The 208,320-nt window shown below is 50.3% G+C and overlaps 7 protein-coding genes, 2 long non-coding RNA genes and 1 other non-coding gene across 25 annotated transcripts; 4 read left to right on the top strand and 6 right to left on the bottom strand.

Annotated features, from left to right (window-relative positions):
• Positions 1-660: 660 nt before the first annotated feature.
• SLC25A1 (solute carrier family 25 member 1) lies at positions 661-37,377 on the bottom strand. Of its 5 annotated transcripts, none has more exons than XM_060170282.1 (11): positions 32,796-33,540; positions 29,203-29,408; positions 3,325-4,409; positions 3,010-3,117; positions 2,842-2,941; positions 2,618-2,756; positions 2,163-2,247; positions 1,915-2,019; positions 1,708-1,823; positions 1,558-1,631; positions 661-1,342 (listed from the first exon to the last, which is right to left on the bottom strand). In XM_060170282.1, exons 3-11 carry the CDS (start codon positions 3,461-3,463, stop codon positions 1,228-1,230), a joined length of 981 nt encoding a protein of 326 aa, XP_060026265.1. In that variant the 5' UTR covers positions 3,464-4,409; positions 29,203-29,408; positions 32,796-33,540; the 3' UTR covers positions 661-1,227. The 5 variants fall into 5 exon arrangements, 4 of the variants coding, with proteins under 4 accessions (XP_060026265.1, XP_060026266.1, XP_060026267.1 ...); XM_060170283.1 differs by having other exon boundaries at positions 1,915-2,011; positions 32,796-33,538; XM_060170284.1 differs by lacking the exon at positions 1,558-1,631 and having other exon boundaries at positions 1,915-2,011; positions 32,796-33,547.
• Positions 37,378-49,053: 11,676 nt separating this feature from the next.
• On the bottom strand, positions 49,054-49,217 carry LOC132504580 (U1 spliceosomal RNA). The gene has a single exon (XR_009534967.1). It is a non-coding gene; the product is annotated as a U1 spliceosomal RNA (small nuclear RNA).
• Positions 49,218-60,308: 11,091 nt separating this feature from the next.
• Positions 60,309-134,669, bottom strand: LOC132503921 (protein HIRA). Of its 6 annotated transcripts, none has more exons than XM_060120813.1 (25): positions 134,550-134,669; positions 118,224-118,286; positions 116,888-116,998; positions 115,620-115,710; positions 114,315-114,409; positions 109,240-109,335; positions 108,065-108,225; positions 106,210-106,377; positions 105,612-105,725; positions 103,811-103,881; positions 103,140-103,245; positions 101,087-101,302; positions 100,137-100,222; positions 93,654-93,851; positions 91,846-92,007; positions 79,822-80,026; positions 79,370-79,474; positions 77,673-77,821; positions 75,805-75,966; positions 75,623-75,681; positions 75,320-75,425; positions 73,973-74,095; positions 73,444-73,610; positions 71,633-71,721; positions 60,309-61,041 (listed from the first exon to the last, which is right to left on the bottom strand). In XM_060120813.1, exons 1-25 carry the CDS (start codon positions 134,584-134,586, stop codon positions 60,925-60,927), a joined length of 3,057 nt encoding a protein of 1,018 aa, XP_059976796.1. In that variant the 5' UTR covers positions 134,587-134,669; the 3' UTR covers positions 60,309-60,924. The 6 variants fall into 6 exon arrangements, with proteins under 6 accessions (XP_059976796.1, XP_059976797.1, XP_059976798.1 ...); XM_060120814.1 differs by having other exon boundaries at positions 73,444-73,607; XM_060120815.1 differs by lacking the exons at positions 118,224-118,286; positions 134,550-134,669 and adding an exon at positions 116,680-116,812 and having other exon boundaries at positions 116,888-116,991.
• Positions 134,670-135,436: 767 nt separating this feature from the next.
• On the top strand, positions 135,437-138,288 carry MRPL40 (mitochondrial ribosomal protein L40). Its single transcript, XM_060170493.1, has 4 exons — positions 135,437-135,586; positions 135,735-135,818; positions 136,908-137,066; positions 137,876-138,288. The coding sequence occupies exons 1-4, from the start codon at positions 135,543-135,545 to the stop codon at positions 138,198-138,200; spliced, it is 612 nt and encodes a 203-aa protein (XP_060026476.1). The 5' UTR covers positions 135,437-135,542; the 3' UTR covers positions 138,201-138,288.
• Positions 138,289-139,374: 1,086 nt separating this feature from the next.
• Positions 139,375-143,948, bottom strand: C14H22orf39 (chromosome 14 C22orf39 homolog). Of its 2 annotated transcripts, none has more exons than XM_060121809.1 (3): positions 143,812-143,948; positions 143,525-143,692; positions 139,375-141,426 (listed from the first exon to the last, which is right to left on the bottom strand). In XM_060121809.1, the coding sequence occupies exons 1-3, from the start codon at positions 143,938-143,940 to the stop codon at positions 141,301-141,303; spliced, it is 423 nt and encodes a 140-aa protein (XP_059977792.1). In that variant the 5' UTR covers positions 143,941-143,948; the 3' UTR covers positions 139,375-141,300. The 2 variants fall into 2 exon arrangements, with proteins under 2 accessions (XP_059977792.1, XP_059977791.1); XM_060121808.1 differs by having other exon boundaries at positions 141,289-141,426; positions 143,375-143,692.
• LOC132504429 (uncharacterized) lies at positions 143,485-149,987 on the top strand. Of its 2 annotated transcripts, none has more exons than XR_009534884.1 (4): positions 143,485-144,204; positions 146,355-146,616; positions 147,003-147,208; positions 149,837-149,987. It is a non-coding gene; the product is annotated as an uncharacterized LOC132504429 (long non-coding RNA). The 2 variants fall into 2 exon arrangements; XR_009534886.1 differs by lacking the exon at positions 143,485-144,204 and adding an exon at positions 144,205-144,343.
• Positions 145,442-165,183, bottom strand: UFD1 (ubiquitin recognition factor in ER associated degradation 1). Of its 2 annotated transcripts, XM_060121807.1 has the most exons (12): positions 164,941-165,095; positions 162,286-162,418; positions 161,887-161,919; positions 159,120-159,241; positions 156,630-156,760; positions 154,587-154,659; positions 151,302-151,370; positions 150,504-150,569; positions 150,180-150,227; positions 149,482-149,570; positions 148,678-148,759; positions 145,442-146,402 (listed from the first exon to the last, which is right to left on the bottom strand). In XM_060121807.1, exons 1-12 carry the CDS (start codon positions 164,941-164,943, stop codon positions 146,328-146,330), a joined length of 924 nt encoding a protein of 307 aa, XP_059977790.1. In that variant the 5' UTR covers positions 164,944-165,095; the 3' UTR covers positions 145,442-146,327. The 2 variants fall into 2 exon arrangements, 1 of the variants encoding a protein (XP_059977790.1); XR_009534883.1 differs by lacking the exon at positions 149,482-149,570 and having other exon boundaries at positions 164,941-165,183.
• Positions 150,085-153,551, top strand: LOC132504430 (uncharacterized). The gene is made up of 3 exons (XR_009534887.1): positions 150,085-150,840; positions 150,948-151,181; positions 153,021-153,551. It is a non-coding gene; the product is annotated as an uncharacterized LOC132504430 (long non-coding RNA).
• Positions 165,184-165,740: 557 nt separating the features above from the next.
• CDC45 (cell division cycle 45) lies at positions 165,741-189,676 on the top strand. Of its 4 annotated transcripts, XM_060170624.1 has the most exons (20): positions 165,741-165,858; positions 165,972-166,031; positions 166,683-166,775; positions 167,877-168,014; positions 168,822-168,968; positions 172,379-172,434; positions 173,550-173,598; positions 174,634-174,695; positions 175,547-175,597; positions 176,622-176,741; positions 177,982-178,113; positions 178,283-178,381; positions 179,025-179,186; positions 184,351-184,489; positions 184,564-184,647; positions 185,135-185,253; positions 186,569-186,645; positions 188,171-188,236; positions 189,216-189,270; positions 189,547-189,676. In XM_060170624.1, the coding sequence occupies exons 1-18, from the start codon at positions 165,808-165,810 to the stop codon at positions 188,233-188,235; spliced, it is 1,704 nt and encodes a 567-aa protein (XP_060026607.1). In that variant the 5' UTR covers positions 165,741-165,807; the 3' UTR covers position 188,236; positions 189,216-189,270; positions 189,547-189,676. The 4 variants fall into 4 exon arrangements, with proteins under 4 accessions (XP_060026607.1, XP_060026609.1, XP_060026610.1 ...); XM_060170626.1 differs by lacking the exon at positions 172,379-172,434 and having other exon boundaries at positions 168,822-168,931; XM_060170627.1 differs by lacking the exon at positions 179,025-179,186.
• A 2,495-nt stretch (positions 189,677-192,171) lies between these two features.
• CLDN5 (claudin 5) lies at positions 192,172-193,670 on the bottom strand. The gene has a single exon (XM_060121312.1). The coding sequence runs from the start codon at positions 193,437-193,439 to the stop codon at positions 192,783-192,785; it is 657 nt and encodes a 218-aa protein (XP_059977295.1). The 5' UTR covers positions 193,440-193,670; the 3' UTR covers positions 192,172-192,782.
• Between the last annotated feature and the right edge of the window lie 14,650 nt (positions 193,671-208,320).

The following is a 208,320-nucleotide window of genomic DNA, read 5'->3' as shown; positions in this document are numbered from 1 at the left end:
CACAACTACTGAGCCTGCGCTCTAGAGCCCACGACCCACAAGTACTGAGCCCGCGTGCCGCAACTACTGAAGCTTGTGCGCCTAGAGCCCGTGCTTCACAACAGGAGAAGCCACCGCAATGAGAAGCCCGTGCACTGCAACGAAGAGTAGCCCTGCTCCCTGCAACTGGAGGAAGCCCACACGCAGCAAAGAAGACCCAACGCAGCCAAAAAAAAAAAACCAAAGGACCTCGTGCTCAGAGTCTCAGGGGACCAAAAATTGGTCACCCCAAAGCAGTGCCCCTTGAGCAGACCATCACAGGGAAACCATGAGGGGGTGAGCTGGGCTGGGCCACAGGCTGCAGGACAGACAAGAGCCCGAGAGCACTGTCTCCAGGGGCAGCCACCAGCGTGGGGCAGCTCTCCTCTGCCCACTCAATGTTGCCTGCCAGGTGACCCTGCAGGATCTTGCCCCAAGGCCACAGGCAAGGCCTGGATGGAGGCCAGATGTTCCTTGGCCTGGTGTCAGGCCTCCCAAGGGGCTAACACTGTGGCCACAGCTCGCTTGCCCACCAGCCTGCCTGGCCCCAACAGTGTCCTCGGATGAGGAGTGGGCCTGCCCTTGGCAGAGGTGTGGCCACCACTGCCCACCCACAGATGGGCTGACACAGGGACAAGAGGCTGCAACAGGATCCAGTTTATTCTGCCTTGGAAGGGTGGTCCTGAGAGTGGCAGGTGCCACCCTGTCCTGGGCGGAGGGAGGGCCCAAGGGCTGGTTAAGGCCAGTGGCGGGAGAAGCGGGGGGTACGCAGCCCCTGGAATGCAGTGAGGCCAGGCTGAGGCCCAGAGGCAGCTGTGGTAGGCCAGGGTGATGCCCCTGCTGCCCAGGGTGGAAGGCACCGGGCTGGGACCAGGCCATGGCTACAGGGCCGTGACCCAAGGCCACACAGGCACCCCGGGAAGTGGGGCACAGGGTCACAGAACACGAAACATGAAACACAGGCATACAAGTAAGCACGTGGACAAGTGGGCACAGATTCACAGGCCAGAGGAACACCCGGTCTCAGCTGGACACATGGACACCACGGTGGTGTCATACAGACCACAGGGGACACATGGACCCGATGGCCACAGGGGACAGCCCTGGGCCATGGACTGTAAGGGACAGGAGAAGGGGGCCTTTTGGCACGACTGCACTGCAATTATGAGAAGGGGGCGCTGGGAGCAGCCCATGCGCAGACCCCGGGGCTCAGTCTGTCTTCCACACTTTGTTGAGCAGCTTCACCACCTCGTCATAGATGACGAACACGATGGCCACGTCCAGGCACACCCGGCCCAGGCGGGGGACGGTGCCCTTGTAGAACCTGAGGGGGGAGGGTGAAGAGAAGATGAAGCTAGCGTGTCTGGAAAGTGTGGGTGGGTCCAGAGATCCGAGGGAGGAGCAAGAGCAGAAAGAGCAGACTCCCTGGGGACAGGACAAAGGGAGGGCCTGGGATGGGTGGACAGGAGGTGAGGTGTGACCCAGGTGGAAGGCGGGGGCCTGGGGTGGGGACGGCAGCCCTGCCCCTCCCCCACTCACGCCTTGGGCCCCTCGTTCCTCAGGATCTGCAGGCCGCAGTCCCACGTGTTGCGGTACTTGTGCGCCTCCAGGCCCTGCAGAACACCAGCAGCTGCGGGATTCAGCAGCCAGTCCCACCCCTTCCCGGTCCCGCCCAGGCCCCGCCCCCACCTGCATCCGGGTCTTGATCACGTCCAGAGGAGTGTTCCCGAAGACACTGGCTGCGCCCGCGATGGCTCCAAACACGCCAGTGATGAGCGGGTTCATGGGCTTGTTGGGGTTGTCCCCTGGATGGGCGTGAGGGCTGCGATCAGAAGGGGACGGAGGACAAGGGCTGGGTTCCAGGCCTGGAGGTAGAGTCTTGGGGAACAGACGCACCTCGGTACCAGTTGCGCAAGGAGGTCATGACGAAGAATCGAATGGCCTGGTTGGATCCCTGCTTCAGCACGGTGGCCGTGAGGCCCTGGTACGTCCCCTTCAGCCCTGGGGTAGGCAGGCACTGCGGTCTCACTGACGCCTCCAGGCCCCAGCCCGCAGGAGCGCCAAGGCAGGAAGGGGAGGTGCCAGCTGTTTCCAGCCGGACCCAGGTCCCTAACCCCACCTGAGGGTAAGGCTGAGTGGCTCACCTTGTTGCCGCACGATCTCCCTGACCCCGTGGAAGAATCCTCTGTATTTGGGGCTGGGGGAGGTCTGGTCATGGATGAACTTCACCTGAGAAAGAGGGAAGCAAAGGCGCTGGCTCCCAAGGGTCAGGGCAAGGGCACACCTGGCCTCTGAGACACGTGGCCCCAGGAGCAAGAGGGCCACCTTACCGAGGAGCCTCTGCCGTCATGTCTGCTGGTTCTTCCCCACAACTTAGGCAGCAAACACGTGTTACCTTATGGTTTGTGCTCGTAAGTTTTTTAAGACCTTGTCTTCCCACTGCCTCCAGAATAGAATCCAGTACACAGAAGGCTCTTCCAGTGGGCCTCCTGCTCCAGGCTCCCCAGGCAGACCCCTGCCCACCTTGATGGTCTCCACCGGGCACAAGACCACCACCCCGGCCCTCTCTCACGCCTGTCCCCTACCGAGACCTGCCCACCTTGATGGTCTCCATGGGGCACACGACCACCACGGCCTCGGCCACACCAGCGCCCAGGCCGCACAGCAGCCCGCGCGTGCTGTCCAGCCGTCCCTGGGCGTCCCGCATGTGGTTGCTCAGAAACTCGAACATCCCGAACCTGGGGTGGGAGGCAGAAGCATGAGAGGGGCCGCCGCGGGGCCGGGACTCCCTCCCGCGGCCCCGGGACCCCGAGCCCGCCTCACCTGACGGCCGCCTTCGGAATGGAGCCGTAGAGCAGGGAGCTGAGGCCGCGGTACAGGCCCAGGACGCCATGGTTGCGGACCGTCTGCCGCACGCAGTCCCCTGGGGGAGGGGGCGGTCAGCGACCCCACCCGCCGGCCTGCCCGCCCCCGCCGGCCGCCCCCACTCACCGATGCCCCGGTAGCGCGGTGGGTGCGAGCGCTCGTCCAGCTGTAGCTGCGTTTTCACATACTCGGTGGGAAAGGTGATGCAGATTTCGATGCCACCCGCCAGGCCGCCTGCGGGGAAGGACCGAGACCCGGACCGCGCTGAGACCCCTCCCCCTCCCTCCCGGCGTGCCCCTCCCCTGCCCCCGCCCGGACTTTGCCCGCCGCCCGGGAGCCGGGCCCACGCCCCTCCTGCGGTCCTAGCGGGGGGCCCGGGGGGACACGCGGAGGGGCCCGGGCCCGCCCGGAAGCGCGGCAAAGCCGGTGTCCCGGACCCACCCGGAAACGCGGCGGGGTCGGGTGGGGGTCGGGGTCCGCGTGCGCGTGCCCCACCTGCCAGGATCGCCTTCCCCGGGTGCGTGAGCGCGGCCTTCCCAGGCGCTGGCGCGCCGGCCGCCAGAGCGCGGGGCGCGGGCATGGCGGGCGGGGTTCGGGGCCCGGCGGCGGCCTCGGGTCCGAGCTCCTGCGCTCGGTCTTGGCGGCGGCGGCGGCGCCGATTATGGGCCGGGGCGGGTCGGCCGCGTCACTCCGGGGCTCCGCCCTGCATAGTCCGAGCCCGGCCCTGCCCCCGGGCCGCCCGGAGCCCGCGGGAAACTAAGGCCGGGTGGGCCGGCGGCCCAGCCAATGGCCGCGCGGGCCCGACTGGGCACCGCCCCCGGAGCCCCGCCCCCGGGGCGCGTGGGGCCGCCCCCTCCCTACCGGGAGGGCGGGGCCGCCCCGCACCCAACGCGCCACGAGGCCGCCGCGGGATTCCAGGCTCCGGGCGGCGCACACGGTGGGGAGAGGACCCCTGACAAGCCCTGCTCACCGCCCTCCCCCCACAAGAGGCTCCGCAGCTCTTCTGGCCCCTCCCGCCCACGCCAGCACCGGCGGGGAAGCTCGGCCCGGATAAACAGACTTTCATTTAATGTGCGAGTTACACGTTCTGTCCAGCGGGTCCGCAAAGTGACCCGTTGGGTGGGGGCAGCTCTGCCAGCGCGGAGTGGACAGGGCGCCGTTCCCCTGCGCCTGGGAGTACTTGCGCTCGACTCCCCAAGAGTGCAGGCTCCAGCCAGAGGGCCCAGTGGTCGGCGTCCACCTCCTGCGCGGCGGCCGCGGCGGTTGCCTCGGGCAGTCAGTGGCCGCCCCAGGCCCCGGGCGGCTCAGAGGCTGCCATCACTGGGCTCCAGCAAAATAAATGACGTCCAGGCGTCCCGTCTCCCGTGGGTTCTCTGCGCTTCTGGGGTGACGCGCTCCTTGGGGAGGTTAGTGACCCGTAGAGGGTGCTGCACCCGGCGCCCTCCCCGCGGAAGCTGCACAATGGAGCCGGCGGGGGATTCGGCAGGCCGGGCCTGCAGTGGGCCTGTTGTCTGCGTAGCAGCGGCCTGCGGAAGAAGAGGCCCAGGATGAGGACTCCTGCTGCCCCCGAGTGGCCAGGGGTCCAAGGAGCAGGGTTCAGGCCAGCCCAGACCACACAGAGGCTGCAGGGATGGTGGGAGTTGCTGTTGTGGGGCCCCTGGAGGGCTGGCCAGGCTGTAACCTCGTCCCCACACAGACACCTACTTAGCTCAGTGGGCTGCGTCCATGCATGCCCATCAAAATATTAAGAAACAGACTGACATTAATGCTGGGTGGGCCTGAGTATGGAGGACACAGGTGTGGGAGGCCTGAGGCTCTGTGCTGCCTGCCCACAAACTTCAGGCCTGTGTCCCTCCTGCAGCCTCTGTGTAGAGGACACCAACCGCTCTGACTGCTCACGGCCAGGCCATCCAGGCAGCTTTCCAGTGCAGAGCAAGAGCAGGCTTGTTGCCTGCGGCCAGGCAGTTGGGGGCGGGGGGGGGGGGGACACACAGCAGTATTTGTAGCTGGGCAGCCGCCAGGCATGCAGATCTGGGAAGATGAGGCCATGCCAGTCCAGCAGTCCTGGAGCACTGACCTTTGTCCTCCCCGTCCATCCCACCCTGCCCGAAACCCAGCCAGGGAAGGGCAGGCGGTGTCAATCACTGCCCCACTCCCCTCCCCTCCCCAGGGGACTAGGGGCTACGGGCTGCCCCCTACCAAACAGGAGAGGGGCAGGTGCCACCATGTGCTCCTCTCACTGCCACAGTCTGGCTGGGGCGTCCAGTCTGTCCACCTGCAAAGAGGAGGGAGTGCCGAGTGCCTGCCTGACAGGCTGCGTGCGGGCTGGGCCTGGGGTTGGTGGGGGGCTGGGCAGCAAGCACACAGCCTCCAGGAGAGTTAGAACTGAGGCCGGGCACTCGGGGCACCCACCATGACCTCTGTAACCAGGCAGAGATAGGGCGGGGGACCCTGGTGAACCCCAGCCTCCGCTGCAGCCCTGTGCCTTCAAGTGGGCACTTGGCCGCCAAGGCACCAGAGTGGTAGACAGTGACAGCAGTCCATGGGTGCAGCTGAGTCCTCCTCTGGACATGGGGACACTGCTAAGACAAGGCAGTGCTTCCTGCTTTCAGCTAGTCCAGGCTGCCCATCCCTCTTAAGGAGACCCGTCAACTGACACCTGGGACTCACCCCCCGCAACAGCCATCTGAGGACAAGCTGCCCCCCGCCCTTCCTCCCGGAATTCCCAGATGCTGCCCGTGCAGTGCTCACAGGCCTGTGCAGACACATGGACAGGGAGGGAAGAGGGTAAGGCGTAGCCATGGGGCTGCGGGGTGGTCACACTGTGTTCTCCAGACAAGAGCAACTGTGTGACTGGGACTCCAAACAAGCACCTGGGTGAGAAGAAAGTCACGTGTCCGGCACATACTCAGATCTGGGAGAGACCAGACCAGCCGGGACCAAGCAGAGACAGCCCTCCCCTCCCTCCATGAGACCAGGGCTGAGGAGAGGAGCCGGACAGTCTGAGCTGGGCCCATGGACTCCCCTGGGAGAGCCCAGGGGGTTGTTCCAGGAGGGTTGGCCCTCAAGCTTCCCGGATGAGTCGAGAGGCCCAGGGCCCGATTTTCCACTTGGGAAGGGGCCCTGGCCTTCTTGTCCGGGCCCTCGGCCTCACAGCACTGTCCAGTCGGCCAGGCCCCCCACCGCCTGAGCAGCCCCCCTCGAACCCCCTCAGCTTGTCCCAGACAAGCTCCTGTCCTGCCCTCCAGCCGTCTCTGCTTTAGTCTTCCCCATCAGTGATGATAACCATCTGTTTCTGATGTTCAAGTGCCAAAGCAGTCATCCTTGGCTTCTGTCACTCCACACCCAATCCATGTGCACGTGGCGATGGCCGCCCTCTCACCCCGAAGGATCACTGATGGCCTCTCACTCGAGTCAGCACCACCCGAGGGCTCCCGGCTCCCACCCCTGAAGCCTGTTCTCAGCAGCAAGCCCCTCACCTCAGGTCCCAGGTCCCACTGCGAGTATGACCTGAGGCCTGACAACAGCCCGTGCCCCCCGCCCCTACCCCCAAGGCCCTTCTTTGAACACCTGGCACGTTTCTGCCTTTACCTGCCCTGGCTGCTGACACTCCCTTCAAATGTCCCCAAGACCAGGCCCCTGGATTCCTCTGGGCTCTGCTCAGGGCCGCCTTCTCACTGAGCTGCCTTGATGGCCCTGCTGTGAAGCTCCATTGGCACCGTGGCCCCCGCACCTGCCCCACCCCCAAAACTCATCCCCTTCAAACACTGTGTCTGTCGCCTGTCAACCTCACTGAATGTGAATTCAACCGAATAGGGTTTTTCTGTTTTGCCCACTGATAACCATTACCTGGAATAATGCCCAGCACACAGTAGGTGCTCAAACATTTGCTGAACGGTGAGTGTTCTATTTGCCAGCCTCCGGGCTGCTTCAATACCCTCCACTGTTTGCTTTACAATTCCTTTCGAGAACTTCTACGCAATAGGAAATCTCGTGTCACCGGACCTTGGTGGCACGCAGCTTCACAGGCTCACAGGTCCCCGAGTCCTGGGACTCATTAAGCCCCCCCAGGCTCCTGCCCCTCAGTTGTGGGGGGCGGGGCTGGGGCTCGAGCTCCATGGGAAACACTGCTGAGCAGGGTCACATCTCCAGGCTGCCCTGACCGATCCCACCCCCGTGACCACAGCCCAAGGGAGGCCCAGGCACTGCACACCACGGCATCCGCCTGTGAACCACCCAGCAGCAAAGTGTAACTACAGCACCAGCACGAAGGCCCCACCGTTCCAAAGGTCTCCCGGGGTCCCCCTCCTGGGCTGTTGCACAGCCTCTGTCCCTAAGGCCTCGTGGGTGTGGCTATGGCTCTGTCACCACCAGCCCAGTGGTCTCAGCAAGTCACCCAAGGGTGGTCCCATGGGGACTGATAGGGCTTTTGAAGGTCCCAGGACACAAGAGAGGGGAGGGCACTTGGAAAACCCCAAATACCAGCTGGCAATGGGGCCCAGGATGTCTCATATGCCAGTTGGGGTTCATTTACAGAGGGGTCATCTGCCTACCCTCTGGGTGACAACCGCCCCTTTGTCTGCAGTGCTTAAGCGCCAACGCCAGAACACCAGCACTGGGGCTTTCGCAGGTGGATTCTGAACAAGCGGAGACCTGGTGGGCTTCACGAAGCTGGGGGTGGGGGGATGTGGGGGCGCATCTGACCCACAGGCCAGGCGGGTGTTGGAGAAGTGGGGTGAGGAGGACTCCCTGATCCTGCCAGGCCTGCTCAGGGGATGGGGGTGGGTTTGGGGTGCACAGAGGGTTTGATGGGGTCCCCAGGGCTGTCCATGCGGGTGGCGCTGATGATTATCTTAACTGTACTTGTGCTCCCGGCACGTACTGTGTGCACCCATGATGCTGATGTCAGGAAGTGAAGAAAGAGCCCCTTGTTCTTTATTTGGTTTTTTTTTGAGAGTTCTGTTTTATTCAGTGGAAATTTTTAGGACTTCAAGCCCAGGAGGCAGCATCTCAAGTAACCCTGAGCGAACTGCTCTGAGGAGATGGGGGAGTCAGGATATATAGGAGTTTTGCAACAAAGGGCAGGTAGTCTGCACATCAAAAGATTACTGTTAATTAAAGGAAACCAGATCTCTCAAGTTAAGGAATTTAGTGCTTTTCCATGTATGGGAAGATGCAAGAGTCTGGAGCCCCTTGTTCTTGAGCAGAAGAGGCTTCTGCTCCAAAGGGCTCTGGCGAGGCCATCAGGCTGCAGGCCTCTCCAGGGCTGACCGGGAGGACCACCGCCAGCAGAGCCAACTTCTTGGAGCTTTCCCACCTCCCCGCCTGTGGCATGCAGTACAAGTTTTCTTGGAGCAAGAGGCAGAAAACGCAGATAAAAGTAATCAGCACCCAGAGATGACTGGTCGCTACCCTGGGGCGTGATCTTGGCCCGTGTTTTCTGTGTGATGTGTCACCAGCAAACCCTGGACCCGCACACTCACACATACAGATGGGGTTGTACTGTTTCCCACTGAAACTGGAAACACCCTCTCCTGTAGCTCTGTCTGTTCATTCTGGACAGCAGGGTAGGTAGAGTCATGACATATATACTGTTTAATTAACGCCTTGCTACTGATTGGACATTTTACTCTTTTATTAAACAATGCTTCACACATTCATTGAAGCTAAACCATGTGCACATCTTTACAAACTTTTTCCCACTCACAGATGATTCTGATATTGTCAGAGAGCTTCGAGAATCTTCCTGCCAACCGACCACAGAAAACCAACAACGCCAACTGACACTGATTATGCCAATAAGGTGATACGATTTTAGAAAATACTTTAAGTTGGGATGCTAGTTATAACACTGATAATTCCATGCTATTAGGACAATTTCCGGAGCTGATTAACCAACATGGAGTTCCCCTGGGCCTTTGCTTACAGGGTTCTCCTAGTCATCCCATAGGACAAGGCAGGCTGAGGGTGTGGAGGTGACCAGGGTGGAAGCCAGGTGGGCATGAAACCAAGTTCCCCCACAACCCAGCTCCTCTGCCAAGTTTATTTTATTTATTTATTTTTAAGGAGTGTTTATTTATTTATTTATTTATTTATTTATTTATTTATTTAGGGCTGCGTTGGGTCTTCGTTGCCACGTGCAGGCTTTCTCTAGTTGCGGTGATCAGGGGCTACTCTTTGTTGCGTTGTGTGGGCTTCTCATTGCGGTGGCTTCTCTTGCTGTGGGGCACAGTCTCTAGGCGTGCAGGCTTCAGTAGTCGTGGCTCATGGGCTCTAGAGCACAGCCTCAGTAGTTGTGGTGCACGGGCTTAGTTGCTCCACGGCATGTGGGATCTTCCCGGACCAGGGATTGAACCCATGTCCCCTGCATTGGCAGGCGGATTCTTAACTACTGCACCACCAGGGAAGTCCCCTCTGCCGAGTTTATGATGAACCTCTCTGTCCAAAATGTTATTCCCTTTTCTTGTCCAACACCTGTTCCCTCAAGATTGACACGTATCAAAGAAAAGGGGGAACTGAAACCGAGCGCGACCCTGTGGGGCCCTCCCAGGCACAAAAGCCTTTCCGTGTCCCTGCTTCTTGTTTGTAGGAAAATGACTTCAGCCTCCTAGACCTTCCCTGAGTTCCAAAGGGCAGATTCAATTATTGATACTAATTAGGGAGTGAGGGAATGCAGAAAGCAGCAACAGTGCAGCATGGGGCAGGGGCCCAGCTCCTCCTCATGGGAGGCACATAACAGTCTGACATATACCTCTGAGTGTTTCTGCAAGGAAGGACTAAAGCCCCCACCCAGGTGGAGGATGGTGACTTCAGGCTGAGCACAAGCAGTGGACCCCAGACAGGTTACAGCCATAAGACTGATGATTGAGATTCTGGGAACGCCACCCTGTTACCTCCCCACCAACCAATTAGAGGAAGGTCACACACCCTGCAGACTTCCCCCCAAATTTTACCTATAAAAACTCTTACCCAGGACTTCCCTGGTGGCGCAGTGGTTAAGAATCCGCCTGCCAATACAGGGGACACAGGTTTGAGCCCTGGTCCGGGAAGATCCCACGTGCCGTGGAGCAACTAAGCCCATATGCCACAACTACTGAGCCTGCGAGCCACAGCTACTGAGCCCATGTGCCTAGAGCCTGTGCTCCACACAAGAGAAGCCACCGCAATGAGAAGCCTGCGCATCACAACAAAGAGTAGCCCCCACTTGCCACAACTAGAGAAAGCCCGCGTGCAGCAACAAAGACCCAACGCAGCCAAAAATAAATAAAAAAACAAAAACAAACAAACAAAACAACTCTTACCTGGGGGAGGGATGGATTGGGAGCTTGGGATTAGCAGATACAAACTACTATATATAAAATACATAAAAAACAAGGTCCTACTGTATAGCACAGGGAACTATATTCAATATCCTGTGATAAACTGTGATTAGTTCTCTGATCTAAACTCCCATGTTTCAGTTTGTTTGGCCTCACTGTGTGTCAGGCACATGAACTTGTGTTTGACAACAGGTGTGGTTGGGGACATTGTTGTACAGCACTCGGTGGCCTCAAACAACCCCTCCTCCTAACAGGGGTCTCCAACTTATAGACAATCAGGTCTACTGAGATCTTCTTAAATGGGACGTCCCCCAGAATTGGTCTGAAGTTCCCAGGTGGAAGCAGTGTTTTCTGTTTCAAAGCAGGTGAGTATCTCGCTGATCACACAGCAGCCTGGGCCTGCAGAGCCCTGGAGGAAGGAGCGGCTCCAGCCTGGCCCCACTCCTGGTGTGTGACCCTCATGGCCCACCTGCTCCCACGGGAGGTGCAGGTGTGCTCTGTGCTGCAACCAGACCAGCCTTCTTCCCACTAGCAACCGCCAACCGGGGATCTTGTGCTGTGATTCCCCACCAGCTTTCTTCCCTGGTGGCTTCAGCTTCTACGTCCTCTGCTCCGAGGCCCTGGTGTCCCCCACCTCAGCAGCCACATCAGAGCTGCGCCTGGGGAATGGCCTCAGCAGACCCCAGCTCCTGCCCCACCGCCCTCGCTCCCTCGGTGGTGCTGGCTCTCTGGCCTTGCGGAGAGCCATTCTCTGCCGAGTTCACACCAGGGGCGTGGGGTGAATCCTGATGCCTACCGTCTGCCTTGAGCTCCGACGCCAGCCCTGGGGCTCCCCCACCAGCAGCCATGTCTGGTCTTGTCTGCTCCTCAGACCCAGCTGAGAACCTGGCCTCCCACTCCCCGAGGAAACAGATTCAGCCAGAGGGGCCGCATGTGCTGGAGGTCCAGAGTCAAGTGTAGTCTAAGAAATCTGAACTCTTTTTTTTTTAAGGCTGCACCATGACACTTGCGGGACCTAAGTTCCCCAACCAGGGATTGAACCTGCAATGGAAGTGCAGAGCCTTAAGCACTGGACCTCCAGGGAAGTCCTGAAGAAGTCTGAACTCTTAATGAACCACTTTGTTTTTCTTGCATAATAGTTTATACACTAAAGTAAATATATATTAAGTGGTTTATAAAGAAAAACCAAGAAGTTACTCAGTAATTTTAAAAGCTTACTTGATCTTTTTTTAAAAATTTTTATTGGAGTATAGTTGATTTACAATGTTGTGTTAGTTTCTGCTATACAGCAAAGTGATTCAGTTATACGCATACATGTATCCAATCTTTTTTAGATTCTTTTCCCATATAGGTCTACTTGATCTTTTTTGTAATTTTCTGTTCTGTGCCAGATAATCCCAGTACCCACAGTCTGTCTGGGCAGGTCTAGCTCTTACTAACGGGGCCTCATTTCCTTACACATTTTGTCAGTGTTTTTACGACGAGCTCAGTTTTTCTTGGAATGGTATCTGTCAGAATTCTTTGAAGCCTTGATTGAAGGTAGGTTCTCCTTAAGAGGACTTGTGGGGCTTCCCTGGTGGCACAGTGGTTAAGAATCCACCTGCCAATGGAGGGGACACGGGTTTGAGCCCTGGTCCAGGAAGATCCCACATGCCTCAGAGCAACTAAACCCATGCGCCACAACTACTGAGCCTGCGCTCTAGAGCCCGTGAGCCACAACTACTGAGCCCATGTGCCACAACTACTGAAGCCCGCATGCCTAGAGCCCGTGCTCCGCAACGAGAAGCCACCATAACGAGAAGCCCGCGCACCGCAACGAAGAGTATCTCCCGCTCATCACAACGAGAGAAAGCCCACATGCAGCAACGAAGAGACAACGCAGCCAAAAATAAATAAATGTATAAATAAATTTATTTAAAAAAAAGACTTGTGTTTGTCTCTGGCAGAGATTGGAAATTGTTTTAAAATTAAATTCCTTACTTGAGGTTTTTTTAATACATGAATTTGTGCTACAACCATCTGAGGGCCGGTTGCCAGGCCCAGTTTTGTCCTCTTAATCTAGCACCGTGGTTGCAAAGAGCTCTTTCTGTTCCTTTTCGCCCAGTCTCTCAACAGAGGGCTAGGCAAGGCTGGAACAGCCTTACTCATCCTTGCACTGACCGAGGACACTTTTGTCGGCCTCTACGTCCTGTAGCGAGTGAGCGCCACAGCTCAGTTCAACAGAGTTGGGCAAAAGTCAATCATGTCCCTCTTCCCTCCCGGAGTTTTTTACCTCAGGCTTCTTTGCTTACTTGCCAGCCCACTGATTCACTTTGTATGTTTCACCCTCCATTTTACTGATTCACTTTGTATGTTTCACCCTACATTTTATGTTTTTTCTGGTGACAGGTTTGTGGGTGCCTCAGTCGGCTGCATGGACAAACCTAGGCTATTTTCGCCTGCACAGAAAACCACGCCTGTATGAGGCTGTCAGTCACAGGAAGGACCACAAGAATACAAAGGTCCCTGCATGTCCAGGAAGTACCATGCCCAGGGAGGTGACACAGAGTCAGGACCACCTTTCAGTGCTTTTTGTGCTAATATTTATAAAGTAGGTTGGCCAACAGCAGGACAGAATATCCTGGTCGCCTCAGGCCCCTTAATGCCGGCATCCTGTAATCAATCAGGGTTTACGATTCCATTAAAATATAATTTCACATTCTGTAATTTACTGAACAGCATCTCCAAGTTTAAACACACACACAGCCCTAACACAATACCACAGGCCTTGGAAGCCTTTCTGGACTACAAAATACACCTTTCAGTTAAATCTTGACAGCAGGATTTTGAACGCACCATAATCTGTTTAATCAAGACTTTAAAGTGAAGACAAATACTGGTGAGGCAGTGCGGAAGCACGCTGCCAACCGACCCCCCGCCCCAGGTTGCCATGTGGCTGCTTCTGCCCTGCCCACCACTCCCCGCTATGTCTCCAAGGGGTCCTTCCTGCCACAGGGTCCAATGTTTGTTCACCGTGATTTCCAGAATCTAACACGCGTGGGACATACCAGCCCTGACATGTGCTCGCTCCCTGTTGGGGACTCGTGGGCAAAGAGAAATCGGGAGGGCGGTTTCCCAGGAGGAGCAGGACTCAGGCTGCAGGACACAGGCATGTTCAAGTGAGGGGCGGCGGCAGTGGGAGGGGTTGGACTGAAGGCTCAGGAGGGCATGGGAAGACCGGCCCCGCCTGTAGAGGCTGGTGGGGGCAAGACAGGTTGTAAGGGAAGGTCTGGTGAGTTTGGAATCTGCTGTCGTGGCCAAGTTTCTGGGGCTTGTCGGAGGTAGGCGAGAAAGAGCAGCCGGCTCTGAGGAGGTCTGACCGCTGACCTTCAGCCCCGGCTGTGGACGTGAGTGGCTTCAGCCGTGAGCGGTTCAGCCCTGAGACACGGGGCCTCCCCGAGGCGTCTCTAATGATCCGATAGGACCGCTGGGGGATGGAGGGGGCAGCACGGAGGTAAGCACAGGGGGCACCAGACTGGGAGGGGGACGGTGGCACAGAGGGTGCCCACCGGGGTAGATTCCTTCTCGCCATCCTGCCATCTGTCACTTCCTGAACCCTCACAGCATTTGAAATACACACTGGCTATTTTGAGGGCAAAAATGAATTTCTACCGTCTGAGTGGACACTGGGTGCCCAACCCAAGGTCAGCTCAGGAAACTGCTTCCCTTAAGGGGACCTTCCGTAGTGAGCTTCCACTGCAGACCTGAAGCATCGGCCGCCCCCAAAGCACTGCTCAGAGGACAGTCCCAGGATGGGGTGGGGGTGGGGGGTGGGGCATGGCTATGAGTACCAGTCTCGGTGACAACACGAGGGCTAGCTTTCTCTAGTTGTGGCGAGCGGAGGCTAGTCTTCATTGCAGTGCATGGGCTTCTCACTGCGGTGGCTTCCTTGTTGTGGAGCACGGGCTGTAGACGTGCGGGCTTCAGTAGCTGTGGCACACAGGCTCAGTAGTTGTAGCTCGCGGGCTCTAGAGAGCAGACTCAGTAGTTGTGGCGCGTGGGCTTAGTTGCTCGGCAGCATGTGGGATCTTCCCGGACCAGGGCTTAAACTTGTGTCCCCTGCATTGGCAGGCGGATTCTTAACCACTGCGCCACCAGGGAAGTCCCCATGTCTTTAGACCTCGGTTGGGAGAGGTGACTTGGGGAGCACAGCACCTGCTTCTCCAGCCCCCATCGCAGGGGCTCCACGCTGGAGAGGAGCTGTGTGTGCTCATGGCCGTGGTGGGGACGGTGCGGAGAGGCCAGGGGGGACTCGGAGGAGGTGGGGGAAGAGTTCGTTTCAGCTGCAGGGGGCCTGCAGGTGGGCGGAAAGGGAGGTGAGCCCTCAAACTACACGCCTGAGGTCCACGCTCTGAAAGGCTGAAGTTAACACCGCGTCTGATAGAACAAGACAGTCTCTGTCAGAGGCTCGCGTCACTCACCGACCCACTGAACAGCAAGAGAACAGCAAGACCCAGCGCCAGTACCCCTGGGGACGGCCAGTTCCAGCACATTGGCTGGGTCCCTCCCCGTCTCTGGGCTCCACTGGGATCTTGGAGACTCTTCCAGCCCCACCGTGGCCCTGCTCTCCTGGAAACGCTGCCAGGCAGGCAGCAGACAGGATCTCATAACCACAAGACAGTTTATCATGGCAAAGGCCTGAGTTGTTCAAGGCTGTGCTGGGGACGTGAGACTCTTCAAGAATCGGAGAAAGGACAGTGACGAGAGGCCACCCCTGCTCTCATCAGAAAAGCTTCAAGTTCTTTTCATTGAGTGGAGAGGTGCCGCAGCTAAAAAAGTCTCGGAACTAAAAAAGTCTCGGAAACTCACAAGCAGAGGTGGATCGGAGACACAAAACAAGGGTCAGGGAGGCCAAGCGGAGGAAACGGGTGTGAACTTGGGGGACAGTGGGTCCGGCTGGGCAGAGAGAAGGGGGAACCCCAGAGATTCAGGCAAACAGAGGGAGACCAGGCAGGAAGTGGGGCTGACGCAGCGAGAGCAGGGGCTCCTGCTGGTCAACATGGGGGGCCTGGAATCCCAGCCTACGGGCACCTTAGGTAAATGGGAGCTTAGGAAAGTTCTCCTCGATGGGTGGGTGGGGCTGAGGACCTAACAAAGGGCTGTTCCTGCCCAGGTGACGAGGGCCTAGTGCACCGCAGGCGTGAGCTTTGCTATAGCTGGGCGGTGGCAACAAGAACAGAATGGGGGCGCGGACGGAGGCCTATTAATGTACGAGGCTTCTGATGAAATAAAATTCATATTTTAAGGCAAGACATGCAACATTTAAATAAAATTTTTTCTCTGCTCATTTGAGCCTCCTCCCTTCCCTCCACTGAACATTGTGCATCTGCATTAAGCATGAACCAGACTCCCCAGTGGCAGAAATACCTGTTCAACCACAAAGATCAATTTTTCTCCTTCTGGTGCCAGCCATGTAACTCCTTAGGAGGTAACATTCCTTTCTCAGTTCTGTAAGGGGTCATGATGATCCAACCCTGGCCTTGTAGGTGCAGACGTCTTTGGTGGACTTTATGTACAAGGCCACTATATCATTTCCCTTGAAGACAGCGATTGGTACAGAATAGACTGGTCAGACGACCTGGGGAGATACTGGGCTGGAGTTCTCAGCTTAAATACTTACTGATGACCTTATTAATGTCACTAGCTATATTTCTGCCTATTTTACAAGATTATTGTTTCTTTTTTTAAATAAATTTTATTTATTTATTTATTTATTTTTGGCTGCGTTGGCTCTTCGTTGCTGCACACGGGCTTTCTCCAGTTGTGGCAAGCGGGAGCTACTCTTCGTTGCGGTGCATGGATTTCTCACTGCAGTGGCTTCTCTTGCTGCAGAGCACGGGCTCTAGGCATGCGGGCTTCAGTAGTTGTGGCATGTGGGCTCAGTAGTTGTGGCTCATGGGCTCTAGAGCGCAGGCTCAGTAGTTGTGGCGCACGGGCTTAGCTGCTCTGCGGCATGTGGGATCTTCCCGGACCAGGGCTCGAACCTGTGTCCCTTGCATTGTCAGGCGGATTCTTTTTTTTTTTAATATTTGAATTTTATTTTATTTTTTTATACAGCAGGTTCTTATTAGTTATCTATTTTATACATATTAGTGTATATATGTCCATCCCAATCTCCCAATTCATCACACCATCACCACCCACCCTGCCACTTCCCCCCTTGGTATCCATACGTTTGTTCTCTACATCTATGTCTCTATTTCTGCCCTGCAAACCGGTTCATCTGTACCATTTTTCTAGATCCACATATATGGGTTAATATATATTAACGCATATATATATAACATTATATATATAACGTTAATATATATGCGTTAATATAATGCGTTTTTTTTCTGTCAGGCGGATTCTTAACCACTGTGCCACCAGGGAAGCCCAAGATTATTGTTTCTTTCATGACCAAATGTGTGACTGAGCCTCTGATAAAAATAATGATGACTAGAAGACCTGAAACAACTGACCAAATATATAGTTCTGTAAGATCAGGAATTTTAATAGTGTAGCCCTAGATGTGGGAAGAAGCAACAACAGGGCAATAACGGACTAGTAGGACAGGTGGCCCAAAGGCCTTGGGCTACTGTTAGTTAACAGGGTCTAGTCTGGTAACAGCACATTGAAGGGCCTATCAAGGATATCCTCACCTGACCTGGGAATGAGCATTCCTAACACCATGGGACAAATCCGTCATGAAATGCCTCCCAAACCTTGGTTGAAATTAAGGCTGAAAGGAAAGGGACTGTAACAGAGAGAATGTTGCCCACCACCCAGTTCTACAAGAATCAAGTCATTAACCACTGCAGTCACTGACCTACCTGAAAGGAATTCAGGGTGAAGATTGGGATGAGGCACTTTGTGCTCTGGGAAAACTGGCAGAACTGGCCCTCAGAGACTTAGATATTTTCGGGAGAAAATTTTTTATTGCCTCTTCCCATACTTAGAAAAGCACTAAAACTATTAACTAAGGTAATGTGTTCCTCAAGAATAGCAATAACCTTCTACCAAGCTGGGTGCTTGGTTGCACATATCCCTTCACCAAAATCACATATATACTGGCCTCCCCTCTTTCCTCTTTTTAAATTTTTATTTTATTTATTTTTATTAAAAAATTAAAAATTTTTTTATATTGGAGTATAGTTGATTTACAATGTTGTGTTAGTTTCAGGTGTACAGCAAAGTGATTCGGCTATACATATATATATATATATATTTTTTTGTCAGATTCTTTTCCCATTTAGGTTATTACAGAATATTGAGTTCCCTGTGCTATATAGTAGGTCCTTGTTGGTTATCCATTTTATGTATAGTAGCGTGTATATGTTAATCCCAAACTCCTAAATTATCCCTCCCCCCTTTCCCCTTCGGTAATCATAAATTTGTTTTCTAAGTCTGTGAGTCTGTTTCTGTTTTGTCCATCCACATCCCCCCTTTCCTCTTTGGAACAGTCCTCAGACCTTTCTGAAAGACTGTTTCTGGGTTATAATCCTCAGGTTGGCTTGACTAAAAGTTTCCATTTCTATCTTAGATTGACTATTGATTTTTTTTAACAACAGTTCCAATCATTCCATATCCCCACAAATACTTATTTTCCACTTTTAAAAAATTACCACAATCCTAAGAAGTAGTTCATTGTGACTTTGATTTGCAATTTGCTAGTGACTAGTGATGTTGACCATCTTTTCATGTGCTTATTGGCTATTTGTATATCTTCTTTTTTTTTTTTTTTTTTCGGTACGCGTGCTTCTGACTGTTGTGGCCTCTCCTGTTGCGGAGCACAGGCTCCGGACGCACAGGCTCAGCCACCATGGCTCACGGGCCCAGCCGCTCCGCGGCATGTGGGATCTTCCCAGACCGGGACACAAACCCGTGTCCCCTGCATCGGCAGGCAGACTCTCAACCGCTGCGCCACCAGGGAAGCCCTGTATATCTTCTTTAGATAAATGTCTATTCAAGTCTTTTCGCTCATTTTTTATTTTTATTTTAAAATTTTATTCTATTTTTTTACATCTTTATCGGAGTATAATTGCTTTACAATGGTGTGTTAGTTTCTTCTGTATAACAAAGTGAATCAGCTATACATATACATATATCCCCTTATCTCCTCCCTCTTGCGTCTCCCTCCCACAATCCGTATCCCAACCTTCTAGGTGGACACAAAGCGCCGAGCTGATCTCCCTGTGCTATGAGGCTGTTTCCCACTAGCTATCTATTTTACATTTGGTAGTGTATATATGTCAGTGCTACTCTCTTACTTCATCCCAGCTTACCTTTCCCCCTCCCCATGTCCTCAAGTCCATACTCTATATCTGTGTCTTTATTCCTGTCCTGTCCCTAGGTTCATCAGAACCACTTTTTTCTTTAGATTCCGTATATGTGTTAGCATACAGTATTTGTTTTTCTCTTTCTGACTTAGTCTCTAGGTCCATCCACCTCATTACAAATAACTCAATTTCTTTCCTTTTTACGGCTGAGTAATATTCCATTGTGTATATATATATATATATATATATATATATATATATATGCCGCATTTCTTTATCAATCCGTCGATGGACACTTAGGTTGCTTCCATGTCCTGGCTATTGTAAATACAGCTGCAATGAACACTGTGGTACATGACTCTTTGAATTATGATTTTCTCAGGGTATATGCCCTGTAGTGGGATTGCTGGGTCATATGGTAGTTCTATTTTTAGTTTTTTAAGGAACCTCCATACTGTTCTCCATAGTGGCTGTATCAATTTACATTCCTACCAACAGTGCAAGAGGGTTCCCTTTCTCCACACCCTCTCCAGCATTTATTGTCTGTAGATTTTTTGATGATGACCATTCTGACCGATGTGACGTGATACCTCATTGTAGTTTTTTTTATTTTTTATTTTTGCGGTCCACGGGCCTCTCACTGTTGTGGCCTCTCCCGTTGTGGAACACGGGTTCCGGACGTGCAGGCTCAGTGGCCACGGCTCACGGGCCCAGCCGCTCCACGGCATGTGGGATCTTCCCGGACCAGGGCACGAACCCGTGTCCCCTGCATCGGCAGGCGGATTCTCAACCACTGCGCCACCAGAGAAGCCCTGTTGGATTCTTTTTTAAAAAATTTTTATTTATTTATCTGATAAGAGTAAATATATTTACTCTTAAATATAAATAAATCGATTTATCTATTTTTTGCTGCATTGGGTCTTTGTTGCTGTGCGCAGGCTTTCTCTAGTTGTGGCGAGCAGGGGCTACTTTGTTGCAGTGCGCGGGCTTCTCATTGCGGTGGCTTCTCTTGTTGCGGAGCGTGGGCTCTAGGCACACAGGCTTCAGTAGTTGTGGCACATGGGCTGAGTAGTTGTGGCTCACGGGCTCTAGAGCACAGGCTCAGTAGTTGTGGTGCACGGGCTTAGTTGCTCCACAGCATGTGGGATCTTCCCGGACCAGGGCTCGAACCTGTGTCCCTGCATTGGCAGGCAGATTCTTAACCACTGTGCTACCAGGGAAGTCCCTGTGCTGTTGGATTCTGTTTGCTAGTATTTTGTTGAGGATTTTTGCATCTTTTGCCCATTTTTTAATTGGGACATCTTTCTGTGGCTGAGTTGTAAGCTCTCTCTGTTTATTCTGGATACTAGACTCTTATCAGATGCATGATTTGCAAATACTTTCTCCCATTCTGTAGGTTGCCTTTTCCCTTTCTTGACAATATCCTTTGATGCACAAAAGTTTAGTTCTGATAAAGTCCAATTTATCTATTTTTTCTCTTGTTGATCATGCCTTTGGTGTTGCACCTAAGAATCCATGGGCAAACACAAAGTCATGCATATTTCCCATTTTCTTCTGAAGATTTTTATAGTTTTACCTCTTAAATTTAGGTCTTTGATCCTTTGAGTTAATTTTGTATATGGTGTGAGGTAGGGGCTCCACTCCATTATTTTGCACGTGGATGTCCATTTGTTACAGGGAACAAATGGATGGTCTGAAGTTTACCCCTCATAATAAACCATTCATAATAAGTAAAGTGCCTTCCTGAATTCTATGAACGATTGTAGCAAATTACTGACCCTGAAGAGGGACTGTGGGAGCCCCTGATTGACAGCCTGTAGGTACAGGTGGCCTGGAGCTTGAGACTGGGGTCTGAAGGGTGGGGAGTCTGGCAGGAGTATGCACCAACCCTGGGTGTTAGCGTCAGAACACAGTTGGATTCTTGGACACCCAGTTGCTGTCCACAAAGAACTGGAGAATTGTCTGATGTAGAAAAACCAACACCTTTGGTGTCAGAAGTGGCGTGAGGATAAAAAAGGTTTAGCTTGGATTTTTTTAATCGTTGGTTTTAATTCTGTCAGCAAAGCATAAACAAGTGACACTGTGATTTATAGTCTTTTACTTTAAAACATTTTATCAAACATGATGATATCCCTGTAAATAGGCATAATTCCCAAAGGTATTAACAACTTTATTGAGATATAACTCACACACCATGGAACTCATTTGTTTAAAGCACGCCATTCAAGTTTTTAGTTTTTCACAGGATTGTGCAGCCATGGTTATAATATAATTTTCAACACTTTCATCACTTAAGAGGAACCTCATTGGCTGTCAATCTCCAACCGACCTTCACACTCCACCCCAAGTCTAAGCAACTACTCACCTATTGTCTGTCTCTATAGATAACTATTCTGAACATCTCATCTAAGTGGAATCGTACATCTTTCCCTTAGCTTAATATGTCCAAGGTTAATCATGGTATAGCATACATCAGTACTTCATTTCCTTTTACCATCAAATTAATATTCCATTGTATGGACATACATTTTATTTATGTATTTAGCAGCTGATGGACATTTGTACTGTTTCCACTTTTTGGCTAGAATAAACAGTGCAGCTATGAACATTCATCTATAAGTTTTTAGTAGTAATTTTTATTTTAATGTCTATTTTATCTGATATTAATATGGCCAATCCAGTTCTCTTCGGAGTACAGTTTGCATGGTATATCTTTCCCATCCTTTTACTTTCAATATATTGTGTCCTTGAATTTATTTATTTATTTATTGCTTGTTTGTTTGTTTCTGTTTTGTTTTTTGGCCACACCATGTGGCTTTCGGGAACTTCTTCAACCAGGGATTGAACCTGGGCCACAGCAGTGAAAGCCTGGAATCCTAACCACTAGGCCACCAGGGAACTCCCTATTGTGTCTTTGAATTTAAAGTTTGTCTCCTGTAGACAGCATACAGTTGGATCATGTTGTTTTAAAAAATACTCGCCAATTTCTGCCTTTTTATCAGAGTGTTTGATCCATTTAATACAACGATCAATAAGGTAAGATTTACTTCTGCCATTTTGTTATTTGTTTTCTTCATGTCTTACATCTTTTTTGTTTCTTTATTCTTTCATTACTGCCTTCTTTTGTGTTAAATAGGTATTTTCCAATGTGTCATTTCAATTACCTTGTTATTTCTTCTACTATTTTTAGTTATCTCCTTAGTGGTTGCCTTAGTATTACAATTAACCTCATAATTTGATTTGGATTCATACCAATATCATTTCAACAGCACACAAAACCTCTGCTCCTGTATAGCTCTGTGCCTCCTCCCTCCTTTGTACTAGTACTGTCATACAAATTACATCTTTATGTACTTTATATACGTATCAACACAGATTTATAATTATTGTTCAATGTAGTTGTCTTTTAACACAGACAGGAGGAAAAAGAGTTATAAACAAAAACTACATTTATGGTCTTGTACATTTACCTATCTAGATACTTATATATCAGGACTCTTTATTTCTTCATGTGGGTCAAGTTCTTACTTGTGTCTTTTCATTTCCACCTGAAGGATTCTCTTTAGTATTTCCTACAAAGCAGATCTGTTAGAGACAAATTCTCTCAGTTTTTGTTTACCTGGGAATGCCTTAATTTCCCCTTCAATATTTGAAGGATAGATTTGCTGGATACAGAATTTCTGCTTGACAGTCTTTTTTTTTTTTAACATCTTTATTGGCGTATAATTGCTTTACAATGTTATGTTAGTTTCTGCTGTATAACAAAGTGAATCAGCTATACATATACATATATCCCCATATCTCCTGCCTCATGTCTCCCTCCCACCCTTCTTGGTGGTCACAAAGCACCGAGCTGATCTCCCTGTGCTATGCAGCTGCTTCCCACTAGGCAGTCTTTTTTTCAAAGCACTCTGAATATCTCATCCCACCATGCCTTCTGATGAGAAATCAGTTGTTCATCTTATTGAGACCATTGTACAAGACTGGTTTGCTTCTCTTTTGCTGCTTTCATGATTCTTTGCCTTTTGATGGTTTAACTGTGATATGTCTGGGTGTGGATTTCTTTGAGCCTCCTGGTTATGTACATGAGTGGGTTTTTTAAAAATCAAATTTGGCACGTTTTGGCCATTATTTCTTTAAATATTCTTTCTTCCGTCTGGGACTCCCATTACGTCTGTTGGCCCACTTGATGGTCCACAGATCTATGAGGCTTTGGCGTTTTCTTTTTCTTTTTTTTAATACTTCCTAGTTCTTTATTGCTAATGATCTATGTGGTGAGACGTTGGTCTCATACTTTAGTTTTTTAGATATGGTTTCCATTAGTTATTTAAACATATTTAAAATAGCTGATTTAGTCTTTTTTTGTTTGTTTGTTTGGCCACGCCATGTGGCATGCGGGATCTTAGTTCCCCAACCAGGGATTGAATCCATGCCCCCTGCATTGGGAGCATGGAGTCTTAACCACTGGACCGTCAGGGAAGTCCCCTGATTTAAAGTCTTTTAAAAAGTAACTCTAATGTCTGGGCTTCCTCAGAACAGTTTCTACTGACTGCTTTTTTTCCCCTGAATATGCTTTGCTTCTTTGCATATTTTGTAATTTTTTTTCCTGAAAAACTAGACATTTTAAATGCTATGATGTGACAACTCTGTAAATCAGACACTCCCTGCCTTACCTGAGCTTATTGCTGCTGTTTGCTGGTTTAGCAAATTTCTTGAACTAATTTTGTAAAGTTTGTGTTATTTGTCATATGTGGTCAGTTAAGTCTCTACTCAATTAGCTTGGTGGCCAGTTAATGAGCTGAAAGAGATTACTTAAATGCCTTGAATCTCAGCCTTTACTGAGAGGCTCTGTGTGTGCTGAAACATGTCTTCAGTGCCCTGGAAGGCAGTTTCCAATTTTGCCTTGGCCTCCAGCCTACACTTCTTCCTTGTGCATAGCCTCGAGGTCAGCCAGAGGTGAGAGCTCAGGGCCTTGTCAGTTCTCTCTTGGATGTGTGCACAGCCCTGTGCATGCACAAGGCCTTCTAGATTCCCCAAAATATGCTGAAGCTTTTGAAAGCCCCCCTATGAACATCTCATTCCACAACCGCTTTTAATTTTTTTGCACCCTCTGCCCATCATAAGGGCCAGCAACATCCAAATCCTTTCAGAGGGAAGCCAAGGGTAGATAGTAATTCAAGGTAATAGATGATGCACCATAGAAAATGTCCTGGTATAAAATTATTCCTTTCACATAAGCCTTGGCAATCAGACCCAAACAATCCCTGACATGGGTGACAGCATCATGTCATTTCATGGGTAGGAGCAATGGGAATGTCCATTATCCCAGATATGATGTGAGGTTTCCCACAAATACGCTGCCACTCCAGCTTCACCCTCAGCCCCGACAACCAGAAATAACTGAGGCTATAGGACCTCTCACTGGAAGGTTCTGTGACTCTAAGTAAATCCCTTAAATTACATCAAAGAACCCCCAGGTCACCCAGGAAGAAAAACTTGTCCGTACATCACAGATGAAGGGTTAGACCCCAGGTACCCCAACTCTTCTGAGGCAAACGCCAGGCCACCATCTCACTCTCCTCTCCCCGACAGCAGACGCCCAGCCCAGCACCAAGTCCTAGCCACTTCACCTCTAAAATCTGAAGTCTCGCCTCTCCTGTTCATCTGCAACACCACCACCTTCAGCTAAAGCACACAGAGACTCCCAAGGTAGAGAGAAGTATTCCTTCCATCTCTGTTCACTCCTCACCTCTCTCCTTCAGTCTCTGCCCCACATCATGCTGCGTGGCTTTATTCTGATATCTGCCCGTCAACTAGCCTCTCGGCCTCCAGTCTCACAGTGGCCCATCTCAACATCACCCACTGCAAGAGGGAGGATGAATCACGGGACTCTCACTTTAGAAACTGCAGCAGAATCCCCACTGCCTGCAGGACAGAGCACCCCCATCTCTCCTGCTTTGCCCGCTAGCTGCTTCTTATACTCCCTACAGGTACAGTCATAGTGGAGGACCACAACCTCCCAGAAGGAGCAACACTCTTCCAGTTCCATGCCTTTTCACACATTTTCCTCTCAAAGTGAACTTTTACAGCTGGCCAAATGCAGCTTTAAGGCCCCCTCTACTGTGGGCCCTCCCTGACTTTGGGTATCATCTGACACCCCCGCAGCACTCTCTTCAAATGTCTGACAGTTGGCTAAGTACTAAAATCCTGCAGCCCCACCTTCTCTACTGGGCTATGGAAGACCGATCAATGGCCCAGATTGGCTAATAACAATCTAAGACCAAACACCCTACGGTTGTCTAATATCTGAGGACTGGATTAGGAATGAAAAAAGAAACCGTGGCAGACAGTTGCTGTTTTCATTATAAAAGGACATGGGTTAGCAACATTCCACTAAAACTCTTAAAATAGAGACCCCCAAACTTCATCCTATAAACTTATAGGTTCTAAGTAGTTCTACTAAAAATCCTCAACAATTCACTTCTTAAAACTGTGCCAGAAATAATTTATAGATTTAATATTAGTAACCTGATGGGATACAATAGCTGATGAGGCAAAGTTGCATTTAAATACTTATATGATCCGGGACTTCCCTGGTGGCGCAGTGGATAAGACTCCATGCTCCCAATGCAGGGGGCCCGGGTTCCATCCCTGGTCAGAGAACTAGATCCCATGTGCATGCCGCAACTAAGAGTTTGCATTCCACAACTAAGGAGTCCATGAGCTGCAACTAAGGAGCCCTGGAGCCATAACTAAGGAGCCCGCCTGCTACAACTAAGACCCAGTGTAACCAAATAAATAAATATTAAATAAATAAATAAATACCTATATGATCCAAAGTTTGGATTTCTTTGTAACCTCTACTTCTTTCAGTCTGGGACCTACTTCTCCTGCCTTACACCTACACCAACTTAAATATTAGGCCTTGATGGTCTGTTAGGCCAGGCCCTGAAGGCAGCCAAAGCTCACCCGGGCCGAGATGCCAAGAGGAGCAGTCCCTCTGGGTATTCACCCGTACGGCAGTGGATGGCCCAGTGCCCCATGAGACCGGCGTGTCCATCCAACATCTTGGTGGGCTCGGAGTCACCTCATGCTCCGGGGTAGACTGTGGTCTCTGTCACCAGGGCAATGGTGCTCGCAAAGACCCATTTCCATAAATTCCCCTTTCCACCATTGTCTGAGACTTCGCTTTACTCTTTGTCTCAATATTAAGGATCTGAAGCGTCTTCCCAGCTAGTATTTAATGTGAGGGAGATTAGAGAAAGATAAATTAAAAATTAGAAAGACAGGTTCTACACTCTTAATTCTGTATCTTTCTATTACTTTAAGATGTACTACTTACAGCGAATCTGATTAAGAGGAAAAAGAAAATGTCTCGAGTAGTAATTAACCACGTTAACTTCTAAATATTGACAAGAGCCTCCTAGGCATTACCTCCTTCTCAGAAGAGTGTAAAAGTGTGTCAGTATTTATACTCACGTTAGAAAATATGTTGAAGGACTTCCCTGGTGGCGCAGTGGTTAAGAATCTGCCTGCCAATCCAGGGGACACAGGTTCGATCCCTGGTCCAGGAAGATCCCACATGCCACGGTGCAACTAAGCCGGTGCACCACAACTACTGAGCCTGTGCTCTAGAGCCTGCGAGCCACAACTATTGAGCCCATGTGCCACAACTACTGAAGCCCGTGCACCTAGAACCTGTGCTCCACAATGAGAGAAGCCACTGCAATGAGAAGCCTGCGCGCTGCAACTAGAGAAAGCCCGCGCACAGCAACGAAGATGCAACACAGACTAACATAAATAAATAAATAAATTGATTAATTTAAAAAAATCACTTCTGTGGTGTGATGCCCAGGGTGTGGCAGTCATTTAAAAAAAGAAAAAAAGAATAAAGGAATTTTATGGCCTTTAAATTCCACCTGCATAAAGTAGTCAGACACAGAAACAAAGGCTGGGCTGCAAGTGCAACTCCAGGATAGGGCTGCCTTCTGGGGTCAAACAGCCCAGGCTCAGGGGAAACATCCTCCAGCTGGAAACCTGGTCAAGCTGTCCTCAGACTGGCTAAAAATAACTTGTTTTACATGCAGTACAAACTATCTAGCATCACAACAAAAAACAAAACAAGGACCAAACCCCTTTGGGAATCAACCTCAGGACTGAGGTCCTGGCGGTGAAGGGGTCCCGCCACAAGGGGGCGCCATCCACTGCCCTGCGCACCCACCTGAGCCCGGCCACCTGCTTGGCTGGCAGCAGCCTGCACCCCACGTGCCTCTAAAAATGAAGGGAAAGAGGTAACATTTGTGAAGAGAAGCACACGCGAATGCTCAGAGGACAGTGTTTCCTAATAACAGCAGGAATATCACACTTGGGCCGTGATACAAAGTCACAAACTAGGGGCACGAAGACCCCAGTCACACATTCATGTTTTGTGTTTACAACTCTTTAAAAATATAAAAACCACCCTTAGCTTGGGGTCTAAGTCTGCTGATCCCGCAGGCAGAGTATTAATATTCCATGAAAACAGCAGCAGTGAGGGATTCTACCCGACTTCAGGCTCTTTGGGTCAAGGGTGAAAATGCATCTCTGAAAATATCCACCAGGAATCCATCAGTGGACGGTCTGAAGGGCCCAGGGTGAGCGAGTCTGCTCGGACGGCTTCAGAAGAACTCTCAACCAGGTGGGAGCGGGCTGCAAAGCAGAGCTTTTAAACAAGAGCCCGATGGACTTCCCCGGCCGTCTAGTGGTTAGGGCTCCGTGCTTCCACAGCAGGGGACGTGGGTTCGATCCCTAGTCGGGGAACTAAGATCCTGCATGCAGCGTGGCGTTGCCGAAAACAAGAAAGAACCCTGTTCCCCCACGAGCCCTCAGCCAACATGGGCGCCCGTGATCGTCCAGGCTCAGACCCCCACCCCCACAAGTTCACACCAGCCCCCATGGAACAGCCCGGGCTTGTGAAACAGTAACAGTGTAATTCAGTTACCTGTGTAATGCTACCTTGTATTTAAAAAAATACTTTTTTAAAGACAACTTTGTTCACTTTGGTGTGGCCTCCATTTGCCAGCAACATGTACTACAGGGTCCAGGATCCTCCTGTGGCCACAGGGTTGCAGTAAGAACAGGAGAAAAGCCTTAAAATGACATCATATTGGTCCTACCGCCTCATGCTTCCTCGTGCAAAAGAAAACAGCAAAAAAAAAAAAAAAAAGAAAAAGAAAACAGCGCCGCACGTGGTTCCAGCTGCAGCAGCTCATGTGAACACGGAGAGAAGAGGAGCAGCCGGGCAGCTGGAGGCGGGCCACGCTGCCCTCCCAGAATGGGAGCTACTCACAGAGCCCCCGGGGACCAAGATGCAGTGAGATGGGAAGGCCACTTCAGGGCGTGATCCAAGCACAGATGACAACCAAGTCACTGTGCCTCCCCTGAAACCCAAAGAGCCCCCGCTTGGCTAAAATGAGTGGCTGCTGTCTCTTCACCCATCCCAGCTTCACACTCTCCAGTCTGCCCCCACCGCACCCCACCACCGCCATAGGGAGGGTTCCTGAGATGCCCAATCAGAGAATCACTCCCCTCTCTGACAGCGTACAAGCTACAGCAAACTCTGGCTTCCATAGACTGTCCCCCAGACTACCCAACGGAAGCCCAGATCCCATCAAAGCTTCTTCTTAACACCCTCCTACCCAGGCCCACCTTCCATGGTGCTCCTGGTGGTCTCTGGCTGGAGGGACGGACAACATGCAGATGCCGTGTTCTCTCTGCCCCCATGCCCACACCCCAGGAGAGCCACATGTTAAAGGGCCCAGGAGACCAACAGGCTGGGCATCGCGAGACCCGTGGAGCACACCAAGCAGCAAACAGCACACTAGACAGGGTCTCTCGACAATACTGTAAAAACAGAAAACGCAGAGGAGCCAAAAGTATCATTAAGAGTTCAGGAAGTTTAATAACTTCAATTAAACTTAAAACAGTTTACAATGCTTACACTACATGTTCAAAAAAATAGTGACAAGAAATAGAGCTGATAACAGACAAAAGATCATTTCAAATAAAAGTTATTCAGCTATTTCTTTTTGAACAGAAAGGTTTTCACTTCCAGATGTCCCTCTACCTACTGAAATGACCAAGTAGACCCTCTTTCTATAAAAAAATAGAAGCAACGCAAAGCTAATATTTGGCCTTCACAAATTTTAGGTCCAGAAAGTGCTTTCACTTTTCAAAGTAAGGATAAAGGTTTCACGTAAAACACTAGCAAGCCCAGTATATACATAATCCTTTCAGTTCCTGAATCCTGGCAGTAGGGAAAGATTCTATGTCCTCAGAGTAACTAGATTTCAAGCACCTGAGACCCCAAGTCCAGGGAAGTGAAATTCTACTAATGCCGATGGCCCCGTCATTGGCACATTTCCCAAGTGAAGCAGGATCTGGATGCACACTCCAAGCTGCCTGGACAACCTCCCTCCCCCCCATCACCCAACCTTCCCCTCTGAGGTTAAGAGTGCCTGCAGGGCGAGGCATGGCGCTCGCTCCCTCACATGCATCTGGACGTAGGGGTGAGGGCACCCAAGCTCAGGGCCTCTTACTGAACAGGACGCGCAAGACACAGCTTCTGCTAAAACTTCTTGAGTTTAATGCTATTGATGACACTTTGCTGTGAGTGTGTGACGCTTGTTCAATATAAAAGGTAACAAAGCAGTGAGGTAAATGACTTTCTGAACATCTGTCAGGAGTACCTTCCAGAGGCTGGATGCACGGTGGCTCTGTCTGCAGACTGGCCGTGCAGCAGGTGCCGTGGGTCACTCATGCCAGCGTTCACCACCTGTGCCGGCTCGTCCTGGGCACATGGAATCCTGCCAGGTCCCATGGTCAGTATGCTGAAGCCAGCGTCAGCTGGATTAAGTCCCAGGTTTTGGAGCTAAACAGAAAAGAAGCATTTGATTAAAATAAGTTTTTCCTCTCTGAAACAGATCAGATCTAGACCAGATAAGGGATCACAGCAAGTGACTACTGGAGGCCAATGCGAACATGCGTCTCTATGCCTTTAACAGGTACAGCCAGCACAGCAGCGACAGGCTTCCAGGAGCCTGCAACCCTGAGGGGCTGAACACACGGGAACCCACAGGAGTAAGGATGACAGCAGTAGGGGGGAGCCCGGTCATGACCATGGCGAGCCGGAGGGAAGGAGGCCTTGGGGACGGGCCCAGAAACTGGCTTCCCCAAAGGAAGCAATAACAAAGACCCTCCCAAGAGCTTTTGCTTAAAGCATTCCCCTGCATGTCACAATGTCTAAATCTACTTCCTTGGGGCTTCCCTGGTGGTGCAGTGGTTAAGAATCCGCCTGCCAATGCAGGTGACACGGGTTCAAGTCCGGGTCTGGGATGATCCCACATGCGTCAGAGCAACTAAGCCTGTGCGCCACAACTACTGAGCCTGCGCTCTAGAGCCCGCGAGCCACAACTACTGAAGCCCAGGCGCCTAGAGCCTGTGTTCTGCAACAAGAGAAGCCACCACAATGAGAAGCCCGTGCACCGCAAGGAAGAGTATCCCCCGCTCAACGCAACTAGAGAAAGCCCGCACGCAGCAACAAAGACCCAACGCAGCCAAAAATAATAAAATAAATAAATTAAAAAATACATATATTAAAAAAATTAGTGATTTGAGTCCAGTTCCTCACGTAAGAGCTTATACACACATTCGTGGCAGTGGGAAAAGTCCAGTACCTCACAAACATAAGATGGTGTCTTAACATCTGGGAACCATGGACGCAAAAATTAGCCAGAGACCATTAGAACCAGAACAAATGAAGACGGTGGTTCTAGCCGGGTGGGATCCCGCAGTCTCTGGAGACAGGCAGGGACAACTTTAACTCCAACGACTCGAGAACCCTGAGGGCTGGGGCCCGGGATGCTAAACACAGCACAACCCCACACAGAGTACCAGATACCCCTGAGTTTTACTCCACGTGCAAAAAGAGTCCCGAGATGCGGTTTTCCATTAGTCAGTAGAAATAACCAAGGACTCTGATTCCCAGAATAATCAGTCTGGTAGGTAACCAAGCTACACATTTAAACAGCCCGTATCAGAGTTAATAAAAGTAGACAAGGGACCTCCCCAGCAGTCCAGTGGTTGGGACTCTGCCTTCCAATGCAGGGGGCACAGGTTCGATCTCTGGTCGGGGAACTTAAATCCCACATGCTGTGTGGTGCAGCCAAAAATTAAAAAAAAAAAAAGGCACTCTCACAATCCTTTCGGTTCTCTAGACCTGCGATGAAACGAACCCAAATTCAAATCTGACGCTGAGGAAAACATAAAAGCAACTGCGCATCTGAATGTCCTGTGGCTGCTCTACTGAAGGGACTGTGCAGTCTGGCCAGCAGGGCCACAGCTGTGCTCACACAAGTCATTGGTGACAACACTAGCTTCTCGTGTCAAAGAGCCAGACACCCCACAGGGTCAACACCTGGGCTGTCACCTCTGGGCCTGTTCCTTCTGCGTCTGTCTCCTCCCCAGGCTCACTCACTGCCAATCCCAGGGCCCAGAACACAGATGTTATATAATTAATTGGTAGAGAGGTTACTTGTTCTAGGCAGTCAAGAAAATATGCAGTTTAAGAAAATATATTTCAAACTTATTAGCAAGCCTTTTCCTATGTTAGAGGAAGCTCTGTAAATGAGGGCCTATGAAAAAATGGTGATACTAAGGTCTTTTCTGGAACTTACCTAAATTTTAGGACTAGGTTAGTTCAGGATAGTTTAAAAGCTACATTTTTAGTGCATTACAGACTTCTCTCAAATTACACCACAGCAAGTTTTCTCTATTTTAAAACCAATGCATAAGACCCTATATTTATCCCTGTTAAATGTCATCTACTTGGATCCCAGGCTGTCAAGATCTGCTTGGATTCTAATTTTGCCCCTGAACTTCGCCATCCCAGCTCCGTGGCGCCATTCCTCAGCCAGCCCAGGGGGATGGTCACCTCCCCTGCACAGAGGGTGCAGCGGGCCTCCAGCAAGAGAGGTGGCAGAAGAAAATGAACAGGCTAAAAGCAGAGAAGGAGGTGAAGCAGCAAGGGAAAGAAAAATCAGGACGAGCAGGGAGGCGAGGACACATTTCCAGGACGGGGTGACAGGGAGCCAACAACTACCATCCCAGGGGATGTTAGTAATTCTGTCAAATACATGCTGGGATCTGTATGTGATTTTATCCCCCCTTGGCCACACCGTGCAGCATGTGGGATCTTAGTTCCCCGACCAGGGATCGAACCCACGCTCCTGGAATTGGAAGTGCAGAGTCCTGACCACTGGACCACCAGGGAAGTCCCTGTACAATATGTGATTTCAAAAGAAATCTTGAAACCGTGTTAAGTTACAAAAGCAAAGGCCAGGAGAATATTTTTACTATAATTCTTTTAATCATTTTTTTGAAAATATAATGCTTTCCTTAACCATTTCTGATGGGGAGAGAGACCCCCCTGGTTGCACAGTTTCCATTCATACTTTTTATTTGGGACAGTTCTTCCATGCACACATATTACTTTAAAGTCTGTTCCAAATACTTCTGCCCCAGCTACAGGACACTGAGTAGCCTGGGGAAGCTTGGCTAAGATCACGTGGGACATGACACCTCCATCGACCCAACAAAACTCAAAGAGCACTGGGAAGCATGTGCGGTTTGGGGATCTTGAACATTTAAAATTGTTTTTCCAAAGATGCCCGACTCTAATCCATCTGATACTCGGTCACTCACCTGCCACACACTCACTTTGTAAACAAGAAAGTCAGACGCAAATGATCAGCCCAGCGTCTACCTCCAGTATAAGGACAATCAGTCCACCAACAGGTAAAATTTAACAGCTTACACAAGACCTTACAAAAACCTTCATATAAACGTAGAACAACAATTCTAGGACACAGTAAGCCCACTGTTGTGCGTCTTAGAATCTGAAAAGTGGCAGAAATAGAGACACAGATGGAGAGAACAAACGTATGGACACACCAAGGGGGGAAAGTGCGGGGTGGGGTGGGGTGGTGGGATGAATTGGGAGACTGGGATTGACATATATACACTGGTATGTATAAAATAACTAATAAGAACCTGCTGTATAATAAATAAATAAATAAAAGAAAAAGAAAAAGAATCTGAAAAGCGAGGCAGCAACATAAACCAAGCATGTTCTGGGCGGACATGTCCTCCCCAGAGCCCTGCCAGCACACTTGGATGCTCAACGTCTTCAGTTCAAGCTCAGACCCCATGTGAAAAAGGCTTCGAACATCAACCTCTCTAATTATGAATAATGACTAACCTCTAGAAGACTGGTTCTCAGCTTCCTCTGGAGGCAACGCCACAGTGCAGAGACTCGGATTTCCACCCGAGGTGGCCCCGCCGGGTGCTGTGAAGTCCCAGCCGCGCCGAGAGGCGCTAATCAAGACCAGAGACTGCCGGGCTCCTGAAACTTACCCGGGTTCCCTTGGTCAAGTCCGCGTCTGTTTAAAAGAGCATCACCTCTGAGCTCCAAGATCAGACCCTGAGGGACCAGTCTGTATGCCTCTGTGGGGGAGCTGTGCCACGTTTCAAAACTCACACACCAGCAGCTGCTTCCTGACGCAGCCGGGAGAGAATTCCTGGAGCTCTGAACAGAAATTTTCTGCCACTGAACGGTCCAGCCAGTCCTCTTGTGAATCAAGGCATACCCAGTTCTTAGCCCTTTAGTTTTTTTGCCGTTCTCGGATATCACAAACAGCAACCGCCTTCAAACTCAGGTATCTGATTTTGTTTTAAGTTCATAAAGTACTTATGAGAAATGTTTCTGCAGCACCAGTCCACCCCTCCAAATTAGGGTGACAGGATAAATAAAGCAAAATAACTTGCCACCGTCTGAAACCCAAGTGGAGGGAACACCTTATTAGGACGCAAGAGACGTAACACGTGTGGCCTCTGCCCACTGCGCTCTGGAGAAGCTGACCATAGAGTAACGGTTCCTGCACATGTATTTGTTTCCCCACCGACCGTTATAAAAGTATTGTTTTTCCTCTGGGGAAAATCATGTGGAACAAACTAAATTTAAAAACAGAAAAAAAATATTGTTACAATTATATCACCTGTAAAGTATCTAGAATTATTTTTCTATAGGTGACACAGAAATAGAACTGATATTTTATAGTCACAAGTCTACATCCTCCACTTCCTAATATTGTACAACTGGAGAACCGATGTCCACTCTCTTAAAGGATTTTTGGTCTGGGGAGCGATCAGGTGGGGTGAAGGGCCCCAGGGGAGCAAGCTGGGGGCCCGGAAAAGCCCACGAACCGCGTCACCAGACAGTCCTCGTGATACCTGATTGGTCACCGACTATCCAAACATCTTATTAGGAAATCGCTTTCACTCCTTCACGCATCTGAGGGCCTGCTTGGCCCCGGGCAGTGGGTTCCTGTGCTCGCAGGCCCGAGGGAGAGCAGCGACCACACTACGGGATGGGGCGTCCTCAGGGAAGCCCCCAGACCACGGGCGCGGAGAGGGGGCCCCTCACCCTGAAGGTCAGGGCCGGCCTGGGGGGGGGGGCGTCGTCTGAGCAGAAACCAGAGGCTAAGCAGCTGGTGGCTGGGAAAGAGGGGGCGAGGGGGGAGCGTGTTTTGCAAAGAGGCAGCAGCACGTGCCGAGGCTCACGGGCCAGCGTGGGGGCTGCAGAGAAGGTGCTGGAGGACATGTGGGGGGGCAGCGAGAGGGTCTTCCCGGGGCCCCGCGGGTCCGGCATCCTCACCCCGGGGCGACGGGGCCGCTCACCAAGGGACTTGAAGCGGACGGCTGTCCTCTGGGAAAACGCCTCTGCCCGGGTGCTGGGCAGGGACCCGGGGCAAGGCCGGAGAACGAAACCCAGGGACAGAGTCGGCGCCGCCCCCACCCAGGGAGGAGCGCGAAGCCCGGGAAGGACACTCGGGCCCGAGGGCCGAGCAGCCCCCGCTGTCCGCGCACCGGGAGGCGACATGTGGTCGGACCTTCGTCCTCCGCCCGCGTCCAAGTCTGAGCCCCGGAGGTTTTCTAGCCCGCGAACGCCGGGCGGCCCGCACGCGCGGCACCCGCGCCCCCACCGCACCGGGCTGGGGTCTGGGGTCGGCGGTGCCCTCTGGGACCCTCAGGCGGCTGGGACGCGGCCGAAGGACCGAGCGCGACCCATCCCCGCGCAGCTCCCGGATCTCACCTGGAAGGTCCTGAGTGAAGCGCACAAGCCGGCGGACAGGGAGGGGCGGAGCCCCCACCGGAGACGCGCATGCGTACTAATTGAGGCGCGCATGCGCACTGATTGGAGCACGCCGCGACGACTCTGCCCGCGCTCCCTCCGCCCGCGCTCCCTCCGCCGGCCGCCCTGGGTGCGGGCGGGGGGTCTGCGAAAAGTAGTCCCGGGTGTGGCTGCCGGTCCTCTCAATCGCCCGAGCAGGAACGAGTCTGCGCTGCCCCGCCGGTGCCCAGGGAAGGTGAAGGGGTCCCGGGTTGACCCCTGGCAGGTGTGCGCGGGAAGGTGAAGGGGTCTCGGGCCGACTCCTGGCCGTGCCCAGGTCAGGTGCGCGCGGACAGACTAGGCACGGGCTGCACTCAGCAAGTTTCCCGAGTGACGGGGTTCCAGGCGGGAGAAGCCCAGTTCCGGCGCCCTTCCCTTGAGCCCTCCATGTGCAGAGAAAGGGCAGAGGGGGAAGGTCTGGACAGTTGAGTTCAGGGACATTTTTAAAATTCAGGCACAGATGGGCCAAAAACACCGCGAAAGGAGTCTCGGAATTACGTGTGATGTGTTTACATGCAAGGCGCTCCTAAACATCTTTCCTGGCTTTGCATGTAAACATTTCAGGACACTGTTCGGTCAGAACATCGGTGCGGAGAGCTGAGAGGTCGCAAAGCAGCAGGTGGGCCACCGAAGGCGCGACGGTCACCTGGGTGGCCGGTGGCTGCACATCTGTAGTGGCAGGTCCGGCACGGAAAGCACACCTGGTTCGCCCAGCGGTCATTGTTTCCCGAGGCACCTTTTGAAGGTGTTTTGCACACAGGTGGCTCGGCTGCATACAGGATGTTCGTCAGGGAAGGGGAGGCTTGAGCTGTCTGCGTTCCCACGCTCGGGGTAACCGATCTCCTCTGCGCTCCGCCTTGCTCCCCGGTAATTTTAAGAAATGAATAGGACACCGTGAATAACACAGTGATGGTGCAATTATTTGCACAACAGCTTCACAATCTAGCAGCCAAAAATATGTTAAAGAAGAAAACAGACTATTCACTTGCAAATTAAATCTCTTTCCAGTGTTAGCCGAGACCTCTGCAGACTGCAGGTTCCACGTCTGCAGCCTCATCAGCTAACAATATGGACTCTGACTGTGGGTAGTACTACATTTCCCAAATATCTCTATTTTGGCAGTAATGCCTATGATCCCAAGCACCCTTCACCCCGAACACTATATAAAGTCTTTAGTATTTGTAGTATTTCATTCCCTAAATCCCCACCCTTCCCCCCACCCCACCCCTCCTCCCACCCCAGGGCTTTTGGAGGTCAAAACTAAAAATGTACAACCTAGAAGAAAGGAATTTTAGGAAAATTGTAGTTAAGCAAAATGACAGGATTGTTAATAAGTCAGGACCTCGCCCAGTGTCTACGTGTAAAAGAACTAAACGTCTGATTTGAAAAGGATTCTAATAACCTCACTGCTGGTAACTTGCCAAGTAATCCTGAAAAAAATCTTTAAATCCTTTGTGATGATTTCCCATCTTCACAATAGAAATGATGAGCTCCCACAACTCAATAAGATCAACAACCAAATAGAAAAATGGGCAAAAACATATGAAAAAATAATGCATAGAAAAGAAATACGACTGATTCTTAAACATGAAAAATAAGAACCTAACTTCACTCATAAGCAAAAGGCAAATTGTAGCTATCCTACAGTTATTCTTGCAGACCTCCATCCTACAAATAAAACTCTAAGGAAAATAAGCTCATGTTAAAAAATAATAATAAAATTAAAAAAAAACACTCAAGGAAACAAGTCACCACAAGAAAGAACAAGGAAAACCAAGAGACAGATAGTGTCACAGAGGTTGAGAAAATGAACTCATCACAGACTTTAAATTACTATATTTAATGTATTTAAAGAGCTAAATGGCAAACTTAAAAATACACGTGGGAAAGAAACTGTAAAGAATGACCAAGCAGATTTGAAAAAGAACCAAATAGACATTCTAGAAATGCAAAATGTAACAGTATAGTAAAGCCTTGGCGTAACATTCTAAGTGGGTCCAAAATATCTAATCATGTTGTTGTCAGTGAATAAAATGAGACTAGAGGAGGGAAGGTTGGGAATTCTGTCCGTCAGAATCCAGCCCGGTGACAGAAACCACACCAGCTGCTTGAACAGAGGGAACAGAATGTAAACAAGAGGTAAGGGAGAGCTGGAAGGGTAGGACCAGAACCCAGGTGGTGGTGGAGGGGCAGGTGTAGGAAGGGCCATGCCCCCAGAGCTCGGGGTGAAAGGGAAGAACCTGGAAACATTGCAGGGGGAGGAGGTGGACGGCTGGGGCCAGAGTTTCCAATCCTAGAGGAGGGGTCCCCAGAGGCTGGGATACAGACCTCGGAGGAGGAGGTGCGTTGAGGCTGGTTCTGCAAGTCTTGGAGAAACTGCAGCCTGGCTTCAGCCTCTTGGGCGGGAAGACTGCTCTGCCTGGTGAAGAGGTGGGGCTGGGGCGATGCCTCTGGGATCAGAGCCCGCAGGCGCCCTCCAGCGCCCCTAGGCGGAGGCCGACTGTACATCTGCCAGCGGGTTTCAGAGCCTCAGCCCCAGCACCACATGGCCGTTTATGGAAGGGGGAAGGAAGGGAGAGCTGAAAAACAGAAGACGATAACGGGCACAGAAAACGTGTCATATCCAAATCCAAGTTCTCGCGGGCTTTCCGATACGTGAAATTAAACCGTCCCTGGAGAACTTCCGTTTCCGGAAAGCAGCAGAGAACCAACAAGGCGGTGACTGACAACTGGGCCAACATCCAGGAAACAGAGGAAGTGAGCAAGGTTATCCGGGTATCAGGGATGCTTCTCCTGAGGGGCGTTAGCCAGTTCCAGAGCAGGGCCAAGAGGGCAGCAGCACCTTTAACACCCTCGCAGCCCTGGGAGGACAAGGTTTGGAGTCTGGGAACCACCACGGAGGTACCCTCATGTGGTATTTTGGACCCCAGGTTGTTTGGGACTCCGTTCAAATAATGTCAGTCCTTGCCAGCGGCAAATATAGGTTCTCTCGGGAGAGAGAGTACCTCATGATAGAGTTCAAATTATTTCTACAGTTGTTCATGTGCAGTGATCAGCATTCAGTCAGGAATAAGCAGATGTCCAAGGAGAGAAGATAAATGACTGTAAACGAAGAGAAGTAACAAACAGACCTGCAGCGGGTCCAGATAACAGACTTTTTACAAAGACTTAAAGGGCTATGCTTTATATGGTAAGAGGATGAAAGACAAGATTGAGAACCTTATCACTGACCTGCAAACTATGAAAGAAGAACCAACTGGACGTTCTAGAACTGAAAAATGTAACTGAAACTGAAAATTCAATGGATAGTGTTGTTGGTAGGTTACACACAGCTGAAAAGAGAAAAGTAATGAAGGTGGAGTTAGGTCAGAAGAATATACCCAAACTGAAGCACAGAGAGAAGAGGGTAGAAGATACATAATACAGTAAGACAGCCTGACCTTCATGGAATTGGGGTCCTAGAAGTGGAGAGAATAGGCAGAAGCAGTGTCTGAAGAGATAAAGGCTTGAAGTCTTCTTAAAATTGATGGAATACGTCAAGCTTCAGGTTCCAGAAGCCTTACAGATTTCATTCATAATTCATAAAAAACAAACCACACTTAGGCATATCATTGTAAAACTGCTGAGAACTTAAAAAAAAATCTTAAAAGCAGCCATACTGAAAAAAAATCACTTTCTAAGAAGCAATAATTAAACTGAGAACTGACTTCTCAAACTATAGAAGCCAGAACACAGAAGAATCATATCTTCAAAGTGGGAAAGTAAAATAACTGCTAACCTAGATTTTATATCCAGCAAAAAATTCCTTTAGGAATGAAAGGGAACTTATGACATTTGCAGACAAATGAGATCTGAGAAAATCCATTACTGGTAGACTTTAACCAAAGGAAATACTAATGGATTTTCTTTAGACAAAAATAAAATGATTTCTAATTGGAAGATCAGAGATGTAGGAAGAATAAAATTCAACAAGAAGGGTGTGTTGGTAAATCTAAATGAAAGTCGACTGTATAACACAAAAATAACAATGCCTTCAAGGATTAAAAACATATCAGGGCTTCCCTGGTGGTGCAGTGGTTAAGAGTCCGCCTGCCGATGCAGGGGACATGGGTTCATGCCCCGGTCCGGGAAGATCCCACATGCCGCGGAGTGGCTGGGCCCGTGAGTCATGGCTGCTGAGCCTGCGCGTCCGGAGCCTCTGCTCCGCAATGGGAGAGGCCACGACAGTGAGAGGCCTGCGTACCGCAAAAAAAAAAAAAAAAAAAAATCAGAATTAAAATATATGAAAACTATAGTGTGTAAGTCGGGGTGGAATAAATTGATTTAAGGTATTCTAATATCAAAACCCAAGCATCGTCTGAGAAAAGGGTGCACAAAGGCTAGATTTGTAGTACATTGAATTATCGATCCTACGTCTTAATCCCCTGCGGCGGTTTGTTCATCCACCCTCTTGCTGTGGCTTTGTGATGAGCTAAGGGGACCCCTTCACCCCTTGGGTCCCGGCATGGCCCTGGGACTCGCTTTGGTGGACTGAGTGTTAGCATCATGATACCAGCAAAGGTTTCAAATGCCCTGCGCTGTCTGGCTTGCACTTCAGCACTTGCGCTGTGTCCGTGAGTACAGGTCCCCAGTACCCACTGCATTTCCAGCCTGAAGTTCAGATTGGAGCACGTGGAGAAGACCTGGGCCCAATCTGAAGCCTTGGCACAAGATTAGCCAAGTTCATCCAAACCCCAACCAACCCACAAGTGAGTGAGGGAAAAAAAGTAAATGTGGTTATAAGCCACAGATGTTGAGGCTGTTTTATACGTAGCATTATTGTGGTAAGGAAGTTAGTACCCAGAAACAATGTACTTCCATAACAAAAAACAAATATGGGGCATTGCTTTGGGACCGGGTGGTGGGTAGTAAGAAACTGTTATATGAAAGAAAGAGAGAAAGAGAGAAAGAAAGAGAGAAAGAGAGAGAGAGAGAGAGAGAGAGAGAGAGAGAGAGAGAGAGAGAGAGAAAGAAAAGAAAGGAAGGAAGGAAGGAAGGAAGGAAAAGAAAGAAAGAAAGAAAAACTGTTATACAACCCTGAGAAAATGTATGATTGACAAAATTACCTGTGGTAAATGTTATGGGTTGAATTGTGTCCACCCCAATTTCATGTGTTGAAGTCCTAACTTCTAGTATCTCAGAATGTGACTGTATTATGAAGACAGGGTCTTTAAAGAGGTGATTAAGTTAAATTAGGTCATTAGGGTGGGGTCCTGCTCCATATAAGAGGAGGAGATTAGGACACAGACACAGAGGAAGCACCATGTGAGGACACAGCGGGGAGATGGTCATCTCCAAGCCAAGGAGAGAGGCCTCAGGAGAGAGAACCCTGCTGAGACTTTGATCTTGGAGTTCTAGCCTCCAGAGCTGTGAGAAAATAAACTCATTCTTAAACCACCCAGTCTGTGGTATCCCTAGTGGCAGCCCTAGTAAACTACAGTAAACCTACAGTAACTTATAAGAAAGAAAATATATCTAATGAACATAAGGCATCACTGGGTGAGGAGAATGAGGCAAGTACTGAAACCATGAACTCTTGCCTCTAGCTTCACTCTGTAAGGCATGCCCTTAGAAAGGAACAGATCCATCTGCAAGCTGAATTTAGAAGCCCTGGAGAGAGTGCAAAAGTTGCAGCATTGGAAAATGAAACTATTTCCAAATCAATCAAATGTGAGCCTCTCGGGAAGATATCCATATCCAAAACTCAGCCAGCAGGACAAGGATCGGGGTAAACGGCGACTCAAGGCATAGCTATACACACTTTGTTGGGGTGGCCTCTGGTAGAGCCTTTCGGTGGGATAAGAGCACTGCCATACCTCAGTGTGGTTCTGTAGAAGCCTGCCCTGCTCAAAGTAAACTCAGAGGCATGCTGTGAAAAGAATTTGGGTTGTGGTTTTCGGCACGTGAAGTTGATTCATGACTGTGGCACAGGAATCCAGAAGGGAAACCCACCGCTGTGGTCTGAATGCCTGTGTCCCCCCAAAGTTCATCAACACGATGGTGTGGGAGGTGGGGCTTTTGGGAGGTCATGAGGTCATAAGGGTGGAGCCTGGGTGAAAGGTGTTAGTGCCCTAATAAAAGAGGCCTCAGAAGGCTCCCTTATCCCTTCTACCCTGTGAGGACACAGCCAGAGTTTGGCAGTCTACAGCCCGAGAGAGAGCCTTCACCAGAACCCAACAATGCTGGCACCCTGGCTTCCAGCCTCCAGAAACGTGAGAAATAAATCTCTGTGGTTTATAAGCCACCCAGTCTGTGGGCATTTTGTTATAGCCTCCCAAACAGTCTAAGACACCCAGAAAGTTTTTGAGAGAGTGGTGTTGGCAAAAGCATCACCCAGACTAGACTAAAAGGCAATGATTCTGTTTGAGATGAAACAGATGACTGGGCCCTGAGCTCTCTGCTGGCTGAGGGTACAGAGAGAGCTGACCAAACACTGCAAGGGCATGTTCCTTCATGTGTCTTCAGAAGCGGCAAAGGAGAATGATGGAAGGGAATGTCCTCCTGGAGCAGATGAATAAATTGTAGTTTGATCACACAACAGAATGCTGTAAACAATGCAAGTAAATGATCTAAAACTCTACACCATATTATGGAGGAATCACACAGAATGTTGAATAAAAGAAATCAGACCTAAAAGAGTACATATTGTAGGACGCCACACAAAATAGGCAAAACTAATTTATGTGTAAAAGGATAGGGTGGCACATGTGCTTAGTGGGTTTTGTGACTGGGAATGAGAAGAGGGGGCTTTAGGGATGTTGTTACTGTTCTGTTTCTTTTTTTTTTTTTTCTGCGGTACGAGGGTCTCTCACTGCCGTGGCCTCTCCCGTTGTGGAGCACAGGCTCCGGACGCGCAGGCTCAGCGGCCATGGCTCATGGGCCCAGCCGCTCCGCGGCACGTGGGATCCTCCCGGACCGGGGGACGAACTCACGTCCCCTGCATCGGCAGGCAGACTCCCAACCACTGCGCCACCAGAAAAGCCCTACTGTTCTGTTTCTTGATCTGAGTGTTGATTATATTAGTAAGTTTGGTTCGTGAATTGTCACTGAGTTATTCAGTTGTATTATTTGTGGTTTTGTAACAGATTTCCCCAAAACTAAGCACCTGAAAATAACAAGTATGGATTAACGGACAGTTCTGAGAGTCAGGAGCCTGGGATCTGTCATGAGGTTGCAGTTAAACTGCCAGCAGGACCTGAGTCATCTGGAGGCTCAACAGGACCCTCGAATTCGCTTCCAGGTTCACTTGTGTGGGGTCTGCAGCCTGTTCCTCCATGGCTGTTGGCTGAAAGCCTGCTTCTCTGCATGGGCCCCTCCATGTAGTGCCCAGTGTCCCTGCCACATGGCAGCCATCTTTCCCCAGAGCGAGTGATGAAAGGAGATGGAGATGAAGAGGAAGGAGAAAGGCCCAGTGTCTTTCATAACCGGGTGTCAGAGGGACGGGTTACTTCTGCCTTATTATATTCACAGAAAGTGAGTTACTAAGAAGGGCTGGGAGGGACTTCCCTGGTGGTCCAGTGGTAAAGAATCTGCCTTCCAATGCAGGGGACGTGGGTTCAATCCATGGTCAGGGAACTAAGATCCCTCATACTGCGGGGCATCTAAGCCTGCGTGCCACAACTACTGAGCCCACGTGCCTCAATGAGAGTGCCCTTGTGCCACAAACTACAGAGCCCACATGCCCTGGAGCACCACAACTACAGAGAGAAAACCCACTTGCCACAACTAGAGAGAAGCCCGTGTGCCGCAACGAAGACCTAGCGCAGCCAAAAAAATAAAATAAATAAATATTTAAAAAATATATACATTAAAAAAAAAAAGGAAAGAAAAAGAAGGGCTGGGAAGTTGAGGTCCAGTTCTTGAAAGGAGGAGCTATATCAGTCAGCTCGGGCTGCCATAGCAAAATACCACAGACTGGGTGGGTGGCTGAAACAACAGATATTTATTTCTTACAGTTCTGGAGGCTGGAAGTCCAGGATCAAGGTTCCAGCTGACTGGGTTCTTGGTGAAAACCCTCTTCTACTGCTCACAGATGGCTGTCCTGCTATGTCCTCACATGGCAGACAGAGCGAGAGAGGGAGTGCTATCTGGTCTCTGCTTACAAGGGCACCAAGCTCATCATGAGGACCTCACCCTCATGACCTCATCTAAATCTAATCACCTTCCAAGGGTTCCCATGGCCCAATATGGAATTGTTTCACGTGGTCATGGAGTCTGGGAAGTCCCAAGAGCTTTAGTCTGAAGATCTGATGGGGTAAGTTCCAGTTGGGTCCTAAGGCACGAGGAGACTGATGTCCCAGCTTAAGACTGTCAGGCAGAGAGAGTAAATTCTTTCTTGTTCAGTTTTTTGTTTTATTCAGGCTTTTAGTTGATAGGATGAGGCCCTCCCACACTGTGGAGGGCAATTTGCTTTGGCCCACCAATTCAAATGGTAACCCCATTTAGAAACACCCTGTAGACACACCCAAAATAATGTTTAATCAGATACCTGGGTGCCTTGTGACCCAGTCAAACTGATGCATAAAATTAACCATCACAAGTAAAAAGGAATTTGTGGACATATTTTAAAAACCACTATAACATGTTCATATGTACCTTTATATATATATAAATTTAAAATTTGTTGAGCAAACTAGAAATCAATAATGGAAAGATAACGGACATCGCCAAACACTTGGGAAATAACATATTTCTAAATAATCAATGGGGGAAAGACAAAGGCTCAAGGGAAATTTAAAAAATATATTGAACTGAACAAAAATGAAAACATTAAAAAAATTTGTGGTTTGCAGCCAAAGCAGTGTTGAGAGGAAAACTTATAGCAGTAAATACTTACATTAGAAAAGAGGGAGTGATGTCAGCAACATGGCTAAATATGACAACACTCATTTGTGTGCCCCCCCAACAATAACAATTTGGCACCCATCCATCCATGCCCAAATGATACTTTGTGGGAACTGTAGAACCCTGCATCATATACCAATGGACGCAGGAGGAGTCTTGCACAGCAGTGCACCAGGTAATAGGCAAAAGACCTTGGTTCTGGCTGTGGACCCTTCAGTGGCCTGAGAACTGGCTCTAGCCCCTCTCATCCAGGAGCCCCTGGAGAACACTGTCTTACACAATCACTCACAGATGAGAGAGTCTTCGTGGAAGTCTGGATTTCCAGCAGAGTAGCTCTAGCACAGCACTGGAGAAAAAAAAAAAAAAAAGAGTTTGGATGCATTGGAGAGGGTAAGAGGACAGCTCAACTTACCCACATCACTGCTTCCCCAAGGTGGCACAGCTTAGGGCCAAGAGAGATCTTCCCTGCCCATGATTTCTCCTGCAGGGAAAAGGGAGAGTGTAGAGGGAGTGCCTGGCTTCCCCAACTGTGCAGATGCTGCCAAAGAGGCCTGTTTCTCCCCCACCGCCTCCAGAGTACTGAATCATGGCCTGTGTGACTGGGGAGCTGGGAAGAGGCTGGGGGAGCAGCAGATAGGACTCTTTGAGGGCACTGAAAGTATGTGAACTTTATTAACCATATCACAGACTCCATCAAGAAGCTGCCTATGAGCTGCTAGGTATGCCTCACCCACAAATTCTCCCAACTGGTTCATGGCACCCCCAGCACTCTGCATGCCTCATCTACACCCCCATCCTGTGGCTGGCTCCCTGTGTGTGCTCCCAATGACAATGGCAAGAGAGAGCTTTGGCAGACAACTACTGGGCATGCACAGAAAGCCAGCCCAAATCTGCAGGCCAGAGAGAGACATAAACGTGAGTTTTACTGCCACACTTGGGAAAGAAAAAGGGAGGCTATCAGCACCCAGCCTGGTGTGTCGCTGGATTGAGAGAAGGTGTACAAGCTTAAGAATTCTGCCACAAGAGGGAGCAAAGAGTGTGGAGCAGATGTATCCATAGAAGGTCTGAGAAAGCCTCAGAATCACTAGCAGGGCTGATAAAAGGTATTTTTCTCCTGAAGGGAGCTAGTAAAGATTGGAAGAGGTGACTGCTACTTCAAATGCAAAGACATCAGTGCAAAAACTTCAAGAAACATGAAGAATCAAGGAAACATGACACCCCAATGGATCATAATAATCTACCAGTAACCAATCCCAAAATATGGAGATCTGAGGTTTACCCAATAAAGAATTCAAAATAGCTGTTTTAAGGAAGTTCAGTGAGCTATGAGAAAACACAAAGACAATTCAATGAAACCAGGAAAACAATACACAAACAAAATGACAAGGTAGCAAAGAGAAAGAAGTCATAAAAGTGACCAAACAGAAACTCTGGAGCTGAAGAATTCAGTTATTGAAATGAAAAATGAAACAGAGAGCACCAACAGCAGCATGGATCAAGCAGAAGAAACAATCTGTGGATTAGAAGACAGGAACTTTGAAAGTATCCAGTCAGAGGAGAACAAAGAAAAAAGAATGAAAAGAGTGAAGGAAGCCTACCTGATATATGGGATAGCATCAAGAGAAACAATATGTGAATTATTGGAGTCCCAGAAGGAGAAGAAAAGCATAAGGGGGTAGAAAGTTTACTTAAAGAAATAATGGCTGAGACTGACCCAAATCTGGGGAGAGATTTAGATATGCTAGTTAATGAAGGTCATAGGTCACCAAACAAATTCAGTGATATATTCTCCAAAACACATTATAATTAAACTATCAAAAATCAAAGATAAAGAGAATCTTAAAAGCAGCAAGCAAAAAGAAGCTTGTAACTTACAAGGGAACCCCCATAAGGCTATCAGTGGATTTCTCAGCAGAAACCTAACAGGCCAAAAGAAAGTGGGATAATATATTCCCTGATATATTCAAGTGCTGAAAGGGGAAAAAAAGGCCAACCAAGAATTCTATATCTGGCAAAGTTGTCCTTTAGATATGATGGAAAGATGAAGATGTTGGGACTTCCCTGGTGGTGCAGTGGCTAAGGATCCACCTGCCAATGGAGGGGACACAGGTTCAAGCCCTGGTCTGGGAAGATCCCACATGCCACGGAGCAACTAAGCCCGTGTGCCACAACTACTGAGCCTGTGCTCTAGAGCCCACGAGCCACAACTACTGAGCCCACATGCCACAACTACTGAAGCCCGCATGCCTAGAGCCCATGCTCTGCAACAAGAGAAGCCACCACAATGAGAAGCCTGCCTGCCACAACGAAGAGTAGCCCCTGTTCACCGCAACTAGAGAAAGCCCACGCGCAGCGATGAAGACCCAACGCAGCCAAAAATAAATAAATAAAATAAATAAATTAAAAAAAAAAGAAAGATAAAGATGTTCCTAGACAAACAAAAGCTGAGGGAGTTCATCACCACTAGACCTGCCTTACAAGAAATGATGAAAGGAGTTCTTCAAGCTGAAATTAAAGGATACTGATTAGCAACATGAAAACATTTGAAACTGTACAGCACACTGGTAAAGTATACAGTCAAATTCAGAATACTCTAATACTGTAATACAGTTGTGTGTTAACCAGTTAACTCTAGTATAAAGGTTAAAGGACAAGAGTATTAAAATTACTATAGTTAAAATAATTAGTTAATGAGTACACTGTCTAAAAAGAAGTAAATTGTGACATCAAAAATATTAAAGGAGGGCAGTAAAAGGGTAGAGTTTTTGGATGTGATCAAAGTTCAGTTGTTATCAGCATCAAAATAGACTGTTATATCTGTTAAATGTTTTACGTAAGCCTCATGGTAACCACAACAGAAAAACCTATTGTAGATTCACACAAGATAAAGAGAGGAGAATCAATGCATATCACTAAGGAAAATTATCAATTTACAAAGAAAGGCAAGAGAGAGAGAAAGGAACAAGGGAACTACAAAAAAGGCAGAAAGCAATGAATAAGATAGCATTACCTATAATTACCTAAAAATTCCTATTACCTAGTAAGTCCTTACATATCAATAACTACTCTAAATGCAAATGGATTAGATTCTCCAATCAAAAGGCATAGAGTGGCTAGAAGGATTAAGCAAATACTAACAGATCTGCAGAGAGAAATAGACAACAATAAAATAATAGTAGGGGATTTAAATACCCTACTTTCAACAATGGCTAGAGCATTCAGATAGAAAAGCAATAAGGAAATGTTAGACCTGAAATATAGTTTTAAATGGACTTAGCAGACATATACAGAACATTCCATCAAATAGGAGCAGTATACACATTCTTAAGTGCACACAGAATGTTCGCCAAGATAGATCATACGACAAGTCAAAAAACAAGTCTCAGCACATTTAAGAAGATTGAAATCATACCAAGTATCTTTTCTGATCACAATGGCATAAAACTAGAAGTCAGTAGTAGGAGGAAAGTTAGAAAATTTACAAATATGTGGAAATTAAACAACACACTCCTGAACAACCAGTGGGTCAAGAGGGTTGCCAATTTCGTTGATCTTTCAGAAGGATTATACCTAAACATAATAAAGCCCACAAATGATAAGCCCATAGTCAACATCAAATTCAATGGTAAAAGGTTGAAAGCTTTTTCTCTAAGATCAGAAACAAGACAAGGGTGCCTACTTTCACCACTCCTATTCAACATAGTACTGGAAGTCCTAGCCAGAGTAATCGGGCAAGAAAAAGAAAGAAAAGGCCTCCAAATTGGAAAGGAATAAGTAAAATTGTCTTTGTTTGCAGATGATATGATCTTATGTATAGAGTCCTAAAGACTCCACCAAAAACTGTTAGAACTAATCAACAAATTTAGTAAAGTTGCAGGATACAAAATCAACATACAGAAATCAGTTGCCTTTCTATACACTAACAATGAAATATCTGAAAAACAAAATAAAACCATCCCATTCATAATAGCATCAAAAACAATAAAGTACTTAGGAATAAATCTAGTCAAGGTGGTGAAGGATCTGTACATTGAAAACTATAAGGCTTCGATTAAAGAAACTGAGGGCACAAATAAATCGAAAGGTATTTGTGTTTATTAATCGGAATATAGATATTGTTAAAATGTCCATACTACCTAAAGCCAGCTATATACTTGAAAGTTACTAAGAGAGTAGATCATAAATGTTCTTACCACAAAAAAGAAATGGTAATTATGTAAGGTGATAGAGGTGTTAACTAACCCTGCTGTGGTAATCATTTTACAATATATACGTGTATCAAATCATCACACTATATAACTTAAAATTACACTGTGTTTTATGTCAATTATATCTCAATAAAGCTGGAAAAAAAGAAGAAATTCTTAGGTCAATAATCTAAGCTCCCATCTCAGGGAAAGCAAAGTAACACTAAAAAAGCAGAAGTAAGGAAACAAGGGCATAGATCAATGAAATGGAAAGTGGAAAATAGAGAAAACCAATTAAACAAAAGTTCTGAAAGATCAATAAAATTGGCAAACCTCTTGCAAGATGCACAAAGAAAAAAAGAGGCAAACCACAAAGTACCAATATTAGAAACAAAATAGGGGATAAAATACAAGTTATCATGACAAACCCTGGAGACCTGAAAAGAATAAGAGAATAGTAGGTACAACTCCACAAAAGTAAATTTGACAACTTAGATGAAACGGGCCAATTCCTCAAAAAAATACAAACTGTAACACCAAACTAATATGAAATAATCTGAGTAGTCATAAAATGATTAAAGATGTTGGACTTGTAGTTAAAGAATTCTTGAAAAAGAGATATCTATTGCCAGATGCTTTCATGAAGAAGTTTACTAATTTTTTTAAAGAATCAACACCAATTCTATACAATCTCTTCCAGAAAACAGAAGAGGAGGGAACACTTCCAAATTTATTTTATGAAGTTAGTATTACCCTGTTATGAAAACTAGACAAGTACTACGAAACAGGATACTACAGGCATGAATATACATGTAAAAATTCTTAACAAGGTATTATCAAATGGAATTAAGTAATACATAAAAAGAACTATATACCATGACCAAGTGGGGTTTATTCCAGGCATGTAAGGCTGGTTCAGTGTTCAAATATTAACCAATGTAAGCCACCATACTAACTGGCTAAGTAAGAAAAATCACATCATCTTATCAGTTGAATTTATGCAGAAAAACATACGACAAAGTCCAACACCTATTCATGATAAAAAGTCTCACAAAGCTAGGAATAGAGGGCAATTTCCGCAATTCGATAAAGAACATCTCCAGAAACCTACAGCTAACATTGTACTTAACGGTGAAAGACTGAATGCTTTGCCCCTAAAATGAGGAACAAGAAATCTATCCTCCTGTTGTCAGATGGCTTTTTTTTTTTTTTTATATCAGGGGAAAGCGCGAACGCAGTCCCCCACTATCACAAATTTTGCAGTCGAGTTTCCCACATTTGGGGAAATCGCAGGGGTCAGCAAATCCGAAGTGCAATGGATAAGCCTCGCCCTGGGAAAACCACCTTCGTGATCATGGTATCTCCTCTGCCAGGTAAGTATGTCAGATGGCTTTTTATTCAGAGACATTGTAGAGACTCTAAAGGGCCCAGGACCGTCAGATATGCTGCTTTCAAAACAATGGCTGCTATGATTGCCTAGCAGGCCTCGTGTGAATTCTAGGCCTCAGTAACCTGTGCATGAAAAGAACCATGATATTAAATCACTAACTGGATTTTCGAATAAAGTGACTGAAGTAAAAAAAACCAAAAAGCAAAATACAACACACTCAACAAAATACTGGAAATTCCAGCCAGTGTAATAATGTAGAGGAAATAAAAGGAATACCAATCAGAAAGGAAGAAATAAAATTGTCCCTATTTTCAGATGACATGATTGTCTGTGTGGATAATCCCAAGGAATCTACAGAAAAATCCTGGAACTGATAGTGAATTTAGTAAGGTTGCAGGATATAAGATCAATATATAAAAATCAATTATATTTCTATATACCAGCAATGAACATGTGGACACTGAAATTAAAATACAACATATTTGTAATTGCTCCAAAAAAATTCTTTGGTGTAAATCTGACAATACAGGTACAGGACTTGTATGATGAAAACTACACAGTGCTGATGAAAGAAATCAAAGGTCTAAATATATGGAGAAACATATCATGTTCATAGGTTGGAAGACTAAACATAGTAAGGATATCAATTTCCCCCAAAATGGCATACAGTTTTAACACAATTACTATGAAAATCCAGGTACTTTTAAAAAGATGCACACAGGGGCTTCCCTGGTGGCGCAGTGGTTGAGAGTCCGCCTGCTGATGCAGGGGACACAGGTTCGTGCCCCGGTCCAGGAAGATCCCACATGCCGTGGAGCGGCTAGGCCCGTGAGCCATGGCCGCTGAGCCTGTGCGTCCGGAGCCTGTGCTCCGCAACGGGAGAGGCCACAACAGTGAGAGGCCCACGTACAGCAAAAAAATAAATAAATAAATAAAAGATGCACACAAGCTTATACTACAATTTACATGGAAAGCACAGGCCCTAGAATAGCTAAAATAGTTTTGAAAAGGAAAAACAAATTTGGAAAATTACCCAATGTTAAGCCTTTCCATGTAGCTATAGTAATTAAGACAATGTGATATTGACAAAGAGACGGACACATAGATCAAAGTAACAGAGTACAGAACCCAGAAAAAGACCCACACAAATATGTCCAATAGGTTTTCAAATATTAATAGACAATTATTGTATAGCAGTTTTAGGTTTACAAAAAAAAAATTGAGTAGTTACCTCAGAACCTTTAGAACTCTCCCTCTACAGAGAGTTCCCATGTATCCCAATGCCCTTGTTTTTTTTTTTTTATTTTTTTGTGGTACACGGGCCTCTCTCACTGCTGTGGCCTCTCTCACTGTGGAGCACAGGCTCCGGACGTGCAGGCTCAGCGGCCATGGCTCACGGGCCCAGCCACTCCGCAGAATGTGGGATCTTCGTGGACCGGGGCACGAACCCACGTCCCCTGCACTGGCAGGCAGACTCTCAACCACTGCGCCACCAGGGAAGCCCGCCCTTGTTTTTTAACATCTTGCCTTAGTATGGTACTTTTGTTACAATTTATGAACCAATATTAATACATCATCATTAAAGGCTAAAGTCTATAGTTTACATTAGGGTTCACTCTTCGTGTTGTACATTCAGTGAATTTTGACAAATGCATAATGTCATGTACCCACCACTATAGTTGTACAGAACAGTTTCACCACTGTAAAAATCCCCTGTGCTTCACTTATTCATCCATTCCCCTCTGTCCAAACCCCTCCCCCAGACACAGAATCTCTGGCAACCAGTGACATTTTTACTCTTTATAGTTTTGCCTTTTACGGAATGTCATTTAATTGGAATCATACAGTATGTAGCCTTTTCAAATTGGCTCAGCAATATCCATTTAAGATCTCCACATCTTTTCATGGCTGTGTAGCTCATTTTCATTTTTCTTTTTTTTTTTTTTTTTGCGGTACGCGTGCCTCTCACTGCTGTGGCCTCTCCCATTACGGAGCACAGGCTCTGGACGCGCAGGCTCAGCGGCCATGGCTCACGGGCCTAGCCGCTCCGCGGCATGTGGGATCCTCCCGGACCGGGACACGAACCCGTGTCCCCTGCATCGGCAGGCAGACTCTCAACCACTGCGCCACCAGGGAAGCCCTCATTTATTTTTCTTGATGAACAATATTCCAACACACAGATGTACAACAGTTTGCTCATTCATCTACTGAAGGACATCTTGGTTGTTTCAGTCTTTGGCAACTATAAATAAAGCTACTAAAACATTCATGTGTAGGTTTTTGAATGAATATAAGTTTTAAACTCATTTGGGTAAATACCTAGGAGTGCAATTGTTCAATCATATGTAAGGCTATGTTTAATTTTGTTAGAAACTACCAGAACTATCTTCCAAAATGGCTGTACCATTTTGCATTCCCACCAGCAACTGAATGAGAGTTCCTATTGTTCCACATCCTCACGAGCATTTGGTGGTGTCAGATTTTTGGATTTTAGCCAATTTAATAGGTATATAGTAGTATTTCATTGTTTTTTGAATTTTAGATTCCCTATTGAAATATGATGTTGAACATCTTTTTACATACTTACAGCCATCTGTATATCTTCTTTGGTGAGGTATCTGTACAGATCTTTGTCCATTTTTTAATTGTGTTGCTTGTCTTCCTATTGCTGAAATTTTAGAGATCTTTAAAGAGTTTGTATATATTGCATTGAAGTCCTTTATCAGATAAATAATTTGCAGATATTTTCTCTGAGACTGAGTCTTGTCTTTTCATTCTCTTAAAGCTCTCTTAGAGCAGCATTAAAAAAGTCTAGATCCTTTTTTCTTTTTTTGCATGTGGATGTCCAGTGCTTCCAGCAGCATTTGCTGAAAAGACTGTTCTTTCTTCACTGAATTGCCTTTGTCAGATTACTGAAAAATTACAGGGAGTTCCCTGGTGGTCTAGTGGTTAGGACTCAGCACTTTCACTGCCGTGGCCTGGGTTCAATCCCAGGTCGGGGAACTAAGATCCTGCAAACCGTGCAGCAGAGCATGGCCAAAAAAAAAGAAAGGAAAAAATTACACCTGCATCTACTGTATCATGCAATTGTCCTCTTGGGCATTTATCTCAGAAAAACAAAGATTTATATTTATATAAAAACTTTAATAGCAGCTTTAATTGTAATAGCCAAAAACTGGAATCAGCCTGATTGATGTCCTTCAACAGGTGAATGGTTAAATAAACTATGTAGCAAAACCATGAAATAGTATTCAGTAATAGAAAGGAACGAAGTACTGATACATAAAACAATTTGAATTCATCTTCAATAATCCTGAGTGAAAAAGGCCAATACCAATAGATTACATACAGAATGATTCCTTTTATTTTAATTCCTGAAATGAAAAATTGCAGATGTAGAGAACAGATTAGTGGTTGCTATGAGTTAAGGAGATCATGGAGTGAAAGGGAAGTGGTGTGGCTGTAAAAGAGCAACATGTCTGCACTTAACAATAGACTATATGTTCTTCTCAAGTGTATATGGAACACTTCTGGCATAAGCCATAAAACAAACCTCAGTAAATCTAAAGGATAGAAACAATACAAAGTGTGTTTTGACTACAATGGAATAAAGTTACATCCATAACAAAATAAAATTGGGAAATTCACAGGTATGTGGAAATTAAACAGCACACTCTAAAAGACCAATGAGTCAAAGAAGAAATCAAAAGAGAAATTAGAAAATAATTTGAGATGAATTAAAACCAGAACACGACATACCAAAACTCGTAGGATCCTCCTAAGGCAGTGCTTAGAGGGAAATTTTATAGCTTTAATCACATAACGTTCCATCTTAAGACACTGGAAAAAGAGGAGTAAACTAAACCTAAAGCAAGCAGAAGAAAGAAAGTAATAAAGATTAGAGCATAAATTTATGAAATAAGGAATAGGGAAACAATAGAGAAAATAAAGGAAACCAAAAGCTGGTTTTCTGTAAAGATCAACGAAATCGTTGAACATTTAGCTATATTGACCAAGAACACAAGAGAGAAAACTCAGATTGTAAGAATCAGAAATGAAAGAGGGGACACTACTAACTTTACAGAAATAAAAAGGATTATAAAGGAATATTATGAACAATTATATGCCAATTAATTGGATAACTTAGATGAACAAATTTCTAGAAAGATGAACTATTCTAACTGATTGAAGTAGAAATAGACAGTACAAATAGACCTATAAGAAACAGAAAGATAGAATTAGTAATAAAACAACCACCTACAAAAACAGCACTAGCCCATAGGGCTTTACTGCTGAATTTTACCAAACGTTAAAAAAATCATTACTAATTCTTTACAAATTCTTCAAAGAAACAGAAGAGGAGGGGATACTTCCCAACTTACTCATTCATTTTGCAACACCCTGACACCAAAACCAGAAAAGACCTCACAAATAAACTGCGAAACTATCTTATGACTATGGACACAAAAATCCTCAAAAATACAGTGACACATAAACAAATTTTATACCATTACCAGGTGGGATTTATCTTGAACCAAGGATGGTTCAATATACAAAATAAATTAATTAGCATTAGAAGGGAACTTCTTCAATCTGATGAAGGGCATCTATAAAAAAAACAGAATTAGTATAATACTTAATGATGAGAGACTGGATGCTTCCCCCCTAAGATCAGTGACAAAACAAGGATGTCCACTCTTGCCACTTCTATTCAATGTTGTACTAGGTGGAGGGTCTGGCCAGAGCAATTAGGCAAGAAAAAGAAATAAAAGGCATCTAGGTAGGAAAAGAAGTAAAACTATATTCACAGATGTCATGACCTTATATATAGAAAATCCTAAGGATCCCAGTAAAAGTTATTAACACTAATGAATGAATTTAGCAAGGTTGCAGAATACAAGAGTAATATACAGAAATCAATTGTATTTCTATGCACTTGTAGTGAACAATCTGAAAGTGAAATTTTAAAAACACTTCCATTTATAATGGCATTAAAAAGAATTACATAGGGCTTCCCTGGTGGTGCAGTGGTTGAGAGTCCGCCTGCCGATGCAGGGGACACGGGTTCGTGCCCCGGTCTGGGAAGATCCCACATGCCACGGAGCAGCTGGGCCCGTGAGCCATGGCCACTGAGCCTGCGCGTCTGGAGCCTGTGCTCCGCAACGGGAGAGGCCACAACAGTGAGAGGCCCGCATACCGCAAAAAAAAAGAAGAAAAAAAAAAAAAAGAATTACATAGAAAATTTTTATAAAAGAACTGTAAAATTTATATACCAGAAACTATAAAACATTACTGAAAGAAATTAAAGACCTAAATAAGTGGTAATCTGTTAGTATTCATCAACTGGAAGATATTTTAAGATGGCCTTCCCCAAACTGATCTACAGATTCATTGTAATCCCTATCAGAATTGCAGCTTTCTTCTTTGCAGAAATTGACAAGCTGATTCTAAAATTAATATGGAAACTCAAAAGGCTCCAGAATAGCAAAAAAATATCTTGAAATAGAACAATTAAGTTGGAGGAGTTACACTTCCTGATCTCAAAACTTACTGTAAAACAACATTAATCAAGACAGTGTGATATTGGCATAAGAAAAGACATATAGATCAATGGACTAGAACTGAGTCCAGAAACACCCCGTGTGTCTATGATCAACTGATTCTCAACATGGGTGGCAAGACCATTCAATGGGGGAAAGAACAAACTTTTCATAAATGATGGGACATTGGATAGCCTCAAACAGAATAGTGAAGTTGGATTCTTACCTCACACCATATACAAGTATTTACTCAAAATGGATCAAAGTTCTGAATATAAGAGTTTAAACTATAAAACTCTTAGTAGAGGGCTTCCCTGGTGGCACAATGGTTGAGAATCTGCCTGCTAATGCAGGGGACACAGGTTCGAGCCCTGGTCTGGGAGGATCCCACATGCCGCGGAGCAACTAGCCCGTGAGCCACAACTACTGAGCCTGCGCGTCTGGAGCCTGTGCTCCGCAACAAAGGAGGCCGTGATAGTGAGAGGCCCGCGCACCGCGATGAAGAGTGGCCCCCGCTTGCCACAACTAGAGAAAGCCCTTGCACAGAAACGAAGACGCAACACAGCAAAAATAAATAAATTAATTAAGAGTTAGGACTTCAACATATTCATTAAAAAAAAAACCTCTTAGTAGAAAACATAGGAGTAAATTTGCATGGTCTTGGATTTGGCGATGGTTTCTTAGATGAGACCAGAGAAGCGCAAGCAACAAAAGAAAATTGAATGGACTTCATCAAAACTGAAAACTTCTATGCTTCAAAGACACTATCAAAAAAGTAAATATACAGAATGGGAGGAAATATTTGTAAACCATATATCTGATAAGGAATTTGCATGTAGAATGTATAAAAAACTCCCACAACTCAATAATAAAGACAAATAACCCAATTTAAAAGTTAGCAAAGGATTGGAATAGACATTTCTCCAAATAAGATATTCAAATGGCCAATAAACACATTAAAAAATGCTCAACATGTTTTGTCACTAGAGAAATGCAAATCAAAACCACCCACTCAGGGGGAAGGGTAAGCTGGGACTAAGTGAGAGAGTGGCACTGACATATATACACTACCAAATGTAAAATAGTTAGCTAGTGGGAAGCAGCCGCATAGAACAGGGAGATCAGCTGGGTGCTTTGTGACCACCTAGAAGGGTGGGATAGGGAGGGGGGGAGGGAGACGCAAGAGGGAGGGGATATGGGGATATATGTATACGTACAGCTGATTCACCTTGTTATACAGCAGAAAGTAACACAACATTGTAAAGCAATTATACTCCAATAAAGATGTTAAAAAAAAAAGGAAGAAAAAAAAAACCCCACCCATTCAGATGACTATAATGAAAAAAATCAGACAATAAGAATTGTTGGTGAAGGAATTCCCTGGCAGTCCAGTGATTAGGACTCTACATTTCCACTGCTGGGCACCTGGCTTTGATCCCTGGCTGGGGAGCTAAGATCCCACAAGCCATGCGGCGTGGCCAAAAAAAAAAAAAAAGAATTGTTGGTGAGAATGTGGAGAAATCAGAATCCTCATACACTGCTGGTATGAATGTAAAATGGTGCAGTCACTTGGAAGGCAGTACAGCAATTCCTCAAACAATTATAGTCACATTATTACCTACTAATTCTACTTCTACATATATATAACCATGAGAAATGAAAACATGTCCACACAACAACTTGTTCACAGATGTTTAGAGCAGCATTATGCATAATCACCAAAACTGGAAACAACCCACACGTCTATCAGTGGATGACTGGAGAAGCAAAATGAGGTATACCCATACAATTAAATATTATTTGACCATAAAAAGGAGTGAAGTACTGACATATGATTGAATCTTGTAAACATTACGCTATAGAAGAAGCCAGTCACAAAATACCACAGTCTATGATTTCATTTGTATGAAATACTGGAATAGGCAAGCCTATAGAGACAGAAAGTAGACTGGTGGTTGCTTAGGGATGGTAGGGATGGGGGTATGGAGCATGATAAAGGGCATGAGGTTTCTTTTTGAGGTGATGAAAATATTCTAATAGTAACTGGTGATGGTTGCACATATGTGTGACTATCCTAAAAACCACTGAATTGTACATTTTAAATAGGTGAGTTACATGTTATGAGAATTTTATCTCAGTAAAGCTGTTTTTTTTTTTAAAGGGAAACATGAGATATCCTTGTGATGAAAAATGTTATGTATCTTTAAAAACAAAACAAAAACAAAAACCTAAGAGTGGAATACCTGGGTCCTCTGATGACTGTATGTTTAACTTTGCAAGGAACTGTCAAACTATTTAAGGTGACTATACTATTGTGCCTTCCTGTTGGCAATACATGAAAGCTCCAGTTGCTCCACATCCTCAATACTCAGTATTTTATATATATTCTTAACTTTATGACATTCTAATAGGTATGTGCTGTTATATCACTGTGGTTTTAATTTGCATTTTCTAAATGACTGGTGACATTGAACATCTTTTTTTGTGCTTATTTTAATTGCCATCCATGTATCTGGTGAAGTGTCCTAAGGTTAAAAAAATAAGTTACAAAAGAACAAAAATTAGGGACTTCCCTGGTGGTCCAGCAATTAAGACTCCGTGTTCCCAATGCAGGGGGCCAGGGTTTGATTCCTGGTCAGGGAACTAGATCCTGCATGCCACAACTAAAAGATCCCACATGCCACAACAAAGATCCTGCACATGGCAACGAAGATCCCATGAGCTGCAACTAAGATCCGGAGCAGCCAAATAAATAAATATTAAAAAAAAATTATATTAAAAAAAGAACAAAAATTAAATTTCACAAAAATTAAAAGCTTAAATTAACACACAAATAAAATTTAAAGATGAACTGAGAAAATATTTGCCATATATGTGAGAGAACAGGAATAATAGATTTAACATGGAAAGAGATGATGGGTTTTGCCTTATCTCCTCAGTGTACCTGCTGCAGGTATATACAACCTCCCACAGCATCAGCCTAATGTGTAAAGGGCTCTGACTCCTCTCACAGGTGATCTGGAGGCTGAAGCTGGGAGGGGCCTAAGGGGATCAGGTAAGAACTTGGAGAGAGGCAGGGAGATACAGCCCAGGAAAATACACCCAGTGCTCTGCGTGCAAGCAAGTTCAGCAGGCAGAGGTAGTGGGAAGGTGTGGAGCATCAGTGGACAGGCGTAGGGAGGTCAGCAGGCATGGCATTATGGTAGGGATGAGGGCACAGTGGCACAGAGGTTGCCTGTAGGGACACAAGGGACAGCAGGAAGGGTGGGGCAAATTTTTGGCCGTTATTTATTCAAATATTTTTTCTTATCACCACCTTCTCTCTCCTTTCCTTTGAGGACTTCAGTTACCTGTGTATTAGGCTATCTGACGTTGTCCCATGACTTACTGATGCTCTTTTCTGTTCTTTCCTCCTTTGGATTGTCTGTTTTGGAGCATTTTTATTGCTCTGCCTTCAAGTTCACTTATCTTTTCTGCAATGTCTAATCTGTCATTAATCCTATTCCACACATTTTTCATCTCCATGTTACACGTTTTCATCTCTAGGAAGTTTGATTGCAACTTCCTTGTTACGGTCTTCTATGTCTCCACTTAACTTTTCTGAACATAAGGAGTAGTGTTATAATGACCGTTTTAATGTCCTTCTCTGCTAATTCTAATATCTGTATAACTTCTGGGCCAGTTTTGACTGATCAGTAAGATTGCTTATTCTCATTTTGCATTGTGTTCCTGCTTCTTTGTATGCCTGGTGTGGATGCCAGACACTGTAAACTTTACCTTGTTGGATGCTGGGTACCTCTGTATTCTTATAAATTCTCTGGAACTTTGGTTTGCAATGTAATTAATTACTTGGAAACAATTTGATCCTTTTGGGTCTTGCTTTATTTTCTGTTAGATGGATCTGGAGCAGTGCTCTAATTATTCTCCAAAACTGAGGCAAGACTTCCTGGGTAACTCTTCTATCCCAAGCCTGTGAGTTATGAGTTTTTCTAGTCCTGTTGGTAGGAAGAGGCACTATTCCCAGCCCTGGGTTACAACTAGACAATTGTCACCCTAATCCTTTCAGATGGTTCTTTGCCTGGCCTCAGTCACTTCCTCATCACACAAGCACTGATCAGTATGCAGCTGAATATGCAAAGGCACTCCCGCTGCTGAGCTCCAGGGTTCTCTCTCCTCTCTGGGATTCTGTCCTGAAAACTCTAGCTGCCTTGGTCTTCCTGGGCTCTCAGCTTCATGTCTTCAACTCAAGTATCCTGCTGGGCTCTACCTCAGCTTCCCCTCCCTTTGCTGCAGCCTGGAAACTCTCTCTCCAGGTAGGAAGCTGGGGCAGTCACAAGGCTCATCTTCTTTGCTTTCCATCTCCCAGGGATCACTGTCCTTTGTTTTCTGATATCCAGTGCCTTGAGACCATTGTTTCATGTATTTTGACTGGTTCTTTTGGTTGTTTCAGGCAGAAGGGTCAATTTGGTCCCTGTCAATCCATCTTGGCTGGAACCAGAAGTTTCCAACCAGTCTTTCTGCTGTTTGTCTCCTCTCCTGTCCAAATAGTAGTGTATAAAAACACTTGATTGTCAAAGTTTTATTCACGGGAACATGTGCTCAGTGCCATGACTTTGCCTCTGTGATCCCAGTTGGTCCTCACAACCATGCACGTTTTCTTAACCTCACCTCCCTTTGACAGCTGAAAAGTGAGGCCCACGTTTTTCCTGGTTTGGATCCCAGGCAGGCCTGTCAGTCCCGAGGCTGCGTGCATCCTGGGGCTCCAGAGTTCTCAATGCCTGTGCAGCATCTCTGGCTCATTCCTCAGCGAAAAGCTCACACTTGTAGCCTGGCTTCTGGGTGTCCATGCCCAGACGCAGTGTGTGTGCTGGCTCTGTCGGGCATGCAGGTGTGCCTGGTTCTCATGCAGCCACGTGACTTCTGAGTGAGACAGGCAATGGGATGGCCACCTGGCAGGGAGGTGCCGAGGAGGTCCAGGACCCTGGGGAGAAGGTGCTTGGCCTTCACCAGGCTTGAGGATTCTGATTCTGGCTGTCTCTTCTCCTGTGGGTCAGCATCGGGACCACTTTCTAAGAAAATCCCAGCTTCCAGATAATTCTTCAGAAAACTCAAGTCTGTATTTATGGACTTCCTTACATGATTTCCTTGGTGCCCAGCACAATCAGAGACCCAGAGCACAGCACAGACAGAACCGAGGACCTCTCCACCTGGCTTGGGAGAAGACAGGTGCACGGTGGCCAGCCCGCTCGCCCAGCTCAGCCTGAGATGCTGCACGACCAGGAAAGTGACTCCATGCTGTGAAATGACTTTTTGCATGAAGGGGCAGGGGGAGCAGATGACATCAAAGGCGAGGGATTCACAGTGCAGGGGAGGGAGGTGGAAGTTAGAAGGAAAAGGCAGGGGAAGTCAGGACCATTTGGTATCCAATGCGTGTTCATTTATTTTACACTTACAAAAGAAATCGCCCACCCTCTGCCCCATCCCCCCCAAAAGTCTCTTTTTACAAACATTTAAAAATTAAAACTAAATGAAGATAGACAAGTTAATTTCAGTACAATTATTTTTCAATGTAGCTGTCATAATTAGAGTTTAAATTTCCTACAAGTGACCAATGTCCAAGTGACTTATAGGGAAATCCTGATTATTGGCCAAAAGGAAAATTCCATATTACAAGTTAGCAAATTCTAGTACAAAAATAGTCCATGTGTTGGAATAGGCTTTCTTTTTACATAGGTCTCAGGTCAGTCTACTGACTGCATAATATGCTAACGTCTCAGGGTTCTCTCTTTCACAAATGGCTCATTCGTCATAGCTGGAGCAGCACGGCGCCTACAGTAGCAGGGCTAGTGTCCATCTGGGGACCGTGCTGGAGACGGCAGGCCTGGGCTGCCTCACTGGCCCCAGGGCAGTTGGGCAGAGCTCCAGCTCTGCACCGGGGTCCTGGAGGGAGGAACGAGTTGCGGGCAGAGCTGCTCCCCCTGAGGGAGAAACAGGCCCAGGACACAGGGGAAGTGTGCCCCGGGGCTGAGCCGGTACTGCTGTAGGACAGCCCACCTCCTGCCAGTGTCTCCTCATCCTGTAGCCCAGCGAGATAAGAGGCCGACCTGTGTGTCCTCAGTGGCGAGAGTGTGGCCCTGCCCTTGCTGCGGCTGGGCAGGCTACTTGTCCCTCAAGATGTCGAGCTGTTCCTGACACTCGGTGAAGAGGCGCTGGAAGCGGAGGTTCTGCCCGATGACTGGCAGCAGCTCCTTCAGCAGGTCCCTCTTCCGCAGACCCTGCGGATACAGGAGTGACAGCTGAGTGCAACTGACAGTGAGGAGAGCTAGACTGTGGGGGTTTCCCTGACCCAACAAAGATCCTTCTGCCCATCTGCCCCATGGGCACCCCCTGGAGAAACCATAGATGGATGAGAACAATTTCTCTGTATGCTGGGAGGCCTGGGACAGCTAAAAAAGCTGAGCTTGGGCACATGGGGTAGAGTGGCAGGGCCCAGGGAGGGACATAGTTCAAGGGTGGGTACCAGGTAGGTTCTGCTCTTCCGTGTCCCCTAAGTTTGCTGGCACAGTCACCGCTGGCCTCTGACTGCACTGGTTAGTGGCCAGAGTAGCCTGACCTTCCAGAGCAGAATGCAAGTAAGGCTACCAGGGCAGAGGGCCAGGCAGACGGCTATCCTGGAGGGACCACTCCCTTATGTGGATGTGTTCCAGGGACGTGAGGTCAAGGCCAGGGGCGAGGAGGTGCCTGGGTGACAGTGACTGGCCTTGGTTTTACAGTCCTGGAGTCTCTGTCCTCAGCTCTTGCCTATGCCTCCTCCACCCTGGGTGGCACCATGTCTGCCTGGGCCCTCCTGCAACATGCACTGCCATGCAGGGTCTCCACCGCACAGACCCTTGAGGAGCACGGCTGCTGCAAAGGGAAAACCATCAACTGACAGCACTGACCACTGGAAGAGAAGGGCCAATATGTTAAAACAAGTGTGGTAACAAGATGATGAATTATAGAAAAGAACCAAGTGTAGATACCAAGTTTGAGCAACACAGTGGTTGAAGGAGATGGGATTAGCAGGAGACTGGACACTGCTGAAGACCAAGTCAGAGTGAGGTCAGATAGAGGAGCAGCCCACAGTCATAAGGGAGGCAGGCAGAGGGGAAACTGTAAGAGGAGAAACTGTACCATTGCCTACAAAGGCAGGTGAGCGCAGCAGGTAGGCCCAATATCCACATAATGGATCCCACAGGAGACAGAGAAAGAAGAGAGAAGGAAATATTTAAAGAAGTAATATGGGTATATTTCACATAATTAAACAACGAATGGCCTTAGGTTGAAAGGCTCCACTGAGTGCTGATCAAGTAATATATGGGAAAACTGATAACCAGACACATTAGAATGAAATATACAGAATTTTCAGATATAAAAGACAGAAAATTTCTGAAAATTTCGAAAGTACAAGAACATATTACCTACAAAGGAAGACATACCAAGATTCACAATAAAGTGTTTTTTTTTTGGCTGTGCTGCGTGGCCAAAAAAAAAAAAGATGGCAACTCATGACCAAGTAGGGTTTATCCTGGAAATCAAGGAGAATTTAATATTAGAAAACTTAGAACTGGAAAATAGGAAATAAAAAGATTATTTGAGATGACTTCATTGTTTAAACCACAGAGAAAATGCAAAACAATTAATGGACAAATTAATAAAAATAATAGAAATGTGTAGAAAGATGGCTGGTGATTAATATACCAAAGTCAAATGCATATGTACAGCAGCAATGAATAATCAGAAAACATAAAACAACTTATCACTTAGAATACTCACAATTATAAAATATCTAAGAATAATTCTAAAAATGATGTGTATGGTCTATGTGCTGAAAATTAAAAAACCTTACTGGAAGGCATTAAAGAAAACCTAAATGAATGGAGAGTACTGATGGGAACAGTAGCATAGTATAGATATCAGGATGGAGGCTGCAAAAGGCAGTGGTGAGCACTGTGGCGTGTGAAAGCAGCAGGGGAACTGCAACCCCTGGGAACCTGGGGTCAAGAGATACAGGTAGAATACAACAGAATGTCTAAGGTTGTGGAAAGAAGCAGGAGTGAAACTTTTAGGGAAATTAAAAAATTTAAAAGCAGTCTTGTATAGCATAAGTAGAAATACAGCACATGTTGAAAATGGATTAAACTCCTTAATCAAAAAATGGATAAAAGAATAGGATCCAACTATATGCTGCTTACAAGGAACTCACTTAGATCTAAAGGAGGATATACACAGGTTGAAAGTGAAAGAATCAAAAAGATATCCCATGTAAATAATAAGCAAAATAGAAAAGAGATGGCTATACTAATAACAGACAAAATAGACTTTATGTCAAAAATTGTTATAAGACACAGGACACTGTATAATGATAAAAGGGTCAATTGACCAAGAAGATGTAACAGTTATAAACATATACCCACCAAACATCAGAGTTCCTAAACACATGGTGCAAACATTATCTGAACTGAAAGGAGAAATAAGACAGTCCTACAATTTGCAGAAGACTTCGATATCCTATTTTCAATAATGGATAGAACAACCAGACAGAAGATCAATAAGAAATAGAGGACCTGAAAAGCAGTATAGACCAACTGGACCTAAAGCACACATATGCAGAACACTCCACACAACAAGAGCAGAATATACATTTTTCTCAAGTGCATGTGTAACACTCACCAGGACAGACCAAAACAAGTCTCAATAAGCTTAAAAAGACTGAATCATAAAAGTGTCTTTTCCAATCACAATGGAATGAAACTAGAAATCAACAGCAGAAGAAAAACTGGAACACACACAAATATGTGGAAATTAACACACTGTTAAACAATCAATGATTCAAAGAAGAAATTACAAGGGAAATTTAAAAATATCTAGGGGAAAATGAAAACACAACATACTGGAATGCAGCAAAAGCACTGGCTAGAGAGAAATTTATAGCTATAAAAATCTACAAAGAAAGATTCACAAATCAAATCAATAACAGAACATTGCATTTAACAAAACTAGAAAAATAAAAGCAAACTAAACCCAACAAGCAGAAGAAAATCATACATATCAGAAAATAAGTAAAATGGAGAACAGAAAAACTATAGAGAAAATAATAAAACCAAAAATGAATTCCTTGAAAAGATCATCAAAATTGACAAGCATTTAGCTACATGGACTAAGAAAAACAGAAGACTCAAATAATGAAAATCAGAAGTGAAATAGGGACATTGCAACTGATGCCACAAAAATAAAAGGAGTATAAATAAGAGAATACTATGAACAACTGTACACCAACAAATCGGATGACCTAGATAAAATGGACAACTTCCTAGAAATACACAGCTTACCAAGACTGAATCATGAAGAAATAGCAAATGTGAACAGACCTATAAGTAACAAGGAGACTGAATCAGTAATCAAAAACCTCCCAACAACGAAAAGCCCAGGACTGACCAGATGGCTTCACTGGTGAATTTTACCAAAAATTTAAAGAAGAATGAACAACAATCCTCCACATACTCTTTCAAAAAACTGAAGAGAAGAGAACATGTTTAGATTCATTGTATGAGACCAGCATTATCATGACATGAAAGCCAGACAAAGACACTACAAGGAAAGAAAATAGTCCAATGTCCCTTGTGAACACTGATGAGTCCTGAACAAAATACTAGTGCAGTGGTCCCCAACCTTTTTGGCACCAGGGACCGGTTTCGTGGAAGACAATTTTTCCACGGGCTGGGGGTTGGAGGTGGGAGATGGTTCAGGCGGTAGTGCGAGCAGTGGTTCAGGAAGTAATCCGAGTGATGGGGGGATGGTTCAGGTGGTAATGCAAGTGATGGGGGAAGATGGTTCAGGAAGTAATGTGGGTGATGGGGGGGATGGTTCAAGGTGGTAATGCAAGCAATGGTTCAGGAAGTAATGCGAGTGGTGGTGGGGGGCATGGTTCAGGCGGTAATGCAAGTGATGCAGGAGATGGTTCAGGTGGTAATGCAAGTGATGGGGGGATGGTTCAGGTGGTAATGGGAGTGATGGGAGTGACGGTTCAGGAGGCAATGCAAGCAATGGTTCAGGAAGGTAATGGGAGTGATGGGGAGGATGGTTCAGGCGGTAGTGTGAGCGATGGTTCAGGAGGTAATGCGAATGATGGGGGGGATTGTTCAGGCAGTAATGCAAGTGATGGGGGAGATGGTTCAGGCGGTAATGCAAATGATGGGGGGGATGGTTCAGGTGGTAATGCAAGCAACGGTTCAGGTGGTAATGGGAGTGATGGGGGGATGGTTCAGGCAGTAATGCGGGGGATGGTTCAGGCAGTAATGCGAGCGATGATTCAGGAAGTAATGTGAGCGATGGGGAGTGATGGGGAGCAGCAGATGAAGCTTCACTCGCTTGCCCGCCACTCATCTCCTGCTGTGCGACCTGGTTTTTAACAGGCTGCAGACTGGTACCAGTACTGGTACTAGCGAACAGAATTTAACAGCAAATGGAAAGGATTATATACTATGACTAAGTGTGATTTACTCCTGGAATGCAAGGGTGGTTTAAGAAACTAAAATCAATCAATGTAATACACCACATTAATAAAATGAAGAAAAAAAAATCCCAGAAGATCATCTCAATTGATGCAGAAAAAGCATTTGACAAAATTCAACACTCCTTCACTACTAAAAACTGGTAATAGAAGGAAACTATCTCAGTAAAATTAAGGTCACATATGAAAAGCCCACAGCTAGTATCATACTCAGTGTTAAAAGACTTAAAGCTTTTGCTCTAAGGTCAGGAACAAGGCAAGGATGCCCCATTTTCACTTCTATTCAACATAATACTAAAAAGTCCTAGTCAGAACAATGAGGCAAGAAAACGAAATAAAAGACACCCAAATTTGAAAGGAAGAAGTAAACTTATTTGTTTGCAGACAACATAATCTTATATGTAGAAAACCCTAAAGATTCCGCAAAAAAACCCGTTAGAACTAATAAATGGATACAGCAAGTGTGCAGAATATGAAATCAACACACAAAACTCAGCTGCGTTTTTATATACTGACAACCAACAATCTGGAAAAGAAATTAAGAAAACAATTCCATTTGCAGTAAGCTCCAAAAGAACAAAATACTTAGGAATAAACTTAACCAAGGAGGCGAAAGACTAGTATACTGAAAACTACAAAATGTTGCTGAAAGAAATTAAAGAAGATATAAATAAATGGAAAGACATCCCTTGTTCATGGACTGGGAGACTTATTAATATGGTTAAGATGTCAATAATACCAAAAGTAATCTATAGATTTAATGCACTCCCTATCAATATCCTACCGGCATTTTTCACAGAAATAGAAAAATCCATCCTACAATTCTTATGGAATCCCAAGGGACCCCAAATAGCCATATGAATCTTGGAAAAGATGATGTGCAGTCTCGTACTTCCTGATTTCAAAACTTATTTCAAAACTACTGTACCTTTTAATTTTTGAAGTATGTGGCTACATTATCATTCAAAATGAATTTAAAATAAAAAAACCTGAAAAGCGCTATTTAAAAAAATGAAAGGGAATGAAATAAACTGCTATAAGCAAAGCAAAACATTCTGTCTGCCTGTGGCACCAGGGGCAAACTACCAGACAGAGGATGTGCCCTCTGGCTGGAAGGCTGGTGTGGCTGGTATCAATACCAATAGCCACCAGTACCACCTCCCAGCCTGGGCTCTCAGAAATGGATGGTGCTGTGTTTCAGGCACCAGCCTGGACACAGCTCATCACCACTTCTCAGGTGAGTGTCACAGGTCCTACACTGAAGACCCTGGCAGACGGAGGCTTCCCAAGAGCAGGGTCCGGCTGGGGATTCAGAGGCCGGCAGCCACGCACGCACCTGAAGGACGGCTGCTTAGTGCCCAACCCTCTGCTTACTGTCTCCCTCCTGTACACACTGAGCCGTGATCTTTGAGGGAAAGAGACCTGGATTTTGGGGGTCCCCTGAGATGCACTGGCAGCTCATATCACAAAGTTTCCCAAAATATAAAGAATTCCTACAAACCAAAAAGAAAAACAAATGACACCAACATATTTCAACAGGAAATACAAGTGGCTCTTAAATCTAGAGTCAGCATTGCTCGTTGGCAGCATGCTCCATCCCCAGCTCCATTTCCCAGCCATCCTGAGGACCAGTTTCATTTGAATGGCCAATTCTCACCATGAGAGTGTTCACAAAGAAACTCAACAAGAAGGCAGAGGGCTCATACTCAATTCACCCCCTCTGCTCCCCATATCAAGATGAAGAGACAGTAAGGAGCTCAGTATCAAAAAAATGAACAACCCAATTAAAAAATGGGCAGAAGGGCTTCCCTGGTGGCACAGTGGTTAAGAATCCGCCTGCCAATGCAGGGGACACGGGTTCGAGCCCTGGTCCGGGAAGATCCTACATGCTGCGGAGCAACTAAGCCCGTGTGCCACAACTACTGAGCCTATGTGCTACAATTACTGAAGCCCGCGTGCCTACAGCCTGTGCTCTGCAATGAGAGAAGTCACTACACTGAGAAGCCTGCACACTGCAACAAAGAGTAGCCCCCGATGACCGCAACTACAGAAAGCCCGTGCGCAGCAATGAAGACCCAATGCAGCCAAAAATAAAATAAATTAAAAAAAAAAAAAGGACGGAAGACCTAAATAGACATTTCACCAAAGAAGACATACAGATGGCCAAGAGGCACATGAAAAGATGCTCAACATCACTTAATTATTAGTGAAACACAAATCAAAACTACAATGAGGTATCACCTCAATGCCAGTCAGAATGGCCATTATCAAAAAATCTAGAAACAATAAATGCTGGAAAGGGTATGGTGAAAAGGAAACCCTCCTGCACCATTGGTGGGAATGTAAATTGATACAGCTACTATGGAGAACAGTACGGAGGTTCCTTAAAAAACTAAACATAGAACTTCCATATGACCCAGCAATCCCACTACTGGGCATATACCCTGAGAAAACCATAATTCAAAAAGAGACATGTACCACAATGTTCATTGCAGCACTATTTACAATAGCCAGGACATGGAAGCAACCTAAATGCCCACTGACAGATGAATGGATAAAGAAGATGTGGCACATATATACAATAGAATATTACTCAGCCATAAAAAGAAATGAAATTGAGTTATTTGTAGTGAGGTGGATGGACCTAGAGTCTGTCCTACAGAGTGAAGTAAGTCAGAAAGAGAAAAACAAATACCGTACGCTAACACATATATATGGAATCTAAAAAAAAAAAAAAATGGTACTGATGAACGTAGTGACGGCAGGAATAAAGATGCAGACATAGAGAATGGACTTGAGGACACAGGGCGGGGAGGGGAAGTGAGACTAGCATCGACATATACACACTACCAAATGTAAAACAGATAGCTAGTGGGAAGCAGCGGCATAGCACAGGGAGATCAGTTTGGTGCTTTGTGACCACCTAGAGGGATGGGATCGGGAGGGTGGGAGGGAGGCTCAAGAGGGAGGGGATATGGGGATATATGTATACATATAGCTGATTCACTTTGTTGTACAACACAAACTAACACAGTATTGTGAAGCAATTATACTCCAATAAAGACGTATTAAAAAAAAAAGCATAAATTCAGAAGAGCGCTGAGGCCAGAAGGGGATGTGGCAGACAGCAGGAATTGGCTCTGTCCAGACCTGCTCCAAGACTTCCCCGCCATAGTCTTCACAGCTTGCCTTCCTGACCTCCCTCCCAGTGGGGGTGTCCAAGTGGTCTACTGGCTGCTGTGAGGCATAGGCTGGCTTTCCTTTTAAGAGGGTGGATGCTACTGGTACTGGCTTCCTTCCTTCAACTGGACATGAAAGCCATCTTATGACATGAGGGAGAGGCCAACAGAATCACAGAGATACAGACCTCCACTTAACTCCAAAGGACTTGTTTTGGAGGATAGAATAAAACTACTTCAGCCACCACTAGACAGGGTATCATTTACCTGCAGTTGAAAGCATTTGTCATGGATACTGGGACCCCGAGCAGACCAGTGGTTTTAGGCAGTTGGCAGAGGTAAAAAGCAGGTAGCATTGCACTGATGGTGCTCCTGGGAAGGGAGCCATAGGCTCTCCTGGACAAAGCTTGGGGTCAGCAAGAACAGCAGGAAGGAGGGGGAGAGGAGGGTGCATGGCTGGTAACCGGTGGCCTGCCTGTGCTCCCTGCCCCACCTTGGCCTAGAGTGCCCACCTTCAGGCTGAGACAGAGAACCTCTATGTAGAGCTCAGGCTAACGTCTTGGGCTCAGGCCCCCAGAGTGGCAGTTGGGCACAGAGTGAGGCCCCACAACCCGGCCAAGGGTAGGGCTTTGTCAGACACGTGCTCCCCCACCCCGTAAGCAGATGGCCTGTCAGGCTTCCCCAGAGGTGAGGTGTGCTGGGAAACAGCTCGACTACTGCAGGTAATTCCGAACACCCTTCCTGTTGAGGACAGGGGACAAAGCTGGTTAAGCAGAAGCAGAACTCCAGGAGCTAATGTGCTGGGGTGAAGGACTGAGCCGGGGTGGGGGAAGGCAGGAATTCAGAGGGACACCTTGGCCTTGGGAACATGTACTGATCAGGAAGAGGCTGAGTGGGCTTCTGTCAGAGTTGAGAGCCCAGGGGACCAAAGCAGGGGCCTAAGGCCCATGAAAGGTGGGGGTCCCTGGTAAACCACCTCTTCTTTGTGCTGGTATCCCCAAGGGATGACCCGACCCTAGAATAAGGGTAAAGTGGAAGGAAACCAGCCCCTGCACCAGCCAGTGCCCAGCTCTGAGAAGTCCCCAGGCAGCCTGGAAAACCTCCATCCTGACCGGGTTGAGACCCTGCAGAGCGGGTGCCTTAAGAGATGGCACCAAAGCAAATAAAATGCCCTGTGCAAAAGCCACATCACCTGAGGTTCAAGCCATTTCTACAAGCAATTTTTCAAATACCATGTCCAGCAGACAGCTGAAAATAACCAGGCACTTGAGGAGATAAGATAACGTGAACGAGAACCAGTAGAAACATTTATAGGCAATAGAGACAGACCCACAAGGGCTCCTGATACTAGGACTATCAGACATACAATTTTAAAATAAAATAACTAAGCTTACTGTGCTCAAAAGACTAAAATGAAAATTTCAAGGAGAATTAGAACTATAAAAAATGATGGAGCAGAAGGGAGGACATGCTATCTCTCTGATGATGAGGGAAATGAAAGGGAAGCTATAACCAAAGACAGCCTCTAAGTAAAGTTCACAGAATGAATGAAAGACATAGACCGAGAGCTTTGTGAGACTTGAAAGCACCAAGGCAGGATCCCAAAAGAACTTACAAAGCAATGGAAATCGGACTGGCGGCAGTTTTAGCAACAGCAGCAAATGCTAAAAGTCTGTGGCACAATACCTTCAAAACTCTAAAGAGAATTGATTTTGAATTTAGGATTCTAGTAACCAACTAAATTAACATCTACAGCAACAAAATAAAAAATGGAGGCCAAGTACACACCAAGACCTCCAGAGTCCTCCCAGGACTAACCCTCCAATCTTTCACCTCTTTTACCCTCCCATCACCTCTGTTCAGCTGCTCCTTTTACACTCGAGCCCTCATACCTCACAGCCTTTGTCCTCACTCTTCCCTCTGCCTGGATGTTCTTCCCCCAGATATCTGCGGGGCTTCCTCCCTTACCTCCTCTGATCTCTATCAATCAGTCAGTGCTTCCTCGATCACTGGATGTAAAACAGCACCCCATCAGCACTCCGCACCCCTGCCCTCTTCATTGGTGTTCACAGGACCCATCCCCGTCAACACATTACATGTACTTGCTCATTTGTCTCCAATCTGCCTCTGTCCCCATGAAGGCGGGGCCCCTGAGCCTTGCTCGCTGCAGCCGGCTGCCGAGCTACACCTGGCCAGAGTGGGGCTCCACCGGCAGCTGCCCAACGGTTGAGTGAAGCAGTGGAGTGAACCGTGCCCCCAGTTCCCCGTCAACCTGTTCCTTGCCCAAGTCGATCAATGCACTCTACCCACTTGTGTGAGCCACAGTCTCACCTGTGCAATTTCATTATGTTCATTATTCTCTTTCCCTCACCTGCTCCACATCCAACCACCCACCCGCCCAGTCTTGTAGGTTTTGCCTCCAAAATACATCTTGAATCTGCTTCCTCTCCCTTCTCTGTGGCTGCCACATGGATCCAAGTTGTCTTCAGCTACTGCCAGGTCTGCCTTGTCCTGATTGCTCTGCTACATCAGCGCCAACTCCTCTGCCGGCTCCCGCTGCCCTAGACTAAACCCCAGCTCCTCACAAGGTCCCAGGGATCCACCTCCTGCCCTCTCTGGGCTCACGTCACACCCTCTCCTCTGCCAACGATGTTCCAACCACAGCGGCCTCCATGGGCCAAGCCCTCTGCACTTCTGTCACCTCTACCAGCACATTCCCCGGTCTCCATGGAGCAGGCTCATTCCTGTCCTGGGGTTTCATCCTGAAAGTCCTCTTCCGAGGTCTCCCCGCCGCATTCTCCCAGGCACACCCGTCATCGCTCTGTTGACTGAACTGCTTACTCGCTCACGTCTGCCTCCTGACCGGACTATGAGCCTCACTACTAACAAATCCACAGCCCCTGGCAGGCAGCTTTCCCAGCACAGGCATGTGGCTGAGTGGACGCTCCCTCAGCCCCTGATGCCAAGGGCTCCTGCCAGGGTGGGTGGGCTGGCAACTCGCCCTCTCTCTGATGCCGGCAGTGTGCTGGAAGAGTGTAACAGGGAAGAATTTCAAAGCACTTTGGCTTACTTTTCAATTTCCACCTTTACTTTTCAGGAGAGATTTCTTGTGGCAAAAAGGAAAGTGGCACTTACCACTACTGTTGACTCCCATTGGCTTCCAGTGGAGGAGTGAACAGGCCCCAGTAAGTCCTTGCATATTTCTCGGAGTCGGTATTCAAACCCTAATTACAGAAAACAAAAAACAAAACAAAACAGAAATAGGAACACATTAAAAAAAGAAATAAAGTCAAGAACAGGCTAAGTTGTTGTGTACATCAAAGCAGAAAGAACAAACACTCACTTTGTTGCCTCCTTGTCTCAGTTCAGCGCTCAGAGGCCATAGCAGAGGCTCTGACTCACCCCCCCAATCCCGGGAAACACACGCAGTGGCTGCTGTGTGCTGGGCCAGGGAAAACGAGACGTGGAAGCTCTGGGACAGACCCCCCAAGGGGGTGGAGAATGTGGGGGCTGTGGGAGGAGGGGAGTGGGCTGAGGGGGCCTACTGGAGAGGAGGTGGGGGCAGATGCGCAGGGTCAGGTGGTGTCCTTCGGGAGAAGATGGGCATGGGAATGAATTTGGGCGGAGGAGACGGAGGAGGAGTTGGGGCTATGGCACAGCCGGGGGGAGCGCCAGCCACACTGGAGGCAGAATTGGGGGCAGCCGAGGCCACAGGGAATGGAGGAAATCAGCCAGTGATGAGGGTGGAACCTGAGGATGCTTAGAGGAGAGCTGGTGTCCCTGTGAAGCTCGAGTCCTCCTCCCCGCGGGGAGGAAGAAGGGACAGAGAGGGTAGGGGAGTTGTGCGGGCCCTGGGCCATAGGCGCGTGAAGATGGAGAAAGAGAAGCAAGCGGTGGAGGTGAGGTGTCCCCTACAGGGGCAGCCCCAGTGAATTGAAACCCAGGATGGAGGAAACCAGAGAGGAGCCGGAGGCAGGCTTTCCGGGGGTACGGGGGTGAGGCCACACGTGACCTGAGTGCCCGGCAGAGGCACAAGGTTGCAGGAACACCGAGTGTTTATTAAGTCTGGGTGGGATGAGTCCATACTGAACTCATCCCTGGGGTCTGTGGGGGAGGGGTCTGGCAACATGACGGGCGAATTCTGCGAGTTATACCCATAGAGGTCGGGCAAGTTTTTCTGTCTTTTCCGTACTTAATTTGTTTTCTCTAAATCATGAACAAAACAGGGGAGGAGTTGAAAGCAAAGCAAGAAAGGCAGGAGAGGGTGTGGGGGTGCCGGCTCCGTGACCAGGCCCAGGCTGTGTGGTGACACAGGGAGAACTGGGGAGGGCCATCCCCAGGCCACGGCCCTGGAGGCCAAGCTCAAGTGGAGGGAAGCTGGCAAGGCCGGAGCCCACGCCTGCCTCACAGGGAGTCAAGAGGCTGTGGGAGGTCACATCTTCCAACACCCTGCTGTCTGCTGACCCACAGGAGGAGTGGGGCGGGGCAAGGAGGGGGATCCTGGGACGGGGACATGGGTGTAAGAGCCCTGGTGGGGAAAGCTGGGCTGGAGGGCCGAGGGGAGGTGCTGGAAAGCAAGCTGGCCCTTCCAGGCAGGAGAAAGAGAGGTACAGGCCCACCGATGCTCTGAGGGGGCAACGAGGTCAGGGGGAGCTGAGCCTGTGTCTGTGAGTCCTCTGCCCCCACACCCTCCTGCCGCCAATCCTTGTGGCCTCAGGGGCTGCTCGGTTCAGCCCGTGGTGGGGCGGGACACCTGCTGAGCTGCCCACCTCACTGACTTGGGAGCGGGAGGGCAGGGCCCCAGGGGGCAACCACGGGAAGCCAGGAGGGAGGACAGAGCCCAGGCTGCTGCACCTGGGCCCTGACACTCGGGCCCTCGGGAGGGTCCCGTTGGGACGGGGACTGAGTGGGGCCCGGGAGGACAGAAGGACCACCGGGAAGCTCACCTTCGTTCACGAGGTATCGCACGTAGAGGAGAAGCCAGTGGCGGTACTCGTGGCTGGAGCGCAGGGTGAGCGCTGCAGCGACCTGGCTCTCCAGGTAGGCCAGGGTGGTCTCCTGCTGCACCATGTGAGGCACGGAGAAGAGCCGGGCTGCCTGTCTCCCCGAGCTGCTGGGGTGGGGAGGGGTAGATATCAGACTCCACGGCAGCCCAACCGCCCCCAGGTCCTGCTGTTCTGCACCTCCCATCTAGCCCCCGAGGGGACAGGCCAGCAGCCCAGGCCCCCACCCAAAGTGCAGCCCAACATGGGGATCCATGACCTGCAGCCCCTCAGACTGCCGCCCAGGTCTTGAAGTGACAGAGCTGTGACCCTGCACCCTGAGACAGTGCTCACTGTGGCTCCCAGCCCTCGGCAGCCCCAGCCCAGCCCAGCCCTGTGAGTGCCGCTGGGCTCAGGCAGTCAGAAGGCAGGCCTTGGAGGGACCACGTCCACACAGCCAGCCGGATGCCTCCCCTGCACCCGGGTCACCTACGTGGAGGCGCGGCCCTGGACTATGGCTAAGGGTCCCGAGCACAGCATGGCGTCCTGGGGTGGCAGGCTGCTCCTGAAGTCTGCACACTGGGCCAGGGAGTCCTGCTTGTCAGAAACCAGGTTCCTGGGGAGGCAAAGGCAGGAGCAGAACTCAGGGAAACCAGGAGGCCCAGCAGAGGCAGGCGGCGAGGGGCACTGAGGGAGCCGAGGTCCCTGTATGCCCATGTGGGGCCTCCTTACTCGGACACTCTGGCCCTGGGTCTTAGGTCCTGGGGGCAGGGGGCGAGTATGCCTGGGATGCTAGTCTGTCTGGGAGCCCATGTGCTGCGGCCCTCGGAAGCAGCTGAGGAGTCCCGGCGTCCAGCCTCCCAGAGCTCACACAGCATCCCAGGCATCAGCACTTCACATTCTCTGGACCCTTCACACAATTTAAAAACAGCCTGGTGCCTACAGAGTCCACATTTCCCTTCTCAAATAACCAGCTTGTTTCCATTATTATACCAATCACATACAATACACGATATTTTGCAATTTGGAGGAGCAGGGAGTGGGGATTTTGAGGGTTGCTGCTTTTTTTTTTTTTAACTCAAGAAAGAGATCTCAGTCTGAGGATAAACTTGTGTCCGGCAACCCTTAACAGAGACAGGCTGGATGGTGGCACACTTGGGCCTGAAGGAGCAAGGTGCAGGCAAGAGAAAACTTCTGATTGGCTGGTACACGAGGTACACCATTCCTAACTCTGGGTTAAGATCTCTGATGTACAAAGAAGTTCTACAAGTACTTCCCTGCTTAGGACTCCATGTTTCCTATGCAGGGGGCCCAGGTTCGATCCCTAGTTGGGGAGCTAAGATCCGTGAGACATGCAGTGCGGCAGAAAAAAAAAAAAAGAGGTTTTACAAATATAGAAAAGGACTCCAAAATGGACAGAGCAAAGGTACAGACCTCACACGTGGTGAGTGACAGTGCAGCCCCACTAATGCACCAAGGCAGTCGGAAGTGTCCCTTGGCTCCGACTAAGTTACAAAAACAGCAGGGTTGGATGAGGCTGCCGTGAAGCTGACGGCACCTACGGAGGCCAGGCTGGAACTACTCATCGACAACCATAAAAGTTCAAATGTCTGCTCCAGACAAAGTGACCCCCGGGGAACAGTGGAGGGGAAGGACAGCGTCCCTGTGCACGGGTCTGAGGGCAGAGAGGCAGGGGGCCGGCAGGGATGGGGGCTGCACTGTGGCCTCCACTCTGGCCAGACTCCCAGGAGAAGCGGGCCAGGCAGGGCCCTTGCTGGCTGTGCTGGGTTCTGGCTCAGTTGGACCCTCCATGGGGCAGGGCTCAGGGTGGCGTGCTTACCACGCAGACAGTGATGGGTTGAAGCAGTAGGCCTTCCCGTCCGACAGGTTCATCACGGGGATTCCATGCTGCGTCAGCAAGATCTGTGACACCGTCATGTCACTTCCTAGGGAGACACCAAGAAGGGGTTCCAGCGTATTCCCGTCAGCGGGCGCCATGGCTCCCGCAGCTCTAGCCATGCAGAAGGGACCCCAGAGTCTGCTCTCCATCTCAGTTGAGCAGAGCCCTTTGTGCCAGACCTGGACTTGAGCTGCCCGCCCCCAATCCCACCCCAGGGATGGGGCGGCCCCCGGCCAAGCTCACCTGCCAAGATGGAGTGTAGGGACTCTTCCTTCACCACCACTATCTGCCTGTGCACATCCCTGGGGGAGAGAGGAGCAGCTCACCCTCCAGCCGGGCCCGAGGGCCTGTGTGCCGGTGGGGGGGGGGGCGACCCTCCCTGAAGCAAGGGGCACCCGCACAGCCGCTCCCGCCCTGCCTCTCACCAGACGGACAGCGTGGCTGTGGCGGTGAGGGCCATGACGTAGGAGCCAGTGCAGTGCAGGGTGGAGATCGGGGATGGCAGCAGGATGGGAGGGAGGAGGCGTCGACCACAGGTGGAGAACACGGACAGCATCCGCTTTTCACAGGCGACACACACCACGTCACTGGGGGAGCAGGGGGCTGGCATCAGGGGGGCTGGGAGCTCTGGTGGCCCCGAGATGCAGGGACAGAGCCAGGTGGGCGGCAGAGCTGATGGTGCCTACTGGAGACCTCTGCCTGGAGATGGAGTCCTCTCCCCCATGTGGTGGCTCAGGCTTTTCTGGACTCACACGGAACTGCCCCCAGGGAGCACATGCCCGAGGACCAGCGGCCCTGACAGTGAGCCAGGAAGCAGACCTCACTGCTCGGGAGCAGCTGCAGAGCACCCCCCCCCGACAGACTCGTAGCTGAGACCAGCCAGAGGGGCCCTGGGAGGCCTCTGCCCAGACAGGCCGGGGGGAGTGTGGGGACGACAGGGTGCATCTCCCACAGGGGGCGCCCAGCTGTGCTCAGAAGGCCTTCGAGACCGGGGTGGGAGAGACATGTCGCTCCCTGAGCGAGGAAGGCTTCACCACGAGTGTATCGGCGCAGTCTCGTGTCTCTCCTCTGAGCACCCACTAGGCCCCTTGGCTCTGCCCGGCACAAGCAGGCTCTGCCTTCCTAGTGGGGTCTCCTGGGGTGAGAGCAAGCCTAGAGTGAGGCCAGAGCCTCAGACCCCAGGCAGTGGGAGTAGGCGTGCAGCCAGCACAGCAAGGTCCGGCCCAGCAGCCCACTGGAACCCTGCTCCAAATCACTTCTGGGCCGCCAGCCGGCGCCTACGGTCCACACGGGCAGCCAGCTCACAGCGAGGTCAGCCAAGGAAGAGTCCCTGTGTTCTGTCTGCTCGTCCCTGTGGTCAGGGCGCACCTGCAGCAAGCCCGCTGCCAGGGATGCCGAACCTCTGGAGCTGTGGTGCCGGGGGCAAGTCTGCACGCTGGGCTGGGGCCTGGCTGGCCGCTTGGCCGGACTCTCCAGCAGCCTCTAGGTCACATGGGGAGGCTGTGCTGACACATCTGGCCCCCAGCTGGGGCGTGCCAACTGCCTTGGGACCAGGGACGAAGGGGGAGCCCCAGGGGACGGAGGGAGGAACAGAACGGTGGTTCCGTCCAGGCCCAGCACCTGGCTCGCTCAGGGCCAGGGTCACAGACATTGGTGAGAGTGTTTCACATGCAGCCTCATGATAAAGGATTCCGGGCCTAATGAAAACGACCAAATCTAAGCTGAAAGCTTTGTAAGACCCTCGTAGGGGTACTGAGCACACAATCCCGACTGGGGCCATACGTCCCCGGGTCCTCTTTCCAGATGGAGCATGTGCGGGGCCACCTCCAGGGGTGGTGGAAAGACACTGGGTGACTGACCACCGAATTCAGGTCTCCCCCAAAAGGGCAGATCTGGAAAGGGCTGGCCTTGGGACTCTGAGGACAGTCAGAAGTCCATGCTGACTTCCTTGGATGAAAACCTGGGGTCCAGAGAAAAGGCCAGTCAAGGTCAGAGAGAGGCAGGCAGAGCTCGGCCTGGAAATGGAGACTTCAGGAATCTGACTAAAATGCCCAGGGGGCTTAGGTGACCCTCCAGTACTCAGTTTCCTCTCCTGTAACACGGGGGTGATGGTGCCACCTTCATGGGGTGCCCCAGGGACTCGGATGACTCAGGCACCAGCTCAGTCCCGAGCGAGGCTAGGCGTAGGCCTCCCTCAGACAGGCCACCTCCCAGGACAGCCCAGTACCCCACAGCGCAGTGCGGGGTCTTGCTTTACGTTAAATGCCAGTGGGGTGGAGACCCCTGCTCTTACCAGCTGCCGGCAGCGGTGAGGATCCGGCTGGTGAGCACCGTCTCCCACTCCTTCCCTTCCCGGCTGCACTTCAGGCGGCTCAGCTTTATGCCCCCCACGGCCGTCACCTCGTTCTCCACCTCGATGTACATGGAGGGGTCGGAGCTCACCTGGGGGAGAGAAGCAAACAGAACGTTTTCAGCAGCAGTGGCCTCAGACGTGGGCCACGGACAGAGGGAAGGACACGCAAGGGTGGAACAGAGCTGCCGGCCAACAGCAGGCTGGGGGTGGGGTGGTCACAGGGCAGGACAGGGGGCCAGAGGTCCCAACGTGCAGCCCCCAGGGCAGGGCAAGTCCCAGGAGCTGGTGTCCACCTTGTCCTCTGTGCAGTGGAGCAGAGAATTGGTGTCACAGCTAAAGACCTCGAAGCCTCCGGATCCCACCACCTCCTCTCACAAGGGAGGATGCAGAGAAGGCAAGCAACCGGCCAAGAGAACACGGCACAGAAGAACCCCAGCCCGCTCGGGGGGACATGGGTCTCCTGACTCCTAACTGAAGGATCTTCAAAGACTGTCAGGTTTGGCCAGAACAGAGGCTGTGTCGGCACTTGGAGGAAAGGTCTGGAAAGCCCTTAGGCCCTCCAGCTCCTTGGCAGTGCACCTTGGCATGCACACTGGAGCCCAGTGTCACTGATAGGAGTGTCCCCAGAAAAGCGTGGGGAGACGTGTGCAGTTCAGCACCAGCTCCACACGGGCTCAGCCTCGTGTTTTGTGTCTGGGGAGCAGACAGGCAGATACCCAACGTGGGACCTAGGTGAGCGGTTCGTACTTGTGTGGCCACACAGTGTGTGAGCTGGGGTGGAGGGTCGGCTGTGGCTGGGGGCTGGGCCCCCAGAAACCAAGAACAGCCCCACACAGCACTCCACAAGGAAGGCCCTGGGGTGACGGGGGCCGGCTGAGTTTGGGAGGGGGATTTGTGCAAGAAGAACCAGGGGACCCCACCCTTAGATCCAGAAGGACCTGTCCACCTGCCCCCTGGCAGCCCTGAGGGGCAGCCTGGGCTGGGGCAGCGTGCAGCCCACCTGCATGTGGGGTTCTAAAGGGTTTCCCGAGGACATGAACCTGAGCTGAGGTATAGAGGGTGGGAGATGACGGTGCGTGCAAGGCCTGGTACGGGTGCTGGGCTGAGCGGCCAGAGGGCCTCTGGGGATAAAGGACTACTTGCTGTAGATCTGTGTTTTGAACAAGCCCGTAGTTAGAAGATTCCACTCGAGACCTTGAAAGGCCCTGATGATGACCCCACGCTGGGCACTGGGAAGTGGACAGGCCAGCAGGCTGGTCAAGAGACAGACCAGTGCCACACGGTCCCATGGGCTGAGCCCACGGCCAAGAGTGGAGATCGAGGAGGCTTCCAGGAGAAGGAACACCTGGGACAGGTCTTGAAGGAGCTGGGCACCCAGAAGATGGAGGGTAAAGCCATGGAGGAGAGGCGTGGGGGCTGGGGAAGTGAGGGGTCCCAAGAAGAGGCCAGCCTTCTTGTTAAGATTGGGTGGCTGCTCTGCTCAGCCACAACTTCCCCCAGAAGGTGATAGAGAGCCACTTGAAAGCAGCCCCAAGTCTGTGACAATTCAGGGTTTACAGCCCCCAGGGGGTGGGGGTGGGCAGGCGGACAAAAAGAATGTGCAGGCTTGGGAGGGAGGGAGGCGGAGGTCTGCTCACCTGCAGGGTGAAGGCTCTCTGGGGGCCCGGCATGGGCAGCTTCAGCGCAGCTGCTGGGACAGACAAACACATGGCGTCCTTCTCTGCGGTCAGGGCAGCTGGGGACTGCAAGAGCAGAGATGTCCCTGAGCCCTGCCCTGCACTGGAGGGCAGTGCCAGGTAAAGGTGAGTCACCAGAGGTGAGGCTGGGCCTACTACCTGGGTGTTTCCACCCTCTGTGAGGGCAGATGAACGCTACAGAGACCCCTACTGCAGAGACGAGGCAGCTGACCCCAGGGAGGGGCTCAAGGACTCTGGGTGGGTCGGGGCAGTTCTGGAGGCATACGTGTCCACTCCAGCTCTCCCCACACCGATGAGGCACGCGGGGCCCCCCTTCTTCCCCAGGGCATATGCAGGCTCCCACACCGAGCTCAGGAGGTGGACCGGGGGCAGCACCGGCCCGCCAGCCTCACCTGCACAGACAGGGACATGGGCATGAGCCGCGAGTCCTTCCGAGGCCGCCCTTTCTTCTTCTTCTCCACCGTTTCCACCTCGAGCTCCAGCTTCCGCTTGGAGAGTGAGGAGGGCTTGGCCACAGGGACCTTCTCGTCGCTGTCACTGCTGCTCTCCAGGACATCCCGGGGCCGCAGCTCCTTCACGAGGCTCTGCTCTTTCAACCTGCACAAACACAGACACCCGTGGCTTTTCCACAGGACTACTAGTTTCATGATAATCAATAAAATCCATACTCATCCCCAAAAGTTAATAAACTAAAAAAGTAGGAGAGGACTTCTGGTTTCTGCTCTAAGATGCAAACTGCTTGGGAGTCGTCATTCTCACTCTTAAAATAAGAGGAAAACTGAAAACCTGTATACCAACAACTCTTCTTAGACCCACCAGAGAAACAGCTGCCCTGACAACTGGAGACAAGGCGAAGACATAAAACCGACTGGAGCCCCCCACCAGGGAGGGAGGAGGGCACCCACACTTGCGTTAGTTTTATCTCCAGGAGCTCCACCAGTTGTCATGGGTGGAGATCAGGAATGGAGGGCTCCTCCCATAGGCTTTGGGCTGAGGAAGGGGAAAGCAACCACTCTGAAACATACCCAGAGTCCTGTTCTCCTTAACAAAAGCCTTCCCCCAAGGAAAACTACTTTACTGAGTATGATGTGACCTGGGGGCAGGGCAATCAACCAACTCCAGCCTAGCCCCCCTCCACACGCACTAAGAAACTCTCTTGAAGGTCATAGGCCAGGGACTCTGGCCCAACAACAACACAGGAGACAATCATGAGACTAGAGAGTGCTTCTCCTCCCCAATACCCCACAAAATCAACAGGGCCCCTGTGTAATAAGAACACTAGATCACAACTAAGAGAACTGCAAGACGCAGACTCCATTTAACAAGGAGTTTCTAGGGAAACTCAAGGAAAACAGGGAGAGAAAAGCAAAGACACCAGAAGAAATGGAAGCCTCTAACACCTGCAGCTTCAGGAGACAGTAAATAAGACCTAATTCTTACCAGGTAAACAAAACCTCACATTAAAGACCTTTTACCCCCAGTTTCTATTACTTAGTACATTATGTCCAGGTTTCAACAAAAATTACAAGACACGATAAAAGGCAAAACAAAACAAAATCAAACAAAAACCCAAAATGAAACAGTCTCGAGATGAAGCAGGATCAGAACCAGAGTCAGACATGGCAGCAATTTTGGAATTATGAGGCCAGGATTTTTAAATAACTTATTAATATGTTAAGGGCTCTAATGGAAAAATCAGGACTACACACAAGAACAGATGGATCATATAAGCAGAGAGAATTTAATAATAATAATAGCTAAGACTTTTTCAAAATTAATGAAAGATACCAAACCACAGATCTCAGCTGCTCAGAGAACACTAAGTAGAATAAATATCAAAAAATCCACACCTACCTACACATAACATAAACTGCAGCAAACCAAAGACAAACAGAAACTCTTGAGAGAAGCAGAGGGAAAAATACACTTCAGCTAATAAGGGACAGAATAAAGGTTACAACAGACCTCTCTTCAGAAACCGTTCAAGCAAAAACTGACTTAAGTGAAACATATAAGGTGTTAAAAACAAACCCACCAACCTAGAATTCTGTACCCACTGAAATTATATCTCAAAAAATGAAAGAGAAATAAAGGTTTTCTCAGACAAAAACAACAAAAAGACACTAGAGGAAATGTGTTGCCAGCAGAACTGCCTTGCAAGAAATGTTAAAAGAATTTCTTCAGAGAGAAGGAAAATGATACAGGTCAAAAACTCAGATCTGCATGAAGAAAGTGCTAGAGAAAGAATAAGTACTGTAAGAATTTTATTTGTCTTATTCTTAATTAAAAGATAACTTTTTGGGAATTCTCTGGCAGTCCAGTGGTTAGGACTCTTTGCTCCCAATGCAGGGGGTCTGGGTTTGATCCCTGGTTGGGGAACTAAGATCCCACATACCACAATAAGCACATGTGCCACAACTACTGAGCCCGTGAGCTCTAGAGCTCAAGCACTGCAACTAGAGAAGCCCGAGTACCGTAACAAAGACCCAGTGCAGCCAAAATTAATTAATTAATTAATTAATTTAAAAAAAGAACAAATCACATTCTCTAAATAAGAAATAAAAAATAGAACATAATCATATTATAAAAAAAATCCCTGGTCGGGGAACTAAAATCCACAGGCCACACACACGCGCACACACACACACACACACACACACACAAGTAAAAGATAACTTTTTGTTCAAACTAGTAACAGCAACAATGTATTGGATGATAAGTGAAATAAATAAACAGTAGCAATGTTATATGTCTTGGAAAGAAAGAATTGGGAATACTTTGTTAACAGGCACCTGCACTACTCTTCAGCATTATAACATTATTTGAAAGTGTATTTAGTTATAAATGCTTATTTCAAACTGTAGGGCAACCACTAAAAAAAATTTAAAAAGCAGTACAGTTGACATGCTAAGAGAGACAATGGAAGAGACACATTATCTTACTATCTAAGATATTCTTAGATAATGATAAGAGATAATATAAGAGAGAAAAAATGGAATCATACCAAAAACATGCTCAATTAAAACCAGAGAAGGCAGAAGAAAAAGGGGGAGACCAAAATCGTTAAGAATATGGTAGATATTAATTCACTATATCAATAATCACTTTAAATACAAATATTCCAAATATACCAATTAAAAGAAACTGACAAAAAGAATGAAAAAGAAAACCCACATATATGTTGTCTACAAGAAACTCAGCTTAAATATAAAGACACATAAATTAAAAGTAAAGGCTGGTTCCAACTATATGACATTCTGAAAAACAAAAAACTATGGAAATAGTAAAAAAAATATCAGTTATTGCCAGCGGTTGGGAGGAGAGAGGGATGAACATGCAGAGTGCAGAGGATTGTTAGGTCAGTGAAACTATTTTGTATGATACCATTATGGTGGTAGATGCATGTCCTTATACACTGTCCAAACCCACAGAATGCACAACACCAAAGGTGAACACTTAATGTAAACTATAGACTTTGGGTGATAATGATGTGTCTGTGTAGTTTTATTGGTTGTAACCAATGTATCACTCAGATGTGGGATGTCAATAGTTAAGGCAGAGGGGTATATGAGAACTCTCTGTACTTTCTGTACGATTTTGCTGTGAACCTTAAACTGTTCAAAAAAAATAAGTCTACTCTTTAAAAAAAGGGATGGAGAAGGACATGCCACACTAACACTAATTAAAAGAAAGCTGGAGTAGCTGTATTAATCTCAGACAAAGCAGTCATCAGAGTAAGGAAAATTATCAAGAATAAAGACAGGCATTATATGATGATAAGAGGGTCGATTTTCCAAGAAGACATAGCAATCCTTAATATGCATACATCTAACAACAGAGTGTGTCAAAATACATGTGGAAAAACTGATAGAACTGGAAGAAGAACTAGACAAGTCCACTATTATAGCTGGAGATTTCCATATACCTCTATCAGTAATCAACAGATCCAGCAGACAGAAAATCAATGAGGACATAATTAATTGAACAGTACCATCATTCATTGTATTTAATTGACATTTAAAAAATACTTCGTTTATCAATAGCAGAATATACATTATTCTCAAGATCACATGGAATATTCACTAGTATAGACCATATTCTGGGTCATAAAATATACTCTAACAAATATAAAAGAACAGAAATCATACAAAGTATGCTTCAAGACCACAACAGAATTAAAGTAGACATCAATAACAGAAAGTCAGAAAACACACATCTTTCATGATTAAACAACATTTCTAAATAACACATGGATCAGAGAAAAAGTCTCAAAAGAAATTTTAAAATATTGAATTAAATTAAAATGAAAACACAATGTCAAACTTTATGGGATACAGTGAAAGCAGTGCTTAGAGGGAAACTTATTGCAGAGAATGCATAAATTAGAAAAAAAGAAAGACCTGAAATAACTTCACCTTTAGGAACTAGAAAAAGATGAGCAAGCAGTAGAAAATTAATAATAAAAAATAAAATAATATTAAATAAAAATAATAATGCAGTAATATTAATGCAATAATAAGCAAAATAATGTAAAGCAAGCAGAATAAAGTAAATAGCAAAAATTAGAGCATAAATCAATGAAATTGAAAAGGGAAAATAGAGAAAAATCAATGAAATAAAAAGCCAGTTCTTTGAAAAGATCAATAAAATTGATAAACTTATAGTGAGGCTAATCAGAAAAGGAGAGAGAAGACACAAATTACTAATATCAGAAATGAAAGGGGAGGGACTTCCCTCGTGGTGCAGTGGTTAAGAATCCGCCTGCCAATGCCGGGACACAGGTTCAAGCCCTGGTCCAGGAAGATTCCACATGCTGCGGAGCAACTAAGCCTGCGCACCACAACTACTGAGCCTGTGCTCTAGAGCCCGTGCTCCACAATGAGAAGCCACTGCAATGAGAAGCCTGCGCACCTCAACAAAGAGTAGCCCCTGCTCACTGCAACTAGAGAAAGCCCGCGTGCAGCAACAAAGACCCAATGCAGCCAAAAAAAAAAAAAAAAAATTTATATAAAAATAAAGAAATGAAAGGGGAGGTAAGAAACAAGGATTTACTGTATAGCACAAGGATCCATATTCAATATCTTATAATAACCTATAATGGAAAATAATCTGAAAAATATATAACTGAATGATTTTGCTACACAAAATATATTGTGTGAGACTAACACAATATTGTAAATCAACTACACATCAATAAAAAAAGAAAGAAATGAAAGGGGGCCCTCACTACTGATCCCATCCATGGACATTAAAAGGATCATAAAGGAATATTATGAACAACTTTATACCCATATATTTGATAAGTTAGTTAAAATGGACCAGTTCTTTGAAAAAAAAATCCACAAAACTCACACAAGGAAAAATAAATCTGAATAGACCTGTATCTATTAAAGAAATTAACCAACAATTAATAATCTTCCAAGAAAGAAAGCACCAGACCCAGACAGTTTTACTGGTGAATTCTATCAAACATTTAAGAAAGAAATTATACCAATTCTCCACAATCTGTTCCAGAAAACAGAAGTACAGGAAATAAATCCTAACTCCTATGAGGCCAGCATTACCCTAATATCCAAACCAGATTACAAGAAAGAAGAACTACAGACCAATATCTCTCATGAACAAAGATTCAAAAATCCTCAACAAAATATTAGCAAATTGAATCCAACAATGTATAAAACGAATTATACACCATCACCAAATGGGATTTATTCCAGGTAGGCATACTGATTTAACATTCAAAAATCAATTAACGTAACCCACCACATCCAACAACACTAAAGAAGAGCATTATGACCATATCAACTGATGCAGAAAAAGCATATGACAAAACCAAACATCTATTAATGATAAAAACTTAGCAAACTAGAAATAGAGAACTTAACTTGATAAAGAATAACCACAAAAAAACCTTACTGTTAACATTTTACTGGAAGTCTTAGCTAATGCAGTATGACAAGAGACGGAAATAAAAGGTATAAAGATTGGGAAGGAAAAATAAAACTGTGTTCAGTGAATAAAAACATCAGTGATGACACTGTGTCATTGTAGAAAATTCCAAAGAATCAACAACAACAAAATCTGTAACTAATAAGCAATTATACCAAGGTTGCAAGATACAAGGTTAACATACAAAAGTCGACTGCTTTTCTATATACCAGCAATGAACAAGCGGTATTTGAAATTCTAAACACAATACCACTTATACTGGTGCCAAAAGAGCAATAATTTGATAGAAATATAACAAAATAGGTATAAATTCTATGAGGGAAACAATACTCTGATGAAAGAAATCAAAGATCTAAATAAATTGAGATATTTTATGTTCATGAATAGGAAGACTCAATATTGTTAAGATGTCAACTTTTCCTAACTTGATCTAGAGATTCAATGCAATCCCAACAAAAATCCCAGAAACTTATACTATAGTATCAACAAACTTATTCTAAAGTTTATATGAAAAGGAAAAGACCCTAAAATAGATCTAAACAAATGTAGTCAATTGATCTTTGATAAAGGCAAAGACATAGAATAATCTTTCAACAAATGGTGCTGGCACAAATGGACGTCCACATGCAAATACTAAATCTAGACACAGACTGTATATCTTTCACAAACATTAACTCAAAACGGATCATAGATCTAAGTGTAAAATGCAAAACTATAAAATGAGAACTCAGAAGAAAACATAGTAGGAAGTCTAGGTGAACTTGGGTTTGGCAATGTTTTTTTTTTTTGCGGTACGCGGGTCTCTTACTGTTGTGGCCTCCCCCGTTGTGGAGCACAGGCTCCAGACGCGCAGGCTCAGCAGCCATGGCTCACGGGCCCAGCCACCCCGCGGCATGTGGGATCTTCCCGGACCAGGGCACGAACCCGTGTCCCCTGCATCGGCAGGCGGACTCTCAACCACTGCGCCACCAGGGAAGCCCTGGCAATGAGTTTTTGTTACAACACCAAAAGCATGATCCATGATAGAAAAAAAAAAAAAATCTAATGTGTTGGACTTCATTAACATTAAAAATTTCTGCTCTGAGAAAGACACTGTCAAGAGAATGGAAAGCCAAATCAAAGACTGGGAGAAAATATCTGTGAATCACATTACCTGAAAAAAGACTTGTATCTAAAATATACAAAGAATTCTTAAAATTCAGCAGTAAGAAATAACCAATTAGGGCTTCCCTGGTGGCACAGTGGTTGAGAATCCACCTGCCAGTTCAGGGAACACGGGTTCGATCCCTGGTCCGGGAGGATGCCACATGCTGTGGAGCAGCTAGGCCCGTGCGCCACAACTACTGAGCCTGTGCTCTGGAGCCCGTGAGCCACAACTACTGAGCCCACGTGCTGCAACTGCTGAAGCCCACGCGCCTGGAGCCCGTGCTTTGCAGCTAAGAGAGGCCACCGCAGTGAGAAGCCCGCGCACTGCAATGAAGAGTGGCCCCCGCTTGCCGCAATTAGAGAAAGCCCACGCGCAGCAACGAAGACCCAACACAGCCAAAATAAATAAATAAAACAAACAAATAAATAAATAAATAAAAAGAAATAACCAATTTAAAAAAATGAACAAAGATCTGAACAGGCACTCACCAAAGATGAGATGGCTGATAAGTGTATGAAAAGATGTTCAGCATCATATGTCATTCAGCAATTGAAAATTAAAACAAGATACCACTAAACACTTATTAGAACGGCTAAAACCCAGAAAATTGATGATACCAAACACCAACAAGGATGTGGATCAAATGAACACATTCACTGTTGGTGGGACTGCAGTCATTTTGGAAGACAGTCTGGCAGTTTCTTACAAAGCTAAACCTAGTCTTACCATACCAACCAGCAGTTGCACTCCTAGGTATCTGCCCAGTGGAGATGAAAACATATATTCACACAAAAACCTATATGTGAGTACTGACAGCAGTTTTTATACATCATCTATATATAATTGCCAAAAAATGGAAGAAACCATGATGTCCTTCAATGGGGGAATGCTTAAACTGTGGTACATACAAACTATGTGCATTCATAAAATGGGACAAGATCTGTTAATAATAAGAAATAAGCTATCAAACCATGAAAATGCATGGAAGAACCTTAAATGGATATTACTAAGTAAAAGACACCCGTTTGAAAAGGCTAGGTACAGTATGTTTCCAATTATATGACATTCTAGGAAAGGCAAAACTGTAGAGACAGTAAAAAGATCAGTGGTTTCAGGTATTCAGGAAGGACAGAGGGAGGGATAAACAGCTGAAGCAAGAGGGATGTTCAGGAGGTGAACTTACTGTGCCTGATACCAGACCTTCCTGCTGTCTCAGAAGCAGGAAGCTTGGCCCTAAGTGAATACTCACTCACTGCCACTTTCTTATTTTTTTGGGTTTTTGATTCTTTTATTTATTCACTGCCTTTTCAAGGGAGAAGCTGAGAATGGCAAACTTGATGAGCCCTTATTCTATAGTTCCTGCTGGAGCTGTATGTGTGGCTGAAAGGCCTTATGAGATGTGGGTAACACAGCTACTGAGGGACAATCCCTGGTGGCATCGGGCCCAGGTCATGCATCAAGACTTTGCCCTCTAGCAGCCTGATTCAAGGGGTAGCCTCTGCACTTCTCAAAGCAGGGTCTGCACTCCCTGAGAGCTAGGAACTGACAACGATAAGGGCCATGGAGACCTATAAGGTGAACATCTTCCCTCAGTGAACAGAAGGAATTCCTAGCTATGGTGCCCTGTGGTTTCACTAAGGTGGAAATTGTGTTTTATTCTGGCTATTCAGAGCTCACTCCATTTCCAAAACTGAGATTTCAATACTTGCTTAAGTCTATGAAACATCGGCCACTCCCTCTTGACCAATGCCCCACAGCCCGCCCTCTTTGGGGAACTCCTGTTAGGTGCACGCAGACCCTACCCTCTGCCCTCCAGACACTCCTCCTTGGGCTCCACCTCTTCACCTCTGCAGCACCCAGGCCATTTCCTCAGATCAAATGCGCTCCTCAGCTGGGCCTCCTCTGCTGTCAAATATGCCCACTGAGGTTTTTTTTTTTGGACGCGTGGCTTGCAGGATCTTAGTTCCCCGACCAGGTATTGAAACCTGGGCCCCTGGCAGTGAAAGTACTGAGTCCTAACCACTGGACCGCCAGGGAATTCCCTCCGCTGACTCTTCAATTGCAATGATTATTATTTTTCTTTTCCAAAAGTATTTTCGGGTTCATTTCCAAATCTATCTGGTCTTTTTGATGGTGTATTATTTCTAACTGAGCTATAATTCACATACTATAAAAGTCACCATTTTAAAGTATAGAATTCAGTAGTTTTTAGTATATTCATAAGGCCATCAATCATCACCGCTAAGCCTTGAGCACTTTCATAATCCCCAAAAGAAACTTTGTATCCATCAGCACTCACCCCATCCTGCCCTGGCAGCCACTAATCTACTTTCTGTCTCCATGGATTTGCCTATTCCGGAATTAAATATAAATAGAATCATAGAACATGTGGTCCTTTGTGACTGGCTTCTTTCACTTAGCATAACGTTGTCAAGGTTTTTCCCTGTTGTGGCATGTATAAGCATTCCATTCCTTTTTATTGCCAAATAATATTATTGATATACTGTATGGATGTACCACATTTTAAAAATCCATTCATCAATTGACGGACATTTGGGATATTTCCACTTTTTTGCTATTATGAATAATACGGATATGAACTTTTTTTTTTGGCTGTATTGGGTCTTCATTGTGGCATGTGGATCTTTCATTGCAGCATGCAGGCTTCTCTCTAGTTGTGGTGTGCAGGCTCAGTATTTGCGGCAAATGGGCTCTCTAGTTGCGGCACTCAGGCTTAGTTGCCCTGCAGCATGTGGGATCTTAGTTGCCCGACAAGGGATCAAACCCATGTCCCCTGCATTGGAAGGTGGATTCTTAACCACTGGACCACCAGGGAAGTCCCCTGATATGAACTTTTGTGTACAAGTTTTTACATGAATACGTTTTCAATTCTCTTGGGTATCTACCTAGGTGTGGGATTGCTGGCTCAGACAGTAACTCTATTTTAACCATTTATGGAAACGCTAGATTGTCCTCTAAATCAGCTGAACCATTTTACAATCCCACCAGAATCTACGAGGGTCCTGATTTCTCCCCATCCTCACTAACACTTCTTATTATCTGACTTTCTGATCACGGATCCTAGTGGGTGCGAAGTGGTAGTTCACTGTAGTTTTGGTTTGCATTTCTCTGACGACTAATGATGTTGAATGTTTTTTTATGTGCTTATGGTTGTTTATCTTCTTTGGAGAAATGTCTATTTAAATCCTTTGTCCATTTAAAAACTGGGTTATTACTCTTTTTACTGTTGAGCTATAAGAGCTCTTCACTCAGATGTGATTTGCAAATATTTTCTCCCATTTAGTAGGTTGTCCTTTCATTCTGCTGACAGTGCTCTTTGAAGCACAAAAGTTTTAAGTTTTGATGATGCCCAATTTTTCTATTTGTTCTTTAGTTGCTTGTGTTTTAGGTGTCACATCTAAGAAACAGTTTTCTAATCCAAGGTCACATCTATGTTTTCTTCTAAGAGTTTTACAGTTTAACTCTTACATTTAGTTCTTCAATCCATTTTGAGTTAATTTTTATACATGGGATAGATTACGAATCTTTCCTCACGTTTTCTTTATCTTTCTTGTCTTTGACCATCTTACGCGTGTTTATTTTACAGCCACCATCTGACAATCTACCATCAGAGGTACAGAGGTCTACATCTTCTGCTCCCGGCACGCGTGGATGATCAGGGTTTCTTCACGGGAACACAGTGAACACTTCTTTGTTCCTTTGGATTCTGAGTCATCTCAGGCAGTGTTTCTTTAATGGGAACACAGTACCCCCTGGGGTCAGGATGGATTTATATTTGCTTTGCCAAGTGCCTCTGGGGTGTTAATTAGACTAGAATCTTCTTTTGTGTCCAGTTCTTGGCTTGGTGATTTCCAGATGACAGAGGTAGTGTTAAAGTGACCTCCAATCCACTTGAGGGCAGGCCTGTGGTGACACAGCCTCAAGGAAAGACTGTTTTCCTAACTCAGAGGGCAGGCTGAGACATTCCAGGCTCTGGCCATGTTCCTATGCTGTCAGTCAGGTTTCTTCTAGTCCCCCTCTCACTGGAGGTACACTTTTTTAAGCAGCTTGACTTCATGCTAGTGTCTTAGGTTCCAATCCCTATGTGGCTCAGGCCTAAGGCCCTGTCTCAAATCTGTGTGGCCATTAAAACTCAAGGTCCTTGTTCACCAGGCCAGTAACCTCCTAACACCCACTGCTCTGGTTGTTTTGTTCACTCTTAGATTTTGGCTCCTAGGGACTTCACTTACTTTCTTGTGAACTAGTCACAACTTTAGGGACATGTTACGTTTCATCCAGCATTTCAGAATGTTTAGCAGCAAGGAGGTTTCAGATCCTCTATACTGATGGGCAGAAAAATTGCTGGGTAAAAAGATCACATGAAACACCTGTATAAAACAGACGTGACCACACTGCAGACCCCACGCCAAAGTCACCGCTGACCTGAAGGGACAGCTGTCCCATGCTGGCTTCTGGGGCCTATTCTCCAAGGACGAATCCCACTCAGACAAGCAGTTTCGAGAACATGGGTGAAGCCCCGGGGACAGTACAGTGTGGCTTTAGCTCGAAGACACCGTCCATGGCAAGGACAGGTCTCATCCCAGATGCTCCCTCCACTGGGCACCTTCTGGCCATGTGGTTCCTGCAAGAGGCTCTGGCCCACGTCCCTGATGTGGCTAATGGTAACGCTGAGCCCAATCACCTTGCAGTGGGTCACAGCTCCAGGTTGGCACTCAAGGCCCTGGCCCGTGTGGAGGAAGGTGGCCCGGCCCCCCTCAGACTCTCCCAGCCTTCGACTTGCTGGACCAGGCAGTGAGCTCCGTGCCACAGCAGGCTCGGCAGGAGGCCCTCCCAGGAGGCAGAGAAGCTCTGTGTCAATAGCAGAGGCTGAAACACTCAGTGTGGCTCCTCAGGAGAACTCCTGCCCCTCCCATGACTGCTGCCTGTACTCAGGAAGGTGCAGAGGACATGCTGCAGGGGCTCAGAAGCCCGTTGGACCTCACAGAGGCCTCCCCTCCATCACTTTAATTTCAGCTCCCGACCTCCTGGTCAGTGTCTGAGCAGAAGGCCAGGACCAGAGCCTCCCACCCTCTGACCATCTCAGCACAGCCTCTGCACCCACCAGCCCTCGTGCCTCTGCCCTTTGGTCCCCCACCCCCACTCCATGGCTCCGTGAGGCAGCCACACCTTTCTCCTCAGAGTGGTGGCTCCTGAATACAGAGGGACAGGAGTCTGCACCCTCATAGGAAGGCGGACATGGCACGGCTGGCCCAAGTCTGTACCCTCCCCATCTCTGGGGCCCCACACAGCCACCACCTACCTTTCCATAGCTGTCGGGGTCAAACCGGCCAAGGCAGGAGCCCCCGGCGTGGCTTTGGAGCGCTCCGTGAATCGGGAGTCGAACGCTTTCATAGGTTCGATCTTGGACGGGGTTGTGAGAATGGAGGGGGACGGTGCAGCAGGAGCAGAGGCCGCATTCACGCTGGGGGTGGGGTGGAGACGGAAGGCCACATCAGCACAACCCACTGAGGATCCGGGAGTCCGGGATTTGTGGGGCTTGGAGCCAAGTGAATGGGGCACAAATATCAAACTTCCATAAATAATTTCAAGACGTAATCGACTATTGCCAACTTTCTTTAATACCTTCACATATTAAAGTTCTGGGAGTTTGGCTTTCTGAGAAGACTGTGAGCAAATGCACTCACACCCGTACCACTTTAGTGTTCTCAGAGCTTCTGGGGGTAGCACGAGGCCTCAACAGTGGTTCCTACAACCCCCTTTTCCTCACCATAGAGCTCTGTCTCCACAACCTGAATACAGCAGCTCCACCCAAACCGCTCTGACCACCAGCTCTGACCACGGTCTCACAGGGACAATCACACACCCTTTATGCTCTCCTCCAAGTGCTCCCTGTGTCTCTGACTCCACAGAGGAAAGGGAGCTCAGGCTGGAGCTTGCCAGCTCCGTTGTCCCAGCACATCCCACACACTGGGTCAAAGCCATGGGGCCTCCTCTGCCCACATCCGGGCTAACTGCCCTCCCCGCCGCTGGACCCCAGGCCAGATGCCCGCAGGCACCTATATGACCCTCCCCTCCTCTCCTGGGACCTGCACGGCCAACTGTTGAACATTTTGCAAACCTGGCGTTCTGTCCTTCCCCAGACACCCTTCCTCCCAATGCTCTGCTTCCTGACTGGTCTTGCTGCTCCATACCCTTCTCTTCCCTCAAGGGAGAGGGGATACTCGAAGCCTGGTGCATGCCTCCACAGCCATGACACCAGAGGCAGGAGCTGTGATAATGCACGGCTCTGTCCCTGGTGATGGAGGGTCACGTTGACAGTGTCAGTTGTGTGCCAGTGCAGCAGCTAAATTTGGGCCCCACTGCTGGTCGTTTCCTAAGGTGCAAGTCCCAGCGCCTGTGTGTCCACTCCAGGGAGAAGCCAGCCTTCCTCCCCTCGCCCACCACTCTTCAGGCTCCAGGCCTCTGCTCTCGCTGTTGCCCCTACTCCCCAGCCCCGTCCCCTGGCTCAGCCTAATTGAGAAGCCGTCCTGAGACCTGCCTGCCAAGGCCCTCAGAGGATCAGCCCTGCACCCCTGTGGCTACCTCTTCCCCTACCAGCCTAGATCCTCCCCGGAGACGAGGACCCACCAATCAACCCCTGCAGACGTCAGGCCTGGCACAGCTTGTCACTCAGAGCAGGCGCTGGGCAAATGGCTCTTGGCTCTTAGTCACGCTCCTCTGGTCCTTTCAGACTTCTAGTTTGGTTTCCACGTGATGGCCAGTGAAGACAATGGGCTCCCCGAGCAAATGTATTCTGAGTGTAAGGGGAGTCTGTGCCGTGGCACATGAGCAGGCTGGCCGAAGGTGGGCTGGCCCCGTGACAGGTGACGTGTCACGGGCCAGTTGCCATCCTTAGTATTCCCATCCTGGGACTGCATCTTCCCGCAGGACATGAAGTCCTCAGGGCCCTAATCATCAGACTCTCCTGATCAAGGCTCCCTTCTGAGCAGGCCCTCACCTGAAACCAAGCACCTGCCTCTTTTCTTTACTGAAGAGGCCACGAAGTGTCCCTGGAACTGTCCAAACCGCACTTGCCCAAGTACAGGACCAAGCTTGGCACCTACTCACCTGTCCTTACTGACAGAATCACCCGCAGGCCTGGTGCCGGTCGCCGCCACAGGCTCTGTGGAAGGCTTCGAGGTGCCGAAGGGGACGGGGGTGCTGGAGTCCAGCGGCAGCAGCTGCGGGCTGCTGTGAGAGGTGAGCATGGTGCCTGCCAGGGAACCCGAGAGCGGGATGCTGTTGAAGAAGGCCGTGGAGAAGTCCCTGTTGTCGAGAAGGAGAAAAGTCAGCCTTGGACGTCAAGCACCATGTTGAGTACTTACACATCCTAAGCAAATTTTTTTCTGGGTCCAATGGCGATGTATTTTCATGGCAGAATTTCTATATAAGTTACAGAAAAGTAAAAAGGAAATTAAAATCACTCCATACACGACATTTAATTAGATCTAAGATGAACTGGTACTTTATATACCACTAAGAAAGAAAAAAACTGTGACTGATTATAACTGTCAGGTGTCACTGATAAGATGCACTCTGATCTCAAGAGGTGTTACCATGTGCAAATGTGTCTTGGGGCTGGGGAAACACAGTGCACAGAGTGGGCCTCCCTTTCATTATGGGCAGCGTGGACGTGCCATGGTTTACCCAACCAGCCTCTCGTGAGGAACAGCTGGACGGTTTCCCAGTGTTTCTGTAACAAACACTGCAGTGTGCCGGGTGAGGGCCCTGGGTATCATGGCTCAGCCATGCACAGGCTCTGAGGCCTTGGGCACCTCAGCCACCATGTCTGCAAAAGAGATGACAGGACCCTCCCCACGAGGCCGCTGTCTGGACTAACGTACTTCCTGTAGCGCATGACACGGGGCACACACAGAGACGCCTGCTGTTGTAACTGTCATCCCACTTGTTTCATACGTTACGTGGGATAAATTCCTAGAAGGAACTGCAGCAGCAAATGGAATGTTCATCGATGATTTTGGATAAATAGTTCTCAAGGGCCCTGCTTTGAGGTTCACCTCACAAGCCGTGCATGGGTACCTATTTCCCCAAACCCTCATCAACGGTTTTATCAACTTTTTTTTTTTTTTTTTTTTTTTGCGGTACGCGGGCCTCTCACTGTTGTGGCCTCTCCTGTTGCGGAGCACAGGCTCCAGACGCGCAGGCTCAGCAGCCATGGCTCACGGGCCTAGCTGTTCCGTGGCATGTGGGATCTTCCCGGACCGGGGCACGAACCTGTGTCCCCTGCATCAGCAGGAGGACTCTCAACCACTGCGCCACCAGGGAAGCCCTTTACCAACTTCTTGATACCTGATAATCTGAGAGATGAAAAATAGTATCTTACTACAATTTTAATTTGCCATTATTTTGATGCAAGGTTGAAATTTTTTCATCTAGAAACATCTGATTTCCCTTTTTTGGGAGCTGTTTGTTCATATCTGTCATCCATGGTTCTATTTGGTTATTGGTCTTTATTATTGATTGTAAGACCTATTTACATATTCAAAAATTCCTATATGGACAGGAAATATTTTCCCCAGGATGTTGTGTTTTGAAGACTTTTTTTACCTCTGAGATTATGAAAGTATTCTTCTATGGAATATTCTAAAATTTTAAATAATAAAGTTAAACATTAAAAAAATCTCTGAGATGTTCAGAATGTTCTCTGAAAAATTTCTGAGCTGTGCAAAATTTTAATGCGTGAGATAGGGCTCCAAATGTTTTTTTAAATTTATTTTATTGAAGTATAGTTGATTTACAATGTTGTGTTAATTTCTGCTGTACAGCAAGGTGATTCAGTTACACACACACACACACACACACACACACACACACACACACACACACACACACAATTCTCTTCCATTACGGTTTATCATAGGATTCTGAATACAGTTCCCTGTGCTACACAGTAGGACCTTGTTGTTTATCCATCCTATATATAATAGTTTGCATTTGCTAATCCCAAACTCCCAATCCATCCCTCCCCCACCACCTACCCGCTGGCAACCACAAGTCCGCTCTCTATTTCTGTGCATCTATTTCTGTTTTGTAGATAGGTTCATTTGTGTCATATTTTAGATTCCACATATAAGTGATATCATATGGTATTTGCCTTTCTCTTTCTGACTTACTTTACTTAGTACGACCATCGCTAGGTTCATCCGTGTACCTGCAAATGACATTATTTCATTCTTTTTTATGGCTGAGTAATATTCCATTGTATATAAACCACATCCTCATTATCCATTCATCTGTCGATGGACATTTAGGTTGTTTCCATGTCTCAGCTACTGTGAATAGTGTGCTATGAACATTGGGGTGCATATCTTTTTGAATTATTGCTTTCTCCAGATATATACCCAGGAGTGGGATTGGTGGATCACATGGCAACTCTACTTTAGTTTTTTGAAGAACCTCCATACTATTCTCCATAGTGGCTGCACCAATTTACATTCCCATTAGCAGTGTAGGAGGGTTCACTTTTCTCCCTTTCCAGCATTTGTTACTTGTAGACTTTTTAATCATGGCCATCCTGACCAGTGCGAGGTGGTTCTTCACTGTAGTTTTGATTTGCATTTCTCTAATAATTGGTGTTGAGCATCCTTTCATGTCTCTGTTGGCCATCTGTATGTTTTCTTTGGAGAAATGTCTGTTTAGGTCTTCTGCCCATTTTTTGATTGGGTTTTTTTTTTGTTGTTGTTGTTGTGGCCTCTCCAGTTGCGGAGCACAGGCTCCGGACGCACAGGCTCAGCGGCCATGGCTTACGGGCCCAGCCGCCCTGCGGCATGTGGGATCTGCCCAGACCGGGGTATGAACCCATGTCCCCTGCACTGGCAGGTGGACTCTCAACCACTGTGCCACCAGGGAAGCCCACGATTGGGTTTTTTTTTAATTATTGAGTTGTATAAGCTGTTTCTGTATTTTTGAAATTAAGCCCTTGTCGGTCGCATCATTTGCAAATATTTTCTCCCAGTTTGCAGGCTGTCTTTTCATTTTGTTTCTGATTTCCTTTGCTGTACAAAAGCTTGTAAGTTTGATTAGGTTCCGTTTATCTATTTTTGTTTTTATTTCTTTTTAAAAATAAATTTATTATTTTTTTTGGCTGTGTTGGGTCTTCGTTGCTGTGTGTGGGCTTTCTCTAGTTGCAGTGAGTGGGGGTTGCTCTTCGTTGTGGTGCGTGGGCTTCTCTTGTTGCGGAGCACGGGTTCTACGTGCGCAGGCTTCAGTAGTTGTGGCACATGGGCTCAGTAGTTGTTGCTTGCAGGCTCTAGAGCTCAGGCCCAGTAGTTGTGGCACATGGGTTTAGTTGCTCTGCGGCATGTGGGATCTTCCTGGGCCAGGGCTCAAACCCGTGTCCCTTGCATTGGCAGGCAGATTCTTAACCACTGCACCACCAGGGAAGCCCTTGTTTTTATTTCTATTGCCTTGAGAGACTGACTGAAGAAAACATTGGTACGATTTATCTCAGAGAATTTTTGCCTATGTTCTCTTCTAGGAGTTTATGGTGTCATGTTTTATATTTAAGTCTTTAAGCCATTTTGAGTTATTTTTGTATATGGTGTGAGGCAGTGTTCTAATTTCATTGATTTACATGCGGCTGTGTAGCTTTCTCAACACCACTTGCTGAAGAAACTGTCTTTTCTCCATTGCATATTCTTGTAGGGCTTCAATTTTGTTTCTAGAGAATATCACTTCCTCACTTCATTTATTGAATTAGGTAATGATTCATCACAGATGCAAAATATTACCTTTAAAGTTCTCATAAATATTTGAGTCTATTTCTGAGTTTTCTATTGTATTCCACTGTTCTATTCATGTGTCAGTACCTCACTATTTTAATTATTATAGCTTGTAAGATTTAATTTCTAGTGGGGCTAGTCTTTCCTGATTAATCTTTTCCAGAAATATTTTAGCTACTCCTATGTACTTTTTCACAGAACTTCAGAATCAGTTTGTCTGATGCTGAAAACTCATATGGTTATTTGTATTGGCTCATGTTACATTTATAGGCTGAGGGAGATTTGTCATCTTTATGATACCGAGACATCCTATCTAATAAATGGTATGTATTTCTGTGAATTTTCTTTTAGGTATCTCAGTAGACTTTAAAATTTTTTCTTCATAAAGATCTCCATTTCTTGTTACATTCTAGGTACTACATTTGTGAAAGTGATTTCTTCCTTTGCATCTTCTAAAGGTAATTGGTGCTAATTGACCTTGCTATGTTGCACCCAGTCATCTCACTGTCTTCTTTTACTGTCTATGGTGGTTTTTCCAGTTGATTCTCTTTCAGATTATACCATCTTTGACTAATGACACATTTACCACCTCCTTTCTAATTTCTTCTTTCTCTTAACTAACCATAGGAGCTGGGATCTCTAGAACAATGTTAAATTACAGTTACAGGGGTAGACATGTGTTCAATTCTTAAATTTAATTTGAAGTAAGATAGTTTAACAAGTTTAACAAACATCTATCTGTTCCCATTTAACTGAGTTTTAAATAACAATGATGTTGGGTTTAATAAAAATGCCTCTTAAGCACCTACAGAGATGATCATATAATTTATTTATTTTGATCTACTGACATGTAGGAGTAAATCAAGTTTCCCCAAATCATTTGAAGCATCTCGCTTTCCTGAAATAAATTTTACTTGTTTATAGTGTATTAGCATTTTAACACATTGTAACATTCTGTTTGTGATGATTTTATTTAGGATTTTGCATTGACATTTGGATATAAGATTGATCAGAAATTTACTATATCTTTGTCACATTTTGATTATGAAATTTCAATATTGTGTTCATTAAAAAAAAAGATTTTGCAAGCTTTCCTTCTTTTTCAAAGCACTAGAATATTTTCAATAGTATTAGAATGAGCTGTTCTTTAAGTTTGTTAGAATTTTCCTGTCAAGCCGTCTTACTCTGGTGGCCTTTGATAGGTTAACTGTTTGAGAGTGTCCTCTATTTCTTCTATAATAATTCATCTGTACAGATTTTCTTCAATTTTCGTAATTTTTTCCCCCAAATAATTTACTTTCAAATTTATTTGCAGAGTTCAGCAAAGATGTCTTTCACCCTTTTGATTTATTCTTCATCTTTGATTATTTCCCATTTATGTCTATTTTAAATATGTGCAACTTCTCTTTTCTTTCTTGATTAGATAAGCTAATAATTACCTCTTCCATTGCTACTTGTTTTGACATGGGAATCAAGAGGAAAAAAAGAATCAAGTTCTAGTGCCAGAAATATGTGCCCCATGGCAGAAAGCTGGTTCAAGGCCAGGCAGGAAGTCATCTACCACCTCTGCCTCCTCACCAGGTGAGGCCTGGAAGGATCCACAGAACAAAAGTGCCACCACCACTTCTACCACCTCTACAAGCCTCATTCTCATAAGCTCTGAAATGTTCAAGCACTGTCACATACTTGGTTTCACTTGGGCCTGATAAAGGTGGGCAGGTGGCATTCTCTGCATAGGTTCATAATGGGAAAAAGGTTTGATCAAGGGAAAACCACTCTATGGGAGGAGTCTGGAAGTTGATTTTGGCTCTACCTGGTCAGGTCACTTCCCTCCAGGTCCTCGGCACTTGCACACCTGACATGAGGAGGCCATCAGCACATCACGTGACTGAAGGTCTCTGCAGACTTCAGGGAAGATTTGGAACAGCTCATGGAGGAACTAGTGGGAAATGCAGAGGACTACTGTGTGTGGTGCCCTGAGTAGACAGGCTGAAAAGAGTGAGTCATCTTGATGTTTGGCCTATTCCTCTCACATGGGGCCTTATCATCCTTTGAATCAACATACCTCACTTTGGAGAGAATGACCAATACAAAAGCAAGCCTGATGACAGATGCCAAGACAAGGACAAATCCAGCTGAATCCACTGTCCCTCTCTGCTCCATCAGGGAAATCTACCCCCCACCCAGCAAGTCCACTTCTGGGAAGTGTCCTGAGGGAACAGTCACAGGTGTGCTCAGAGATTCATTTACAGTCACAAAACACTGTACAAACTACACGTCCACAGTTAAGGGGCTGGTTAAGTAAATCATGGTGCGTTCACAGGTGGGGCACCTGGACCGTCAGCAAACCAATGTTTCAGAGGAGTTATTAAAATGGATGCAAGGTCAAGATACAGGAACAAACAGGAGATACGGACACCAAAACGTTAACAGTGATCGTATCTTTGTGCTTTTACTGTTTTCCACAATGTGTACATATTCCTTTCTTAATCAGAAAGAGAAGGCTATAAAAGTGGAAAGAGAAACAGAAAAAAAAAAAAATCAGTCTGACTTTTCTCTCCCTGGTATCTTCAACAAAGCAGGGCCAGCCTCCCCACCTGCCTGCACCACCATCAGGTGTGCACAGGGCTCTGCAGTAGCGCAAGGCTTTGAGGATGCTGGGAAGCTGGAATCAACTCACTTCCAGACTCTGTGGGTGAGGCTGGCCCAAGAGCCTGTGAAGTCCTGGTTATGATAGTGCTACCTGGCAAAAGGAGAGAGGAAGACCTCCCAGAGAAGGCCACAGAAAGCTTGGTGAGTGAACGAGTACCCGGTGTCCAGCTGTGCTATGCAGAGAGGCGTGATTCTCCTCCGACCATCTGCCGTCCGAGTCTCAACTTGTTTCTTTAAAAGATTCTGGCAAAGTAGAGAGAAATAAAGGAATGGAAACATTTCTGAATCTCCAAATACCAACAAATAAGACTCCTAATGAAATGTATTCTAACTCCTCTGTGGCCTTTCAGATACAACTAAACTAAGCCACTCATCAAAGAATAAGCGTTTTTATCAGGGTGTGTGCTCGACAGTAAGGCATCAAGGACAGACGCTCCCAGGTGAACCAGCTCCAACATCTTCCTTTCTATCTCCAATTCCCACCTGGCCAGGTTCCCGGAGCCGTGAGCACATGCCCGGCCAGCCACACGCACCCAGCAGCCATGGGGCTAAACAAGGGAGCTAACAGATGAGACCCCTGTCTCTATGCCACAATTTCAAACTTTCTTTCAATGAAGGCTCACAACCCAGGGTTTGTCACACACTGTGTCTGAACCACCTGGGGAGTGTGACACCCTGCACAAGCTCCCGGAGAGGGTTTTAGCTCCCAACATCTGTCCTGTTCCCTTCCCATCTCCACCCCGACCCCCCAGGGAAACATGGGCTTCCAGAGGAAGAAGGGGGAGTCAACAGACGTCTCTTGAGGGCAGAGCCTGAAACCCACTGTTCTCAGTATCTAGAATCTCCTAGAAAGGCTAGAGGTGAGGTTTGAAGTTCCCCCAAAGGATGCTCTCCTCTGGATCTCCTTGGGGCGGGGCCTTTGATAAGGTGCCCTGGGCCCCGCTGCTGCCACACGCAGACAAGGGCAATAAGGCCGAGTGGCCCCCTGCTGGCTCCCAGCTCCCTGCCCATGTCTGTGCACTGTCTAGACGGCCTCTTGCCCTCCTGGCCTTGTGCCGCCCCTGGGCACGTGCCTGTGTCCTCAGTGTCGCTGGGCCCAGCCCTCACCTTCCTGATGTCCTCCAGACTCTCCCCGTTGACGACACCAGCAACCGAGGTAGCGGAGCCTGTCTCTCTGGCCGCAGAGCCCTTCTGGTCCAGCTGCTGCTGCTGCTGCCTCCGCTGGTACTTGAGCATCTCGGGGTTCTCGATGACGGCGGTGGAGAGCTGGGTCTCGGTCATGATGGCCAAACTCTTGCCGTAGGTGGACTGATGGATGCGGCTCTAGAGAAGGCAGAGAGAGGGAAGTGCAACAAACTGGCCAGGACACTGCCCACCAGTGGGCAAGCTGCGTGCTGGCCCCCGGCTCAGAGCGAGAGACCCCTGGGCAGGGTCCCGGAGCCCTGGACGCTGGCTCTCTTGAAACCTCCCACCCTGTTTGCCTGTTTAGATGACTCAGGAGAGGCCTTGTACCCTCCCTTGATGTTTACAGCCTTCAGGGATGAAAGTAGATGCGTAACCCTCAGGAAAACACCTACAGCAGGTCTGGTGCAGAACAAACAGCAACAAACATTTGCTGAACTGAAATTACGCATTCAAATTGCTAATGTAAGGCTATTAAATCACTCCAAGGACCCCAAACGCTTCTTGGGAATCAGACACTGAAACCCAGAGCTGCTTTCACTGCTCCAGCTGCAGCCATCAGCCCCACGTGGCTGGAGGTCGCCATGGGGGCCGCTAACAGAGCCCCTGAGAGCAAGGAAAGGCCTGGCACGCAGGCCTAGGGGAACCCTTCTCTGCCCACATTGCCCCCAACACGTCCTGACCCTTCCGAGCAGGGCCAGTCCCACCTTCCCTGGTCTCGGCAGCCCTGTGCCACAAGCCAGGCTGTGTGAGGGCAGGGACGGTGGCCCCAGCACACTGGAGTGGCCAGTGTGACAAGGAGCAGACTTTCACATGGTGTGCTAATGACCAAAGCAGAGGTCAGTAGGACACCTGCCTCACAGGAAGGATGCTGGGCGGGCAGCTTTGGGGCCCACTCCGTAGGACCTGGAGTGCCTGCCTGTGGCCAAAACTCCCTCCCCGGCACCCCTGGAATCTCAAGGCAGGATTCGGAGTTCGGCCCTACTGTTCCTCAAATGCAGGGGCCCTGCCTGCATCCAAGATGGGTTACGACTCTCTAAGGAGAGGGGAGGTCACCTGACGACAGTGACCGGTGGAGGGAAGAGCTGGGGCTGCGGACACACTTGTCCCCCCACTGACAAGTGACCGTGGGTGCCAGGCCAGTCCACTGTGGTGAGCGAGGCCGACTCTGAAGCCCAAGGGGTAACATCGTAGTGGGGGTCCCCACAGAAGCCTAAGAGGGGTCTCCCAGCAGCAATGGCACCCTGAGGGGAGAGCTGCCGCCTGCCCTGGGCTCTCGGAGCCTCTTGCCCCCACATACTGGTGTGGGCCCACTTGCGGGAAGGCAGGCTCCTAGTCTGAGGCAGGGAAAGTAGTGCCTGTCACCAAGTCCCCGAGGATGAGCACTGGCCACCCTGTCCTGGGCAGAGCATGGCAGAGAGGAGGCCTGGCCCCAAGGCTGCGGATGGGCTCATGCTTCCACTCTCAGACCTCAGGGTCACATGCTATTCTCCTCAGTGAAACAGGACCAGTCCTGCCTGGAGGGGTTTTGTGTAATTTAAGTGAAGAAACGTGGCCCTGGTTCTGGCACACAGTAAGTGCTAGGAAAGGACTGCTAACATTGTTGTAACTGCTGACCCGAGGCCAGTACGTTAGCGAAGGACAATGGAGAAGGGACGTGAGCAGCCCTGGCAGCCACTCCCACTCTCCCAGCGTGAACACCTCCCAGGGTGGCTATCAGCTCAAGAGGAGATGCCCGGGTTTACTCAATTCTATTTTCCGCAAGATGTTACGGAAAAACCCAAAGGAATTTTTTGGCCAACCCAATAGAATGGATTTCTGACATGAATAGAGGTTCATTTTAAATTAAATCTCTCTTGTAGAGAAAACAAGGATTATAATATACAAGAGGCAAAGGACTAGGAATGCTTCAGGAAACAATGTGTCTGTGTAGGTCACAGGAGGAGGTCCCTCAGAGCCACCGTGGCCGTGCTCCTACCTTCTCTTCCTCGCTCAGGGGGTCTCCGAGCTCGTCCTGGGAGAAATCCAGGAACGCCACAGAGCCGTCCATGGAGCACACCAGGATGCCCAGCCCGTTCAGAGTCCTGGAAAAGATGGCCATCAGCAGCCAGGCGCAAGCCCTGCGGTGCTCGCCCGCCACGGAGTGGCCCAGGGGAGGCAGAGTCTGGGGAGAGGCCCCCACGCGCTCATGGGGAGGCGGAGGTTGGGGCGACAGTCCCATTCTACAGAGCTCTGGGCCCTTTAGTTCTCAGCACATGTACAGAGTATCTCTCACCCTGTGCTTTGTAAGAGTTTCATGTTCATTTATCTCATTTTTGAAAGCATTAAAAAACAACTGCGAGGGAGTGCACATTTAAATGAGGTCGCTGAGAAGCATGAAACAAGCGGCTTCCACAGCCGCACTACTCTGATTCACGCAGCGACAGAGCCAAGTGCAACCAGGATCATGCACTCTCCTTCCCAGACGAACACCAGTCTGTCTCAGCAGGGGTTTCCAGTAGGGCCAGGAGCACAGCACCCTGGGGTCTGTCCTGGCTGCGACACCTGGGATCCTGGCTACCCAACCCTAATCACACCCAGGAGGCCTTGACCTCCAACATGTGGCTCCTCCTTTCCTAGACCATGCCTCGAATCGAGAATCCATCTTACCAGGAAATGTCCATGATGGATTTGTCAAACAGCTCATGGATGACAACCAAAGGCCGTTTTAGACATGTGAGCTGAAAGGAAAGGGCGGCAAAGGTTAATGAATGAATGAGGCCCTCTGTGTCCACTCTGCTCAGCTGCCGCCACCAGATCCAGAAGGCTTGGTCTGAGCTGTGCTGACACGTAGGGTGTCTTCAGCTCTACTCAGACGGCCACCACCGAGACTCTGGAACCCACGCCCGCCAAAGACACGTGTGCCAGCATGGGGTCTGCCCCTTCGGGCCTGGCAGGGCAGACAGCTGTATACACACAAGACCAGCAATGGAGGAGGGGGTTCTAGAAGGCCTACTGAACAGGGATGCGATGCCAAGGCCTGGGCAGGGAATGCAGCAGCAAAGGCAGGTCCCAGGACAGGAAAACAGCCTCAGAGAGAACCTAGCACCCCTTCTCAAGGCTCACGTTCAGGTGCATACACATACCCAAGGCTCCATGTGACTAGTGCCACACACCACACAGGTTCATGCTGCCCTGACCCAGGCCCCAGGGTAGCCACTATTAACACTCTTCCTCTCTTCCGTCTTGGACAAATATTTTATTCTTTAAAGTAAGGCACATGGTTGCCTGCTTTTTCATTTAATGCAGAATGAGTGTGTCATCAACATCCTGTGAAAACCTGTGTCTGGGGACCGTACCCGCCGCCTTCCCCACGTGCATGTGGGTCATCTGGTCCCCTCACGTGGCCGAGCACATGTCCACACTCCCACAGCAGCAGCAGGCATAGCTCTCACACACAGGCCCTGCCTGTCCTGCCCACTGGTCCTGGGCCCCTGGGTGGCGGGCTGGGGTGGGAACACGCCTTGAGGGCAGGAGGCGCTAAGACAGCCCTAGTCCTGAGGATGGGACTGGAATCTGAGCACCTGGAACCCATGAGAACCTTGCCCCATCCTAGTTCCACTCCCCAAAGAGAACCAGCCTGGCCTTCCTTCCACAGACATGCCTACAGACCCCCCAGAAACCTGGGACCTCTGTCAACACCTGACCCGTCAGTGATGTTTTGGTCAAAGTACCAGGGATGGAGCCCAGGCCCAGGGGAGCCCAGGAAGAATGCGCCTGAACCGCCTAGGACGCACGAGGTCCAGGGTCTGAAATGGGGTCACAGGATTGCTCTGTGAGAAGCAACTGTCCTAAATGCAGCCAAAGGATAACCTCCAAATCTAAAACTTCAAATCCACTCTGCTTATGGGGAAATCAATGATAAGGAATAAACTGTTGTTAACGCAACACACACAAAGCTCAACCACTTTACGCCAAGTGAAAACAACACAAGATGCAAAAAAGTAAACACTGCACGACTCCATTCATATAAAGTCCAGAAACAGGCAAAGCTCATCCATGTGACAGACATCCTTAGTGCTGCTGCCCTGGCTGAGGGGGCGCTGGGGGCAGGGTCCTGACAGGGAAGGGGCAGGGAGCGTTCCAGGGCAATAGTTACACGGAAGTAAACACGTCTGACGACAGATGTACTGAGCTGTGTACTTCAGGTAGATCCACTATGGAGGTTCTATATCTACACAAAGTTCTTTTAAAGGAAAGCCAACACAATATGCCAACCGTGGCCCTGACTACTGAAGGTATGATCTGGGTCTGGACACAAGAGCTGCTCTGGCTGGGTGGCAGGGTGGCCTCTCCTGGCCAGGCCCAGGTTCAGGGCAGAAACACTCACTGAGCACCACCAGAAGTGGGGGGTCTCTCCTCTTTCAGGCACCCCCTCCCCGCAGAGCAGCGAGCTCACAGTAGGGCTCACCCAGACAGAGAGCGAGCGGTCCTTGCTGCCGACAGCACAGCAGCAGTACGGGCAACTGGGCTTCGCAGAGCTCCCGTTCTTCTGCTTCTTCTTGAAGATTTTTGGGTTGAATTTCTAAAACCAAGTAACAAGGGTTAATTAGTAATTAATCAAGCATCAAGCACGCACCCTACGCCAAATATGAGACATACCAGGATCCCAGCCTAGCAGGTGTCCCCCAGCCCCGGGCACCGGCACGCGTCATTGCGCTTTCACAGCTACCCAGCAGGCCTTGTGCTGAGGATGACACGTGTCCTAATCAAAGTCTGGTTCTGGTGACATTCATCACATTAAATAAAATATTAACTTCATATTCATCACGTCCACTTGCCAATAAAGCACATGGGTATGTATTCTATTTTGTATAACTAGTTTAAAATATTGAAACATTAAGTATTTAAAATGAAACAAGAACCTAACAACGTGTGCTGAATCTCAGAGGCCACCATCTCAGTCCAACACATGACCCAGGACGGGGGAGCACGGCACTGCCCAGGTTCTGAGGGTCCCACTTAGGGCGGCGCTGATGGCCGGCCAACCTGAGGCCAAGTGGACTCACCACGACAGTCACAGCTTTCCGGTGCCCGACAAAATCCATGTTGGTCTTCCAGCCCTCCCGTTCGATGATCTGGGCGGTGGGGCCGGAATTGTTCATGGCGTGGGCAGACACCAGGTAGTGCCCGTCAGGGGACCAGCTGAGCCGCAACACATGGGTCGTCCCTCCACACTGCAAGAAACGTCTGTGCTCGAAAGGAGCCCAAGGCCAACTCTGTGACCAAAATTGGCCCCAGAAATCAAACTGAGCTCTGATGTACAAATTCACGATGGTGGAGCACGCCCAAGCTGCTGGCTACAGGGCCAGCTTGACTCCAGTCTCTCTGGGTGAGCTGACAGCGGGGCCGTCAGGAGACCGGTAGGGGCGCCATTCTACCCTCCCCCACTGCACGGCGGCACAGGCTGAGGGGATGGCTGGACGGCCACCTCTTTCCACTGTCAACCCTATCTGGGCCAAATCTATCTGACCACAGACCCCTTCTCCTTCCTACCCAGCACTGGGGAACCCCACAGGAGGTTTGCAGACCACGTGTTGCTGCGGAGAAAGAGCACTGCTGACCCTCGGAAGCCTGGTCATAAGCCTCTCTCTACACTGCAGACAGTGACCACCAGGCCCCACCTGCTCTCTGAATCCTGTCTCCTCGCCCAAAGCCTGGTGACGCCACCAGCCAAGGAGAAGAGGTTTGTAAAGTCCATAGAAACCATAAATGGCACAAGAGAAAGGCACTGTTCCCCTGACCCAGGCAGAGGCAGGGCACCTCTTCACACCATGCCTCCTGCAAAGTGAGATGACATTGGCTAAAAGCCAGCCCCTGAAGGTCAAGGTCAGTCCAGGGCAGTCCGAAAGGCTTAGGGGTTAAGATCCAGGCTGCGCAGGCCTTGGGGAAGGCAGGACAGGGCAGGGCCCGAGCGCAGCATGGGGACACACCTGCCTCCACTGCCAGCCAGGTCCAAGCCAAGGCAGGACAGCCCCCCCAGAGGCTGAAGAGTGCTGCCAGCTCCTGCAGGATTCCAAACATTCCTGTCCTGCCCTTCCCCCGCCCCGCAGCCGCCCCAGGAGCCCAGTGGCTCTCCACAAAGCCTGCAGCCCATGTCCTCTCACACTAGGTGGCTGCCAAGGAGGGCAGAACTAAGTGAGGTAAGGACCAGGCTCATGGATCCAGTTCAGGAACTTGTGTGGGTTGGGGGACAGCTGAACATGTGATACCCACTTTTCTCCACAGCCAGCCCTGACCAGTGGGCAGGTGTCTATTCTTCCTGCAAAACTTCGTACTCAGGTCCCTTCCTCCAAGAAGCCCTCTCTGACGTGACCACCACCTACCCCCAGCCATTTCTGCCCACTCTGGATAACTCCATCTCAATCCACGTTCATTTCCTGTACTCAGGACAGCCGTACACACAGGAGGCACTCAAGAAATGTCCACTGAATAGTGGCGACCTTGAGCTCTGGTCCCACGTGAAATCAGAACTCAAATGAGGGAAGAGATGGTAAAATACTACACAAGCCAGTGCAGTCCAAGCTCCAGATGTTTTGCAAACTGGACTGTTAACGCCTTCCACAGGAGCCGGCTGGCCTGCAGAGCGAAGGTCAGCAAGCACGGCCCAGCGCCCTCAGGAAGACACAAGAGCCTCCTCCACCCTCTACGTCCCCCACACCCCAAGGGGCAGTGTGCTGTAAACTCTTCAGCTTTAACACCTACAAGCCTTTTCACTACAAAGGTGGATGTTTAATAGCTTCTGAGAAGTGAATGATTTTCATCACCTGACTCTGGGCTCCCCGACCACGTCTGGACCCCAGGCAGCCCCTGCTCCGTGTGGGAGGCAGGGGGCAGGGGTGGGGGACCTGCCGGGCCTCTTACCTCATCGAAAGGCTTGGTGATGCTGGTCTCTAACTGCCAGTCCAGCGTCCTCCACACCTTCAGGCTGCGGTCGTCGGCTTGAGAGGCAATGTATTTACCAACAGGGTCCCAAGTCAGGCCCTTCACCAGGCCAGAATGGCCTCTCAGAGTAGCTAGGATTTCTGTGAGGACAAATAAGTGAGGTTGGAAAGGCATTACCAAGGGGAAAACAGTGACTCTGTCTAGAAACGGGCCACGGGTCGGCCGGCCAACAGAAGGGGCTTCAGGAGTTGCCCTGGCCAGCCCCACCCCTGGGCACAAGCAGAAGAGTCTGTTCTCACCCAAGAGGTGGGCACCACCCATTTCCCTCCAGCCAAGCTGACACGTATGGGTTGAGGCTGCACATGCCCTCAGAGGGGCAGGCAGCCAGGGCCAGAGCTGAAAGGCGCCGCGTCACCTTGCCGGCAGCCGCGGCCCTGCCCATGATTTCTTTTCCAGACAGGAGCCCGTGCCCATCCGAGCCCTCCCGGTGTGACCCTCCCTGGGGGACCGGGCCTGCGCTGAGTGAGTCCTCTGCTCGTCATCACTGAGGACAAAGGGGAGGGAGCTTGGACCCCAGAGAGCTGTAAGCTGAATGACACCCCAGCCACGGTGGCTGGGCCGAGTCCCCAAACACGGTGGAAGCTTATGAAGAGAGCAAGTGACCGGGACCCGAGCCTATGAGAAGAACACGCTCCTGTCACCAGGCAGGGACTAGAAGCATCTCACTGGCTGCAAACCGCAGTGCCATCCCAGGCTCTGCCATCGGTAGGGACTTCAAACACGTTAACAGAAAAACTGATCTGCAAAACTGGATCTATTAGCCTGCTCATGCTCGAGGGCATCACAGAGGAGACGGCTACTGGGCTGAGGCCAGAGCCCGGAGTGGGAGGGCGCACCCTCAAGGGCAGCTGGCTGGGCTCCCAGTGCCAGGGGTCCATCCGCACAGCCTGCAGCAGGGACACCCATGCCGGCACTTGGTTACTATTATTTTTCTTTAATGTAAACTTCTCTTTAAACCTTAAATGTGATTGATAAAGAAGACCTGAGTTACTGACAAGACAGCCTGGCTGCCACCAGCCGAGGAGACCCAGCCCACCCGTTCCAGACACTGCCGGGCAGCCCCACGGAAAGGCCGCCCGGGCACAGGTGCGGACCTGGGAACTTCACTGCGTTCCAGATGACCACGGTGTTGTCCACACTGCACGAGGCCAGCCAGGCGTCATGGGGGGACCACGCTACGTCCATCACATCTGGAAGACAATGGCCAATGGTGAGTCTCTTACCTGGTGGTGGATATGGACACGGCGCAGCTCCACCCTGCCAGCTGGCCAGTCAGCAGCCCCCTGGCGTTCTCACACCTGAGGAAACTTGACCTGAGACCATCATAACTAGACTTTTCCAAACCAACCTGAAGAACTTCCCCACTAAGGTTCTGCAATCAGTCCTAAGATCTGAAGCATCTAACGGCCCCACCCGACTCCCTTCTGACAAAGCACTGAGGGCCTGGCCAAGAGTGTGGCACTCGTGCCACTGCATGGCTGGGTCTGCAGCCCTTGGGCCGGCTGAGCCACCTTCTCCAACCCTAACCCGGCCTCATCAGAGCGCGGCGTGACAGCCAAGGTCTCCCTGGTTTCTCCAACCTCAGTGCCTGATGCGGCACCGGGAGTGCGGAGGGATGGCTGGTGAGGTGAACAAACAGAGAGAGCAGCCAGTCAGGAGCCATCTAGTCCTTTGCTCACAGAATGATTTAAATCTTCAGAGTCAGCTCGACAAGACGGCCCACGCGGGCAGCACCGTGATCTCCCGTGTGTGCGCCAGTGCTGAGCACGAGCCCGGGCCCCGCTGTCCTGCTCCGCGTTGCGTGGCTGAGGGCACTCGAGACCCGGAACAGACCTAACTCAGCAGTGGACTTGGACCAGGTTCCAGTTCCTCATGCCCATAAGCACACGTGCCCACGTCATTCTGCACACCCCGGGGCGTTTGTTTGAGATGGATGCCGCACCGTGGGAACCTGGGCGGAGCACCTGGGCATTTTCATGAGTCTGGATTCTTCACATTTCTACTAGCAGAATGTCCTTTTCAAAAGTCCCTTTTTAGCTTGAGGATTATGATTTTTTTCCCTTCTAACTTATTGAGTACATTTCTATGTTTCAAGTTCCACTTTAATTCGCAAAATGAAGACTGTGCACATTGGTGTGTCTGAAGCTGTCTTCAGGGACTCCTCTGTTCCTACCCCGTCTGTTGGGAGGTGATTTGTGCTGGTGGGTCTAACGAGAATGCAGTGTCTGCTAAAGGAGGCACAGGAACCTCTTTTGGGGCTCAGAGCGTGGGTGGGATTGGGGGGCAGCCATGCAAACCACAGACCCCCCTGTACTTCCTGAGTTCTAGAGCAGAGACATGCTCACCTGAGACTCCAGAAAGGAGACCAGTTTTCTTAGCAATTTCCATGGACTATGGACAATACAGACCTTAGCTGCAAATTCCATCAGTTTACCTTCCTATGCTGTAGAAGGTTTATGTAGTAAAGTCAGTTTTTCTCCTTTGTTGTATTTTTAAAAATGATTTCTCTTATTGCTTGTTAACTTTGAAAAAATATTCCCTCTGCTGGAGGTCTAATAAATATTCAATTCCGTTTTCTCTTGCTTTATTTAGAACGTTTCTTTAATACCTGGAATTTATCATGCTGTCTTTAGCTAAGGCTCTACATTACCTTCCTTTCACCCACGAACTGCTGAATGGCTGGTTACCCCGCCATGTGTGGGGAATGAATCTTGCCTTCTGTTATCGGTCATAGGTGCCGCCTTCACAACACACCAAGCTGTCAGGAGCACTGTAGCCTCCTTCAACGTTGTTAACTTTGTTTGAATGAGTTCTCCCATGTCCTGAGTCATCCTTCCAGACACCCTTTGGAGTCACTGCTGAGTTCTGCAGTAAATCCACACATGTGACATGACTTCCTCCCCAAACCCCAGTTTTGGAGCTTCTGTCTTCAGACCATACAACGCCCTTTCCTTCTTGCCACAGCTCTACACACACCTGAGACCCTCCCTGTCCTTGAAGATGTAAGTTTCTGGTTACTGTCATTCCCGTCATCTCTCCAACATCATTCTTGGTGATTCCAAGAGGATGATTTTTCTAACACCCTTAAAGTCCTCCACCTACTCCAATGACCTTGGCTTCTGGCCTCAGCCATAGTTCCCACAGTCATGCCCAGAGACCCTCCCTGACAGAGCACTGCGACCCCTCCCTGGTCTTACTGCCCCCCTCCCCGCCGCCACGTCCCCCGCTCACTCTCCGATGGGTCTTCCAGCCGCTATAGCCCTTCCGTCTCCTCAGCGGGCCTGGAGTCCATCCTCCCCTCAGCTCTTCTGCTGTCTTTCTTTGCAGGCGCCTGACAAGACCAGCTGGGTTCCGTCCAGCTCTCTCCCCCGGTCTTTCCTGAGCGCCCGCCAATTAGGCCTTTACCCGGCTTCACCAACAGGAACCATGCTTGCCAAGGCCACCGGCGGCTTCCATGCCATCCAGTCCAGCGGCCGATCCTCGGTGCTCACTCGACCGTGAGGCAACGTGGGGCACGCTGCTTGCTCTTGCCTCCTTCAAACGTTCTCTCCACCACCTTCACTGGCTCCCCGGCTCAGCCGCACCCCAGGCTCCTCCCCTGTGCTCCAGGCTCACCCCCCAACAGCCAGCCCGCAGGTCCACTCACCCTGCTGCCAGGCACTGCGGACCCAACAATGTCCACTCGCCCCCACACCCCCTCCCACCTCAAGTGAGGAACCTGCATCCCTCCCGCTGCTCAGGCCACAGTCTGGGAAGCCGTCCCACCTCCTCTGGGGCCTCACCTCACTTCCCACCCTAGGGAGTCTGTGTGACCACCTGCCCTGACTTCCACCATGACGACCCACGGCCCCCGACAGGCTCTCACCTAGATCACATCACTGGTCTCCCCAGTGCGGCCTCGGCCCCCCACCATATGGGCTCCATACTGCTGCCCAGGCCTCCACACTGCTCTGCCTCACTCAGACGAGAGCCCCTCCCGGCCCCCTCCCCTCTGCATTCCCCCCCCGCCCTGGTCCCAAGCCCACGTCTACACTCCATCTGCTGCCCCAGTTGCTCCCTCCACCTGGATAGCTCTCTGCAGGTCCACACGGTTGTCCCCTCATCGCCATCTGCTCAACCCCTGGACGCCACCTTCTCAGTAAGACCCTCCTTGGGAATCTGAGTAAAACTGCACTTATCTCTTTCTATCATTAGATATTCCAATTGGCTATGACTAGTGAAAGACAGATAATTAAACATCTTCTTATATGAAGCCAATTCAATGACTTATTTTTATCAGTCTGAAGTGCTTTTCAACGCTTTATAAGTCCTAAAAGCTTTATTCCTCATATCATCTCATTTTACTATTGTTTTCCAGTTTGTCAACCTACTTCTTTTTCTTTTCTCTCTTTTTTTGGCCGTGCCACATGGCTTGTGGGATCCTTGTTCTCTGACCAGGGATTCAACCTGGGCCCCGGCAGTGAGAGTGCCGAGTCCTAACCACTGGACCGCCAGGGAATTCCCTGTCTACCTTCTTCAGATTCTGCTTAACTGTACTGCAGAAATTCCAAAATAACAAATGCGGTGATAGCACCCATGTTTGTCTTTTCTCAGTATCAACGGGAACAAGGCTCAACTGTGAACTATAATATGTGCGCATGGTTTAAAAGACACAGGGCTCTATCATGGTAGGGAAACAGCTTTCTATGGCCATTAAAGAAAACTATTTTTATTAGCAACTGATGGTGCTACCAGGACCACTGCAAAAGGAGTGGCAGGTATCCCCACTGAAGGTGGGCATCCCTACCTGCCTGGTCGAGGAGAGCCCTGGGGTGGTGGGCCAGGAGGGAGGGCGAGGTTATGGCTCAGTCCAAGTCTCAGGTTAGGGGCCCCATGAAAGTCGTCACTCAGGCCCCACCCCACTTGGATAACCTCATGGATACCTTGTCCAAGTTCCAGAGAAGCCCAACTAGACTCCACTGTGAGCACCTGCCAGCAAGTTAGGGTAAGTTACAAATTTTTACTGTTATCAAAGATAACACAATGTTACACTATCAGCTTTCAAAGATGTGGACTCAATTTGTGGTCTCTAAGAGGTGGGTCTGTTCACCTTTAAAGTGTCATCTGCAGAGTGGGTGTTGAGCACAGACTGGACCATAGCTGATTCTCTCCTGCCCCATCTCCGCCCCCCCAGCCCCCGAGTGGCAGGCTCAATTCCAACCAGCTCGGGACACCCCCCAAACCCAGCACATCCTGCACTGAACTGGCATCCGGCCCCATAAACCCATGGTCGTATGGTCTCAGCAGAGGATACCGCTGGCTCCCCAGGCACCCAGCTAGGGGTCTCCCTCATGCCTCCCTTTGCTCAGCCCTTCAAAGTCCCCAGGTCAATCTCTTCCTCTCTCTCAATGATCACAGGTCTAGTTTGGGCCCTTGCAGTTTTCATCTGAACCCCTGAAACTGCAGTTTTCCATAGGGCTGTCAGATGATCCCCCTCTCAGGCCTCCACGACAAAGGGCACCCTCATTAGCAGGAGCACAAGCCTTCCATGACCTGCCCTCACACACTTAGCCAGCCCCACCCCGCGCCGCTTGCTGCCGTGCAGTACACGTCCAGCGGGGTTACATGCTGCCAGCTCACCACTGGCACCAAGCCTTTCTGGCTTCTGCTGGCCCCTGCCTGGCACACCCTCCCAGCTATTCCCGGCTAGACCGCAGGTTCTCTGAGGAAGACTGAATTGCACTGACTCTGGTATCCCTGGCATCTGACCAAGTGCTGTCAACTTCAGTCCAAATCTGAAAAATGAGTTTCTTTCCATACCAAGCCTATTTAAAACACTTTGCAAACACTCTCAAAGTCAAGTAAAAAGCTTTCCAGTGGGCCCCCGTGTGCGGGTTTCTGTGGAATAAAGAAAGTGCGCTTACGGACTTAGCGATCCACTGATGGAGGTAGTGACTCAGTTCCCAGGATAAACAGCGGAACGTGGGGAGTTCTACATTAAAGATATAAACATACAGCCCATGAGGGCAGGAGTGGGGACACTGACGCAGCTGGAGGCAGGCAGCGGGGAGGGGAGGGGTGGCCCAGACACAGGGCTGCTCTAAGGACCCACAGTCCACAGGGGCCGTGGAGGTGCCGCTGCTGCTCTCGGCCACCGCCGGGGCGCCCACCCCATGGGCAGCCCACTCACCGCCTGAGTGACTCCGCAGGATGGAGACACATCGCCACTGCTCCACGTTGGCAAGCTTGCCACTGGAGCCGAACACGGTGCTGGGGCCGATGTACCTGTGTGAGAGAGGAGTCAGAAGGGCACCCGGGGACTTCCGGGCAACGCAGAGACAAAGCAGACAGACAGCGGCTGGCAAGTGCCAAACGGGTGAACAATGGGGGCTGACTGGGCAAATTATGATCTGTTCACTGGATGGAACGCTACACGGCCTACACCAATCTTGGGAAAATGTCCATGGGATAGAATTAAGTGAAGGCAACAGGTCCCAGAATGTCATATACAACACGATACCATACATCACCTATGCTGGAAAATGGACCAGAAAGACACACGTGAAAAATACAAAAATATTAACTGTGGCTTCCTTTAGATGGTGGGATTATGATTTTTTTCTCTTCAATTTTCCAAACTGTATACTAAATACGTTATTTATGTTGGCTAAAGCAGAAGCAACACTATTTTTCAAGCCCTCCTGTAAGGACTTGAACGCCTCTGCCTGAATACTGGGGCAGGGAAAGCACTGGAACTGGGGTGCTCGCTCCTGGGCCTTGAGCAGTCATGGAGCCCTGCAGACATGGCACCAACACCTCGGACCCCCAGAGGCTCTGTTAACACCCTTAGCTCCTGTAGAATTCTTTCAAACCTACAGGAAGGGCTCGCGGAGGCAGCTGGCTGGGCTGAAGGAGACAGTGCGCCTCTGCTCGCCAAGCCACAGCCTTGGGGACACTCTGGCTGAGCAGGAGGGTGGGTTCTGGTCCCCAGCCTGGCTGGCCCCAAAGGCCCAGGACCCACCCTAGGAGACTCCAGGAGATGGTCAGTTCATTGTGGGTGCAGAGCAGGGGCTTTCGGGGAAGGTGGGGCTCCTGGGAGCCCCAGGTAAAGCTGACAGAGAACGAGATGAATGGCAAGAGGGCACGCTCTAGATCCCCCACCCCAGATCCCATCAGAGCACCTTGTGTGTTAGGAAATTTCACTTGAAGGACAAAACAAATGAAGCCATCAATGTCAGCCCTCGAAGGGACGAGCCCTTCTTTTTTAGGTGAAACCCTGCAGCCCTGTGAGGAGTGCTGAGCAGGTCCACAGGCAGGTAGGTGGCCACCCACTGCCCTGGTCAGGCCCCGGCTGCCCCCGCCTACATGTGCTTCCTGGTACTCATCGAGTCAGAGCTCTGGAGACCTCAGGGCCAGGGTGGGGAAAGCGACTGTGATAAAGACCAGCAAAGAAGCTTCTAAAAATAAAATGTGAAGTAAAGAAAATGATGCTTACGTAGCCCGCTTCCACACCATAATCAGTTTGTCATCTCCCCCAGAAGCTAAATACATCCCACTGTTTGACCACCGCACACAGTTCACACATGCTGGGAAGAAAAAAAAATAGGGTGATGAAAATCCAGTCGCCACGCTCATTTGCTTTGTGCAGTTTGGCAAGATGCAGAGGGTTTACAAAATCTAATCTATCTGATCTACTCAAGGTACCTACTGTGTGAGAGCCCCAGAAGAAAAATTCAGTTCACGCACCAACCTACTTGTGCTGTAAGAACAAATACCAGAGCAAAGTCTGGAGGGGAAACGCTACGTCATCTGAGAAGCATTAGTGCTTAATCAAACAGTCAATAGGAGAAGGCTTCTTTCCATGAAAACTGGTAAGTAACTAAATCTCAGGGCTGTCGAATGATGAGATGTATTTCTGAGTAGGGATAATTCTCAAAATGAGGGCATGTACTAAAAAGGCCAAGATGCCTTTCCCAGAACTTTCAGGGGAGCAGCTTGGTAGAGCATAAAACTTTGACTTCAAGCCACCTACCAGCTCTTTTTCCAAACTTGTCAACACTGCAGGTAGACTGGTCCTGCACTTATAAACTAAGGCCAGGAGAAATCCCTGTTGGCCCTGATGGGTCAAGAGCCTCTGGAGCCCCACAGCAGAAGGGACATTATCCAAGATGTGGTCCACACGTGGCCTGCGGGCACCTTGTGTTCTGGGGTGGAGGACGCCAAGGGGTGTGTCGGGAGAGCAGGAACACATAGCACACAGGGAGGGGGCATAACTGATAGTGGAGCATCTCAGTGGGCAGCTAGGTTGGAAACCAGAGCCTGATGCTCAAGGGCAGGAAACTAAGGCACTACAGCAGGAAAGGAAACTACAACACTGTCCAGTGGCCACAAGGGCCTGGCAAAGGGCCCCAAGTGACACGGCGGCCATCTGAGACATTTGGTGAGCTGTCTTTTGTGCACCCTTCCCCGGAACCCTACTGCTTCCAGGTCGCTGGCCCCAAAGCCCCATGGAATCAGGCAGTAACGACTCATGAGCAGGAAATCACCAGAGGTACCTGCAGACTGTCCAAAGATGGTTCTGTGGGCAGGCCGAGTCTTCTGCTGAATAACTCACCCAGGTGTGCAGCCAACATCTGTGCCTTCAGACAGCAGGCCGAGGGGAGCTACCGCCGCACGGGCCTTATCTCTCTAATTACAAACACACGTGCTAACCTTGGGCACTGTGCCAACACGCAAAGCCTGCAAAGGGCCACCCTGTAATACCTAAGTGATTGTCCATCTGGCAAAGCATCTTGGGGACATTTTCATCCTTCTCATCATCCTCCTGGAGGACTGGAGACATATTCCAGATTACAACCTTCCCAGAATCCTGTCCTGGAACGAAGGAGCAGAAACAACTCAATGTGTCAGGAGTGGCAATAGGAGCCTGTGACCCGCCCTCACCTAGCTGTCAGAAGTCAGGGCTGATAGATCAGCAGGATCTGAGTTACTATTATGTGTCACAGGGAAGGTGAACAAAAACAAGTGCCGCTGGGGACTGGAGGCAGTGGGCTCAGTAGGAGGCTGAGGCCAGCCTGGGTCTGCACTGAACTCTGGCCTGGTCTCTAACACAGGTCCACCAGGGGCCCCTAGGAGGTCCTCGTGCCCACCCAGAACCCAGACCCCTCATATGGAACCCAAAGAAGCTGTGCACAGGCACCCCCGCAACCTCCCCTCCCCTCTAGGTGCTGCTTGGGGTCCACTGCTGTTCCCACAGCTGACTGGACACTTTTGAGAACCAAGCCTGAAATGTGCCCTCAACACAGGGAAAGGATCGTTACCACCTTACCTGCCCTTTGCCATCACCTACAGATGGGAGGTCAACTAAAAGAGGGCATTTGAGGTTCCTGTGGTCATAAGCAGAAGTAGTACTCTGCTAAAAATATACATCTATGCATTTTAGTAATGTTTTCCATTACTGATAACTAAAAAAGGGCAACCTCTCACTAACTTTCTGTTACAGAAGGCAAAAACTAGTAAGTGCCTAGAAATGGACATGTCAGAATTACCATAAAGCACACCTGAAATGGCCTCTTGGCCAGTAGGTAAAAATATTTCCTCAACAGCTCCCAAGACCTCACTGTGCCAAGTCGGGCGGGAAGGTGCGCCCCCTCTCGTGGACAAGGACAAAACTCCGGCCCCCCAGCTAAGTCCAGAGCTCCTGAGTGACACAGTTGAATTCTTTTGAGCCCAGAAAAATAAGCTTCATGACTACATGACTAACTTCATAATTTAGCCACCTCCTCCCTTTTTCAAGGTGAGCAAATGCTACCAGAGACCTTGCCTCTGGGGCTGGGGCTTTGTCCACAGGACCACCGGCCACTCCCCATGCTCAGTAAGGTGGGGATGCAGACTGATTGTAATATGAACCTAGTCAGCAGGAATCTGCTGCCAAAGTAGTTACAGAGAGTATGCCAGAGCCACAAAGGGCTTAGATGTGACCTAGCACATCCATGCTGATGAGCAGCAGGCCCTCTCCCTCCTCCCAGCTCCTGGGCATCAGGAGACATGGGGTGAGGCGCAGGGCTGTGAGCGCTCCCTCCACTACCTGTGAACATACCTTGTCCTCCAGTTGCGAACTTGGTCCCGTCAGGGTGAATATCAACTGAAAAAATTGGCTTGCCTGGAAACAAAGAAAAAAAACACATAACATCTCTCTTGGCTTTTATTCATTGGAAAATAGCAGCAAGCTCAAACATTTAAAATATTGGTTATTCATGTAACGCCCCTAATCACTGCTCCTAGGGGAAAAAACAGGCTACCAATAAATCACCTGTGAGTTAAAAGACTTTCCAAGGGACATCGTATAGCTTAAAGTCTGAAAGTGGGACAAAGCATCCTGTCACTGCGGGACTGAGCCCGCAGACCCCGGCACTTACACTGAGGTCCACCGGACGAAAGCCCACCACCTGCCAGGTGTGCATGTTTGGAAAGACCGCGAGCTACTGGGGACAAGAGCCCTGAGTCACAGGGGCTGCACCTCAGCCATCTCCCCACCCAGGGATTTGTACTTGGCTGCAGCTGGGACACAGGTAGCCTGGCTCTTCTGCCTGGCCATCTGACAGCTGCGCAGGACCAGTGGCTGCAATGCATAGGCACCGCCTCCCTTGTCGTGACCCTGCTCCCAAAAGCCCCCCCACCCCGTGTGTTCTTGCTGCATTGACGTCCATGGAGAGTCGCCTTCTCAATGTCTCCTCCAGCTGAGCCTCCAGGGATGGCCCCATGGTGTGGTCAATCAGACAGTCAGTCCCTGCGGGGGAAGGACTGTGGTACAACACGGGCCCAGTCCCCCACCAGGGGCCCATGAAGCTGGATAGCCAGCTGGGCAGACCTGGCTGGCAAAGGCGCCACAGCAGACTATGCCTGTGCCCAGTGGGTGTTTGTCCAGCTCCCTGGCCTCCTTCAGCTTCTGGCCTGGGCCTTGGGAAGGTGGCTCAGAAATATTTGCTCAGGGACAAATGAGACAGTTGACAACGAACTGGACATCAGTGGTCGTTGATACAAAGGGCTGTTGCCAAGGGGTCTCTTAGTTGAGGATGCTTTCTCTGTCACCCAAGAGGTGGTGGCATGGACACTAGCATGAGGGTCACGAGCTCTGGAATCACGTGGCAGCAAGTGCGGGTTGGGCAGGGCCAGCGGTGGCTGCTTGAGAGCTGAAAGTCCTGCCAGGGCTCCCATGAGAGCACGGAAGATCAAGTGCTGGCACCAAAAGGCCAGCGTGGCCCCAGGCGGCACCCAGCTCACCCCACCTTCTTCTGGAGGGCCCACCCCCACTGTCAAGCTGAGAGTGAGCTTCCACAAGACCAGGGAAGTGCCTCCTCCCTCTATTGGTCATTATGCGGTCCTGGGGGAAGCAGCGGTGCAGGGCTATCAGCAAGCAGAGGCGCGAAATGCAAACGCCCTACTGCGTCTCCAGTAGCAGGGCAGTCACTTCAACAGCAAAGCCTCTACAACAGGCCCCGGTCCCTGAGCCAGAGCTCTACAGTGACAGGTCAAGTTCAGCCCAGCAGCTGCCGACCAGTCTTGAGCACACGCAGTGTGTTCAAAGCCATCCCCCGCACACAGGAAACTCAGTCCCAGGCCACTGTGAGCACTTGTTCCCGGGGTACGTGGGACGAGCCCCGACACAGCCGCACTCTCTCCAGCGCAGAGCAGCCGACCCGCCAGAGCTCTTCCTCTGCAGGCCAGACCCTAACAGTTCCCCCTTAACCTTCAAGAAAAGAGCCCAGAAACCATCCCCTGGGGGGCCCAGGAAGGCAGGTGCAGAGAGCACGGCGGAGAGGACCTGAAGGGCGCACACTCAGGCAGGCGGGGACACCTGCGCCCTCCTAGGCCAAGTGGCTGCCACCAATGACACCAGAGTCCCACATGCGCTGCTGGGAACGTGCCACCCTTTCCCCACAGGCTGAGTGGCTGGAGGGAAGCCGTTGTGAAGGTGGTTTCCTGCCACCTGCGCTGTGAGAAAGAGAAAGGACGAGTGGGGCCATGGGCCCAGCCACCCAGCGCCGAGACCTGGTGGGGCCCTGCTGGACGCCAGGGGACAGGGAGCAGCTGGCACCGCTAAGGCCTCGTGAAACTCCGAAGAGCAGGTGTCTCCAGGGGCAGGGGCTGCGACCCGGCCGTGCCTTCCTCCAGGGCCAGGGCCACGCGGGGGTCCGTCCGAGGGGCGCTGCCTTTCCAGGGCCAGCCCCACTGCTCCCCGGCCCCCCACTGCTCCTGGGCTTTTCTCAAACCAGCAGGCAGCATGGCCCGGGGCCTTCCCTCACTCATTTCACCACAAGGGGGAAACGGAGGTATGCAGAGAGGTCTGGAAAGTTGCCCAAGGCCACACAGCTGCCTGGTAGAGGCCAGGTATCTGGCCCCAAAGCCCAAGGAGTAAACTACCTGCCTGGGGGACACCCATCCCCGCAAAGCCCAGAGGGGAGAAATGAGGGCTAGTGAGCCAGAGGGAAGGCGGGCGAGAGTGTAAGCGTGAGCGTGCAGGACCGGGCCTGCTGCTCCGAGCATCGCCCTCGACTCCTCGGCTCTTTGAGCCTGTGTGCACCCCGCCCCCTGAATTTGGGCTGGCCCTGGACGCCTTTAACTAACAGAATGTGTGGCGGGCTTGCAAGGAAGCTTCATTCAACATCTGCCCTCTGGAGAGAGCCTGCTGCCATGTAAGAAGTCCAACTCCGCTGAGACCATCCTGCTGAGACGAGGCCCCAGCTGGCCACACGGAGTGAGAAGTGGGCCTCAAGGCCAGGCCCCGGGGCCCCTGGTGAGCTGTTCCAGCCCCGGGCTGCTCAAGCTGCCCCAGTAGAGCCCGTGAGGAGCTGGGATGAGCTGGCCCCACCGAGCCCTGCCAAGAGCAGCATCACAAACGATAATAAAGCCGTTGTTTCAAGCCAGCAAGTTTGGGGGTGGTTTGTTATACACGAGATAACCCAAGATGCCAGTTCATTCACTGTTCTGCTTAAGCCAACCCAAGCTGACCATTTATCATCTTAACCAAGAAAGTTCCAGCTCAGCCAGCATCAGTCTTAAGTGGCCACCAGTGAGGAGCATCCACCAGCCCCCAGGGTGCTGGTTAGCTCCTGAAGTCTGTATTCCCTCCTGGAGCGCATCAAAGTCACTTGCCTACAAGTCACGGGCCAGCCTGACCCCCCAAGAACATACAGAGCCCAAGGGCTCCACTGCACAGGTACCAATCACAGCCCATCCTAGGAGCTGACACTGGGCTAAGCAGACAGAAAGTAAAGATACAGAAGCCTGGCCCTGCCCAGGGAGCGCCAAAACGTAGACAACATGAACCTCACAGCTAAGTCCAGTGACAGAGGTCTGCACGGGTGGGGAGCCACCTAACTCATCCTGGGGTCTTCCTGCAGAAATCACAACTGCCCCAAGTCCCCAAGGTTGAGAAGTCAGTGAAAGAGTGGGTGAGGGGACCCCCAAGACGAGGGGATGTGGCATGGAATCAAGAATAGGTCCGACCTGCCACTGTGCAGTGCAGCATGGGCAGAGTGGGGAGGGAGCCAGACAGACAGGCAGGGTGCCACCAAGGAGTGCAGACCTTCCCAACTGCCACTCTGGGGCAAGGGCATTAGCTGTTCAGACAGAGAGGGAATTGCTAAGCTGGAGGGCAGTGGGATGCCAGAAATGGGGGTTGGGAACAGGCCTGGGCTTGGGCAGTAAGCGCCCATGGGTTGGATCCTCAGTCCCGCTGCTCACCAGCTCCACAGCCTCGAGCAAGTTACTTAATCTTCCTCTGCAGTTTCCTAATCTACAAAATGGGGAGGCCACAGTCACCCTGACCAGCACCTTGCAAGACGGATTAAGATGCCGAGTCACATGCTTCTGAGGCCTAAGTCTCACGTCTGTTTCTGAGATCAGGGTGCACCCCAGTGAGGGGCGTGGCTGGCATAACTGTCTCCTCTTGCAGTGATGCGCCCCGGGGACACACAAAAGTGGACCTAGAGGAGGCCACCGGCATGGTGCTGGCTGTCCACCCACTAAGGCAGTGGACCTTCTAGCCCCAAGGAGAGCAGTGGCTCACATGTCCTCCTTTTTCTAAAGGGCTCTTGGCGGTGGAGCTGAAGGAAGGGATGCTGTGGCTGGACTAGTTCGAGAACTTTCCATGTGGCCCAGCACAAGGACAAAGATGAGCTCCCAACCCCCTCCAGTGTTCAGCTCCTCTTTGTACAGAGACAGAGACAAAAGTTAAATTAACACACTCCCTGGACCCTTAGAGCTGTCAGTACCCAGCACTCTCTCCCCCGACACCCACCAACCCATTCTCCTCAGCTCTGCTTCCAGGTCGCCCCTCCTTGACACCTTTGGGGACCCCTCCTCAGCGCACACAGAGCACCCCGCTTCCACACTCTCCTGTCTGTGTGTGCTGATCTGAGGACTGCAGTACAGATTCTCGTCATCGGGCAGAAAAGAGTGAGTTACAGAAGCTGGGTTTTAGCCAGGGCGCTCAGATAGAATCCTCCTTCCTGGCTTCAGGGAGCTTCCCAGAGGAGCGGAGTGCTGGCGGGGAGAAGTGGGAGGAAGCACGGAGGGCAGACAGGCCAGCTGCCTGCTATGCAGCCAGAGGGCCTCTGGCCTTTACACTCTGACGGCTCACGGGGCAGAACTGACTGGAAGTCCCTTAGTGCATCGTGCTCGCGAGGAGTTTGTGGAGGGCGAGGCCTCCATTCACTGTGTGCTGTGCCCATATGACCCAATAATACTTGGTTCTAACAAATTTTGGTAAATTTGTAATTAGACGTGAAACATGGGAAAATGTTTGAAACATTTATTAAGTGAAAAAGAAGTTACAAAACAATATTAAAATATAAGGTGGGTGCAAAAGACATGATCTTATGTGTAAAAAACCCTAAAGATTCCACAAAATAAACAAATTTAGTAGAGCTGAAGGATACAAAATCAACAAACATCAGCTACATTTCTACACATTAACAGTGAAAATCCAAAAGAAACAAAACAATTCTATTTAAAATAGAATCGAAAAGAAAATATACTTAAAAGTAAACTTAACAAAGGTCAAAGACTTGTACGTGAAAACTAGAAAACAGTGCCGAGACAACCAACAGAAACACAAATAAATGGAAAAACAGCCCATCTTCATGAATTGAAGACTTAATATTGTTAAGATGTCAGTAACATCCAAAGCTGTACGGATTTAATGCAATCCCTGTCAGAACTGCAATGACTTTTTTTTGGGTGGGGGGGGCAAAAACAGAAAAACCCATCCTAAAATTCATATAGAATCTCAAGGGACTCCAAATAGCCAAACAAATTCTGAAAAAGAACAAAGTGGGAGGTCTTACACTTGGCTGATTTCAAAATTTACTACGGGGCTTCCCTGATGGTGCAGTGGTTGAGCGTCCGCCTGCCGATGCAGGGGACACGGGTTCGTGCCCGGGTCCAGGAAGATCCCACATGCTGCGGAGCGGCTGGGCCCGTGAGCCATGGCCGCTGAGCCTGCGTGTCCGGAGCCTGTGCTCCGCCAACGGGAGAGGCCACAACAGTGAGAGGCCTGTGTACCGCAAAAAAAAAAAAAAAAAAAAAAAAAAAAAAAAAAAATTTACTACGAAGTTATAGTAATCAAAAGAGTGTGTTACTGGCATGAAGACACACAGACCAATGAAATAGAATACAGATTTTCAAAAAGGCTGCCAAGGCCATTCAATACAGCAAAGGACAGTCTCTTCAACAAGTGGTTCAAGGAAAACTGAATATCCACATGCAGAAGAATGAGCCTGGACCCTTACCTAACACCATCTACAAAAATTAACTCAAAATGGATCAAAGACCCAAAGGTTGAACCTAACACTATAAAAATTCTTAGAACAAAACAGGGAAAAAGCTTCATAACATTGGATTTGGCAATGATTTTTTTAGATATGATAGCAAAGGCACAGGCATTAAGAGAAAAAATAGACAAACTGGATTTCTTGAAAACTTTTGCCCATCAAAGGATACTATCAACAGGATAAAAAGGCAACCCACAGAAAATACTGGCAAATTACATATCAGATAAGGAATTAATGTCCAGAATATATAAAGAACTCCTAAAACTCAATACAAAAAAAACAAAAAAAGAAAAGTAAAGTAAAAATAACAAGTGCTGGTGGGGATGTGGAGAAATTGGAACTCTGTACTCTGCTGGTGGGAATGAAAAATGGTGCAGCTGCTGTGGAAACCAGTATGGCAGTTCCTCAAAAAATTAAAAATAGAATTACCTGTGATCCAGCAATTCCACTTCTGGGTTTACACCCAAAGGAATTGAAAGCAGGGTCTTGAAGAGATATTTGTACACCCACATTCATAGCAGCTTTATTCACAACAGCTAAGAGGTGGAAGTAACCTCATGTCCATCGATGGATGATGGATAAATAAAATGTGGTATGTCCACACAATGGAATATTATTCAGCAATAAAAAGGAAAAATTCTGACACAAGCTACAACATGGATGAACTGTGAAGACATTATGTTAATTTGCATAAGCCAGTCACAGAAGCACAAATACTGTATGATTCCACTTATATGAAGTCCCTAGAGGAGTCAAATTCATAGAGACAGGAAGTAGATGGTGGTGCCAGGGGCTGGGGGAGGGGGAACTGGGGAGTTACTGCTTAATGGGGACAGAGTTTCAGTTTTGCATGATGAACAGGTGTGGAGATTGGCTGCACAACAATGTGAACATACAGAACACTACTGAATTATACACTTAAAAGATGGTTAAGATGGTAAATTTTATGTTATGGTTTACTTTGTCACAACTTAAAAAAATGCTAACCAAAACCAAAGCAAACCACATAAATATGTATACAAGCTGGAGGGGCGTGGGAGGGAGGTGGGTATGGTTGTAAAGGTGTTCGAACCATTTGGTCTTGACTGCTGTGGATACATGAACCCTCACAGGTGCAAAGCTGTGTGGGACTCAGCAGCCACCCCACACAGATGAACGCTACAAGTAAGAGTGGGCTCTGAGTGAGGCAGGTGGGGTCTGTCAACATCATTGTGACATCAGACTGCAGCTTTGCAAAACGTCACCCCTGGGAGAAACTGGGCAAAGTGTACAGAGGATCTCAGCTGCGTGGGAATCTACAACCACCCCAATTAGGAATAAATGTGCATATGTACACATGAAGCCTGTTTTCTAAAAACTGCATATATGTCTGTGTCTGATAAAGGTAAACATCAAAACACCAGTGGCTGTCATCATGAAGCGGATGCTTTTCTCGTGCAGGTGACAGTGCGCACGTCCCACAACCAGCAATCTCTCTGGAGGGAACCCTGCACCTGAGCTCTCTGCTCTCTGTGGGGCAGGAAACCCCTCTGTCCAGCTGCCTGCCTGCCAGGCCTCTAGCCCTCACATCGCCACAAGCAGCTCCTGGTCTTCCCGCCCAAACCTGCCATCTCAGTCAAGGCCTCACAACAGCCACACGACTCGCGACTTCTCCGGCCTCAACTCCAGACCAGCCCCTGCCCCCACTGGTAGTCCAGCGCCCGCTTCCTCTCCACTCCCACCCAGCGCCCACCCTGGCTCTTTCCCTCCTGCCTCCGTTCCCTGCACTGAGGCCTCCCCTGACCACCCAGCTTGGCACAACAACCCCCTAACACTGATCTACTTTCCCACGTACTGTAGGTGTCGCTTCCTTTATTGCACGTCTGTCTACTCTGCCCACCGGAATGTAAAGCCCAAGAGCTGAGTCACTTTTGTCTGCTTAGTCACGGGGTCTCCCCAGGGCAGCGACACACAGTAGGCACTCCATAAACACTTGATGTTGTGAAAGGCTGGGCAGAGGCCCCCAGTTCTAACACACATTCCATGTCACTAGCATCCCAATCCTGGGAAGGTGGGCTCCTCCTGACTGAGGGAGGACTCATGTTGGCGAACCCCTGCAGGGGAAGCAGAGCCCTGGCTGCACAGAGCCGTCTGCAGCTGGGACCTCCACCGCTTCAACCACAACTTCTTGGTCTCCCTAAGTCAGCACCACTGCAGGGACACCTCAGGTGTCAGGTGCCTGAGACATTCAAAACACAGCACAGGAAGGAAGCTGGAGCAACCGTTGTTGGGTTGGGTGGTTTTTTTTTTGCGAGGGGCGGGGTGGGGGGAGGGTGGGCCATGAACTAGAGTTGAAGAAAGTGCAGGTATATCATTTACAGACCTCCTCACATCTCCTGCAGCATTTGCCAACACACAATCAAGAAGGCTTTGGGGCTTCCCTGGTGGCGCAGTGGTTGAGAGTCCGCCTGCCGATGCAGTGGACATGGGTTCGTGCCCCGGTCCAGGAAGATCCCACATGCCCTGGAGCGGCTAGGCCCGTGAGCCACGTTCGCTGAGCCTGCACGTCCGGAGCCTGTGCTCCGCAACGGGAGCAGCCACAACACTGAGAGGCCCGCGTATCACACACACACAAAAAAAAAGTTTTGGTGTTTTTTCATACTCTTTTCTCCTCTAATTTTACAGAACACAGATATTCCTTAAAAGGTATCTGCAAGATGAATTTCTATAAATAGAGTCATCCCTCCTTATCTAGATCCACTAGAGAATTAAGAGCAGTTAAGAACAACTTTCCAGGCTTCCCTGGTGGTGGAGTGGTTAAGAATCCGCCTGCCAATGCAGGGGACACAGGTTCGAGCCCCGGTCCAGGAAGATCCCACATGCCACGGAGCAACTAAGCCCACACACCTAGAGCCCGTGCTCTGCAAAAAAGAGAAGCCACCGCAATGAGAAGCTCGCGCACCACAACGAAGAGCAGCCCCTGCTCGCAGCAACTAGAGAGAGCCCACGCGCAGCAATGAAGACCCAACACAGTCAAAAATAAAATAAATTAAAAAAAAAAAAGAACTTTCCCATAGAGGAGAAAGTTTGTTTAACAACAACCACAACTAAGAAAATAACACTATAGTTAATAATACTGTATTGCATATTTGAAAGTTGCTAAGAGAATAAATCTTAAAAGTTCTCATCAGGAAAAAATAATTCTTTATGTGAGGTGACAGATGTTGACTTATTGCGGTGATCATTTTGCAATATGAACAAATATTGAATCATTATGTTGTACACCTGAAACTAATTAATGTACGTCAATTAAAAAAAGAAAAAAGAAAAACAACAACCCTACAATATCATTTAAGTGGAAAATGCATGGTAACACTTCAGCTGTCTGAAGGGAGGCTACTCAATAAAAACACTGGATTTATTATGATATCGGGCATTTGGCTAAGATCCTGAACAACCCAGGTACCTTTATAATGTGGTATGCACACTAAACAAAATGTGTTACCCAGTGATTTTTTCCAAATGGTCTGAAAGACCATATTAAAAAGTTTTAACAATGTGTTCTCCTTTTTGTATTTTCTAACTTTTTCTAAATTGAACAGGCATTACTTTTATAAGAAAAATTACTTTACATTTTCCACATTACAAGTATAAAGTCACAAAGTGCTCCATTATCCAGATTCTCACACACCATTAACGTACCCTAGAGCAATCAGATTGGCAATGGACACAGCCAAAAACAAAGCAGCCGTCCTGTTCCTCAATAGCAGCTCCAGCTCAGAGCCCTGGTGCTTCAGGAGGAGGAGGCTGAGGTCCCTCAACATACAGGCGCTTCGGGAAGGCCTCTTGCGGGGCCGGACTTGGTCACCCCACGTCACTGAACCTGGCTCCTCCTCCCCATCTGCTCCTTCACAGTCTTACTGATCCTACGGGCTCCCCTTCCCCCCCATCTCACACCCCACATTTGACCTGATGACTACATTCACTACTGTAACTCTAATTTTCTGGGGAGGTGCAAACATTCTGTATCTTGAGTGGGGAACAGGTTACAGTGTACCTGTTTGTCAAAACTCACCATGTCTGTGCATTTCACTATGTAAATTACACTTCAACACCAACATGTGTGTATGTGTTTATGTATACCCCCCCCACCACACACACACTCACTGCACCACCACTGCCCTGGCCACCTCTGGATCATTGCCACAGCCTCTTCCCAGGTCCTCCAGCTCCCGCCCTTGCCCCCATGCCCGCTGCCCAGCCGAGTCCCAGTGCAGTGGCCAGCAAGATCTGAAAGCATGCCAGGTGTGGGACTCCTCTACTCGAGCCGCATGGAGGGCCCGTGTGTGCGGGTCCTCCAGCCAGTCCACTGCTCACTTGGCCTCACCTCCTGCTGCTCATGCCTCCCAGTGTTGCTCCCACATCCTTGCTCTTCCTCAGACCCACCAGGCAAGCTTGCTCTGGCCATTCTCGCTGCCTGAAATGCTCCTCCCACAGAGGGCCGCCTTCCTCACCTCCATCAGGCCTAGGAGGTTGCCATGATGCCCTGTCCAGGTGCCCTCCCTCCAGGACTGAAACACGCCCCCCACCCCCCCAGCTGTGGGAGTGTTTACAGCCTGTGACAGCTCCTCAGCGGAAGAATTGCTTTGACCAAGATCAGGTCTCCTGGCAGGGACAGCCTGCACCCGATGACTGTGGATGTGGGAGTATAAAGGCCTGAGCCCCTCATCCCAATTCGGGACAACTCTGAAGGGCTCACCCAGCCCCCCAGCAGGGCCAGTTGCAGCTTCTGCGGTACCTGCATTACCGACCAGCTCCTACCTGTCCAGCCCTGCTTCCCTCACGCCCCGCAGGTGGGGAGTCCAAGAGCACCCCAGGTATGTCTTGGGCACACACACATCCAGCTCACCGCCTGCTTCCTGCAACGAGGTCTCTGCTCACATGTTACCTTCATCATTCAGGCTTCCCCAAAGAACCTTATTTAAACTCCTCCCACCCTACCCCTACCCCAGGGCTTTCTCCCGCACTCACCCACCTACCACTCTCGTTTATAAGGCCTGCCCTCTGTCACCTCACTAAGCTCCCCTCCTGCATCTCCTTTTCTCCTTACAGAAACTTACTGTCTCAGTTCCCATCTGCCAACTGTACTGTCAGGAATGTTTTCTTTCTGCAGCAAGTCAGAGAGAATTTCAAGGGTAACCTACTAAGTCACGTGACAAGTCCTGAGAAGGGTTGGCTTCAAGGTTCATTCACAGCAGCATAAGCAGCCACTCCTTCCACCTTCCCCTCCTGTCATCCTCGGTGCGAGCCCTGTCCTCAGGGTCACAGGCTGGCTGCCACACACAGACGCAGTGAAATCCAGGAGAAGAGAGATGGGCCTCTCAAGCATCTCTTCTTACCTGATTATTCCCCAGAAACCCCGAGCAGACATCCCCTCCCGGTCCTACTGCCTAGAATGGCATCACATGGCTGTTCCCCAACGAGGCCTGGGCACTCACCCACACTCCAGCTCAGGGCTATCAAGACCCTGAAGAAGAGGGCAGACAAGAGGAAAACCCTGAGGTTCTGATGGAAAGGAAGAAGTGGGTGGGCGTCCAGTGTCCACGACATGCCCTCCCTGCTCTTTAATGACGTGGACGAACCGATGGCCTGCTCCCGCCTCCAGGTGTTGCTGCTCGTCTCGGCAGGATAAAATGTGCTTGCATCAATGTATGGTCCCCTGGGCTCATTCCAGACCCATGTTTCATGAGCCAGACACCTCTGCAGTCCACAGGCAAACACCCTGGATGAACAGGGTAGCCTCGTACCTCTGGGGAAAAGGAGGGGTCAAGGCAGGCAGCAGGTCCCCTCAATGGCCAAGGCCAGGCACTGCCCAGAGGTCCCTCCCAGCTGTGTAACTTCAATTCAACTCATAAGGTGAAAACATCTTTTTAACCACTCCTTAAATTAAAAGAAATATTTAAGAAAACCTCATTTCCTAGCCCTCAACTCTACTCTGTTCTCAGCATACTGAAGAAATCAACTCTGAGCGTCTCCAATCTACAAAGCTACCTGCCTCTACCCCGTGTGCACCTCTAACACTGACCTCCCTGCCTCCATCAGGGCCTCTCACCTAGGCCCAGGGAATGTCTACCAGCTCCTCTGGGGCCTTCCAACTACATCCAGCCTCCTCAGAAACGCCCCATGCTCCCCTATCGCAACCCCCAGAAGGAGTCCAAGCTTCTAGGCAGGTGCTCATGGCTCTGCCCTGCAGCCCCACCTGCCATCACCCGCGCAGTCTCTGTGCTAACATGCTCCACACGCCAGCGCTCCCTGGGCCTCCACTCCTGATGCTCCCACAGCAGTGGCACCTCCTCTGCCTCACAGTCCTCCTGTGGTCCAGACCCAGCCCAAGGGCACCCACAGACCACACCCTCCTCCCCAGGCTACCCTCTGCCCTGCATTCTAGAATGTGGTCTGTTCCCCTCTCCCACCTGGCACAATTTTCCGTGCACAGGGAGCATCTTTTTACCTCTGATCCCCACAGAACTTCTCTCCAGAAGGGTTCAACGTTCAGTGTATAAATCAGTGTAAATCCCACAAGTGTATTATCTAAGGCAAAATCCCACCCAGTTTTCTTCCGAATCCTCTTCAAATATATTTTGGTTATTTTTAAAAATCACTCTACTGTCTTCAGGTGTTAAGTCAGTGTGACACTGTGAAGAGAGTGTGCATTTCCTGAGCCTTCGCAGGTGAGCAGGCAGCAGCCAAAGCAGCTGTTACTCGCTTCATTTAACAGACCAGGATAAGAGACGTAAAGAACCTTCTGTAACACACTTTGGTGAGCAGCAGAGCACAGAGACTCAAGAACAGGACTATCTGACTCCAAAATAATAGGCAAATTCCTTGTCCTCAAGAAGCTTACAATCTAGTTGGATGGATGAAAAGGCCAAATAACGATACAAAGGTACTCTCACCTAGAGCAGTTTCCCAGCCTCGGCACTATGGACGTTGGGCCAGGAGACTGTTGCAGAGGAGCATCCATGAGGCTGCAGAGCATTCTAGTTCAGCAGCATCCTGTCCTCCACCTACATTCCACCCCCTCCAGCTGCGAAAACCAAAAATGTCTCCAGACTCTGGCCTGTTTGAGAAGCCCTGATCTGGGCCAACTGCACAGGTTACCTGAATGACCAGGGCAGTCACAAAACGTCACTACCGGGATCCCTCCTGGCCTGCTCTCAGAGCAGCTGTGCAGAGCCTTTCCACACCCAGGCCAGCTTCATTACTGGGTCATCCTTCCTCGAGTTTCCCCTTCAAACTGACATTCATTATCACTCAGGTGCAGGACATGCCTCAGAAGAATGTCTTAAATCCTTTGTGGAATGAGAAGAGGTAGGGAAAAGAATCCAATTATAGGACAGGAGAAAAAACACATGCCATAAAGCAATGCAGTTAACTGACAAATTATCCCATTATTGAAAATTTGCCATACACCTTTTTACAACACTGCCAGGAGAATGAACTCAAAGGAGAATGAGTGTCCTTTCAGTCCTGGCCCTTCTGGTTAGAATGGGCTTCACTAAAGAGCTGTGCATGAACACCACAAGAATTCCAGGAAAACTCTCAGGGACAAAGGCCCTGCGATGGGAAGAACCATGAATCTCAATGATTCTCAACATACAAACTGCATTTTCCTACAACCAAAAACCCAATTGCTTTCAGTTTCTAACAAATATATGGTGATAACCTAACTTAGAAATAAACCTTACTTTAGCCAAGCCTAAAATAAAATACATAAGGAATGCCATATCCAAGAACACAGAGTAAAACACGTGTGTGTGTGTGTGTGTGTGTGTATGTATGTGTGTGTGTGAACAATGCCTGGCACATAGCTTCAACTTTACCAAGGCCCAGAAAGTGGAGTCACAAGCCCAACAATCTACAACTAATAAATGATGACATCTTGAATCCAGTCTGATTCCATGCTCAAAGCTCATTACCATGACATGACTTCAATATTTAACCCATCACCTTAGAACAGTGATTCTCAACTGGGGGTGACCTGGCCAACAGAGGACACTAGCAATGTCTGGAGACAGTTTCTGTTGTCACAACTCTGTGTGTGTGTGTGTGTGTGAGAGTGAAGATGCTACTGGCATCTGGAGGGCAGAGGCCAGGGATGCTGCTAACATCCTACAACACAGATTGGTCTCCACAACAGTTATGTGGCCCAAAATGTCAATAGTGCTGAGACTGAGAAACCCTCCCTTAGAGGAAAGGTCTCACTACTATCATCAGCCAGAAAAACGAAGACTGAGAACACACCTGCACCCAACAAACACTTCTCTCTCTGCTTTCAATTTGCCCGCTTACACTATTTGATGAATCCTGCCACCTCAGGGAAAACGCAGGGCTCTCTGCTCCCTCCTTCTTCAGGCTTTCAGACCCCAGAAAAAGTATGTTCGCGCTGCATAATCAGTCAGGAGACTGAATGCAGAGTCAGGAAGCCAGAAAGTGCAGTGATGCTCTCTCCAAACCACCACGGTCTTTTGGGTCCCTTAATCCAAAGCATGTTCGACTTTACTGGCCACCACCCACCACTTGGGCTCCTGGCTAAGCAGCGCTCGCCCCCAGCAGCTCCCCCTATTCACCAGTCTTTAAAGGACAGCTCAGTACTGATCCAGACCATCTGTATGTCCTTCAGGAGAGAAGTAATTTACCCGACAGTCCTGAACACTCAATGAGACGGGTGATTCCAGGAGATTTTAAAAGAAAGGAAACCTGACAAAGAACAGGTTTAAAAAAGTCTCAATTTCTTCTATTATCTCGGGGAGCACTTTGTCTTCCTTCCCAAGCAAATACCACAATCACGCTACAAAGAAGGCAGGGCAGATACTATCAGGTTCTACTAGAGGACAGTGGAGAGGCTGCGGCAACAAGAGGCCCCAGGCCCACAGCTCAGCCCACCCTGCCAGGCGGGGACTACTGGCTGCGGCCTGGCTGCAGACTCTCCCTCGTTTGTGCCTAAACAATAGCTTAAGCATCCTGACTTACTTGTGCCTACACAACATAAAACTTGTGTCCTACAAAGGAGCTTATCACGAAGTTATAAATTACATGGTAGAAGGAAGGCTGGAGAAGGGTACACAACACACACAACCTCATCTAGGCAGTGTCAAAATGAAAATTCCTTCAGACTTCACTTGCACAGCAAACTAGCTCATCGTAAAAACTTTTCCCTTCCTGATTCACAAGCACCATAATTTATAATTACTGAACATTTGCCCAGTTCTCCAGGGAAAGATCTCACACTACACGTCAGGAAATGCGCTTGGAGACCAACACAGGAGAAATGAAACCAGAGTTCACTGCTTTTGCTTTCACATACTGTCAACCCAGCTGTCTTAGTAAGTTATGGCAACCTCAGCTCTCTTACCTGCTCAGCCAACGTTTATCGCAGACCCTCTATGTGAAAGGCACTGCTGAGTGTGGCAGGGAATGCAGAGGGGAGCAAGGCAGTCTGCACCCTAGGGGCACAAGGAATGTACACCCACAGGGACAGAGCGCGTCTAGTGGAGTAACTCAAGAGGAATGGTAACAAAAGGAAAAGGGGACCTCACCTGGGCCCTGAAAAACGAGAAGGATGTCGTGCTAGAAAATGGAAAGGCTGCAGCAATAGAAAGCAAGCATCTTGAGATCAAGTTCAAAACTAAAAAGCAACACACTTAGGAAAGGCAAAAGCATCTACCCAACTTGTTCTAAAAGAAAACTAGCTCCCTCTAGTCGCACAGCAAACTAGAAATGAGGAACAAGACAGAATCAGGGTGACTCTTTGCCTACCAGCAGTCGGGCCATCCAGGTTGCGGGCCCTCAGCTGGAGTATTGCTCCCTGAGCTCACTGCTACCGGCAGGGGATGGGGGCTCGCTCCCCTCACCTTCCTAGGGGGCGAAGGCCAACTCCTGCAGCAAGTGTGCGAGCCAGGTAGAACAACAGCAAAACTGCTGGTTACCGCGCTTCTCTGTACCAGAGTCTCTTCCCTACCAGAGGACTGGATGAGTCCGCTCCCTGGGTGTGCTTTAGGGCCGCTGCCCCAGAGCTAAGGCAGGCCCTCTCCGAGCACACACCTGTGCCCCGTGGGCCCCATCCGAGTTGCCCTCATGCTCCAGCTCAGTGTGAACGTAATTCCTCGGGCTGGGGGATCTCAGCCCAGAATCACGGTCCCCCACCTAAAGCACTGTCACCAGATCCAGTCCCTCTGGCATGGAAAGACGTGCCCATTCCAGGTCTACACCCCGCTACTGAAAGGCCACTCCGCTCCAGTTTCACACACTGGACCGTCCTGGCACATCCCGGCCGGCGCCCAGGGCCGCTCCCCTAACCCTGCCCGGACCACGGGCGGGTGGCCGAGGGCTTGGAGCAAGGGCCGGGGCGAGGGCGAACGTGGCCGAGCACGTGCCCGGCTCCCGGTCTCCTCGCGCGAGGACAAAGTCCGCGACCGCCGGCCCCGCGGCGCGGGCACCGGGCACTCGGCGTCGGAGCGAGGCGGGCAGGCCTGCGCGCGGCTCCCACCTGGCTCCACACCACGGCCCGTCTCCGGGCTCGGTCCCCCGCGACCCCCGCGCGCACTCACCATTGTGGTTGACCCAGGTCGGCTTCAGGAGCTTCATTGTTCGGCCGCCGCCGCCGCCGCCGCCGGGCTGAGGCGAGAGCCGCGTCCCTCAGCGCGCCCGGGCCATGGAGCCGCCGCCGCCCGCGCCGCCCGCCCTCCAGCCGCCGCCCGCCCCCCGCCCTCAGCGCCGCCGCGCCATCGTCGGCCCGCGACCCCCGCCGCCGCCGCCGCCGCCGCCGCCGACCCCCGCGCTCGGCCGCCGCCGCCGCCGCCACAGCCGCATCCCCCGCGCCGCTCCTCCTCCGGCGGCTCCCGGGCAACGCCGGAAGTCACGGCGCGCACCTGCCAAACAGCCCCGGCGGGAAACCGCTCCCCGCGCTCACGGGCCGCCCAGCTCCTCAGCCGGCCGGGCGGGAAGGCGGCTCCTCTTCGGGTCCGCCCCGCACGGCCGCAAGCGAGGGGTCGGCCGGCAGGGAGCGCGCGGACGGGCGAGCGTGACCTGGGGTGCGCCCCGGCCGGGCGGGGCCGGGCGGCGCAGACGGCCTCGCCGCTCTGCCCGCCGGTGCGGAGCCGACTAATTAACAGGCTTCCGCCGCCCCCAGCGCGTGTTCATTTGTCGCCCGCGAGCGCAGGCCACGTGCCGCGCCGGTGCAGCCACCGCGGCCCGGCTCCGACGTCGGCGAACGAGCCGGAGCGTTTACTGGACGCCCAGGCCGCCTCTCGTGCGCGGACTCTTAGCCCCCTCGGCCCCGCTGCTGGTCTCGGCCCTCGCGGGGCGCAGGCCGAGCGGCTAGGGAGAGGCAAGGGAGCGGCGCCCGCGGGAAGGAAGCCCCTGATCGGCGCGAGGTGCGAGGCGCCGGGCGCGGGGCGGGGCCACGTTGGAGGCAGGGCTAGTAGCGGCGGCCGGAACGCGGGAGCGCGGGGCTGCGCGGCTGTCGGACCCGAGAGCGGCGCACCGCGGGCCGGACCGCCTAGGGGCGCGCGCCCGGAAGCGGCCGTCGGCGACCGGGAGGCATGGCGGCCGCGGCCCTGAGGGCGGCTCTGCGCCCGCCGAGCCGGTGAGCGCGGAGAGGCCGGGGCGCGGATGCGCGGGGACGCGGATTGAGAGCTTCCCTGCTGGCCTTGGCGGTCTCACCCCGTAGTTACGGGGCTCGTGAGTGACCTTAACGGGGAAGCGGGCGTTGATACACACTCGGTCTCTTCCAGGCTCCTGGGAGCGCGGCCGACGCAGACGAGGGACGCGCACCAGCGGGCCTCGTTGCTGTCGTTCTGGGGACTCGTGCCCATGAGGTAACCCGGCCGCGGGCCCGGCCTGGGGGCTCGCGCACGGGAACCCAGCGAGCAAGGATGCTCGATGTTCAGTCTGCGAAGTTTCTCAGTTAAATTTAGATGGATGCCCTTATGTCTTTTCATATGAAATACTGTTAAATTTGTAATCAGAGATCAAAAGTTAAATGCAAAAGCGGTTTAAAGAAAAGTTATTTAGCTCTCAAGGGATTCTTGTGTAAAATTTTAAAGAGCACAGACAGCTCTTCCGTTTCTTACTCTCCAGAAAGGTGGGGGGAGGTGAGAGGATTCTTTTTTCCACCTGGGACCCTGAATATTTTCTAGGGACTTAACTCATAAAACTCAGTCTTGATGCTCGAGATTCGGTTGTTCTGAATAGTAACTTATCAGCATAGGAGATGTGTTCCTGAGGGTAAATCAGGCTTTTGTCCGTGCTCGAGAATAGGGAAATTTGTTAAGAAATCTCAGAAAGTATAAACAGGAACTTGCCAGTTATTTTTATTATACTCTCTTAGTCAAATCATTTTTATAAATCACAAATCCATTTAAAATGTGAGTAACGAGCTTCTAACGGATAACAAGAAGGTCCTATAGTGTAGCACAGGGAACTATATTCTATATCCTGAGATAAAGCATAATGGAAAAGAATATAAAAAAGAATGTATATATGTATAAATGAGTCACTATGCTGTACAGCAGAAATTAACACATTGTAAATCAACTATACTTCAATTAATAAATAAATAATGTAACGAGCTTCTAATTCATCAGTTTGGTATTTTCACTTTTCAGTGCTATCCCAAGGCCCACCTGAAACCCCTCACTAAAGATGAGCACTTCCCTTTAATTTATACCCTGACATCCCACGGAGGTTTTCCACGCCTTCCTGGGTTGACCGTGCCCACATAGTTCTCATAAGGACCCCCCGTGGAGGCCGTCTCCCTGCCACACTCAGCATGGGAGGCCAGGCCCACACGGTCCTTTCCTGCGGGAGAGCTCGGTACAAGTTTGCAGGCACTTTCCCTAGTGCCATGTCTCTACACGTTCACGAGGCCAAAGAGGAAAATGTTTAGTGTTTGCTTTATCCTTTAGAGCAGAACCTCTGCAAAAGAAGAAGAAGGTGGACCCTAAAAAAGACCAGGCAGCAAAGGAGCGCTTGAAAAAGAGGATCCGACGACTGGAAAAGGCGAGCCAGGAGCTCGTTCCCATTGAGGATTTTATCACGCCCGTTAAGTTCTTAAATAAAGCGAGGTACGGGCCCTCTAGGGTTGAGGTCTTCAGAGCAAAGGAGTTCTGTGACTGTCAGGAAGTTCTGTCTGCACTTCACACCTGTAATGGGAAGGGGTCATAGGCTTGGGCTGGCTTGGCCCTGTTCTGAGTCCTCTTCTCCTGGATTGTCTCATGGGAGGTGGAGAAAGCATTCCTGGGCGCTGCTCCTGAATGGCTGATTCTGGGAAGGAAGCTCAGGGCAGATGCTGGAGCAAGTTTGGAGTGTTGCTCTTGCAGGAGTTTAGCTGTGACTGACAACTGGGGCCCTGGGCCTGCAGCTCTTACCCCTTCCTGCTGGTAGGAAACCCTTAGCCTCCTGCTCTAGGATGCAAATGCTCAGAGCTGGGATGTGTCATGTGTGGGGTTGGTGGGATTGTTGCCTTCTTGTCAGAAGTGCGTACCATTTATAAAGTAGTACCTCACCATGTAAGTGGGACAAGGCAGGTGCTTTTTTGGGTCTCCAGGGCTGATACAGGCTTTGACTCCCTGGGATATTGGTGTCCGTTTTCATAACACCATTTGACTTTTCTCCAAAGCCACGTTTCCCCACCAGCAGGCTCTGCTTGGCACAGAGGACGTGCTGCCACAATCTGCTGAGAGCACTGTTGTTTCTTTTCTTCACGTAAAGAAAATGGCAGTGGTTCCAGGTGTCAGTTGCCGCTGCTGCCACATCCAACATTCTGTCCCTTAATTTGTCCCTAAGTTCCATCTGCGTCTGGCAGTGGGGACACTCGGGTCCCGTGCAGTCGGTTGGCGCCCCCAGGTTCATGCCCTTGGCTCTGTGTTCCCAGGCAGCGGCCGCCAGTGGAACTCCCCTTTGAAGAGAACGAGCGGAGAGCCCTGCTTCTGAAGAAATGGGCACTGTACAAGCAGTGTGAGCATGAGATGGAGAGGGGCGCCATTGCGTCCCTGCTTGAGGCCCAGCGGGAAGCTCTGCAGGAGCTGAAGCTCACGGCCCCAGAACTCCATGCCGAGGCCACCAAGCGGGACCCCAGTCTGTTTCCCTTTGAGAGACAAGGGCCAGACTACACACCGCCGATCGCCAACTACCAACCCCCGGAAGGCAGGTACCACGATATCACCAAGGTGTACACACAGATGGAGTTCAAGAGATAGAGCTGCAGGCAGCTGCCCTCAGGACGCTGCCGTTGGGAGCCTGCACCCCCAGGCTCAGGCCTGCTGTGAATAAATGCATTTAACCAAGTGTCTGTCTTAGGTCAGAGTCACAGTTAATTTACCTGAGCATGCACGGGGGTTGGGGAGGCTGCCCTTCTTGGCCTGGTACTGGGGAGAGGAAGGCCAAAACATTGACCACTGCCCTCCAGTGAAAAGGAGGATTCCAACTGTGTGGGGCAGACGCCACCAGCAAGAGGCACAAAGTGACCCCAGGAACGGAGGTGAAGGACATGCAGCTGTGCTGTGTGTTGCCTGCACCTGGAGGAGAGGCAGGGCTGGCTCTGGGTTTCAAGCTGGGGGGTATGGGGGAGGCTGAGAAGAGTGTCGAGTGGCAGGGACCCCACTGCGTGAGGCCATGTGTCCTCCAGGAGGGTATGACGCCTGGCCGGGCAGAGGCTGCTGTTAGTCTGGAGCAGGGAGTATATGAGTGAGCTCTGGCACCAGAACAAAACACCACAGACCAAGGAGCTGAAACAACTCACATTTATTTCTCTCAGTTCCAGAGGCTGGATGTCCAAGATCCAGGTGTCGGCTGGGCTGGTTTCTCCCAAGGCCTCTCTCCTTGGCGTGTAGACAGCCATCTCGCGCACCCACGTGATCATCCCTCTGTGTGTCTGTGTCCTGATTTCTTATAAGGACACTAGTCATTGGATTAGGGCCCACCCACACAACCCCATTTCACATTAAGCACCTCTTTAAAGATCCATCTTCAAATAGTCTCACTCAGAGCGCCAGGGGGTTAGACCTTCCCCAGAGGAGCTGGGGGTACATAATGCAGCCTAACAGGGTGCAGTGTAGGCAGAGGTCCACTTGTACCCCTTGCATCACCACCTCAGAAAGGCTTTGGTTCTTCACCACCTTAGTGCAAACAAACCAGCGGAACACTCCACCTGAGTAAGAATTCAGATTATCTATTTTCCTAGAGAGCCCTGGCTACCCAACCCTGGAAAATCACACCCCGTCCCCACCTCATCAGCATATGGCCCTTTCTCTGCCTAAAGCCTCCAGCCTCCTCCTCCAGGTCTAGCCTCGGACCCTGAGCCTCCCCCACCTCCCAACTTATAGATTTCATCCACGAGGTTGTATGATCAAGTCAGTGGGTCATGGGCAGCTGTTTTGTTTTAACCTTTTATTTGGAAGTAATCATAGATTGACAAGAGGCTGGAAATCAACAGGGAGGTGCTGTGTGTGGTTCCTCCGGCTCCCCTCAGTGTCACATCTTACAGGGCCAGTCATGCCAGCACCGAGATAGACTGCAGCCAGAGTAGGTCCAGGCTCCCAGATGTGGCTGTGCTCATCTGTGTGTCCACGTGTCACAGCACAGCCACCCCTGCAGTCCTGCACTACAGGATGCTGCCCCATAATTGTCCGCATCCCTATAATTACGTCCTTTCACGGCGTCATGTAATGGAGCCAGGCCCAGCAGCAGTATCTCACAGGGTGGGGGCAGGTGCTGCTCCGCGAAGCCCAGCTCAGTGACAGCGCGCCATGTAACAGGATGCACCAGGTCACAATGCAAACTGCTTATCATTGTGGGCTCTATCCCCAAAGTTTGAAAGATGATGCTCTGCCTTGTCACTGTCATTTTCTTCACAGCTGATGTTTGAATGTTCATGTCTGTCTCCTGAACTCAACGGGACTGAGGCCACTTGTCTGTTTCAAGCCTGTGGTCCCAGGGTGAGCAGACATGAGGGGTGGACATGGGTGGACAGAGGAACATTTTCCAGGGTGACGATCATCTGCAGTGGAGCTCGCTCAGCATCCAAGAAGTTGTGGGACTCCTAATGGAGCCAGCACCTGGCCACAGGCACCCAAGGCCCTAACCCAGCAGCAGTAGGAGAGCGGCTCCACCAGGAGCGGCTGATGGCCTCCCTGCCTAGGTTTCAGAGAAAGGAGGACACAGGTGGAGCTGTAGCAGCCTCCCTCCTCCTCCTCGGCCAGAAATGCCCGTGAACGCAGCCACGGTGGACGGACGCTGGTTGCCTCAGACACACCAGGGCTCCCCGCTGCGACGGGGGGACCCTGGGTCTTCCTTATACTCACCTCTGCTGTGGGAGTCCTTTGTGCGCACCCCACCACTCACAGGTACACAGTCACAAAGGACACTTGGGGCACACAAGAGCAAACACACATGATGGGAGATTTTACTCTCTTAATGTGTGCCCTTCTGAAGTGATGGATTATTTTGCCCCCAAGAATAAGTAAAATGATGTTGAACCACCACCTCTGGCCAGATCGTGAGGGAGGCACTGAGATCCCGCAGGCCTGACCCTCAGCACCACATGCTGGGGCCTGCTACACGGCACAGATGCTAAATCGTTTCACCCATAATAAAGAGACCTCTGAAGAACTAGTGTTCCCGTTGGTTCAAATACATATATTTTAAAAACATCTACAAGAGTGTAAGCATACAAAACTCTAATACTGGCCAGCACAACGTCAGGTTATAAATCTAACTCTTTCAAAATTAAACTGTGGATTTAATTTTCAGCTTCTGTTTGGAATCAAACCTGCGAAATGTCTTTTGATATATTCCACATTTTCAAAAAACGACCAGGGGAAATTCTGAGGGAAGAAGACCAAAATTCCATGTGTTGGGCTTGGGTGTCTTCAGCCAAGAGTCTAGGATCCCTCTTTACACAAGGTGTGTGTCCTGGAGCCGTGGCCCGAGGAGGTGACGCCGCCCGCGCCTACAGAGGAGCAGAGGAAGTGCCCGCGGTGGGAGGGCACCTGCGGCCAGTACTGCGTGGCCATCACCAGACCAGGGCCATACAGGGCCACCTGCGCATCCACACGGATCCGGGCTGCCCCTCGAGTGTTCAGCTGAGGTGCCCAGCCCTTGGGACGGCCTCTCCTTGCTGCTGTCCCTTGGCCTGCCCGTTGGCCGCCCACAGGGACACGCAGGGATGCCTGGCTTCCTGGAGCTGCACGCTGAGTGAACTGGCTCTGAGTGTGGTGGGGCAGGCGAGGCTGGAGATGGGGACTCTGTGTCCCACGCCAGGCGGAAGCTCCCAGGGACCTTCTGGACTATTTGGGCCTGTCACCGGTCGTTGTCCTGGGGCAGAGGGAGGTGCCAGTCTGCAGGGGGGCTCTGCCTGGGGGCCCACACCAGGCCGTGCTTCCGTGCAGCCCGGACTCTCGCCTGCTCGCTCTCACGTAGGGACCGCTGCAAAGGAGACCCGGTCACCTGTGGCCTCACAGGTGCCCTGTACCTCCCTCCTCTCGGTGCCCACCCACACACATGACAAACGCAGCCCAGCAAGCCCTGGTGAGTGCAGGGTGGGGTGGGGTGGGGGTGGTTACTACACACACATCTAGATCATTCTCCAAGCTACTGTGAAAAACCTGTGCAGATGACCATTTTGAGGATATTTTTAATTCTCCTGGGCCCCAGGGCTTGATGCCTTCGGTTGACCTAATCAGATTCACCAGATAAGAGGGGCTGGGGGCTGAGCCAGGAGGAGAGATGAGCCTGTAAGAGTGGCCAGAGGAGGGAAGAGGCCAGAGACAGGCAGACAGACACGGACAGACACAGACACACACACACACAGACACACACAGACACACAGACACACACAGACACACACACACAGACACACACACACACACACACGCACACACACACGCACGCGCACACACACACACACACACACACACACACACACGACAGTGGGTGCCACCACCCCAGCCAGTAAACCCAGGGCAGCAGGTCACAACCATGACGAGGCCTGAGGGGGTGCCAGGTGCTATGCTGGCCACTTTACACTTAGAATTTCACCTCTTCCATCTGTTTTCGCTTAAGCTCTATTGTCTCAAATGGAATGTATTGTTCTTGTTAAAAAGCGATCAGAGGGCTTCCCTGGTGGCGCAGTGGTTGAGAGTCTGCCTGCCAATGCAGGGGACACGGGTTCGTGCCCTGGTCCGGGAAGATCCCGCATGCGGCGGAGCGGCTGGGCCCGTGAGCCATGGCCGCTGGGCCTGCGCGTCCGGAGCCTGTGCTCCGCAACGGGAGAGGCCCCAACAGTGAGAGGCCCACGTACCGCAAAAAAAAAAAAAAAAAAAAAAAAAAAAAGCGATCAGAAATGCAAAGTAAATATGAAAGCCCTGCAGACCTCCCTCCCAGGGTGAAGTTCACAGCTTCCCCAATCCCATCTGAGGCCCGCATTTCAGGGCTATCACCCATTTCCCTAAAGAAGGAATAATCTTCTCCTTGCTGGTGCACGTCCTGCTTTTCTCATTAAGTGACATACTGCGAGCACCTTTCCACAGGGGGATAGGTTACTATCTATTTTTTTAATGGCTGTGTACTTCTCCGTGGTGGGGAAGACGTTATCTGGTCAAATGTCTATTACTGGACTTTAGGTCACTTTTGGTCTTTGCACTATTACAAATGGTGACACAATGGACATTTTGAATTTTCAGTTGTTACCCAATTACCTCCCTAGGATAAACTTCCAGGAGTAAAACTGTGGGATCAAAAGGTATGCATTTGACATTTAGATAATCAGAAAACCTGACATTCCACAAACACTGCCCAGGTGCCCTGACTCTCCAAACCCCTATGGACATTCCGCTGGGCAGTAACCAGTTACTGTCATTTTAAATATATATCAGGCTATTTGGTTTTCTTTTCTTTTCCTTCTGTGTGCCCTTTGCCTACTTTTCTACTCTGAAATAATTCCCATTTTTCTTACAGATATGTGACAGCTATCTTTAAAAGATATATATATATATATATATGTACAAAGGTTATTAATCTCTTGCCATATAGGCTGCAAACTACCTCTCCTGTTTTCCACTGATCTCGGACTTGTCATTTTCTTTTACACTTGGCAGTCCTGCTGGCTCCCTCCCCCGCACGCTCCGTGAGCACTGCGCCTTCACAGCTTCGCTCCATGCCCCCCACCCACACCCACACCCCCATCAGCTCCAGGCCACTGCAGTATCCTAGACTACGATGTAGGAGTCGGGAGGACAGGGGCTGTGTTCTCATCACTCCTGGATCCCCAAGAGCGTCCCAAGTGGTGTCTGCTGAATGTATGGATCACAACCCCCTCCTTACTGGTCTCTAGCACCTCCACCATATCCTCTCTCAGCGTGGCAGCCAGACTGACCTTTTAAGGATATAAATCAAAGCACGCTCCCCAGTACACGTGGAGGCTGGAACTGAACCCCTTTTTTAAGGCCCGCCCCCTTCTCCCAGCGTCTCGAGCCCCCGGGCTGGTTCCTGGTCTTCCAGGGCTCGGCACGCCGGGTCGGGTCACCTGGGCCTCGGCGCTGCGGCGCTCCTCCCACTCGCGGCAGCTGTCCAGGTCGCGCCGCCACTGCCCACAGGCCGGCCGCTCGCCGTGGACGTAATAGTGGCGGAGGAAGTGGCCGGCGCTGCTGCAGAGCTCCCACTCGGCGCGGTAGGCCTCGCACGGGCGCGGCGGCTGCGGGGACGGGGGAGTGAGCTGGGGACCCGGTGAGCGCCAGCCCGTCCCGCACGTACGGACCCGGTCTCCGTCCTCCCGACCTGGCCCCGCGGGTCCCCTGGTCCCACCGCACTTACCTGCCAGCCTCCACCTTCCGCCATGTCCCGGGACTGCCTAACCCGCCTCCTGAGCCCGCGGACCGCCGCGTGACTGATGGGCGGAGGGACTAATGAGCCCCGAGATCTCACCACTAACTCCTCGCCCATCTCCTTGAGACGCGCCACTGAACAGGACGTCCGGGTTGGCAGCCAATAACAGTCGAGGGAGGGCGGGGCCTGGAGGCCTGTGTGGGCGGGGCCTGGAGGCTGGGGCGGAGCCGAGGCCGGTGTGGGCCGGGCATGCCCCCAGGGTCACCAGGCCCGGCTAGCCACGCGGCGGAGGTGACTTCGGCGTCCCCTCGAGCCGGCGGTCGCTCGGCTGCACATTCACGTCCAGTGGCCGTTTCTGACGGAACCACGCGGCTCGGGCAGGTTCGTTCCAGCAGCTTTATTTTCATAATCTCAAAGATCGGTTCATTTCGTCAGCACGCACCGGAGTCAGTGTCGCCACTCCAGTCCTACGGCTGCATTTGTCCCGCCTGTGTCCCCTCGAGGGCGGAGTGACTCCCAGGTAGGAAGCGGGGGCCCACGGGCGCGGGCACAGCGCAGGCTGGCCAGAGGCGCGGAGGCTGTATGGCCCGGGGGACAGCAGGACCTAAGGGTGGGCGTCCGGAGGTCGCGTTAGGGTCGAGGCTGTACTAAGGCAGGGAGACATCGTTTCTCCATGGGGCGATGCGCACGAGGCAATGACAGCGAAGGGGAGGAGGCTGGTGGGCCCGCAGGACCGCCCTACGACACCCCTGCAGTGGTTCTCCAACTGCCGCCAGCCTAGCCACTGGCCCGGGGGCCCCTGCAAGGCGGGTGCTGGGCCCCCTAGGAGTGAGTCCGGGTCAAGCCAGACAGCTGCAGTTTCACTAGGAGTCCTGCCACGCTGGGTCACAGACCAAGCTTGGAGAAAATGCTGCCTGAGAGGAAGGATGCAGGCCAGGGTACAGGCCTACAAGTGGCACCCTACCGTGTCACCAGAAGACCCACCAACAGGGTCCACCCCTGGCCCAAGCAGGGAGTGCTTTCCTTGTATACACTGTGGGTGTGGCTCAGGGAAGACAGAAACCAAGGGCCAGCACACTACATAACATTCATCATGTAATTGAATGATGTGGTAGCCAATGTGATCCGCAAACAAGGCTGCCCACCCACCAAGGAGGGTGTCTACTCTACTTCTGTCAGCGACCAAGCCTCCTGAAGTGGAGGGCCAGGTAGGTTACAGAGTGCCCATGCCTTCCAGAACCACTTCCATTGCCATGGGTGTGGGTTTGGGCCACAGGGCCCAGCCCTGGTCATCATGATGACCTTTGATGCTCATTCTCTGAGGACATGTGGGTGAACCCTGGGCTGGCGTCTTGCAGGGGATCACCTCCTGAGTGTTGAGGGGAGCCCTGTCCAGAGATGGACCCCTTGGCCTACAACAGGAACAAGGGGAGCCCCTGCTGGGCCCGACCACCCCCACCCCAGGGGTCAGAGAGCCTCGTTTCTCCCTACGCTCCCCAGAAGCCCCCAGAGGAGTGCTTTCCTAAGGGCAGGGTGGAACGAGGGGCCCCTGCCAGCAGGCCTTCCTCCTGCCCAACTGTCAATCCATGTTGGAACCTAATCAAACACTTAGAAGCAATTCAGGTTTTAGTCACTGCCTGTTTTTATTTGAAATTCTTGATTTAGAATTGTTTTCAAAGAGAGGAAAATAATTGAATTAACATGTCGAAAGAGCTCATATTATAGAAATTGAAGACCTGAAACTAAATTAATACTAGTAAAAAAAATAAAGACAGGCCAGCAGAACTTTGGAAAATTTAATACATTAAAACTGGGAGTGGGGGGTAGGAAAGGAGAAAGAACGTATCTTTAGCTTTCATTTATTCTAATAATCACATTTGTGCTTCACCACAAAGTTGTTTTACAGTAGAACAGATTCATTAAGGAGCCAGTTATTTCCAAATGAAATCAAAGTTAGAAATGCTTTCAGGTCGAGTTTTCCTTCTGAGGAATGGTTTCTTGGGGGGAAAAATCAATATGTAAAATAAAAATGGAAACACCCTTCCTCAAATACTTAAATTGCAGCCAGAGTAATGGGATGACCACTATTTATAGAGCACTTATCTGTTTAAACCACTTTTTTCCAGGTCAAAGGCAACAGCTAAGCTATGACCTGGAGAAAGAAAAGATAAATGAAAAAAAGAGAAAGACCACCACAACTTAGAGCAATTCAATCCCTTCACTGGTTTTTAGCGGGAATCAGGGAACTCTGCTCCAGCTGAGGCTGTGGGCATGCCCCGAGGGCTGAAAGCAAGGAGCGTGAGTAAGGGATCTCAGAGACGGCCTCCTCTTTCCCCAAATCACGCACACAAACTGCTGTCCTGCTGTCCACTTGCAGGTGAAACCTGGTAATTCTTAGGTAACTCTAAACAGACCTAAAGTGACAGAGTGTCCCTGTCAGAGCCAGTAACTAAAAGCCAGCATGTTGCAATTATTTTATTTTCCAATCAGCCAATGGTCCCAACCTATGGCTTTCTTCCCTTTTTACGCAGAGACTGTCCTTCTCCAGAGAAAGCGACGAATCTGCCTCCAGCGTCATCCTGAGTGTGAAGAGAAAATACCATTTTCAGAAACTCCTAGGAAGTTTAATAAGAAATGCTTTATTCTGTTGACTCATGTACCATCTGCCCATTTTCCTTACTCTCACATTCACAATAAGAAATGTCTTTGAAATAGAAATGCAAGTTATAATCTACTGAATTGAAAACAAAACCATGGAATCACAACTCTGTCTACCATAGCCTTTTTTCTCAGGTTGAGTATATATCCTTTTGCAAAGGTATTACATTTTCAATGTAAAAAATACACCCCCTAAAAGAAAAACCACGCCAAAGAACATTTCCAGTCACTGTTCTGTATATGCTTACATAAACTATTTTCCTACTTAATTCCCCAATCTCAAGGCAGTGCGCTGCTCTCGTTCCCTCTAATTCCATTCCGTGGACAGGCAGTTCTGCCATCAGCTGTTACTTCCAAGTCTGCAGTATTCAAGCTGCCCTGGCAGGCAGCTGAATGTCTCTACACACAACTTTGATTTTCCCTAGAGGTTGAACTCCTCGTTAGAAGGCTGCTCTTATTTTTGAGGCTTTTTAAAATGGTGACTTAGCAGCTCTCACTCTACCAAACTATCCTCCCACCAGCAGAAAGACGGCTTCTTTTTTCTGAACCCTCGAAAACACCAGGCATCTTTCCACGAGCTTTGCTGCTAGTCAGGGGAAGCGTTGTCTGTGGAAGAGGATCCTGAGCTCCCCAGCACACCCTCCCCAAACACCCGGCCCACCGCCTAATGCAGCTGGTGTTTGCAGTGGGGCCCATACAAGGTTCACATGGTGGCGACCACGCAAAGGTGAGTTGTGGCTGAGCCAGGCAGCCTTCCCTTCCTTCAGGGCCCTCCGTCTGTCCTGCTGTCAACACCGGAGCCTGCTTTTTCTCTTGTGAACACTTCACCCACTTGAGGAAGGTGCGTCTTCTGGGAACTTCGGTCTGTCCCACCTGGATGGGCTGCTGCCCCAGGGCTGCACATTGCTGTGGGGATGCCCTGCTTCCTGGGTCTAAGGCTTTCTGACTTTTTTTTTTGGATTTTCTTACTTCTTATTCCTTCAATTCAGTGGGTATGTCTTCAGTAGCTTCCTGAGAAAGGGTGCATGAAGAGATCTTCAGGGACTGAGAATACCTACCTCTCCTCTAATACGGCTCACTGACAGGGTGGTTGGTGTTAGATTGCTGGGACCACCAGAACAAATCACAAGCTGGGGGCCTGGGGAGACATTCACCTCCTCACAGCCTGGAGGCTCGGAGCCAGAGATCCAGGTGCCGGCAGTGTGGTCTCTCCTGAGGCCCCTCTCCGGGGCCTGCAGGGGCTGCCTTCTCGCTGTGTCCTCAGGCCTTTCCTCTGTGTCCACGTCTCCTCAGAGGGGAACGTGGCCCATCTTAGTGCCCTCCTTTTAACACACTTCTGTAAAGGCCTTATCTCCAAATACAATTACATTTTGAGGTGCTGGGGTTAGGGCTTCAACACAGGAATTTGGGGGACACAATTCAGCTCATATAATTGGGCAAAGAATTCTGAGGACCCTGCTCCACTATGTCCTGGCTTGTGTCTGGCTAAGATGGTGCCATTCGTGACCCGTGGTAGAATCTCCACCTCCTGGAGACTTTAGCGTCTTTCCTTTGCCCCAATTTGGAGTTGTTTCCATCCACTGCGCTGGATGCTCAGTGGCCCCTTCTGACCTGCCAACGGGGCGTGGGCCCCTCCGTTTGGAGCAATTATTTCCCTGGTGGTTTCTGCCCCTCTGGTGTCTCTGATCTCCCATGACTGGGCGGTCTAATGGCAGGCTGTGCCGGGTCTTTCGAGCAAGTTTCCAGCACCTGGGAGAAGTGCCCACAAGACGGAAGCTCCCCTCCCTGCCCCCCGGGCCGCAGGAGGCCGTTTCTGGAGTGCGGAGGCACTGAGATGGCCGTGCAGTGGTCAGGAGCTCTGCCCCTGACCTTCATGCACTCTCAGGCTCACTCCTGGGAAATGCAAACAATCACAGCAGCTGTCCCAGGAAACTGTCCTGGGGATTAAATATTTCAGTATAGAGCACGTGGCCTGGGGCCTGACACCCGGCAAGGGCTCAGGGAGCTGAAACCTTGCTGGTCACTGCCGCAAGGGGACACCAGAGCCCTCACAGTCTCGACAGTTGGACCACTGGGGAGAGGAGGGGCCCCAGAACAGAGAAAAATATGACAGAAACACCCTCATTCAGAATGGAAAGACTCTCCTCAGTCACCAGTAGCCAATGAAACTTGTCATGACCCATGAAACATACTCACCTCTTCAACCTTTTTGACCAGTGGACGTGAATTTCTGATGAACGTGATCTTACCAAGTTTAAATTCATAGTTGGGAATTCCTCTATAAAGAAGACAGAGCAGAAGAAATGTTAGTGTCACGAGAAGGGACTAAAATCCATTTGTGACCATCTGGTCCGTGGCTGTACCCACCACCCCCCAGCCTCAGGCCAGCCCACGGGTGCCCCCTAGCACCCCCCCAGGAGGGAACAGAAGGCAGCTGGGGCAGGGTCTGCAGGCTCAGGGTCTACCATCTGTGTCCTCCAGCCTCACATGCCCCCCTGCAAGGGCTACACATGCACTGAACTCACTTCACTCCCTAAGATGCTGCGTGCAAACCCGTTTCTGGCATTCTCCGTGTGCTCTCATATGGTCAACAGGGGACAGATCTCATCCCTGCCACAACCATGCAGGCCACCAGAGGAGGGACTCTGCTGAGAGTCCCTGGACCAAACAATAGAAATACAACTAAGTGAGGCAGCTCCTGCCTCCTGAGGGAAGTGGATCAGTTATTTGAAGTCACAAAGGAGGAAAATGGGCATATTACTAAGTCGGAACCAGAAAGGTCAGAAGTAGGAGAGAGATCCAATCAGGGGCCGGTGGGGCTGGACTGCGGGGGTCTTGGGGAGAAGCCTGGCGATGATGGGGGGGCACCGATGCACTTCTGCCACGCTGTGTTCCAGCCCACCGAGGAGGGCGGCGGGGCACCCACACCCCCACAGAGCTGAGTGAGGCTGCCCCACTGTGGGGCCTGGGTCGGGTGGAGCAGAGCCAGGGCAGACCCACCTCTTGATGTCTCCGGGCTTGATTGGGGAGGGGCTGGGCTCTACACCCTTCTTCTTCCCATCCAGTCTATTCCCGGAGCCGGAGAAGGCCTAGACAAGCAGGCAGGGGGGGCCATGAGCTAAGCCCCAAGGGTAGGAGAGAACCACCTCGGGACTGCAGCACCCATGCCCTCTGGGGGCTGCTGGGAGCTGAGGGGAGCTTCCTGGCCCAAGGACGGTGCCTCCACCTGCCTCAACCCCCGGACGCCAGCTGCCAAGGAGGGGTGACAGGTCCAGCTGGGCCCACGGCTCAGCTCTGCAGACCTGCCTCCCGGCAGTAGGTTGAGCCATGCCCACCGGCCCCTCTCCGTTTCCAGGGAGGACAGCAGTGCCGGAGCGTCAACATGCAACTGACTTTCCAACAGTGCAGGACACGGCTTAGAGAGAAAGCAAGAGTGATCACATCTGGTGAATCTACGTGAAGAGTATACGTGTCTGTTGTACTAGTTCAGCTCTCCGGTAGGCTATAAATTTTTAAAAGAAGTTGGGGCTGCCTGGCAGTTGTTGGGAGGATCCAGAAGAAAGTGGATGGAAAAGGGTTTGGAAACTGAGAAGACGCCGGGTACACGCGTGCGGGGTCCCCCAGGCCTGCTCCCAGCTGAGGTTCCCAGGGTGTCACAGACATGGCAGGAGAACAGACAGTTGCATGGCGGCACTCACGCGGAAGCCCAGCTCCCCAGCATAGCTGCTGTGGTCAGCTTCACCTTCCTGGAAGGGACAGAAAAATGGGGATGAGCTTCTCAGTGGGGCCCCCAGCTCTTCCCTTGGGCTCCCTCACTGCTCCTGCTGTGCCCGCACCCCAACACAGCTGGTACACACTGGGCCCCGGGAGCAGGGCTGGGAGGGAAGCAGAACGTGGCTGCCTCGGTACCAGTGGAGGCCAAACACCACCAGGAGGCCAAGACACTGGGATGCGCTCCAAAGACCAATACCAGCGGTGGGGAGCTATGCAGAGCTCGGGAGGGACGCGGAGGAGCGACTTACGGCTGCCTCCTCATGCTGGGCTTGTCTCTCCGGCTCCTTGTAGCCCAGTGGAGCATCGAAGTCCACCTGTGTCCCCAAGAAGAAAGCACGATGAGACAAGGCCACACTCAGCCTCCGTGGCTTTTCTGTTCTAAGTTGGGACAACTGTGGGTCCACGTGCAGTTGTTGGAGCCGATACAGAAGGGGCCTTGTACAGTATGCCCATTTCCCCAATGGTCACGTTTTACAAAATCACAGCAGAACATCGGCAAAGACAACCCAGCCCTCGTCCAGACGTCCCCAGTTTACACGCACACGCGGGTTTGTGTTTTGTTCTCACAATTTGTCATCACTGCAGGTCAGTGCACCCCCTCCCCCCAACCCCCGGGTCAAGATCCTGAGCAGTTTCAATTACCACAGGGACCCCTCCTGCTGCCCTTTCATAACCACACCCTCTCCCTCCAGGCAACCTCACTGCCCTGGACCCCGGCAACCACTCCTCTAAACAGACCCAGACAGAACGGAACCCTTCTGCTGGGCATCCTTCCCTGAAGACCCAGCACGCTGGGCTGTTGTGCCCACTACTCGGAGCTGAGCAACCTTCCTCAGCCTCCAAGAAGACTCAGCCCCTCGCAGGGCTGAGATGCTGATGGATCTAGCCATCTCAGAACCAGCAGCAACCCTGCCACCAATCACAAGGTCAGCGGCCTCCTCACAATGTTCCGGCACCATCTTCCTCCCCATTCCCCCAAAGAATCCCAGGGGTTGCATGACACCTGCCCAGGGCCCCCAGCCGCCCTTCCTCCCGCGGCCACTCACGTTCATGTCACACTCGATGATGGACACAGCCCTGTCAGGCTTAGTCTCCATCACCCGCAGCTCATAGATCTGGGGAGAGAGAAATCAGTCAGTTTTGTGGCAGCACTGGGCCCATCCATCACATGTGTCGCTGCAGCCCCCTACCCAGCTCCTGCACACACACGTCATTCACCTCCACGATACCCTCCCCAGCCACACCTCTTGCTGTGGAAAAGCCGCTGTGGGTGGCTGCCTTGATGCCTGTCACTTAGCTGACCACCTCTCATAAGCGACTCAAATCAGACAAGGCAGTTATGCAGCAAATTGCAAAAGATTCAGTGTTTACCCCAGGAAGGTTCACTTCTAAGAATTAACCCTAAGTAAATAACTAGCTAAATACTGAAAGAGAAAGTGCTCTAAGAACGCCTGCTCCAGCACTGCTCATGGCAGCATAGGCCGAAGACGCCCATCACTAGAATGGCTACATGAGTGGGGTGTATTCACGTGGGATCCCAGGCAGCCAGCATTCAGGAAAAGATGCTGAAAACCAGTTATGCTGCTGTGTGTCGAGGATGATCTCATGCATGTAAAACACACACAAAGTCAAAAGAATAGGAACTAAAGGTGGCAGAATGGACTTTTTCCTGCATTGTTTTAGGTTCTTTCTCTCTACCTAGAGTATGTCTTGCTTTTATAATGAATGGTCAGGACAGTCCCACCATTGAAAAAACTGAATATGAGGGAGATGGTCCCCCAAATACAGTGAGAAGGCTTGATGTCCCCCGTCTGGCTTTACGTTTACTCACTAGTGACTAATAGAAATGAATGTTTGTCGCTGTGTGGATGCCCCACCACCTCTCCACACAACACAGGCTGCCTCCAGTGGTTCTGCTGCCACGGACAAGGCGGCATGAACATCCGTGTCTGTGGCTCCTGGGCATGTGGTCACCTTTACCAGTCAGCGTGTTTTCAAACTGCAGGTCGCAGCTAACTAGTGAGTCATAAAACCAACTACGCTGCAACCAGAACTAGTAAAGAAAAATACTGGAACACAGTACAGTAGAAATACTAGGCTATGTTGCACGTAGTTAAGGCTAAGGACTTTTGTGATATTTATGGTATACTAGGTGTTGTCATTCTGTATCTAAAACAGTAATCTTAAACTTTTACACATTCAACATGTATTTTTACTGATTTACCTTTATTGAAGTGTAGAGAACACCTGAATTCTAAATAACCCTCAAGACTTATTCTTTTCCAGTGTTTCAGGTGCCATCTTTTAAACTGCATTTATTAAACACTGTTATGGATTTAAATGGCAATGTTTACCACAATTTACCTCACATTTGCTGGTTTATTGGTTCTTCCCACACCTTACTCTTTCCTTCTAGGCTAATGCTTATTCCTAAAGCACATGCTTGTGAAGTTTCACTGGTAAATAAATTCTCTCAGATTTTATCTGAATACATTTTGATTTTACCCTATTCTTTTTTTTTTTTTTTGCGGTACGCGGGCCTCTCACTGTTGTGGCCTCTCCCGTTGTGGAGCATAGGCCCCGGACGCGCAGGCTCAGCGGCCATGGTTCACGGGCCTAGCCGCTCCGCGGCATGTGGGATCTTCCCGGACCGGGGCAGGAACCCGCGTCCTCTGCATCGGCAGGCGGACTCTCAACCACTGCGCCACCAGGGAAGCCCTACCCTATTCTTTAAAGAAGGTTTGATGACAGTTACTTTCTTGCAGCCTCTGGAGCTCCTCTGCCGCGTGGGGAGGCAACGTTTGCTATTGACAGGCCTGCCATGTGCTGTTCTTCTCTAAGTGCTGGATCTCCTCTGCTCATCTCTCCACGTCTGGTGCTCGGCACCTGTAACTACCCGGCCTGGTGGACACTAAACTCCCTGTAAGCGTGAGCTGTAGGCCAGTTCTGGAACAACTCCACTCATCTCTTCACAGTAGTTCCGCCCTCCGTTCTCTCCCACTGGGGTTTTCACTGGGCACGTTTGGTTTTCTCAGGATCTCCCAAACCTCAGCTGCTCACGTTGCTGCCGTGCTTCTCTGTGCAGACACCTAAGTCACTCCTGCAGATTCAACTTCCCCTTCGCTAATCCTTTGTTGGCTGTTGTTTAACCCTCTGACTGCTTTTCAAATAATCCTGGATATTTTGGATAGACTTTTGCTGCTTGCTAAATTTTATGATTCCATTAAAAAATTTTTTTGAACATTTTTTACATAGTTATTTTATCTTTGCACCTGAAGGTCCCAATTGTGATTTCTTAAAGGCCTAAATCTGCTTTTGCTGTCTTTGCTTTGGGTGTCTGGTGGTCTTATAAGGAGTTCCTGTTTGCTGGTTCAATCTATAGCAACCCTGAGGGCTCAACGAAACTGGGGGTGCTGTTTTCAGAAAGCCTGGGATGAGGACAGCACCCACCTCTGCATCTATTTTGGCCCCTTTAAGGGCCCCAGTTTCATGTGGATGCCTTGATCCAGACCTTCCACCATGCACTGATGTGGTCATTTGCCCTCTGCACACGCCTGCTGAGTCTTCTCAGAAGGGCCCTTCAGAGCGTCTAGTCTTCCGTACTTCCAAAAGCAGAAGCCCAGACGTGCATTTCAATTCTATGTATACCTGAGTAACTCACCTTCCCTTTCAGTGCAAAAAGGTCAACGATATCTTTCATCATCAATTTTTGTTTCAGCATTTTTTACTGCCTTAATATTTTAAGAACAATGACATTAAGGCTGCCTGTAATTAATCAAGAAAGCTTGGGATTCCCTGTGGCACAGAGGTTAAGAATCTGCCTGTCAATGCAGGGGATACGAGTTTGAGCCCTGATCCAGGAAGATCCCACATGCCGCGGAGCAACTAAGCCCATGCTCTGCAACAAGAGAAGCTACCACAATGAGCAGCAAGCACACCGCAACGAAGAGTAGCCCCTGCTCGCCGCAACTAGAGAAAGCCTGCGCCTAGCAATGAAGACCCAATGCAGCCAAAAAAAAAAAAAAAAAAAAAAAAAAAGTTTAACGTATTCAGCTAAGTTAGACAATACCTAAAACGTCCCCACGAAGGTAAAGGGAACAAGATTATTAGTTTACAAAAAAATATAAAAGTGTGTTTCAAAATCCACAAAATTGAACAGTAGGATTCTTAGTATCGGATGCTTCAAACAGAAGGAAACTGTCAGAGAACACGATGGATCCCTACATGACACCGGGGAGTAACTGGCGTCTGATCCTGTGTGTGAGAGAGAGCGCATAGTCTCCTGTTCACAGCTGTGAGGGCCCCGGCATCTGAAAGGCTAAGACACTCACCTTCTCATTGTAGTTGATGGCAATCACATCCCCGGTGGTCAGACACGCAAAGTTTCTCAATGCGTTTTCTAACCTGCAGACACACACTGTCAAGGCAACATAGCAAGATGGAGCCCTCAAATCTGAAACAAGTTTCCACAAGGCATTTAGAGGATTGGGTCACAATGTGTAACGGACAGACGTGTGCCCAGCTGGGGCTCAAAGACACGTGGCCATTACTCAGCAACGAGAAGGAAGCAGCTCTAACACACGGTAATGGGGTGAACCTCACTCTGGGGAAGAACCAGCCACAGAGCAGTGAGACCCCCGCCAAACCCCGAGAAAGGCAGATTTCTGAGGTGGGAGGCAGCCGAGGCTGTTGGGGCTGAGGGTTGGCTGAGGATGGGCCTAAAGGGGCACAAAGGCCCTTCTGGGAGGACAGCCAAGCTCTGAATACACAGGGGATGCATCTGTCAAACTCGCTCAAGTGTACATTTTACTGCATGTAAATTACACCTCAACAAGTTGATTTTAAAAATCCTATGGGAGCACGGGGAAAAAAAAATTGAAAAACAGATAAGTCCCCTCAAAAGTCCCCCGAAAGCAAAGATGTTTTCATTTACACTTTTGTTGTTTCTATCTTTTGGGTGATAACCATATTTAGTGATATGTTTCAAATAAAAATATTTAATAATAAAAATTTTAAAGAAAAAGTAGCCTGTAAGCCCTTTTTATAATAGTAAATAATAATAAATTCTTAAAAATTGAGTAACCCAAATGCCCAGGCAAGGGAATAATGCCCAATCAAATGGAATATTTTAATCATGTCATCCTCGTCAATTTACAGAATTGTTTTAAATACAAAGGTCAAACACAAAACATGGCTCCAGATGTGCCACTGAGACGCAGTACACCTGGGTGAGAGGCTGAGGGCAGAGGAGCCCGTGTCTACGTTCACTTCTCTTTGTCAAACGGCCTCCCTGGTTGCTAGCAGCTTCATGAAGAGTCTGGGGTACACGCCCTCTTTGCCCCCCTGTGTGCAATGCCAGCTGCAGGGGTGCCCTTCCCTCGACTCCTCCTGGTGACGCTGAGCTGCTGGACGTGGCCCCCAGGGCCCGAGGGCGGAGCCAGCTCTGCACTGCCTGGACTCAGACCTTGAGCAGAGCCTGGCACACCGCGTCCCATGGAAGGGGCACCCTTTCTCTGCAGTCACGAGTAACTGTGCCAAGAGACACTGTCTCTGAAAGCAACATGGTAGTGTGTGTTCCAGCACAAGCAAAAGGACTCCATACCGGAGAACATACAAGGGGCTGCAGTGCAGAGGCCGGCAGGCCCCAGTCCCGGGCATGGGCACTGTCCACACCTGCTGTGAGCAGAGCGCCCAGTACCCTGTATGCCCAACACAGGGGGCTTGACATGCCCGTCCACAGACACGGCCAGCGGAGGCCTCCACACAGCCAAGTGGCATCTGGGACATGGCCAGCAGCAGCAGCGTGCTCCTGGCTCTGGCTGGGGACAGGGTGCAGGTGGGGAGGGTGGAAGTAGCTTTTTTTTTTTTAAACAATCTGTGTTGTTCAACTGAGTTTTTTACAAGCATGCCTTTTTAACAATAAATAGGTGGAGTGACCACACACACGGCTGGCTTACGTTCAGAGAACACACAAAAAATCACTAAGACCTGATGCCTTTGCTTTCCTCTGCTGAGAGACAGAAAACGTACTAAGACAGGGCTCCCCATGCCTGAGCACAGGGGAGCTGAGAGGCAGACGAGCTGCCCTCCGACCAGAACACACTGGGCTTTTTGCCAGCGTCATCGGCCACCCAGAGGAAGGGCTCCACCTGCCCTCCGGGAAGCGTCCAGAGAGCGCTCAGCATGCTCATAAGGCCCCTGAACCATGTAGACGGGCTGGCCCCACACCATTGTTCTCATGTCACAATGTCAATCACGACAAGTGTGTGGTCCCCAAAGCAGGCACAGACCCAACCAAGGGCTCACTGTCGCCCGCCACCAGCTGGCACAGCCCTCCCCAGCTCAGAGGAACACGTTCCACTTCAGAAGGATACACAGCCTTGGGGTTGGTGATGTCCAGGAAGTCGGGGCTCTGGGGCTGGAACTTGGAGTACGTGGCTACCTGCAGGTTGACGCTCTCTACCTGAACCAGGCCCCCCTCCTCCAGCAGCAGGTTCTGCATCATCTGGAAGGGGAAGAAGACAGGAGGCAGTAGGGGTGCGGCCAGGGCCACCACAGTGGGAACGCCTGAAGAAACCACTCGCTGGAAGGGTGCCAGGTGCGAGCTCATCCGCCAGCTTTTGGCCTCCCAGGGCCGGAGCATTTCCACAGGGACACCTCCCCCCACCCCCACTCCCGCAACTTCACCTGACTCCCAAGGCCCCAGGGCCAGCTGGGCTACACTGGAGGCGGGAGGATGACAGCCCCAGGCAGGCTGGCCTTGCCAGGGACAGCCCACAGCCTAGGCCTTGGGTGTCTGCTCCAGCCTAGGCCTTGGGCATCTGTGGAGCCACCCTATCAGGTAGAGGTCAGATGAGAAATGAGACAGAGAGACAAACATGGGCCCAAGGTCCTGGGGCACAGGGAGCCAGGACCTAGCAAGGACCTGAAGCTCGGGATCCGAGAAATAAGCACCCCTGCGCATCCTGGAATGTTTTTTTGCTTTTCTTATTTCAAACCTTCTTAAAAAAAGCTTCAAACGTACACAGCTAGCAAGGGCCACATGGGGAGCTCCACGCACCCACCCAGGTTCCACAGCTTTCAGGTCATAGCTGACCTCGTCTGTCCACCAGCGCCTGCTCTCTGCCCATCCACCAGGGCTGCCTGGAGCTCTGGGTGGGATGGAGCCTGCCACTCAGCTGACAGAAAGAAAGCACCTGCTCAAACACTCACTGGGGTCAGGAGACCCTTGAGCCGGCTCTGCAGCAGCAGCTGGGAAATCCCAGGCACCACCCACTCCTGGCAAGAGCTGCAAGGCCAGCCCAGGAAGAGGATGGCAGGCAGCTCCATGCTACCTACAGAGGCTTCCCCGGGGATGGGATGTTTCCAGGCAAAAGGATCCAATTAGCTTTCTGGCCCAAAGTGGTCTGAGAGCCTGGACACGGGTCCAGCCAAACTCCAAATCTGCAGGTTGGAGGAAAAGCCTTACAGGAACAGTGTCCCCCCTTCTCTTTCACTAAGGACGGGCCACAGAGGGGCCTGGGGAAGCTTACACTGCCCAACACTTCAGCCACCCATGGCGCTCCACAGATAGTGGGACAAGGCCTGGTGCCTGTGACGCGAGGTGCGGGCACGTGAGCAGGGAACCGGGTTGGGTCTGGGCTTTGAGGAGTGACTAAGAGTTCCCCTGTGGTCAAGGAAGCAGCACAGGACACCAGCTGGGCTTAGCACTCAGGAAGGACCCAGGCTCAGGAGGGGCAATGGCCCAGGGGAAATGGGCAAGGGCAAGGTCACCACTGCAGGAGAGGAGGAACCTCCAAACTTCTATTCATATTTAATCTCAAAATATGAGTTAAGGCCACTCCTTTAGAAGGTTAGCCATTGCTGCGGCGGGGACCCTTGGCTGTGCAGGAGAGGTGGGATGCTCTTCAGAGCATCTCCCTAGCGGCAGGGAGGCTTTGGGGTGCGTTCCCAACTCCGCCCGCAGACTGAGGGGTCTCTGAGCACCCCGACATAAATGAGTATGAAGAAAAGGACACAAAGTCCCCTCTGTGGGTTTCCCAATGCTGAGCGTGCCAGAGCTGTGAGAGTGGGGGCTGGGCTGAGGGGGGAGGGAAGGAAAGAGCCAAGCCAGCCTTTGCCTGGAGACCCTCCTCCCTACACGGTCTAGAACACTGGGTTTCCGCATAAGACCTTATAAAGACAAGGGCCCTCAGGCACCTTCGAAGCACCTACAACACTGACTGTGGCCAGCTGTCACAGAAGACAGTGCTTAAGGTCAAAGGGACACGCCCAGGCCCAGGATGGAGCAGGGTAGCCGTGGGGCCCTCACACTGGGGGTGGTGGGGCCCGGGCCCCCCCAGCCCCGCCCCCGCAGACTTCCGGCTGCTGCAGGCCCCACCCTACAGTGCAGGCGCGCCTGCCTCTGGACATGGATGGCATCGGACCAGCCTAAGTGCAGAGAGCCTTCATTCCCATGGCAATGAGGCTGAGTGCTTTAGACAGACTCAGGTACAGACAAGTGTCTACACACACACACGCACACACACACATACACACACACACACAGTGACAGAACTGGGCAGACAAACTACTAAAGGGATGAGAAAACTTATAAAAATCTAAAACTCTGTACTCAAGACCACATGAAAAATACTCCTGCTCCATTGTTTTAAAAAAAGCCTGACACAGAAAATGGCAGTTAAGAACAGCACGGCTGTGGGTTCCAGGCCACTAGGTGAGCAGCCATCCCCAGCTCCGGGCGCACCGTGTCCACAGCAGCATGTGATGTTTGCGGTGAGGCGCGTCCCTCTGCTGCGGGGGCAGGACTGTGCACAGGCGGAGGGTGTCCCTGCCACCCCACGTGGCAGCCAGGGGCCACTCACCCAGTGCGGGAGGTAGCAGATGCCCTCGTCAGCCACAAACTCCAGCACGCCACAGTGTGTCATGCGGTCCGAGTTCTTGTTGGTCAGTTTGAACAGCATGGGGTAGGTGATGTTAAGTCGGCCTGAAACGAAGAGCGAGGCATGAGGCTCGGCTTCTTCCAGGGAGAGAAACCCTGTCCCCAGACCCTCCCCGGGGAAGTGCCTCCCTCCCCAAGCAGGCACTGGGACCTACGTGGTACTGAGCCCCTGGGTGTCTAACCACCCAGCAGACCCCGCACTCCTGCCAGACCTCAGGAACATTCGCTGAGTCAGGAACGCAGCACCAGCTTATACTTTTGAATGTCGGAAATCCCACTTTTAAAAAGTGACATGTTTGTTTATTCACGAACAGTTTAAGTGCCAACCAGGTGCTGGGCAAAATCCCTCCTTCAGAGGTTTCCAGTTAGAAGACCAGAGCATGCCCAGATGCTCATGCCGGGGAAGGGTGGGGCCGGAGGCAGCGCAGCCAGGATAGATGCTGGGGGATGTCCCCCAGGGGAGGAAGTCCAGGCAGAGAAAGCAGCCCAAGCAAAGGCATAGAGGGAGGGGAGCCAGGCTGGTTCAGGAACTGCTGGCAACCAGGCGAGACTGGGCACAGGGACCGGGTGTGTGAGCAGCTGGGGGGAGCAGGCAGGGCAGGACCGGTCAGCAGTGTGGGTTTGCAGCAGGGATCCAGTGTGTCCCCTCCCACCAGGGGTCCTGAGGTGGGGGCCATGTGTGGGGTTGGAGGCCTGATGACTCAGGAGTGCAGGGGGTGCAGAAAGGAGGGGCTGGCGCTGCAAGGCAGGAGGACCCAGGAGAGTCAGTAACCTGGGGGAGCGGTCCGGGACAGACCGACAGGACCGTGTTGCCTTGTGCCAGGCCCTTGCTCAGCCTTCACGGGACAGTGAGGTGGGTACTGTCCTCGCCCCTTTATCTATGGGGGACTAAGGCACACAGGTCTGGCAACGTGCCCCAGGGTCACACAGCCCAGGAATGGCCATGCTGGGGGTCAACCTAGGCCGCTGGCCCAGGTCTGGGGCTTGACCACTGAGACCAACTTTAGCCTGTAGATTTAGGCAAACGTGGCAACAAAAGTTGACTTAGTGGCAGGAGGTACGGTAGACTCCATTTGGGATCTCCTGAAAAATTTGGAGAAGCAAATTGAATAATGAGTCTGGGTGGGAGGCTGTCCCCCCATCACCAAGGGCGACTGGAATACTGGCAGTGGTGGCCAAGGGCCTGGACGCCAGGCCCTCCGTCACCAGGGCACCTCCCGGCTGTGGAGCCGTGGAGTGGACTGAGGTGGGTCAGGGTGAATGGATTGATCAGGCTCCAACCAAGGGTCCGAGATTCTTGCCATTGGAAGAGACCCCCATGTTCCTCAGTCCAGTAGTTTTCAAACTGCATTTTTTTGATTTAGAGAAGTGCCTTGGGGAGTCCGAGTCTTCCACACACCCTCACCTCCTCCGCCCTGAGCAGCGACCCTTTTTACAAACCAGGACTCCCCGTGAGATCTCATCTGGACAGCTCCTTCCATGACTTACGAGGTCTGCACAGCACTGAACTAAGCCCCACTGTCCCAATCCCCCAGTCTCCTCTCATACCCACATGCCAACACACCTGGTCTTAGTCCTGGGTCAGCTCCACACATAAGGCAGACTCTCAGGGCCCTGCTCCCCGCTCTGGGACGACAGAGGGGACGACAGGGGCCTGCCTGAGGGCTGTGCCCCCCGCTCTACCCACCCTCTGGCAGAGCTAAAGGCCTCCCTCTGCGGGTGCAGCCACTGCTGCCGTCAGTTAGGCCCTGCTGGCTAAGGGCCACCTCCTGCCCCTGCCTGGTGCCACAGGGCCCTGGCTGTTTACACACACACCACAGGTACCATCCAGGAGGCACTCCTGCCGCAGAGCAGTCCCCACAGATGGCGTCATGCCCCCATTTAAAGGTGAGGACACCAAGGTCCAGAAAGGCCCAGTCACTAGCCTGGAGTCAGGCTGGGCAAGGTGCAGAGCCCAAGCTGGAGCCACACCAGAGCTGGCACCTGGCCCTTACCGAGCTGCCCAATGTGCACCCGACACAGAGCGTGGACCCTCCCGGCCCAGAAGCCACCACATCTCCTGCCTCAGAACCCACACCAAAAAGACCCCCCAGTCTCAAAAGGCAATGACTGTGCCCATGGTTGGGGCATCCTAGTCCGGGTGGAGTGGGGCCAGGGGTGTGAGGTCTCCGAGCTGCTCCCATGGGAGGGGGGAGTTGGGGAAAGGGGGAAAAACATGGCCAATCTCCCAACCCTGGGCCTTTCTTGCTCCTGGTAAGAGGCAGGACGGGGCAAGGGGAGCAGCTCCTGGGGAAGAGGGGTTAGAACTGCGGCTGTAGCTGAGGCAAGAGGCTTGGGGAGATGAAAGACCTGCACGCGGCGTCCTCTTGGGGGCCGCCACCATCCTTTAGGGGAAAATTTAGTGCGTGCAGCCAAGGACATCGGCTGCCCCATCAGCGTGAAGAGCACCAGTGCTCACACCTTCCTTTAGTCCTAATAGGACCCGGGGTGGGGTGTGGGTGCCAGAGGAGTGGACCCAGAGCCGAGCGCCCACTGGCCCCGGCCTCCCAGCCCAGCTAGCACCCTCCAGGGACAATTCCCAACCAGCCTCGCCGAAAGATGCCTCTGCCTGGGCGGCGAGGGGTCTGTGCCTGGTCCCAGCGCCCACGTTCACATCACCTCTGTTCTCAAGTCAGGTAGAAAGTACTTACTGAGTTGGTCGAGGGCTGAGGGTGGCATAATTACTGTGGAAAGAACATTTAGGAGATATTAAGAAATGAAAAATTAAAACAATAGAACAAAAGTCAAAGTGCACTTCCTGTTATAGCTTAATGAAAGTATTAAACGATACCTGTGAGGCAGCCGGAATTTCATGATTGTTCACAACAAGTTTTACTAGCTATAATTTATTTGGTGAAACCAAATGGCTATCAGCCATAAATCTAATCATAATTAGGACCCCTCCCCGCACCCCTTAGCCAGGACACCTTGACGACATCTTGACGGTAACTAGCCTCCGTCACACATGCAAAATGAGAGCTGCCAAGGACTATGAGCACTGCAGGCCTAGGGCAGGAAAGGTTACGATTCAAAATAAAAACAGCACATACTCTTCCCTCCTTTCTCCACATCTGACCTGTCATTAGGCCCCGCGAGCATGGACACGGAGAAGCAGCGGTACTGCGTGGAGAAGCGGTTCTGGAAGACCCGGGGAATCGGGTGGTCAAACATGTTGAAGGAGAACTGAAAGGAGGGAAGAGATGCTGCAGTTAACACAGAACGAAGGCACGTTTCTTCTGTCAACAGCTAGAGTGGGTCAGGGTGTCAACGCTCAAGAGCAAGACAAACCTGCACCCGGTGAGCACCTCCTGGGAGCAGGACGCACCTCACAACGGCTTCTGCCAGCTGGCGCGTCCAGTCTGTCCCGGCAACCTCTTCCCCACCATATTCAGACAGTGCATCTTACTAAAGTATAAAACTGCCCCCAGCAAGCCTGTCCTTCACCTCTTTCACCCCCCGCCCCCCATCCCCCAGGTCTCCCGTCCCCCAGGTCTCCTATGACGGCCACGACCCTGCCGGGCTGCTCCCTCGGCCTGGACCACTTTTCCTCTCCTCACCCTGTTTAGGAGTGCCACTATCTGCCAGGTTCTGGTCTCCAAGCACCAAGTAAACATCACCAACAAAAGAGCTACAACCTCTGCCCCCCGGCAGAGCTGACATTCAAGACAAGGGAAACAAGAACAGAAAACCATCTGTGTGTCAGTATTCTGAGCACAAGAGAGCTCCTGGGAACGCTGTTTTAAGTGGGTGGTCAGGAAGCACTTCTCTGCAGAGACCTGAAGCCAGGAGAGGGAGCAGGCAGAAAACAGGGAACAGTGATAAGAGCAGGTGCACAGGTCTGCACCCCTCCCCCTCCCCCTGGCTTCCAGGACCACCCTTTCCTTGCTCTGGGAACCTTCCCTGCTCTGCCCAGGGCCAGGGCTGGCACCCCTCCAAAGTGCTCTCACGTGGCGCCACACCACAGCACTCCCTCCATGCCTTTCATAAGTAAAGCCTAGACATGGTGCTATCACAAAAGTAAGATCCCAGCTCTTACGTTGTAGGTTATGATGAGGCTCAGAACACATGCTGCCAACAATCTAGGGTCTTCCCAAAGCACTGCAACTACTGTGATGTGTCAAAAAGAAAGGATATAAAATTGCACAATAGAATATATACCCAAAAGAATTGGAAGTAGGGTCTTGAAGGTATATTTGTACACCCAGGTTTACAGCAGCGCTCTTCACAATAGTCAAGAGTTGGAAACTACCCAAATGCCCATCACCAAATGAGTGAATAAAGAAAATGTCCATCCATACAATGAAATATTGTTCAGCCCTAAAAAGGAAGGAAATTCCAACACATGCTACAACGGTGATGAACTCAGTGGAATAATAACTCACGACATAATGCTCAGTGAAATAAGACAGACACAGAAGAACAAACACTGTGGGATTCCACTTATATGAGGTACTTAGAGTAACTAGTCAAGTTCAGAGACAAAAAGTATGGTGGTTGCCAGGGGCTAGGGGGAGGGGGAATTGTTTAATGGGAAGAGAGTTTCAGTTTTTCAAGACCAAAAAGTTCTGGACATCCATTACACAACAACGTGAATATACTTAACACCACTAAACTGTACACTTATAAATGGTAAATTTATGGTACATGTTTTTTTACAAGCTAAAAAACGTTTAAACAGACGAGTATTTCCTGACTTGATTCTAACTGTACACTAAGTAGAGGAAAAATCAGGTACTGATGAGACAGTTTACTAGCAATTCCAAAATCAGCAAGCTGAGCCAGCTGTCTTCCACAGATGCAGATGCAGCTCCTGCTTAAACTCTCCAATGGTTCTCCACTCCCTGGAGCGCCAGCAAAGTTGTTTTCACACCCGTGCCTCTCCTTTTAACCAGAATTCTGTTCGACAAAATCTTGGCCAGAAGCATCGTTCTGGACGAAAAGAAGGGAGAGGAGTAGGGGCCTCCTCACTACATCCCCCCCCCCCATCTAAGCCCTGTCTTCTCTTTGCAACACGAAAGAGGGAAATGGACACAAAGTACTGAACACCGGGTGCCAACCTGCCCCGCATCCACCGACGGACCTAACCTCCCGCCCCGGTCCCACTTCCCTCTACAGCCCCGGCGCCAGCACACTGCCCGGCGCACGGCTGGTGTTCAGCTGTTAGGTGGCTAACCCTGAGGAGAGAGAGAGGACCCGACACCGACACACTAAGGATAAACTCGCATGCGATAAACCCGTGACACCGGCAGCGCCCGGCGCGGTGCTGACACAGCTCTGCAGGCATACCCGGCTTCAAGTCCCCACTGCCCGCGTTCGTGGCCTACACTACGCGCCTCCCTAAACCTCGTGGTTCTCGCGCCGACGCGGCGGCCACCTCCCTCCCTCCGGGGGCGCCGCCGGGGCCCAAAGGATGAGGGGTCTCGGGGCCGCGGTGCCCAGGGCGGCGGGGCGGGGCCGCAGGCCGGCAGGACCGAGCTCGCGGGACTGGCCCATGAGCTCTCCCCTTCCCGCTACAACCCCCCAGCCGATCCGGGGCTTGTTCGCGAGAAGCCATCTAGGGTCTACACAAGCAAGACTGCGTTCAGTCCCGAGCGGCGGCGGGCTCAGGCCGGTGACTCGGCACCTCCGCGGCCGCCACGTCCGTCCGCCCGGCCCCGACCCCGGCCCCGGCCCGCCCTGCCCGCCCTGCCCGCCCGGCCGCTCACCATGGTGGACGCCTCCGCCTCGCAGATGCGCTTCGTCAGGGAACGTTACGGTGGGAGCCGCCACCGCCTCCTCACAGCAGCCGCCGCCGCCGCCGCCTCGCGCGGACGCCCAGAGCCCACCGGAAGTCCGGTCCTGCACTTCCGGGGGGAGCGCGAGCGCAGGCCGCTGCGAAAGCAAGCCAGGCAAAGGCGCGAGGGTCCAAAATTCCCGGAGAGTAAGCGCTCAGATACCCCTTCCTAACGTGTGCACTCTAGAGCACCTTACGTGATTACTTTAAATTACAGTTTGATAGTGTCCCCCTCCTGACGAATTTGGTGCGGCCCACTCCCCTTACTGCCTACACTACCCAGAAGGCACGCAGACCTTCCGGCCTCTGCTGCGGCCATCGAGGACTCGGGCGGAAGTAAGCCACACTTCCTCTCTCGAACTAGGTCGAGAGCCCATTGAAATCCTAAACTGACGCCCTTGTCTGACGTATACATGAATTTAATTTGTGGCGAGAAGGTTTCTTTTCCCTACAGGTCCCAGTTGGGGGGAGTATTCTTCTCTTCCCAAAGTAAAGATGTCCGCCGAGCGTAGGTTGTCTGAGTAAACGGAGTCAGAGTTGAATTGCGCAACCGCGAGTGCGTCCGGCCCGTGGATGACGCTTCTTTGAGGGCGGGCTGGACTATTCCAGCCGTAAATGGCGGAGCGCTAGTGCCCGCCCCCAGCGTGGACCGATCAGAAAGGAGGAAAGGCTGGGAACGGAGTCCCTGTTGGTTGGCCCCCGGGCCAATCGGAAGAGCGCTGATTTGGCGGGAGTCTTGACCGTCGCCGGGCTCGCGGGGTTTCTGCGCGAGCTAGGGTGGTGTCTAGCCGCGGTAGCCATGTTCGTGTCAGATTTCCGCAAGGAGTTCTACGAGGGGCTCCAGAGCCAGGTGAAGCCTTCTTTGGGCCCCGAGGCTTGGGGGAAGGGACGAGGGCCCGCGGCCGTGGGGGAGGGAGAGGCCGGGGTTCGGGGCGCCGCGCTCAGCCCTCTCTCCCCCGACAGAGGGTCCTTCTTTTCGTGGCCTCGGACGTGGACGCTCTGTGCGCTTGCAAGATCCTTCAGGTGAGGCCCGCGGGCTGGGCGGGCGGGGGGCGCGGGGGAGGAGCGGGGCGAGGACCCCATCCCGGGCGAGAGCTCGTCCTGGGGCGGGGACTCAGAAGGCTGCTTCCCTGGCGGGACGGCGTTGGGTAGGTTAGAGGGGAACTAGGTAAAAGGCAGGGATACTAGTTAGTATCTCTGTAGCAACCTGGACACAGAATGGTTGCATTCGAGAGATCTGTAGACCTGTGGCGGCTTCTCACGTGTGGGGTTTGAAGCGGAGGAATCTGACAGCCGAGGGCACAGTGGTGTCATAAGCGATTCTGGAGATACTCGATTCTTTAGCCTGTTAGGGAAGATCGTTGGTTCGGTTTTGAATATGGTGCAAGGTTTACATGAGCTTTGGTCAGAGGCCCTTGGGTCAGGAACTACTTCTCAGAAAACATAGAAAAACCATCAGCTTTTCAGTTTTCCTTTGGTGATTTTCAGCAAAGTTGACCAGATGATTCAGTGGACATTCATGTCCCCATCACCTACTTGCTGACATAAATATTTCACTAACCTTAGGTTTTCACGTGTTGTTTGTCTCTCATCTTTTTTTTTTTTTAAGTGCATTTCAAGGTAGATTGCAGACATCCTAGCTGCAATAGGTTTTGAAAAAAAATCTCTCTCCAGGCCCTGTTCCAGTGTGACCACGTGCAGTATACGCTGGTTCCAGTTTCTGGGTGGCAAGAACTTGAAACTGCATTTCTTGAGCATAAAGAACAGGTATGAGAGATGCATTTGAGAATATTTGGCTTTTTTTACTCAATTACAACTTCTTAACACTGAGCATTCTTTCTATGTATACAATAGCTTGCATGTATTTCTAACTACCGACTTTCTTCGGAAGAGAAAAGTGAGCTATATGTCCAGGTGACTTACCCTCAAATTGTGGAGACAAAATTGACAACAAAATAGAGATAGTGAATATGGACAGCCTCTAACTTTGAACTTGTGTTGCAGATACATTTCATCGTAAGGTGCTTGGAATTTGGCAGGTTGTTTTTTATATGGCCTTGTAAAAATTACTTTAGATTAGACTACTGTTTCATATTTATCTCTCCAAGAAAACATATCCAGGTTTCCAGCTTGAAATTCAGGAACATACCGTCTCCTTTTGAAATTTAAGCAGTAGAGGCCAGGCCTCCTCCCACCTCTGCATGGAGCTATAATGAGAGATGGGACATCTGAGACCCCACAGCCCCACAGGGAGAGACTGGAGTCTGGAAGAGGGTCCCTAGAGTTTCTGGCCACATCTAGGACTGTCTGGCAGAGATAAGTCCTCACCCGGTGCTCCTGTCATCATGAGAGGGACCTCTGCCAGTTCAATATTTATAAGGAAAGGGTTTTCTATAGTGATAGGATGTAATTAAAGGGTTAACTTAATATTTAGGTGCTTGTTAAGTGTGGCCTACCTAGGACTTGATAGAAATTTAATCCTGTGCCATGCTACTAGCACAAAAAGGCAATTTGTCACAGTACAGTGACAGATCAGAAGAGACCCGGTTATGCATTTGAACTCTTGGTCCATCCACATCACCTTCTTGACCCCAAGCCTGAGACTCGGGCACACTTATCCTCTGCCTGCTCCTCGTTGAAGCCAGGACAGGCATGGAACCCACCTCACAATGTCGCGGTGGAAATGAAATGGTATATGGAGTTGTTAAAGCACTTGCACAGGCCAGCTGTGGCCGTGTTTGGAGCCCCTCACTGTCAGCGCCTCGCCATGCGTCAGGGGCTGCGTGTCTCAGCAGGACTCGGGCCTAGTGCTGAAGACAAACGGCCTCCCCCACGCGCTTACTCACAGGGTCCCCGTCCTTTTCTCAGTTCCACTATTTTATCCTCATAAACTGTGGTGCTAACGTGGACCTGTTGGATATCCTTCAACCCGATGAAGACACCGTATTTTTCGTGTGTGACACTCACAGGCCAGTCAATGTCGTGAACGTGTACAATGATGCCCAGGTAAGCCGGCCTTCGGGGCCCATGTCTCCCCTGAGTTCTCCTGTCCGTCTGTCTGTTCCCTTTTATGCTGCGGACAATGTGATGCCTGGTGTTCTTGACAAGGCCCGTGTCCACCTCCCCTATAAGAGCTGGAGCAGCCTGAGGACAGAACCTGGTCTTGTCCATCTTTGATGAGAAACATGGCACCTAACCTTGGAGGTGCTCAGAGGGTGTGTATGGAATTCGCTTGTCCTGGAAGGTGTAGGGACCAGAACCTGCCCTGAGTCTGCACTCCAAGCTCAGGCCAGCCCAGCCTTATTGAATATTGGGGGACCTCAGAGGTACCTCCCCTATAAATGGGGCTAGGATGCACTCTGCCCATCCAGGGTGGTGTGGGGACCAGCAGGACAGTGGTGTGAGGCTGCTGTGAGCCTGCCATGGCTCTGTCACACGTGCTCTTTGACCCGTCAGCAGTGGGCATGCATCCACAGTAACAAAGCATCAGCCCTGAAACTCTCACGTGAAGGGCCTCTTTTAGAGACAGGAGCTTTGCTCGCTTCAAGGTCACCGATCTCCGTGTCCTCTGTCAAAGGCTGAGGTACAAGGCATTCGTTTTGTTGGCTGAGTATGTGGCCTAAGAGGAAGCTTTTTTCCAAACTTAATGACTGTAGGTAGTTTTCAAATTCCCGTAGTTTCTGTGCACTGAATAGCATGCAGATTCCAGCGGCTCGCTGTGGCCAATCGAGAAATAAGACTGCGAGAGAAAACGTGATGGATAGTTTTCCATGAATGACAGAGGAGATTGATTGCTTTTTGTTTTAATCTTAGATCAAACTGCTCATTAAACAAGATGATGACCTTGAAGTTCCCGCCTATGACGACATTTTTAGGGATGAAGAGGAGGATAAAGAACATTCGGGAAACGAAAGTGACGAGGGGTCAGAGCCTTCCGAGAAGCGCGCACGGGTGGAGGAGGTGGGTTTGGGCCTCTCAACACGGTCTTGAGGAAATGACCACTCCCCGAGGTCAGGGGTCAGCCCGGAGCCTGTGGGCCCAGGCAGAGATGGGAGGCAGCAGGTGTGGGTGCCAACTCTGTGCTCTGCCATCCCCTGGCTGTGTGGCCTCAGGCAGGTTTCTGGAGTTCTCTGAGCTGTAGCATCCAGCACTGGTGGCTTCTGCGAGATGTGGAATTACAGGTGGGAGGCGCTGCTCCCCCCACACAAGGGATGAGATTATTCTAGTGCTCGGTGTTGTAAGGAAGCTAATGCCCTCAGGGCCCTGGTCCTTGGTGTGCAGGCTGAGATTTGCCTCTGGAATGTTTGGGGTCCTCCCTTCATCCTTGGCCTGACCAGAGCCTTGGGAGGAGCCCTTCAGGGCCATGTTTGGGATGTTCTGGACACTGTCCATCTGGGGGGGGTGTCCTGCTTCCTCACCTGCCTGCTATTTCTAGAGTCTTGGATCGTCTGATTGGGACCTCTCAGACCCACTCTGAGATTTCTTTCCTCTTGCCTGGCTCTTTATCTGTTCTATTTTCCAGCCAACTTTTAGTCTTTATCTTCTAATCTTTGATTTTTTAGAGCTCTTTCTTTTTATTATATAGGTTCCAGGTGTACAGCATTATAATCCAACATCTGTGTACACTGCAAAGTGCTCACCACCATGAGCCTAGTTATCATCTACCACCATATGCTGGATCCTGATCCCCTTCACCCATGTCCTCCACCCACCAAGCCCCCTCCCCTCTGGTAACAAATCTCTGTATCTATGAGTTTATTTTTGTTTGTTCATTTATTTTGTTTTGTTAGATTCCACGTGTGAGTGAAATAATATGGTATTTTATTTTATTTTTTAATCTTTCTCCATCTCAGTTCACTTAGCATAATACTTCAAGGTCTAATCTATGTTGTCACAGTGGCAGAATTCCATTTTTTTTTCTTTTTTTATGGCTGAGTGGTATTCTATTGTATATACACACCACATCTTCTTTATTCATTCATCTGTCGACAGACACTGAAGTTGCTTCCATGTCTTGGGTATTGTAAACAGTGCTGCAATGAACATTGGGGTACATGTATCTTTTTGAATTAGTGTTTTTGTTTTTTTCAGATATATGCCCAGGAGTGGAGTTGCTGGGTCATATGGTAGCTCTATTTTTAGTTTTTGAGGAACCTCCATACTGTTCTCCATAGTGGCTGCACCAATTTAGTTCCCAACGACAGTGTTGGAGGGTTACCTTTTCTCCACATCCTAACAACATGTGTTATTTGTGGTCTTTTTGATACTAACCATTCTGACAGCCATGGGGTGATATCATTGTGGTTTTGAATTGCAGTTCCCTGATGATTAGTGCTGTTGAGCATCTTTTCGTGTGCCTGTTGGCCATTTGTATGTTTTCTTTGGAGAAATGTCTATTTAGGTCTTCTGCCCAGTTTTTGATTGGATTGTTTGGGTTTTTTTTGATACTGAGCTGTCTGAGCCCTCCTGATCAGCCCTGGAGTTCCACAGCCACGAGGGGAGGGGACAGGACTCCACTGTGCGTCGTGGGGAGGGTCAAAGAATTCTTGGGCCCTGGGGGTTTTGTTAGTCAACTTTACTAAGGTATAACTTCTACTCAATAAAATTCACCGGGTGTACAGTTCAATGAGATTTGACAAATGTATAAAGCCATGTGACCCCCACCACATCATAATAGAGAACAGTTCTATCATCCCCCAGAAGTTCCCTCATCAGGACCATGACTTGCCTTTTTAAATTAAACTTTGAACTTTGAGATCATTGTAGATTCACATGCAGATGTAAGAAATGAGTTGAAATCACTTACATACATTGCCCAGTTTCCCCCAGTGGTGACATATTGCAACACTATGGCACAACATCACAACCACTGAAATAGTCAAGACACAGGACATTTCCGTCACCACAAGGACCCCTCCTGTGGCCCTTTTATAGCCACACCACTTCCCTCCTGCCCCCACCCCCTCCTTAGCTCCTGGCCACAACTATACTCTTCTTCATTTCTATAATTTTGTCCTTTCAAGAATTATATAAATGGAATCGTATAGTAAATAACCTTTGGGGATTGGCTTTTTCACTCAGCATAATTCCCTGGAGGTTCAGCCAGGCCTTGGGGTGTATCAGGTTGGTTCCCTTTAGTTACTGAGTATGTTCCATGGTGTGGACCGGCCTCAGTTTAGCCAGTTACTCACTGACAGACATCTGGGCTGTCTCCAGTTTCTGGCTATTGTGAATAGAGCTGCTATAAATATTTGTGTGCAGATTTGTATGTATGAACACGAGTCTTCGTTTCCCTGGGATGAATGACCAAGCGTGCATTTGCTGGGTTGTGTGGTAGTTATGTGTTCAGTTTTTTAAGAAGCTGCCAACCTTTCCCAGAGCGGCTGTACCATTTTACATTCCAACCAACAATCTACAACTGACCCAGCTTCTCGCATTACCACTAGGTAAGGAAGCTCCAGGCTCCCTGCCTGGCCTCTGACTCTACCCTGGCGAGGGTGTAGGGAGTGCACAGGTAGAAGGAGGAGGTGTTACAGATGGGAGGTGTTCATAGGGGAGGCTGGGCTCCATGCGGCCTGCGCTGGGCTGGAGGGGGTGGTCCTGGAGTCAAGCACTTATCCTCTAAAAGTTTCCTGTCTTCCAAGGCTGTTCCTTCATGGTTCTTTGGCTTTTGTTGGGGAGTTTTTTCTTCGTACCTGTTGGTGTTTCCAAGTGGCCGGCTTCTTCAGCTCCAAGTCTGGGATATATGAACAAAAAAGAAAATCCAGGGAACTCATGCTGTGACATCCCTCAGGTCCCAGGATCCCTGGCTGGTCAGCCTTCCTCTTCACCTTTCAGAATCTTTTTTTTTTTTATAATATGTGATGTTGGTGTTTTTAAGTATATTTAATGAATGTATAGAGAAAAATACACGTACACCATCTTTCCAGAAGCGAGTTTTTAAAACTGCCGTCCCCCCACCCCCTTGCCTTTGTTGTGGGAACTGAATGAGGTTGTGCCTGTGAGATCAGAATAGTCGCTGGAAACGGTGGGGTCTGGATGTAGAAGTGTGAGCTCTTTTTAATCTGGTGGGAAAGCCAGCAGGAGGCAGTGGCGGGCTCTTGGTGGATTGCTCCGTGCTGGGATGAAGGACTCGGGGTGTGGCCTGAGCAGGTTCTGGCAGGGTGGTGGTGGGGGGGGGGGCGGCGGCCGACCACATCCACGCACCCGCAGTGCTGATGGGCCAGAGGGCCCAGCTGCCCCCTCAGCGCCTCCCTCCCCAGGAGCAGGCTTCGTGCCCTGTGCCTTCTGCCAGATCAGAACCTTCTCTGGCTGTGGGGTGAGTTCCTGGCTCCTTTGCACAACCGTTTGTTCTCTTTGTCGTGGATCAGGAAATCGCGGAGCAAACCTTGAAGAGGAGGAAGCGAAGAGAATGGGAGGCTCGGAGGTGAGGCTGCGTCCAGCAGCGGGATAGCGGGTCAGCGATGCCCCTTTCTTTTCTATTTGAGGATCACATGTTCGGTTTAGAGCCTCTGCGCCAGTGTCTGCAGGATTGAGCGGGTGGCCCTGCACTGGGGAGGAGCTCAGGGCCCCTCTGTCTCGCCCTCTGGTCCCACGAAGGCCGGGCCTGGCCTGAAGGTCTCCCAAGCACATGCCATCCATTAGGGGTGAGGGCCCTGGTCCTTTGTTTTCATAGTTTTCTAAATGTAGATACTTTTATTTACAAATTCAAGAGATGGCAATTGTGTAAAACTTTTCATAGGAAAAAAGTATGAAAAGGAAACTAAGTTACACACACCTTCTCTTCCTGTTGCAAATTAAAAAACAGAAGTGCTTTAAAATGAAAACATTGGAGAGGTTATTCTAGCTTGAGGCAAACCGTGGAGCAGTGCTCTAGAGCTGGGAATTCCTTGCTAAACACAGTCCTTGGAGGTCTAGCAGGGTCTGAGTACCCAGCCCCCGTCCTGCTGTGCCCCCAGCCAACCCCCGTGGAAGGACAGTGTAAAACCATTTCAGGAAGTGTAAGGAAAGAAAACTGAATATAACCCACTTTCACTAATAGGAAGAGATTCTGGCTTTGGGTTGATTTTCCTGGGTTATCTGTACTTGTGCACATTTTACATAATCACACCTAATTTTGCATTTTTCCTCTTAATAGGATCATAGTTCTGATGGTTCCAAAAGCCTTTATCAACTGCCCAGTGCTCAACTGGCCGGTTTCCCTTCTTTGTGAACTGGAGGCTGGGTCCAGCATCCTCCTGTGACACATAGGCTGCACGCAGACCCGTCTTGTCTTGCTTGTTCCGTGAATTCCCTTCTGGGGATCATTTCTTGGGGGGGATTCTGGGGCTGTGCCATTTCACATATTCTGCAGCCACACGAGGTTTGAGCCCATTTACTCCCTTCCCAGCCATTGTACGTCTACACTCCTTGAAGAGTCAATAAGTGAAAACAAACTATTTCAGTTGCGTTTCTTGGGTACCGTCCAGTTTTAGCATTTTTCCCAATATTTGTCTTCCTGTTCTGCTTCCTGTTGAAGACCCGCGTTTTGTGTCATTACAGAAGAGACATACTCTTTGACTACGAGCAGTACGAATATCATGGGACATCGGTAAGTACAGATAGGTGGGATCCTGGTCACGTTTGGACTCTAGGGGTCACTATCCTAAAACAGGAGGAGGAATGAGCACAGGTTTTAGAGCCACGAAGGCCTGGTATGAATTCCAGCCCCACAGCTTCCTCTTTGTGATCTTGGGCAGGGGATGCAGCTTCTCTGAGCCTCTCCTCCTCAGTAAAAGGAAGAGAGCAGCCCTCACTCCAGAGGCAGTTGTTGGGACAGTTCCTTTTACCTAGAGGTACTCAAGGAACAGCAGCTATTATTTCTGTTCATGATCAAAAGTACAGAACAAGGGAGTTCCCTGGCGGTCCAGTGGTTAGGACTTGGCGCTCTTACTGCCAGGGGTCTGGGTTTGAACTAACATCCTGCATGCTGCGTGGCCAAAAAAAAAAAGTGCAGAACAGGTCTGTTAGTCTCTGTGCAAGAAGGTAGAACTCTGGACTTACACAGGCCCACCAGCATATGTGTTCCAGGAAGAGTTTCGTACAGAAAACCCAGTGTGTCGACTCTGGCATCACTGAGCAGAGCTCAGGGCCTTGAGGACCCCTAGAAAATAAGTTTCCAGTAAAGCATTCTGTGTTTAGCATTAGAATTTGGCTCTGGGGCCTTGGACCCTGAGCACAGATCTCCAGAGCCCCTTTTCTGGTCAACGCCCCGTTGCCCTTTGTGGGATCATCTCTCTGCCCTGGCAAGTGGAGGATCCTAAGCCGCAGGAGGGGTGGGTGGTGTGGGCAGGAACGGATGCCCGGCTCCTCAGATGCTGGAAATTCCCGCGGAAACCAGTCTCCTTGGCACTGTTGAAGGAAGCCCAACGTCTCAGGGCAAACGGGATTTAGAGTCTTCTGGTCAGACCCTGATCCTCCCATCTCCTGCCAGGACCCAGCCCGTCTGCTCATGGGAGCTGGATACTTCATCCACAGACAGCCCTGTGGGAAAGACCCTGCTCGCATGGTCCCAGGGCCCCGGGCAGCACGATCCTGACCTTGCCGTGAGCATGGCTGCCCGACCTTAAGCCTGTCTCTCTTGCAGTCGGCCATGGTGATGTTTGACCTGGCGTGGATGATGTCCAAGGACCTGAGCGACATGCTGTGGTGCGTGAGGCCCTCCTATGAGCAGCTGCATCCTCACAGCCAGGGCGGGTCCCCACTGCCAGGGGAGTGCCGGGTGCAGCCCCTTTCTGCACATGTGCAGGCCCTGGTCGTCTTCCTGACTGGGGCCCCCGGCTGCACACAGACTCCTGGGGGGACTGGGGAGTGTCATGGGGTGCCGAGGGTCTGAGGGAGGGGCCTGGGCCTCTCCACCCTTCCCAGCTGACCCGCCCAGCCTTGCTACCCAAATCGGTTTGAGCGTGAGGTTTGAACAAGGCTGCTGTTGCCAAGCATCTTTGCAACCCTGGCGGGGGGTAGTTCTGGGACAGGAGTAGCCGCTGGCCTGCCTCTGAGCCTGCTGCTGGGGCTTCCAGCGGGGGTGCGTGGCCCACTGCGCTCCTGAACGCGGGTTGATTTGGGGACTAAAGGCTCAGAGTCTAGCGAGGAGTGTGTGGGTCTGGCCTGCTTCACCCTCAGCATTCTGCTCTAGGTCCTGGTTTTCTCCTCTGCAAGGTGACGGTCTGTGCTGAGTCAGAGCCTCAGGACGGCCGGGGCAGGGCCAGGCACTGGCCACATCAAGGCCCAGAGGTGCCCTGTCGCCCTGAGCTGGCAAGGGTGGCGTGCGGCCAGGCGAGCCGGGACACAGGCGATGTGGGGCCTGCCGCTCTTGTCATAGGGGATCCCTGCTGGGAACCAAGAGCCCCACAGCAGTGACACCGCAATGGGAGCCTTGGAACCTCTTCACCCGCAGGGCAGGACCGCTGGTCCAGCGGAGTGTCTGGGTCAGGCCACGCTGGCAGGACATGCCTGTGAGTGCCGCCCACCCATTCACGGCTCCATTCCTCTCCTTCCAGGTGGGCCATTGTTGGACTAACAGACCAGTGGGTGCAAGACAAGATCACCCAGTAAGGATGCGCTCCCCCAGGCTGTCTGAGATCGACCGCAGCCGGGTTTGCAGTGGTGGGCTGGGGGCAGCGTCCCTGCGGCGCCCTTTGAGGAGGGGCTGCCTTGGGCCTGGGTCCTTGTCAGGACTGGACCTCTGGTGCAGTCATGTGTGGCCTTGTGTGGATGCTTCATCCACCTCGGGGGCCCAGCAGGTGGAGCCTGAGATGAGCGGAGGGGCCCGGTCTCCCGGCTCTCATGTTGTCTGTTGACCCCTGTGCCCAGTGGACACAGGGCTGGGAGGAGGGGCCAGGGCCCCGAGGCCTGCCAGGGCAGGCAGGCGTGATCTCAAAGGTTGGGGGAAGGCTGGACAGGCCTGCAAGGAGGGCTGGTGTGGACCCGAACCCTTTTTGCCCTTGGTGGGTGGGCTTCGCTGTTCCTGTCTGTCCGACTCCAGGATGTAGACACCTGGGAGGGGCGGGGGAGCCGGTGCCCCTCTCATTCCTGCTGCTCTGGTGCCATCAGGTGGGAACTGTAACCCCATCCAAGGGCCCCGTGCCTGCCTCCTGGCACAGCCTCCGCCTGCACTGGTTGCAGAGGCCCCTGTGCCCCGGTAGCTGCCCCTCCCACCCTGCCCACTGGAGGGTCCCGAGTCTCACGGCCTGGGCCTAGCCTGCTCCCCTCCTGTGTTGCCGATGGTGTCAGGTGCACAACGCTGGGCACCATGCTGGCCTGGGTGGCCCCTCAAGTGGACCTGGACGGGGTCTGCCTTCTCCTGCTCTCCTCGCCAACACTTCCTGTGCTGGGCGTCTTGTCACTATGGGGTCTGTCCACTGACCGTGGCTGGCAGGTGGGCCATGGCACCCTCTGTGCCCACCCTAGGGGGCCTCAAATAAATGACGCGGGGCAGCTGCTGCCCAGGAGAGATTGCACAGGGGTGGCAGATGAGGCTAGAGCCTGGCCCTCGATTGCCTGCAGAGGCAGCAGGGGTCCTGGGCCCTGGACAGGAGGGGCGGAGGGGGCCCCAGGCTGCGTGCTGTCTTCCAGGATGAAGTACGTGACCGACGTGGGCATCCTGCAGCGGCACGTGTCCCGGCACAACCACCGGCATGAGGACGAGGAACATGCGCTCTCCGTCGACTGCATGCGCATCTCCTTCGAGTACGAGTATCCTCACGGCTCAGCCCTGCATCCCCGGGACGAGAGGCTCTGGGCAGAGGGCCCAGTGGGTGCAGCAGGAGTCCTGGACGTGGGCCCTGCCTGGCTCGTCCATGGCTTTGCCATGTTCAGGAGCATCACGTGTATCAGGGTGCATGGGTGCTGGGTGAACACAGGCAAGTGCACATGGGGCCACGGTGGTTCAGGCAGTTGAGAGGGTTCACAGACTCCTGCCGAGCGGGCTGGGAAGCAGCAAGCAGATGCAATTAGAGAGTGACACTTCACGAGGAGGATGTGGCGCCTCGAGGGGGCGACCCGGGCCAACGGGCCGGCTGCAGGGCTCAGGACAGGCTTGGTGAGGCCATGTCAGAGGGGAGACTCAGCTACCCTCAGGAGAGGGAGGGCTGCCTGGGCAATCCCATGGCCTTGCAAAAGCCCTGAGGTGAGCTCCAGGGAGGGGTTGGAGCTATGGACGGGTGCAGGTGGAGGAGCTGGTTCCTGGTACTTGAATGTCCCGGGGCTGCCGAATGGGGGGGATAGGCTGTGGCAGCTGTGACAGGGGTCTCGCTGCTTTGGTGGCGGGTAGAGCGATGGTAGGAGTGGGGCCGGCCTGTGCCTGCCCTGGAACAGCTGGGGACCAGTGAACATGGCTTGGACGGGTCAGGTGGGGGTGCCCACGACAAGTCTAGGAAGAGGTGCCGGGTGTGGGGCAGCCAAGCTCCGGGAGGGGGCGACCACCAGGAGCTGGGTCCTGACACGTGACGTCCAGGGACCGGGGTGCGCTGGGGGTGCGGGCAGGGAGGACAGTGGCCCCAGGGCCCAACCAGCAGGAGGGACATCACAGAGGACAGAGGCCGCCGCGTGCCCAGAGACCCTCGGCGTGGGCGAGGACCATCCTCTTAGCCACACTTGTGGCCCCAGGAGTGAGGAAGAGCCTGTCAAGGAGTGGAGTGAGGATGAGGCTTTGTTGAGGGGATCCCAGCACAGGCCCAGGCAGGTGGAGCCCGCGGGGAGCGGGTGGGAGGCCAGCCTGAACTGGCGACGCCCAGTGGTGCCTCCCAAGTCCTGTGTGGCCACAGGGGCCCCCGGATAAGGCTGTGTGTCCACATCTCCCAAGCTGTCTGGGTCATGTTAAACTAAGGTCGAAGAGCTCCAGGTCCCCGGGGGGGCTGACTGGTTATACAGGTGGTGGTCCCAGGGCGGGGGCCTGGGTCACTATGCAGCCACAGCTCCTTGACCACGGGCCCAGCCTCCGCCTGGCACTCTATCAGCACTGGTCCCTCCACGACAGCCTGTGTAACACGTGCTACACCGCGGCCAGATTCAAGCTCTGGTCTCTTCACGGGCAGAAGCGGCTGCAGGAGTTCCTCGCGGATGTGGGGTGAGTGAGCGCCGAGGCCTGCCCCCCATGGCCCCCCTCCCCTGGGGGAAAGCCCCCACTCCTGCTCTATCCCACATTCCTCACTCGATCCCAGAATCTGGTCTGAAGGCCAGGCCAGGACATCAGCCGTGGCATCACGCCTCCTGTGACTGGTGCTCCTCCTTCCCAGTCTCCCCCTGAAACAGGTGAAGCAGAAGTTTCAGTCCATGGACGTCTCCTTGAAGGAGAATTTGCGGGAGATGATTGAAGAGTCTGCCAATAAATTTGGGTAAAAACATGTTTCTCTGGATTAAGCTTTGTCAAGGTTTCAGCTTTAATCACATTCTAAAAATAATGCAGAAAACAACGCATAGATGATTGTGACCTGACTAGCCTTCCCTGAAGTTTTTAGTTCTCTTTGGGTTAAAATTAGGATTTAAGGTGCCTGAAAAGTGTAGAATCCTTACATCCTGGGGCCGAGGTGCAGACCTTTGAGGTCAACATGGACTGTCCATCACTGGACCCTGGAAGGGCCCACTGGGGCCAGGTTCAGGCGAGCTCTGCCCAACCGGGTCTTCTGACGCTGCTGGAGGGACACGGGCCTGGCTGCTCCTGGCGCCCTGGGGCACAGGCAGGAGAGGACCACACCCACATCCCCGTACCCACCCCCTGACACACACACACACAGCTAGCTCATGCCCTGCCCTGACGGGCTGACAGCTTTGTACCGGGTGCTCAGCACCCTGGTTGAAGGCTGGTGTGTCGGCCTCCTGACTTCGTCCATTCTCTGACAGGAATGACTAGCTGCAAGCATCAATGGGGGCTGGGGAGGGAGCATTAGTGCTGGCCTGGCCTGTGTGAGAGCTCACCCCAACTCGAGGACACTTCGGCCATGTGCAGAACGACAGCCGTGTCACTTCCTCCCGTTGCAGCATGAAGGACATGCGCATCCAGACTTTCAGCATCCATTTTGGCTTCAAGCATAAGTTCCTGGCCAGTGATGTGGTCTTTGCCACCATGTCGCTAATGGAGAGCCCCGAGAAAGACGGCTCTGGGACGGATAACTTCATCCAGGCTCTGGACAGTCTCTCCAGGTAGTGGGCCTGGCCGTGGGCCCCCATCCCCACCGGCCACTCGGCCCTCAGCCCTACACTGCCAGGGAGTCAGGTCACAGGGCCCCCAGGCATGGGGGTGACTGTGTCTGCAGGAATCCAGATCACAGTCCACCTGAGCTGGGGGCGCACGAGACACGTGCCCGTCTTCAGTATGTGTCATGTTCTTTGGAATCCTTTTCTTTCTTTTTGATTTAAAAATTTTTCTTCTTTCTCACCTCCCATACCCCTTCAGGCATTATTGTTTATTCATTCCTGTGTTTCTTCTAGTTTAGTTTTCATTTCTCAATTATTTTTCTTTGACTTCTAATTTTTTCTTATCTCACTTCCTGAGATGTACTATTTTTTTTAATGTCTTTCAGCTTGTTTTGAAACAGAATATTACAGTTCTGGTCTTTTGGGGGCGTGTCTTTCTAGTTAACCTTCATTGTTGAGAGGGAGACTATCCTCCTTGTTCTTTTTCCTGATGATAACTGAGAGGATTTGATCGTTGCTCATTTTTTTGTGAGTTTAGTCTTCCTGACTTTTTCGGGGGAGGTATGGTTCACACAGCTTTTCCAGCTTCAGAGTGTTAGAAGTGGAGGCGCCTGCTTTCTGGGGTTTCCTGGTCCATTTCCAAGCACACTTTTTTAAACAGATTTGCTAAGCTATTATTCACATACTCTGTGGCTCACCCATTGTAAGTGTACAATTTAGTGGCTTTTAGTATATTCACAAGGTTGTGCAAACATCACCACTATCTAATTTTACGACATTTTTATTGCTCCAAAAAGAAACCCTGCTCCCCTCAGCCATCGCCTCCTAAATCTCCCATCTCCTCCAGCTCTTGGCAACCAATAACCTACTTTCTGTATCCATAGATTTGCTATTCTGGACATTTCATATCCATGGACTCAGACATTAAGTGATCCTTTATGGCCTTGCCTCTTCTGCTTAGAATAATGTCCTCAAGTTTTATCCGTGTTATAGCATGTGTCAGAATTTCCTTTCTTTTTATTGCAAATAATATTCTATCATAGGGATAGACCACATTTTATTTATTCATCATCAGTTGATGGACATTTGGGTAGTTTCCACCTTTTAACGGTGATGAAAAATGATGTTGTGAACACACGTGTGCGTTTTTGTGTGGACATGTTTTCCTCTCTCTTTGGTATATACCTGCAAGTGGAATTGCCTGCTCATGTGGTGATTCTGTGTGTCACCTTTTGTATAACTGCTGGACTGTTTTCCAAAACGTGATTTCACCATTGTACATCCGCACCTGCAGTGTATGAGAGTTTGAATTTCTCCATATCCTCAACAACACGTGTCACTGTCTGACTTTTTGATCGCAGCCATCCTAGGGGTATGACGTGGTCTCACTGTGGCCTTGATTTGCATTTCCCTAATGGTTAATGATGTTGAGCAGTTTTTCATGTGCTTATTGGTCATTTGCATATCCTGTTTGGAGAAATGTATGTCCTTTGTCTCTTTAAATTGGGTTGTCTTTTTTTTTTTTTTTTTTTGTGGTACACAGGCCTCTCACTGTTGTGGCCTCTCCCGTTGCGGAACACAGGCTCCGGACGCACAGGCTCAGCGGCCATGGCTCACGGGCCTAGCTGCTCGGCGGCATGCGGGATCTTCCTGGACCGGGGCATGAACCCGTGTCCCCTGCATCAGCAGGCGGACTCTCAACCACTGCGCCACCTGGGAAGCCCAAATTGGGTTGTCTTTTAATGACTGAGTTGTAGGAACTGATTTGTATATTCTAAATATGTCTCTCAACATATACATGATTTGCTAGTATTTTCTCCCATCCTGTGGGTTGTCTTTTTACTTTCTTGATGTTCTTTGAAGCACATTTTTAATTTTGATGATGTTTGGGTTATCTATTTTTTCTTTTGTTTCTTTTGTTGTTGGTGTCATAGCTAAGAAACCATTGTCTAATCCAAGGTCACAAAGATTTACACCTCTGTTTTCTGTAAGAGTTTTATAGTTTTAGCCTTTATATTAGGTGTATGATTCACTTGAGGTTAATTTTTGTATCTGATGTGAGGAAGGGATCAGCTTAATTATTTTGCATATGGGCATCTGACTGTTCTAGCACCATTTGTTGAAAAGACTTCTTCTACCATTGAATTAATTTGGCACCCATGTTGAAAATCAGTTGACCATACATGTGCGAATTTATTTCTTGATTCTCACTTCTCTCCCACTGATCCATGTGTCTAACCTTATGCCAGTACCACACTGCTTTGATTACTGTAGTTTTGTAGCAGGTTTCGGCTATGCTGTGTTCCTTGAATTTTCACGTGGATTTTAGGATTAGTTTATTAATATCTGCAAAGAAGTCAGATTGCATTGAATCTATAGGTCAATTTGGGGAGTGTTGCCATATTAACAATATTAAGTCTTCTAATCCATGAACATGGATGTTTTTCCATAGACTTAGATCCTCTTTAATTTCTTTCAACAGTGTTTTATAGTTCAGAGAATAAACTGTACACTTTTTAGTAGATTTATTTCTAAATATTTTATTCTTTTTGATGCTATTGTAAATCAACTTACTAATTTCATTTTTGGTTTGCTCATTGCTACTGCATAGAACTACAATCAGTTTTTGTATACTGATCTTGTCCTGCAAACTTGCAGAACTTGTTTATTAGTTCTGACAGTTTTTTAGTGGATTCTTCAGGATTTTCTATATCATGTCACCTGCAGATGAAGATGGTTTTACTTCTTCTTTCCCAATCTAACTGCCTTTTATTTCATTTTCTTACTAATTGCCTGGCTAGAACCTCCATGACAATCCCAGTGTGTTTGATCAGTGCCTTTGCCTTCCTTTTCTGAATTGTCCTTCTCTTGCCCAGTTTCAGTTCCACTTGTAGCCGTCTCTCCTTAGCAAGGGGCCCAGAGTGGAAAGGAGCTCTGGCTGGTACGGGGAGCTAGCCTGCTCCAGCCCCCTGGTGTTTGCCATGGCCCTCACACTCACCTTCTCTTGCGTGGCGCAAAAATCTTAAGTTTTGGCCACTGTCCCCAGTTGCCTGGAGTTTCACCTTAGGTCTCTGCTTCTCTGCTCCCTCCCACACGTCTGGTGGCCAGTTGAGGGTCTCTTCCCACCTGCCTATAGTTTGGGGTCTGTGGTGTTCCGCATTCTTTGTGTTGTAAATGTAGGTCCTAGGTCTTTGGTTTTGTAATGTAGTTGCTCTGTTTTTACCTAGAAATATGGAGAAATCAAAAAACTATACTGCCGACTGTTTCCGCCTCCTCTCAGAATTGATGGGCCAGTCTTAGCCATTGTCTGCTGACTTCCTGCTGTGACAAAAGAGCATTCATCCCATTTCTGTGCACCTTCCCCTCCTGTTGGTACAGTTGTGCCACTATTTTTAGCTCCTTTGTAACCTTAACATACTTCGGTCTTGTTCCTTCACCAGCATCTCTTGTCTCCCTAGTTGGTAAGAAAAGGGTTTGGGCATCCTTCGTTTTCTCCTCCCCCATACCTCCCAGGATGTGAAAATACTTTCTCATGTTCAAGGTTAACAAAAGTGGGGTAGAGGACAGAATGTGAGTCATCTCATCTTTGGCTGTAGGTTGATTCTCAAAGATGAAGATCAATAAATAGTGTTACTTGGTTGCTCTAATAAAATATTCCAGAGTCACTAATGTGCGGTGATCCCATTCCTTTCTGGCTCAGCTCTTTGTTTTCCTGGGAGCTCTTCATTGCCTCCTTTATCATATCTGGTTTTCCCAGCTCTCATTCCCTGAGCCCCTTCTGTCCAGGAGAGCCTGGGGCTCTGTTCTCAGCTCCAGCTCCCTAGTCCTGCCACCCGCCGCCACCACTGGCGGCCCAGACTGTGCCACTGGGGTGGACCCAGCACATCTTGGGATCCTCATCTGTTTTTTTTACTCCCCCATTTTGCTAGAACATAATTCTTAAGCAACTTTTAAAGAAAGGGCACATGTGAGGTAAACATTCTGAGCTCTTGCACATCTGACAGTATCTTCTGCCCTCATCTGATTGCTGGTTTAGCTCGTGCAGAATTCAGGGTTGTTGCCTGTCTCCCAGCAGCCAGTGGTGTTGATGAGAAGTCTGAGCCATTTTGGTTTTTGTTTCTCTGTAAATGCACCCTCACCCCCACCAGAAGCTTTCGGAATCTTTTTTGATTCTCAGTGTTCCAGAATGTCTAGTTGTGTGTGGGGTGGATCTTGTTTCATGCATTAGACTGAGGTTTTGGGTGAGCCCTTTTAGTCTGAGGAAATGCTTTCATACTCTGCCTTTACTATTCCCCCCACACATATGTCTGTTTCTTAATCTTTTTAGACTTCCTGGAATGATTCTCTGTCTCTGATTTTTGCCTTATATTTTCCATGTGTTTGTCTTATTTGTGGTAAGGAAGGTTTTCTTGACTTGGAGTGAATTTTTTATTTGTTGCAACCATTTTACTTTCCACAAATACTTCCTGGTTTCTGATCATTTTTCATAGCATCCTGTTCTTGGTTTACGAATGTATTGCCCAAATCTCTCTGAAGATACTAATTAGACTTCATTTTAAGCTTTCTTTTGGTCTCCAAATTATGTTTCCACTAGGGCTGGTTTTTCAGGCCACAGGCATTTCTCAAATGTCTGGTGGTCCTCCACATTCAAGGGGTTGGGGGGGGTGGGGAAGGCTGTGGAAGCCTGGCAAGCCTGCTGGCCGGAAGGCATCACTTCATCTTGGTGGGTGGGAAGCCCATGTGACACTTTGGGACCCTTACCTCCTGGGTGCAGAGGCTTTGCTCGAAGACCTAACTTCTCCATAGAGGGCTCATTTTAATGTGTTCAGAACGGAACCCTCCTTTGTGTGGGGGAAGGGTAAAAATCCATCTGTCTGGTGGCGGGATCCCTAGTGCCCCCCAAGCCTCTCCAGTCAGAGCCCTGCAGCACCTTCTAGGAGGCACCTCTGCTGGCTTCCAGTCTCTGGTCTTCTGATGCCAGCAGGAACCCACCCCCCCGCACCTCTCCTGTCCATCGCTGTGGGCTTAGACACTTTTTATTCCTTCCTCTCACCGGAAAGGGAGCTGGGGAGGGAGGGAAGTGAACTGTTGGCTCCACAGCCCCTCTGACCCAGAAACCAGGTGTCCGGTCTGCGGCCAGTGATGGAGCCGTGCGCCTGCCATGTTTCAGGGGGAACCTGGACAAGCTGTATCGCGGCCTGGAGCTCGCCAAGCAGCAGCTGCGCGCCACACAGCAGACCATCGCCAGCTGCCTCTGCACCAACCTCATCATTTCCCAGGGGCCCTTCCTCTACTGCTCCCTCATGGAGGTCAGCTCCCCACAGACACGTCCCTAGCCCCGCCTGCTGGCCGCCCCCTGACCACCTACCCCCACTCCCTGCAGGGCACGCCAGACGTTATGCTGTTCTCCAGGCCAGCTGCCCTGAGCCTGCTCAGCAAGCACCTGCTGAAGTCCTTCGTGTGCTCGGTGAGGGTGGGAACACAGCAGCCGGGGGTGGGGGGCAGTGGCTGGTGCCAGACACTGGCCTTGGGGTGCGGGGGCTGCTCACCTGCCAGGGGCTGGCAGGTGCCTCCCTTTTCCTGAGCTGTGTTCCTCCGCTGAGCCCTGAACCCTCCACTTCCCACCAGCCCTCGTGCCATCACTCACCACCCAGGTCACTTGGACAAGTGGCGGGGCGGGGGGGGGGCCTCACAGAGCACGCAAGGCTGGGCTCATGTTCAGTGCAGGCGGGGTGGGGCGGGGTGGGGGGTGCTGGGGAGGGCCTCCTGGAGGGGTGACAACTGTGTTAGGATCTAAAGGAGGTGAGGGAGGGAACAGCCAGGGGCACAGGAGGCTGGGGGCAAGCTGCGTGGGGACTTGAGTGTCTCTGGGAAGAGGGAGTCCCTGGAGGCTTTTGGGGAGCGAGGGACTGGGGCTCCTGGGCACTGTGACTGAGGTGCACTTCCCTCTGCAGACGAAGAACCGGCGCTGCAAGCTACTGCCCTTGGTGATGGCCGCCCCCCTGAGCACGGAGCAGGGCACTGTAACCATGGTGGGCATCCCCCCAGAGACCGACAGCTCCGACAGAAAGAAGTGAGTCCTGGGGCCCGGGGCTATGGGGGGTCGGCCTCAATGCCAGGCCAGGGATGGCCTTTTCCACCATGAAGCAGGGTGGTGGGGCTTACACACGTGGGCTGCAGGGTGGGACAGCATCAAGCATGCACTGAGCAGGGTCAGAGTGCAGGGAGGTGCAGCAGGTAGGCAAGCCTGAGGGTGGCAGGGCAGTTGGGGCCTCATGCTGAAAGCCCAGGACAGACACCAGTGCACAGGGCTCACCGGTGAGGGCACGTCTCTGGGCTCCAGGTAACCTGGGTTCCTCCCTGTGAGTAGCCTGAGGCCTCTTGGGAGCTCCCACCCCAGCATGGGGTGGTGGGTGCAGGTGTGGTGTGGACGTCCAGCTTCCAGGCAAGGGCATCCAGCTCCCTGAGGAGGGCCGGCCAGGGTCAGACACACCCAGGATGGGCGGCGAGGTGCGTGGCCCTGCAGCCGCGGCAAAACCCTCAGCCCTCCCTGGGCCTGAACCCTCCTCTGAGGAGCAAACAGTTTGCACTGAAAATCTGGATCAGGTCTGGGTCTTACCCTGGGTCTGGATCGGTCCCAGCTCTGCCACTGTGAGCTTTGACCACCTTCTGCGTCTGCAAAGGCCATTGAGCCGTGAGTAGGGAGACAATGGCCTCTGAGACGAGTGCTTCCCTGCTGCCGGGCTGCTTTCCAAAGCTCCCTCGAGGGTCTCAGATCCAAAGTTACATGGGTGGGAGCCAGCCAGGGTTCCCGAGGCAGCACCGCAGCCGCCTGTGTCCTCACTCGGGCTGCCAGTCTGTGCATGGCTGGGCCAGTTGGCGGTGAGCTCGGTGGCCGCGCACAGTCTCCTGTGAGGGTGGCCGTGGAGGCTGGGAGCACTTGCCCTCCTCTGCCCGCCTTCTGCCCTCTGCTCTCCACGACAGGCACTGGAGCCCCTTCCCCACACTCCCACTGTCCCCACCAAACCTCCCTCGAGGCAGCTCCATCCAGGCTGCTCTCCGAGGAGCTCCTGTTCCCCCACCGCCCTGTGGGCCCCTCATCCCTGGTCCCACCTGCTGTGTGTGTCTAGGACCCCATCCCCACACGGCTCCACGGAACCTCTGCCTCTCACCTGCCCCAGCTGCCAGCACGGTGCCTGGGGGGGCACCAGGGGACACGCCCACCTGAGGGCTGAGAAGGGCTCACATGGGAGCAGTAGTGAGAGGCAGTGGCCGTCCAGAGAGTGGGCTGAGGCCTCGGGGCTGTGGCCAGTGAGGAGTCTGGTGTGTCCCTGGCGGGGAGGGTCCACTGCAGGCACAGCCCCCAATGTGCCTCTGTGTGTCCCCAGCTTTTTTGGCCGGGCGTTTGAGAAGGCGGCGGAGGGCACCAACTCCCGGACACTGCATAACCATTTCGATCTCTCAGGTAAGAGTCCGCCGCACTGAGGCCCTTTCAAGGTCAGTGCTGGCCTTGGAACCAGGGAAGTGCCGGGGGTGCCCTGCCAGCAGTCCTCTGGCCTCAGGCCCTGCACCCCATCTGGGCCCTGACAGGCATACCTGGCTCTGGCCTTAGGATCCAGCCCCTGAGATCACTTCACCAAGGAGCTTGGGGGTCTGGCCACCACTGTGCCCTGACGCTGCTGCATGGTGGCTTTGGGGGGCCACACCTGTAGGCCACCGGATGCCAGTGTGGAACATGGCATGTTTGGCCATATTTACTTTCTGGTCTTCAGATGTGTGGCACTTTACCCCTGTGTTAGTGAGCCCCAGCTGCTGTAATAAAGCACCACAGAGTGGGGGGTTGAAATAACAGAAATGCATTTCTTACTGTTCTGGGGGCTGGAAGGTCAAGTGTCGGCAGGGCTGGTTCCTCCCAAGGCCTCTCCCCTAGGCATGTAGATGCCGTTGTCTCCCTGTGTCTCCACGTGGTCGTCCCTCTGTATGTCTGTGTCCTGATCTCTTCCTATAAGGTTACCAGTCAGACCGAATCAGGTCGCACCCTAGTGACCTCATGTGACCTGATCACCTCTGTAAAAGCCCACTGCCAGGTACACTCACGTTCTGAGGTGCCGGGGTTAGGCTGTCACCATAGCAAGGTGGGCACCTTCAGCCCATAGCGCCCACCTCTCAGAAAGGACCTCTCACATCACCACTGATGCCTTAACGAGGACCAGTCTCTGAGTCCAAGACCCGCCTTCACCCCATTGCCTCTGGAGTCTAGAGCTGGCACCTTCCTGCCGGGCCGACTCAGGCTGTGGCTTCGTGGTGGGGGGACCCCTCCAGCAGCAGCCCCCCACTTCCTGTTTCATGCCTGAGACTGCAGACAGGCGGTGCTGGCCAGCCTGCAGGATGCCCCGGCTTCCCACATGGGGAAGACTAGAGGGCCGGGAGCTGCTGGCTTCCCTCAGGGGTGGGCGGCTTGCAGGGGGTGTGGAGGAAGTCGAGGCCTGAGGTACCCACAGCTTGCAGGGCCAGGCTGGCTGGTTTTGTCCTGTCTGATGAGGCCCCGTGCTTGTCTGAGGCTGATGGCCCCCAGAGATGGGTCAATTTGCACCATGTCCCCTTCTACGGAAGAGACACCAAAGCTGAGAGACTGGCCAGAACAGGATGGAAGGCCGCCTCCTGCCTGACCGCTCGGGTGGGAGGGAGGCCTCTCTGCCAGGGCTGTGGTGTTCAGAGTGTCACCGCTGGTCCCCTGGCTGCCCCGAGGGTCCTGCCCACAGACCACAGTCGCAGCTGCACCGACAGGGCAGCCAGGGAGGCCGGTTAAATAGGCCTCATGATCCAGAGCACCCCAGGCCACCAGGGAGCCAAGTGCGCCTTTGGAATGTGGTAGGGGGTTGTCGCCACTGGGGCGCCGGGCAGCGGGAGTCAACTTGGTACTTGGTGGCCTCCCCCAGCTCTGTCCCTGCTCCTCCCGTCCCAGTGATGTTTTCCTTTCATTACTTCAGTGATTGAGCTGAAAGCCGAGGACCGCAGCAAGTTCCTGGACGCACTCGTGTCCCTCCTGTCCTAGGGTGAGTCATGGGGGAGGGGTGCTGGTGGCTTCCCATGGCCCTGCCACAAAGCCCAGCTTCTACCTGGGTTTGAGGCCGGAGATGGGGTCCAGCGCCTGTTCCCAGGGACGCCTGTCCCCAGGCTGGTGGCAGGACCACAATGGGCCACTTTGAGGGATCTAATTTCATTAAGCTCCTGGGATCCCTTCAGAAGGAGCTGCGTTTACCCTCCTCTGATCACAAGGCGCCAGGTGTGGCCGGGAACGGGGGCTGCCCTCGCCCCAGCGTCAGGCCCTGGGCTGGAGCCCGCAGGGTGTCTATCTGGGCTCTCATGTGCCGGACTTCTGAGAAGGCCAAGCTGGTAGCAGCCACTCTGGGGAATTATAAACCATGGGCCCTATGTGAGCCTGGACGCCTGCGGCTGTCACTGTGACAGTGCAGCGCAACGCTCCCGCCAGTGCTGTCCCCTGTGCCTCACACACCACCTCTTTCTCAAGGGCCCTCGGGAAATGGGCCGGGGACCTGCTCTGTCTAGTGACCCCTTCTCAGCCCAGGCCCCCAACAGCAGATGCCCTGCCCGGCATCTCCCTGACCCCCGGCTGGAGTCGCGGCTGTGTCACACGGGCCCTGTCCAGGCTCCGGTGTGGGGGGTCCCTCCTGCCGGCCCAGGGTCCTTCCTCCGTCCCCCGTCCCTGGTGAGCTGGGAGTGTGAGAGCCCTGGTGGGCTCTGCTGAGAATGGCCTAGGAGCCTCAGGGACCTCCCCCAGCCCCTCTCTCGGGGGGCACACGGCTCTGGGGGCAGATTGGGTCTTATGTGATGTCTGTGGGGAGCCTCACCAGGCTGCCCCCCTGTCCTCATCTGAACTGGGGCTGACACCCCTTGAGTCTCAAGGGCTGGGCCTCAGCAAGGGCCTTTGTGGGGGGGGAGGGTTAAATCAAAGGTTACAAATGGGGGTCTCAGGCAGTGGGGCTGGCATCTGAGGCAGACCCCTCCCTGCAGCCTGCTTGGTGATGATCCCAGGGCCATGTGCGAGCTGCCACCAAGACGGCACCAGGTGAGCCAGCCTGGGAGGGTGAGGGGCAGCGTGCTGGGGGCAGTGCCAAGGCTGGACAATCTGCCAGGCAGGGTCTGTAAGGGGAGGAGGTGCCAGGAGCCGTGTGGCCTAAGGTACTCAAGCAGACAGGACGGCGGGTGCTACCCACCACCTGTCAGTGGTGGGGCTGCTCAGAAGCAGCCGCTCAGCACAGCAGTGGGAAGGCCTGGGCAGTTTGTTTGACTTGGGGAACCATCAGAATTGTTTGAAATTTATTTTTTCTTTTCTCTTTTCCAGAGTTTGATGTCCTCAGAAGTGACCTCCTTCTCCTTATTTATGTTAACTGGCTTTTATTTAGATTGTAAGTTATGGACATAGTTTTAGATGCAGGGACAGTGTTTTTAATGGAATAAAATGATTATTTTAGGTTTGGTGCCCCAATCTTGGCTCTGGTCACAGGGCCAGGGCTTGGTTGTTCTCTGAGCCTTGTATGTCCAGAGGGACCTTGATCCTGTGCCCTGGGCACCCCGATGCCCAGCAGGAAATCAGCATGGGGGGCAGCTTCCAGGCTCCCTGGACAGCAGTGGGCAGAGGCCAGGCCCCTCAGCACCTCCACTGACCACTTTGATGCCAGCCAGGACCTGGCTCGGTTCACCCTCCCACCACTTCCTCCTGTCCACTGGCCTTGGCAGCATCTCAAGTCCACCCTCTTGATCATGTACCCCTCCCAGGCCCACCCTCCACGTCCATCATCTTACCCCCAGCACCTGCCTGTCCAGGCACCCCCACCTCTGGGCACATGGCAGACACCATCAGGCGAGTCAGGCAGGGATAGCAAGGGCGGGGCCCCAATTCAGGAAGGGAGGGGCTTGCTGAGGGGCCTTGGGGTCAGCTTCGCCCACGTCCTATCGCAGAAGGTCCAAGCTGGACAGGCTTCAGCAACCTCCAAAGTCTTCGGAGCAGCAAGAGTTCTCTGTCAGGGAAGCCGTGGGATCAGCTGGCCCCACCCTCCCAGTTGTCCCCAGGACACCTGCAAGGGTTGAGGGGATCTGGAGGCAAGGAGGATGCCATTTCTGTCCTCTGGCAAGGAGAGAGCCATTCACGCAAGTGGCTGAGGCCATCTGTGACCACTGCACAGAGCTCGGGTGCCAGGGGAGCAGGCAGGCTGGAGGGCCATGGCCACCTAGGTGTGGCACCTGGGGCCACGGGCAAGAGGTGGCAGAGTGGTTTGGGCAGCACTTATGTTGGTGGGAAAAGCCCAGAAATCGTGTTCAGGAACTGAGGACACGGGTTAGGGGGGCTAGGTCTTAGGGTGGGCCTTGGGGAGGGGTAGTGGGCAGTGGGGTCAGCTGCATTGGAGCTGCATTGCTCCTCCCACCTGACCTCTGGCAGTGGAGTTTTCCCCTGCCCTTCCCAGCATGGGTCGGGGACAGCAGCCTGCCCCGCCAGGGCCCTCAAGCTGCCCACCCTGGCCATCTGCAGAAGCTGAGGGCTGGGCAGCTACCATTCAGAATCCCAGCTGACGCCTGGGGCCCTGGAGTCAAGAGAGCTCTGGGCTGTGGAGGAGGCAGCCTTAGGCCTGCACCTGGGCCAGACAGCCTGTACCCGACACTGCCTGGACCCTGTGGCCAGAGCAGAAGTGGAAGGACCTTTGTTCCTACCCTACCAAGAGCCAAGGCTCCAGGATCACACACTTGCTCGCTTGGGAGCTGTTCTAGGTTAGGCTCAGGCAGGGCTGCCATAAAGGCTAAGGACCTCTGTGCCATGGGGCCCATCTCTCTATAGTCATCCCACTGTTGGGAGCTAAGGCCCCCAGATAGTTCAGCCTCCCTGGAAGTTCTGGGATTCAGGGCCATGTTCACAGTAGCTGCCCTGAGTCTGTCCTTGGGTTCTGCCCCTCCCTACAATGAGGAACCTGGCCAGGCCTGGGAGACTCCTTGCCATTGGACCCGGCCCAGGCATTTCTGGACATGGCCCTCAGGGTGGAGTTTGGGGGCATTTGCCAAGCCCTCCGCACTGGCTGGGCTTGGAACTCCTCCCAGCAGCCCCTGATCCTGTCCACTGTTCTCTTCTGCCCTGGAAGCAATGAGTTCTTGGTGGCTGTGACAGCTCTGGTCTGCTTTGCCCTCCAGGAATCCCACCCAAAGGAGGAAGGTCACATGGTGCTCCCAGCAGGGGTTGACACAGAGGTGCTGATGGTTGGCCTAAGTCTGGGCTGGCCGCCAGACCACCAAGATGGGCACAGGCCCTGTGCAGAGAGCTAGGATGGAGGGGCTGAAGCTGAATCTGGGCAGCCGGCCGCGGGTGCCTCCTCCCCATGGCAATGCACTTCTCAACCTGCAGCCAGCTCTGCTGGAGCCCAGCACACATCCTGGATTTGCCCCTGTTCCCACTGCACTATTGGCAGAAAGGACGGAGTCAGTGTTGTATAGATGTCTAGCCATGTGAGGCGACCCAGAGATGGCCAAACCCTGGGAGGGCAGGTGGAAAACGCCCGTCCGGTGGTTCCTGGGGACCAGCCTCTTCTAGGCAAAGCCAGTAGCCTGGCAGCCCACCCTTAGCCCTACCTGCATCCCAAGACCCACACACACTGGCTAGGGTCAACCTGCATCTTCTGCTGGGGTCTACATCACAGCCCCTACTCTCCACCCCCACCCCCAGGCTCTATGGCTCAGCAGTGGCCCTTCTGACTACATATCTCACCTCCCTGGGTTGCAGTGAGCTGTGGCTGTTTCCCACCCAACGGGAAGGTGACCAGATGGCAGGAGGGACCTGAGAAATGGCCATGGGATCTTCGGGATCCCAGAGGCCAGCCCTGGAAGGTCCCCCCAGGAGCTTTTTGGGGAGAATTTGGTGGGTAGGTGGATGAATGGGGGCTGCAAAGCACAGGCGGTGACTGGACAAAGAACAGGACACAGGTGCGAGGGTATCCAAACCATTTACTAAGCGGACTCTTACCCCAACCCCCCAAGCTGTGAAGGAGGGCAGGGCCCCAGCCCCACACCCAGGATCCGGTTCCCGTAAGCCTTGCCTGGCGAGCTGCAGGGGTGAGACAGGGAGGTCCAGACCAAGTCTCTTGCCCCCACCCGGAGGCCAGCCTGCTGATGGAGTGAAGGCCAGTTATAAACGTCCCACCGGCAGCCGAGGCTGGGGCCCCTGGGCTCTCGGTCTGCCCCTCTGGAATCAGCAGGAGCCACTAGGGAGTGGGTGGCATCCAAGACCCTGACGGTCAGAGAGGGAGCGGCATCTCCAGTCCAGTGCCCACACGGCCGAAGGAACGCGCGCCCTACCCACGTCGGAGCCAGCACTGCACACAAAAAGAAACAGAGCGAGTCTTCCCAAGTGCGCGTCGCCTTGCGGGGCAGGGCGCAGCCCGGGGCCGGCTAGGAGGCCGGAGAGGACGGGCTGCGGACAGAGTCCGGTCCGTGCGCAGGACCCAGAGTTCCGCAGAGCCTGTGTGCCGCGGAGGCCGCCGTCCATGCGGGGCTCCCCTGGCCGGTCCTCCCGCTCGCGGCCCTGCCGCGCAAGCGCACTCAAACATAGTTCTTCTTGTCGTAGTCGCCGCTGGCCGTAGGCCGCCGCGGCGCCGAGTACTTGACCGGGAAGCCGAAGTCGGGGCGGCCGGCGCAGACCCAGGCGCCGCAGCACACGAGGCCGCCGCCGCACATGAGCAGCGCCGAGGCGGCCCAGCCGATGTAAAGCGCGGCGCCCAGCTCGTACTTCTGCGACATGGGCACGGTCGGGTCGTAGAACTCCCGGACCACGATGTTGGCGAACCAGCAGAGCGGCACGAGTGCCAGCAGCCCGCAGAGCGCGTAAAGCGCGCCGCCCGTGAGGGCCACGCGTGCCTTACCCGGGCCGGGGGCCACGCAGGTGGTGCACTGCGCGCCCGCCAGGGTCACAAAGAGCGCGACAAGCGCCAGGAGCACGGCGCCCACGGTGAGCGCCCGCGCCGCCTGCACCTCTGTGCTCAGCGCCAGCACCGAGTCGTACACCTTGCACTGCATGTGCCCTGTGCTCTGCACCACGCACGACATCCACAGCCCCTTCCAGGTGGTCTGCGCCGTCACGATGTTGTGGTCCAGGAAAGCGGTCACCTGCCACATGGGCAGCCCGCACGCCAGGATCAGGCCCACCCAGCCCACCAGGCACAACACCAGGCCGAGAATCTCCAGCGCCGCCGACCCCATGGCTGGAGACAAGACGGGCGCCCGACGGCCCGGGGCCTCCGGGCGCGCACAGCTTACTCCCTCCGATCCCGGGCCCAGCGGCACCACAGCACAGCCTCGGGTCTGCTGGCGCCTCTAGGGGGGCTTCCCATTTGAAGGTTCGGGGGGCGGACTATGACCCGCGGGCCCAGCCCCCCACCCTGAGCAGCCAATCCACGCCCAGGCCATCCGCCCGCAGCCAATCGCAGGCGCCCCCGGCAGCAGGAGTTAGAAAAACAACTGCGCGTGGGGGTAGCGGGTGGCGGGCGGCGGGAGGCGGGCGGCGCGGGGAACCGCGGGGCATCCGGTGGCGGCCCCGGACCCTCATCCGTCGTTGTCCTAATCGCTGCAGAGCCCGTTCCAAGCTGACCACGCTCCACGAACTACCTCCCTGTGCGCCCCCACCTCGCCGTTTCAGGAGCTGCATGACCCTGGGTCTGCACCGATTTCCCCGACACATCCTCGAACGAGCCAGTTGGTCCCTACCTCCCAGGCCAGCTCCACTCTTCCCTGGCCCCGGTCGGCGGGAGCCACTGCGCCGAGGGCCCCCGGGTTAGCCAAACACAGCTCGGCCTGTTCCTCCAGGAAGCTCTCCCTGGAGTCCAAGCCCAACACAGCCCCCTTCTCTGCACCCCGACCACTGTGGCCCTTCGAGTGCTGACACTGTCTCCCTCACAGGCCGAGAAGCCAGGAAGGCCTGTGCGGGTCAGGCCGGGGTTCCTGCTTTGTCCAAGGCCCTGCCCAGCGCCACCACGTCCCTGGGGCTTGCGGCTCCAGCACGAAGCAGAAAGAACGGGGCCTTCCCGTGGCCTCCGGAGACCCCCACTCTGCCCCTGCTGCCGGGGCTTCCCATACCTCCCAACCTTTGCACTGACTGCTCCTCTTCCGGAGATGCTGCCCATCCCCCATCCTTTGAGGCCCAGCTGAGGCGACACCGCGTCAGTAAATCCCCAGTGACCCAGCATACAGGCAATCCTCCCAGGAGCAGCCCGTGGCCCCAGGCTCTGCCACCTACTCCCTGCTCCAGGCCTCAGACAAGAGACAGAGAGAGAAACGCAGGGGCTGTACTCTGCCCTCCCACCAGCTGCAGTGCTACCCTGGCACCCCAGCCCCCAGGCCACCCTCCGGAAGCCAACATGGAGTTTCCTGACTGGGAGGAAGAGCCCCCATCCTCGCTGGAGGCGGGAGGCGAGGGATTTCCGGGCATTCTTCTGCACAATGGCCCAGCCATTTCTCCAAGGCCCACTGGGATGGACAGTGGGGCCCCCTGAGGCTCAGGTAGGGGCACTAGTCCCTTTCTGGCAGCCCCCTCCCCACTCCCTGTCAGCCCCTCTGTCTAAAGCAAAGTCTGTATTCTGCCCTGGAGTGGGGCTACCAGGACCCCCACTCCTTCCTCAGGTCCCAGGTGCCTGACTGCTAGCAGGGCCTCCCCAGAGAAGGCCTGCCTTTGAGGCTGGCCAAAGCCTGGGCGCCTCAACAGATCGGTCCTTCCTGGGCCTGGTTCCTTCTCCTCAGGTGGCTGAGATAATACCCTGTCGTCCAGCACGGGAGGCACCCAAGGCAAGTTTGCTGGGCCCTGTGGGATTGGGAGGACAATTTTACCCCTTCTTTCACTCCAGCCCCCTCGCTTCCTGCACAGATGGAGCTCCAAGGACCACTGCCTCCTCCCAGACACCCCTCACTCGCTGCTTCCCTCCTGTTGCAGACCTTTCTGGACGTCCCCTCCCCCATCCACTCCAGGGGGCCCAGCCCTACCACCCACCCACCCTTTCAATCCCACTTCCCTGTGGCCCAAGTCCAAGGACCTTGCCCAGGGTCCCCCCATGACACTCCACGCTGCTGTCTTCCCGGGTCAACTGCTGTGGCCTCCTCAGGCCGTCCAGGCCCCACCCTTGGCCACTGGGGCTGTTCTCCTCAGGGCAGCTGGGCATCGCAGCAGGCCCTGCTCCTGGGTCACACTCTGCCTGAAACCCTCTGTGGCCCGCACTGCCCATGGACGAAGCACTGACTTCTGCGAGCGGCCCAGGTGACATGGGCCAGCTGCACTGGGTCTGGCCAGTCCAGCAGCATACTCCACGTTCCATCCAGACTTGCCTCCCTCTGGGCCCTCAGACTGGTCTGTCTACACCCACGCCTCTTCTGCTTGCAGTATGTATCCCTTGGGCAGGGCCTGCATCTACTAGGTTGTGTTACCAAGGTCACTTCCTCTTGGATGCCTTCCTGCTCCCATCCCTCAGCCTTGCTCTCGAGGCCCAAGCTGGAGCTGCCCGTCTGCTCGCTGGTTGATCCCACCAGTATCCAGGAACGAGCCCCAGCACAGTGGCCGTCTTCATGCATCTGTCCTGGACAGGGGGCTGCCTGTGACCCATGCTGACCTCTGGCCACCTGCCACTCCTCCAGCACCTCAGAGCTGCAGCCAGCACAAGGTTCTCCCCATTTGCCTGCCCACCTGCGTCCCTCTCTCTGCCACTTTGGGCCCATCCTGGCCTGGCACCCTGGAGCAGCCCCTGTGAGTCCATGTCTCTTTGGGGACAGCCTCACAGTATCTTGGGGACTTGGTAGAAGGGCCTCAGTCCCCACCTCTCACAATCTGATTTCTACCCCGACACCACTGTGTTGGTTGTAGGCCTGGCCGCAGTTGAATCAGAGCTGCCACAGAGAGGCCCAGCCCCGACCTGCGGGGGCGTGAAGACTTGCCTGCCCTTCCTTCCACTCTCTAGAATCTCCTGGCCACCTACTATACACGGAGCATCGTGTCCGGGTAGAACACCCAGGGGGCTCCTGCCCTCAACCAGGGACTGGGAAGGGCTTTCAGGTATGCCCTTGGCTGTGAGGGAAAGAGATGGCAGAGTGACACCAAGTGATGAAGGCCTCTCTGAGGCGGTGATAGTTCAGCCCAAAACCAGGAAGAAGTTCCACACAAGAGCCCAGAGGCGGGAAAGGGCAGGAGACCGGCGGGGCTGGGGTGACGTGGTGGGCGCAGGCCTGCAGGCCAAGGGTCCAGGCTGGGCAGGGTGTGGATCCCTGATTTCTGGCGAGGGGCTCTTGGGCCAGCACGCCAGCCAAGGCCACCTGCTCATCTGCTGCTATTGTTCTGCTTTCCCAGGGGAAGTGCGGCAGGATCTCATTAATTGTGTGGGGGAAAGGCCTGAGTCGGCAGAAATCAGTTTATCTTGAGCAGCTGCCAGCTGACCCTGCACCACGGTGATCCGGTGACCTTCCAGGGACAATCTAAATTTAGGCTCCAGATTTCTGAGGACTGGGATTTGGGAAGCTCCTAGTTAATGGATTTCATTTTGGGGGAAGTGAGAAATAATGTCCCTTCTGTCTTTTGGCTTTGAAATAGTTAAGGATGTTTTCCTCAGGGTAGCAGCTGTTTGTGGAGCCTCTGAGCACAGAGCACTGCCTGTGCCCTTTCTTGGTGCAACCGGTGCCCCAGAGGCAGCTCCTCCAACATCGCCAGGCCTGCCCTGGGGCCCAAGGCGCCCTGCGTGGGAGGGGCATGGGTGCCTGTGCCGATGCCCAGAGTGCCCTTTGACAAAGAGCTGGTGAGTTCACAGTTCAGATGAGGGAACTGGGCTCTCCTTGCCTCTGTCCCACCATTGATGCAAAGCCCTCCGTGGTGGAGACTGCAAGGTTGAAGGGGAGGCAGTCATCAATCCTGAGTCCTCTGCTGCCATTCCTGAGCACCCTCCAGGTTCCTGAGACAGCCTCCCTGGCTCCCTTGACCTTCACAGCTCATCTGATGTCAGTTTGGTCCTCAGAGCGGGCACCACTGGCTGGCTGGCAGAACAGGAGGGCACTGTTGCTTAGCCTTCCCCAGTGGTAGGGGAGTGTGGGGGGCAGAGGGCTCTGGTTGACAAGAAACCCAGGGTCTTGTAGACCCCTGTGCCCTCATGGATCGCACCAGATGGTGGTCTCTGTGTGATTTCCTGGAGGCCAGCAAAGGCTCTGTGTAATGGCAATAGTGGCCCCAGGAGCCCAAGGCAGCCCTCACCCCACACCCTCCACCCCTCATATCTGCACTGCCTCTGTGGCCTCTCTGTCCACCTTCTCTCCCCCACCTGTCCCTTCACAGATTCAGTCCTTCTCTGCATGCTGCATTTTGCAACAATTTTATACTTTCACTTAAAATCAGTAGAGTCATTCTGGATCCTCCTTTTTCATTTAGCATCATATTGTAAACATGTCCCTACTCTGTTAAAAAACACCCTCATGATTATCATTGTTTCTAACTGCCTTGGGAGCTGGAGAGCCAGGATGGAATCATCTATCTCCCTGACTCCTGAGAGTGGGTGGTGACCAAGGCAATCTGTTCCAAGGTTCCGTAAAATGGGGATGGTAATGGGCTCAACATCAAAGGGCTGCCAAGGAGCTTAGTGGACAGCAATTCCTGGCTCAAGGTGGATGCTGGATTAACATTTACGGTGATGATCATCCTGGTAATTATTCAACCATCCCTCAAGACATAGTTTCATAAGTGATAATTTTCTATTATAAATAATGCTGCTATGAATGGCATTATTCATGAGCCTTGGTATTTCGGGTAATTGCCTCAGGAAAAACTCCTCAAAGTAGCATTTCTGGCTCACACCCTAGAGGGTGTGTCCCTTAGACGCCTTATCTGAGTACGCATTTTCACTGCCTGTCATTAGCTCTAGGTAGTCACAGTTTTTAAAGTTTACTAATTGGATAGGTAGAAGATGGCACCTTACTTTAATTGGCATTTCTTCACAAGTAATGAAGTTAAAGTTTTTTCCAATTAATACTGCTCATTTTTATTTCCTCTTTGGTGAACTGTCTATGTATCCACATAGAGCCTTGGTGTTTTCTCACTTTATATGTTAGAAACATTACTTGCTATCATATATATGGCATATACTTTTTGCTGTTTCCTACTTAACCTATTAACAATTTTTTTCAAAATGTTATAGAAGTTTGAATTTTTGAGTATTCAAATCTATTAAGGTTTTCCCTATGAGATTTCAATCTTTATCTTTAGCCATCAAAAAGTCTTTCTATATACAGAAAATACAAATTAAGTTATGATTTCTTATAGTTTTCTTCTCTGTCTCCTCATGTCAAAGAGGGTTTCTGATTCTGACCAAGATGAATAGGACCAACTGCAGATAGAGTTTTGCTCAAGAGCAAAAAGCGGGGGAGGGCATAGGAAAGAATCAATAAATTTAAAGATGGGGGCTTCCCTGGTGGCGCAGTGGTTGAGAGTCCACCTGCCAATGCAGGGGACGCGGGTTCGTGCCCCGGTCCGGGAGGATCCCACATGCCGCGGAGCAGCTGGGCCCGTGAGCCATGGCGGCTGAGCCTGCGTGTCCGGAGCCTGTGCTCCACAATGGGAGAGGCCACAACAGTGAGAGGCCCACGTACCGCAAAAAAAAAAAAAAAAAAAAAAAAAAAAAAATTAAAGATAGGACAATAGGATTATTCCATCTGAACAAGATTTAAAAAAAAAAAGAACAGAACTTCAGGAAATGTGGGATCATAACAAAAGGTCTGACATCTATGTCATTAGAGTACCAAAAGAAGAGAAGAAAAAGGCTGGGGATAAAAAAGTACCCAAAGAAATAATAACTGGAAATTTCCTAAGTTTAGGAAGAAGAAAAGAAAAAACATACAGATTCAAGATGTTGCCAGAACTCCAAACAGAATAAATCCTAAGAAATCCACACCAAGACACATTGTAATTAAACTTTTGAAAACCAAAGACAAAGAAAAATACTGAAAGGAGCCAGAAAATAAGGACATCTCACCAATAGGGGAAAAACAAAACAAATGACAGAATTTCTCATCAGAAACCATGGAGACCAGAGAACATAGCACCTTTTTTTAAGCACTAGAAGGAAAAGAAAATGTCAACCCAGAATTCTGTATCTAGTGAATATATTCTTCAGGGATGAAGTGGAAATAAATATATTCTCAGATGAAGGAAAACTAAGAGAATGTCACCAGCAGATGTACACTAAAAGAAGGGCTAAAGGATGTTATTTAAACAGAAAGGAAACGATAAAAGGAGGAATCTTTGGACATCAAAAAGGAAGAAAGAATATGACAAGCAAAATGTTGGTAAACACAGAAGAAGGAGACTTTCCTTCTCCTTTTGAGTTTTCTAACTTATGTTTGATGGTTGGAGCAAAAATGATTACACTGCCTAAAGTGGTTCTCAGGGTGTGTAGAGGAAATATCTAAGATAATTGTATTATAAATAGGAAAGGGTAATGGGACATAAAGGGAGGTAAGGTTTCTATACTTCATTCCAACTGGTAAACTGTTGACATCAGTAGACTTTGATGAGTTATCTGTATAAAGTGTAATCCTAGAGCAACCACTAAAAACTTTACAAAGAGGTACACTGAAAAACACTATAGATAATTCAAACAGAACTCTGAAAGATGTTCAAGTAAGCCACAGGAAGCCAGGAAAAGGGAAACAGAGAAACAGAGAGAAAGAGAATACACAGAAAACAAAGTGGCAGACTTAAACCTTACCATATCAATAATTACATTAAATGTAAGTGGTCTAAATACAGCAGTTAAACAACAAAGGTTGGTAGAGTGCACCAAAAAAATTACCCAAATATATGCTATTTAAAAGAAACTCAGTTCAAATCGAATGACATATGTAGGCTGAAAGCAAAAGTATAGAAAAAGATATACTATGCAAACACTAATCAAATAAATAGAGCAGTGGCTATATTAATATCAGATAAAGTACACTTCATTAAGAAAATTACCAGGGACAGAGACACTACATAATGATAAAAGGGCCAATCCACCAAGAAGGCATAGCAATCCTAAATGTGTACACACCAAGGGACAGAGCTGCAAAATATGGGAAGCAAAACCTCATAAAATTGAATGCAGAAATAGACAAATTGACAATTATAGTTGAGGCTTCAACACTCTTCTCTCAACAACTGAGAGAATAAATAGACAAAAAATCACCAAGAAGATATAACTTAACAACACCATCAAACAACAGGATCCAATCAAAATTTATATAACACTACCCAACAACAGCAGAATACACATTCTTTTCATGTGCCCAGAGAACCTATACCAGATAGACCATATCCTGAGCCACAAAAAACCCTCAAAATCAGTGAAAGTAAAAGTTGCTTCTTTAAAAACTCAACAATATTAACATGCTTTTACCTAAACTGACCTTAAAAACGTTACTAAAATCAGAAATGAAAGAAGAGGTATCGCTAATAATATCTCACTAACAGTAAAAGTGATTTTAAGGGAATACAATGAACAATTGTATGCCAACAAAGTAGATAACCAAGATGAAATGGGCAAATTCCTACAAACAAAAACTACCAAACATGACTTAAGAAGAAATAAATCTGAATAGATCTATAACAAGTAAAGAGATTGAGTTAGTAATTTTAAAGATTTCCAACAAAGAAAAGTCCAGGATCAGATGGCCTCACTGGTAAACTATACCAAATGTTTAAAGTAAAGAAAAACTAATACCAATCAATCTTAAACTCTTACAAAAAAATAGAAGAGGGCGGCACACTTCCTAACTCACTCTATGAGGCCAGAACTGCCCTGATCCAAAGTCAGACAAAGACTTCACAAGAAAACTAAAACCAATAATGCCTGTGAATACAGATGCAAAAAAACTTAACAATATACTAGTAAACCAAATCCAGCAACACATATAAAAAATACATGACCAAATGGGATTTATTCCAGGAATGCAAAATCAGTTTAATAAGCAAAAATCAATCAAAGTAGCATACCAAAATACTTAGATGTAAATCTAACAAAATATGTACAGGAGTTATATGCTGAAAACTATAAAACACTGATGAAAGGAATCAAAAAACATCTAAATAAACGGAGAGGCATTCCATGTTCATGGATTGGAAGACGTTATGTGATAAAGAATAATGAATAATGCACTTATTCATTATTCATTATAATAATGTATAGTGAATAATGCACTTCCCTTCAAAATCCCAGGAAGATTTTTTATAGGTCTAGATTATTCTGAAATGTATATGGAGAGGAAAAGGAATTAGAATAGCTAAGACAATTCTGAAAAAGAAGAATAAAGTGGGAAGAATCACACTATCTGATTTTAAAACTTATATAGATATTAATACTGCTTACAGGGGACAGAGACATTGTTCAATGGTGCTGAGAACCCAGAAACAGCCCCACACGAGTACAACTGATTTTTGACAAGCATGCAAAAGCAAGTCAATGATCCAAAAGAAAATTGAAAGCAGGGACTGAAACAGATATTTGTACACCAACATTCATAGCAGCATTATTCACAACAGCCAAAAGGTGGAAACAACCCAAATATCCGCTGATGGATGAATGATAAACAGGTTGTATATCCATACAATGGAATATTAGCCTTAAATAGGAAGGAAATTCTAACACATGCTACAACATGGATCAACCTTGAAGACATTATGTTAAGTGAAATAAGCCAGACACAAAAGCACAAGTACTGTATGATTCCACTAACATGAAGTTCCTAGAGTAGTCAAATTCATAGAGACAGAAAGTAGACTAGTGGGTGCCAGGGGGCTGGAGGAGGAGGGGATGGGGAGTTATTGTTTAATGGGTACAGAGTTTCAGTTTGGGATAATGAAAATGTTCTGAAGATGGATGGTGGTGATGGATGCACAATAATATGACACACTTAATGCCACCGAATTGTAAAAATGGCTGAAATGCTAAATTCTATGGGATGCACATTTTACCACAAAAAAGACAACTCAATGGAGGAAAGATAATTTTTTCAACAAATACGCTAAAGCAATTAGATATCAATAGAAAAAAACATCAACCTCAACCAAAACCTCACATCATTAAACAAAAATCTCAAAATGAATCCTAGATTTAAATGTAAAATGTAAAACTATAGAACTTTTAGAAGATAACTTGGAAGAAAGTCTTCAGGACATAGACATGACACCAAAAGCAGGATCATAAAAGGAGAAAATCATCAATTTAACCTTATCAAAATTAATTTTTGCTTTGTAAAAGACACTTTTTAAAGGATGAAAAGGTACACACTGGGAGAAAATATTTGCTCATGGATTAAAATGCCTAGAGTAGTAATGGCCCATAAGAAGTGCCACAGATACTATTTTTACTATATTACCAGGTTGCAGTTCTTTTATTAGATTTATTCCTGGATTCTTTATATTTTTGTTGCTATTTTAAAATCTTTTTAAAATTGCATTTTCTAACTGATTTTTGCTATTGTATAGAAATGCAAATGAATTTTGCTTTAAATCCAGCAACCTTATCTAATTCTAATAGTTTATTTGTAGATGCCTTTGGGGTTTCCACATAGATTATCATTATCATGTGTAAATAATGAGTGTGTGTTTTTCTTTCTAACTCTTCATATTTTTATTTCATTTTCTCATTTCACTGCACTGGTTAGGATATCCAGTAGCACATCATATAGAAGCCTTCATCATGGGCATCATGTAAAGTTTCTGATCTCACAGAGAATGCTTTCACTGTTAATGTTGTCTACTATATATTAGTAGATGTACTTTACTCTATTAGCTTCAATTCCTATTTTTGTTTTTTATTACGAAAGTTTAATTTCATCAGGTTTTTTTTTGGCTACATCTATTGAAATAATTCTGTGGTTTTTCTCTTTTAATCTGTTAATATGGTGATTTACTTCAAGTAATTTTATAATGTTACACCAATCATGCTTTTTTTTTTTTTTTTTGGGCTGTGTTGGGTCTTTTTTGCTGCACGCAGGCTTTCTCTAGTTGTGGCGAGCAGGAGCTACTCTTTGTTGCGGTGCACAGGCTTCTCATTGCGGTGGTTTCTCTTTTTGCGGAGCATGGGCTCTAGGCATGCGGGCTTCAGTAGTTGTGGCTCGTGGGTTCTAGAGCACAGACTCAGTAGTTGTGGCGCACGGGCTTAGCTGCTCCCCGGCATGTGGGATCTTCCCGGACCAGGGCTCGAACCCATGTCCCCTGCATTGGCAGGAGGATTCTTAACCACTGCGCCACCAGGGAAACCCAATCATGCATTTTTGAGATAAACCCAACTTGGCCATGAGAAATTATCTTTTGGATCCATTATTGGATTCAGTTTGCATCAGTGTTTATGAGTGAGATTTACTGGTAATTTTATTCTTGTTCTACTCTTGTTCAGTTTGCATATCAAGGTTATATCAGCCTTGTAGAAATGAGGTGCGAGTTTCCTATTTTTCTATTCTCCAAAATAATTTGTACAAGATTGGAATCATCTGTTTCTTGAAAGGTAGAATTTGCTTGCAAAGGCTTTTATTTCTTTTTCCATGTTTAAAAACATTTTAAAAATTGAATTATAGTTGATTCACAATGTTGTATTGAATTATAGTTGATTAACAATGTTGATTTACAATGCTAGTGTACAGCAAAGTGATTTAGATACACACACATATATAATCTTTTTCATATTCTTTTTCCACCATGGTTTATTACAGGATATTCAATATAGTTCCCTGTGCTATACAGTAGGACCTCATTGTTTATCTAGTTTATGTATAGTAGTTTATATCCACTAATCCCAAACTCCTAATTTATCCCTCCCCCACCCCTTTTCCCCTTTGGTAACCATCAATTTGTTTTCTATGTCTGTGAGTCTGTTTCTGTTTTGTGAATAAGTTCATTTGTATCGTATTTTAGATACCACATATAAGTGGTACCATATGGTATTTGTCTTTCTCTGTCTTACTTCACTTAGTATGATAATATCCATCCATGTTTCTGCAAATGCCATTATTTCATTATTTTTTATGGCTAAGTAGTATTCCATCGTGTATCTAGGTACCACATCTTCTTTATCCATTCATCTGTTGATTGACATTTATGCTGCTTCCATGTCTTGGCTACTGTAAATAATGCTTGCAAAGCTTTTAAAACATTTGTGAGGGGAGGGGCAGATTTTTAATCACTGATTACATTTCTTTAATTGTAAGACAATCCAGGTTTTTAAAATTTCTTTTGGATTCCATTCTGGAAAACTGTTTTCCCAAGAAATGACTCATTTCATCTGTTTTCAAATTTGTTGCCATGAGGTTGATAAATAGCCTCTTATATTTCTGTTCACTTACTGGGGCATCTATGGTGAGATCTCCCTTCCTAGTGTTTTGTTTGTGCCTCCTCTTTTTCTTGTGAATATTACCAGAGCCTGGCTTTGTTTTTGTATTTCCCACAAGCCACCTTTGGTCTTTTCTGCCTTAAACTGTACTGCACCTGATGTTGACATAACCCACAAGTTCACTCTTGGTTAGTCTTTTCTCCCTTGACTTTCAATGTTGTGTTTCTTTGTTTTAGGAGGGTTTCTTGTAATTGCAGAAACGTGAGTTATTTTTCATACAATGTGACAATCTTTTTAGCTAGAGTGTTTGGTCCCTTTACATTTTTTGTGATTACAAGTATGCTTGTATTTATTTGTAACAGCTATGTCCAGCTCCCCCTGCCCACTCTCCTCCTTCCTTTCCGTTTTCTTTTGGATTAACTTTTTAATTAATTAATTTATTTATCTATTTATTTTTGGATGCATTGGGTCTTCGCTGCTGTGCGTGGGCTTTCTCTAGTTGCGGCGAGCAAGGGCTACTTACTCTTGGTTGCAATGTGCGGGCTTCTCATTGCGGTGGCTTCTCTTGTCACGGAGTACAGACTCTAGGTGCGCGGGCTTCAGTAGTTGTGGCATATGGGCTTAGTTGCTCCGCGGTATGTGGGATCTTCCTGGACCAGGGCTCAAACCCGTGTCCCCTGCACTGGCAGGCATATTCTTAACCACTGTGCCACCAGGGAAGTCCCTGGATTAACTTTTGTCTTTTTCTTAATTCCTTTTTACCTTTTCAGAAATTATACCTTCTGGACCTATTTAGGCAGTCACCTTCTAAAAGTAATAACCTCTAAAGTTAATATCTTTGCCCTTCTCCCCACAACACTGAAACCTTAGAATGTTTAACCTGTCACCTGCTGCCAGCTCCCATGCTATTGTTATTGGTGCCCTGCGGTTATTTCAAACACTCAGTACTGGTGTGCAGGGCCCACCCCAGAGGATGCCCCCACCTCTTGCCTCCTCAGGCAGTGGCCGCACCCAGCTTGCTAGGTGGAAAGCCAAGGGCAGGAAGCGGCCGTGAACATAGGCCGGCACCCCTGCTGCTCCCAGGAGCCAGTCCTCAGATCCTATCTCAAGCTCATGCTGGCTTAGTCAAGCCCTCAGGAGTTGGCATCCAGGCCAGCACTGGTCCAAACAAGGAGTGGGTCAGAGCTGAACATCCAGGCCCAGGCTGACCGCACCAAGGACACAGGGAGGTGCTCAGAGCCCACAGCCCTTCCCAGGAGGCTGGCAGGGCCTGTAGCCTATGAATTTACCCCTCAGCTGCCCTGGTTGCCCCCTGCAGACACCCCCTTCTTTTCACACTTTCACTGAATACGCATGAGCTGGGAATGTCCCAGCTGGGCCTCCCTGCAGCAAACGGTGGCCCAAAAAATGTCCACAACAAGGATGTTGCCTCAGACAGTGCCTCCTGCTCTCATTCCCCACAGACCAAGGGATGGGGATGCAGAAGAGCCAAGCAGAGGGACATAGCACCTACCCAGGAGGCTGGAGGCTGTGGAGAGGAGCTGCCCCTTACATAGGTCTAGAGGAAAGACAGGAGTTCACCAGGGCGAAAGTGGGATCAGGCATTCTGGGAAAGACGCGCCCATGGGCAAGAGCAGTAACAAACACCAGCAGGGCATGGGGTATGGAAGGACAACAGTAGGACAAGGAGGGACCCATGCAACTGGGCTCTGGCTGGCTGGTGTCTTGAAGAGAGCTCCTGGGAATGGAGCTAAGAAGTAAGAGAAGCCACCATTCCAACAGGCACATGGTCATGTCTGGCTGCCAGGATGGGTGAAGTATGGTCCTGCAGCTGGGTGGCCACAGACTCAGCAGAACCCAGAGCCTCCTATTCCCAGGGGAAGGGACCATCCCTGCCACATGCCGAGTTCTGAGGGCCCACAAGCCAGGGCCTGCAAGGTGGAACTGAGTCAGAGATGCTAGGCCGAGGTTGGGATTCAAGGGAGCAGACAGAGCCCATCCCCGTCCCCCCGCCCTCCCCTACAGAGCGTCCCACTGCACATACCAGTAAAGACTTTGAGAGCTAATAAACACGTGGCAATACAGAAACAATAAAGAATGTCATCAGTGGGCCAGGAATTTTGAGAGGCTTTTAGGAGTTTGTGGAAGAGAAGAAGGAGATAGGGTGAGACACTGGGACCAACCAGGGCTGAGGGAAAAGCCAACCCTGCGTGCAGACGAGGAGCCTCAGCCGGGGGAGGAGGCTGCAGCCTCCAGCTGTCACCCTGGGTGCCACTTTGTCCCCAAAGGGCCCACTGAGGCGGGCTGGGGCAGGAGGAGGTAGATGAGGAGGTAGTTCCATTCCCAGGAGCTCTCTTCAAGACACCTCTGAAAACACGAACCCTCCTCCAAGTAGCTGAGGGGGGAGAAAGGCAGGTCCTGCCAGGAGAGAACCCAAGCGGGGTCAGTTAAAGGCCTCCTGGTGCCCCTGGGGTGTCAGGGTACAGACAAAGAAACAGGCCTCTCACACACCTGACAAGGGTACACGTTGGTACAACCACTGCAGGAAATAGTTTGCCGTTACCTCAAAAAGTTGAATGAGCATCATCCCATGAGCCAGAGGGAAAAGTGTCCACATGCACTGGGTACATGTGGCAGCCAATAGTCAGCATCAACTACCAGAGATGGAGGGAGGGAGCTCCCGATGTGACTCCAGCACCCATGACCGCGTGCAAGGACCTGAGCAGGAACCACCCTGCTGAGCTCAGTCAACCCAGCACTTGAGAAAGAAGAATAGAATGGCCCTTGTTTCAGCCCACTGAGGTTTGGGGTGTTTGTTATGAAGAGACAGAAAACCAGATTTCATTTCTATAATGGTTAAAAGTAGGCAAAATAAAACCATATTGTTCAGGAATAAATATACAGGTGGTAAAACTAAAAAGAAGAACAAAGAAATGATTACCACGAGAGTGAGGATAACCTTTATCTCTAGAGAGAGGTGAGTGGAAAGGATATATGGAGCTTCTGAGGCGATATCTAGGGGTGACTATGTGAATGTTTGCTATAGAATCATTTGTGAAGCTGTATGTAATGATATCTTTCACAATAAAAAGACGTGTGTGTATTTTAAGAAAGGCTAAAAGAAAGTACTCAGGTTTGGATGATGTGGGTGCAGCATCTGCCAGCAGCTCCCACGTGCATCCTACAGAACAGCCTGGCTTCAACAGGACCCCCACTGCCCACACACCCTCCCACGCAGGGCCAAGCCCCTGGGAGCAGCAGACCAGTGTGCCCAAGACCAAAATGCATGCCAGTCGCCAGGAAACCCCAGATGGAAGCCAGCTAATGAGAGAACAAAGGCAAGCATTAGAAACCTTGACAATGTGAAATAATAGCAAAGCCCTGGGAACAAACCTATTTTCTGTCTCTATGAATGTGCCTTTCTGGACATTTCACATCAATGGAATCATACGATACGTGGCCTTTAGCGTCTGGCTTCTTCCACTTTGCATAACATTTTCTAGGTTCATCCATTTTGTAGCCTGTGTTAGTACTTCACTCCTTTTTATGACTGAATAGTATTCTGTTGTATGGATAGGTCACATTTTGTTTATCCATTCATCACCTGATGAACATTTGGGTTGTTTACACTTTTTGGTTACTATGAATAAAGCTGCTATGAACATTTGTATACAAGTTTTTGTGTGGGCATATTGTTTCATTTCTCTTGAGTACCTAAATGTGGAATTGCTGGGTCATATGGTAATACTATGTTTAACTTTTTA

Source organism: Lagenorhynchus albirostris, chromosome 14 (assembly GCF_949774975.1).
Source record: "Lagenorhynchus albirostris chromosome 14, mLagAlb1.1, whole genome shotgun sequence".
NCBI classification, from domain to species: domain Eukaryota; kingdom Metazoa; phylum Chordata; class Mammalia; order Artiodactyla; family Delphinidae; genus Lagenorhynchus; species Lagenorhynchus albirostris.
This window is presented reverse-complemented; position numbering and strand designations above follow the sequence as displayed.

Coding starts and splice junctions, on each gene's coding strand:
- SLC25A1 (XM_060170282.1), bottom strand. CDS start 3,463: ATGCCCGCGCCCCGCGCTCTGGCGGCCGGCGCGCCAGCGCCTGGGAAG. Junction 2,020..2,162: donor GGAGATCGTGCGGCAACAAG/GTGAGCCACTCA, acceptor TGCCTACCCCAG/GGCTGAAGGGGACGTACCAG. Junction 1,632..1,707: donor TGATCAAGACCCGGATGCAG/GTGGGGGCGGGG, acceptor GGTGTTCTGCAG/GGCCTGGAGGCGCACAAGTA.
- LOC132503921 (XM_060120813.1), bottom strand. CDS start 134,586: ATGAAGCTCCTGAAGCCGACCTGGGTCAACCACAATG. Junction 101,303..103,139: donor CCCTGAGCGAGGAAGAGAAG/GTAGGAGCACGG, acceptor TGCCTTCTCTAG/AGCCGCATCCATCAGTCCAC. Junction 79,475..79,821: donor CCATGTCCCTGTCTGTGCAG/GTGAGGCTGGCG, acceptor CTGCTCTTGCAG/TCCCCAGCTGCCCTGACCGC.
- MRPL40 (XM_060170493.1), top strand. CDS start 135,543: ATGGCGGCCGCGGCCCTGAGGGCGGCTCTGCGCCCGCCGAGCCG. Junction 135,819..136,907: donor TGGGGACTCGTGCCCATGAG/GTAACCCGGCCG, acceptor TTTATCCTTTAG/AGCAGAACCTCTGCAAAAGA. Junction 137,067..137,875: donor AAGTTCTTAAATAAAGCGAG/GTACGGGCCCTC, acceptor CTGTGTTCCCAG/GCAGCGGCCGCCAGTGGAAC.
- C14H22orf39 (XM_060121808.1), bottom strand. CDS start 143,940: ATGGGCGAGGAGTTAGTGGTGAGATCTCGGGGCTCATTAGTCCCTCCG. Junction 143,693..143,811: donor CGGAAGGTGGAGGCTGGCAG/GTAAGTGCGGTG, acceptor CCGTCCCCGCAG/CCGCCGCGCCCGTGCGAGGC.
- UFD1 (XM_060121807.1), bottom strand. Junction 148,760..149,481: donor AAGCCCGGAGACATCAAGAG/GTGGGTCTGCCC, acceptor TCTTCTTTATAG/AGGAATTCCCAACTATGAAT. Junction 146,403..148,677: donor TGGTCAAAAAGGTTGAAGAG/GTGAGTATGTTT, acceptor CTTCACACTCAG/GATGACGCTGGAGGCAGATT.
- CDC45 (XM_060170624.1), top strand. CDS start 165,808: ATGTTCGTGTCAGATTTCCGCAAGGAGTTCTACGAGGGGCTCCAGAGC. Junction 166,032..166,682: donor GCGCTTGCAAGATCCTTCAG/GTGAGGCCCGCG, acceptor ATCTCTCTCCAG/GCCCTGTTCCAGTGTGACCA. Junction 178,382..179,024: donor GAGTCTGCCAATAAATTTGG/GTAAAAACATGT, acceptor CTCCCGTTGCAG/CATGAAGGACATGCGCATCC.
- CLDN5 (XM_060121312.1), bottom strand. CDS start 193,439: ATGGGGTCGGCGGCGCTGGAGATTCTCGGCCTGGTGTTGTGCCTGGTG.